Source organism: Dendrobates tinctorius, unplaced genomic scaffold (genome assembly GCF_039654945.1).
Source record: "Dendrobates tinctorius isolate UK_male_01 unplaced genomic scaffold, ASM3965494v1 ptg000115l, whole genome shotgun sequence".
Lineage (NCBI taxonomy): Eukaryota > Metazoa > Chordata > Amphibia > Anura > Dendrobatidae > Dendrobates > Dendrobates tinctorius.
Genome location: NW_027361783.1, coordinates 15,735,806 through 16,024,163, shown reverse-complemented (window position 1 = coordinate 16,024,163; position 288,358 = coordinate 15,735,806). Strand labels below are relative to the sequence as shown.

At 44.8% G+C, this 288,358-nt stretch overlaps 1 protein-coding gene and 1 pseudogene across 2 annotated transcripts; one reads left to right on the top strand and one right to left on the bottom strand.

Moving 5' to 3' along the window:
• Positions 1-154,273: 154,273 nt before the first annotated feature.
• Positions 154,274-255,235, bottom strand: TMX3 (thioredoxin related transmembrane protein 3). Of its 2 annotated transcripts, none has more exons than XM_073590017.1 (16): positions 255,076-255,235; positions 237,785-237,836; positions 230,090-230,129; positions 227,098-227,221; positions 217,923-217,968; positions 216,367-216,447; positions 214,094-214,193; positions 212,668-212,745; positions 204,652-204,718; positions 192,683-192,781; positions 192,156-192,213; positions 173,320-173,373; positions 167,986-168,042; positions 167,225-167,354; positions 164,118-164,186; positions 154,274-159,756 (listed from the first exon to the last, which is right to left on the bottom strand). In XM_073590017.1, the coding sequence occupies exons 1-16, from the start codon at positions 255,110-255,112 to the stop codon at positions 159,493-159,495; spliced, it is 1,356 nt and encodes a 451-aa protein (XP_073446118.1). In that variant the 5' UTR covers positions 255,113-255,235; the 3' UTR covers positions 154,274-159,492. The 2 variants fall into 2 exon arrangements, with proteins under 2 accessions (XP_073446118.1, XP_073446119.1); XM_073590018.1 differs by lacking the exon at positions 255,076-255,235 and adding an exon at positions 254,773-254,865.
• A 12,400-nt stretch (positions 255,236-267,635) lies between these two features.
• Positions 267,636-276,177, top strand: LOC141101179 (serine/arginine-rich splicing factor 9 pseudogene; annotated as a pseudogene).
• The last annotated feature ends 12,181 nt before the right edge of the window (positions 276,178-288,358 follow it).

The following is a 288,358-nucleotide window of genomic DNA, read 5'->3' as shown; positions in this document are numbered from 1 at the left end:
AAAAGTACATTAAAATGATCTGAATGAAAGCAGTTTCTCATTCCACATTCAATGATAAAATAATGGCAAATTAAATTATTTCTGTAATCACAGAAATGCAGAGATGCTGTGACATAGCCCAAGTGATCATGTATTGTAAATCTTCTCATTTGTATTGACATGCCAAGGTAATTATGGCTTAATGATCCAAATATGCAAAACAATTTCAGAGCTTGGAATCTCGCACGGCGTGATAGCTAGACAGTAGGATTTATAAAAATGGAAATTCCCAGTACTAAAAGGCAGTAAGCCACTAAATTATGCACTTAAGCAATACAAGCATTTCTGAGTATTTGCTAAGTAAAATTTCCAAATAAAAAATACACCATTAATGCCTAAATTGGTTAAAAATTCTATGCTGAGCTGATGAATGGTTAGCTAGTACTTCAATCACAAAAATATGGGACTGATACCTTTATCCGCTAACCAGAAAAATAATATTGGCTACAGCAGCTTTCACAGCACAGAAGCCCCTTAGATCTTCAAATCCCTTGCATAGCCGTAGAGGTAGATGATATTCTGACTGCCTGCAGTCACTACTAGAGAGACGTTAGGGACTTCTTAGATATTGTTCATATATTGAACGCAATAATAACATAGTAGTCAATAAGCCCCAAAACTTATTGGCATCTGCAATGAAGACTGAAGAATCCATACTAGAAAAATTTCTACTGGTGAGCACAGATCCTCTACAGAAACGCTCAGAATCCTTAAGGACCTGTATTATGAACCCACAGAGTCCCGGTGTGTTTACATTTGGTGTCATGACATAGATGTGTCACATTCTTTTTTTATATAAACCATATGGATTATTAAAGAAAAAAAATGATCATGGTCATGGAGATGACCCTTAAAGAAAATGTGCCATCAAAACATTTCTTTTCAACAATTAAAAAAATGCACAGTATAATGTTTAAAATAAAAAATGTGCCATATTTTGTGGATCATAAGACATACCTAAACATAAAACGCACCCCAAATTTTGGGGTGGAAAATAAAATATATTTTTTATAAAATGGTGGTGCATCTTATAGTATGATTTTTCTGTAGCTTACTATTGGTGGTGGCTGCAGTGGAGCAGAGTCCCAGGAGGCAGGGTTGCTGCTGCAGGAAGCTGGTATCCATGGCGTCAGCAGAAGTGTGGTGATGTTGCGAGCCCGGGGCTGGGAGGAGGGGGTGATAGGTGGTTCTAGGCTGCAACAGGCCCCAGGCTTCAAGAACATGTCGGCAAAGTCCACTTCCTATTGTTTTGAGTGCAGAGGACTTCACAAAACTGGTAGCCGGAAAATGGCAAGCACGAGAAATCTTGGAGACGGAAATGTGAGGTTCGGATTATGAACGATGTTACTCTTATATCAGATTGCAGAATGGAGAGCACAGGTAGGGTTATAGACAGAGATGAGGGAGGAGATGTATGGTGGTTAGTGTTGAGCGATACCGTTCGATACCCAAAAATATCGTATTGGATGGTATCGCCCGATACGAAAAAAATATCGGGTATCGCCGATTCCGATACCGGAAGTCCCATTCAAGTCAATGGGACTTCCGGTATCGGAATTTAAAAAAGCCCTTTATTTCCTTGTTGGCTAATTCTACATAATTGAAAACAAATAAGAATCATGTAGAATGTATTGTGGGAGGTGGAGGAGACATTAAAAGCATAGTGGTTTATTCAAATCACATGGCATAGCATTAATTCCAATTTTTTTTTTCAGTACGTTCGGAGTTAAAAAGATATTGACTATGTTAACCTTTTTATATTTTGTCAGATATGTATGTTTCACAACTTCCATGCTCTTCACGTTCTTTTGTATTTCTCCCACACTTTCTCCTTCATGATCCTGTAGGGAAGGTGACCTGACGGACGGACGGACTAGTCAGAGTGAAGAAAGATAGGTTTGCACAGTGTAGGTAGGAGTCAGTGATTACAGTGGGGAAACAACTAGGAAAGTGTAGTGGACGTGCAGTACCTTGGGATGACCATTAGATGGCAGGGTGGAGTGTGAGCAAAGGACTTTACAGCAGCTTAGGGCTTTAGAAACCGTTGGTCATGGGGGGCGTGGTGACAGTTAGTGACAGTTTCAAGGAACCGGGGAAGTTATAAATACTGAGGGAGGGTTCCAGAAAGTTCCAGTCCCCAGGGGGAGCTCAAGTGACAGGAGGACTACGACAGTCTGTGCACTCTGAGGAGAATCCAGACCAGGGGGACTGAGGAGAGAGGACGTCAGGGGGTGGTCCTGACAGGAAAGGACCGCAGTTGAGACGAGGTACTGGGTGTAAGACACCGTATGTGACACGACGACTGAGCAGTAGAAGCGCTGTTGGTTAATGGGCCTAAGGCGGCCACAGTGACGGAACTGTCAGGAGCGTCGACAGTAAAGGAGGGGACGGTGTGTGCAGACACGTCTCCAGTGTACGGTGTGAGAAGCGGCTCTGGAAACGGAGGGCCGCGAGGTGTGCCGTCAGTCGGACGGCAAGTGAAGAAATAAACTTGGACCTGTTGCACCCAGAATCTGCCTCCATCGTGTCTCTGTTGTCATCTCTGCGTGGTATAAAAGTAGGACCACCCCCCCCAGCTCGGCACCCCACCACCGACACTACATTTGGCGTAGTCGGCAGGATAGACGCCGCTAATACATCATCTTCTGCGGCAGGCCTGCCTCAAAGACTGGAAAAGGACTTGGACTACTCTGTTTGGATTACAATTACCTGTGGATTACAAATGACCTACCTGTGGAATACAAATGGGAAGCGCTGTGGCGGATCTGTGTGGCCAGCAGAGGATCCGGGGCGGTACCAGGTACTGTGCAGTATGGCGGTGTTGCTTCAGCGCAGAGGAGAGGTCCGGGTGTTTGCAGTCATGTTGAATGGACTGGGACCCCCTCCAACGTATCCCAAAAGGAAGCAGTATGTGCCTGGAGATCGACGCTTCCATATATTGGACCCTGACAGGAGGGTGGAGAGGCCTGCCGACACCTCACCTCACAGAGGGAGTGGCACAGAAGAAAAACTTGGCTGCGGCTGTCTGATGCCATTCGAGTGCTGCCCAACGGACGGTATGAGACTCTGCAGGTGTCGGGGCATCGGCCGCCTAGAGTGGCAGTGGCGGCAGGGGATGGAGCTGTGCCAGAAGTCGCCCTCAGAGCCACGGGAGAGCAGCGGGATGCTGAGCTGGGGAGCGGAGCCTGAGCGGAGTCAGCGAGAACGGCCGCCACCAATACCAGCAGAGGACTTCTCAGCGGAGCCCCCGAGTTTGGGGGAAAGACCCGCGGGACAGTGGAGCGAGGGACGGAGGCTGCGGGTGAAGCCGCATATTGATGTGATGGAGGCCGCAGCGCCGGGGAAGGTGAGAGTACCCCCGGCACCACCAGTGCCTCCGCCAGCGGCCCTCATCATTCCGCCGCAGCACGCTGCCCCCTGCGCACTGGAAGGCCTGGGTACATCGGGCCCAGTGGTGTATGCAGAGTTGTGTGAGGCCCCTGCTCAAGTCCCTGAGGTACCCCGCCTGGAGCCGCCAGTGCGGAAGTCATCCAAAGAAGACGCTGCTGCGTTACCCCTGCTGATAGCAGCTGCGTCGTTGGAACCGGCCGTTACTCCGGCTCCATTGGAAGTAGTGGATGCGGCCTGTCCTGAGGCCGCGGTTATGCCGCTGCTGAAGTCGACTGCGGCCGACTTAGTGGGCCTTGTGATTCCAGCCTCCAAGGACCCGGTTGTCCCCATTTGCCACCTGGCCCCAGCGGCTGTTGAGCCGCAAAAATCATCAGCCGCCTCTGATCCACGTCCTTCCTCGGTTAAGTCCCGCCCACCGGACTCCAGGGCTCATGCTGGACCCTCTGTTTGGGTTGCAGGAGTTATAGAGAAGAAGAGGGCCAGGGGGCAGGAAGTCTGGAACCTGCTCCATGAGAAGGGAGAGGCTGGCATGGCGGCAGCACGACCCCCGCGACAGCTCGTTTATACTAACTTGCAGAAAGGGACACTTCTTGCATTCTGGGAGTTCCACGGTTGTGGGGTCCCTTACTACTGACCACCGAAAGGAGGATTGAACTGTCAGGAGTTCGTTGCACTGTTGTGCAGGTCAAAAGGACAGTTCGCGGTCAGCTTTTAAAAAAAAAAAAGAAATGTTTATCTGTGATTTTTATGTCTGTTTTTCTATGTTCCTCTTACAGGATAGTTTGTGTTTACTTGTTAGACTGACAGAGCGGGGATACTTAGAAGAGAGGGAGTGTCCATGTCCAAGGAAGGGGGGAGAAAGAAGACATGCAATGTTATGTTGTTATATGTTGGTTTTAAAATGAGCAAAAGAAAACGGAAAAAAAAAAAAATTATAAAAAATGGGGTACTTGTGCTATTATAAAGTTGTATGATGTATAATATGCAAAGTAAAATGCAACAGGTCTGGGTAAGGGAAGGTCTGCGGGACCAAAGGAAAGTGTGAGATCCGGTAGGGATCTAAGAGTTGAGGAGGTCTGGGAGACCGGGACGCCGACCATGACATGTAATTGAAAGAAGGAAAATGAGTGGGAAGACGTGAGAAAGACAGCCGTCCTAGGTCAGATCCCCAACACCACGGACACCCCTGAAGAAGGAAAGGCGGGCGCCGGCAATGATCTGGTAGGTGTCACGGGGGCTTAGTTCAACTAAGGCTGAAATACCCGGGGCCCCTGTGGTGTCCCTTTACTAGGGGAAACCCTGTCTGACCCTCAACCCAGGGTTTTTGCTGAAGGTGCAAATGCCTGAGCCTCCGACCTTTCCTTATCTCCTGCTCAGCCCTGCACTTAACCCTCCACCCTCCACCCAGTGAGAAGTCACCACCAAAGCTCCCACACAAATAATGACAGACAGGGAGAACTTAAACTGCACTGCGCCGCACACACACAGGAATAAACAGTAATGTGAACAGGGCACAACTAAACACAAATATGGGAAGGAGAAAGGATAACGACGGATCATACGACACCAGATATGAATCTCTCTCTCTTGAACACCTCCACTCCAGACCGGAACCACTTGGTATGAAACACAAGCTATAATCGGCGACGCCCATAGGCCAGCATGACTATTTAAAGACCGTGGGCGTGACTAACCATCCAACCTGGTCTCCAGCAGGATTAACCCCCGAGAGCCTGAAGATCAGGCCGGCGCCACTGAGGCTATAGTGGCTGGAGGTGGAACTACCTCTGCCTGCCGGATGCTGTGGTGTGAACAGCGTCCGACATGACAGTACCCCGTCTTCTACGAGGGACCCCAGGGCCCTCAAGACTCATAGGACCCGGCTTGTCCGGATGACGACGGTGAAAAGAACTGACCAGCCGATCCGCATGTATGTCTGAGGCTGGAACCCAAGACCTCTCCTCTGGACCATACCCCCGCCAGTGCACCAAATACTGAAGAGTACGGCGTACTAATCGAGAGTCCACTACCTTGGCGACCTCGAACTCTAACTCGCCATCCACCATGACTGGAGGTGGCATCGGCGTTGTGTCCACAGAGCCTACCACCTTTTTCAATAAAGCCCTGTGAAACACGTTGTGTATCTTGTACACTGCGGGAAGTTCCAACCGATAAGCCACTGGGTTAATGATGGCAGAAATCCTAAAAGGCCCAATAAACCTTGGACCCAGTTTTAAAGAAGGGATTTTGAGTTTTATGTTCTTCGTAGCTAACCACACCCATTCACCCACACACAGGTCCGGACCTGGCACGCGTCTACTGTCAGCCACCCGTTTGTACCTGGCACTCATGCTCAACAAACGCTGTTTCACCCGCCTCCAGACTGATGACAATTGGGCTCCTAGCTGATCCTCCTCCGGGACACCCCCGGAGTCACCCTGACGTAAGGTACAAAACTGAGGATGTTGACCGTACACACAAAAGAATGGAGACTCTCCTGATGACTCTTGGCGGTGATTATTTAATGCGAATTCGGCCAGAGGAAGGAAAGTAGACCACTCCTCCTGGTTGTCGGACACAAAGCATCGTAAATACTGTTCAAGATTTTGGTTCATGCGCTCAGTTTGTCCATTAGACTGTGGATGAAACGCCGATGAATGTGACAACTTGATCCCCAACCTTGAGCAAAAAGCTTTCCAAAACCTCGCCACAAATTGCGTACCCCTATCAGATACTATGTCAGACGGTACTCCGTGGAGTCTGACCACCTCTTTCACAAATACCTGAGCCAACGTCTTAGCATTGGGCAAAGAAGACAACGCCACAAAATGCGCCATCTTTGAAAAACGGTCAACCACCACCAGGATGACCGTGTTCCCTGCCGAGGCTGGCAAGTCAGTGATAAAATCCATGGAGATTTCTGTCCATGGCCTATTGGGTACCCCCAGAGGCTGTAGCGTGCCAGCAGGACGGGTTCGGGGTGACTTAGCCCTAGCGCACGTGATGCAAGCTGCCATGTACGAGACCACGTCCTGCCGGATTTTGGGCCACCAGAAACGACGCGATACCAGCTCTAAGGTGCCCTTCACCCCTGGGTGACCAGCCAGTACCGAATCGTGGTGTTCCTTCAACACCTTAGGCCGAAGATGCAGGGGTACAAATGATTTGTTGGCGGGAAGTCCTGGTGGTACCTCCTCTTGGGCCTCGGCAATCTCCGCCTCTACCTCAGTCGTGAGAGCCGAGACCACTACCCCTTTCTGGAGGATGGGTACCGGCTCTTCCCGAGGTTCTCCCCCCGGAAAACACCTAGACAAAGCATCCTCCTTGGTGTTTTTAGCCCCGGGACGGTACGTCACAAGAAAATTGAAACGAGTAAAAAACAATGCCCAGCGAGCCTGCCTAGGAGACAGACGCTTGGCCGACTCCAGGTAGAGCAGATTCTTATGGTCGGTGATAACTGTGACCTGGTGAGCCGCCCCCTCCAAGAAGTGTCGCCATTCCTCAAAAGCCAGCTTGATGGCCAACAACTCCCTGTTGCCGATATCATAATTCCGTTCGGCCGGCGACAACTTCTTGGAGAAGTAGGCGCATGGATGCATCTCGCTCAAGGACGAGCCTTGAGACAGTACTGCCCCCACTCCCACCTCCGACGCATCAACCTCTACCACAAAAGGTTTAGACACGTCTGGTTGCACCAGAATGGGGGCTGAAGCAAAACTATTCTTCAGACGCTCAAATGCACGTATAGCCACCTCAGGCCAGTTCGCCAGATCGGCACCCTTTTTTGTCATGTCCGTGAGCGGTTTGGCGACAGTCGAAAAGTGTTTTATAAATTTCCTATAATAATTCGCAAACCCCAGGAACCGCTGGAGTGCTTTCAGACTCTCCGGCCTCTCCCATTGCAACACCGCTTGCACCTTAGCGGTGTCCATTTTAAAACCAGCTGCGGACACAATATATCCCAAAAAGGGCAACTCCTGGACAAAAAATAAACATTTTTCCAGCTTAGCATAGAGCTGGTTCTCCCGGAGCAACTGTAACACCTGCCTAACATGCTGCAAATGAGTGTCCCAATCGCTAGAATAAATGAGGATATCATCCAGGTATACAATCACAAATCTCCCCAGGACATGAGCAAAGACATCATTAATAAAATGTTGGAAAACGGCAGGCGCGGTGGTCAACCCAAACGGCATAACCAGACTCTCAAAATGACCCTCAGGAGTGTTAAACGCCGTCTTCCACTCATCCCCCTGACGGACCCTTATGAGGTTATACGCCCCCCTGAGGTCCAGCTTGGAAAACCATTTTGCCCCCGCTACCTGGTTGAACAAATCCGGGATCAACGGCATTGGGTAGGGATCACGGATAGTAATCTGGTTTAACTCTCGGAAATCCAGACACGGGCGTAACCCCCCATCTTTCTTCTTAATGAAGAAAAACCCCGCGGCTACAGGCGAGGACGAAGGCCGGATGTGACCTTTGCTCAGACTCTCCGCGATGTAGTCTTTCAGAGCTTGTCTCTCAGGGCCAGAAATATTAAACATCCTGGCCTTAGGTAATTTGGCCCCGGGTTTTAGCCTAATAGCACAGTCATAGGCTCTATGTGGAGGCAGTTCTGAGCAACCCTTCTCAGAGAAAACATCCGCGAAATCCTGCAAAGCCTCCGGCAGGCTGGGCGTCACGGCGGACACACATGTGGCCAAGCAATTGTCTTGGCAGAAACCACTCCATTGTACTATGTCCTGAGTTTTCCAATCAATTACCGGGTTGTGCCTGGACAGCCATGGAAAACCCAGGACCATTTGAGCTGGGAGATTACGGAGGACCCTACATGTAACCGACTCAGAATGTAGGACCCCAATGTGGAGTTTCACCTCTGCCACAAACTCAGTAATCTCCCCTTGAGGGAGGGGAACAGCATTAATGGTCACCACCTGTATGGGGTGAGGAAGTTTTTCAATCTTAAACCCGGCGGTGTGTGCAAACTCCTCATCTATGAGATTGGTGGCGGAACCGCTATCCACAAACACTGATATAGGTAGCTCTCTGCCGGCGACAATAACCTTGGCAGGGAGCATACATTGAGATACCATCATGGAGGATATGCATACGCTCAGTTGGGTCTCCTCCATACCCTCTGAGCTTAACAGTTTTCCGCCGGTGTGACCCTCTTAGGTAGTACCGGGCAAACGTTAACATAATGACCACCTTTACCACAGTAGAAACATGCTCCGGACTTCCGGACTCCCGGAGCGCGAGGCTGAACCTGTGCCACGCCAGCAATCTGCATAGGTTCAGGGGACTCATCTACTTCAACCACACCTGCACCTCTGTTTTCCCCCAGAGGTAGCGTCTCCTGTGCCCCCTGACGAAAACGGCGATCAATACGTATCACCAAACTCATGGCAGACTCCAATGATGCCGGAGTCTCATACATCAGGAGGGCTTGTTTCACCCTCCCTGATACCCCATGAATAAACTGGCTCCGCAGTGCTGGGTCATTCCACTGTGTGTCTACAGCCCAGCGGCGAAATTCCGAACAATAGTCTTCTGCCAAGCGCTCCCCCTGGCGGAGGGCGCGGATTTTAGATTCCGCTAGAGCCAGTCGGTCAGGGTCATCGTAAATGAGCCCGAGGGCAGAAAAAACATTATCGACCGAATGAAATGTAGCAGAGTCAGGTGGTAAGGAAAATGCCCATGCTTGGGGGTCACCACTCAGTAATGACAACACCAGCCCTACTCGCTGGGCCTCATTACCTGAGGATATTGGCCGCATGCGGAAGTATAATTTGCAGGCCTCCTGAAATACGACAAATTTGCTGCGATCGCCTGAAAATCGTTCTGGCAGCGGAAACTTCGGCTCTGCACCGATACCTGCAGATGCCGTTTGCACCTTTGCTACTACCAGGCCCTGCTGCTGAACTGCCCCATTCAACTCGGAGACCTGTATGGACAGCGCCGCCAACTGGCGGGTTATGGAATCCATGGGATCCATGGACTCCTGAAAAAATGTGGGCCGATTATAATGTCACGGGGGCTTAGTTCAACTAAGGCTGAAATACCCGGGGCCCCTGTGGTGTCCCTTTACTAGGGGAAACCCTGTCTGACCCTCAACCCAGGGTTTTTGCTGAAGGTGCAAATGCCTGAGCCTCCGACCTTTCCTTATCTCCTGCTCAGCCCTGCACTTAACCCTCCACCCTCCACCCAGTGAGAAGTCACCACCAAAGCTCCCACACAAATAATGACAGACAGGGAGAACTTAAACTGCACTGCGCCGCACACACACAGGAATAAACAGTAATGTGAACAGGGCACAACTAAACACAAATATGGGAAGGAGAAAGGATAACGACGGATCATACGACACCAGATATGAATCTCTCTCTTGAACACCTCCACTCCAGACCGGAACCACTTGGTATGAAACACAAGCTATAATCGGCGACGCCCATAGGCCAGCATGACTATTTAAAGACCGTGGGCGTGACTAACCATCCAACCTGGTCTCCAGCAGGATTAACCCCCGAGAGCCTGAAGATCAGGCCGGCGCCACTGAGGCTATAGTGGCTGGAGGTGGAACTACCTCTGCCTGCCGGATGCTGTGGTGTGAACAGCGTCCGACATGACAGTAGGTGAGTGGCCTCGATCATGGCGTACCGGATGGTGAAAGGTAACAGTAGGGGAGAGTAGGGGAAAGATACACGCCGTAGAGAGAATACGGGTGTACCTTGCCCAATTTGAAAGACGTTGTCATGTGGCGTGCGCGCTGGTGAGTAGCAGTAGGCTGCTCAGAGCATAGTGCTCCCAGTATGGTTCGGCCCCCGCAGATAGTGGGTTTGGCTCAACTTCTGGTCCGACAACAGAATGTAGGTGTAGATTCAGAACGACGAAGGCAGGGATGACGATTGTCGAGGACGACAATGGACAAAGGAAGGGGGAGTGTAGGGAAGGTGACCTGACGGACGGACGGACTAGTCAGAGTGAAGAAAGATAGGTTTGCACAGTGTAGGTAGGAGTCAGTGATTACAGTGGGGAAACAACTAGGAAAGTGTAGTGGACGTGCAGTACCTTGGGATGACCATTAGATGGCAGGGTGGAGTGTGAGCAAAGGACTTTACAGCAGCTTAGGGCTTTAGAAACCGTTTGTCATGGGGGGCGTGGTGACAGTTAGTGACAGTTTCAAGGAACCGGGGAAGTTATAAATACTGAGGGAGGGTTCCAGAAAGTTCCAGTCCCCAGGGGGAGCTCAAGTGACAGGAGGACTACGACAGTCTGTGCACTCTGAGGAGAATCCAGACCAGGGGGACTGAGGAGAGAGGACGTCAGGGGGGTGGTCCTGACAGGAAAGGACCGCAGTTGAGACGAGGTACTGGGTGTAAGACACCGTATGTGACACGACGACTGAGCAGTAGAAGCGCTGTTGGTTAATGGGCCTAAGGCGGCCACAGTGACGGAACTGTCAGGAGCGTCGACAGTAAAGGAGGGGACGGTGTGTGCAGACACGTCTCCAGTGTACGGTGTGAGAAGCGGCTCTGGAAACGGAGGGCCGCGAGGTGTGCCGTCAGTCGGACGGCAAGTGAAGAAATAAACTTGGACCTGTTGCACCCAGAATCTGCCTCCATCGTGTCTCTGTTGTCATCTCTGCGCGGTATAAAAGTAGGACCACCCCCCCAGCTCGGCACCCCACCACCGACACTACAATCCGCAGCAGTAGCATTTTTTTCATCAACTTTTTCTTCACCTTATTCATCTTCTTCTTCTTCATCTTCTTCCCATTAATTGTTTTTTCCATTCTTCATATTTTTCTTATTCAGCTATTATCAATTTTAATATGCTATTTCTTCATCTTCTTCCTATTCTTCTTTGTCTTCATTTTCTTATGGTGACAGGCATTCCTGTAGTACTTATCTATAAAAGTTATAAGATTACACCTTATGTTCTGCCTGTCACTAAAGATTTACAACAGGATTTGTCCGCGTTCAGTTTGGCCTGCAGCAGCAGGCATTTTCCAGGGGCACCACGAGGAGGAACGGACTCACCCCCATTTACTGCTTAGTCTTCTTCTGCTTATAATTTTGATTTCTTCTATGCTGATTTTTAGTCTTATGCTTAATGTTCTTCTGCTTTCTGTTCTTCTGCTTTTGCTTCTTCTGCTTCTTGTTCTTCTGTCTTTTGTTCTGTATCTTGGTGGTTGTCTTCATGTTCTTTGTCCTCTTGGTCTTATTATTTAGGGCCATATTTCTGGTCTTCTTTGGTGTGGTCTTCAGGGTCTTCGTCATCAGGGTCATCGTCATGGAGATCAATAAGGATTACCAAAGACAATTTCAAAAAGCTTGATCTTGGAAATGTAGCAGAAGGTACAAGAAGGCTGAGAAACTGGCGAGAACCAGCAGACAGTGCTGGCACCCGGATGGGTAGCAGAAGGAACAAGAGCCAATGGCACTACCGAGGACCAACTGACGGTGCTGGACCACGGTTACTAAGCAGAAGGTACCTGTGCTAAAAAGCACTACCAAGGACCAGCTGACGGTGCTGGACCTCGGATACCGAGATGGAGGCACCTAGGCCAAAGGCTGTGGCGAGAACCAGCAGACAGTGCTGGCACCCGGATGGGTAGCAGAAGGAACAAGAGCCAATGGCACTACCGAGGACCAACTGACGGTGCTGGACCACGGTTACTAAGCAGAAGGTACCTGTGCTAAAAAGCACTACCAAGGACCAGCTGACGGTGCTGGACTTCGGATACCGAGATGGAGGCACCTAGGCCAAAGGCTCTGGTGAGAACCAGCAGACAGTGCTGGAACCCGGGTGGGTAGCAGAAGGTACCCATTCAAAGCAAAGTAGCCAGGCCGCAAGCCGGCCGCAGTTACCGAAACCCACAGTCCTACAGGGGGTCCATGTCCCATTGGCACTACGGATCCAGCCTTCAGTGCCAGTTCCCGCAGCCCACATAGGAGTCACCTAAACTGCAGGCACCGTAGAGTCGGCTAACCCGGCCGCAAGACGACAGGACAACGGATTGGTGGCATAGTGACCTTGACACTATAGGAAACAGCAGGCGTGCTGGAACCAGGCTGGGCAACAGGGAGTACCCGTGCCAAAGACACTGCCGAGAACCAGCTGACGGTGCTGGAACCCAGATGGGTAGCAAAAGCTACAAGAGCCAATGGCACTACCGAGGAACAGCTGACGGTGCTGGACCACGGTTACTAGGCAGGAGGTACCTGTGCTAGAAAGCACTACCAAGGACCAGCTGACGGTGCTGGACCTCGGATACCGAGATGGAGGCACCTAGGCCAAAGGCTCTGGCGAGAACCAGCAGACAGTGCTGGAACCCGGGTGGGTAGCAGAAGGTACCCATTCAAAGCAAAGTAGCCAGGCCGCAAGCCGGCCGCAGTTACCGAAACCCACAGTCCTACAGGGGGTCCATGTCCTGTCCCATTGGCACTACGGATCCAGCCTTCAGTGCCAGTTCCCGCAGCCCACATAGGAGTCACCTTAACTGCAGGCACCGTAGAGTCGGCTAACCCGGCCGCAAGACGACAGGACAACGGATTGGTGGCATAGTGACCTTGACACTACCCGGAAACAGCAGGCGTGCTGGAACCAGGCTGGGCAACAGGGAGTCCCCGTGCCAAAGACACTGCCGAGCACCAACTGGCGTTGTTGGAGCCCAGGGACAATCATGGTGTAGGCCGAGGCCTACTTGGTGGTAGTTTTAGATTGTTTGTAGGCTACAACAGACAGTCAACGTGCTCCATCTCCACTCTGTTTCCAGGATTTCACGTGACCACCAACACCGCCAGTTTATGCGTATAGCAGCCGTCTGCCCAATCCACACGTGTTCCTGTGTTACTGGGATTCTGTAATGTCAGCAGATCCCCTGATGTGTGTCTGCCACTGTCTCCTGCTCTGTCCACATTCCCACCGCTTGCAGTGGGAAGGTGGACAGCGCAGGAGACAGTGGCGGACACATATTGGGGGATCTGCTGACGTTACAGAACCCCAGTAACACAGGAACACGTGTGGAATGCGTGGACGGCAACTGTGAGCAGGAACTGGCGGTGTTGGAGGTCAGGGGAAATACTAGAGACAGAGTGGAGACAGAGGCCAAATCAGAGAATGTTTAAATCTGAAGTAGTTACAATTTGGAGGCAGCAGCAGTTTGCCCTCCACACAGCAGGGGATCAGCTGACGTTACCGAACCCCACTTTCACATGAACAAGTGTGTTTTTCTGTGTGGACAGCACTTCCGAGCACCAACTGGCGGTGTCAGAGCCCAGGGAAAACCAGGTAGTAGGCCGAGGCCTACTTGGAGCCAGGTGTAAATCTGAGGTTGTTTGACTGTGGAGGGAGCAGGACACTTTGCCATACACACAGCAGGGGATCAGCTGATGTTACCGAACCCCACTTACACATGAGCGAGTGTTTTGTCTGTGCGGACAGCACTTCTGAGCACCAACTGGCGGTGTCGGAGCCCAGGGAAAATCAGGTAGTAGGCCGAGGCCTACTTGGTGGCAGTTTGCGATTGTTTCTAGACTACTACTAACTGTCAACGTACTCCAATTAGGCCTCTGTCTTCACTCTGTTTCGAGTATTTCCTCTGGCTTCCAACCACGCCAGTTGCTGCTCTGAAATGCCGTCTGCACAACCCACACTTGTTCCTGTGTTACTGGGGTTCTGTAACAGCAGCTTCTCCCTAGAGGTGAGTCAGGCAATGTCTCCTGCTCTGTCCACATTTCCACTACAAGTAGTGGGAATGTAGACAAAGCAGGAGACATTGCCGTGCTCAACTCTGGAGATGAGCAGATGTTACAGGACCCAGGTACCACAGGAACAAGTGTGGATTATGCAGACGGCACTTGAGAGCAGAAACAGGCGGTGTTGTAGGCCGGAGGAAATACTCAAAACAGAGTGGAGACAGAGGGCAAATCAGAGAACATATTAAATAAGAGGTAGTCAGAAGTTGTAGGCAGCAGGAGAGTTTGCCGTACACACAGCAGGGGATCAGCTGACGTTACCGAACCCCACTTACACATGAGCGAGTGTTTTGTCTGTGCGGACAGCACTTCTGAGCACCAACTGGCGGTGTCGGAGCCCAGGAAAATCAGGTAGTAGGCCGAGGCCTACTTGGAGCCAGGTGTAAATCTGAGGTTGTTTGACTGTGGAGGGAGCAGGACACTTTGCCATACACACAGCAGGGGATCAGCTGACGTTACCGAACCCCACTTACACATGAGAGAGTGTTTTGTCTGTGTGGACAGCACTTCTGAGCAACAACGGGCGTTGCTGTAGCCCAGGAAATAAAGTTCAGGTCATAGAAACATGAACACAACAGGAGACCTGGATCCTGTTGCCAGCCAATTATTTATTCTGGAAGAGGACTGGCAAATTCAGGTGAGATCCAGGCCTTGTTCATTTTCCCAAAAGTAAGCCAGTCAACATTATCGGTGGATAGTCGCGTGCGACGGTCTGTTACCACACCACCTGCAGCACTAAAGACATGTTCCGATAATACACTGGCAGCAGGGCAAGCCAGCACCTCCAATGCATACTGGCTAAGCTCTGGCCATGTATCCAGCTTAGAGACCCAATACTTGAACGGGGAAGAGCCGTCTGGGAGAACACTAACAGGGCACGACAAGTAGTCTGTCACCATCTGACGTAAACGTTGCCTCCTGCTGACTGAAGTCGTCTGTGATGGTGTAGCCGTTTGTGGCGGTCCCACAAAACTTTTCCACATTTGGGCCATACTGGCCTTGCCTTGTCCTGCGGCACTGCCTCTGCTACCTCTTTGTGCAGAGGTTCCTCCACTGCCTCTACCCACATGGCTGCTTTGAAAAGCACTACCAGCAACACTTGTGGGGAGAATGGAGAACATGATGGCCTGCACAAGTGTTTCTTGGTACTCCCACATTTTTCGCTCCCGGTTCAACTGTGGTATGAGGCTTTGTAAGTTGTCCTGGTAGCGAGGATCTAGGAGGGTGTACACCCAATAATCAGCCGTGTGGAGAATGTTGGCGATGCGGCGGTCATTTAACAAGCACTGCAGCATGAAATCAACCATGTGCTGCAGACTGCCAACTGGACCGGAAACGCTGTCCCCAGCTTGAGGCAGCATCTCTGCCTGCTCAGCATCACCCCACCCTCGCTGTACACACTGACTACTAGAGCCTTGTGTACCTCCCTCCTCTGGAGAGATGTGTTCCTCCTCCTCCATTGACTCCTCGTCATCCTCCTCACTAAGTGTCCCCTGCCTGGGCCTTTGTGTGGAAGCACGTTGCGCAGACTTGCCAGAAGCAGATGGCATTTCTGACTGCTCATCCTCGACCTCTTCAAAAACCTCCTCACTTAGTGCTTGTAAGGTTTTTTGAAGCAGACAGATGAGGGGGACAGTCATGCTGATTAGTGCATCATCTGCACTGGCCATCCGCGTGGAGTCATCGAAGGCACGCAAAACTTGGCATATGTCCCTCATAGTGGCCCACTCAGTGGTGGTGAAGTGTGTCCGGCGCACAGTGCGACTTGTTTGCGCCTGATGCAGCTGGTACTCCATTACTGCTGCCTGCTGCTCACACAACCGCTCCAACATATGTAACGTTGAATTCCACCTGGTGGGTAGGTCACATATGATGCGATGTTCTGGCAGGCGGAATCGGCGTTGCAGAGATGCAATGCGCGATCTTGCCATGCTGGAACGCCGCAAGTGAGCACACTCTAGGCGAACCTTGTGCAGCAGTGCATCAAGATCTGGATAGTCCCTCAGAAAGCTCTGCACGACCAAATTGAGCACGTGTGCCAGACATGGTATGTGAGTGAGGTTGCCTAGGCCCAGAGCTGCCACTAGATTTCGGCCATTGTCACTCACTACCAAACCTGGCTGGAGATTCGCTGGCACAAACCACACATCGCTCTCCTGCTTGATGGCATTCCAAAGCTCCTGTGCTGTGTGGCTCCAATTCCCCAAAGAAATTAATTTAAGGACGGCCTTTTGACGTTTGGCCACACCTGTGCTCATATCTGGCCTAACAGGCTCACACAGTGCTGATTCCGAGGAACTAGAGTAGGAGGAGGACTCAATATGTACAGACTGCATTCCTGCAATCCTTGGAGTTGGCAGAATACGTACAGAGCCACTCTCCAGATCTGTACCCGGCTCCACAACATTGATCCAATGGGCAGTGAGGGAAAGGTATCGTCCCTGTCCATGGCTACTGGTCCACGCATCGGTGGTCAGGTGGACCTTGCTACTGACGGCATTTAGTAGTGCATTTTTAATTTTTCCCTCCACATGCTTTTGCAGGGCAGGGACAGCTTGCCTGCTGAAATAAAAGCGGCTGGGCATATTGTATTGTGGAACTGCCAATGACATAAAGTTCCGGAAGGTGTCAGTCTCCACCAGCCTGAATGACAGCATCTCAAGGGCCAGTAGTTTGGCAATGCCGGCATTCAGAGCCAGTGCTCGGGGATGGTTTGCCAAGTATGGCCACTTTTTCTCCCATGCCTGTGCTACCGATTGCTGGTGAGTGGCCTGGGAGTGTGCTGATGACTGCGAACGTGGTTCAGTGGGTGGAATTTCACTGGGTCTCTGGACAACAGTGGCAGTGGTTCTTCCATGGCGTTCCAGTGAGGAAGCCGAACCAGCTGTGTGTGAGCTGGAGGAAGAGGCCCCAACACGAGCTGAAGAGGTGGTAGGTGCTGCTGAAGGTTGGCCTACATCTTCAGTGTGTCTGTGTAACTCCACCTCGTGCTTGGTACGCACATGTTTCCACATATTTGTGGTATTGAGGTTGGTCACATTTTTCCCTCGTTTCACTTTCTGATGACACAGCTTGCATTTGACAAAGCAAATGTCATCTGCAACTGTGTCAAAAAAAGACCACGCACTGCAAGTCCTGGGAGCGCCCGTTTTGTGTTTTGGAAGAGGATTGCTCCTCACGGGTGCCAAAGTGGAGACTACAGGCAACCAAGTCTGCCCCACCCCCTCCCTCCTCTTTTGGCCGTTCGGGGAATCTCTTCCTCAGAGCTGCTCCCACCACCTTCCTGTGGCTGACGCCATGATGGGTCAAGGACCTCATCATCTCCACTCCCCTCTTCAAGCACCGGCTGGTCCTGGGTTGTCTCGCCAGCACCGTACGCACCAGAAATTGGCAACTGAGTCTCATCATCATCAGATGAGCACTGAGGTGTGCTGACAATAGGCACTGGCCCACCCGCCTCTTCAGATTCAGAGGGACAAAGCAGTTGCGCATCACTGCATACTCCCTCTTCTTCACGCTCTAGAATGCTGCTTGGCTGGCCACCTCTTTCCAAGCCAACAGATTCTGAGAACAGAAGTAAAGATTGAGATGGCTCCTGTCCAGGGCTCTCAGACTGCCTGGGCAATTTGGCAGGTGGTGAAGAGACAGATGGTTGCTCTTCAGTGCTCTGGCCTTGGGAGGATGCGGAAGTCATTGAAGTGGATGCGTTAGCTGCCATCCATCCGACAACGGCTTCAATTTGTTCGTCACGCAGCAGTGGGGTACGGCGAGGTCCTACAAAGCTGCGCATGAAGGACTGTTGCCTGGTAAAAGTGGGGGATGCCGGGTCACTGGTGGCCGCAGCAGACACCGAATCCCCACGTCCTCTCCCTGCTGAATCCCCCCATCCTCTCCCTGCTGAAACTCCACGGCCACGACCACGTGCCTTACTCCCTCCCCTCCTGATAAAGATAGGCAGAAAAGTAAAAAAGGGGTGGCTTAGTGTTCTTATTCCTGAACACCTGCTAACCAGTATAAGAAACACTAATTTGGCTAAGAGTGTGTGTACTACACTTTAATATGATCTAATGTGGCCTAGACAACTGTAAAGTGGAGTGTTTGGTGAACTTTATTTCCTTTTTTTTTTGGGGGGGGGAAAGGAAAGGATGTGACCAAAGTTTGAAAGCTATAGTATCACAAACTTTTTGGAGCAATTACAATGCAGGAAGCTAACCTACAATGCAATTGATGAGGCTCCAAAAAATAGGGTGATACTAGCCTGGCTGGCCCTGAAGGGCACAAGCCAGCAAAAAGGCTCCTCTACCTAATCCTATATAGTGTTTGCAACCAACCAATGACAATGGATGCGGTTGGAAGCACACTAATATAGGAGCAAAAATCTGGCTAAATTAGCTGCAAAAAAAGGACTATGTATGAGGCAGTGACGCACGCTGAGCGGACTACAGCTAGCGGTGGCTGTAGAACACACTGCAACGTGAGCTGCACTCACACACAGAGAGACCTATCAGACAGCCAAAAACAGTGCAGAGAAATGGGCTATAGCACTGAAAGGCTGCTGAAAGGCTCCGCTGTCCACCCCTTTAGTGTTTGCAACCAACGTATATGGATACGTATGGAAGCACACTATACAGGAGAAAAAAAAAGCAGCAATAAAAGAAAAATGTGTATGAGGCAGAGACACACGCTGGCCGGCCTACAAGCAGACGTGCCTGCAGGACACACTACACAGCGTGGGTCTGCACTCACACAGCCCTTGCAGACAGCTGTGAAAACAGCGCTGCTAGGGAAAAGCAAGCTACAGTGGTGGTTTATGTAGCCTGGGTTAAGCACTATATGTTTTGTGGAATCGCTATTTCTAACTGTCCCTCACAGTCTTCAACAGCAGCCTGTCCCTAACTGAATTCACAGCAGAGTGACCAGAAATGGCGGCTGCAGCGCTTTTTATAGTGCATCATGACATCATTTCAGCAGCCAATCACAGCCATGCCAGTAGTTAACATGCCTACATGCCTAACAGGATGTGCCCACACTTCTGAGGATCCCCATTGGCTGAATCAAATCGAGCGGGCTCCTAGCATTATGGGAACTTCCGATTCCGGTATTCGATATGAAAAAAGTATCGGAACTAAGTATCGGAATTCCGATACAGCTAATATCGGCCGATACCCGATACTTGCAGTATCGGAATGCTCAACACTAATGGTGGTACAGAACTGTGGAGAGCTTTGTGGGTGAGAGCGATAATTTTATATTGTTTTCTCTAGCAGATGGGTTTCTAGTGCAATGACTGGCACAAGGTGGAGGCCTCAGTGTAGCTGCTAGGCAGAAATGCAATCCTGGCTCTGGCATTCAGGACAAATTGGAGAAGAAAGTTTAGTAAAAGCTTGGTAAGAGGGAGACTAATCAGGAGAGAGAGTTGCAGTGGTCCAGAAGGCAATGAATAAAAGCGACAGTAAGAGTTTTTGCAATTTCAAAGTTGAAAAAAGGTTGGATTCTGGATATGTTGTTTGGATGCAGGTGATATGAGCAAAGGAGTAATCGGATAAAAAGAATAAAGGAAAGTTGTATGTCAAACGTAACCCTAAGATAGCAAGCGTTCTGCTTGGGAGTTATGGTTGAACCACCTATGGAAACTGCTATATTGGGAATCGATGGGTTATAGGAGGAAGGAAACATGAGAAGTTCAGTTTTGAAGAGATTCAGAAAGAGGAAGGACATGATGTTAGTACAGCAGACAGACAATCCCTGGTATTTTATATTAAGGTAGGGATGATGTCAGGAGATATGTACAGTTGTGAACGAAAGTGTTTGGCACCCTTGAAATTGTTTCAGAAAATGAAGTATTTCTCTCAGAAAACTACTGCAAATCCACATATGTTGTTATACATGTTTATTTCCTTTATGTGTATTGGAACAACACAAAAGACGGAGAAAAAATGCAAGTTGGACATTATTTCATACAAAAACCCCAAATTGGGCAGGACAAAATTGTTGGCATCCACAATTTAATATTTGGTTGCACACCCTTTGGAATAAATAACTGCAATCAATCGCTTCCTATAACCATCAACAAGATTCTTATAATGCTCAACTGGAAAAATGCTCAGATTTTCCATCGACTCCCATTATGCTCGTTATTCGATATGAGCATTAGGAAATGTCGGGTCGAGTAAAGGTCATCCGAGCACCTTAGTGCTCAGTCATCCCTAATCAATATCCATTTTTTAAAGCATTTGCTGAAATTTCACTGAATCCATTCTTCCTTCTATCCATGAAATGTTCCCCATGCCATTGTTGCAACACAACTCCAAAGCATGATTCATCTACCTCCATGCTTAATGGTTAGTGGGATGTTCTTTTCCTGAAATTCTGTGCCCTTTTTTCTCTACATATACCTTTACTCATTGTGGTCATAGAGTTCTATTTTAGCCTCATTGGTCCACAGTGATATTTAAATTCTCAGATAACTTTGACCAAGGTTTTAGACCCTAATTAGCCCGTTGATCATTAGGAAAGGTCAAGTGATGCAAATTTCAAAGCTATATAGAAACCTAGTCTCCTCTAACCTTGTGTCAGAAAATCCACAACCGAGGGTTCTTCTAAGCATTTTCTCAAAATTAAAATAGTGGATGCCCACAAAGCTGGAGAAGGCTATAAGAAGATAGCAAATCATTTTCATATTGCCCGTTCCTCAGTTTGAAATGTAATTAAAAAATGCCAGTTATCAGGAACAGTGGAGTTCAAGACTAGGTCTGGAAGACCAAGCAAAATCTCAGTGAGAGCTGCTCGTAGAAAGGCTCAGCAGACTCTGAAATTGTGGTACATTGTTCTACTTTTCAGAGAAACCTGCACAAACATGACTTTCATGGAAGAGGCATCAGAAGAAAACCTCTCCTGCATCCTCACTGTAAAATTCAGCAGCAGAATTATACTTTCAAATGCCTTGACTAATAAACTGACTCAATTTGGATTTGTTATCTATCATCCTTTCTTCCATGTCAGCACAGATTATGCCATTTTTTCCATTTATTCAGTCAGTGTTCCGAACACAGCAGCATCATAATTACAATGCTGTGTACTGAACACTGTGGCGACTGCCGCGATGAGTGGTGGTCGGCAGCTTGACATTGCACTACTAATCTCAGGTTTCCACACTGTTCTCACTGCTGAAAGAAGTGTCAAAGGTACACAGTGCTCTCACCACTCAGAGCAGAGATGCGACAGTGACTTCTCGAACGATGATAACAGTGCAGTAGCCTGTCAGCAGTACAATGTCAATATAAAGCTGCAATCTGAATTGTTTAGAATGGTACATCTAAAAAACTGCTATTGAACGTTGGTTAAGTGCTATATTATGTGGGTCGCCCCCGTCCCAGGGCAGCGGGGTACTCGGTACCGGGCCGGTGTCAGTGGGATGTGTCACAGCAGCGGTGACCCGGTCTGTGGCCCTGGGCCCCCAAACAATGGCGGGATTGTGGTGTAATGGAATTGGAATAGTTCGTGACGCCACCTCTGGTGTTCAGCAAGGGAGATGTTAAGCTGACACTGCAGACAGATCCGCTGGGACAGATGGTGTGATGCAGAAAGGGTGGTATAGCCCTCCACAGGCAGGGCTGTTGTCCCAGGGCAATGTAGATGTGGGGACACTTTGATGGTGTAGTGTCCGGCGCAGGGGATGTGGCAGTGCTGGCGGACGCAAGAAGGAATGGAGGACACCAGGGCTTGCAGTTTCAACGCTTTACTCACAGTTCTTGGTAACCACTGGTGCCCGCTTCCATGCCATGTCCTCCGGGGCAGAGACTCAATCAACGTCCCGGGCAAGTCAGGCTTCTCCTCTCCAACACTCCGCCAACATGTACCTTTCTGAACGACTCCTCCAATGCGCCTTTTAGGGCGAAGCACTCCAGTACTTAGTTACCCTGGAATGCCTCTCTCTAGGTGTTCCTAGTCTCTACTTGTATGATAGACAGCTGTAGCCTCTATCGGGAACTCCCTTCTCAGAAGTCCTGGCTCTCTATCCAGTTGCTGTTGTGTCCCAAGTCTTTGATGGGAGTAGTGCATTTACAGCCAATTACTCCACCGGTGTCTGCTGCAGAGCCATAAGTGTCCATACAACCTCGAGGACCAGGCCCCGGCCTTGCGCTGAGAACTTATAGGCAGGGTTCCTCTTCCAACCCACAATTCCTCTCTGTTATCCTACTCCTTCGTTCCGCGCTGTTCCTTCTCTCTCTCAAGGAAGCTTAGGTTGCAGTTCTACGTCTTTCTCTTTCTGTTCCTTCCCAGTGCCAGCTGACTCAGATCACAGAGACAGCTGCAGCACTCCTTCTTCTATTCTGTTCCACGGGAGATCTTCCACTAAGACCAGTCCTCAGCCTCTCCTGACTGACTGTCTTCCTCCGCCTAACTCCCGTCAGGCTGACCTGCTGTCAGCCTGCTCTCTCCCTGGCCTCTGCCAGACTGAACTCAGACTGCCCCCCAATTCTACACTTTCCCCCTCTTTTATACTAACTCCACCCACCTCCCAGAACATCTCGTGTTATGAAGCAGGGTTCCACGAAGGGTGCTCTGCTACCCCCAGCCTGAAGCTGCTATGTGGACCTACTGAACTATCCTGTGTGTGGAATGCAGGTGTTGGAGTGTGGAAAGGAGTTCCATACTTACCTAGGAGGTGGGGCACTACACCTTAGGAGAAGGTGCAGTACCTCTGTGGCGACTGAGCCTCAGGGGTGCCACATTATGTACATGTAAAATTTTGAAAAATTGGAAATGCAAAATTTGCTATAGGAAAATTTACAGTAAAATTAAGGTACTTAGCACATAGATTAGCCAATGTATATAAGCCCAACTGCAATGTCAATGAGTACCTTAGTTGGGTCCCTGTCCTGATAGGACACCTTTGCTGGACTTAAAAGCCTACAATATATGAGGCAGGAAGGAACCAACTAGTTAGAACCACCTGAATCTGCTCGAATTTTGCATGGGAGTGCACATGTCACATGAGTTTGCTACAAACAGAAAAGACTAAACAGCACATCCCTAGTAGTGTGAATAGGTGCCAACTGACATCACAATTCTAAGAAAATATAAAGCTACACTCTGAATTGTTTAGAATGGTACATCTAGAAAATTGGAACTGCGTTACTGCCATAGAACATTGGTTAAGTGCTATATTATGTACATATGAAATTTAAAAATTGGAAATGAAAAATTTTCTATTGAAAAATGCAGTTGCAATTTTCTAGAGGTGTCATTCTAAACAATTAGTGGAGCTTAATATTTTATTAGAATTGTGATGTTAGCTGGCACCGATGCACCCTAGTAGAGATGTGCTGGTTAGTCTTTTTCTGTTTGTAGCAGTACAAAGTCAGGTTGCTGACCACCACATCCTGACACCTCCACTCACCACTCACTCTGAACACTGAGAGTGATGGCAGGGGGATATCAATGCCTGTTTCCCCCCACAGCTGAGAACTGGACAGCAAAGGAGGAAAATTAGAGCAGCTACAGTGAAGAAGATGTGGTTGCACACTGACTGCAGACTCCTATGCCCAGGGGTTACCGTATTTGTGGTATGTAAGTGTCATGCTCACACATTTACACACCAGTAAATGAAAATGGCAGCCTTCAGTGGCTGCAGAAAGAAATAATACAGTTTATACTGTTAAAACATGACATTTTATTTTGTATTAAAAATAATTGATTATACTTGTATAATCAAAAATTATTAATTACTAGTGATGAGCTGTTACGCCGCACTCATCTGGTGCCGGAACTCCTCGCCCAACTTCACCACTTCCGATGCCGCAGTCACTCCGGGGATCCCGTCGGGTGCGGACGCGCACCTCTCACACTTGATTCCATGGTTGCACTGTGTTGCTAAGTGCGCATGCGCTCTCCTCTCTGCTTTAACTGCAGCCACGCCTTCTCTATTGTCCTGGAGGACCTAACTCGGAAGTCTCAGTGCTCTTGCCCTATATCAGGCTGCCTCTTCCTATGGGAGGCGCCTGATTATTGTTGTGCTTCCCTGCTAGACCTGCTTGGTCCCTGCTCGGTCACTCCCTGTACTCAGGTTCCTTGCCTTGTGCTCTGCCATGCTTCCCAGCACACGATCAGCCTCTGCTCTGTCATGCTCCACAGCACATGCTCTGCCAGTGCACTGTGTTTTGTCGTACTCCATAGCACACGCTCTGCCTCTGCTCTGTGCTCTGTGATGCTCCTTAGCACACGCTCTGCTCTGTGCTCTGTTGTGCCCCATAGCACCCGCTCAGCTCCTGCCTTATGTCCTGTCGTGCTTCTTAGCACACCTTCTGCCTTGCCTTGCACTGTGATGTGCTTCCCCGCTCGTGCTCTGTCTAACCTTGTATTCAGGTGTGCTTCCCAGCATGCACTCTGCCTATCCTTGTACCCAGGCGTGCTCCCTTGCTTGCACCCTGCTTTGCCTGCCCCAGGGCGTGCTTGTCAGTGCGTGCCATGCGTGCTCTCATGTATTCGCTTTGCACTATCCAGTGCATTCCCGTGTACTCGCCTTGTACTGTCCTGAACCTTCTGTTCTCCTGTGCACATGCCCTGTACTATCCTATACCCTGCGTGCCCCTGTGTCCATGCTTTGCACATTCCTGCATTCTGTGCATTCCCTGTTGCACCTTGCTAGACACACTCACTGGTGTGTTCTGTGAGCCTGCCACCTGGTCCAAGCAGTCGTGGTACCTTGTCCCCTGGGGCCTGCCCCTGACACTCCCTGTATAGGGGGTGGTCCTCACTAGGTCAGCTCGCCTTGGGTAGACTGGTGTCATGACCCAGAGGGTCCACTCCAGATGTCGTCACATGAGAGAGTATACTCATTACTCGAGATTTCTCAAACATGCTCTGGTGATCTCCTAGTATTTGGATGTGCTCAGAGATTTAATTTCTGTTGCTGTAGCTGCATGATTTGTGGCTGCTAGCCAGCCTGAATACATGTGTGGATTGCCTGTTTGTTAGGAATTCCCCACATGTATTCAGGCTGGCTAGCAGCCGCAAATCATGCTACTACAGCGACAGAAACTAAATCTCCGAGCATATCCAAATACACGGAGCTCACCCGAGCATGCTCAGGAAATGTCGAGTAACGAATATACTCGCTCATCACTATTAACTACGCCTTTGTCTGACTACACCTTTGTCTCTTTCCTCTTCTTATGACGTACACTCCTGGCTTTTGATCTCGGACTCCTTGACTACCTCGATTCACGGCTTGTCTGTGAGAAGTGACTCAGCGTCACACACATTTAATTATTTGGCTGTAAAATATTTATTAAAAAATATTTTAGTCTTGTTGCTCTATTTAATGGTAAAATTTGAGATTTGTAATCACTTCTGTAAAATGTAAAGTTTTGTTGTTTACTTCCTTGTGATGCTGAAACAGCAAAACACTTCTTGCATTTCAGTCGATTTCTAGAAGTAGTGTCATTATTTGGGCATCATGTTCCTCTGTGTTTTCAAAGCTTGTTCCATAACAGCAGACAATTTTTCCCTCTTTACTAAATCTTCATTTGTGTAAATGCATTTTGGCTCAAATTCCCACTCATTTCCTTTCATCCTGTTATAGCATCCATTAACACAGATGTTAGGTAGTCATCATTTAAACCTGAAATAAACTTTTTCTAAAATGTAGAATTTGGCTATAAAACAAGCTCTTAGTGCCTTATTACAGAAGGATGTATCATTTTGTGAGCAATTATGTTGTACAAGCTTTGAAAATGTTAACAGTATTTTGGCATATTATTAGTCAACATTTTCAGTCTGGGGCTTGTGCCATGATTTTTGTATCTTATTATTATCCGACTTCTGCCTGCACATGAATAAACATAAAAATATGAAAAATACAGTTGTGGCCAAAAGTTTTGACACCCCTGCAATTTTCTCAGATAATACTCAGTTTCTTCCTGAAAATGATTGCAAACACAAATTCTTTGTTATTATTATCTTCATTTAATTTGTCTTAAATGAAAAAACACAAAAAGAATTGTCCTAATGCCAAATTGGATATAATTCCACACCAATCATAAAAAAGAGGGTGGGCAAAAGTATTGGCACTGTTTGAAAAATCAAGTGATGCTTCTCTAATTTGTGTAATTAACAGCACCTGTAACTTACCTGTGGCACCTAACAGGTGTTGGCAATAACTAAATCACACTTGCAGCCAGTTGACATGGATTAAAGTTGACTCAACCTCTGTCCAGTGTCCTTGTGTGTACCACATTGAGCATGGAGAAAAGAAAGAAGACCAAACAACTGTCTGAGGACTTGAGAAACCAAATTGTGAGGAAGCGTGAGCAATCTCAAGGCTACAAGTCCATCTCCAAAGACCTGAATGTTCCTGTGTCTACCGTGCACAGTGTCATCAAGAAGTTTAAAGCCCATGGCACTGTGGCTAACCTCCCTAGATGTGGACGGAAAAGAAAAAAAAAATTGACAAGAGATTTCAACGCAAGATTGTGCAGATGTTGGATAAAGAACCTCGACTAATATCCAAACAAGTTCAAGCTGCCCTGCAGTCTGAGGGTACAACAGTGTCAACCCGTACTATCCGTCGGCGTCTGAATGAAAAGGGACTGTAAGGTAGGAGACCCAGGAAGACCCCACTTCTTACCCCGAGACATAAAAAAGCCAGGCTGGAGTTTGCCAAAATTTACCTGAAAAAGCTTAAAATGTTTTGGAAGAATGTTCTGTAGTCAGATGAGACAAAAGTAGAGCTTTTTGGGCAAAGGCATCAACATAGAGTTTACAGGAGAAAAAAAGAGGCATTCAAAGAAAAAAACACTGTCCCTACAGTCAAACATGGCAGAGGTTCCCTGATGTTTTGGGGTTGCTTTGCTGCCTCTGGCACTGGACTGCTTGACCGTGTGCATGGCATTATGAAGTCTGAAGACTACCAACAAATTTTGCAGCATAATGTAGGGCCCAGTGTGAGAAAGCTGGGTCTCCCTCAGAGGTCATGGGTCTTCCAGCAGGACAATGACCCAAAACACACTTCAAAATGCACTAGAAAATGGTTTGAGAGAAAGCACTGGAGACTTCTAAGGTGGCCAGCAATGAGTCCAGACCTGAATCCCATAGAACCCTGTGGAGAGATCTAAAAATGGCAGTTTGGAGAAGGCACCCTTCTAATATTAGGGACCTGGAGCAGTTTGCCAAAGAAGAATGGTCTAAAATTCCAGCAGAGCATTGTAAGAAACTCATTCATGGTTACCGGAAGCGGTTGGTCGCAGTTATTTTGGCTAAAGGTTGTGCAACCAAGTATTAGGCTGAGGGTGCCAATACTTTTATCTGGCCCATTTTTGGAGTTTTGTGTGAAATGATCAATGTTTTGCTTTTTGCTTCATTCTCTTTTGTGTTTTTTAATTTAAGACAAATTAAATGAAGATAATAATGCCAAAGAATTTGTGTTTGCAATCATTTTCAGGAAGAAACTGAGTATTATCTGACAAAATTGCAGGGGTGTCAATACTTTTGGTCAAAACTGTAAAAGACAGGTCAATGTAACATTATAATATGAAAACATGATTGCTTTTTTAATTCTGGAAAAATAATGCTTGATTACATTGAGTAATACATAATTTCAGAGGGAGCTTTATATATTGTTGAATTAAAGCAGGAGAATAAAAAATGCATTGATATAAACAATAAAGAGAAGTAGTAGTGTGTGTCATAAGAGACAAATGCATGTCCAATTAATAGCAAACACAATTTCAGAAGAGCGGACATAATTATGCAAAACATAACTTATTATTGTGGGTCAGGAATGGTGAGTCCAGGTTTGACAGTTGTCTTTTAAACCACTATATTATCAATAATTTGGAAAGCATTGGCTGTATCCAGGGTTATATGAATTGTAACAACCCATGGACGAGGTTGGCAGTATGTTAAACCTGAACATCAAAAAAGGGAAATTAGACATTTGAATTACCCTACTGCAGTATATAGCTCAAATAATGGTCTTCTATGAAGCTGAACCTATGGCAGGGCATCGCAACAGTATCAAAATGGGAGCATTGGGGGCTTTCAGCAGGTACCCCTGCAATAGAGTCTCAGATTGGCCAAAGGGAGCTCAGAACTGCAAGCTCCCAAAGGCCACTCTCTTTAAATTCTGCTTTTACTAATTGACAGTGGTATTTAGCCCCTTTACGACTTTGGACGCCTCCCTTTGATGTGAGCTCTAGCGATTGGCCCGCAACTTTTCCAGCACATGTCAGCTGATTTCATCAGTTGACATGTGCTCCTAACAGACACAATAGAGGAATCGCTAACCTCCTGTGGCTGTTAACATGTTAAATGACTCTGTCAAGTTAACATTTTCCAGAAGCGCATCATAAATCCCGCCCAACGGCGCCCGTGTCACTTGACTGTGGGTCGCAAATGGGTTGGCATGGCAACCCGGGATCTGCATGAGACCGTTGTGGTTGTCATTGCCGAACTGCTTTGAGTGCTGCCTTGCGGTCAGTGCTGATAGCAAATGAGCATTTTTGCAACACATATTTAGTATTTCCACATTCAGAATCACCCAATTTATCAATATATATCTGATCTGTAAACGGCAAAATGAGAAAAATAATCGAAACCCCACAATTATGTTTTTTTGTTCCCACAACATTGCATAAACATACAATCAAAAGATTGTATCTACAACAAAATGGTATCAATAAAAACATCAGCTGGGGTACAAGAAATAAACCCTCATGCAGCCCCAGATGACGAAAAATGGAGGCGCTAAGTATCTCAGAAAATGGCAAGATTTTTGACAAACCTTGGATTTTTTGTCACCACATAAATAAAAAACAGCCTATACATATTTGGTATTGTGGTGTAGTAACCACTGAGTCTGCTAGGGGGTGCTGTGTGGATGTCCCAGGAGAAAGGATGAATGGCAGAATATGGAATGGCCGTTATGTATCCCAAAGTGGGTGGCTTTGGGATGGAGACTTATGTAGCATTGATATTGCTGAGGTGTTGTTTCAATGTGTAAGGGAGAAGTCTCCAGGTAACTAGAGAGATGGGCAGGCCTGGTTACCTACAAACCCACCCAGGGGGTGTGTTTAAAGCACTGTTGGAAAGAGTGTGTAAATGCTTGAAGGACCTGTGATGAGGTCAGAGTCATGTGACCCAGTGGGCGTGGCTATGAACCATATAATCTGGCCAGGATAGGTCACAGGTGGTGAATGCAGGGACCTGGTTGGTCCAGTGTGGAAGGTCCAGCTGAGATGGAGTTTCCTGGCTAACAGCCTGTGGAGGGGCTGTGGCGAATGGCTGCACATGTCTGAGAGTTCCCAGGGGAGGGAATGAACATCTGCAGTAAGCTGAAGCAGCCATGAGGAGACCCGGACGTGGGTGAGATAAATGAGGCTAAGAGAGCCTGTATGCTGGACATTGTACAACCTGTGTGAACACAGGGTTTACAGAGTGAAGCTATAATGGACGCTCTGCTGTTTATATGCTGTTGCATATTGCTTTGGTTTATGATGATGAATAAACCTCATGGACTATACTGCTTTATGAAAACCCGTGCTGGATTTGGTTTTGTGGCGGCTAAGCGAGAATCCCCTAACTGAATGACAGCGCTACCTCACAGTATCTGCAAACTCGTAATGACCTAGAGAATCATAAAGGCAGGTCAGTTTTAGCATTTAATTAACTTAGTAAAAAGTAAAACCAAAAAACAATTTTTGCACTTCTTTTACATTTCACTGTACTTCGAATTTTTTCCCTGTTTTCCAGTACACTATATGGTAAAACCAATTTTGTTTTTCAAAAGTACAACTCATCCCGCAAAAAAAAGCACTCACATGGCCTTATTGTAGGAAAAATAAAAAAGTTATGTCTATGGGAAGAAGGGGAGCAAAAAATGAAAAAGCAAAAATGGAAAGCCCCATGGTGGTAAAGGGGTTAAAGGTTAGCAGCAGCAACTGAAGCTTAGCTCTGATTGCTGCTGTTACATGCAGATGCCGGCTGTGTATTATAGTGGATATCTGCTAGTTATAACACCGGCTTAGCTCTTATGCCCACTCCATACACACACACTCAACATGCAGTGTACATGTACAGATATTTTAGGGAAAGGGATAAGTAAAAAATAAATGATCTGTTGACATAACTTCCAAACAAGTGGAAACATTGGAAAAATTTTCAACTCTATGTGAAATTTGAAATTCCACCATGGAGGTAAGGAATATAGTGGAACGACTGACTTGATTTTCATCAGCATTGAAATCTATACATAGATATCTATCTTTATTTTGTCTCAATCAGAGCAAAGATGAAAAACTTATAGTGTGAAAAAAAATTGAATTCTCACGGCACGACATTAGAATCAACTTGGATGGTCAGTAGTGGAGTTTCTTAGCAAGCTGATTAACCATGAAACAAAAATGTCACTAAATCTTTTATTGTGATTCAGCATATGGACAAAAGTATCCGGACACATACAGTAAAAATTACACTTGAGCTTCGAAGTAATGATATCTCATTCTATATTCAGAGCGACTAAAGCACTAAGTCTACAGCAAGATGTGTCTGGTCTCACTCACTACACTTATATTGAGTAAGGCCAGGCCCATCTAGTCAACACATGACTGCATGTATGCAAATCACATACTCCCGGTCAAGCGCCTGCGGCTTGGGATGCATGCGCTGCAAGGATTCACATGTCTGCAATCACACAGAGTCATTGCAGACTTGTACCCTAAGGTCGGACAACCCCTTAAACATGGATTGGGTTCCTGCCTGATTCATTATTGCATTTGCACTTTTTTTATCTAGTATTGTGGGGTCTTTTGCTACCACTTAATTCTTTATTCTATTTGCACCTTTTTAAAATCTATTTTATATGTACTCACTCATTTTTTTTGTTTGTGTCCTGATTTGTGGATAGAGTTTAGCAATTCCAGATGTTTTTGCCTGACTCATCAATTGCGACCTTTTATAAAGTCACAAAATGTGATGCAAATCAACTCCAGAGTCTCTCTTCCCCCGTACATTTTGTGAGTGTGCAGGTATTTCGGTGCAATTTTTGCTCCATTTTTCAAAATCTGTGACTTTTGGCTCCAAAAAGTCATAAAAACGCTTCGAAACAGAAAAAAAGACAATTTTTGACTTTGCGCCAAATTGTATGTTCCATTTAGAAGAATTAGTGCCAAAAATTGCAACTAGCACCACAAGAGAAAAAAAGAAAGTCACTTAAAAAAAAACACAAACGTGAGAGAGAATGAAACACAAGAATTTCAGTGTCCAGATGGTGGTGGATCGCAAAGGAGGACATTATGGTCCACGTGTGTCCCCTGGGCAGCAGATTATGCACCAGTGGTATATGTAATACAGTATTTTAGATGGGGTGTCCTTAATTTTTCATGCTAAGTGTGGTTCGCTAGGAAAAAAAAACACCTAAACAAAATATTATTAGAGCTATAATTGTGTACTGTTCAGGTAAAGGTTTAATGGTAAAATATATAAGGACGTGTTAATCCGCAAAGAAAGTTCTCCAGGGTACATGATACTGCATTTATGTATGAGTCCACTTTATATTTGAGAAGAAAGGAAATAAAAGCATAATTTTTGAAGTATCTAGCTTAAGTGCATTAAAATGAATATAATCAGCATCACCAGAGTGATGCAGAACCCGTCGGTGGAATGCAAATAGCAGCTCGTCACTTGATCACCATGTAGTGCTCTATCAAGCTGTTATTCCATTATAATCTATCTTCATGCTGATAGTATATTGAGTACATCTCACTGCGATGGTAATGTCTGTCATTAAGCCAGAACAAATAGATCCATGTTTTCACCGCACATTGACAAATAAATTAATACTTGGCTTCTTGTAATATGTTTACTTCAGATTTCAAACCAGATCGCTTTTAGCAATTAGAGTTGCCAAGGGAACAACATAAACAGGTCATTTCAGAAATTCCTTACCCTCTATTTAAATCAATAATGTAATTTAATTGTGAAATAGATTTGGAATTTTTATATTGAAGAGTATTTTGCTTGTGATGTGATTATGGAATAGTTTCCTTTATTTTCTGTTTACCACTTTTAACAATCCCTTCCTTTATTAAAACAGTGATCTCCGTTTTCCCCAACATAATAGATAGCAAATAAAAACATGGAGATGGAGTGAATATTGTTTAATGCAGGGCAGATCATTTTCTTTTTATAGGAGTTGTCCACCTTATTTTGTATACTATTAATGAGCACATGGGGGTATAAAAAAGCAAAAAAGAACACACTTCCTTGACCTCCGCCATTCTGCCACACAACTACTTGTGCCCCCTGCTAACCTTCTGGTTTCCTATTCTGGTTGAGAACATCATAGTACAGTAGTTAGTGATCAACTGCAATGTTCGCATCCTATCGGAGCCAGAATAGAGATTGTGAGGCCGATTCAACTACTTATGCCCCCTGCTAACTTTCTGGTTTCCTATTCTGGTTGAGAACATCATAGTACAGTAGTTAGTGATCAACTGCAATGTTCGCATCCTATCGGAGCCAGAATAGAGATTGTGAGGCCGATTCAACTACTTATGCCCCCTGCTAACTTTCTGGTTTCCTATTCTGGTTGAGAACATCATAGTACAGTAGTTAGTGATCAACTGCAATGTTCGCATCCTATCGGAGCCAGAATAGAGATTGTGAGGCCGATTCAACTACTTATGCCCCCTGCTAACTTTCTGGTTTCCTATTCTGGTTGAGAACATCATAGTACAGTAGTTAGTGATCAACTGCAATGTTCACAACCTATCGGAGCCAGAATAGAGATTGTGAGGCCGATTCATCAAGACTAGTGAACACACAATTGTGCTGCGCCAGTCGTGCTATAATAGAAGGTGCCAAATTCATTAGAAGGCTGGCGTGCACTTCCATGTGCTGCACCATAAATTAAGCATTTTGGGAACACAAAGCGCCAGCATTTTAGATGAATATGAAAAGCTGTCCCATCCCGAGTCTTCCTCAGTTGCACCAATTTTGTCAAAGCTGAGTCAAATTGTTGAGAAAAAAATGCTAAAAGATGCAACATTTTTGCGCCCTTTGAGCAAAAATGTTGTGACCTTTCAAAGCTTTTATGTCACTTTTTTGGCATAAAAGCTATGATGAATTGGTCCCTATGTCTTCTGGCTTGCATGGAATGTGATGTCTGCAGTTATTCAGCAACCTCTTAAGACCTCTGCTGGCAGAGTAAGCCAAGTGACTGAAGGTGGGACACAGGCAGCAGTGTAGCAGGACAGCTTGGGTCAGTAGGTGAGTCTATGTTCTTTCTTATTTTCTTTTAATATCCCAATGGACCCAATTGTACTATAACAAAATGTAGTAAACAATACTTTTTAAGTGAATGTATTATTTATAGAGATGATGAAATCGATTCTTTGCAAATTAGATTTGAATTTCATTGAGTTTGCACGGATCACAAAAAAATGGCCAGCTTCAATTTACACATTGCCAAACATTGCAACAGCTATGACTCACATCCCAGACTCACATGATGTCAGGGATGGTCACTAGGACTTTCCCATAATGCCATGCAGCACTCACATCACATGGTCTAATGCAGCCAATTAGGAAGGACTATCACAGAGGAGGCAGGGTAAGCAGTGACCAATGCAAGGTTTTATGATAGGAGGACAATGATAATGCATCCTGTACATAACTAAAGACAGTGATAGAAAGGCCTAGAAAGACCTAAAACAGAGTGTGGTGTACTACTACAGCCCTGGGGAAAATAGAAAATGTAAGTGGTCATTCCAGTTTTTGAATAATGATACATAGATTCAATTGATAGTGAGGTGCAGGTTATGTCACGTGAATATTGCACCCAATCAGCAATCACTTTCAAAACCTTCGGTTGAAACTGACTCACGGAAGACGTGACTGCTACTACTGCTCTCTTTCTTCCTCTATATGTCAGTTACATCCATAGGAACTGAGAGGGAATAGGTCACTGATTGGCTGCAGGGCTCCCGTGGCACATTAATGTCACATGAGCCCCGGAAGAGCTGGAATAGCACTGGCAGCGCAGGTAAGCATAACCTGTTGTAAACTATTGCTTTAATTGATCCATGATATACTGCAGAACAGCACCTTATTAACAGCATTTTTTTTCTTTCTTGGTGCATTACAAACAAGGAGGGCAGTTTAATTCCCCTCAGTCTTAATGATCCTATTAAAGAAAAATACAGTGACCAAAACTAATATGGCTGAAAAAGTGCCCTTCAGGCTTGTGAGATGGTCAAGTCATAAGCAACATCTTTCACATCTATTTTGCATTTCTTTTTTAAAGGGTTTTATTCTTTCAAGGATAACAGAAAATTCCAATACCTAACATTTCAGGAATTTTAATGCAACTGTTCAGCTCATAAAGTGTGCATGTTTTAATTTTTTTTTACATATTTTGAACACTTACCGTATTTTAATTTTCCAGTATTACATTATTTTACCAGTCCAGTTTATCAACCATACACCCCACGACAATAATGCATGCAATAATGCATTCTGTTGCCTCATGTTTTTTTCAGGCATGTATCGAACTAGCAATGTAGATTTCTTTTTTTTACATATTTTTGTCATGTGATGGGCAATTTTAAAAAAGAAAAATTAAAAAAAATATTAAAAAGAAATTTAACCTTATGCATAGATGTTTTACTAGTACTGTAATTTGTAATGTGTGTACTCTAGCAACCAACATAGAATTCTTGGTTATGGCTTTTTATCACGGAGAAAAGGAGAATAGTGTTCAAATTTTTAAAAAAAATGTGGGCAGCATGAATCGCAGCTGGCTGCATGATTGCAGACAAGTATTTTATTCTCTGAAATGCTGCCTTTGTGCCCTTCCTGTCCTTCCTTTGACTTATTACATGCAGAATGTCTCAAGGTATTACTATTATGAGAAATTTACACCCTATATGACTACTGGGGCATATTTCCCACTAAGGGTCTATGCTAGTGTTGCCGAGCAGTGAAATTCTCGAGTGCTTGGTCCTCTAATCGAGCACGCCGGATGCTCAGATCTGCTTGACTTGAATAGCAAGCATAATGGAAGTGAATGACAAACTCAAGCATTTTTCCGGAGGATGAGCGAGATCTTTGTTGTGAACTCCCTTGCTCGGATTTCTGAGCCGAAGCTCCCTCTGGTGGTTACTGAGAGTAGTGGAGCTGGCCAGGTGGATGGAGATTATTCACCTGATGATGATAATTGGGAATCTGGGATTGCTGGCTGGGAGCCTATAATGGAGCTGGCTGCTCTTGAAGGTTGCTGGTGATTTTTTCCTCTGTGTGCATTTGGAGCTCTTTTGTCCCCTGCCTGATCTGCATGTTCAGCTAAGTGATCCTTTTGCTAATCCTTTGCATCTATCCTGGTTGTGTCTTTTTTTGCTTTCTGTTTTGTTGCTAGGGTTCAGCGTGCTCCCTGCTGGGGGCAGCGCTGGGCCCTACTTCATATGTTGCAGCTTGTTCAGTCCCCTGTTATGTTAGTATCTTTTTGCTTGCTGCCAGTTTATACCAGAGTGCTGATCTAGCGGGGTGAGATCGTGTGATCTCAGGTTTTTTTGTATATCAGAAGTGTTGGACTTTCAGGGTTTTGTACATGATTGCAGACAGTATCTTTTTCTGTCCTGTCCTGTCTAGACAGCTTGGGCCTCACAGTTTGCTCAGTCTGTTCTCTGCCTGTGTTTATGTCTCATCTTGTCTCACTGACAATATATGTTTGGGGGCTGTCTATTCCTTTGGGGATCTGCTCAGGGGCAGTTTAGATTTCATCTTTCTGTCTTTAGGCTTAGTTAGTCCTCTGGCTGTGACAAAGCGTCTAGGGCATTGTAGGAACGCTCCACGGCTACTGCTAGTTGTGCGGATAGGATCAGGGGTCTGCAATCTGCTTAGTTACCAACCTCTCTGGTCTTCTTGTGGCTTAGCCTGTTCCTGCCACCCTCCTCGGTGACCCATTCATAACAGATCTTACTGTGATTGGAGCACTTGAGCACCATGCGATACTCGTCACTGTTTCCAACTTGATCAAGCACCTCGGTGCTCAATCGAGTATCGAGCAGTGCCGAGCATGCTTGCCCATCGCTAGTCTATGCCTTTCCTAATCAGTGAGTTTTTTGGCAATTTTCTCTCTTTGAATACTAGTTTCATCAATTCAGGAACAATTATATATTCTTCTATTTATACTGTATTTTACCATCTTCCTATGTACTAGTTTTATATTTTGTGCAATTTGTTCTGTAGATGAATGCTTATTTATTTAATTTATGATATTTTGTCATATTCTCTATGGCTGCTATTACCAATTGGCAACACTATGGGGATTCTTTCTTGCCTTCTTCTGTAGGGAATATGTGATCCCTATACAGATCTACATCAACACTACTCCCTATTCATGTTTTTATTTGTACCCTTCCCTACCCAGAGTTGTTACCTGGACTTATCTCCGTACAACACTCTTGTCTTGTTGATGAAGTGCAAGTTCACAATTAACTGATGCTTCCTATACAAGTAGGATGGATACAAGTGCTTCTCTACAGTTATCCTGAACTGCTCGCTAAACATTGCTAGATTAGCTCCTTACACGAACATATGCATCTTCCTTGTAAAGTTAATATTACAATAACATCATTCCAGGAGCGCGGCTTGAAGAGACCATGACTTCTCTGTATTACAGCAAATAGTTGAAACAGTTGGAGCAGAATGGGAACTTTTAGAGGTGTTTGGTACTCATCGTTGAGGTCATTTAGGGTACATGAAGGTACTGTATGTGGAGCACTTTTAATTCAAGTGGCCCATTTTTGGGGCAGTTTCTGTATTTCAAGAGGCAAAGTACTGGCAAATTTTATCTATGAGCTTACAGCTTGAAGTTACTCCTTTGCCACCAAAAATACATTAATCACAGCACCTTGAGAAGAACATGCCATGCTACTCTTAAACAATACAAAACCTTGTAGCATGAGGAAAACTAAAGAAAATGAAAAGAAAGATGAATATTCAGGGTCAAAGGTTCTAATACTTCACTTTACTGTCTTAGTCATAAAGGATTTCCATGTTTTTTCATAATATTTACCATCTATTGCAGCTTTTTGATATCTATTATTTTTTCAAGGCTTTCCAGTAAGAGGGGTAAAGGTTGATCCTCAAGCACTCAAGTTGATATTTTGTTAAATAGTACATATAAAGATAACATCAAAGCAACTCAATTTGTAATGCACATGAAAAAAATGTCATTCTAAATGGTTGTCCTTGCTGCTGGTAAGCATTCAGCACACTTTGCAAAAGAAGCTGCATTTAAATTATTTAGTATTGAACATAAAATAAGACGTGTGCTATATATAGTATGGACATTTCATATAAAAGTATTCAAATATTTTCTTTCCACTGATTTTTCTGCACTAGGGTAACTATAACATTGCTGTATGTTCATTTGCCAATCCCTGCTAAGACAACTGAGAGATTGACACTTTACAGCAAGATTGGGTGCAAATTATAGTGAATTTAATAGGACTGGAGTGATAGCATTTTGTCACACCCTACTCACTGTATTCCACTTACAAAGCTCCATTGTCACGACACAGCTGCCGGGTGACCTGGGACCAGGGGCTCCTACCCTGTCCCTAACACTAGAGGGCACCTTAGCTTGCCTTATTCCCCGGGACACCTCCGAAGGTGAAGATGCCAGGGCCTCCACTCTTGCCTCATCTCCTGAGTTAGCATTTGTCTGTTCTCTTCCCCCAGTGAAGAGGGGCACTACTGTGCACCGTAGTGCACAAACCGAACAAACAAAACAACACAAGGCTTAACAGAAAACTCCAGGCATACAAAATATTCACTCACATATAACAGAGGAATGCACCAGGGTGTGAAGGTAGGGGAATAAGCCAAAATATAGAAGGATAAGGAATTACCACACATACAAACCAAGCAACAGTCACTAATACAGTTGTGGCCAAAAGTATTAACACCCCTGCAATTCTGTCAGATAATACTCAGTTTCTTCCTGAAAATGATTGCAAACACAAATTCTTTGGTATTATTATCTTCATTTAATTTGTCTTAAATGAAAAAACACAAAAAGAATTGTCCTAAAGCCAAATTGGATATAATTCCACACCAAACATAAAAAAGAGGGTGGACAAAAGTATTGGCACTGTTCGAGAAATCATGTGATGCTTCTCTAATTTGTGTAATTAACAGCACCTGTAACTTACCTGTGGCACCTAACAGGTGTTGGCAATAACTAAATCACACTTGCAGCCAGTTGACATGGATTAAAGTTGACTCAACCTCTGTCCTATGTCCTTGTGTGTACCACATTGAGCATGGAGATAAGAAAGAAGACCAAAGAACTGTCTGAGAACTTGAGAAACCAAATTGTGAGGAAGCATGAGCAATCTCAAGGCTACAAGTCCATCTCCAAAGACCAAAATGTTCCTGTGTCTACCGTGCGCAGTGTCATCAAGAAGTTTAAAGCCCATGGCACTGTGGCTAACCTCCCTAGATGTGGACAGAAAAGAAAAATTGACAAGAGATTTCAACGCAAGATTGAGCGGATGTTGGATAAAGAACCTCAACTAACATCCAAACAAGTTCAAGCTGCCCTGCAGTCCGAGGGTACAACAGTGTCAACCCGTACTATCCGTCGGCGTCTGAATGAAAAGGGACTGTATGGTAGGAGACCCAGGAAGACCCCACTTATTACCGTGAGACATAAAAAAGCCAGGCTGGAGTTTGCCAAAACTTACCTGAAAAAGCCTAAAACGTTTTGGAAGAATGTTCTCTGGTCAGATGAGACAAAAGTAGAGCTTTTTTGGGCAAAGGCATCAACATAGAGTTTACAGGAGAAAAAAGAGGCATTCAAAGAAAAGAACACGGTCCCTAAAGTCTAACATGGCGGAGGTTCCCTGATGTTTTGGGGTTGCTCTGCTGCCTTTGGCACTGGACTGCTTGACCGTGTGCATGGCATTATGAAGTCTGAAGACTACCAACAAATTTTGCAGCATAATGTAGGGCCCAGTGTGAGAAAGCTGGGTCTCCCTCAGAGGTCATGGGTCTTCCAGCAGGACACTGACCCAAAACACACTTCAAAAAGCACTAGAAAATGGTTTGAGAGAATGCACTGGAGACTTCTAAGCTGGCCAGCAATGAGTCCAGACCTGAATCCCATAGAACACCTGTGGAGAGATCTAAAAATGGCAGTTTGGAGAAGGCACCCTTCAAATATCAGGGACCTGGAGCAGTTTGCCAAAGAAGAGTGGTCTAAAATTCCAGCAGAGCATTGTAAGAAACTCATTGATCGTTACTGGAAGCGGTTGGTCGCAGTTATTTTGGCTAATGGTTGTGCAACCAAGTATTAGGCTGAGGGTGCCAATACTTTTGTCTGGCCCATTTTTGGAGTTTTGAGTGAAATGATCAATGTTTTGCTTTTTGCTTCATTCTCTTTTGTGTTTTTTCATTTAAGACAAATTAAATGAAGATAATAATACCAAAGAATTTGTGTTTGCAATCATTTTCAGGAAGAAACTGAGTATTATCTGACAGAATTGCAGGGGTGTCAATACTTTTGGCCACAACTGTAACTCCTCCAACTCTCCTTCTCATAAGAACTCCTCTCCCTTCATTAGCCATGCAGCAATAAAGCTAGCTCTGACAATGATTTGTATCAGAGCCCAGATTATAAAGGGAAAAGGAGTGGCTAATCAAGCTCAGCTGTGAAGAAAAAAAGAACAACTTCAATCAGAATAGATGTCATGTATAAGATACTTGGAAGTAAATATTTGTGATACTGCCTGTGTCTCATCAGTACTCTGGTTCTTGTATGGTTCACAGTCTGATAATGACTGTTAACAGCAACTCCTAGAATCTCCTTACCATTGATTAAGAATATACTGGGAGCTGTAGGTTCATGCAATACTATTGTATATGGGTCTGACCTGACATTGCAATTGTTCACTGTACTTAGCTTGGTGCTGTATGGATGTACTGTTGATGTTTCTGGGCCTGCATTCATGTAGCGATAGTAGTTCTGGTGCAACATTCATGTACTGATGGTGATTCTGGCTCTGCATTCATGTAATGACAGTGGTTATGGCACTGCATTTATGTACTTACGGTGGTTCTGGCACTGCATTCATGTACTTTCAGTGGTTCTGGCATTTGATTTCTGAACTAATGGTGGTTCTGGTGCTGTACTCATGTGCTGACCGTGGTTCTAATCTTGTACACCTGTGGCAATCCATAACATGTTTCATGGCTATGTTAAAACTTGAACATCCTCAAAACGTAGAGATTTGAGATTATGAGGAGGATTTGGTGAGTTTCTGCTCCAAAAATTCAGTTTAAGTCAGCGTGTGTTTACACATTTTTTATCAGAAACTTTCCAAATCCTTCTCAAATACTCAAAACTTGGTTCTGGTGATGTATTAATGTACTAACTGTGGTTATGGTGATGTATTCATGTAATTACACCTTTACATTTTTTGCGGTCATTGAGATTGGTTCAGTATGGCAATGTGGCCATTACAATTGCATTACAAGTAACACTGTTCTACATATTTTCCAAAGTTTTTAGGTTTGTTTATGAAATGAGCAATTGCTTAATGATTTTGACATCCTGAATTCAAATCTGACAATGAAAATTTTAGTTGGCTCTTGTTTCTAATATATTAGAGTGTTTCTTTTACTGCCACATATAATTAATAGATAAAAGTTTCAGTACTTTGAATATTTTGTTATGCCTGATATTTATTTAGAGGAAACTCATCAACAATTCAAATAACTAAAACACATCTAAACACTATTGCGAATTATAAATAATTACAGAAATTGCAGTACAAAATTTGGTCTTCATTCAGTGACAAGTCTTTTTTGCTTGTCTCTTGTACTTCTGCATCAGATCCAGATTATCTCTTACAATTGTACAAAAGTAATCTGCAAACGTTGATGGATTCCATTTTCCTTGATATCTTTTCTCCACAGCAGAAATATCTTGGTGGAGTCTCTCAACATGCTTGTCGCTCACTGCTCTGCAACTGAATGGCAAAGAGTCTAGATGAAAATGGAAGAAATTAATCTTTGAGGACATGTTACAGCCAAGATTCTTATGATTTGAGGAAATTTTCCACCAACTCTTTATAGTTATCTGCTCTTGAGTTTCCCCAAAAATTAGCTACCATTAATGCAAATGCTACCCATGCAGCCTTTTCCTTGTCCTGCAACAAACGGAGAAACTCCTCATTTTTAAGAAGCTTATGAATCTGAGGTCCAGTAAAGACTCCTTACTTTATCTTTGTTTCACTTAAGCTTGGACATTTATCAATGAGATGCTTTTGCATTTTTGTCCATTTCCTTTAAAAATTTCTTCATTAGGCCCAACTTGATGTGCAATGGTGGTAACAAAATCTTATGTGGGTCAACAAGTGCTGGATACTGAAAATTTTTACTCCCTGGCTGAAATGAATGTCCGAGAGGCCAGTCTCTTTTATTGTACTGATATTCTGTTGCACAACTATCCCATTCACACAGAAAGCAGCAGTACTTTCTGAATCCACCCTGGAGACCAAGTGAGAGGGCAACCACAGAGGGGACACAAATGTTGGTCACAGTCCAGGCACCTCATCAGCTGTTTCATGTTGTCATATGTTTCATATAGACTGTATAACCTACTGGAATTGAATGTAGTTCATTGCCATAATGCAATAACACAGTTTTAAGGCTTGTTTTGGATGAAACGATGAAGAGGCTCCATTTCTCTGGATTAAGACTTACCTTCAGAGCCTCCATTAAACTGATGACGTTGTTGCATGCCACAAGATCACCCTCCATGAGCAACATCTTTATCAGGGTTGCAGAACAAAGAAATCCAAACATTGTCCGCTAGGAGATTCCACTGCTTTATCCCAAATGCTAAGAGATCAGCCTTAAGCCCCCATCACACATAGCGATCTCGCTAGCGAGATCGCTGCTGAGTCACAAGTTTTGAGATCGCTGTGTGTGACACCTATCAGTGACCGGCCCCCCTGCCGGTATCGGAAAGCCCTGGACATTTTTTTGATCGCTGGTCTCCCGCTGGCCAGCACTCATCGCTGCATGTGACAGGCGGGAGACCAGCGATCAGTACCCTGGTAACTAAGGTAAACGCAGGCTTTCTAAGCAGCGTGCTGTGCTTAGAAACCCTCTGTGTACCTTAGTTACCAGCGCGCTGATGCAGGGAGCTGGTAACCAAGGTACACATGGGGTTTCTAAGTGACGCATGCTGCTTAGAAACCCGATGTGTACCTTAGTTACCAGCTCCCTGCATCAGCACGCTGGTAACTAATGTACATAGTGACGCACCCGCTCGGCGTCGCTGGTGCTGATCGCTGGTGAAGCTGCCTGTTTGGCAGCTCACCAGCGATCATGTAGCGACACACCAGCAATCCTGACAAGTTGATATCGTTGTCGGGATTGCTGGTGAATCGCTATGTGTGACGGGTCCCTTACACTTGGGAAGATCCAAATCTCTAACAATATTATTCAGTTTTCTTTGCATTATAAGGTGTGATTTAGCTGTGGTTGCTGGATTGAAAGTCTAGATCAGGGGTCCTCAAACTTTTTAAACAGGGGGCCAGATCACGGTCCCACAGACCATTGTTGGGTGGGAATATAGTTTAAAAAAAATTAGGACCAAATTCATATGCACACTGTACATATCTTATTTAGAAATAATAAAACAAAATAGGAACAAATACAATATTAAAATTGAAGAAGTAAAGTTAAATAATCAAACTTACCAATTTTTTGGGGTTCTTTGAATATTCTACACTTCAAGTCAATTTTTTCTCTTTCTTGATATCATTGTTTCCTAGGGATTCAAAATTGCTATTAGTAAAATACCAACATATATACAGCACTACAAAAACAATATACAAGCAATAAAATTGCCCACACAGAGACATACAGATTGCACTGTCCATCAATGCACCCTGATCATTGCCCATCAATGCAGCCTGATCAGTGCTCATCAATGCGGCCTGATTAGTGCTCATCAATGTGGCCTGATCAGCGCCAATCAATGCGGCCTGATCAACGCCCATCAATGCGGCCTGATCAACGCCCATTAATGCGGCCTGATCAGCGTCCATCAATGCAGCCTGATCAGTGCTGATCTATGCAGCCTGACCAGTGCCCATTAATGCAGCCTGATCAGTGCTCATCAATGCAGTCTGATCAGTGCCCATCAATGCAGCCTGATCAGTGCCCATCAATGCAGTCTGATCAGTGCTCATTTATGCAGCCTGATCAGTGCTCATGAATGCAGCCTGATCAGTGCCCATCAACGCAGCCTGATCAGTGCCCATCAATCCAGCCTCATCAGTGCCCATATTAGTGGAATTCCACTTTTACCTCAGGCTCAGACTAGGGTGGTGCAAGAATCCCCAATAGGCAGCATTGGTCCCCAATAGGCAGGTAAATGTCCCCAATAGGCAGCACAGGTCCCCAATAGGCAGCACAGGTCCCCAATAGGTAAGAAAATGTGCTCAATATGTAGCACAGGTCCCCAAAAGGCAGCACAGTTCCCCAATAGGCAGCACAGGTCCCCAATAGGCAGAACAGGTCCCCAATAGGCAGCACCGGTCCCCAATAGGCAGCACAGGTCCCCAATAAGTAGCACCGGTCCCCAATAGGCAGGTACAGGTCCCCAATAGGCAGCACAGGTCCCCAATAGGCAGCACAGGTCCCCAATAGGCAGGAAAAAGTCCCCAATAGGCAGGAAAATGTCCCCAACAGGTAGCACAGGTCCCCAAAAGGTAGAAGAGGTCCTCAATAGGCAGGTAAATGTCCCCAGTAGGTAGCACAGGTCCCAAATAGGCAGGAAAATGTCCCCAGTACGTAACACAGGCCCCCAAAAGGTAGCACAGGTCCCCAATAGGCAGGACAATGTCCCCAATAGGCAGGAAAATGTCCCCAATAGGCAGGAAAATGTCCCCAAAAGGTAGCACAGGTCCCCAATAGGCAGGTAAATGTCCCCAATAGGCAGCATAGGTCCCCAATAGGCAGGTAAATGTCCCCAAAAGGTAGCACAGGTCCCAGTAGGCAGGTAAATGTCCCCAATAGGTAGCACAGGTCCCCAATAGGTAGCACAGGTCCCTAATAGGCAGCACAGGTCCCCAATAGGCAAGAAAATGTGCTCAATATGTAGCACAGGTCCCCAAAAGGCAGCACAGTTCCCCACTAGGCAGCACAGGTCCCCAATAGGCAGAACAGGTCCCCAATAGGCAGCACAGGTCCCCAATAAGCAGCACCGGTCCCCAATAGGCAGGTGGTTTTAGGAAGTTTCGCCCCCAGCAGTTCGCCCCCAGCATTTCGCCCCCAGGTACACTTCGCCCCCGAATATTTCGCCCCCAGCATTTCGCCCCCAGGTTGTTTCGCCCCCGCACATTTCGCCCCCGCACATTTCGCCCCCAGCAGTTCGCCCCCGGATGTTTCGCCCCCGGATGTTTCGCCCCCGGATGTTTCGCCCCCAGCAGTTCGCCCCCGGATGTTTCGCCCCCAGCAGTTCGCCCCCGGATGTTTCGCCCCCGGATGTTTCGCCCCCGGATGTTTCGCCCCCAGCAGTTCGCCCCCAGATGTTTCGCCCCCAGCAGTTCGCCCCCGGATGTTTCGCCACCAGCAGTTCGCCCCCGGATGTTTCGCCCCCGGATGTTTCACCCCCAGCAGTTCGCCCCCCGATGTTTCGCCCCAGCAGTTCGCCCCAGGATGTTTCGCCCCCAGCAGTTCGCCTCCAGCAGTTCACCCCCGGATGTTTCGCCCCCAGCAGTTCGCCCCCAGCAGTTCGTAACCCGGATGTTTCGCCCCCAGCAATTCGCCCCCGGATGTTTCGCCCCCAGCAGTTCGCCCCCGGATGTTTCGCCCCCGGATGTTTCGCCCCCAGCAGTTCGCCCCCGGATGTTTCGCCCCCAGCAGTTCGCCCCCAGCAGTTCGCCCCCGGATTTTTAGCCCCCAGCAGTTCGCCCCCAGCAGTTCGCCCCCAGATGTTTCACCCCCAGCAGTTCGCCCCCGGATGATTCACCCCCAGCAGTTCGCCCCCGGATGTTTCGCCCCCAGCAGTTCGCCCCTGGATGTTTCGCCCCCAGCAGTTCACCCCCGGATGTTTCGCCCCCGGATGATTCACCCCCAGCAGTTCGCTCCCGGATGTTTTGCCCCCAGCAGTTCGCCCCCGGATGTTTCGCCCCCGGATGTTTCGCCCCCAGCAGTTCGCCCCCGGATGTTTCGCCCCCAGCAGTTCGCCCCCAGCAGTTCGCCCCCGGATGTTTCGCCCCCAGCAGTTCGCCCCCGGATGTTTCACCCCCAGCAGTTCGCCCCCGGATGTTTCACCCCCGGATGTTTCGCCCCCAGCAGTTCGCCCCCGGATGTTTCATCCCCAGCAGTTCGCCCCCAGATGTTTTGCCCCCAGAAGTTCGCCCCCGGATGTTTTGTCCCCAGCAGTTCGCCCACAGCAGTTCGCCCCCGGATGTTTCGCCCCCTGCTTTTTGCCCCCAGTTGTTTCGGCCCCAAATTAGGCAGGGAATTTTGGCCTTGTGTTTTAGCCCTAAGACCGCTTTCACAGTAGCCACTTTCCCAAGTGCTAAGCACTGGAAAATCGCTAAGAAGATTGCCAATTTTGAATATACTACATGGTGGCCCGATTCTAATGTATCGGGTATTCTAGAAGGCACAGCCACGTGGTATGTTGCACAGGTTATGTAGTATATTGGACAGTCCACGTAGTACATTGTACAGGCCACATAGTATATAGGACAGCCGACGTAGTATTTTGGACAGCGCACGTAGTAAATTGCACAGTCCACATAGTAAATTGCACAGCGCACATAGTAAATTACACAGCGCACATAGTATATTGGCCAGCCAACGTAGTATATTGCACTGGTCACGTAGTATATTGCACTGTCCATGTAGTCTAGGAATGTGGGCACTATATTCGTGTTTAAAAAAAAATAATAAAGATATACTCACCTCAGCCACGGGCCCTGAAGTCCTCGCGCCTCTCTGCAGTGCTGGCGGTGGCTTCCGGTCTGAGCGTAGGACCTGCGATGATGTCGCGGTCACATGACCGTGACATCATCGCAGGTCCTGGACGGTGTGCATTGGAGAGAGGCGCGGAGGACAGCGCGACGTTGGAGGGGGTGAGAATAACTTTTTTTTTTTATCATTATTATTTTTAGCATTACATCTTTTCACTATTGATGCTGCATAGGCACCATCAATAGCGAAAAGTTGGTCACACAGGGTTAATAGCAGCGTTAACGGAGTGCGGTACACCGCGATCCGTTAACGCTGGCATTAACCCTGTGTGAGCGGTCAGCGGTGAGTGCAGGGCAGTGAAGCAGCGGCCATTTTTATGGCAGACTGTGACCGTCGCTGATTGGTCGTGGGCGTTTTGCCAAGACCAATCAGCGACTTGGATTTACATGACAGACAGACGCCGCAACCAATGAATATACGAATAAAACGTTACAGACAGAAAGACGAAAGTGACCCTTAGACAATTATATAGTAGATAAGTCAATGGCTAGAAAAGTGAGGTGTTGTTTCGGCCAGCTCTTTTTATTTTATTACAGGAGCTATTTTTGAGCACTTAGCGTTCATCAATAGCCTGTATCTTATGGGTCATTACCGAGAGCGCTCACAAAAGCGCTCTGAAAAATGCCAGTAAAGCACGTGCTTTGGAGTTCTAAAACAGTGGCAGCATAAGGGTGCTTTCACACTTCCGCTACATATGCACTACAGGCCGCCCGTTCGCTTCTGTAATGCCGCATTCCGCTAACCTGCAGCGGAACGAAAAGAAGAAAATGCTCTTCTATTTGTTCTGACACTGATAGCGGAATGCGGCATTACGAAAGCGAACGGGTGTCTGCAGATCGCGGAACCCAGCCGTTCACTTCTATGGGCAATGCAAGCGGAATGCCAGCATTCAGCCAGCATTGCCCTGGGGTCAGCTGGATGTCAGATCCAGAGCGGATCGACCTCTGGTGGCCACAAACACAAGTGTGAAACCACTCTAAAATTACAGTGTGCAAGAGGCCTAAAATCTAAACAATTTTGAACTTTTACCTGACCCAGCACTGACCTGCTTTGTTGCAAGTTTTGTTGCAGATGTAACAAGTAGCATGGTCACATGTCCTGCAAGTTACATTAGACTAGCTTTTATTCCATCTGTATAACTCTGTATATCAGAATATAGCAGTGTCTGAAATCTCCACAATGAGAGAAGTGTACTGCCACAAAAAATCAGTCAGCTTCCACAGTAATTCACTTTCTACAACTATGAATTCAGTTCTCTCCAAACGTGGAAGGAACAAGTTGGCCCATGAGAATCAATTTTACTTATTTTCCAAACGAACCGCTGATGATGTCCATTCCATCTGGGTATGTGAAAAACGGTCGACTTGCAAGGGACGTGTTTGGACCAATGAAGAATCTGGCGAAGTTGTGAAAGTAGTCAATCTTCACAATCACGCAGCACAAGCTGCAAGACCTGAAGCAATCCGACTTGTTAATGAGGCTGTGACCAGGGCAAGGACAACACAGGAGACACCACAACAGATTCTCACAGACGTCGTTTCAGGAGCCCATTCTAATGTTACAGCACTTCTCCCAAGGAAAGCATCACTGAAGAGGACAATACGATTAGCAAGGCAACTTGGCAATATCCCAAGGTTACCTCAAACCCTTGATCAACTTGTTATCCCCCTCGAGTTCCAGGAGATCAGTATTGATGGTGTCCAGCAGCAGTTCCTTCTGCATGACTCTGGTATGCTACTTAACCATTTAACATTGTATTAAAACAATTCCATTATGCATAATTATTGCAAAGTTTATTTTGCACAAATGTGAAAAATGCTACACTATAAGGTGCTGATATAAAATACTATGTGATTTTTGCCTTCAAGGGAAACTTTGAGGGTAATATAATGTAGTGAGGCCTACTGATTCCAACTAGTGTTGGCCGATCACTGGAAAGATAGGATCAGATCGGGCTGATCATACCGAAAGATTGGAATTAATTCAGATCCAATCTCCAGAGCTAGATGTAGATATATATATATATATATATATATATATATATATATATATGCACACTGTACGCCCGAACAGTGTGTGTGTATATATATGCATATATGTGGGTGGGTGATGGTGGTCTGGCACTTTTGGAACTTTGAAATGCAATAAAGGATTTGTATAGGACTTCAGGAGCGCGGAGGTCTTTCTTCATGGATGCATGTTAAGTACGGGCGGAAGCCAACCCCTGCTCTAGCAGCACACTGAGTCCTCAGCAACAATCTCAGTTGAGCCACTCTTCTTCCAGCTTTCTTGCATATATATAATGGCCCCAAGCTGCGCTGTTAAAAAATAAACAAACCCAGTTATTCAACTCTCTCTCCGGTGTCCAGCGCTGTCTCCGGCGGTGCAGGGAATTCCGAAATCCCAATGCTATGCATTCTGGGTTGTGCATCACCACCTCTGCACATGTGCCGGGCTGTTCTGTGACGTGATGTGGTGCTTTCCCAGGACCGTCTAGTGAGCGGTCCTGGGATCACTCTCCACTGTAGTTATAGTACGGCAGGCACAGAGGCGGCGATGCACCGCCTGGATTTCGGGATTCCCTGCACTGCTGGGCTAGGAGCCGGAGCCAGTACTGGACACTGGAGAAAGAGGTGAGTAACTGGGTTTGTTTATTTTTTAACAGCGCAGCCTGGAGCCATTTACTAAAGCTAAATATGCACACACGCTGTACACCTGTATAGTGTGTGTGTGTGTGTGTATATATATATATATATGCGCACACTGTTCGGGAGTGTATGCCCGGACAGTGTTTTCAGATTACGGAGGATTCCGATTTCTAATTCAGATCATCATCATGATCTGGCTACAAATCGGATCGTAATTTAAAATAATGATCAGCCTGAAAATCGTAATAAATTACGATCTTCAGTGATCGGACCGGCCAACACTAATTCCAAATATGCAGCATTGTACTGGCCATACCTGTCCTGGGTGCTGCCCCGGAGTTCAGCCTCGCTTGTCTGCGGCATGCACGGACTGAACTGCCATCGCCGGCTGATTCCTCAGCTCTCGTAGTTCAGTCCTGCAGATCCGTGGACAGGTCGGGCTGAACTCCGGAGCTCAGGTGAGATACGCCATGATTTGCAGATGCGTTTTGCCTGCTGCTTCCAAGCACTTTTTAAGCACTTTGCAAGCGCTTTGGCAAAACGCTTCTGCAAATAGGGGACGTGGCCAAGCTCTGCTATGGGCGTGGCCATGCCCTGCTATGGCCTAAACCGAGCGTATTTGGCGTGGTTTGCAGGCATTTTTCGGGAGGTTTCCCTCTTGCCCATTCCCATTCCTTCCGGGATCCGCCGGAAAATAGCTTTGAAGCTATTTTCCGGTGGGGCGTTTTCCGGCCCCGGCCGGAATCCGCCCGTAACCCGCACCATAGACATGAAAGGGCGGGTTTCAGGCAGGAAACACAGCACGGAATACGCCTGTAAATCCAGCTTGTCTGGATAAAGCCTGAGGCCTCGTGCCCACTGACGGAAGGGGATTGTGGAGCGGCATCTCCGCAGCGGCTGTAATTGCGGTAGCAATTGGAGAACCCACAGGAATCTATTTGTGCCTGCAATTGTGGCCACTATTGTGGTACCCTAATTCTGTATCAAAATCTTCACTTAACTCTATGGATTTAGGTGCAGGTTTTAGTGCAGGATTTCAGCCCCTTGTCTGAATGGCTGGAATTTTGTTTGTATAATGGCAGCATACATTGACATGCTGCACTGCATGTTTTTTTTTGTAAACAAAATTTTTTCATCAGCATGTGGATGGGATTTACACATTAATGCTGCATATGACCCCAGCCTAATGGACCATTCAGTTATGCCTTAGGCCAAAAGCACACTGGTGATTTTACTGGCGTTTTTTGCGTCCTGCACAATCCTCTCAATGAGACAGCATTGAGAACGTCCGCGCAGCCCACCCGACGACTAGCGCGCCCATCCGCCTGAATGGAATGCCCCATTCAGGCGGGCGGACCGCCCAGTCGTTCATTCAGACGTCCAGCCGCACGCCGTGTCTGGATGCGGCTGTCAACTAGACGGCCCGTTCAGTATAGTGGCGATCGGCCGTGCTGAACGGCCGTCTAGTTGAAGGGTCTAAAGGTACCCTAAAAATGTGACCTATTTCAAGTTTGGAAGTAATTTTAATTTTAAACAAAAATACATAATTTTCCACTGGGACAATATGTGTTGTAAAAAACTATTGGTTGGCCCCTTCACACTAGATTTTGCTTCAGTTTTTTATTATGAAATCAGAAAATCTGGAGCAAAATGTGAGTATTTAATGTGAGATATGAACAAAGGCTTCTGATTAGGATTTTTTTTGTGAATTTATCCCAAAACTCTGTCTGCTGCTTGTTACACTTTTTCTGTTATTTCCTCTACTAATACTTTCATTTTAAATTAGGAAATGGACACAGCCATATGTTGATATTTGGAACAAGAGACAATCTCCATCTACTGGCACAAAGTAAAGAGTGGTTTGCTGATGGCATGTTTTACACTACACCAGCCTTGTTTAAGCAACTTTACACAATCCATGTAGTCCACAGCGGCCTTGTTGTTCCTGTAGTGTACACCTTGCTGACAGACAAGAGCCGTTCTACATACCAGAGGTTGCTGCAAGAGCTGAAGAACTTGCAGCCTGGACTGCAGCCACACAACCTGATGTTGGATTTTGAACTAGCTGCAATACAGGCATTTGAAAGTGAATTCCCCAACCTTGTGAAGACTGGTTGCTTTTTCCACCTATCACAGTCGGTTTGGCGTAAAGTTCAAAATGAAGGACTCAAGATGCAATACCAAGGTGACCATGAATTTGCCCGTTGGATACGCATGATACCTGCCCTGGCCTTTCTACCACCACAGAATGTTGTGCAATCATTTGAAGAATTGGTGGAAGATCCTGACTTTCCACAAGAAGCAATACCTATTGCCAACTATTTTGAAGACAGCTATATCGGTCGAATGAATCGCAGAGGACGTCAAGCACCTTTGTTTCCAGTTCAATTCTGGAATGTGTATGAACGAACATTGAATGATCAACAGCGAACAAATAATGATGTCGTAGGATGGTACCGTAGCTTTCGAGAAACATGTGGTACTCTTTTCCAAAATATATACCGGTTCATTAACTGTCTGAAACATCAGCAAGAGCTCCATAGTTTTGAAATTATTCAGATAATAGCAGGAAATCCCATCGCTGCAAGAAACAAAAAGTATGCTGCAATTTCAGCAAGGGTTAAACGTATCGTGCAAGATTTCTACAATAGAAGCTTGATGGATTATCTGAGAGGCATTGCCTACAGCTTTGATTTTTAGTTCATGGTCACATATTGTATGTTTTGAGAGCAGTGTTTTTAGCTGTAAAATAATTCAAGCATTATAACCTGTAATTTGTATTTTCTCTTTTTCTCTAATCCTTCCCCTCTATACCTTTTTATGTTTCTTGTTAAAACAGTTTTGATATATACAGTTAAAGCATAACTCTGCAAAAAACATGTTATGTTATAGTACCTGTGCCCATGATATTCATTTCCAAAGGAGACCTTCCAGCAGCTTCACTTCTGTGTGAAAAGTCTCATCCAAGTTAAAGCTCCATGTGCTGCAGGATTTCAGTGGTTGCTAAGGAGGTTGTTTCTCCTTAGTAGCAGTACTTGTGGATGGATTCTAGAGGGCGTGGCTGCACAGGAGCATGCAGCTAACAATATATTCCCTATGATGTATAAAGGGCTGCTGGTTTACAGCCCTCTGCAAAGCCCCCCCTATGTGTTCCGTCCTGTAATGGCTTTACACAGGCAGGGGGGAGCCCTCCTCTTGTCCAGGACAGAGCACATGAGCGGAGGGTGAAGGGGAGCTTTGCAGAGGGCTGTGAACAAGCAGCCCTGAATGTATCATAGGGAGCCAGGAACCGTTCTGCTCCCAAGGGGGCACAACCTCCTTAGTAACCAATGAAATCCTACTATTTTCCTGTCTGTTTGTAAAATTACTCATCTAGAAAACAAAGTTTGAGAATAAAAAAAACTAATTTGATCAGAATTGTATAACTTAGACTCATATGGTGTATTATTAGTGATAAGCAAACCTGCCAATGTTCAGTTCAGGCAGGTTTTTCCCGGATGCGAAAGATCCAGGAGCAAATTGCTAGAGGCAAAACATTCAGGGATGAACTGCTGGGGGCGAACTGACAGGGGGCGAAACATCCGGGGGTGAAACATCCGGGGGCGAACTGCTGGGGGCGAAACATCCGGGGGCGAACTGCTGGGGGCGAAACATCCGGGTACGAACTGCTGGGGGCGAACTGCTGGGGGCGAAACATCCGAGGTGAACTGCTGGAGGCGAACTGCTGGGGGCGAAACATCCGGGGGCGAACTGCTGGGGGCGAAACATCCGGGGGCGAACTGCTGGGGGCAAAACATCCGGGGGCGAACTGCTGGGGGCGAAACATCCGGGGGCGAACTGCTGGAGGCGAAACATCCAGGGGTGAACTGCTGGAGGCGAACTGCTGGGGGTGAAACATCCGGGGGCGAATTGCTGGGGGTGAAACATCCGGGGGCGAACTGTTGGGGGCGAAACATCCGGGGGCGAACTGCTGGGGGCGAACTGCTGGGGGCGAAACATCCGGGGGCGAACTGCTGGGGGCGAAACATCCGGGGGCGAAACATCTGGGGGCGAACTGCTGGGGGCGAAACATCCGGGGCGAACTGCTGGGGTGAAACATCCGAGTACGAACTGCTTGGGTGAACTGCTGGGGGCGAAACATCCGGGGGTGAACTGCTGGAGGCGAACTGCTGGGGGCGAAACATCCGGGGGCGAACTGCTGGGGGTGAAACATTCGGGGGCGAACTGCTGGGGGTGAAACATCCGGGGGCGAACTGCTGGGGGCGAACTGCTGGGGGCGAAACATCCGGGGGCGAACTGCGGGGGGCGAAACATCCGGGGGCGAACTGCTGGGGGCGAAACATCCGGGGGCGAACTGCTGGGGGCGAAACATCCGGGTACAAACTGCTTGGGCGAACTGCTGGGGGCGAAACATCCGGGGGTGAACTGCTGGAGGCGAACAGCTGGGGGCAAAACATCCGGGGGCGAACTGCTGGGGGTGAAACATCCGGGGGCGAACTGCTGGGGGTGAAACATCCGGGGGCGAACTGCGGGGGGCGAACTGCTGGGGGCGAAACATCCGGGGGCGAACTGCTGGGGGCGAACTGCTGGGGGCGAAACATCCGGGGGCGAACTGCTGGGGGCGAAACATCCGGGGGCAAAACATCCGGGGGCGAACTGCTGGGGGCGAAACATCCGGGGGCGAACTGCTGGGGGCGAAACATCCGGGGGCGAACTGCTGGGGGTGAATCATCCGGGGGCGAACTGCTGGGGGTGAAACATCCGGGGGCGAACTGCTGGGGGCGAACTGCTGGGGGCGAAACATCCAGGGGCGAACTGCTGGGGGCGAACTGCTGGGGGCGAAACATCCGGGGGCGAACTGCTGGGGGCGAAACATCTGGGTACGAACTGCTTGGGCGAACTGCTGGGGGCGAAACATACGGGGGTGAACTTCTGGAGGCGAACTGCTGGGGGCGAAACATCCGGGGGCGAACTGCTGGGGGTGAAACATCCGGGGGCGAACTGCTGGGGGTGAAACATCTGGGGGCGAACTGCTGGGGGCGAACTGCTGGGGGCGAAACATCCGGGGGCGAACTGCTGGGGGCGAATCATCCGGGGGCGAACTGCTGGGGGCGAAACATCCGGGGGCGAACTGCTGGGGGCGAAACATCCGGGGGCGAACTGCTGGGGGCGAAACATCCGGGGGCGAACTGCTGGGGGCGAAACATCCGGGGGTGAACTGCTGAGGGTGAATCATCCGGGGGCGAAACATCCGGGGGCGAACTGCTGGGGGCGAAACATCCGGGGGCAAAACATCCGGGGGCGAACTGCTGGGGGCGAAACATCCGGGGGCGAACTGCTGGGGGCGAAACATCCGGGGGTGAACTGCTGGGGGTGAATCATCCGGGGGCGAACTGCTGGGGGTGAAACATCCGGGGGCGAACTGCTGGGGGCGAACTGCTGGGGGCGAAACATCCAGGGGCGAACTGCTGGGGGCGAACTGCTGGGGGCGAAACATCCGGGGGCGAACTCATGGGGGCGAAACATCCGGAGGCGAAACATCCGGGGGCGAACTGCTGGGGGCGAAACATCCGGGGGCGAACTGCTGGGGGCGAAACATCTGGGTACGAACTGCTTGGGCGAACTGCTGGGGGCGAAACATACGGGGGTGAACTTCTGGAGGCGAACTGCTGGGGGCGAAACATCCGGGGGCGAACTGCTGGGGGTGAAACATCCGGGGGCGAACTGCTGGGGGTGAAACATCTGGGGGCAAACTGCTGGGGGCGAACTGCTGGGGGCGAAACATCCGGGGGCGAACTGCTGGGGGCGAACTGCTGGGGGCGAATCATCCGGGGGCGAACTGCTGGGGGCGAACTGCTGGGGGCGAATCATCCGGGGGCGAACTGCTGGGGGCAAAACATCCGGTGGCGAACTGCTGGGGGCGAACTGCTGGGGGCGAAACATCCGGGGGCGAACTGCTGGGGGCGAAACATCCGGGGGCAAAACATCCGGGGGCGAACTGCTGGGGGCGAAACATCCGGGGGCGAACTGCTGGGGGCGAAACATCCGGGGGCGAACTGCGGGGGGCGAACTGCTGGGGGCGAAACATCCGGGGGCGAACTGCTGGGGGCGAACTGCTGGGGGCGAAACATCCGGGGGCGAACTGCTGGGGGCGAAACATCCGGGGGCGAACTGCTGGGGGCGAACTGCTGGGGGCGAAACATCCGGGGGCGAACTGCTGGGGGCGAAACATCCGGGGGCAAAACATCCGGGGGCGAACTGCTGGGGGTGAAACATCCGGGGGCGAACTGCTGGGGGTGAAACATCCGGGGGCGAACTGCGGGGGGCGAACTGCTGGGGGCGAAACATCCGGGGGCGAACTGCTGGGGGCGAACTGCTGGGGGCGAAACATCCGGGGGCGAACTGCTGGGGGCGAAACATCCGGGGGCAAAACATCCGGGGGCGAACTGCTGGGGGCGAAACATCCGGGGGCGAACTGCTGGGGGCGAAACATCCGGGGGCGAACTGCTGGGGGTGAATCATCCGGGGGCGAACTGCTGGGGGTGAAACATCCGGGGGCGAACTGCTGGGGGCGAACTGCTGGGGGCGAAACATCCAGGGGCGAACTGCTGGGGGCGAACTGCTGGGGGCGAAACATCCGGGGGCGAACTCATGGGGGCGAAACATCCGGAGGCGAAACATCCGGGGGCGAACTGCTGGGGGCGAAACATCCGGGGGCGAACTGCTGGGGGCGAAACATCTGGGTACGAACTGCTTGGGCGAACTGCTGGGGGCGAAACATACGGGGGTGAACTTCTGGAGGCGAACTGCTGGGGGCGAAACATCCGGGGGCGAACTGCTGGGGGTGAAACATCCGGGGGCGAACTGCTGGGGGTGAAACATCTGGGGGCGAACTGCTGGGGGCGAACTGCTGGGGGCGAAACATCCGGGGGCGAACTGCTGGGGGCGAACTGCTGGGGGCGAATCATCCGGGGGTGAACTGCTGGGGGCGAAACATCCGGGGGCGAACTGCTGGGGGCGAAACATCCGGGGGCGAACTGCTGGGGGCGAAACATCCGGGGGCGAACTGCTGGGGGCGAAACATCCGGGGGTGAACTGCTGAGGGTGAATCATCCGGGGGCGAAACATCCGGGGGCGAACTGCTGGGGGTGAAACATCCGGGGGCGAACTGCTGGGGGCAAAACATCCGGGGGCGAACTGCTGGGGGCGAAACATCCGGGGGTGAACTGTCGGGGGCGAAACATCCGGGGGCGAAACATCCGGGGGCGAAACATCCGGGGGCGAACTGCTGGGGGCGAAACATCCGGGGGCGAAACATCCGGGGGCGAAACATCCGGGGGCGAACTGCTGGGGACGAAACATCCGGGGGCGAAACATCCTGGGGCGAAACATCCGTGGGCGAACTGCTGGGGGCGAAATGTGCGGGGGCGAACTGCTGGGGGCGAAATGTGCGGGGGCGAAATGTGCGGGGGCGAAACAACCTGGGGGTGAAATGCTGGGGGTGAAATGTTCGGGGGCGAAGTGTACCTGGGGGCGAACTGCTGGGGGCGAACTGCTGGGGGCAAAATGCTGGGGGCGAACTGCTGGGGGCGAAACTTCCAACTCCCTAGGCAGGTACAGGTCCCCAATAGTTTACACAGGTCCCCAATAGGCAGCACAGGTCCCCAATAGGCAGGAAAAAGTCCCCAATAGGCAGCACAGGTCCCCAAAAGGTAGAAGAGTTCCTTAATAGTCAGGTAAATGTCCCCAGTAGGTAGCACAGGTCGCAAATAGGCAGGAAAATGTCCCCAATACGTAGCACAGGTCCCCAAAAGGTAGCACAGGTGCCCAGTAGGCAGGTAAATGTCCCCATTTTGCAGCACAGGTCCCCATTAGGCAGCACAGGTCCCCAATAGTACCCGGCATTAAAAAGAAAAAAAAAAAACAGTGCTCACCTATGTCCCCCGCTGCTCTGAAGAGGTGCCCGCTCATCTCCGTCTTCTTCCGGCACAGGCACAGGCGGCGTGACGTCATCAGGCCGCGCAGGCGACGTGATGACAATCATGTCGTCTGTGTGCACTGTGCTGCATACGGAGGGCTGCGCAACGCCTTTCCTCGGCGCCCCGTCCTGTCCGCAATTACAGGGCCCGCCGGCCCTGTAATCAGTGCAGTTTAATGTCGGCCTGGCCAGGGGCTGGATAAAAGTCCTTTGCAGGCCGCATGTGGCCCGCGGGCCGTAGTTTGAGGAGCCCTGGTCTAGATCATGAGAGGAAGATGTTTCATAACACCAATCGCCCCCTTCTTCTTCTTCACTTGACTCAACTAAAAAAGTTTCTGGTGCTTTTGGAATTGGCAGTTCTTCTGTATGTAATTGTGGGCATATTGCAGAAGAAATGTTTGAATACTAGATAGTCTAGTTCTTCTTACTTGAAACTCGTTTCCAAATGGGGACACCATGCAGAAATAGCAATTTGTAGCGTTATTGTTTGGTTCTCTCCAGATCATTGGGACTGCAAAAATCATAGACTGCCTCTTCCCATGCAACCACTGAGTAAGATATGATGCACATCTATAGCAGCATATGTGAGGAGAACAACTCTTGTCCTGATCTATTCTACAGCCAAAATTCAGGTTGTAGGCTTTCCTTATTGTGATTGTCAAGTTTCGCCTTTGTCACGCATAGGTAACAAAAACTTGCTAGTGCAAGAATGAGGCATATCTGAAAAAAAAACAAATAGAAACATGTCAGTGTGTTAAGAAAATAAGCTAAGAATCCTAAAACTGTATACCTTACACAGAGATCATTTATAAAAGTAGATGATTAAACTGTGATTAGGATTACATAATTGGAGCTGATTCTGCGTTTTTTGATTGGTCACCCTAAGATGATAGAATACTGAAGGCTCAATAGACTAAATAGATGATGTACAGTTGTGGCCAAAAGTATTAACACCCCTGCAATTCTGTCAGATAATACTCAGTTTCTTCCTGAAAATGATTGCAAACACAAATTCTTTGGTATTATTATCTTCATTTAATTTGTCTTAAATGAAAAAACACAAAAAGAATTGTCCTAAAGCCAAATTGGATATAATTCCACACCAAACATAAAAAAGAGGGTGGACAAAAGTATTGGCACTGTTCGAGAAATCATGTGATGCTTCTCTAATTTGTGTAATTAACAGCACCTGTAACTTATCTGTGGCACCTAACAGGTGTTGGCAATAACTAAATCACACTTGCAGCCAGTTGACATGGATTAAAGTTGACTCAACCTCTGTCCTGTGTCCTTGTGTGTACCACATTGAGCATGGAGATAAGAAAGAAGACCAAAGAACTGTCTGAGAACTTGAGAAACCAAATTGTGAGGAAGCATGAGCAATCTCAAGGCTACAAGTCCATCTCCAAAGACCAAAATGTTCCTGTGTCTACCGTGCGCAGTGTCATCAAGAAGTTTAAAGCCCATGGCACTGTGGCTAACCTCCCTAGATGTGGATAGAAAAGAAAAATTGACAAGAGATTTCAACGCAAGATTGTGCGGATGTTGGATAAAGAACCTTGACTAACATCCAAACAAGTTCAAGCTGCCCTGCAGTCCGAGGGTACAACAGTGTCAACCCGTACTATCCGTCGGCGTCTGAATGAAAAGGGACTGTATGGTAGGAGACCCAGGAAGACCCCACTTATTACCGTGAGACATAAAAAAGCCAGGCTGGAGTTTGCCAAAACTTACCTGAAAAAGCCTAAAACGTTTTGGAAGAATGTTCTCTGGTCAGATGAGACAAAAGTAGAGCTTTTTTGGGCAAAGGCATCAACATAGAGTTTACAGGAGAAAAAAGAGGCATTCAAAGAAAAGAACACGGTCCCTAAAGTCTAACATGGCGGAGGTTCCCTGATGTTTTGGGGTTGCTTTGCTGCCTTTGGCACTGGACTGCTTGACCGTGTGCATGGCATTATGAAGTCTGAAGACTACCAACAAATTTTGCAGCATAATGTAGGGCCCAGTGTGAGAAAGCTGGGTCTCCCTCAGAGGTCATGGGTCTTCCAGCAGGACACTGACCCAAAACACACTTCAAAAAGCACTAGAAAATGGTTTGAGAGAATGCACTGGAGACTTCTAAGCTGGCCAGCAATGAGTCCAGACCTGAGTCCCATAGAACACCTGTGGAGAGATCTAAAAATGGCAGTTTGGAGAAGGCACCCTTCAAATATCAGGGACCTGGAGCAGTTTGCCAAAGAAGAGTGGTCTAAAATTCCAGCAGAGCATTGTAAGAAACTCATTGATCGTTACTGGAAGCGGTTGGTCGCAGTTATTTTGGCTAATGGTTGTGCAACCAAGTATTAGGCTGAGGGTGCCAATACTTTTGTCTGGCCCATTTTTGGAGTTTTGAGTGAAATGATCAATGTTTTGCTTTTTGCTTCATTCTCTTTTGTGTTTTTTCATTTAACACAAATTAAATGAAGATAATAATACCAAAGAATTTGTGTTTGCAATCATTTTCAGGAAGAAACTGAGTATTATCTGACAGAATTGCAGGGGTGTCAATACTTTTGGCCACAACTGTAATAGACTAGCTACTAACAATGCAATAATGGTGGTTAGATAATAAAGACAATTTTTCTATAAGCCTGCATGAAAGGTGTCATAATGAATTACAACCTTCTCTGGATCTTGAAAATTTGAGCCAATCAGCACCATATTCATTTTCAGCACCACAAAATTAGTTGAGGTCAACTTTTTAGTCTCTAGAATTGAACATAGAATGTGTTCTAACATCAGAACTAGTACATCTAGAAATTGGATGTCCAAAAAAATGAACCAATATGGTGGTTAGGTTGGCCTAAGTTATGAAAAGAATAATGTGCAAGAAAAAAACAAGAAAAGAAGGAAAACAGCATTTAGAAATTATTATATTATAAACAGTCATTCAGACCAGCTTCATTCATAGATTATGTAGCTCCCTAATGTATTATCCTGTATACCACCACAAAGGTGAGAAATAATGCACCATCCTGATAACTTGTCACTGAAGGCTACCTCACTTAAGAAGATTTTGCTAACAAGATTGAACAAGTTTTTGACCAATGTTAGGTTAGGGGCCAAGTTACACTTTTTATGTCCTGATATCCCAGAGCTTTATTTGGTCAAGGTAAACGTAAATTTTGTCACACCTTTACTGCCATTTCCATTAGAAAGACATATCAAATAAATGACAGGTTTTAACTATGTTTTCAATCAGCAAAAAGACTCGCAGACACCTTCAGGATATATTCTCGCACTATGCAACACGGGGACCCTTTAGCGCCACTATGGAGAAAGACAGGTTTCAAAACGTAAAGTCTCCTTTACTGGGTCTAGAACATATGTACAAGGAGTAGCAGGAACAATGCAGAACTTTCTCTTCTGCCCAGTATGGCAGAAGTTCACAATTGATGGTTGCGGACGGTGGCACATTGCTTGTTTAAAACATTGCATAGAAATAACAGGCTAAGATGAGTACCTCCAAATTCCAAGCATGGGGCCATACAGTTCAATGTGATATGCTGTGACCCTGCACTCAACTGCACTCTGTGAATCACATAAGGGAGTTGAGGTGCCCCAGTTTCGCTGATCCCATATTTATTCACAAAGAGCTCTAGATCTGGCTAACACTAAAACTTGCTCAAATATCCACTTTCAGAAGGTGCCCCCACTTGCCTGCTAAGAGGAAAACTGCCACCACAGTTGCCTTCTTAATGTGCTACTTTGTAGGTGTGCTTCTTCACATACACCCGATATATGAACAGAACTTACTGAGGGTGTCCTTTATTCTCTCTCTCTCTCCAGACTAACTATAAAAACATGAACTTAATACTAGTGCTCATCTATTTCTCCCCAACTATGGGATGGCCATAAATGAAGCTTTGTCGCTCCTGACTAACAAGGAAATTGCAGCCTACATGATAAAACATACACAATAAAATACTGTTCACACAAGATATAACGACAGGGATTTAAGAGGGGGTGTTGGCCATCTTTTCCATCTTTACATGATTATCCATAATCATATAGTTCTCTCTGATCTATATTAGTTATTTGAATTGGGGCTTCTAGTATGTACCCACTGAACCCTGATCAGTGAGGTGGTGATATATTCCAGAAGAGCAGCTCATTCCTGACTAATAAGACAGCATGGAGCTCTGATTGTCTCTGAATTTTTAAAAATGGCAAACATCAGGAAGGCATTGAGATAACTACAGGAGTGCTTCACCACTTGCTATTACCTTGCCACCTTATCCAACTAATAGCCCCAGTGTTCCTATGCCAACTGAGCTACTATTGCATTAAGGTCAGTAATATAGATGAGTGATGTGATCTGCAGAGGATAGAATTCAGAGTAAATTATCTGAAAAACTGAGTTCTAATTTGTCAATCGCAAAAATAAAAACTTGCCAGCAGAATATCGCACTGTTGTAGTATCAGAGAGCAGGTTAATGTTTTTTTGCACGGCTGCACTGGATTCCTCATAAAGTCCTGGGCTATAACCTCTTCAGTAGTGGATTATCACACCTTGTACAGTGCTGGTCAGTACTTGGGCCATTAGAGATCACCGGTTCCCTATGGAGTACAGTTTGTATGTCACGGTCATTTTATATCTCCATTGTCACTGGATAAGTCTTTCACTCATGTAGAATTTGAGCTCTTATGGTCAGCAGTATCCTCTCTTTCTAATCGGCATATGTGTATTTTCCGAGCAACTACAGGCATTCTAGTATTAAGATTCATGCAAATTTATTTGCTGCAAATTAAATCGCTATGGAAAATTTGGCATGCTAGCGAGTTCAAATTTCAGCATTATTTTTGGCACTCATCAGCCCCTTAACAACATGATAGAGAGGTGCCGATGGGTTGCCAGGACAGTTAATGCCTTCTGAAAGCCCTTGTGACTACCATTTTGGTGCTGCTGTGATCCTCAGCCACAGGATTGGATTCATAGGTGGCCATTAGTAATGAGTGGACGTGCTCAGATAATGTGTTATCCGAGCACGCTCGGGTGTTATCCAAGTATCTGGGAGTGCTCGTATATTATGTTCGAGTCCCTGTGGCTGCATGATTTGCAGCTGTTTGACAGCCTCAACACATGTGGGGATTGTGTAACAAACAGGCAACCCCCACATGTGTTGAGGCCAGGGCCCAACTGACTATCGGGCACTTCTGGCAAATGCCAGAAGGGCTGGTGCCTGTAGTGGGCCGCTCGATGCGTTCCTACTTCCAGCGCACTGCACGCAAATGCAGGGTCCCCCTCCTGCAATGACGGGATGAGACGCTGCACGGCACTTCTGACCCCCCCCCGCAGGCAGATCCGTTCTCAGGCTGCAATTGGCTGCTCTGTGCCCACAGAACCTGTGATGAGGTCACAGGAGGGGAGGAGTCAAGGGTCACATGATCATGAGCCTCAGTGTGTATGCAGGACTCTGCCATGCTGGTTGTCATGGTTCACTGCTGGATGCGGGTAAGTTTCTGTGTGGGGTCAGGAGGGATTTACAGGGTGGATGTAGCAGAGCCACGTGTGTACGAGGTGAATGTGAGCGGAGCCGCATGTGTACGAGGTGTACGGAGCGGAGCCGCGTGTGTACGAGGTGTACGGAGCGGAGCCGCGCGTGTACGAGGTGTATGGAGTGCAGCCGCACGTGTACGAGGTGTACAGAGTGGAGCCGCGCATGTACGAGGTGTACGGAGCAGAGCTGCATGTGTACGGAGTGGAGCCGTGCTTGTATGAGGTATACGGAGCGGAGCCGCACGTGTACGAGGTGTACGGAGCGGAGCCGCGCGTGTGCGAGGTGTACGGAGCGGAGCCACGTGTGTATGAGGTGTATGGAGTGGAGCCCCGTGTGTATGGGGTATGCGGAGTAGAGCCGTGTGTGTACGGAGTGGCAACATATGTGTATGGGATGTACGGAGCGGAGCCAAGTGTGTAAGAGGCATATGTGGCGCCCCTGAGGGTTCAGTCGCCACAGAGGTACTGCACCTCCTCCTGAGGTGTGGTGCCCCACCATTCAGGTAAGGTGGAGACTCCTGACCACGCTCCAACACCTGCATCCCACACAACACAGTAGTGTAGCAAAGCACCCTTTGGTGGCTCCCTGCTTGGAACACGAAGCGTGCTGGGAGGCGGGTGGAGTTTAGTTAGCATCAAAAGAGCAGAAAGAGTTTAGGATTTGGTCAGTCAGTCGGAGAGTCTGGCAGGGGAAGTCTGTGAGAGAAGATCCCCTGAGTGGGATGGATGAAGGAAGTGCTGCAGCCGACCTCAATGACCTGAGTCCGCTCGCACAAGAAAGGAAGATTGATAGAAAGCCTGACTCTCTCCACAAGAAAGAAGGATTAGTACGGAACCTGTGGCGAGGAGGACTAATGATTAGGGTTAGAAGAGAACCCTTCTCAAGTTCACAGCGCAAGGCAGGAGTCCGGTCCCCGAGGTTGTATGGATACTAATGGTCCTGCAGCAGACACCGGAGGAATAGAAGTTGTCACCACTTTATTCCCATACAAGTCTTGGGGGCACAACAGCAACGTGAGTGAGCCGGGACTTAGTAGCCAGGAGTCCCCAAAGCAGGCTACAGCTGTCTGACGTACAAGTAGAGTTCATATGAACATCTGACAGGAGGAACTCCAGTGTAACTCAGTACTGTGAGTACTTCACTATAGGTGCAAAAGGGAGACATTCAGAAAAGGCACATGTGTTGGCGGAGTGTTGGAAGGGAGTGCTTCATCATGCCTGGAGGTTGGCTGAGCCCCTGACCCGGAGGACACTGCACCGAGGCAGGCACCTGTACCTGCAACAGACTGTGAGTAAAGCTTTGGAACTACATGCCCTGGTGTCCTCCACTTTTTCCTGCGTCAGCACACCCAGTACGGCTACGTCCTTGTGCCTAGCCCTGCACCGTTCACATCTCTCCCCTATCTCTTCATCTACACTGCCCTGGGATTACAGCCCTGCCTGTGGAGGGCTACACCATCATTGCTGCACCACACCATCTGTCCAAGAGGATCTGTCTGCAGCGTCAGCTTAACATCTTCATTGCCGAATACCACAGGTGGCGTCACGAATAGTGTTGAGCTTTCCGATACCGCAAGTATCGGGTATCGGCCGATATTAGCTGTATCGGAATTCCGATGCTGACTTCCGATACTTTTTTCATATCGGATACCAGAATCGGAAGTTCCCATAATGCTATCAGCCCGCTCGCTTTGATTCAGCCAATGGGAATCCTCAGAAGTGTGGGCACATCCTGTTAGGCATGTAGGCATGTTAACTATTGGCATGGCTGTGATTGGCTGCTGAAATGATGTCATGATGCACTATAAAAAGCCACTGCCGCCGCCATTTCTGGTCACTCTGCTGTGAATTCAGTTAGGGACAGGCTGCTGTTGAAGACTGTGAGGGACAGTTAGAAATGGCGATTCTCAAAACAATATTGTGCTTTATCCAGGCTACATAAACCACCACTGTAGCTTTCTTTTCCCTAGCAGCAGTGTTCACAGCTGTCTGCAAGGGCTGTGTGAGTGCAGCTCACGCTGTGGAGTGGGTCCTGCAGCCACGTCTGGTTGTAGGCCGCCCAGCGTGCCTCACTGCTGCCTCATACATATTTTTCTTTTGAGCTGCTTATTTTTAAAAAATTCTATCTAGTGTGCTTCCATCCGTATCCATATACGTTGGTTGCAAACACTAGTAGTAGACAGTGGAGCCTTTCTGCAGCCTTTCAGTGCTAGTGCCCACTTAGCTGGACTGTTCACGGCTGTCTGAGAGGTCTCTGACTGTGTGTGAGTGCAGCTCATGCTGAGTGGTGTGTCCTGCAGCTACGTCTGGTTGTAGGCCGCTCAGCGTGTCACTGCCTCACACATTTTTCTTTTATTTCAGCTCATTTTTTCTCCTATTAGTGTGCATCCATCCGTATCCATATACGGTGGTTGCAAACACTCTAGGAGTACACAGCTGAGCCTTTCTGCAGCTTGTCAGTGCTAGTGCCCACTTAGCTGCACTGTTCACGGCTGTCTGAGAGGTCTCTGTGTGTGAGTGCAGTTCACGCTGAGTAGTGTGTCCTGCAGCTACGTCTGGTTGTAGGCTGCTCAGTGTGCGTCACTGCCTCACACATATTTTTCTTTAATTGCAGCTCATTTTTTCTTCTCCTATTAGTGTGCATCCATCCATATCCATCTACATTGGTTGGTTGCAAACACTATATAGGAGTAGATAGAGGAGTCTTTTTTCTGGCTTGTGCCCTTCAGCTGCAGCCAGATTAGTATTACCCAATTTTTTTGGAGCCTCATCTTTTGCATTGTAGGTTACCTGCCTGCATTGTAATAGCTCCAGAAAGTTGGTGATACTCTCACTTTCAAATCTTTGGTCACATCATTTTAGTTTTTTTCCCCCCCAAAAAAAACAACAAAGTTCACCAAACACTACATTGGAAAGTTGTGTAGGCCACATTAGCTCCCATTAAAGTGTAGTCAACACACACTTCATAAAATTAGTGTTTCTTATACCTGTAACCAGCTGTTCAGGAATAAGCACACTAAGGCCCCCCTTTGTGCTTTTCTGCCTATCTTTCTCAGTCTAGCAAGATGAAGAAGGCAGGGAGTAAGGCGCGTGAGCGTGGAGTTTCAGCAGGGAGAGGACGTGGGGATTCTGCAGGGAGAGGATGTGGGGATTCTGCAGGGAGAGGACATGGGGATTCTGTGCCTGCTGTTGGCACCAGTGAGTCAGCATCCCCCAGTTTTAGCAGGCAACAGTCCTTTATGCGCAGCTTTGTAGGACCTCACCATACCCCACTGCTGCGGGAGGAACAAATTGAAGCCGTTGTGGGATGGATGGCAGCTAACGCATCAACTTCAATTACTTCCACATCCTCTCAGGGCCAGAGCACCGAAGAGCAACCATCTGTCTCTTCACCAACTGCCAAAGTGCCCAGGCAGTCAGAGAGCACTGGACAGGAGCCATCACAGTCTTTACTTCTGTTCTCGGAATCTGTTGGTTTGGAAAGAGGGGGCCAGCCAAGCAGCATTCCAGAATGTGAAGAAGAGGAAGTATGCAGTGATGCGCAACTTCTTTATCCCTCTGAATCTGAAGAGGCGGGTGGGCCAGTGCCTATGGTCAGCACACCTCAGTATGCATCAGATGATGACGAGACACAGTTCCCACTTTCTGTTGCATACGGTGCCGGCGAGACCACCCAGGAGAAGCAGGTGTTTGAATAGGGGAGTGTAGATGATGAGGTCCTTGACCAACATGGCGTGAGGAACAGGAAGGTGGTGGGAGCAGCTCTGAGGAAGAGATTCCCCGAACGGCCAAAACCGGAGGGAGAGGGAGGGGGCAGACTTGGTTGTCTGTAGCCTCCACTTCGGCAGCCATTAGGAGCATTCCACTTTCAAAAGGCAAAACGGGCGCTCCCAAGACTTGCAGGGCGTGGTCCTTTTTTTACACAGTTGCAGATGACATTTGCTTTGTCAAATGCAAGCTGTGTCATCAGAGAGTCAAAAGAGGGAAAAATGTCAGCAACCTCAATACCACTAATATGTGGAAACATGTGCGGACCAAGCAGGAGGTGGAGTTACACAGACACACTGAAGACGTAGGCCAACGTACAGCACCACCTACCACCTCTTCAGCTCGTGTTGGGGCCTCTTCCTCCAGCTCACACACAGCTGGTTCGGCTTCCTCACAGGATCGCCAAGGAAGAACCTCTGGCACTGTTGTCCGGAGACCCTGTGACATTCCACCCACAGCACCACGTTCCAAGTCATCCTCACACTCCCAGGGCACTCGACAGCCATCGGTAGCACAGGCATGGGAGAAAAGGTGGCCATACTCGGCAAACCATCCCCGAGCACAGGCTCTGAATGCTGGCATTGCCAAACTACTGGCACTTGAAATGCTGTCATTCAGGCTGGTGGAGACTGACACCTTCCGGGACTTCATGGCATTGGCAGTCCCACAATACACCGTGCCCAGCTGCTTTTATTTCAGCAGGCGAGCCGTCCCTGCCCTGCAGAAACATGTGGAGGCAAATATAAAACATGCGCTACTAAACGCCGTCAGTAGCAAGGTCCACCTGACCACCGATGCGTGGACCAGTAACCATGGACAGGGACGATACCTTTCCCTCACTGCCCATTGGGTCAATGTTGTGGAGCCAGGTACAGATCTGGAGAGTGGAGCTCTACGTGTTCTGCCAACTCCACGGATTGCAGGAATCCAGTCTGTACACATTGACTCCTCCTCCTACTCAAGTTCCTCTGAAACAGTGCAGCAGGAGCCTGTTACGACCGATATGAGCACAGCCGTGGCCAAACGTCAACAGGCCGTACTGAAATTAATTTCTTTGCAGAATCGAAGCCACACAGCGCAGGAGCTCGGGAATGCCTTCAAGCAGGAGAGCGACGTGTGGTTTCTGCCAGCGAATCTCCAGCCGGGATTGGTAGTGTGTGACAATGGCCGAAATCTGGTGGCAGCTCTTGGCCTTGGCAACCTCACTCACATCCCATGTCTGGCACTTGTGCACAACTTGGTCGTGCAGAGCTTTCTGAGGGACAATCCGGATCTTGATGCACTGCTGCACAAGGTCCGCATAGCGTGCGCTCACTTGCGGCGTTCCAGCGCGGCAAGGTCGCGTCTTGCTGCTCTGCAACGCCGATTACGCCTTCCGGAACATCGCATCATATGTGACCTACCCACCAGGTGGAATTCTACGTTACATATTTTGGAGCGGTTGTGTGAGCAGCAGGCAGCAGTCATGGAGTACCAGCTGCATCAGGCGCAAACAAGTCGCACTGTGCGCCGGTCACACTTCAGCACCACTGAGTGGGCCTCTATGAAGGACATCTGCCTCGTTTTGCGTGCCTTCGATGATTCCACGCGGATGGCGAGTGCAGATGATGCACTAGTCAGCATGACTGTCCCCCTTGTCTGCCTGCTTCAAAAAACACTGCAAGCACTAAGGGATGAGGTTTTGGAAGAGGTGGAGGATGAGGAGTCCCAAATGCCATCTGCTTCTGGACAGTCTGCGCTACGTGCTTCCTCACAAAGGCCTAGGCAGGGGACACTTTGTGGAGGATGAGGAGGAGTCGATGGAGGAGGAAGACATCTTTCTAGAGGAGGGAGGTACACAAAGCTCTAGTCAGTATGTACAGCTGAGCAGGCAGAGATCACGCCTCAAGCAGGGGACAGCGGTTCTTTGGCAGTTGGGAGTCTGCAGCACATGGTTGACTTCATGCTGCAGTGCCTGAGAAACGACCGCTGCATCGCCCACATTCTCTATATGGCTGATTATTGGGTGTACAACTTCCTAGATCCTCGCTACTGGGACAACTTGCAAACCCTCATACCAACGTTGAACCGGGAGCGTAAACTGCAGGAGTACCAAGACACACTGGTGCAGTCCATCATGTTTTCCATTCCACCCGACAGCAGTGGTGCTAGTGCTTTACAAAGCACCTCTGTGCGTCGAGCCAGTGGAGGAAGCTTGGCACAAAGAGGGAGCAGAGGCAGCGCCTCAGCACAAGGCAAGACCACTATGGCCCAAATGTGGCAAAGTTTTGTGTGTCCGCCACAATTGTCTACACCATCACTGACGGCTCCAGTCAGCAGGAGGCAACGTTTCCGTCAGATGGTGACAGACTACATGTCTTGCCCTGTGACTGTACTCCCAGATGGCTCTTCCCCCTTCAAGTTTTGGGTCTCTAAGCTGGATACATGGCCAGAGCTTAGCCAGTATGCATTGGAGGTGCTGGCTTGCCCTGCTGCCAGTGTATTATCGGAACGCGTCTTTAGTGCCGCAGGTGGTGTACTAACAGACCGTCGCACGCGACTTTCTTCCGATAACGTTGACCGGCTTACTTTTCTGAAAATGAACAAGGCATGGATCTCCCCAGAATTTGCCAGTCCTCTTCCCGACTAAATAATTGGTTGGCAGCTGTATCAAGGTCTCCTGTTGTGTTCATGTTTCTACCACCTGAACTATAATCCCTGGGCTTCAACACAGCCAGTTGTCACTCAGATGTGTCGTCTGCACAGTGAAAAACACTAGCTCCTGTGTTATTGGGGTTCAGTAATGCCAGCTGCTCCCCTGCTGTGTGGACTTCAAAGTCTCCTGCTCCATCCACATTCAAACTACTACTGATTTTTAACCGTGCTCCACTTAGGCCTCTGGCTCCACTGTCTCTAGTATTTCCCCTGGCCTCCAACCCCGCCAGTTGCTGCTCTGAAGTGGCGTCTGCACAATCCACACTTGTTCCTGAGTTACTGGGGTTCAGTCACGTCAGTTGATCCCCTGATGTGTGTCCGGCAAGGTCTCCTGGTCTGTCCACATTCCCATTACTAGTAGTGTGAACGAGGACAGAGCAGGAGACCTTGCCGGACACACATCAGGGGATCAACTGACGGGACTGAGCCCAAGTAACACAGGAACAAGTGTGGATTGTGCTGACTCCACTTCAGAGCTGTCACTGGCGGGGTTGAAGGCCAGGGGGAATACTAGAGACAGTGGAGCCTGAGGCCTAAGTGGAGCACGGTTACAATCAGTAGTAGTCTACAACCTCTATAAAACGTGCTGCAAGTTGGCCTCAGCCTGCTCCATGCTTCATCCTGGGCTCCAAAAACGCCAGTTGGTGTTCAGAAGTGCCGTCTTCACAGAGCAAAACACACTAGCTCCTGTATTAGTGGGGTTCAGTAATGCCAGCTGTTCCCCTGCTGTGTAGACGGCAGTCTCCTGCTCCATCCACATGCCAACAACATCAGACCTCAGCCTGCTCCATGCCTCAACCTGGGCTCCAACAACGCTAGTTGGTGTTCAGAAGTGCTGTCTTCACAGAGAAAAAGAAACTAGCTCCTGTGTTAGTGGGGTTCAGTAATGCCAGCTGTTCCCCTGCTGTGTAGACGGCAATGTCTCCTGCTGCCTCCACATGCCAAAACAATCAGGCCTCAGCCTGCTCCATGCTTCATCCTGGGCTCCAACAACGCCAGTTGGTGTTCAGAAGTGCCGTCTTTGCAGAGACAAACACACACTAGCTCCTGTGTTAGTGGGGTACAGTAATGCCAGCTGTTCCCCTGCTGTGTAGACAGCAAAGTCTCCTGCTCCATCCACATGCCAACAACATCAGACCTCAGCCTGCTCCATGCCTCAACCTGGGCTCCAACAACGCCAGTTGGTGTTCAGAAGTGCCGTCTTCACAGAGCAAAACACACTAGCTCCTGTGTTAGTGGGGTTCAGTAATGCCAGCTGTTCCCCTGCTGTGTAGACGGCAATGTCTCCTGCTGCCTCCACATGCAAACTACTACTGATTTTTAACCGTGCTCCACTTAGGCCTCCGGCTCCACTGTCTCTAGTTTTTCCCCTGGCCTCCAACCCCGCCAGTTGCTGCTCTGTAGTGGCGTCAGCACAATCCACACTTTTTTCTGAGTTACTGGGGCTCAGTCACGTCAGTTGATCCCCTGATGTGTGTCTGGCAAGGTCTCCTGCTCTGTCCACATTCCCATTACTAGTAGTGTGAATGAGGACAGAGCAGGAGACCTTACCAGACACACATCAGGGGATCAACTGATGTGACTGAGCCACAGTTACACAGGAACAAGTGTGGATTGTGCAGACGCCACTTCAGAGCAGCAACTGGCGGGGTTGGAGGCCAGGGGAAATACTAGAGACAGTGGAGCCAGAGGCCATAGTGGAGCACGGTTACAATCAGTAGTAGTCTACAACCTCTATTAAACCAGCTGCAAGTTGGCCTCCGCCTGCTGCATGCTTCATCCTGGGCTACAACACAGCCAGTTGTAGCCTGGAAGTGCCATCCGCACAGATTGAAACACTCGCTCCGGTGTCTGTGGGGTTCAGTAACGCCAGCTGTTTCCCTGCTGTGTGGATGGCAAAGTCTCCTGCTGCCTCCAAACTCACACTACATCGTATTTTCTCCTCGCTCCAAGTAGGCCTCAGCCTGCTCGGAGCATTGATCCTGGGCTACAACACAGCTAGTTGTAGCCTGGAAGTGCCATCTGCACAGATTGAAACACTCACTCCGGTGTCTGTGGGGGTTCAGTAATGCCAGCTGTTCCCCTGCTGTGTGGATTGCAAAGTCTCCTGCTGCCTCCAAACTCACACTACTACTGATTTTTAACCGTGCTCCACTTAGGCCACTGACTCCACTGTCTCTAGTTTTTCCCCTGGCCTCCAACCCCGCCAGTTGCTGCTCTGAAGTGGCGTCTGCACAATCCACACTTGTTCCTGAGTTACTGTGGCTCAGTCACGTCAGTTGATTCTCTGATGTGTGTCCAGCAAGGTCTCCCGCTCTGTCCCCATTCCCATTACTAGTAGTGGGAATGTGGACAGAGCAGAAGACCTTGCCGGACACACATCAGTGGATCAACTGACGTAAATGAGCCCCAGTCACACAGGAACAAGTGTGGATTGTGCACACGCCACTTCAGAGCAGCGACTGGCGGGGTTGGAGGCCAGGGGAAATACTAGAGACAGTAGAGCCAGAGGCCTAAGTGGAGCCCGGTTAAAATCAGTAGTTGTGTACAACCAATATAAAACTCGCTCCAAGTAGGCCTCAGCCTGCTGCATGATTGACCCCTGGGCTCCAACATCACCAGTTGCAGCTCAGAAGTGTCTTTGGCATGGGCACTCCCTCCTGCCCAGCCTGGTTCCAGCACGCCTGCTGTTTCTGGGTAGTGTCAACGTCACTTTGCCACCGATACGTTGTCCTGTCGTGTTGCGGTCAGGTTAGCCGAGTCTATGGTGCCTGCAGTTTTGGTGCTTCCTATGTGGGCTGCGGGTTCTGGTAATAAAGGTTGGTTCCGTAGTGCCAATAGGACAAGCACCCCCTGTAGGACTGTGGGTTTCGGTAACTGCGGCCGGCTCACTGCCTTGCAACTTTGTTTTTTTCCTGGGTACCTTGTGCTACCCATCCGGGTTCCAGCACCGTCAGCTGGCTCTCGGCAGAGCCTTTGGCCTAGGTGCCTCCTTCTCGGTATCCGAGTTCCAGCAACGTCTGCTGGTCCTTGGTAGTGCTTTGTAGCACAGGGTACCTCCTGCTTAGTAACCGTGTTCCAGCACTGTCAGCTGGTCCACGGTTGTGCCATTGGCTGTTGTTCCTTCTGCTGCCACTCTGGGTTCCAGCACCGTCAGCTGGTTCTCGGTAGTTCCATTGACTCTTATAGCTAATGCTACCCATCCGGGTTCCAGCACCGTCAGCTGGTTCTCAGAAGTGTCTTTGGCACGGGCACTCCCTCCTGCCCAGCCTGGTTCCAGCACGCCTTCTGTTTCCGGGTAGTGTCAATGTCACTTTGCCACCAATACGTTGTCCTGTCGTGTTGCGGTCGGGTTAGCAGAGTCTATGGTGCCTGCAGTTTTGGTGCTTCCTATGTGGGCTGCGGGTTCTGGAAATAAAGGCTGGTTCCGTAGTGCCAATAGGACAAGCACCCCCTGTGGGACTGTGGGTTTCTGTAACTGCGGCCGGCTCACGGCCTTGCAACTTTGTTTTTTTCCTGGGTACCTTGTGCTACCCATCCGGGTTCCAGCACCGTCAGCTGGCTCTTGGCAGAGCCTTTGGCCTAGGTGCCTCCTTCTCGGTATCCGAGTTCCAGCAACGTCTGCTTGTCCTTGGTAGTGCTTTTTAGCACAGGGTACCTCCTGCTTAGAAACCGTGTTCTAGCACCGTCAGCTGGTCCACGGTTGTCCCATTGGCTCTTGTTCCTTCTGCTGCCCCTCCGGGTTCCAGCACCGTTAGCTGGTCCTCGCTAGTGTCATTTGCTCTTGCAGCTTCTGCTACCCACCCGGGTTCCAGCACCGTCAGCTGGCTCTCGGCAGAGCCTTTGGCCTAGGTGCCTCCTTCTCAGTATCCGAGTTCCAGCAACATCTGCTGGTCCTTGGTAGTGCTTTGTAGCACAGGTACCTCCTGCTTAGTAACCATGTTCCAGCACCATCAGCTGGTCCACGGTTGTGCCATTGGCTGTTGTTCCTTCTGCTGCCACTCTGGGTTCCAGCACCGTCAGCTGGTTCTCGGTAGTTCCATTGACTCTTGTAGCTAATGCTACCCATCCGGGTGCCAGCACTGTCAGCTGGTTCTCGGAAGTGTCTTTGGCACGGGCAATCCCTCCTGCCCAGCCTGGTTCCAGCACGCCTCCTGTTTCCGGGTAGTGTCAACGCCACTTTGCCACCAATACATTGTCCTGTCGTGTTGCGGTCGGGTTAGCTGAGTCTATGGTGCCTGCAGTTTTGGTGCTTCCTATGTGGGCTGCGGGTTCTGGTAATAAAGGCTGGTTCCGTAGTGCCAATAGGACAAGCACCCCCTGTAGGACTATGGGTTTCGGTAACTGCGGCCGGCTCACGGCTTTGCAACTTTGTTTTTTTCCTGGGTACCTTCTGCTACCCATCCGGGTTCCAGCACCGTCAGCTGGTTCTCGGCAGTGCCTTTGGCCTAGGTCCCTCCTTCTTGGTATCCGAGTTCCAGCAACGTCTGCTGGTCCTTGGTAGTGCTTTGGAGCACAGGTACCTCCTGCTTAGTAACCGTGTTCCAGCAACGTCAGCTGGTCCACGGTTGTGCCATTGGCTCTTGTTCATTCTGCTGCCCCTCCGGGTTCCAGTACCGTCAGCTGGTTCTCGGCAGTTCCTCAGCCTTCTTGTACCTTCTGCTACTTTTCCAAGTTTAAGCTTTTGGAAATGGTTTTTGATTCTCACTCTGGATCTCCCTGACAATGACCCTGAAGACGATGACCCTGAAGACCACACAGAAGAATACCTAAAAGATGACCCTGAAGAAGATGACCAAGAGGACAAAAAACAGGAAGACAACCACCAAGATGCAGAACAACAAGAGACAGAAGACCAAGAAGCATAAAAACCAAAAGCAGAAGAACATTAAGCATAAGACTAAAAATCAGAGCAAATGATATTATCTAATTTATAAGCAGAAGAAGACTAAGCATTGTATGGGGGTGAGTCCGTTCCTCCTCGTGGTGCCCCTGGAAAAGGCCTGCTGCTGCAGGCCAAACTGAACGCGGACAAATCCTGTTGTAAATCTGTTGTCACAGGCTGAACGGAAGGTGTAATTTTCAAACTTTTATAGATTACAACTACAGGAATGCCTGACACAAATAAGAATATGATGAAGAAGAAGAATAGGAAGAAGATGAAGAAGTAGAATATGAAGAAGAATAATAGTTGAATAAGAAGAATATGAAGAATGTAAAAAAAAAAATAAAAAAAAAAGAAGAAGGTGAAGAAGAAGAAGATGAATAAGGTGAAGAAGAAGTTGATGAAAAAGATGCTGCTGTTGCTGAGGATGATGAAGGATAAAGTGTGGGAGAAGTGAAAAAGAAGGTGAAGAGCATGGAAGTAGTGAAACATACATATCTGACAAAATATAAAAGAGGTTAACATAGTAAATATCTTTGTAACTCCAAACATCTTTAAAAAAAAAAAAAATTAATTCCTGCTATTCCATTTGATTGGGTTAAACCTCTATGGCTTTAATGTGTCCTACACCTCCCACAATACATTCTACATTATTATTAGTTGTGTTTCTTCATGTAGAATTAACCTACAGGGAAAGAAAGGGTTTTTTTTAATTCCGATATTTCAGTTCCATTGACTTGAATGGGACTTCTGGGATCGGAATCGACGATACCAGATACTTTTTTTTAGATCGGCCGATCCATTCCGATACGATATTTTTCAGTATCGGGTGGTATCGCTCAACATTAGTTGCGAAACATTAATAAACTTTATTCCATCACTCAACATTCCCCCCTTTTACAATGAACGCCCACTGCCACGGACCAGGTCACTGCCACTGTGACAATCCCCATTGAAGTCCACCGGGCCTGGCTCCGAGTACCTCGCCGACCTGGCGAGACCCTGGGGGCGCTCCACATACAAAGTGGGCTTTTCCCACAGACACAGGAGTACACGGCGGAGCCATTTTAAAACTCGCACATGACGTTCCACCGGAAGTGATGTGCTGGAAGCTGACCGGAAATTAGATATTTTCATGAGGAGATTGTGATGGAACTTGGAATGCTTCAGATCCATCACCATGACCTCTGACAGCGCAGACAGCAGTATCGCCTTGGAATCGGGGATGCCAGCCATGATATGTCCTGCATCGGGAGACTCAGGTGGGCATTACAATGGGAGCCGGGCTGCTATAGGTTCTTTATAGAATCTTTCTTTATTTCTTTCTCTCTGTTTCTTTCTTTCTCTGTTCTTTCTTTCTCATTCTCTGTTCTGTCTTTCCTTCATTTTCTTTCTCTCTCTCTCTCTGTTCTTTCTTTCCCCTCTTTCTTTCTTTTTCTTTCCTCTCTTTCTTTATCTCTGTTCTTTCTTTCCTTCTTTCTCTCTCTCTGTTCTTTCTTTGTCTCTCTGTTCTTTCTTTCTTTCCCCTCTTTCTTTTTCTCTGTTCTTTCTTCTTTCTCTCTCTGTTCTTTATTTCTCTCTCGCTCTCCTTTCTTTTTTTCTTTCTTTCTCTCTCTCTGTTTTCTTTTTTTTCTCTCTCTGTTTTCTCTCTTCCTTAGTACCAGTCAGTGTGCCCACAGTACCAGCAAATGTGTCCACAATGCCAGCACTGTGCCCTCAGTACCCAGTCAGTGTGATCAGCAGTGCTAAATGGGTACGGTTGGGCTTGGTCATGGGTGTGACTAGTTGCAAAATGGGTGTGGCCGGGACATGGCCTAAAATTTGCAGCGGCGCGCGTCGCAGTCTTTGTCCCTCTTTCCCATCTTCAAAAGTTGGGAGGATTGATAGGGGCGGTCTGGTTGCCCAATGGATAGCAGTTCCAAAAAGAACTAAAGCAAAAAGAACAAAGTTATTACATTTTTAGATATTTAATCCAAAAAGTAGGCAGAGTTTGAAAAAATATACAAAGACATTACAAAATGGACAAAAGAATGTAGTACATACAATTTCATAAAATAAAAAGGATAAATAGAGGAAATATGCTAAATCTGATGTCTTTTATGAAGGTGATCGCTTCATCTGAGGGGGGGTAATGGTACAGAACCACAGCGCACCATGTCTCCCAGGACTGACACTGATCAAAGTTTGGTATTTGCTTTTATTACCACATTCCTGCGGGCATGCATGAATTGGCCAAATTATGTGTTAAGTTTCTCCATTTTTTCTTCTTTCTTCTTATCTAGACCAGTAATGCTATTCATATTTCATATATTTCATATTTATATGCTTTACCACTACAGAGTACAACTTTATTTATTTATGTATAGAGATGGCTACGCTTAGTAAGCAATTGTGCACACCAGTTTTCTGATTTGGAAGTGCCAGACAGTCTTTTGTTTACACATACTTGCAGTTACTTATAACAGGGCTGGTCAGGGATGTGGCTGCTTCTTTTAGAATTATGGGATCCCCAATATTCACAATATCTTTGCCACTGGAGGTCCCAGGCGGGAGATATTAATGTCAGGTTTCCTATCGCGATTTTACCTGAAATCTGAAGATGTTGTATTGGTCTAGCCTGATGAAGAGACCTGAGTAGTCTCGAAAGCTTGCAATTTTGCAAGGTGGCCAGCAATGAGTCCAGACCTGAATACCATAGAACACCTGTGGAGAGATCTAAAAATGGCAGTTTGGAGAAGGCACCCTTCAAATATCAGGGAGCAGTTTGCCAAAGAAGAGTGGTCTAAAATTCCAGCAGAGCATTGTAAGAAACTCACTGATGGTCACTGGAAGCGGTTGGTCACAGTTATTTTGGCTAATGGTTGTGCAACCAAGTATTAGGCTGAGGGTGCGAATACTTTTGTCTGGTCCATTTTTGGAGTTTTGTGTGAAATGATCAATGTTTTGCTTTTTCCTTCATTCTCTTTTGTGTTTTTTCATTTAACACAAATTAAATGAAGATAATAATACCAAAGAATTTGTGTTTGCAATCATTTTCAGGAAGAAACTGAGTATTATCTGACAGAATTGCAGGGGTGTCAATACTTTTGGCCACAACTGTAGCCGTTACTGGCTATACTCCATGAAGAAAAAGGGTCGCACTCATCGGGATAATTATATTGCTGCTTTATTGACACATATGTTACATGTCAAGTCGGGATCGTGACAAAAAGAGTGCGAACACTCTTTTTGTCACGATCCCGACTTGACATGTAACATATGTGTCAATAAAGCAGCAATATAATTATCCCAATGAGTGCGAACCTTTTTCTTCATGGAGTTCAAGAGTTGATTGCTAGGAGGTCAAGCACCCGGCAGTTTTGGTGTATTCCTCCTGCCAGCCTCAAATCGCCAGTGAAGGTATTGTAACAGCGGTGCCGTCCGCTTTCTCTTACATTGAGCATATTGTTACTGGCTATACACTGTCATACTCAGACAGCAGTATTTAAATGGTGGGTTGCCAGTGAGTTGTCTATTCCAGTGCTGACTATACCCATGCAACAAAGTCATGGCATGCATGTGGGTATCGATGGCAAAAAAGCCTACTTAAAGCCTCAGTAGTAGTCATCTTTGTATTTTCATGAAGCACAGCCTGTAGTTCAGCTTCATAGGAAATCATAAGTTTTATTTGAAGGTTGAAGTCCCATCAGGGGACTAAAAATAAATGAAAAGTAATTGAAAAAAAGATTTTACAAATGTAAAAATAAATAAATGCTTCTCCTTGCCAAATCAAAACTAAATGAAAATAACAATAATGCTACTAATAATAATAATATTAGTAATACAATTGTATGTATTTGATATTATCATAACAGAATGATCTGTGAGAAGATAACATTAATTAACCCATGCAAGAAACACTGTAAAGAAAGGAAAATAGATTGCAAACATTGTATTTTGGTACCAATTAATACACAGCACCATCAATGGAAAAATAAAAAAGTTAAGGATCTCACAAACTTGCAACACAAAATCTGCGGCCGGGTGAAGGCTTACTTTTTGCATGCCAAGCTTATGATTTTAATGATACCATTTTGGTGTAGTTACGATCTTTTGATCGCCCATTATTGCACTTTAATGCAATGTTGCTGCGACCAAAAAAAAACTTAATTCTGACTTTCTTTTCGCTACGCCGTTTACTGATCAGATTAATTCTTTTTATAGCTTGATAGATCGGGTGATTCTAAATTCAGCGATACCAAACATGTGAATGTTTGATTTTTTTATTGTTTTATTTTGAATGGGGCGAAAGGTGGGTGATTTGAACTTATTTTTTTAATATTTTTAAAAACTTTTTCTTACTTTTTGCATGCTTCAATAGTCTCCATGGGAGATTAGAAGGTGCAGTTGTCCGATAGGCTCTGCTACATATAGGCGATGATCAGATCACCTGTATGTAGCAGAATTGGTCACTTGCTATGAGCTCTGACCACCGGGCGGCGCTCATACCAATCTGACTATGACAACCATAGAGATCTGCTGGAGACCTTTAGTTGTCATTCAAACCCATCGGTGACCCGCGATTATGTGATTATGTCACAGATGGGCGGGATTTCCGGAGTGCCTCCTTAAGTGTGAATTAAATACCGCTGTCAGAGATTGACAGCGGCAGTTAACAAGTTAACAGCCGCAGGTGGATTGCAATTCCACCCGTGGCTTTTAGAAGCACATGTCAGCTGTTCAAAAAAGCTGACAAGTGCCAGGAAAGATGTGGGCTCAGTACCAGAGCCCACATCAAAGGAGGAGACACGACATGAGCAGTACATCTATGGCACATATCGTGAAAGGGTTTAATATCATTGGTTTACAGTTTCTTATTGTAATAACCAGGGCTCTCTCTGGATTGCTCTTACCACATGATTACGGATGTACAATTGCGAAAAAACAGACTTCTATAAACTCTGTTAGTGGCAGCCCTCTGTTAGTCTTTTAGCTCCCATAATAGCATATAGTGTTTGTGGACATTTTAACATATCAGGAAATAGCCTTTATTCATTTAGTCAGCTCTTATGAGGCAAGTTTCCATAGCAACCCTTTATAGTAATTTACATTCATTTACATGGACTTGGCTTGCAGTAAGGACTATTTCATTGCATATTATGAAGGAAGAATTGGAAAGCTGGTTCTTTGAAAAGGAAATTGTGAGCATTTAAACAAGCAATAGAAATGTTCTATTAACACCATTAGGATACAATTCTGAGATTGGAAATTCACTCCATGGTTGTTTTATTATCAGTTTTCTCTTTTCAATCCTGTGATTCTTCCAAAGAAACAACAACAAAGCTTTTTTAGATGTATCTATTGTTTCACTTGTATGGCTCTTCCTCCTTATTATCATATGGGAATTCTGAATTCAATTGTGTATTGGAATGGAATAGAAACAAACCATCGCTTTTGAGCCAACCTCACTCCATGTATTTTTTTAGATACATTCTGCATATTGTAGGTGTCTAGGAAGTAAATTTTCCCTTGTAGCAGGTGCCAAGTTAGTGTAAGTAGACTTTATATGTGCAAATGGAGTTTTTGGTTACATATCCATCGCGTGACCCCTTCCCAACATATGGCATACCATTATGTTATATGACAGGTCCCATTCATTAAAGCAAGATAAAGAACTGACCTTGCAACTTTTCCAGCAGATAATGACTGTGTTACACAATAATTCTCTTCTACTCCATTTGCTGCTGTTAACCACCTACATGCTGCTGCAAATGTGGGGTGTGCCGATTGGTTGCTGGCGGTCTGCCATGGCAGTTATACTGGTGTACATGCAAAGCTGTGATTTTCACAATATACTGCAACACTATTGCAGATTCAAGTCCCTTTACAGGAGTGGAAAATAAAGTAAAAAAAAAAGTTTTTAAAAATAAAAAAAATATAAAAATTCTTATTAGCCCATCTTCTCAATTAAAATTTAAGAAATTTAAAAAAAGTAAATACATACATCAAACATATTTGATGTAACTGAAACAATAAAAATCCTGTCTATTAAAATATAAAATTAATTAACCCAATTAGTCAATGATGTAATGAGAAAAAAATTCCAGAATTGTTGGGGGGGTTTTATGGTCACGCAACACTGCAAAAAAATGCAGTAAGAAGAGATCAAAACATCGTATCTACCCCAAAATGGTATTACTAAAAATGTAAGGACAAGCCCCAAAACAGCTGTGTCAACGGAAAAATGAAAACCTTACGAGTAATAAAATGGTGACGCAATCCAAAACATTTTTTTCACCAAATAAAAAACTATACAAGTTTGATATAGTTGAATTTTTATTGACCTGTATAATCATGTCAACAAATCATTTTTACCATACAATGAACACTATAACAGCAAAACCCAAAAAGTTACTTGCAGAATTGCATTAATTTCCCAATTTTCACCGCACTTAGAATTTTTTTCCCCATCTTACAGCACATTGAATGGCAAAATGAATGATGCAATATAAGTCTACAACTTGCACCACAAAAAAAAACACTCATATGGCTATGTTAATGGATAAATTAAAAAATGATGGCTTTTTGCAGACTGGGATGAAAAAAACGAAAAAGCAAAACTGGAAAATCGCCAGGCCGGGAAAGGGTTAAAGAGTTGATATCAACTTTTAGAAACGCTGCTTCCAAAAAGTGGAACTAGAGCCCTAGCTCTCTTACCGTGTAAAGGGGTTACTGCTGTCACAGGTTTACCATGACAGAGAGGTGCCAGATGACCGCAGCGTCTGATTTCTTCTACTCTGCTCTGTTTAGAAGCACTTCACCTTCTTATTAAACGGTATAAATTTATTTTATTAGTGCAGGGGCTAATCTGCTCCTACAGCATTAAACTCTCAGCTGAGCGCTCATTGTGAGAGCTAGCTTATGCTAAATCGTTGGAGGTTGGTGGTAATTGGAGAAAGACGTTTGCTGGGTTTATCTGTGATTGTTGCTAGGTTTTGAGTGACTGATAATTCCCTTTCTTCTCCTACTTTGGTTTAACTGCATCCTCCACGCTCCGGTGCATTCTTCCATTCTTCTGCTGCATGTGTGAGTATTTTTTGTTACCCATGTTCATATTACCTTGTTAGTAAAGCTGGTGTATTACGGTACACTACTACTGCCCTCGTCCCTGGGTGGGGGAAAGGTACAGACTGAGGGCAGATTCAGGAGCTAAGGCAAGGTACGTTGCTACAGCCTCTTCACCATCAGAAGTAATCTGGGTAGCAGGGTGCCCCCTAGCGTTAGGGACAGGGAAGGAGCCCCTAGTCCCAGGACACCCGAGTGGTGACAATTGCATACTTACATTCCCAGGGAGCATTGCATAGCTTATAAGTCTCCCTATGCCAATTTGGCCCTCTCCACAAGGATAAAAATTACTCCTTAAGGCCTTGTCAAAGGCCTGGTACCCATCTAACCATTGTTTCTACTATGCAACCATAAGAGGAAAGAAAAATATCTGCAAATGGAGTTTCTGGTTTGGCTGTATACCCTAAGCCATGTGTCAAGGCTTTTTCAAGGGAACCAGTCATGTCATTTTGCCCTACTAAACTGCCCCCAATGCTTTCTAAGTCATTTAATGAGGATATGCAACATGTTAGTAAAGCTATGTATTAGAGTATATAAATGAAAAAAAAACTTTTGATCTTTACTTACTTTCTAAGTAAATTCCTGATCTCCAATTTTTATGGGTGGTGATGGTTATCACTTTAGTCATGCACCTCCAGCCAGTAGTCACGGTACTCCAGCCAGTAGTTATGCCCACCACTGTGGGTAATACCGTCACACATAGAGTATGAGACATAACTACAAACATTTACATGTGACTGCCTACATGAAGACACACAATAGGCATTGATCCCGCCTCATGGTGTTTATTAGTTGAAAGGACTCTAGAAAAACAATTGTGTATATGGGTATATATAATTAATGAATCAAAATCCAAAATATAGGATGGACCTGGTAAATCATAGGACCTAGTGTATACCTGTACAATAGAAAAATATGGAAATACTATTAAATTATATTTTAATTTATATCCCTGTCTCTGAGCTGTCGCTAGGGACAAACATATCTCGTTGGACACATTCTGGCTTCATATCTATGAACCTGTGTTCGAGCCCATCCTTTAGTTTTTTTCTTTCATAGGTGGATTCACATTTTTTATATATTTGTTTGATTTCTGTGTGATTTACCATTATGTCTCGTCATTCACCACCACTAAATCACCAGGGTTAACGTGTTCTGTGCTGCTACAGACTATGATGCCCATAGTATATTTTTAAAAAATGTACCCCCCATGGGGAAATGTTTGTCAGCCCAGGCACTGCGTGTATATAACAGGAGTGACAGACTGCCCAAAAAAGGGAATTTAGGCCTAAAATGCCTCAGTTTTTGGAACATGGATGTATGAGGCATGTCAGAGATAGACCCCACTGTAAAATGTGGCCTGTTTTTTAAAATAATGCAACATAATGCTGTATATAACTTGAGTACCAGACAGGAAATCACTGGAGTACCGGCCTAAAATCCACAAATTTTAATCACACGGACGTATGAGGCGCGTCACAGATTTACCACACTGTAAAATATGTTTTTTTGTTTTTTGGAGGATGCAAAAGACTGCTGGATATAACGCGAGTGACAGACTGCCTACAAAAGGAAATTTAGGCCTAAAATGCCTCAATTTTTGGCACACGAATGTATGAGGCGTGTCACAGATAGACCCTACTGTAAGATGTGAGCTGTTTTTTAAAATAATGCAACATAGTGCTGTATATAAGTACATTTTCACCCAGGAAAAATAAAGAAGAGCGCCTGTTAAATATTAATATTCAGTTGTTAATTTATATTTCTTATTACAGTCAGTTCTGTACTGAACATTGCCTTCTGCTGACACTACATATGTAAGTTTAGCTCATGGTAAATGTCAACTCCATATATAGAGACCACGTGCTCTGAAGAGACGTATATAATTCATGGCTTACTCTAGGGGTCGCGCCCTCCTTCATCACCATGAGACACACTCGAAGAGTCATCTCTGCTCAGACATTACATTGAATGTACAGCTGGTATGTAACTTAATCACCATGTGTGACTTCAAGAGAAGCTACGTACTACAAGACAGACGCTTTTTCCATTCAGAGTTCAGAGTTCCAGGAAAGAAGGATACAAGCTTAGCTATGAACAAATGGACAATCTCTTTATAATCATTTAACCTATTTTTATGTTTTTCTGTAATAATCTTTTCTTTGATGGAAGAATCCAAATAAACCACTACATTTTTTTATAAGAACATTGTCATATTTTAGAGTATCACATCTGGTAACAAGTCCTGAATAATATACAAGAATATGTATATTTAACAGCGCCGTAAACTGGCCAAACTTTGAGCACACACAGATATGAGCTCCACGGAGATACCGCTACAACAAATGTGTGCCCTGGTTTTTTTTTGGCCTAAATACTCGTGTATTTAACCAAAACTGACAGGCAAAAATAGAGAAAAAAGCCGTAAACTGGCCAAAATTTTAGCACGCACAGATATGAGCTTGCACGGAGACACAAGAGCAAAAAAATGTGTGGCCTGTATATTTTTTTGCCTAAATAATGCTGCATTTAACCAAAATTGACAGCCAGGCAGAAAAAGAGAAAAAAGCCGTAAACTGGCCAAACTTTTAGCGCGCACGGATATGAGCTGGCATGGAGATACCACAGCAAAATATGTGTGGCCTTTTTTTTGCCCTAAATACTGGTGTATTTAACCAAAACTGACAGCCAGGCAAAAAAGAGAAAAGAGCCATAAACTGGCCAAACTTTTAGCACGCACAGATATGAGCTGGAACAGAGATACCACACCAAAAAATGTGCGGACTGTATTCCAATTACACCTGGGGCTAGCTATATATGGCTAATATATCCCACAGGTAGCATCAGCAGCACCAGAACACAGGAAGGGAATGGACCCTCTTGATATATGCAGTGCTCTATATGCATGCATACAGTGCCTGCAGGCCTTGCACTGATGTGTATACAGCGACATACATTACCCTGCCTGCCTAACACTGGAACCTATATGCTCCGGAATTAGTTCTTAGAAGGACTGTTGGTTTAGCTGGATGTGAGTATTTAGGATGGTAGACCCCACACTACCTAATAAACCCCAATTCTGACCCTAGCAAGGTAGCCGCTCTCCCTACACTCTCTCAATCCAGAGCTGAATGCGCCGAGCAGGGCAGCATCCGGTATCTTATACCCCTGATGATGCTGTGCGGTCAGCCAATCACTGCATGACCACAACAAAGATGGCTGTGGCATTTCATAGCCTGGCAGACATTCCCTGCAGCATGTTTGGGTCTCTAAAGTCTGCCAAAAATGCTGGGTTGAGACCCGAGTTCCAGCCGAGTAATCCCAGAAATGCTCGGTGCTCGCCGAGTACACCGAGTACAGTGATACTCGGGCAAGTACCAAGTAGTGGCGAGCACGTTCGCTCATCATAAGCCTTAAGGACTCTATGAGTGACAGCTCAGTCACCATAGAGGATCAGGGGTGTGCTAAGCTGTCAGTATTGTGAATGACAGCTCTGCTGTTCAATCTGGCAGGGCCTGTGGCATTTTCTTCAGGTGTCTCCCATTAAGAAAGATTACCTGGCAATTTAGCCAGCCTACAAGGATTAAAACATTGCTAGTTGTAGTTTAGCTCAAGTGTTATGTGTTTGCTTTGTGCTCCGAGTGCTTATTTTCTGATCTTTGTTGCCAGAACCTTGGATTACACTTTCAACCATCAGTTTGCTTAGCCCCTTAGGGCCCTTCACACATAGCGATCTCGGTAGCGATATCGCTGCTGAGTCACAAGTTTTGTGACGCAACAGCGATCTCACCAGCGAGATCGCTGTGTGTGACACCTGGCAGCGACTGGCCCCCCTGCCGGTATCGCTGATCGTTGATGGAAAACCCTGGACATTTTTTTGGTTGCTGGTCTCCTGCTGGCCAGCACGCATCGCTGCGTGTGACAGGCGGGAGACCAGCGATCAGCGCGCTGGTAACTAAGGTAAATGTAGGGTTTCTAAGCACCGGGCGGTGCTTAGAAACCTGATGTGTACTTTAGTTACCAGCGCACTGATGCAGGGAGCTGGTAACCAAGGTACACATTGGGTTTCTAAGTGACGCAAGCCCCTTAGAAACCCGATGTGTACCTTAGTTACCAGCTCCCTGCATCAGCGCGCTGGTAACTAAAGTACACAGCGATGCCGCGTTCTCGGCGTCGCTGGTGCTGATCGCTGGTGAAGCTGTCTGTTTGACAGCTCCCCAGCGATCATGTAGCGACTCACCAGCGATTCTGACATGTTGATATCGTTGTCGGGATTGCTGGTGAGTCGCTATGTGTGACGGGGCCCTTAGTCTTGATCCACTATCTTCTTGGAATTCTGATCCCAGTCCGTAATCTGACCTCACCTTTTGTCTTACCCCTCTGTTTATGACATATCCTTCTGGCTTATGACATCGGACCCCTTGACTTCCCCAACTCATGGCTTGTGAAGACTGACTCAGCATCACATTTATGTTATACTCAATGTTATAATACCAATGTAACACTTCTATCTATCACAACTAGAACAAATTATTACTTTTGCTCTTTCTCCCATATGTATTGAAGCTGATTCATCAAGATTGGCATAGTGCACACTCACCTTATGCCATGCTTGTTGGAATACAAGCTACCAAATTCATTTAGAGGTGCACAAAACACTAGCACTGTTGAGGAATTGAACTGGTGAACGTGGCTACACCCCAACTCCTCCCGAGCTCTGCCTATTTGGCAAAGCTGATTCAAATTGGTGTGAAATCACCAAAAAGTGCAATATTTTTGAGCAATTGTGTGTTTTCAAAGCTTTATGACATTTTTCTGATGTAAATATTTAAATGAATCGTCCCCTATGTGTCTTCATGCTGCTTCAACTGTGTTTCTTAAAATGTTCAAATCTGTTCTGCACATGCTGAGTAATTAAGTGTCTCCTGTGAAGACCAGAGGAAGAAGTTCAATGTCATTTTTTAAACATGAGCCATTAATCACCGGCGAAATGTTGGTCTGGTACAATAAGAGTACCTTCAGCTCCAGAAGTACTGGGTCTCATGCCTTCCTGACTTCCTGACTGTGAATGATTAAGGCCTTGATCACTACCTCCAGGAACTGAAGGTACGTACCTGTCTGGCCTTCAGATTATGATAGCACAAATTGTTGTACATTGCCATCTGTACAATGTGCACATCCAGCTTCTTGTACCACTCCCTGGCTTTTCTCATTGCACTGTTCAGCTGGAGAACTTGATCAGAGGGATCAACTTCCCCAATATTCTTATTAACCCCAATGCACAGTATGGTTTGTGAACCTGTGTAGAGGTACCTCGTACAATGGTGGGGGTGCTGCCATCTCCATGTATGGTGGTCAATAAAAGGACATCCATCTTGTCCTTGTAGTTGACCACCAATATGTTCCTACATTGAGCTCTGCTCTCACCCTTTTTGAGCAGCTGCCCAATTAGCATCTAATGGAGGCCTTTCTGATTTTTGCAGACAGTACCGCAAGCTGCAGTAGCTCATGCAAAGAGGGACTTGAAGAATGGGATGCTGGTATCAAAGTTATCTAAAGTGATAGCCTTAATCCAGCAAATCCCACACAATTTTACCACACCCTCCCAGTATAGAAGGGCATTCAGGGGGTTGAATCTGGGTGTCCTTCCCTTCATAAACCCCAAACCTGTGGGGGTACCCTAAGGTACTCTTGCAAAGCTTTTAGAGCTGGCCCTCTTACTGGGCAGGTATTGTTGGAATTTGAGCCTCACCTTGAAATGAATTATGGACTCATCCACACAGATGGTCCTTTTGAGAACGTACACCTCAGCAAACTTTTTGTTGAAGTGCTCAATGACCGGCCGAACTTTGAAAAGACGTTCAAAGTTGGGGTCATTTCAGGGAGGACACCATGCATTATTGTTGTAATGCAAAAATTTGTGGATGGCCTCACAATGTTTATGGGTCATAGCCATGTGAAACAGTGGAGTGCTGTATAAAACATCAACACTCCAATATTGCTGAAGTTCTGTGTTCTTTACTAATCCCATTGTGAACAACAAGGCCCAAAATCATCTTCACTTTTTCTGCGTGTTAGAAAAGTTAGTGGTGGTGTTTCGGGCCAAAAATTGCTGGGCATAAGTTTGTCTCTGCCACCTTGAAGTTTACAAAGTCCTCAGAGAAAAAGACTTTGAAAAAGTCTATTTCTGTGAGGCCAGTGGTGTCAAATTGGATTCCTGATTGCGCCACAAAATCAAGAATCTGTGGCTCATAATCTTCAGGGTGTGAGGTCTACATGGGGTCAGTAACGGTGTGCACTGGTTCACTTTCTGTCCTGGGGCACCTATATGGTGGTTCGCTATCATTTGAGGAAGAGGTGGATGAAAAAGAAAGGTGACATCCTCTCCCTTACAATCAGTGTCGGAGGCAAGGAAAACGCATGTCTCCTCTGCTGAACGCCGCATTTGGGAAGAGCGGGACAACATTTTTTCACATATGCAGTCTGAACTGGGAACTGGCACTGCTCACTTCTACATGGCACAGACTCCCACAATATCTGAGGCTAGGTCGCAACCCAGACTCCAGTAAACTGAGCTGGTGGAGGTTATCCCCAAGTCTCCCTGAGGAAAAAGAGTGCAAACACTGGGTGAAATGAGAAATACAGGTGGCAGAGGAGATGTTGTCAGGAGACAGAAGTGGACCAAACCCCAGCTGCACCAGTTGCACTTGAAAAGAGGAACAGTTTGCGGTTATTGAGGGCTTGTGTATCTGTGACTTCATGCGATTGGCCATGGACAGCTGAAGATTTGGCTTGCGGCTTTGCCCCAATGCCTCTATGGACTTTGTCCTATATGGACTGTTTCCTTGACAGGGGACTATTCTAGAGGGAGGGGGGATGGATGACCTGATGTCCCAACCTGGTTGAAGAATTTTTGTGGACTGCACCCATGAACTGTTGAGGGCTGTTATGTTGACCCACGGGCCTCTGGTCTCAAAATAAATTGAACTCTTTGTTTCCAGTGTCCAACCTTTTGGGACCTGGGTCAGTGCTGACTAGAGGGGTGAGGTACACTACAGAACCACCAGAAGAAGAGAATGTTATTGATGTTATATCTGTGGTATTGTGCATTGTGTTAGGGTCTTCCAGATGTGTGGATGGTTGAGGAGGACCATCATTAAAGAGGAGAGGAATGTAAAGGTGGTGGACTGTGCTATCATATTCCTACCTTTGAAGACACCAATCGCGTTATCTGTATTGCAATGTGAATAGTGTTTTACGTCTTTTATATATATATATATATATATATATATCTTATGTGATTTATAATGTTTTGTGGTATAAGATAGGTAGTTGTGTAGGGAAGTACATAGTTGACTATATTGTAAGATAGCGGGATTAGTGCTTCCTCTTAGTTAGTTAGATAGGGTCTGTAGTGCAATGTGAGCAGACTAGTATCAGAGGATGACTGAGTGAGAGGAGGTACTACAGGGGATGATTTGCGGCATTTGGAGAGCAGAGTTAATAATTTAAGAAAGAATAGAGGTACAGAGCGATACACAAAGTGCATGTATACTAATGCCAGAAGCCTCGCCAACAAAATGGAGGAATTGGAGTTAATGTTGTTGGAACATAATTATGACATGGTGGAGATATCTGAGACATGGCTGGACGAGAGCCATTACTGGGCGGTTAATTTACAGGGCTATAGTCTGTTCAGAAATGACCGAACAAATAAGCGAGGGGGAGGCGTGTGTTTATATGTAAAATCATCCTTAAAACCCATCCTTCGTGATAATATATATGAATCTAATGAAAATGTAGAGTCCCTGTGGGTAGAGATAAGGGGAGGGGGGAAAAATAATAAATTACAGATAGGGGTTTGTTATAAGTCTCCAAAAATAATGGAAGCAACAGAGAATATCCTCATAAAGCAAATAGATGAAGCTGCGACTCAAGAAGTCATTATTATGGGGGACTTCAACTACCCTGAAATACATTGGGGAACCGAAACCTGCAGTTCCAGCAAAGGCAATAGGTTTTTGTCTACTATGAGAGACAATTACCTTTCACAAATGGTTCAGGACCCAACAAGAGGGGGGGGGCACTGCTAGACCTAATATTAACCAACAGGCCAGACCGCGTATCAAATGTAAGGGTTGAGGGTCACTTGGGTAATAGTGATCACAAATTAATACGTTTTCATGTATCCTTTAATAAGATGTGTAGTAGAGGGGTTACAAGTAGAGTTGAGCGATACCGTCCGATACTTCAAAGTATCGGATCGGAATGGATCGGCCGATCTTTAAAAAAAGTATCGGTATCGCCGATTCCGATACCGGAAGTCCCATTCAAGTCTATGGGACTTCCGGTATCGGAATAAGAAAAACCCTGTTTTTGCCTTGTACAGCCTCTCTGGGGTCTGTACGGGCCTTTCGGGGGGCTGTGCCGGCCTGCCAGGGGGTCTGTGCAGGCTCCGGTGGTCTGTGCCGGCCTGCCGGGGGGCTGTGCCGGCCTGCCGGTGGTCTGTGCAGGCTCCGGTGGGCTGTGCCGGCCTGCCGGGGGGCTGTGCCGGCCTGCCGGTAGTCTGTGCAGGCTTCGGGGGTCTGTGCAGGCATCGTCCGATGGGACTACAAGTCCCATCGGGCGATGCCTGCTACCATGACAGTGATTGACACATTAGCCAATGATGGGACAGTAGTAGTCCCATCATCCGGCTAATGTGTTAAATGTTAAAAAAAAAAAAAAAATACTACATACATACTACATGCATGCTACATACATTCTACATGCTACATACATACTACATGCTACATACATACTACATGCATGCTACATACATACTACATGCTACATACATACTACATATATACTACATACATACTACATACATACATGCTACATACATACTACATATATACTACATACATACTACATACATGCTACATACATACTGCATGCTACATACATACTACATACATACTACATGCATGCTACATGCATGCTACATACATACTACATACATACTACATGCATGCTACATACATACTACATGCATGCTACATGCATGCTACATACAACATGCTACATACATACCACATACATACTACATACATACTACATGCTACATACATGCTACATATATACTACATGCATGCTACATACATACTACATGCTACATACATGCCACATACATACTACATACATGCTACATACATACTACATGCATGCTACATACATACTACATATATACTACATGTATGCTACATACATACTACATATATACTACATGCATGCTACATACATACTGCATGCTACATGCATGCTACATACATACTACATACATACTACATGCTACATACATACCACATATATACTACATACATACAATACATTCATACAATACATACATAGACATACAGTACATATAACATAGAGTAACATACTTACCAATACTTGTCACATTGTTCCCCGAAGCCATTGTCTTTTCCGGAATAAATATTAACATAACAAACCACAAAAATACTCACCCACGATCCGAAGCAGTCCACGAGTGTGTCCCACGAAGATCTTGGGTAGAGAACTGCAGCATCAGCTGATGCTGCCGTTCTCTACGGGCTGCAGGAATCCAATGACGGAAGGTAGGTATCCTTCCGCACTGTATTCCTCCGCCACTTAAAAAAAAAAAAAGTCCCTAGTCTCACTTTATGCCATTGCTGTGTGGGAATTTCCCACGCAGCAATGGCATAAAGTGAGACTAGGGACTTTTTTTTTTTTTAAGTGGCGGAGGAATACAGTGCGGAAGGATACCTACCTTCCGTCATTGGATTCCTGCAGCCCGTAGAGAACGGCAGCATCATCTGATGCTGCAGTTCTCTACCCAAGATCGTCGTGGGACACACTCGTGGACTGCTTCGGATCGTGGGTGAGTATTTTTGTGGTTTGTTATGTTAATATTTATTCCGGAAAAGACAATGGCTTCGGGGAACAATGTGACAAGTATTGGTAAGTATGTTACTCTATGTTATATGTACTGTATGTCTATGTATGTATTGTATGAATGTATTGTATGTATGTAGTATATATGTGGTATGTATGTAGCATGTAGTATGTATGTAGTATGTATGTAGCATGCATGTAGCATGCAGTATGTATGTAGCATGCATGTAGTATATATGTAGTATGTATGTAGCATGTAGCATGTATGTAGTATGTATGTGGTATGTATGTAGCATGTAGTATGTATGTAGCATGCATGTAGTATATATGTAGTATGTATGTAGCATGTAGTATGTATGTAGTATGTATGTAGCATGTAGTATGTATGTAGCATGCATGTAGCATGCATGTAGTATGTATGTAGCATGCATGTAGTATGTATGTAGTATGTATGTAGTATGTATGTAGCATGCATGTAGTATGTATGTAGTATGTATGTAGTATATGTAGTATGTATGTAGCATGTAGCATGTATGTAGTATGTATGTGGTATGTATGTAGCATGTAGTATGTATGTATGTAGCATGCATGTAGTATACATGTAGTATGTATGTAGTATGTATGTGGTATGTATGTAGCATGTAGTATGTATGTAGCATGCATGTAGCATGCATGTAGTATGTATGTAGCATGCATGTAGTATGTATGTAGCATGCATGTAGCATGCATGTAGTATGTATGTAGTATGTATGTAGTATGTATGTAGTATGTATGTAGCATGCAGTATGTATGTAGCATGTATGTAGCATGTATGTAGTATATATGTAGTATGTATGTAGCATGTAGTATGTATGTAGTATGTATGTAGCATGCATGTAGTATATATGTAGTATGTATGTAGCATGTAGTATGTATGTAGTATGTATGTAGTATGTATGTGGTATGTATGTAGCATGTAGTATGTATGTAGCATGCATGTAGCATGCATGTAGTATGTATGTAGCATGCATGTAGTATGTATGTATGTAGTATGTATGTAGCATGCATGTAGCATGCATGTAGTATGTATGTAGTATGTATGTAGCATGCAGTATGTATGTAGCATGTATGTAGCATGTATGTAGTATGTATGTAGTATATATGTAGTATGTATGTAGCATGTAGTATGTATGTAGTATGTATGTAGCATGCATGTAGTATATATGTAGTATGTATGTAGCATGTAGTATGTATGTAGTATGTATGTGGTATGTATGTAGCATGTAGTATGTATGTAGCATGCATGTAGTATGTATGTAGCATGCATGTAGTATGTATGTATGTAGTATGTATGTAGCATGCATGTAGTATGTATGTAGTATGTATGTAGTATGTATGTAGCATGCAGTATGTATGTAGCATGTATGTAGCATGTATGTAGTATGTATGTAGTATATATGTAGTATGTATGTAGCATGTAGTATGTATGTAGCATGTAGTATGTATGTAGCATGCATGTAGTATATATGTAGTATGTATGTAGCATGCATGTAGTATATATGTAGTATGTATGTAGCATGTAGTATGTATGTAGCATGTAGTATGTATGTAGCATGCATGTAGTATGTATGTAGCATGCATGTAGTATGTATGTAGTATTTTTTTTTTTTTTAACATTTAACACATTAGCCGGATGATGGGACTACTACTGTCCCATCATTGGCTAATGTGTCAATCACTGTCATGGTAGCAGGCATCGCCAGATGGGACTTGTAGTCCCATCGGACGATGCTTGCACAGACCCCCGGACATCAGCACAGCCCCCCGGCAGGCCGGTACAGACCCCCACAGGGTGCACAGACCACCGACAGGCCGGCACAGCCCCCCGGCAGGCCGGTACAGACCCCCACAGGGTGCACAGACCACCGGCAGGCCGGCACAGCCCCCCGGCAGGCCGGTACAGACCCCCACAGGGTGCACAGACCACCGGCAGGCCGGCACAGCCCCCCGGCAGGCCCGTACAGACCCCGGGCAGTCCACACAGCCCCCCGGCAGGCCGGCAGAGACCCCCGGAAGGCCCGAAATGACGGCGCATCATGATGCGCACACACCGCGCATCATGATGACGTCAGGCTGTCAATCAACTTTGAACTTCCGATTCCGATGCCGAATTCCGATATTGAAAAAATATCGGAAGTCGGTATCGGAATTCCGATACAGCAAGTATCGGCCGATACCCGATACTTGCGGTATCGGAATGCTCAACACTAGTTACAAGGACACTAAACTTCTGGAAGGCAAATTTCCAACGGATGAGAGATGATCTTGGTGCAATTAACTGGGACGATATCCTGAGACATAAAAATACACAAAGAAAATGGGAGACGTTTATTAGCATCCTGAATAGGACCTGTGCACAATATATACCGTATGGGAATAAACATGCTAGAAATAGGAGGAAACCACTATGGCTAAATAGAGCTGTAAGGGGCGCAATAAGAGATAAAAATAAAGCATTTAGAGAATTAAAGCAAGTAGGTAGTGATGAGGCATTAACTAAATACAGAAGATTAAATAAATTCTGTAAAAAGCAAATCAAAACAGCAAAGATTGAGACAGAGAGACTCATTGCCAGAGAAAGTAAAAATAATCCCAAAATATTCTTTAACTACATAAATAGTAAGAAACTAAAAAATGATAGTGTTGGCCCCCTTAAAAATAGTCAGGGTGAAATGGTGGATGAGGATGAGGAAAAAGCCAATATGCTAAATGACTTTTTTTCATCAGTATTTACACAAGAAAATCCCATGACGGATAGCATGATCAGGGATAAAAATTCTCCGTTAAATGTCACCTGCTTAACCCAGCAGGAAGTACGGCGGCGTCTAAAAATCACTAAAATTGACAAATCCCTGGGCCCGGATGGGATACACCCCCGAGTACTGCAGGAATTAAGCACAGTCATAGATAGACCATTATTTTTAATCTTTAAAGATTCCATAATAACAGGGTCTGTACCACAGGACTGGCGTATAGCAAATGTGGTGCCAATATTCAAAAAGGGGACAAAAACTGAACTTGGAAATTATAGGCCAGTAAGTTTAACCTCAACTGTGGGTAAAATACTGGAGGGTTTTCTAAGAGATACTATACTGGAGTATCTGGAGAAGAATAATCTTATGACCCAAAATCAACATGGGTTTACAAGGGACCGTTCCTGTCAGACTAATCTGATAAGCTTTTATGAAGAGGTAAGTTCCGGACTGGACCAAGGGAATGCAGTGGACGTGGTGTACATGGACTTTTCAAAAGCTTTTGATATGGTGCCACACAAAAGGTTGATACATAAAATGAGAACAATGGGGATAGGGAAAAATATGTGTAGGTGGGTTAAGAGCTGGCTCAGGGATAGGAAACAAAGGGTGGTTATTAATGGAGCACACTCGGACTGGGTCACGGTAAGCAGTGGGGTACCACAGGGGTCAGTTTTGGGCCCGCTTCTTTTTAACATATTTATTAATGACCTTGTAGGGGGCATAGAGAGTAGAATTTCAATATTTGCAGATGACACTAAACTCTGCAGGGTAATCAGTACAGAGGAGGACAATTTTATATTACAAGAGGATTTATGTAAACTAGAAGCTTGGGCTGATAAATGGCAAATGAGCTTTAATGGGGATAAATATAAGGTCATGCACTTGGGTAGAACGAGCAAGATGTATAATTATGTGTTTAATTGTAAAACACTGGGCAAAACTGTCACTGAAAAAGACCTGGGTGTATGGCTGGACGACAAACTCACATTTAGCGGCCAGTGTCAGGCAGCTGCTGCAAAGGCAAATAAAATAATGGGATGCATTAAAAGAGGCATAGATGCCAATGAGGAGAACATAATTTTACCTCTATATAAGTCACTAGTGCGACCACACTTAGAATACTGTGTACAGTTTTGGTCTCCGGTGTATAAGAAAGACATAGCTGAACTGGAGCGTGTGCAGAGAAGAGCGACCAAGGTTATTAGGGAACTAGGGGGTCTGCAATACCAAGACAGATTATTACACTTGGGGTTACTTAGTTTGGAGAATCGAAGGCTTAGGGGTGATCTTATTACAATGTATAAATATATGCGGGGACAATACCAAGACCTTTCTAATGATCTTTTTACTCTTAGGCCTGTGACGGGGACAAGGGGGCATCCTCTACGTCTGGAGGAAAGAAGGTTTAAGCATACTCACAGACGCGGATTCTTTACTGTAAGAGTAGTGAGACTATGGAACTCTCTGCCATATGATGTTGTAATGAGTGATTCCCTACTAAAATTTAAGAAGGGACTGGATGCCTTTCTTGAAAAGTATAATATTACAGGATATATACACTAGTTTCCTTAATATTGCGTTGATCCAGGGAGCTAGTCTGATTGCCGTATGTGGAGTCGGAAAGGAATTTTTTTCCCCAATGTGAAGCTTACTGTTTGCCACATGGGTTTTTTTTGCCTTACTCTGGATCAACATGGATAGGATATGGGTTGAACTAGATGGACTTAAAGTCTCCCTTCAACCTTAATAACTATGTAGAGGGGTCATGAATGGACAACCATTAAGTCAGCAGGGGTTCATGAAGAGGCAGCTCAGGCTGCAGATGGTAACTGAGCTAATTCAATTTTCATACCTTTGTAAAGTAATTAATACTCTGGACCAGATGGAGAACACACAGAATGATACAGAGCAAGAAGAGAACACTCCTAAAATCAGTAAAAATATGAACATAGATAGAATGATACCCCACAGACCATATCATGATCACAAAGTACAGTAGGGAAAAATAGTGTGCCTTGAAAGCCCTGGAAGTATACTACAGAGGAAGGATGACGTGTGGAATAATGCTTCATACTTTAAAGGAAAAGTCCATAAAACTTTGTACCCACTATCTTTTGTATATAACCCTTATCAAGTTACCATTCAGTAAAGAGTTTATTTTGGAATGTGAGTCTCTCTCTTTGGGTTGTGAAACATCTGGTCATGGCCAGCCCACAACACCTGCTAAATGTGGCCTGAAAAAGCGTAAGACCTTCGCAGCACAAGTCAACACACCCAGCCGGGACCCACACTTTCATGTACCAAGCCTGAACACTGAAGACGAGTTCCTTGCCAGTGGCTACCGCCCCGCACCACATTACATGTGAAAAACATTTATAATTTGCAAACACAGGATCTAGATTATATAGATTATATAGTGATACAGTCAGGTATATAGTATACAAATTAAAATATAGAAAATGAAACTCCCAACGATTAAAATATATAAGCGATTAAGCTACTATAAACCGACTGCCTGATCAAAATCCCAAAGGATATACACCATTATACAAAGGAAATCACTAGGCTGAACATTATAGTCATATTTACAATGTTGACACAATATATAGAAAAACATATCAAGGCAAAAAAACATAAAACTAAAGTTAGTGGTCTAACATTCACAGACTCATGTGACATTTATTAACAGAAATATTACAATAAACTACAAAAGACAATGTTTTCTCTATTATAGGTGACAATGAAGAAGCTGTGTTTTCTTATCTGATAGGATTGTTTGAAATTCATTTTCTTATCACTGCAAAGTAAATTATGGCTCTGAAAATGTGCTTGATTCTGGAAGAATCAAAATGACTGAATTAAAAGCAGACATTTCAAGGGACGTATCAGATAAAAAAAACAATTGTATTACAAAAATATTGCGAGCTAAAACTGAACTTTTTCCTAATGTAAGCGCATATAGTTAAAAGGACACTTCTATCCCTTCTCTCTGAATCACATTATTCTTATGGCACTCTGCCGGGGCAGAAACAAACAGATGAGGGTCACTATGCAAGAACAGTATATGAGCCCTTCCTAGTTTGCATCTAAAAGAATCAGTTTGGTGCTATGGACGTAAAAGAGGACCCCCTTATCTCTTGGGCACCTTTGGGGTTGTGCCATTGTTATGTTCGCTCTGGCACTCCAATAGCCTATGAAGACTTCAATAAGAACTCCTAATTTTCCATCACTCAAAATTCTTTTTTTAACAACATCTCCGTGTATCATCATCACTACTGTGATCCTATTTTTAGTATATTTGGGCACTTTGTACACTGTATCCCACTCTTAGTTACTATGCCTAATTCTGCACTCCAACATCTTTTTTCATGCTGCTACTACCACTCATTACAATAGCATAAAAACTAGAGCTCAAGTTCTTTTTAGAAATTTCACTTCTTCTGCCACTTTCCCAGTCAACCTACTCCCCACCATCTTATGAACACCATATGGAAGCATTAATCCTCTCTCACTGCTTAATATCTTTTCTATTGACTTACTATCTCATTGTATGTCACATTATGCCTGAATAAAAGTCCTCAGCAACAATAGCATCAACCTGTAATTATGGCTGGCTGACTGCCAGCACAAGAGCTGGTATTAGAAAGGACGAGAAGGTGCTCAACTCAGAATACTGGCTGCAACTAGAAGAGCTGGCATAAGAGCATACATCTTTTTCAGTGTGCTTAGAAATGATTATGCTTGCCAATTTCTGTGGCCTTATTCTCATATCTTTCACTAGATACAAAAGCGGACATACCTGTGGTGCAAATGTGTAGCTGGGCAGGGGCCCAAGAGGTAGGCGGACTCATTTTCACCTCCAAAACTGGGGAATTGTGCAGTATGATAAGCTATTAGACAGGAAAGCGCCCATATACAATTTTTGCATGGGGCCCTTTTCTGGCTGTGTTTGCCAGTGACTAGATATAAACTGTAGACTTGTCCCCCATGTGTGTATAGTTATAGCCGGCTGTAGCTCAGCCAAAGAGCACATCGCTACTCCTGCTGACACTTTTATTTCCAAGCCCAAAACCCTAAATGAGTTAAAATGTTTAAAACTTTGCATCAATCAGTAGTAGAAGCAAATTTAAGAATCCTAATATACTGTAGGATCTAAGGGGTTACATTTCTCCTTGTGGAGAGTGACATGTCAGGTCTGGCATGCCAGTATGAGAAGACTTAAATGCCTTGCATGCTCCTCTGGGAAATTAAATATACAAATTCTGATTTGTCTTGTATCCTAAGTCATATTGAAAGGCTTAGTAAAGGGTCGATATTGACATGTAGGATTGCTCCCTCCAATAGATGGCACTAGAGTTCAAGTCCTGCCAGATCAGTGAGAGATCAGATTACAGCTGCCTATTGAGCAAGCAGGATGGAGGGAGAGGGAGGAGCAGAATGAGAGAGAGAAGCAAGAAGGACACATAGTGCTGTTGGTTTCCAGTAAGTGTTCTATATCTTGCTGTGTAAAGCCCTCCATGATGCTGCTTCTTCATGTGCTGTGTATGGAAGACATTGTAACAATTAGGGTATAAACAGAAGATCCAGAGTTTCTGCGGGTTTGACACTGCTTACTTATGCAGCGTCAAACCCGCAGCGTGCAGATGTTACAGCATAGTGGATAGGATTTCAAGAAATTCCATGTCCACTATGTGCCCACAGACACCTGCGGAGATGGAAATGCAACGCGTCTTTCCTAACCGCAACACGTCAATATCTTTTGTGGAGACGCAAGTCTCCGCAAGAACAAATTCACCCATAGAATGTATTGGACACGGTGAATCCGCACGGATCAGAGAACACATGCGGATTCACATACATTCAGTAGACAGCAGTACTGCGTTCAAAGCGCTGCTAGTTCCAGATCGTGGTCACCCGACCTTCATCTCCATCCACTCACCATGGATCAGCTAAGAAGATGAGATTTCTATCTATATACTATGGATATCTTCCCTGCATAAATTGAACCATTTTGCAGATTTTTAAGTTCCCAGCATGTCAATTCTTTCTGTAGATTTTCACTGGGCATTTACCTCTTCAATACATAAGATAAAATCCACAACAAAATCCATTACAAAATCTGCATACATAAAAAGGCTGCAAATACACTGTGATAAGATGAATCAAATAAATGAGTGCAGATAGCATTAAGCGACATACACCACATTGTAATCAAGTTTGCTGGAAATCCTCTGCAAAATCTGCATATGATACATTAATCGCACTTCTGAGTGCTTATTGACTCACTTACGGTCCCAGTCCAGCATTTTATTATTTCAGCATTTCTTAGCTAGCATTAACGTATGTTTAGTGTGTTCCTAAAAATTCTTAGTCACTGTATTATGCCGTTTCCCGCACTGCTTCAGTTCCTCTCCTGCGTAATGTGACTACAGCTTTTTCTTGCTGGCTAACGTTTCTCCTTTAGGGCTCACTCACACTAGTGTATAACTCAGACAAGTTGTATCCTATATTTTATCAGTTAGCAATCAGACCAATGTTAATCTAAGGTGTAGTGCAGATCTGCATATTTATCCACAGATCAAATCTGACTATGTAAAAATATGGCACCACGCTCTGAAAATCGGATAACATGCGTCCATTCAAGTCTATAAGTGCATATAAAATATCGGACTGCACTAATTTCCGTGGACTCACACAATGGAGAAGATGGAGAAATTAAGTTCTTCATCTTCTCTTCACTTGTGATACAATTCTCTCATGCAAGAGAATCGTATCACAGTAGGACGACACTTGGCATAAACTCAAATCAGCGCTTGGTCAATGTGTCATAGAATCATAGAATCGTAGAGTTGGTAGGGACCTCCTGGGCCATCTGGTCCAACCCCCTGTGTCATTAGCATAATGGGACCAACTCTCTCGCATGAAAGAATCATCACTCGTGTGACTTTGGCCTAAATGTAAGTCTATAAAAGCTCCATTCTGAGTCTCTTAGTCATTCATTTAGAAATTGACTTCCGGTCCACATAAAACCACTGTAATGAGATGTCTACTCAGATCTGCAATCACATGATCCAAGAGAGGACCAGCGGGGTGCTGTAAACAACAGAATAAACAACAGAGCAATATTTTACTTTATACACTGAACATACTTTACTGATGGCTAATAGATGGTGGAATAAATAATGCAGGAGTGGTACTTTAAAGGGGTTGTTCGGTCTTAGGCTACAAGTCTGCAGTACTCTGTGTGACCGCAGACCTGGAATCCTAACATCACACACACACTGTAAAGATTCTTGAGTGCTGGCTTTAGCGAGCACGTGACCGCAAATATGTGATTTGCATACATATGTCAAGTGCAGACTAGGCGGGTGCAGCCTCGCTCAGTGCAAATGCACTGAGTGAGGCTGGACAGATCTAGTCATAATGTGGCCACATGTATACAAATCTCATGCTTGCAGTCACATCACCACCTGCTCCCGGTGAAGCCTCACAGTGCGCCATGCACACAATGTGAGGATTCACAGGTCTGAAGTCATTATATACACTTTTTGTCACTTGCTCCAATGACTGTTGGTTCACCTTGAGAAAGAACTTCAACTCAATTTTTTCGATATTGTCCAGGTACCTGTCATTTTCCAACTTATTTTCCAGTTGTTGGACAAAATATTGTGCCCAAAACTATAGAAAAGAGTCTATACATGGAAGAGATGTATCAAAAATCAATGAAACTTCTGCAACATGCTGAATCTGTAAGGTAAAGAAATGGAAATGCAATTCATACAATACACTTTATGGATGTGTGTGGAAATCTGTTCCTCACCATATGAGCATGTTAGAGATCTCTATATTGAGTTAATATTGAGTTTGGTCAACCTTCTATCTTCTGGAAAGTATTTTCACAGTGTCTGTGTGGGTTTCTGTGAGACCTTGCACCCATTCAAACAAAGGAACATGAAGATTGCTCAGGAAGATGTGGATTGCATTTGTGGAACTAATTCATCCTAAGGGTATTCAGTGCAATAATGGTTGGGGCTCTTTGCAGACTGCTAATAATGTTTCCACAAGGTTCAATGGTGGCATGCAATTTGTGCTGACAATTGGCATTGCCCTGTATTCTAAAGCTGGGTTATTATTATTTATTTATATAGCACCATTAATTCCATGGTGGTGTACATGAGACGGGGTCATATCAAAATACAAATATCACTTACAGTAAACAAACTAGCAATAACAGACTGGTACAGAGGGAAGTGGACCCTGCACTTGCAGGCTTAAGGCCCCATCTCACATAGCGAGATCGCTGAAGCGTCACCGATTTTGTGACGCAACAGCGATCTCGCCAGCGATCTCGCTATATGTGACACATAGCGGCGACCGGCCCCCCCGCTGGATATCGCTGATTGTGCTCGAATGTCCTGGGCCATTTTTTCATCATCGGTGTCCCGCTGGCCAGCGCGCATCGCTGTATTTAACGCCGACAAGCGACCTCGTTGGTGACGCAGAACTCAGGGACGCAGGCGTGAGTCGTCAGAAAAGCTGCTGTGTGACAAGGTACCAACGACCGCCGAGGTTGTTATACGGATCGCCTTTGGATTGCTGCGTCATTGAAGAGATCTGCCTGTTTGGCAGCTTGCTAGTGACCATGTAGTGACGCACCAGCAATCCATACCAGGTTGTATCGTTGTCGGGATCGCTGGTGCGTCGCTATGTGAAACGGGACCCTTACATTTTACAAGATTGTGGGGAAGGAGACAGAAGGTCGGGGGTTGCAGTAGCTCCGATGGTCTTGAGGTGACTGCGTGGTCATTACAGGTTGTAAGCTTATTTGAAGAGATGGGTTTTCAGGTTTGTCTGAGAGATCCAAATGTCATAGGTAACCAGACGTGTTGGGGCACAGAATTACAGAGGATGGGGGATATTCGGGTGAAATCTTGGAGGTGATTGGGTGAGGAGCAAAGAAGCGTGGAGGAGAGAAGGAGGTGTTGGGAGGACCGGAGATTATGTGAGGGAAGATATTGAGAGATTAGTTTGGAAATATATGGAAGAGAAAGCTTATGAATGGCTTTGTAGGTCAGTGTTAGTAGTTTAAACTGGATACGCTGGGAAATTGGGAGCCAGTGAAGAGATTTGCAAAGAGGGGAAGCAGGTAGCAAGAAGAGAGATTAAATAGTCGGGCAGCAGAGGTAAGGATTGACTGGAGGGGTGTGAGAGTGTTAGAAGGTAGGCCACAGAGGAGGACATTGCGGTAGTTGAGGCGGGAGATGATTAGGACATGCACAAGCATTTTGGTAGAGTGAGGGTTGAAGAAAGGTTAGATTCTAGAATTATATTTTGAGCTGGAGAGGACAGAAGGTGGCGAGAGCTTGGATGTGCAGCCTGAAGGACAGGGTAGAACCAAGGGTTACTCCGAGGCAGCGAATTTCTGGGACAGGCGAAAGTGTGATTTCATTTATTGTGATAGATAGATCAGGTAGGGAAGGTATGCAAGATGGAGGAAAGATAATTAGTTCAGATTTGTCCATATTGAGCATGAGGAAGGGAGAGGAGAAGAAGGAGGATATGGCTGATAAGACTCTCTGGGATTCTGGACAGCAGAAAGGTGACATCTGGGCCAGAGAGGTAGATCTGAGTGTCGTCAGCATATAGATTGTACTGGAAGCCATAGGACTTTATGAGTTGTCCTAGGCCAAGCGTATAGATTGAGAAGAAAAGGGGTCCTAGGACAAAGACTTGAGGGACACCAACAGAGAGGGCGAGATGAGGAAGTAGTGTGGAGTAGGAAACGCTAAATGTGCGGTTGGTAAGGTGCCACGGTCCCACCACTGACACCGGTATGTCACGGACGGAGGGATGTGATGCACTGCCAACACACGGCTATCACAGGCAAAGGGGGCTTATCCTAGTTATCCCACCGCTGGCACCTTGTGATAAAAACAGCAAGCTAGTCTTGCCCTAACAATTTATCACAGGGGGGGTTATTTTGGATGTCCCACCACTGCTAACGATCTACGAACTGCGGGGATTTATGTATATCCCACTTTTCAGTTCCACTTTGGAACTCGCAGCTCTCCAGCGCCCCCCTTACCCTCAGGTCAGTCAGGGAACTACACCTGAGATAATTGGTCGCCGGCAGCTGCTTCAATGAAGTCTGGTCACCCGGCACGCTGCAGTGAGGGAATTATAAAATACTCTGGCCGCAGCCACCCAATTAGCTTATAAAATCCCTTTCTGTCACAGCCAGCAGTACCCGGGGTCCAGACCACACTTTGCCACCACCAGCTACAATTCATTTAATCAATGAGTTAATTAAGAGGGTCCATAGCAAACCCCCAAATTAGTAGCGTAATTATATTGAAGGCACGTAGATTTGTTGTTTTAGAGCATGGAGACAGAGCTAATAAATTTTATAATTTATTCCCAAAAAGGCGGGCAGTGATTACATTGATAAAAGATGTTACAAAGTTGAGACATTAGATATGTACAATGCAAATATAAAATAAGCAGGATTAACATAGAGATTAAAGGGAGCTTTTCACATAGCGATATCGCTAAAGCGTCACCGATTTTGTGACGCAGCAGCGATATCGGTAGCGATATCGCTACATGTGACACTCACCTCTGACCCGGCCCCCCCGCTGGATATCGCTGATCGCGCGAGATCGGCCTGGTCCATTTCTCGTCGTCGGCTTCCTGCTGGCACTGACAAGCTACTCCATGGACGCAGGCGGAAGACGGTCATCATCGCTGCCGTCTGACAGGTACGTAACGACCGAGCATCGCTGCATTGCTGGTGAGATCTGTCTGTTTGGCAGCTCACTCGCGACCATTTAGTGATGCACCAGCGATCCTTACCGGGTCATATCGTGGTAGGGATCGCTGGTGCATCGCTAAATGTAACGGGGCCTTTACACTTACATTTGCTTAGATGGTCTTTAGGCTAACCATGTGGGGAGGCGAGGCCAGACGTCTCGCTGCATTTGGGATCCTGTCAGCACAGAATCTCCAGTTCAAATGACCAATTTTAGGGAGTGGATACCTTATCCGTTTGGGTCCTACCCCTTCTCTTGGAGCTAGAATCTGACTACTAAACTTATGACTATATCTCGCAGAGGGTACATCGTATAAACACGCACATGGTATCATTTTCTTTAGTCTATCAGAGGGTATAAATCAAGAGCAAACATGCAGTAATTATGTCACACCGTTTAGGATAAATCCAATTCTCAGTTTCTGTGGGTGCTAGAACCTTGAAAATTATGGGCCAGATCTCTGGTTTCGTGCCCTACGCAGATATGTAATTTTTATATCTCTGTTGCATATTGTTTTCGCGATCCAGCCTCTTTAATATTACCCATACTTCTATCCAGTCACATGGTGCTTAAAACAAAAGAAATCCTTTCCTGGCTAAGGGGGAAGGGGGAAGAATCCTCACTGGGATCTCAGATTTCACAGAGCTGTGGGTGAGGAAGGGGGGTTGCAGCTATGTGACAGGCAAAGTCTCATCTGTAGTTTAGAGAATGGAAGATTCTGGAATGTTCCAGAGAAGTCATATCTTACTTATCAGTACATAAGGTATAAGGCGATCCATGATAGGGCACGGTCTTTGACGCCAAAGGAAGAGAGGATCTGTAGTAGGAATAAAATCTCAAGTTTTATTTCCAATGTCGATAAAAATCACTAGTACAAAAAGGGCAGCTATGTACAGATAGGTATACTCACTAGGGGGAATTACCTTGGACTGATTTGCAGAGCACCTGGACGCATTTCGAACACAAGGTTCTTAATCTCAGCCTGAGATTCAAGTAGGAGGCAGTGGTCAACTGTGTCGAAAGCAGAGGATAGGTCAAGAAGGAGGAGTATAGAGAATTGTCTGTTAGCTTTGTCTGTAAGTAAGTCATTAGTAAGTTTGGTCAAGGCTGTCTCAGTGGAATGGTGGGGACGGAAGCCAGATTGTAGGTTGTCGAAGATGGATGTGCTGCTCAAGGAGTTTGGAAGCAAATGGGAGCAATGATATGGAGCGATAGCTGGACATAGCGCTTGGGTCAAGGGATGGCTTTTTGAGGATAGGTGTGATTGTGGCATGTTTGAAAGCAGAGAAGAAGATACCAGAAGTTAGTGATAAGATGAAGAGATGGGTTAGGATGGGATAAGTATAGGGCTGAGGTTGGGGAGGAGGTGAGATGGGGGTTCACATAGCATTTTCTCCTACGATCAATTGCTCTGTCGTGGAAAAATGAGGTTCGGGCGTATGCCTGTACTGCATTATTTTCTTTTGTATATGTCTATTTGAGGTGGGCAAGAAGACATCATAATTAATAATCAAAAATACAAATTGTCTAATTGGCAATACTCAAATTGAGGAACTGGTCTGTTTTAAAGGATTGTGTGAGGCATTTGCTCTTTGTCACTGACCTCCAACTAAAAGAACTTAAAAATGTTTTGTCTGGGTTCAATTTCAGGCACTTGGTGCTCCTCCATTATTGCATTTCAGCTAAGCAGGAATTGAAACTTGGGGATGGGTCAATGACTCCTGGCATGGAGGTCAGATATAATTGTGTATCACCGGCATAGCCAGTATGCCAGGTCATAGTTCAAAATTATCCTGCCTAATGGTTGCTTTTAAATTGCAATCAGCATTGAAGATTGAACTGAGCCCTGAGGTACTTCATATTTTGAGGAGACTAGTATGGATGATGAGGAGCCAAGAGATACTCTCTGTGGCTTTCAACTATTGGAGAACTGTTACATCTGTGCCTGTACCTCAGCGAGACTCTCGGCGGTGACCCCGTTCTCATGCTCTGGTGGCCATACCTCAGCAAGACCTCTGGCAAGGCTCCAATTCTCATGCTGTGAGGGCCGTACCACAGTGAGACCCCCAGCGCGGCCCTCGCTCTCAGTCCGTTGCCTGCTGTCCTGCTCCTTCCCCTGCTTCCTGGCGCATGGCAAGCCCATCCCATGGTATGATATTAATGCTAAATAAAAAAGGGGAGAAGCCAGCGCTGCTTCTGGTCAGAACGCAATACATAAAGTGCATATGCACATATTAATTTCTAACTGAAATTCAAAATGAGACATTTACAAAAAATTGATCAATATTTTTAGCCACCCCGTCATGCCAAGGCATTCTCATATGGGGCAGTCCTACCTGTACCTGAAGCGTTTCTGAATCACTCTCATGGAGCCAGAAAAGACAAGTGCAGATAAAGGTTGACCAGGTCCGGACATAGACATTTCAAGTTTAACCTCTACACTGCCTGACCAGCACCACAGATGAAGGGTGATACAGGCCCAGACACAGGTGCACAATCAAACAGAGCTTGAGGCAGAGCAGGGCTGCTGTGTGTGTGCACAGCAGCCTACTTTAGATCAATCACAATGAACACAGAAAGAATGGTGAACATAACCTAGCGCACACAGCAACAGTGGTGGTCAGCCACAAACCAATATCAAATAAAAAGGGGAGAAGCCAGCACTGCTTATGGTCAGAACACAATACATAAAGTGCACATACACATATTAATTTCTAACTGTATTTCAAATTGAGACATTTAGCAAAAAATTGATCAATATTTTGAGCCACCCCGCCACGCCAAGGCATTCTTATGTGGGGCAGTCCTACTCTACGTTTTTTATATTTGCTGTGCCATTACAGCCTCCTAAATGTATTAAAAGCCACACCATATTAAATGCAAACTGTTCCTGAAGCGTTTCTGAATCACTCCCATGGAGCCAGAAAAGGCAAGTGCAGATAAAGGTTGACCAGGTCCGGACATAGACATTTCAAGTTTAACCTCTACTCTGTCTGACCAGCACCACAGATGAAGGGTGATACAGGCCCAGACACAGGTGCACAATCAAACCGGCATACCCAAAATTCGCCGGTTAGCATCAGTGCCAGCTTCGATCCGCATACCTGGTACCCGCCGGTCACCTCCACCATATCTGCATATTCTGTTTACCCATCTGTCCCGCTAGGACAGCTGCCACGTGTCCGGGGTCTAGCTGGAGGTAGCACCTGTGTCCTCCTGGTATTCCATTCTGATCCTGTTCGAGGGGTCTTACTATGGATACCTGGGGCTCACTAGTCACACTTCAGAGCCCCCTGGACCATGGTCCCGAGGTTCCACTCAAAAAATAAATGAATGTGAACTTCACCACCTATGCCTCCGCTTCCATTCGTTACAAGAACTATGCAATCAATTTTGAAAAATTCCTTACGTCTGTGTAAGGCCTTTGGATACTCTTGTGGTAAAGTCCATACCTCCTTGTGAGCATTAATGGTGAGAAACCGGCAAACATTGGACTTTGCACACCCGTCTAAATAGTACAAAACGACTATTAAGGACCCACTATCTAGGCATAATAAATGTAACAATCATACATAATTCTGCTGGAAACCTTGCAATGAGACTTGGACTTAACCTGTCAGATCTTCAAACTGCAGTCCTTAGTGTGGTCATCATTTGGCTTCAAGATACTGGATATGGAGAGTTGCTAAACACAACTGTGGGGCAAAATGACAAATCTAGAAAATGTGATGGAGTCTGACACAAATTTCAGCCCAGAGAATAACAGTATGGTGACAAGTCCAAAAAACAAGACAGAACATCATCCAACATAGGAAAACTGGGTTAAACACAGACAGCCTACAATATTACTCCAACTCCCTGATGAAGCGGTAGCGAAACGTGCGTTGGAGTGCTGTGTGCAGGGGGCAAGAAGAAACCTTGGTCAGTATACTATTTGTGATAAGACTATTTATTTACCTGCACATATATTCATTACTGCTGGTGGCTGGCAATTGTTGGTGGCGAATAAGACCTTTTACACTATATTTCATGCATGGAATTCATGGTCTTATATAGGGAGGTAATGAGACCTCCAGCACTGAGCACTTTATATTCAAAGGTGATTGTATATTATATATATATTTTAAGTACTTCAACAAATATCTATGCACTTGATTTATGAGGGTTAATTATTATATGCATTGATCACATTGTATGTGCACTGAGCAATATACATTAACAGGTGATTGTGTATTTAATATATTTTGAGTACCTCAATAAATATTTATGCACTTTATCTATGAGGATTAATTATTACATGTACTGATTACATTATATATATCTTTTCACCAATTAATTGTTATTTAGTTAAAAATATTATGTATGTTTTTTATGTCAGTCATTTTGGTTTTCTTCCTTGCCCCCTGCATACAATTTGTCTAATTGTTTTTAATTGATTTTTTTAATTGACTTTTATGAGATATAAATAAAATTCTTGTGATAACAGATTGTCTTTGGTATCAATAATTTTATTTAAGAATGTTTTTATGAATATCTTATTATTCAATAAAAATAGTCAGTACTTTAAATATCTCTGGTTTTGCTTTACAATATTACTGCCGGCTGGAGGCAGGGTCCTGCAATGTGAGCTGACATTAAGAGTTTTTTTTGCATGCTAGTAAAAACTGACTTTTTATCAATGCATTGAATCAATTTGTATCTCTTTTTGACCTGTGTGTCTCATTCAATAATCAGTGTGATATCCATTTTCCTCGTTTGCATAATAAAAAAAGTCAATATTCTCATACCCAATAAAGAGTAAAAAATGGACAGCATTTTGCTGACACATCAGTGGCAAGTGTGCTGTCCTTTTTTTTTTTCAAAGACACATTGATTTGAATGATTGTTCGATGAATCTGATAAAAAAAAATGTTGGATAAAAAATGTCGTTTATTTTTTGTTTGTAGACGCGTACATGAAAGCCGACTTAATTTTTCTGTTTTTTTTATTCCAAACATGCAATAAAAAAAGGACCATATTGGGAAGTAATTGGTTCCGCAGTCACCTTTTATCGGGGTTGTCTTCTGTTAGACTTTTGGCCATTTCTATGAGCCCTTGCGCACTCTATTTTGTTTGTACAAACAGAGAAAAAGTATCACTGGAAAATGTTCTCCTCCTCTGGGTTGTGCATCAATACCTACAATTGGCTGTAAAGTCTAGATGCAAATTTCTGACCAAAACTTGTGAAAGCAGTCTTAGAGTAATGTGTTTACATTTTTTGTTTCCTATTGTGTTAGGGTACCGTTACACTTAGCGATGCGCCAGCGATCCCGACAACGATATGGATCGCTGGTACATCGCTAAGTGGTTGCTAGTGAGCTGCCACACAGGAAGATCTCACCAGCGACATCACAAGGGTCGGGGGTCGCTACTTACCTGTCAGACGAGGCGATCCTGATGTCCTCCCGCCCGTGTCCACGCGTCGCTCGTCGGCGCCACAGGAAGCCCAGCAGGAAGCGCCCGACGAGAAATGATCCAGGACGTTCTCGCGTGATCAGCGATAACCAGCGGGGAGCCGGTCGCAGGTAAGTATCAGACATAGCGATATCGCTAGCAATATCGCTGCTGCATCACAAAACCTGTGACGTTTCAGCGATATTGCTAGCGATCTCGCTGTGTGTAATGGGGGCTTTACTCCTTCCATTGCATTTGGCTTGTAAACTCCTATGGGCCACCTACGGACCTTGCTTCTTTAATGTCATGGGTTTATTAATTTGTTTTTGGTTACTTGTCACTCTAGTTGTTTGATAAAAAAACATTATTTTAACAATTATTTCCTAAATATGAAAGGGCAAAATATGATGATCAGGAACTGATGAAAAATCAAATAAATAAAAATGCATCTTTTAGATCTGGGGTGCATTATTTTTTTTTAGTACAGATTGTCTACTTTTTATTGACTCTTGATCTCCAGTGTGTAAACGATTGGTTTGGATGCTTCAGTTTTACTGTTATAGCTTCTTATATTTACCGCTTTGTTTTTGAGACAGGTAATTACTCCGACTCTTTCCTATGCCTCTGGCAGCTCAGTCTGACAGAAAAAGAATTAGATTATTTTCACATAGAGTTACATGTTTGTTTGTTTTTTCAAATGTAACACGGAAACAGCATAAAACATGCTTTTTTAACCTTTTGATGTGTTCGTTTTTATCTTTCATTGATTTGTTTTTTTTCCATAGAAAACAGTAAAAGAAATTGAAAGATATGATGCTTTTTTTTCCAAACTGAAAAAAGCATCGTGTGTTATATTCAAAGAGTAGTAAAAAAAAAGTAGAAATGGCCATTTATTGTAAATTGTGTTACCTGCCTGCGATTTGGTCCTGATTTTTGATGTGTGTTCACTCTGTATGAGCAAAAAAGGAAAGAAAGCATATAAATACAGTACATACAGAATAAAAAAATCAGTCATTTCTATGAAAATCTTATTTATTTATTTTTTTGGTTAAATACAAACATTTTTTCATAACTCGATGCAACCTACTCCGAGTGTAAAGGTCGGCCAGGGCAGTAGTCGAGGCTGAGGTTGTCGGGCATTGTACACCCTGGCCTCCCTCTACAGGAAAACGGTACCTTTTCTCTTGCATGTTACAATTGGTATTCACAGCGTCTTCTTGGCTGCGCTGACTTGAAGCTGGTCCTGGATCGAAAAGAATAGAGACACAGTCCAGGGCAACTCTTAACTGAACATATTTATTTACTTCAGGACACAGCACATCCACTTAGTGTCCAGTATGTCCATCACATAAAGACGGCACATTACTTCATCTTTCACAGTTCCTTGCGTCACTAAGTGTTTCCACGGGACGGCGTGTCTCAGACATAGTAACATAGTTTTGAGGGCTGAAGAAGACCTTATGTCCATCTAGTTCAGCCTATTTCTAGTGCAGCTGTTCTGAATTGTTGATCCTGGGGAAGGCAAAAAACCCACAGAGTAGAAGCCAATTTTCTCCATAGGGAAAAAAATTCCTTCCCCTAAGCTGGGTCAACCATCTACCTATAATATTCTGTTATTCATAACCTTCTATACTGTTACTCACAAGAAAAGCATCCATTCCTTTCTTAAATTCATTCAGTGAGTTGGCCATCACCACTTCCTCAGGAAGAGAATTCCAGAGCTTCACTGCTCTTATCGTGAAGAACCCTCTTCTATGCTGGTGCAGAAATTGTCTTTCCTCCAAACGAAGAGAATGCCCCCTTGTTCTTGTCACAGTCCTTGGTACAAACAGTTCATTGGAGAGATCTATGTATTGCCCTCTGATATACTTGTACATATATATTAGGTCTCCCCTAAGTCTTCTCTTTTCTAGAGTAAATATACCTAATTTTGATAACCTTTCTTGGTATTGTAGTGAACCAACTCCATTTATCATTTTAGTAGCCTGCCTTTGAACCCTTTCAAGTTCAGTAATGTCTTTCTTGAGCACCGGCGTCCAAAATTGCACACAATACTCCAAGTGTGGTCTGACGAGTGATTTGTACAGAGGGAGAATTATGTTTTCATCTCGTGTCCCCAGACCTCTTCTAATGCATCCCATGACCCTATTTGCTTTGGTGGCAGCTGCCTGACACTGGGCACTCCAATTTAGCTTCTTATTGACTAAGATGCCTAAGTCTTTTTCCATGTCTGATTTCCCCAGCAGTTTCCCATTTAGCAAGTAATTATAGCATCTATTTCTCCTTCCCATGTGCATAACCTTACACTTATCTGTGTTAAATCTCATTTGCCATTTTTCAGCCCAATTCTCCAATTTACTCAAATCTGTCTGTAGTTGCAAACTGTCCTCCTTTGTGTTAACTACCTTACATAGTTTTGTATCATCTGCAAATACTGATATTTTACTGTGTAAGCCATCCACTAGATCATTAATAAATATATTAAATAGTAGGGGGCCCAATACAGAACCCTGTGGTACCCCACTAGTAACCCTGGCCCAATCTGGGTATGCACCATTAATAACCACTCTTTGTTTTCTATCACTAAGCCAGCTACCTACCCATCTACACACATTTTTCCCTAGCCCAAGCTTTCTCATCTTACTTACCAGTCTTTTATGTGGGACAGTGTCAAATGCTTTAGAGAAGTCGAGATAAATGACATCCAATGATTCTCCTTGGTCCATTTGAGAGCTTACATCCTCATAGAAGCTGATCAGGTGTCCTCCCAGTGGAATGTCACCATGGTAGAGCATTCTCCCTTCTGCTTCGCCTCAGACAACAGAGATCCAGCCCACGAGGCTATCCACCACATACTGGAGTGACCTGCCCATACACTTTTACGGTGACCTTCCATCTGCCTCTGCTTCCTCCTCTTCTTCTCCACTCTACTGCTGGTTATGCTGTAACTTGTTCATCTATGTGTTTCCCCTGGATGGCTGGGCTTCAGCTTTAATGTTACGGGGTAGTTAGGCAGCTCGGGCATATATCCCACCTAAGCACAAAGGGGTCAGGGCCCCCTGACTGGGCTCTTTCAGCTCCCCAGCCCGACTGACTAAATAGAGGAAGTTTTCCTAACTTACTCCCCAGCTAACCCCTCCTATGTGGTTAACTATTTACAGGGTGAATAAACTATTAACCCCTTAATGTCTATGGACGTGCACAGTCCGTCATGGCAGGAGGTAACGTTCAGCACCATGACGGACTCTGCACGTCCTGCCTTTGAACTGTCACTGCATGTAAACACGCAGTTTCAGTTCAGTGCCGACAGCTGTCTATGACAGCTGAGAGGCACAGGAAGGGGGGCAGGGACCCTTGCACTTGGTCCCTGCACCACAGCGCTGTGATTGGTTGGTCAATCTGACAGACCAAACACAGCATTGATCAGCAGAAGCTGAAATTTGAGCTTCTCCTTGCCTGATAAGTGTAGGAGCCCAGCGCTGCAGTGGCTGAGCATCCTGCACTGACAGCTAGAAGTGGAGCCTCCACCGCCCCTGGCTGTTAACCCCCTCACTGCTGCGATCATGCGTGATCACAGCGTTCAGAGAGGGAGGCAGAGGGTACGGGGCTCCCTCTGCCTCAGGTCGGCGTCCCTGTGATGTAATCATGGGGCCCAACCTGTGCCATGATGACCCGGAGGTGTCATGACAACCTCCGGGTCATTTACCTACGGAGAGCTGGTGAGATCATGCTCACAGCATGGTGTCAGCAGCTCTCAGCATTGGTATAATGCATTACAATCCTGGAGCATTGCAATGTATTATACCTAAAGTGAAAGCGAAAGTGAAAGTCCCATATAGGGACAAGGTAAAAAAAAACAACATTTTTTAAAAAAAAATATGTAAAAAAATTATTAAAAAATAATATATAAATTCCCTAAAAAATCCCCTAAAAACTACACATTTTTATGTAAAAAAAATAAAATAAACAAAAAAATACACGTTTGGTATCGCCACGTCCGTAAAAATCCCATCCATAAAAGTGTCACCCTAGTTAACCCGTTCAGTGAATGCCGTAAAAAAAAAAACACAAAAAAGTAGCAAATTATACTTTTTCCAAGCAGTATCATCATACCGCTTGGAAAAAGTACAATAACACGCGATCAAAAAGACGAATATAAATAAACATGGTACCGCTGAAAACGTCATCTTGTCCCGCAAAAAACGAGCCACCAAACAGCATCATCAGCAAAAAAATTAAAAAGTGATAGCTCGCAGAATAAAGTGATGCAAAAATATTTTTTCTATAAAAGTTTTTATTATGTAAAAAACACCAAAACATAAAAAAAAGATATAAATGAGATATCGCTGTGATCGTAGTCACTCGAAGAATAAAGCTGCCATACTAATTTTACCACATGCGGAACGGAGGGGGAAAAAAAAAAAAAAGCATTCCTAAATTGCTGGTTTTTGTTCATTCAAAAAATGAACAGAAAAATAAGAATAGATAGCGATCAAAAAACGTTATGTGCCCGAAAATGGTACCAATAAAAACGTCAGCTCTTCCCGCAAAAATCAAGCCTGCACATGACTGTCGGGAAATATGGAAAAATTATAGCTCATTGAAGATCATTTTTGTGGAAAAAATATGATTTTTTAATTTTACGGCTCTACGTTATAACCTTCTGTGACGCCCTTGGGGGTTCAAAGTGCTCAACACACATTTAGATAAGTTCCTTGGGGGGTCTAATTTCCAAAATGGGGTCACTTGTTGGGGGTTTCCACTGTTTAGGTACATCAGGGGCTCTCCAAACGCGACATGGCGTCTGCTCTCGATTCCAGCCAATTTGACATTCAAAATCTCAAATGATGCTCCTTCCCTTCTGAGCACTGCCGTGCGCCTAAATATTGGTCTTTCTCCACACATGGGGTATTGGTGTACTCAGGAGAAATTGCACAACAAATATTGTGGTTCATTTTCTCCTGAAACCCTTGACAAAATAAAATAATTGTGTCCAAATAAAAATTTTTGGGAAAAAAAGTTAAATGTTCATTTTTTCCTTCCACATTGCTTCAATTCTTTTGAAGTACCTAAACAGTTAATAAACTTCTTGAATTTGGTTTTGAACACCTTGAGGGGTGCAGTTTTTAAAATGGTGTAACTTTTGGGTATTTTCTGTTATATTGACCTCCCAAACTCACTTCAAATGTGAGGTGGTCCCTAAAAAAAATGGTTTTGTAAATTTGTTGGAAAAATGAGAAATCGCTGGTCAACTTCTAACCATTATAACTTCCTAAGAAAAAAAAAATTTGGTTCCAAAATTGTGCTGATGTAAAGTAGACATGTGGGAAATGTTATTTATTAACTATTTTTTGTGACATCTCTCTCTGATTTATGGGCATAAAAATTAAAAGTTTGAAAATTGCAAAATTTGAAAACATTTTGCCATATTTCCATTTTTTTCATAAATAAACGCAAGTCATATCGAAGAAATTTTACCACTGACATGAAGTACAATATATCACGAAAAAACAATCTCAGAATCAGCGGGATACGTTGAAGCGTTCCAGAGTTATAACCATATAAATTGACAGTGGTCCGATTTCAAAATTAAGGCGTGGTCTTTAACCTACAAAATGGCTTGGTCGTTAAGGGGTTAAACTCTATGTCTCCATTTAGTGTCTAAACTATACACTGCGCTTTCCCTACTAAATACAGTGTGCCGCACAAACACAACATTACACTACACATTATATACATATATCAAAGCAGCACTGAGATGTATATTAGTCAAATATAACATAAGACAAGATACAGTAACCAGGACATACTTGAAAGGGGTTAGGGAAACACATCATACTTTGTAACCCCTTACACCAGCGAAGAAGAAACCTCTGAATATAGAAAGGAGCTGACTCCGGCATAATGACATAAAACATTGTGACTGTTAACAGATACAATTCTCTACAAAAATAAGGGAATGAGAAAACTGCACATGCAAAGGCTGCAATAAGAATACAAGAAGGAGTCCTAATCTTAGAAGGTTTCTTGGGGAAGAGCTTTAATGTGTGATTAGGACAGGATCCAAACTTATATTGGTTCTAGATGTGGATTTTCTGATCTCACAGGATAGAATCGATTTAGTCCTTGGCTCTCAATATATGGTTCAGTGAAGAGTGCCTAATACTACACAAAGCAGCAATAACTATATCATCATTCATGCGGACGCATCAATACTGGTTAATCCAAAACTTGAAAAATATGCCAAACCCCCCCCTGAAAATAATGAACTGCTACATACTGTACAAATGCCTTTGTTATAATAATAATAATAATTTTTATTTCTATAGCGCCAACCTATTCCGCAGCACTTTACATTATAGAGGGGACTTCTACAGACAATAGACATTACAGAATAATACATAACTCAACAGATACTAAAAGGTTTCACATATATGTGGAATGAATCAATAAATATCAGACAACTATAATTTTTTATTCCTTTTTTAATGAAAAGTACAGAACAACAGTCAATGTAATTGCCTGACCAAAGCTTACTAAAAAAAACCAAAAAAAATCCTAATAAGAATTAAAGCTGTTATGGTTGTAAAAACACAGAAATAATGTAATAAAGCTTGAAGTCTGCCTATTCTTGCCCCATCTTTTACAGAATTCGAAGACTTTACGTAATACCTCTTCTGCGTTTTAAGTGAAAAGGAATCCTAAAATTACCCCATAATAAAATGGACGGAACTCTGGAAAAAAATGAATTTGCAGAGCAGAATGCTGTTAAGAACTTTCACCTACACAGCATCATCTTTGAAGCATGATGTTTCAGTAATTAAATGTTTTAAAGTGCTTTGAGGCAGCTTTATTATGTGAAATGATTACGGGAACGCCTGCCTGTTCATTTCTCATAATACGCTCTCCAGCGCTAATTGCTACTCTAACATATTTACCTCTTTAAAAGAAGAGAAAAAACAGAATGCCACATGCGGGAAGTACTTAAGTTCAGCTGGCCATTATTCACATAATGCATTAAAATTCCTTGTCAGACAGAATTTGCACCAAAGCTTTGCACAGATGACAAAACGTCTCTGGTTGCCAGTATATTATGAGGTATCAGCAAAGAAACATGCTGCTCCGCTGGGAAGCTTCGATGTGTGCTGGCTCTCCCATGGCGCTTGTTATAGTCTAACGTAACTGTCAACATTTTAGTATAATTGTTCAGATATTTTGCAGCTGGGAATGTGCATATGTTCTACTGAGAATGTTGCATGGACCTATGGGATCTCTAGATGTCCATTATGTTATCGCCAGAGGCACAGCTATCATGGTGGATTGTGAGAAATTCTGTAACATTACAGCTGAAAATGGTGACAGTAAAACAAGACAATAAGAAAGCGCCATGTGGCTTATTCAATCCACATTTGGTCACAATTTAATTTGATTTTAAAATTATATTCAACCACACGATTAAATAATCAATATGGATGAGTGAAAGTGCTCAGTGATACTCGGTTATCACGCGAGTGTCACGGTGCTCAGATGTACTCATTGTGGGGATTGCCTGTGAGTCAATGTAATGTCGTAGCCATCTTGGTTGTGGCATTACTGTGATTGACTAGCCATGTGACATCATAATGGCTTATAAATGGACAGGCACTGCCCGGCTCGGCACACTGACGCCATTGCACAGCTCTGTGACACTTCGTATTGAAGGAAGAGAGTGCTAGTCAAGGCCTGTGCTCACAGTATAACGAATCAGAGGCCTGTAGTGTTGATACTGGTGCTGTGATGTGGAATAAAGCAAATTAAATCAACACATGTGAGTGCCGGGATTTCCTCTTTTCTTGGATGATTCATTCCTTCCACGTGCACCACGATAACGACTGGAGTGCCGACTGCTTTTCATTATCACATGATACTGGTGCTGAAGCTGAGCCATCATACTAACAGCCCTTCTTAGTGTTAATCGTTTGCAGCACATATAATCTGCATTTAGCCTAGGAAGGGAGAGAGAGTCGCAGGAGCAGGAAGAGTGACAGAATTCAGTCTGTAGACAGGGATTAGGCCTGTGCAGCCCCTTGGCAAATATATAGCTGAAGCTTTTTTTGTGGGTGCTGGAAAAATGTAATATATTTCAATCCATCAAGTATTATGTTCTCTGAGGTCCTTTTTCGTGCTATACTGTATAACACACCCAAAAATCGGTTACACATTTTCCTAGGCTACATTTCTCAGTTTTGTAGTATGGAGTAAATTTTTGTAATCTCAGTGAACAAAGTTACATATTTACATAGTTTTTAAGTTTGGAAGGAGACTTTAAATCCATCTCGTTCAACCCATATCCTAACATGTTGATCCAGTGCAAGGCAAAAAAGACCCATGCGGCAAACACTAAGGCTAGGTTCACATCGTGTTAGTGCCATCTGTTTAATGGATCTGTTAAAGGGATGCGCTAATGCTGATGCTCAAAATCTTTTTTTGTACGATCGCGTTAACGCATGCACTAACGCATAGTAGCATTGCGTTGTCATGCGTTAGAAATAGAGGTCTATGCCCAGCGAACGTCTGTATGCTGTGCCTTAGACCTAACGTACCCGAAAACGCGGTAGTCCGCGTTCGAGGATGTGTCCCAAAGTAATGCACCATCGCTAACACATGCCGATTTTGACATGCGTTAGGATGCGTTATGGTAATAGACATTAATGGGCGCATTAACGGATCCGTTACATTGTGTTAGTGCCGCTTAGTAACGGATCCGTTAAATGGATGGCACCTAATGCGATGTGAACCCAGCTTAAGCTCCACATTGGGGGAAAAAATTCCTTCCCGACTCCACATACGGCAGTCAGACTAGTTCCCTGGATCAACGCCCTATCAAGAAATCTAGTATATATACCCTGTAACATTATACGCTACTCAAAAAAAAAAAAGGGAACACTTAAACAACAGAATATAACTCCAAGTAAATCAAACTTCTGTGAAATCAAACTGTCCACTTAGGAAGCAACACTGACTGACAATCAATTTCATATGCTGTTGGGCAAATGGAATAGACAACAGATGGAAATTATTGGCAATTATCAAGACACCCTCAATAAAGGAGTGGTTCTGCAGGTGGGGACCACAGACCACATCTCAGTACCAATGCTTTCTTGCTGATGTTTTGGTCACTTTTGAATGTTGGTTGTGCTTTCACACTCGTGGTAGCATGAGACGGACTCTGCAACTCACACAAGTGGCTCAGGTAGTGCATCTCATCCAGGATGACACATCAATGCGAGCTGTGACAAGAAGGTTTGCTGGTGACAAGAAGGTTTGCTGTGTCTGTCAGCATAGTGTCCAGGGGCTGGAGGCGCTACCAGAAGACAGGCCAGTACACCAGGAGATGTGGAGGGGGCCGTAGGAGGGCAATAACCCAGCAAAAGGACCGCTACCTCAGCCTTTGTGCAAGGAGGAACACTGCCAGAGCCCTGCAAAATGACCTCCAGCAGGCCACAAATGTTCATGTGTCTGCACAAACGGTTAGAAACCGACTTCATGAGAATAATCTGAGTGCCAACGTCCACATATGGGGGTTGTGCTCACAGCCTCTTCCTCTGTGCTAGGTGCTTCTTAATTCCCTGTCCAAAATACTGGTGCAGATAAATCCTGCCCTGCACCTATCCTTGCACATTCTGACTTACCATCATTAGGGACTTTTCAAATCCTTGCCCCAGCCCAGCATTCAGCTATCCCTACCCCAGGCCTTGGAATGAAAAAGAAAGTTCCCAGTCACCCACCCACAGACCCAAATGCTAAACAGGCACATAGCCAGGCTGCTTGCCGTGGAAATGTTGCCATTTAGGCTAGTAGACTCAGAAGATTTCTACCAACTCATGGTGGCAGCCGTCTGTCGGCCCCCAGCCGCTACATGTTTCTTTCAATGTGGCATTCCCCGCCTTGTACCAGCACATATCCAGGAACATCACCAGTGCCGCTACCAACACACTTACTGGCATTGTACACTTAATGATTGACACGTGAATAAGCGCTTGTGTCCAGAAATGTTACATTTCCCTGATGGCACACAGGGTGAACATTGTGAAGGCTGGAGCCGAATCACACCCTGGCATGGTGCATGTGCATATTTTTTTGCTATGTGATTAATATATGATACTAGGCATTATTTTCATTGGCTAGTGTGCAATAGGCATATTTTTGCATCTATGTGGCACTGTGAATCCTTGTATTCATTGTTTTAGTGGTTTTAAGTTCTTTTATTTAGCATGTGCACTATCTTTTGTTACCAATAAAGTCGCTATTTACGCTCATTCCAGATGTGTGCGCTATTATTGTACCTCTTTTTCTCTTTACTATCTAAACTTTAGTTGCTGCTTACAATTAAACATGAAGCTTTACATGAGAACCAGGTGGAGTAAAGGCCCCGTCACACATAACGACTCACCAGCGATCCTGACAATGATATCATCATGTCATGATCGATGGTAAGTCACTATGTGATCGCTGGTGAGCTGTCAAACAGACAGCTTCACCAGCGATCAGCACAGCAACGCCACGGTGTTCGTTAGTTACCAGCGCGCTGATGCAGGGAGCTGGTAACTAACGTACACATCGGGTATCCAAGGGACGTGCGTCCCTTAGATACCTGATGTGTACGTTAGTTACCAGCTCCCTGCATCAGCGCGCTGGTAACTAACGTACACATTGGGTTTCTAAGGGACACACGTCCCTTGGATACCCGATGTGTACGTTAGTTACCAGCTGATCGCTGGTCTCCCGCCTGTCACACGCAGTGATGCGTGCTGGCCAGCGGGAGACCAGCGACCAAAGAAAAGTCCAGGGCTTTCCTACAGCGATCAGCGATACTGGCAGGGTGGCCGGTCGCTGATCGCTGTCACACACAGTGATCTCGCTGGTGGGATCACTGTTGAGTCACAAAACTTGTGACTCAGCAGCAATCTCGCTAGCGAGATCGCTATGTGTGACGGGGCCTTAAGACATAGCACAGTGTGATCGCCACCAGCCCAGCCTCATCACATCTGCTCAGAGCATATTGGGTAACAATGAGGGGGCGGAAAAGGAGAGAGAGGAGCTGGTAGCTAGTGCAACAGAGGCTAGTAGCCGCAAAACCTTCGTCCTGTCTCTCCTATGTGGATGGGCTGAGGATGGGAATGAGGAGGATGAGAGGGAGGAAAAGTAGGAGTTGGAGAGCTGTCATCATGGTGGAGACAGGGAAGTGTTGGCTGTCTGGAGCTTGGCATTACATTGATCTTGGCAAAAAAGAGTACTGGTTGTTCACCTCGATAGACTCATGCTACAAGGAGAATTTTGCATCTCTTCTTGCATCTCTTCTTCCTGGTCTTCTAAAACGGTGCTATACCAGAAGGCTATTGTGGAAAATATGTTGAAAAAAATCCAGACAACATCTGAATTTTTTGGTTGTACCGGAGACATGTCCAATATTGATCTGAATGTCAGCTAAAAATCAGCAATGCAAATTTATGGACCTGGGAAACAAAATAGATCAGCAGTGGAATGCCATGCGAGTGCTGTCCATTTTTCACAGACTAATAAGAGAAGGTGACAAAACTTTTTTTTTCTCACCCAAGAAAAACTCTGATAAAACGAGGTCTTTTTTTCTTGTACGTCAGAAAAACAGACATCTGAATGAGACACAAGCCAAATATATTAGGCAGTAATTCATAAAGAGGTACATATTATTAGGGGTTTTATCTGCTTTGATATCAAATTAGGAGACTGAGACCTGTGAAACAGATTTCTGACACTGACTGAAGAAACTATCCAAAACAATCAGATGAAATAATATAGCATGAAACAAATGGGCTTATTAGATCCCAGCAAAAATTCTTCCACTTATTGTACAGTAGCCCACAATAGTGTTGAGCATTCCGATACCGCAAGTATCGGGTATCGGCCGATATCAGCGGTATCGGAATTCCGATACTTAATTCCGATACTTTTTTCATATCGGATTCCGGGATCGGAATCGGAATAGGAAGTTCCCATCATGCTATGAGCCTGCTTGCTTTGATTAAGCCAATGGGAATCCTCCGAAGTGTGGGCACATCCTGTTAGGCATGTAGGCATGTTAACTATTGGCATGGCTGTGATTGGCTGCCGAAATGATGTCATGATGCACTATAAAAGCCACCGCAGCCGCCATTTCTGGTCACTCTGCTGTGAATTCAGTTAGGGACAGGCTGCTGTAGAAGACTGTGAGGGACAGTTAGAAATAGCGATTCTAAAAACAATATTGTGCTTTATCCAGGCTACATAAACCACCACTGTAGCTTGCTTTTCCCTAGCAGCGCTGTTTTCACAGCTGTCTGCAAGGGCTGTGTGAGTGCAGCTCACGCTGTGGAGTGGGTCCTGCAGCCACGTCAGGCTGTAGGCCACCCAGTGTGATCACTGCTGCCTCATACATCTTTTATTTTTTGAGCTGCATTTTTTAAATAATTTCAATCTAGTGTGCTTCCATCCGTATCCATATACGTTGGTTGCAAACACTAGTAGTAGACAGCGGAGCCTTTCTGCAGCCTTTCAGTGCTAGTGTCCACTTTGCTGCACTGTTCACGGCTGTCTGAGAGGTCTCTGACTGTGTGTGAGTGCAGCTCACGCTGAGTAGTGTGTCCTGCAGCTACGTCTGGCTGTAGGACGCTCAGCGTGCGTCACTGCCTCACACATATTTTTATTTGAGTGCAGCTCATTTTTTCTTCTATTAGTGTGCATCCATCCGTCTCCATCTACGGTGGTTGCAAACACTATATAGGAGTACACAGCGGAGCCTTTCTGCAGCCTGTCAGTGCCAGTGCCCACTTAGCTGCACTGTTGATGGCTGTCTGAGAGGTCTCTGACTGTGTGTGAGTGCAGCTCACGCTGAGTAGAGTGTCCTGCAGCTACGTCTGGTTGTAGGACGCTCAACGTGCGTCACTGCCTCACACATATTTGTCTCTGAGTGCAGCTCATTTTTTCTTCTCCTATTAGTGTGCATCCATCCGTATCCATCAACATTGGTTGGTTGCAAACACTATATAGGAGTAGATAGAGGAGCCTTTTTTTCTGGCTTGTGCCCTGCCGGCGCAGCCAGATTAGTATTACCCAATTTTTTTGGAGCCTCATCTTTTGCATTGTAGGTTACCTGCCTGCATTGTAATAGCTCCAAAAAGTTGGTGATACTATCAGTTTCAATTCTTTGTTCTCATACTTTGAGTTTGTTTCAAACAAAGAAACCACATAAAAAGTTCACCAAACACTACATTTTGAACTTGTGTAGGCCACATCAGCTCCTATTAAAGTCTAGTCCACACACACACACTTCATAAAATTAGTGTTTCTTGTACCTGTAACCAGCTGTTCAGGAATAAGCACACTAAGGCCCCCCTTTGTCCTTTTTTGCCTATCTTAAGCAGTCTTGCAAGATGAAGAAGGCAGGGAGTAAGGCGCGGGGGCGTGGGCGTGGGCGTGGAGTTTCAGCAGGGAGAGGACGTGGGGATTCTACAGGTAGAGGACGTGGGGATTCTGGGCCTGCTGCGGGCACCAGTGGATCAGCATCCCCCAGTTTTAGCAGGCAACAGTCCTTTATGCGCAGCTTTGTAGGACCTCAACGTACCCCACTGCTGCGGGAGGAACAAATTGAAGCCGTTGTCGGATGGATGGCAGCTAACGCATCGACTTCAATTACTTCCGCATCCTCTCAGGGTCAGAGCACCGAAGAGCAACCATCTGTCTCTTCACCACCTGCCAAAGTGCCCAGGCAGTCAGAGAGACATGGACAGGAGCCATCACAATCTCTACTTCTGTTCTCGGAATCTGTTGGCTTGGAAAGAGGGGGCCAGCCAAGCAGCATTCCTGAATGTGAAGAAGAGGGAGTATGCAGTGATGCGCAACTTCTTTGTCCCTCTGAATCTGAAGAGGCGAGTGGGCCAGTGCCTATGGTCAGCACACCTCAGTACGCATCAGATGATGACGAGACTCAGTTGCCACTTTCTGGTGCGTACGGTGCTGGCGAGACAACCCCGGAGAAGCAGCTGTTTGAAGAGGGGAGGGAAGATGATGAGGTCCTTGACCCATCATGGCGTGAGCAACAGGAAGGTGGTGGGAGCAGCTCGGAGGAAGAGATTCCCCTACCGGCCAAAACAGGAGGCAGAGGGAGGGGGAAGACTTGGTTGCCTGTACCCTCCACTTCGGCACCCGTTAGGAGCATTCCTCCTTCCAAAGGCAAACCGGGCGCTCACAAGAGTTGCAGTGCGTGGTCCTTTTTTGACACAGTTGCAGATGACATTTGCTTTGTCAAATGCAAGCTGTGTCATCAGAGAGTCAAAAGAGGGAGAAATGTCAGCAACCTCAATACCACAAATATGTGGAAACATGTGCGCACCAAGCACGAGTTGGAGTTGCAGAGACACCCTCAAGACGTAGGCCAACGTACAGCACCACCTACCACCTCTTCAGTTCGTGTTGGGCCCTCTTCCTCCAGCTCACACACTGCTGGTTCGGCTTCCTCACAGGATCGCCAAGGAAGAACCTCTGCCACTGTTGTCCGGAGACCCTGTCAGATTCCACCCATAACAGCACGTTCCCATCCATCACAGCCATCGGTAGCACAGGCATGGGATAAAAGGCGCCCTTACTCGGCAAACCATCCCAGAGCACAGTCTCTGAATGCTGGCATTGCCAAACTTCTGGCAGTTGAAATGCTGTCATTCAGGCTGGTGGACACTGACACCTTCCGGGACTTAATGGCATTGGCAGTCCCCCAATACAACGTGCCCAGCCGCTTTTATTTCAGCAGGCGAGCCGTCCCTGCCCTGCAGAAACATGTTGAGGGCAAAATAAAACATGCGCTACTAAACGCCGTTAGTAGCAAGGTCCACCTGACCACCGATGCGTGGACCAGTAACCATGGACAGGGACGATACCTTTCCCTCACTGCCCACTGGGTCAATGTTGTGGAGCCGGGTACGGATCTGGAGAGTGGCGCTGTACGTGTTCTTCCAACGCCACGGATTGCAGGACTCCAGTCTGTACACATAGACTCCTCCTCCTACTCAAGTTCCTCAGAAACAGCAGAGCAGGAGCCTGTTACGACCGATATGAGCACAGCCGTGGCCAAACGTCAACAGGCTGTACTCAAATTAATTTCTTTGGGGAATCGAAGCCACACAGCGCAGGAGCTCTGGAATGCTATCAAGCTGGAGAGCGATGTGTGGTTTGGGCCAGCGAATCTCCAGCCGGGCTTGGTAGTGTGTGACAATGGCCGAAATCTGGTGGCAGCTCTTGGCCTAGGCAACCTCACACACATCCCATGTCTGGCACATGTTCTTAACTTGGTCGTGCAGAGCTTTCTGAGGGACTATCCGGATCTTGATGCACTGTTGCACAAGGTCCGCATAGAGTGCGCTCACTTGCGACGTTCCAGCACGGCAAGATCGCGCCTCGCTGCTCTGCAGCGACGATTTGGCCTTCCAGAACATCGCATCATATGTGACCTACCCACCCGGTGGAATTCAACGTTACATATGTTGGAGCGGTTGTGTGAGCAGCAGGCAGCAGTCATGGAGTACCAGCTGCATCAGGCGCAAACAAGTCGCACTGTGCGCCGTTCACACTTCAGCACCATTGAGTGGGCCTCTATGAAGGACATCTGCCTCGTTTTGCGTGCCTTCGATGAATCCACGCGGATGGCGAGTGCAGATGATGCACTAGTCAGCATGACTGTCCCCCTTATCTGCCTGCTTCAACAAACACTGCTAGCACTAAGGGATGAGGTTTCAGAAGAGGTGGAGGATGAGGAGTCCCAAATGCCATCTGCTTCTGGACAGTCTGCGCTACGTGTTTCCTCACAAAGGCCTAGGCAGGGGACACTTTGTGAGGAGGATGAGGAGGAGTCGATGGAGGAGGAAGACATCTCTCCAGAGGAGGGAGGTACACAAACCTCTACTCAGTATGTACAGCGAGGGTGGGGTGATGCAGAGCAGGTCGAGGTCACGCCTCAAACAGGGGACAGCGGTTCTTTGGCAGTTGGGAGTCTGCAGCACATGGTTGATTTCATGCTGCAGTGCCTGAGAAACGACCGCCGCATCGCCCACATTCTCGTCTCGGCTGATTATTGGGTGTACACCCTCCTAGATCCTCGCTACCGGGACAGCGTACAAAGGCTCATACCAACGTTGAACCGGGAGCGTAAAATGCGGGAGTACGAAGAGTCACTGGTGCAGTCCATAATGTTTTCCATTCCACCCGACAGCATTGTTGCAAGTGCTTTACAAAGCAGCTCTGTGCGTCGAGGCAGTGGAGGAAACTCTGCACAAAGAGGGAGCAGAGGCAGTGCCGCAGCACAAGGCAAGACCACTATGGCCCAAATGTGGCAAAGTTTTGTGTGTCCACCACAATTGTCTACACCATCAGCGACGCCTCGAGTCAGCAGGAGGCAACGCTTCCGTCAGATGGTGTCAGACTACATGTCTTGCCCTGTCGCTGTACTCCCAGATGGCTCTTCCCCCTTCAAGTTTTGGGTCTCTAAGCTGGATACATGGCCAGAGCTTAGCCAGTATGCATTGGAGGTGCTGGCTTGCCCTGCTGCCAGTGTATTATCGGAACGTGTCTTTAGTGCCGCAGGTGGTGTACTAACAGACCGTCGCACGCGACTATCTTCCGATAATGTTGACCGGCTGACTTTTCTGAAAATGAACAAGGCCTGGATCTCCAAAGACTTTGCCATTCCTCTTACAGACTAAATTAGTGGTTGGCAACTGTATCCAGGTCTGCTGGTGTGTTCATTTTTCTACCACCTGAACTATAATCCCTGTGCTTCAACACAGCCAGTTGTCGCTCAGATGTGTCGTCTGCACAGAGAAACACACTAGCTCCTGTGTTACTGGGGTTCAGTAATGCCAGCTGATCCCCTGCTGTGTGGACGGCAGAGTCACCAGCTCCATCAACATTCAAACCACTACTGATTTTTAACCGTGCCCAACTTAGGTCTCTGGCTCCACTGTCTCTACTATTTCCCCTGACCTCCAACCCCGCCATCTACATCTCTGAAGTGGCGTCAGCACAATCTACACTTGTTCCTGTGTTCCTGTGGCTCAGTCCCATCAGTTTATCCCCTGATGTGTGTCCGGCAAGGTCTCCTGCTCTGTCCACATTCCCATAACCAGTAGTGGGAATGAGGACAGAGCTGGCGAACTTGCCGGACAAACATCAGGGGATCAACTGATGGGACTGAGCACCAGTAACACAGGAACAAGTGTAGATTGTGCTGACGCCACTTCAGAGATGTAGCTGGCGGGGTTGGAGGCCAGGGTAAATAGTAGAGACAGTGGAGCCAGAGGCCTAAGTGGAGCATGGTTAGAATCAGTAGTAGTCCACAACCTCCATAAAAACCGCTGCCCATTGGCCTCTGCATGCGGCATGCGTAATCCTGGGCACCAACAGCGTCAGTTGGTGTTCAGAAGTGTCGTCTCCACAGAGCCAAACACATTCGTTCAAGTGTTAGTGGGGTTCAGCACTGCCAGCTGTTCCCCTGCTGTGGAGATGGCAAGTCTCCTGCTGCATTCACCTGCCAAAATCCAGTAGGCCCCAGCCTGCTCCTCGCCTAATCCTGGGCTCCAACAGCGTCAGTTGGTGTTCAGAAGTGTCGTCTCCACAGAGCCAAACACATTCGTTCAAGTGTTAGTGGGGTTCAGCACTGCCAGCTGTTCCCCTGCTGTGGAGATGGCAAGTCTCCTGCTGCCTTCACCTGCCAAAATCCAGTAGGCCCCAGCCTGCTCCTCGCCTAATCCTGGGCTCCAACAGCGTCAGTTGGTGTTCAGAAGTGTCGTCTCCACAGAGCCAAACACGTTCGTTCAAGTGTTAGTGGGGTTCAGCACTGCCAGCTGTTCCCCTGCTGTGGAGATGGCAAGTCTCCTGCTGCATTCACCTGCCAAAATCCAGTAGGCCCCAGCCTGCTCCTCGCCTAATCCTGGGCTCCAACAGCGTCAGTTGGTGTTCAGAAGTGTCGTCTCCACAGAACCAAACACGTTCGTTCAAGTGTTAGTGGGGTTCAGCACTGCCAGCTGTTCCCCTGCTGTGGAGATGGCAAGTCTCCTGCTGCCTTCACCTGCCAAAATCCAGTAGGCCCCAGCCTGCTCCTCGCCTAATCCTGGGCTCCAACAGCGTCAGTTGGTGTTCAGAAGTGTCGTCTCCACAGAGCCAAACACGTTCGTTCAAGTGTTAGTGGGGTTCAGCACTGCCAGCTGTTCCCCTGCTGTGGAGATGGCAAGTCTCCTGCTGCATTCACCTGCCAAAATCCAGTAGGCCCCAGCCTGCTCCTCGCCTAATCCTGGGCTCCAACAGCGTCAGTTGGTGTTCAGAAGTGTCGTCTCCACAGAACCAAACACATTCGTTCAAGTGTTAGTGGGGTTCAGCACTGCCAGCTGTTCCCCTGCTGTGGAGATGGCAAGTCTCCTGCTGCCTTCACCTGCCAAAATCCAGTAGGCCCCAGCCTGCTCCTCGCCTAATCCTGGGCTCCAACAGCGTCAGTTGGTGTTCAGAAGTGTCGTCTCCACAGAGCCAAACACGTTCGTTCAAGTGTTAGTGGGGTTCAGCACTGCCAGCTGTTCCCCTGCTGTGGAGATGGCAAGTCTCCTGCTGCATTCACCTGCCAAAATCCAGTAGGCCCCAGCCTGCTCCTCGCCTAATCCTGGGCTCCAACAGCGTCAGTTGGTGTTCAGAAGTGTCGTCTCCACAGAACCAAACACATTCGTTCAAGTGTTAGTGGGGTTCAGCACTGCCAGCTGTTCCCCTGCTGTGGAGATGGCAAGTCTCCTGCTGCCTTCACCTGCCAAAATCCAGTAGGCCCCAGCCTGCTCCTCGCCTAATCCTGGGCTCCAACAGCGTCAGTTGGTGTTCAGAAGTGTCGTCTCCACAGAACCAAACACATTCGTTCAAGTGTTAGTGGGGTTCAGCACTGCCAGCTGTTCCCCTGCTGTGGAGATGGCAAGTCTCCTGCTGCATTCACCTGCCAAAATCCAGTAGGCCCCAGCCTGCTCCTCGCCTAATCCTGGGCTCCAACAGCGTCAGTTGGTGTTCAGAAGTGTCGTCTCCACAGAACCAAACACGTTCGTTCAAGTGTTAGTGGGGTTCAGCACTGCCAGCTGTTCCCCTGCTGTGGAGATGGCAAGTCTCCTGCTGCCTTCACCTGCCAAAATCCAGTAGGCCCCAGCCTGCTCCTCGCCTAATCCTGGGCTCCAACAGCGTCAGTTGGTGTTCAGAAGTGTCGTCTCCACAGAACCAAACACATTCGTTCAAGTGTTAGTGGGGTTCAGCACTGCCAGCTGTTCCCCTGCTGTGGAGATGGCAAGTCTCCTGCTGCATTCACCTGCCAAAATCCAGTAGGCCCCAGCCTGCTCCTCGCCTAATCCTGGGCTCCAACAGCGTCAGTTGGTGTTCAGAAGTGTCGTCTCCACAGAACCAAACACGTTCGTTCAAGTGTTAGTGGGGTTCAGCACTGCCAGCTGTTCCCCTGCTGTGGAGATGGCAAGTCTCCTGCTGCCTTCACCTGCCAAAATCCAGTAGGCCCCAGCCTGCTCCTCGCCTAATCCTGGGCTCCAACAGCGTCAGTTGGTGTTCAGAAGTGTCGTCTCCACAGAACCAAACACGTTCGTTCAAGTGTTAGTGGGGTTCAGCACTGCCAGCTGTTCCCCTGCTGTGGAGATGGCAAGTCTCCTGCTGCCTTCACCTGCCAAAATCCAGTAGGCCCCAGCCTGCTCCTCGCCTAATCCTGGGCTCCAACAGCGTCAGTTGGTGTTCAGAAGTGTCGTCTCCACAGAACCAAACACGTTCGTTCAAGTGTTAGTGGGGTTCAGCACTGCCAGCTGTTCCCCTGCTGTGGAGATGGCAGTCTCTCCTGCTGTCTCCGCATTACAAAGACAGTAGGCCTCTGCCTACACCCTCCTATTTCCTGGGCTTCAACACAGCCAGTTGTAGTTCGGAAGTGCCGTCCACACGGAAAGAGACACTTGCTCCCGTGTCTCAGTGGGGTTCAGTAACGTCAGCTGATCCCCTGCTGTGTGGATGGCAGTCTCTCCTGCTGTAAACTCATTCAAAATACAGTAGGCCTCTGCCTACACCCTCCTATTTCCTGGGCTTCAACACAGCCAGTTGTAGTTCGGAAGTGCCGTCCACACGGAAAGAGATACTTGCTCCCGTGTCTCAGTGGGGTTCAGTAACGTCAGCTGATCCCCTGCTGTGTGGATGGCAGTCTCTCCTGCTGTAAACTCATTCAAAATACAGTAGGCCTCTGCCTACACCCTCCTATTTCCTGGGCTTCAACACAGCCAGTTGTAGTTCGGAAGTGCCGTCCACACGGAAAGAGACACTTGCTCCCGTGTCTCAGTGGGGTTCAGTAACGTCAGCTGATCCCCTGCTGTGTGGATGGCAGTCTCTCCTGCTGTCACCTCATTCAAAATTCAGTAGGCCTCTGCCTACACCCTCCTATTTCCTGGGCTTCAACACAGCCAGTTGTAGTTCGGAAGTGCCGTCCACACGGAAAGAGATACTTGCTCCCGTGTCTCAGTGGGGTTCAGTAACGTCAGCTGATCCCCTGCTGTGTGGATGGCAGTCTCTCCTGCTGTAAACTCATTCAAAATACAGTAGGCCTCTGCCTACACCCTCCTATTTCCTGGGCTTCAACACAGCCAGTTGTAGTTCGGAAGTGCCGTCCACACGGAAAGAGATACTTGCTCCCGTGTCTCAGTGGGGTTCAGTAACGTCAGCTGATCCCCTGCTGTGTGGATGGCAGTCTCTCCTGCTGTAAACTCATTCAAAATACAGTAGGCCTCTGCCTACACCCTCCTATTTCCTGGGCTTCAACACAGCCAGTTGTAGTTCGGAAGTGCCGTCCACACGGAAAGAGATACTTGCTCCCGTGTCTCAGTGGGGTTCAGTAACGTCAGCTGATCCCCTGCTGTGTGGATGGCAGTCTCTCCTGCTGTAAACTCATTCAAAATACAGTAGGCCTCTGCCTACACCCTCCTATTTCCTGGGCTTCAACACAGCCAGTTGTAGTTCGGAAGTGCCGTCCACACGGAAAGAGACACTTGCTCCCGTGTCTCAGTGGGGTTCAGTAACGTCAGCTGATCCCCTGCTGTGTGGATGGCAGTCTCTCCTGCTGTAAACTCATTCAAAATACAGTAGGCCTCTGCCTACACCCTCCTATTTCCTGGGCTTCAACACAGCCAGTTGTAGTTCGGAAGTGCCGTCCACACGGAAAGAGACACTTGCTCCCGTGTCTCAGTGGGGTTCAGTAACGTCAGCTGATCCCCTGCTGTGTGGATGGCAGTCTCTCCTGCTGTCACCTCATTCAAAATTCAGTAGGACTCTGCCTACACCCTCCTATTTCCTGGGCTTCAACACAGCCAGTTGTAGTTCGGAAGTGCCGTCCACACGGAAAGAGATACTTGCTCCCGTGTCTCAGTGGGGTTCAGTAACGTCAGCTGATCCCCTGCTGTGTGGATGGCAGTCTCTCCTGCTGTAAACTCATTCAAAATACAGTAGGCCTCTGCCTACACCCTCCTATTTCCTGGGCTTCAACACAGCCAGTTGTAGTTCGGAAGTGCCGTCCACACGGAAAGAGATACTTGCTCCCGTGTCTCAGTGGGGTTCAGTAACGTCAGCTGATCCCCTGCTGTGTGGATGGCAGTCTCTCCTGCTGTAAACTCATTCAAAATACAGTAGGCCTCTGCCTACACCCTCCTATTTCCTGGGCTTCAACACAGCCAGTTGTAGTTCGGAAGTGCCGTCCACACGGAAAGAGATACTTGCTCCCGTGTCTCAGTGGGGTTCAGTAACGTCAGCTGATCCCCTGCTGTGTGGATGGCAGTCTCTCCTGCTGTAAACTCATTCAAAATACAGTAGGCCTCTGCCTACACCCTCCTATTTCCTGGGCTTCAACACAGCCAGTTGTAGTTCGGAAGTGCCGTCCACACGGAAAGAGACACTTGCTCCCGTGTCTCAGTGGGGTTCAGTAACGTCAGCTGATCCCCTGCTGTGTGGATGGCAGTCTCTCCTGCTGTCACCTCATTCAAAATTCAGTAGGCCTCTGCCTACACCCTCCTATTTCCTGGGCTTCAACACAGCCAGTTGTAGTTCGGAAGTGCCGTCCACACGGAAAGAGATACTTGCTCCCGTGTCTCAGTGGGGTTCAGTAACGTCAGCTGATCCCCTGCTGTGTGGATGGCAGTCTCTCCTGCTGTCACCTCATTCAAAATTCAGTAGGCCTCTGCCTACACCCTCCTATTTCCTGGGCTTCAACACAGCCAGTTGTAGTTCGGAAGTGCCGTCCACACGGAAAGAGATACTTGCTCCCGTGTCTCAGTGGGGTTCAGTAACGTCAGCTGATCCCCTGCTGTGTGGATGGCAGTCTCTCCTGCTGTAAACTCATTCAAAATACAGTAGGCCTCTGCCTACACCCTCCTATTTCCTGGGCTTCAACACAGCCAGTTGTAGTTCGGAAGTGCCGTCCACACGGAAAGAGATACTTGCTCCCGTGTCTCAGTGGGGTTCAGTAATGTCAGCTGATCCCCTGCTGTGTGGATGGCAAAGTCTCCTGCTGCCTACACAGTCGTACCACTACTGATTTTTAACCGTGCTCCAATTAGGCCTGTGGCTCCACTGTCTCTCGTATTTCCCCTGTCCTCCAACCCTGCCAGTTACAGCTCCGAAGTGGCGTCTGCACAATCCACACTTGTTCCTGTGTTACAGGTGTTCAGTCCGATCAGTTAATCCCCTGATGTGTGTCCGGCAATGTCGCCTGCTCTGTCCACATTCCCATTATCGGATGGGACAGGGGAAATACGAAAATCAGTGAATCCACAGGCCTAAGTGGAGCTTGGTTCAAATTAGTAGTCTACAACCGATCTTAAAATTTCTTCAATGCAGCCTAAGCCTGCTCCGTGCTTGTCCCTGGGCTTCAACACAGCCAGTTGTTGCTCGGAAGTGCCGTCTTCACAGAGTAAAACACTAGCTCCTGTGTTTGTGGGGTTCAGTAACGTCAGCTGTTCCCCTGCTGTTTTGATGGCAATCTGTCCTGCTGCCTCCCAATTGACAGCACATCAGGCCTCAGCCTGCTAAGTGCTTGTCCTGGGCTCCAACATCGCCAGTTGCTGCTCATAACTGACTTTGGCACGGGTACTCCCTCCTGCCCAGCTTGGTTCCAGCCCTGCCTGCTGTTTCCGGGAAGTGTCAATGTCAGTTTGCCACCCCAAGTTGCCATGTCGTGTTGCGGTTGGGTTAGCCGAGGCTAGGGTGCCAGCAGTTTAGGTGCTTCCTATGTGGACTGCGGGTTCTGGTAAGAAAGGTTTGTTCCATAGTGCCAGTAGGACAAGCACCCCCTGTAGGACTGTGTGATTCGGTAACTGCGGCCAGCTTGCGGCATGCCAACTTTGCTTTTCAGGGGTAACTTCTGATACCCCTCCGGGTTCCAGCACCGTCAGCTGGTTCTCATCAGAGCCTTTGGCCTAGGTGCCTCCATCTCGGTATCCGAGTTCCAGCAACGTCTGCTGGTCCTTGGTAGTGCTTTGTAGCACAGGTACCTCCTGCTTAGTAACCGGGTTCCAGCACCGTCAGCTGGTCCTCGGTTGTGCCATTGGCTCTTATTCCTTCTGCTGCCCCTCCGGGTGCCAGCACTGTCAGCTGGTCCTCGCTATTTCCATTTGCTCTTGCAGCTTATGCTACCCCTCCGGGTTCCAGCACCGTCAGCTGGTTCTCGTCAGAGCCTTTGGCCTAGGTGCCTCCATCTCGGTATCCGAGTTCCGGCAACGTCTGCTGGTCCTTGGTAGTGCTTTGTAGCACAGGTACCTCCTGCTTAGTAACCGGGTTCCAGCACCGTCAGCTGGTCCTCGGTTGTGCCATTGGCTCTTATTCCTTCTGCTGCCCCTCCGGGTGCCAGCACTGTCAGCTGGTCCTCGCTATTTCCATTTGCTCTTGCAGCTTATGCTACCCCTCCGGGTTCCAGCACCGTCAGCTGGTTCTCGTCAGAGCGTTTGGCCTAGGTGCCTCCATCTCGGTATCCGAGTTCCGGCAACGTCTGCTGGTCCTTGGTAGTGCTTTGTAGCACAGGTACCTCCTGCTTAGTAACCGGGTTCCAGCACCGTCAGCTGGTCCTCGGTAGTGCCATTGGCTCTTGTTCCTTCTGCTGCCCCTCCGGGTGCCAGTACCGTCAGCTGGTTCAAGAGGACAAAGAACAGGAAGACAACCACCAAGATGCAGAACAACAAGAGAGAGAAGACAAAGAAGCATAAAAAAAACAAAGCAGAAGAACATTAAGCATAAGACTAATACTCTGAGCAAATGATATTATCTTATTTATAAGCAGAAGAAGACTAAGCAGTGTATGGGGGTGAGTCCGTTCCTCCTCGTGGTGCCCCTGGAAAAGGCCTGCTTCTGCAGGCCAAACTGAACGCGGACAAATCCTGTTGTAAATCTTTTGTGACAGGCAGAACGGAAGGTGTAAACTTCTAACTTTTCTAGATAACAACTACAGGAATGCCTGACACAAACAAGAATATGATGAAGAAGAATAGGAAGAAGATGAAGAAGCTGAATATGTAGAATAATAATTGTTGAATAAGAAGAATATGAAGAATGTAAGAAAAGGAAGAAGAAGAAGAAGAAGAAGAAGAAGAAGAAGAAGAAGAAGAAGAAGAAGAATGTAAAAAAAGGAAGTAGAAGAAGAAGAAGAAGAATGTAAAAAAAGGAATAAGAAGAAGAATGTAAAAAAAGGAAGTAGAAGAAGAAGAATGTAAAAAAAGGAAGTAGAAGAAGAAGAAGAAGAATGTAAAAAAAGGAAGTAGAAGAAGAAGACATACATGTCTGGCAAAATATAAATGAGGCTAACATAGTCAATATCTTTGTAACTCCTAACATCTTTAAAAAAAAAAGTTTAATTCCTGCTATTCCATTTGATTGGGCTAAACCTCTATGGCTTTAATGTCTCCTCCACCTCCCACAATACATTCTACATTATTCTTAGTTGTTTTTCTTCATGTAGAATTAACCTACAAGGAAAGAAAGGGTTTTTTTTAATTCCGATATTTTGGCCCCATTGACTTGCATTGGTTCCCGGTATCGGAATCGGCGATACCGATACTTTTTTTTAAGATCGGCCGATCCATTCCGATCCGATATTTTCAAGTATCGGCTGGTATCGCTCAACTCTAGCCCACAAGCAACAGGATAGGACGAATATAAACTTTAACATATTTCTTTATATAATGCTAACCAAACTGTTCTCATTCTTTCCAATACTGAATAGCAATTTACTGCATATTGGGCAACCAATTACAAACATCAAGGGAAATTAAGAAATAATTTCTGCATGTCTTGGGCTATCATGAAGCTGTCCCTTAGTGTTCATTTTAGGCCCTGTTTTCATCATGTGATCTCTCCTGGGATGATGAGGGCTTCTTTGAGGAACACCAAGGACTCATAGCTCTATAGCAAAAGTATAGCTTAGTTGCACGTAAACTATAATTGCAAGGACTGACTTTCCTTCCCTTCCCAGCATGTGCTGTGCTACTCCTGCCATTGTTCAATGTCTTGTCTCTATTTTGTCTGTACAGTATGTAATTTGACATACAGGAAAGCAAATGCAGAGACAATGCTCCTGACTTCCGGAGCTGATCTTGGCATCGCTGCTGTTAAATTTAGATGTCAACAGGCAGTGGAAAGCAAGTTAGACACAAGGATGAAAATCAGTGGCCAATGCTTTGGAGAGAATTACCCAAAATTATGCATTTGGCCATCATGAGTAAAGTAATTTTGTTCATTTCTGCATTGGCCTTTAGATCAGTTCATTGAAAGTGTAGTAAAAATATTCTATTTTTTTAAATTAACTTTTTCAATTTATGTTTATTTTAGACCTCCTTCACTTGTCCGTATAAAACACGAACGTGAAAAACCAGTATCGGTGTCATCAGTTTTTTCCATCCGTGTGTCCATGTTTACCATCAAGAGTGTGTATTTTTTCCGGTAAGGATGAAGAATTAAATAAATTACAAAGCTTCTCCTATACTTTGCAATTTTAGACATGTTAAGCACATTGAGGCCATCTGTGTGATGTACTGCATGTGTTTTTCCCAGACTCATAGACTTGTATTGGCACATGTGATCCATGCTACCAAAAAAAGACATGACTCTGTGTGTTTTGTATGGACATAGGATTCATGGAAAAACATGGACATGTGCATAGCACCGTACTTTATAATAGGTACTTGTGGTATCCATGAAAAGGATACCAAATGCACTGGAAGCACAGATGTGGGAATGAGGCATTAGACCATTATTTCTAATTCACTGCAATGTCACTCTCATAGGACAGTCATTAAGGACTTTAAGAGCCCTCAGACATCATAAATGTAGCCCAATTTCCTTGCAGATATCTAAACTCTCCCGTTTAATAAATCTAGATGTGGGGAACAGAGAGCACAATAGGGTGATACCCTATGGAGGAAGAGTGGGTAAGTGTTGGTTACATTCTCCTGGTGGAGTTGCGACAGGTACAACTCCTATGTAGACATGAATATAAACAGATGCTGCTGCCCCGTGGCTTGTGGATAAATCCTCCAGAAAATATTTATCCTCTTGAATGAAACATATAAGGTGGGCAGCGCTGCTGGAGTAAATCAATTCTTCAACAACGATGATAAGTGTTTTTTTATTCACAACATGTTTCAATTAGTGATGAGCGAGCGTGTTCACCGCTGCTCGATACTTGATCAAGTATTGGGGTGTTGGAGCACACTCAGTGCCCATTAGAGTATGTCTGGAGCGCGAGATAGCTAGAGGTCATAGTTCCTTGGACAACCAAAGAGGAGAGGATGAGGGGAACACACAACAGGTCCAACAGTGGCAGGTGAAGACCATCAAGGTCTGGGACAGTTTAGTTAGACAATCCCAGCGCACAGGCCCTGATGTGCGGGGTACTCTGATAAGGAGGGAAAAGTTTTGGAAAATGGGGAAGGAGTAGCTAGTCAACCCTACCAGCGTCCTCTGTGATTCCTCTGTGCTGTACATTTATTGGCTTTCCAAGCTGGACACATTGTGTAGGAAGATATAAAGGAGATGAGATAGTTTAGCATTAAAGGCATATAGGCAGGGTTTATTGCCTTACAGTTCTTGCTGTTGAAACCTAAAACCAGAAGTCTTTTACAGTGCAACATCTATTCTACTCCCTACTAATACAGTTGTTAGCTGCATTTAGTATAGTGTTAGTTGCTGTTGGAAGATATAGAGGTGCTCAGAGAGGCCCAAGAGAAGCATCAACAGGAGATTCTCAGGAGAGAGGATCAGCATCGCTACCTGGCAGAGGAGCGAGATAAAGTTCTGCAAGAACTCAGTGGAGTAGTAAAAGGTCTTCTACGGGAGAAGAAGTGGATGGGCGAAGACGTACAACGGCCGTGCCCGACTGATAGCAAGGCAGAACTGCCAAAGCCCATCTTGGAAAAGGGTCCTGAAGACTATAAATCTCAGGAAGATGGTGAGCCAAGAGCTGCACAAGACAGTCACCCGGTCTTGGCAGATACCTTGAGGGAAGTGTCCGTGGGGAACCCAGAGCCATCTGTCCAGGATGAGAGCAAGTCCATGACCTTCAAGTGCGTGATGGAGGTACCTGAAGACGTGCGAGAAGCGTGTGCCAGCGAAGGTGTGCATGAGACCTTTAAAAAGGCAGTAAAGGCCTATAGTGTGAGCTGGGCACCAGAAACAGACCAGTTGGTGATACTGGCAGAAATGGAAGACACAGAGAGAAGGGTGGCTGTCCTGAAGGAGATGCACCTACAATGTCTCCGCACGAAACAGATGCTCGTGGAGCGTAATAGGAAAGCCGCTCGACGTCTGGAGCTTGCAAGGGAAACTCAAAGTCGGCTGGGCTTTGTAGAAGACATAATTCCGGTACCCAGAAATCTGGTGGGGAAAGTCGTTGGCAGACTTGGAAAGGTGATGCAGGAGATGGTGAATCGATCCAGTGTGAAGAGAGTGAGGATCCCACCTGCTGGTGAAATCCAAGTCGTTGTTGAAGATGACATGGTTCCTGTCATTGTGGTTGTTTCGGTGGAAAGCATTGGGAAGCTTCGCATGCTCCTGGAATATCGGGTAGCGTACCTGAAGGAGATTGAGCAGCTAAGACAGGATCGACTGCAGATGAATAAGCAGATCGAGAACGTCAGGTGGCGTCCACCTCCAACCCAAGGTGTAAGGACCCGAAGGGATTCTCCAAGGAATGAAAGGACAGGTAGTCGAAGGCAAGAACGTTGAGAGTCCGCAAGTGGCCATTCTAATCTTAGTGACATACGTACGAGACCCGGTGGTGGACACAGCGACAGAGGGTCAGACTCAGACCAGCCAGTTAGCCCAACTGGATGTGGGACTCATGACCGTACGAACTGGGAGAGCCGGCCAGTGAGAGAAAGGTCAGGTGACAGAGCGCACTGCAGACAGGTGGAGACTAAGAAGTGTCTGGTCACACTGACGGACGTTGACGGGAAGGCCAAAGCCCAAGGCCGAGATACTGACCGCTGGCGGCGGGGGAGGCCTAAGGTAAATATGATGCAGTATGACTGCTGAAACAGATGGAGACGGTCCTCTCGATTGGTAGGGCAAGGTGACATGGGTGCCCGGTCTCAAGATCCCTGGGTGATGTCATGTGTTCAACCCCACAAGTTTGAACAGAGGGGGGAGGTATGTGGTGTAGTGACCACTATGTCAGCTAGGGGGCGCTGTGTGGGTGTCCCAGGACGGGTGTACAGGCACATTCAGTGCGGTAACAGGAGCAGGGTCCTAAATGACCATTATGTGCCTCAAAGTGGGTGGCCTTGGGATGCAGGCTCCAGGGTGTATTGATCAGCAGAGGTACTGCTGATATTTCTGTTACACTGTGTCAGGGAAGCCTGTGTGTGTCTGTGTACAATAGAACCTTTAGTGAGGTCATAGCCATGTGATCACCTGTGGGTGTGGTTACAGGGCTATGTAATTGAGGTGTTTAGCACATGTGAGAGAGTGTGAGAGTGTCTGTCAGAGTGTGGACAGACTTCCCTGTGTCCAGGTGGGACACTACAGAAAGTTGTATATGGGGAGGACTACACCTCCCAGCATGTGCTGAGACTCTCGGTCCGAGTCTCCAACCACGGACATTTGTGTTCTTTTGCCTAAGCTAGAGGCTATTTTGGTAATGTGCTGCCTTGTGGGTTTATGATGCAAATAAACCTCATGAACTTTGGGAAGAACCTGTCGCATATTTGTCTCCCGCTGCACCTAAGCGAATCGAATCCTTACAATACATATATACTACATGCAGCATACATACTACATATATACTACATGCATGCAACATACATACTACATATATACCACATGCATGCAACATGCATACTACATATATACCACATGCATGCAACATGCATATATACAACATATATACTACATGCAACATACATACATATATACAACATATATACTACATGCAACATACATACAACATGCATGTAGCATACATATATACTACATGCAACATACATACTACATATATACTACATGCATGCAACATACATATATACAACATATATACTACATGCATGCAACATGCATACTACATATATACTACATGCATGCAACATACATATATACTACATATATACTACATGCAACATGCATATATACTACATATATACTACATGCATGCAACATACATACTACATATATACTACATGCATGCAACATACATACATACTACACATATACCACATGCATGCAACATGCATACTACATATATACCACATATATACTACATGCATGCAACATACATATATACTACATATATACTACATGCATGCAACATGCATACTACATATATACAACATATATACTACATGCATACTACATATATACAACATATATACTACATGCATACTACATATATACCACATGCATGCAAAATACATACATACTACATATATACCACATGCATGCTACATGCATACTACATATATACCACATGCATGCAACATGCATACTACATATATACAACATGCATGCAACATACATATATACTACATGCAACATACATACATATATACTACATGCAACATACATACTACATATATACTACATGCATTCAACATACATACATACTACATATATACAACATGCATACTACATGCATGCAACATACATACAACATATATACTACATGCATGCAACATGCATATATACAACATATATACTACATGCAACATACATACTACATATATACTACATGCATGTAACATACATATATACTACAACATGCATACTACATATATACTACATGCATGCAACATGCATACTACATATATACCACATATATACTACATGCATGCAACATACATATATACTACATATATACTACATGCATGCAACACGCATACTACATATATACAACATATATACTACATGCATACTACATATACCACATGCATGCAAAATACATACATACTACATATATACCACATGCATGCAACATGCATACTACATATATACCACATATATACTACATGCATGCAACATGCATATATACAACATATATACTACATGCAACATACATACTACATATATACTACATGCATGTAACATACATATATACTATACAGTATATACTACATGCATGCAACATATATACTACATATATACTACATGCATGCAACATGCATACTACATATATACCACATATATACTACATGCATGCAACATACATATATACTACATATATACTACATGCATGCAACATGCATACTACATATATACAACATATATACTACAAGCATACTACATATACCACATGCATGCAAAATACATACATACTACATATATACCACATGCATGTAACATGCATACTACATATATACCACATATATACTACATGCATGCAACAAATATATATACTATATATATACTACATGCATGCAACATGCATAAGACATATATACAACATATATACCACATGCATGCAACATGCATACTACATATATACCACATATATACTACATGCATGCAACATACATATATACTACATGCAACATACATACTACATATATACTACATGCATGCAACATACATACTACATATATACAACATGCATGCAACATGCATACTACATATATACAACATGCATGCAACATGCATACTACATATATACTACATGCATGCAACATGCATATATACAACATATATACTACATATATACTACATGCATGTAACATACATATATACTACATGCATGCAATATACATATATACTACATGCATGCAACATACATACTACATATATACTACATGCATGCAACATACATACTACATATATACTACATATATACCACATGCATGCAACATACATATATACAACATGTATACTACATGCATGCAACATGCATACTACATATATACCACATATATACTACATGCATGAAACATACATATATATTACATATATACTACATGCAACATGCATACTACATATATACTACATGCATGCAACATACATACTACATATATACCACATGCATGCAACATGCATACTACATATATACTACATGCATGCAACATACATATACTACATGCATGCAACATGCATACTACATATATGCAACATGCATACTACATATATGCAACATATATACTACATATATGCAACATATATACTACATGCATACTACATATATACCACATGCATGCAACATGCATGCAACATGCATACATACTACATATATACCACATGCATGCAACATGCATACTACATATATACTACATATATACTACATGCATGCAACATACATATATACTACATACAATACATTCATACAATACATACATATAGACATACGTTACATATAACAGAGTACATACTCACCATCGCTTGTCACTTTGATCCCCGAAGCCATTGTCATCAATGGAATAAATATTAAAATAACAAGCCACCAATATACTTACCCCTGATCCGCAGAAGTCCACGAGTGTCCCACGACAATCTTGCGTGGAGAACAGCAGCATCAGCTGATGCTACCGCTCTCTACGGGCTCCAGGAAACCAGTGTCAGGAGGTAGGTATCCTTCCGCCCTGTATTCCTCCGCCACTGTAAAAAAAAAAAAAAAGTCCCTAGTCTCATTTTATGGCATTGCTGTGTGAGAACTTTCCCACGCAGCTTTTGCCATAAAGTGAGACTAGGGACTTTTTTTTTACAGTGGCGGAGGAATACAGGGCGGAAGGACACCTACCTCCCGACACTGGTTTCCTGGAGCCCGTAGAGAACGGTAGCATCAGCTGATGCTGCTGTTCTCCACGCAAGATCGTCGTGGGACACTCGTGGACTTCTGCGGATCAGGGGTAAGTATATTGGTGCTTTGTTATTTTAATATTTATTCCACATATGACAATGGCTTCGGGGATCAAAGTGACAAGTGATGGTGAGTATGTACTCTATGTTATATGTACTATATGTATGTATTGTATGAATGTATTGTATGTAGTATATATGTATGTTGCATGCATGTAGTATATATGTGGTATATATGTAGTATGCATGTTGCATGCATGTGGTATATATGTAGTATGTTGCATGCATGCAGTATATATATGTAGTATGCATGTTGCATGTAGTATATATGTAGTATGTATGTTGCATGTAGTATATATGTTGTATATATGTATGTTGTATGCATGTGGTATATATGTAGTACATATGTGGTAAATATGTAGTTTCCATGTAGCATGCATGTGGTATATATGTAGTATGTATGTTGCATGCATGCAGTATATATGTAGTATGCATGTTGAATTTAGTATATATGTATGTTGCATGCATGTAGTATATGTAGTATGCATGTTGCATGCATGTAGTATATATGTTGTATGTTGCATGCATGTAGTATATATGTAGTATGCATGTTGCATGCATGTGGTATATATGTAGTATGTATGCATGTTGCATGCATGTAGTATATATGTAGTATGCATGTTGCATGTAGTATATATGTTGCATGCATGTAGTATATATGTAGTATGCATGTTGCATGCATGTAGTATATATGTAGTATGCATGTTGCATGCATGTAGTATATATGTTGTATGTATGTTGCATGCATGTAGTATGTATGTTGCATGCATGTAGTATATATGTAGTATGCATGTTGCATGTAGCATATATGTATGTTGCATGCATGTAGTATATATGTAGTATACATGTTGCATGTAGTATATATGTATGTTGCATGCATGTGGTATATATGTAGTATGCATGTAGTATATATGTGGTATATATGTAGTTTGCATGTTGCATGCATGTAGTATATATGTTGTATGTATGTTGCATGCATGTAGTATATATGTAGTATGTATGTTGCATGTAGTATATATGTTGTATATATGTATGTTGCATGCATGTGGTATATATGTAGTATGCATGTAATATATGTGGTATATATGTAGTTTGCATGTTGCATGCATGTGGTATATATGTAGTATGTATGTTGCATGCATGTGGTATATATGTATGCATGTTGCATGCATGTGGTATATATGTAGTATGTATGTATGTATGTTGCATGCATGTAATATATATGTAGTATGTATGTTGCATGTAGTATATATGTATGTTGCATGCATGTAGTATATATGTGGTATATATGTAGTGTGCATGTTGTATATATGTAGTATGTATGTTGCATGCATGTAGTATATATGTAGTATGCATGTTGCATGTAGTAGATGTGTATGTTGCATGCATGTAAGTTTATATATATATATAGTATGCATGTTGCATGCATGTAGTATATATGTTGTATGCATGTAGTATATATGTGGTATATATGTAGTATGCATGTTGCATGCATGTAGTATATATGTAGTATGTATGTTGCATGCATGTAGTATATATGTAGTATGTATGTTGCATGTAGTATATATGTAGTATATATGTATGTTGCATGCATGTAGTATATATGTAGTATGTATGTTGCATGCATGTAGTATATATGTGGTATATATGTAGTATGTATGTTGCATGCATGTAGTATATATGTTGTATATATGTAGTATGTTGCATGCATGTAGTATATATGTGGTATATATGTAGTATATATGTGTTATATATATAGTATGCATGTTGCATGCATGTGGTATATATGTAGTATGTATGTTGCATGCATGTAGTATATATATGTAGTATGCATGTTGCATGTAGTATATATGTATGTTGCATGCATGTAGTATATATGTAGTATGCATGTTGCATGCATGTAGTATATATGTTGTAAGTATGTTGCATGCATGTAGTATATATGTAGTATGTATGTATGTTGCATGCATGTAGTATGTATGTAGCATGTATGTAGCATGTATCTAGTATGTTTTTTTTTTTTTACATTCAACACATAGGCCGGATGATGGGACTACTACTGTCCCATCATTGGCTAATGTGTCAATCACCGTCATGGTAGCAGGCATCGCCCGATGGGACTTGTAGTCCATTCGGACGATGCCTGCACAGACCCCCGCAGCCTGCACAGACCCCCGGACAGTTGGCACAGACCACCGGCAGGCCGGCACAGCCCCCCGGCAGGCCGGTACAGACCCCCGCAGCCTGCATAGACCCCCAGACAGTCGGTACAGACCCCCGGCAGGCCGGTACAGACCCCCGGGCAGTCGGCAGACCCCCGGCAGGCCGGTACAGACCCCCGGGCAGTCGGCACAGACCCCCCGGAAGGCCCAAACTGACGGCGCATCATGATGCGCACAGACCGCGCATCATGATGACGTCATTTCGGCAGCCAATCAGAGCCACAGCTGTGGCTCTTTGCATTATGGGAACTTCCGATTCCGATATTGAAAAAATATCGGTACTCTGTATCGGAATTCCGATACAGCGAATATCGGCCGATACCCGATATTTGCAGTATCAGAATGCTCAACACTACAGATAATGCACAGTGTCCCCCACGAGATGACTCCAACTTTGATAGTCTGTCCAAAGTCCGGTCAGTTATCGAACACTTCAACAAAAAGTTTGCTGAAGTGTACATGCCCCAAAGGGATATCTGCGTGGATGAGTCTTTAATTGATTTCAAGGGGAGGATCAAATTCTGTCAGTACCTACCTAGTAAGAGGGCCAGGTACAGAATTAAACTCTATAGGCAGTGTGAGAGTACCTCAGGGTACACAAACAGGTTTAGAGTTTATGAAGGGAAGGACACCCGGGTTGAACCACCTGAATGCCCTCCTGTCCTGGGAGTCAGTGGGAAAATTGTATGGGATTTGGTGCACCCACCCTCTATTTGAATAGCTTTTATACCAGCATCCCACTCTTCAAAACCCTCTTTGTGCAGCCTGCGGTACTGTCCGCAAAAATCAGAGATCTCCCAAAAACGCTAATTGGGCAGATGCTCAGAAGGGGTGACAGCAAAGCCCAATGTAGTGACCACCTGCTGGTAGACAAGAACAAGAGGGATGTCTTTTTCTTGACCACCATATATGGTGATGGCAGCACCCTCGGCACTGTACGAGGTACCTCTGCACAGGTCAGCAAACCAGACTGTGTACTGGGTTGCAACAAAAACATGGGAGGCGTTGATCTCTCTGATCAATTCCTCCAGCCGTACAGTGTTTTGAGAAAGTCCAAGGTGTGGTACAAGAAGCTGGCCATGCACATCGTACAGATGGCAATGCTCAATGCATTCCTGCTGTCATGATGTGCATGCCACACCGATACGTCGTACCTTCAGTTCCAGGAGGTAATGATGAAGCCCCTGATATTTGGTACTCAGGACGGAGCGAGCCCCAGTACTTCCGGAACTGAAGGTGCTCTTATCGTACCAGGTCAACATTTCCTGGGGAAGGTCCCTCAAAGTGGAAAAAAAGGTAAGTCGCAAAAAAGGTGCCAAGTGTGTTACAACAGGGGAATACGCAAAGACATTTATCAATGCGTCACCTGCCCCAATAAATCTGGTCTGTGTATGAAAGAATGCTTCAGACTGTACCAAACCTCCATGCACTACTAAATTCATTTCTGACTTCCACAACTGACATATGACAACGTGATGAACACGACACAACTGATGCATGACAACCTGACAAACACTACACAACTCACGTATGCCACTACATTATAAAATTCACATAACAGGAGACAATAGATTAGTTTCAAAAAGAGGGCACTTTTTGTTTAGGCATATCTAGATAAGTTCTTTGGGGGGGACTAGTTTCCAAAATGGGGTCACTTGTGGGGGCTTTCTACTGTTTAGGCACATCAGGGGCAAACGCAACATGACACCCACAGACCATTCCATTAAAGTTTACATTCCAAAACATCTCTACTTCCCTTCTGAGCCCTGACGTGTGCCCAAACAGTAGTTTTCTCCCACTTATGGGTTACCAGCTTACTCAGGACAAATTGGACAACAGCTTTTGGGGTCCAATTTCTCCTATTACCCTTGGAAAAATAAAAAATTGAGGGCTAAAAGATCATTTTTGCAGAAAAAAATGATTTTTTATTTTCACAGCTCTACATTATAAACTTTAATGAAACACTTGGGGGTTCAAAGCTCTCACCAAACATCTAGATAAGTTCCTTGGAGGGGTCTAGTTTCTAAAATGGGGTCACTTATGGAGGTTTCCATTGTTTAGGCACATCAGGGGCTCTCCAAAAGGGACATGGCGTCTAATCTCAATTCCAGCCAATTTTCCATTGAAAAAGTCTTATTTTCCTAGCTCTGCCTTGGGCCTAAACAGTGTTTTTCCCCTATATATTGGGTATCAGCATGTTCAGTAGAAATTGCATTATAAATTTTGGGGTTCATTTTTTCCTGTTACCCTTGTAAAAATAAAAAAAACAGTCTAAATTTACGTTTTAGTGAAAAAAGTTAAATGTTCATTTTTTCCTTTCACATTCCATTAATTCCTGTGAAGCACCAGAAGGGTTAATAAACTTCTTGAATGAGGTTTTGATCTGCTTGAGGAGTGCAGTTTTTAGAATGGTGTCACTTTTGGGTGTTTTCTGCCATATAGACCCCTCAAAGTGACTTCAAATGTGAGGTGGTCCCTAAAAAAAACGGTTTTGTAAATTTTGCTGTAAAAATTAGAAATCGCCGGTCAACTATTAACCCTTATAACTTCCTAACTAAAGAAAATTTTGATTCAAAAATTGCACTGATATAAAGTAGACATGAGAAATATTACTTATGGATTATTTTGTGTGACATATTACTGTGATTTAAGGGAATAATTCAAAGTTTGAAAATGGCAAAATTTTCCAAATTTGTGCCAAATTTCAGTTTTTCACACAAATAAAAGCAAGTTATATCTAAAAAAAAAAAAAAAAAAAAAAATACCACTAACGTGAAGTACAATATGTCACGAAAAAACAATCTCAGAATTGCCAAGATGTGTTGAAGCGTTTCAGAGTTAGTACCTCATAAAGGGACAGTGGTCAGAATTGTAAAAACTGGCCCAGTCATTAAAATGCAAACCACCTTCGGGGGTAAAGGGGTTAAGTACCAAATTGGCTCTGTCACTAAGGGGTTAATACACCAGTTGAAGAGTTTAATGAAAAGCATTCCGCCGACTACCTCATTAAGCAGCCGAGTGAGATGATCTACCGTAATACATTGAAATGGTTTTTGCACACTTTCATAAAAGAAATATAACTGAAAGAAATGCAGGTTGAAAAAAAATAAAAGCCTGCCCTAAATACAGCGAGGCTTGAAAAATAAGCCTACGATCTCTGAAGTGTGTTGCATGACATTCAAAACTCTCACCGCTGAGCATCTGACTACTGTACACTATGTCACTTTCTCAGAAAGCGTTTTGGTGAGTTGCAGATGCTGAGCTCCAACTGTTAGAATTTTGATTGTTACGTGGTAAATCTCAGGGAAGAAACTTAAGCTTTAAAGCTTTTAAAACCCTGATCGAAAACAGGAAACATCTGGCCACTTTGGTAAAATCCTGCAATGAAAAAAAATAACTGAACGGTACATATGACTATTATAGAAGAAGTTTCCCCATAAACAAACTAATACGGCAAAGAGAAGAGCATTACACAGAACTACACTTAATCATACCGACTATTAGATTGCTGAGACAAGGAGACAATGTACGAGTATTGTCTTCATTCACACAGTAGTTGTTATGGGCTCACTTGCTGAGGAAGATTCTCTAAGCATCCGGATGTCAATTCACGTGGCCATCAGCTTTCCCTGTGTCGAGATAGCAGGGAACCGATGGGTTGTTATAACAGCTGGGAGCCGGCTGAATATCCTTGTGCTTGTCATGTGATCGCTTTTGTGCCGTCCAGCTTTCGGTTGAGGTGCCATAGAAGACAGTGATTTTTCCAGGCGATTGCAGGTTAAAGTTCTTTAAGGGGACGAAAAATTAGAAAAAAAAAAAATCCAATCTAAATAACAAAGTAACCTGATCTGTAAAAATTTTAAGAAAAGAAATGAAATTATAGAATTGCACGTTTTTGGCTGCTGTAACTCCACAAAAAATGCATCAAAATAATGTCTCTACTCCAAAATAGTATCAATAAAAACATCAGGTCACCCCATAAAAGAAAACCCTCTCCCAGGTATATTGACTGAAAATAGAAAGGATACATGTTTTGCAAAATGGCAACTCAAGATAATTTTTTTTTACTATTTCAAAAGTAAATAATATTAACGAGTGATTGCGCACCCTTCGGGTGCGCGTTGGGATTATGAACCATGCAATGGGGTATAACCACGCAACAGACTGACCTCGCAAAGGGATGTAACCACGCACCAGACTGGCGTATTTGCAGACTAACAGCAAACAAATACCTGGTGTACCTCTCTTGCCACTCCTACCTTGTGTATGAAAAAGCTTTGTCTTTAATATTGTTTGGGTAGAGCTATTCGATAGCGCTATCCATGAAGAAAGTGCACGGGTAGAGCTATCCCATAGCTGTATTCCTAAAGTAAATGAACAGGTAGAGCTATCCAATAGTGCTATCTTTCAATGCTCCTGAGCGTAAGCTATTTCACATAGTTGAGCGCACTTGGGATCTGCCCCCAAGGCCCTGCCCATGCCCAATGTTTGGTCCATAGACCGTGGCTAGGAGTTAGTCCCGCTTTTGTGTACAAAATTTTTGGGCTTTTACAATTGTTAAAAATCTTAATAAAATACTTCTTTGTACACACAGTTGACAGTTAACCATATGGCAACTTTAGGAATAAGTTTACCTTACTTTTGGGTCTGAAGTACTGGTGTCCCAGCTTTTAGCCCTTGGTGTAATGCAGCATTATTGATGAGATCCATAACGCCAGCATAACTGTCGACACGCAATGTCTTTTGATTGTTTTATATATTCGATCCTGTCGGATTCAATTTTGACGTCACTGTCTACGATAAATTGTTGCGTCAACTTCCCAGCATTTAAAAGGGGATTGAATGTGTCACGAATGGCAAGCCTGTATGCATAGTACTGCAACAGGGTGATTTGTTCTTGTCGATCTTGATCCACTGGTATGGATGATAGATGAATGTCACCAATTCCTTGATGTTGCACACTTAGGGCAATTGGAGTTGTCAAATTTATTGTCCATCCACTGTCCCCATATGGGAATATAAGTGGATATGTCATTGCATCACACTTTCTGTGAAGAAAGTTGATTTGAACTGCCCGGTTTTCACTTTTCAGGTGAACTCTGATGTCCCTATTAAACGGAAGTTCACCCAATGCATTTTGATAAATTAATTATAGCTACTTCATTGCACCTTGGTGCATTGTAGTGCCTCTGGTCATCATTGTAGTCATTTATAATTGACATTGTTATTTCGAGTGGATCACGATTTTCTAATTCAGCAATCCTCTCTTCCTCTCTTTCAAATTCCCTCATCATTGCGAAGGCTTGTGAGTTAATTGCTTTCATTTTCTCTCCAAGAGATGACAGCAGTGCTGGGAGGCACTTTTTATTTGCTTGACTTCTTGTACTTAATGCTTCTTCACAGTCCAAGATATAAATCTGAGCATACTTGGGAGTACTATCCACAGCAGGATGCAATGGGGCAGTTCTGTGATAAGTTTGTCCATGAATTCGAAAACAGTATGGACCATGCCCAGGAGGTGGCGCTCCTTGTGCTCTCATTGATGCCAAAGCAAGAGAGCTATTGTATTGCCTTATATTAGCCATAAAGTTCTTGGAGTGCTGATGCCTCCTTTCATCAACTTGACTAATCATCCATATGAATGGGATGTAATTAGATGCGCCCTCTCTTGCAGTAGGAAGGGAATGTTTTGTCCTGTGCCATTTCATCTTTGAAATTTTTAGATTGGCAGAACTGACATTGAAATGTCAGTTTACCAGCCTAGTGCTCTTCAATACATGTCTCATCAATTTGATTAAGCCCTCTAGCGGCAAATGTAGCTTGCCGTCGACGAGTGGCTCTTGCATTTTTGCACAGGTCTTCTATCTTGTTCTCGTCTTTGTGAAATTTGTATATCACTTTGTGCTTTGCGTGTTGCTCGTTGTTGTGCAGCATTAGATGTTCTACGTGATTCAGCTACTTCATTTGTTTCTCTTGCTGTGGCCGCTCTTTTTTGGGCTGCATCAGCAGTTCTTCGACAAATTCGTTCGTCTTCTGTTTCATTAAGATGCAGGTTTACGCACCCGTCTGCGATTCGCTTCTCTACGTGCAGCAGCGCTATCAATTTGATCCATCTTTGCAATGTTGCCTCACAGGCTAAATTTCAAAAAAGGCTTATGCCTTAACTCGTCATCATGGAGAGCTCCTCTCCTTATTAGATATGCCACGTAACTCCTATCCAGGGCCTTACAGTACTTAGATATCCATGGTTACGCCCACACATATAGTCAGTTAGCTGCTAGTGGTAGTAACTATAGATACCTAAGTTACTGTTGAGCTGTGGCTGACTCATTGTGCACAGACGGTTGGGCTGTGGATGACTCATTGTGCAGACAGATGGTTGGGCTGTGGATGACTCATTTTGCACAGACAGACAGCCGGTTGGGTTGTGGATGACTCATTGTGCACAGACACGTCCAAATTAGGTATATGGATAACAATAAATAATAATATGATTGGTTTCATCGTAATCGTACTGACAAGGACAGTCATATTTCCAAGTAATTTTTTATTGCAGAATGAACACTGAAAACTCAAAAACCAAATGGTGGAATTTTTTTTTGTTTTTCTTCACAATTTCACTGCACTTGGATTGTTCTACCCATTTTCTAGTAAACGCATAATAAAATAGACAGTGTCATTTAAAACCGCGTCAAGCAAAAAAATAAAAAATAAAAACAAAACCAAATCCCCATATGGATTTGTAAGCGGGAGAATAGAGTTATGGCTTTTGGAAGAAAGGGATGGAAAAATAAAAGCGCAAAAATGAAAAATTGTTCCATCCTTAAGGCTGTGCGCCCACGTTGCACTTTAAGTGTCTCCGCGGCGCTTTTAGACGCGCGTTTCTGCTGCGGAAACGCTTAAGAAAATCATGCCATGTAATCATAATTGAATCCGCACATGTTGTGCTAATGGTGCTTTTTTTCCGCTGCGTAAACGCTTAGTGGAAAAAACGCAGTATGTTCACTAATTTTGCGGAAAGGCATGCATACATACAATTGTATTGCAAAAACACATAGGAAAATGCATGCTAAAACGCTTAACAAAAGCATCAAAAACGCTTATAAAAGCGGTTCATAAAACGCATGTGTTTTTCCGGGAAGAGGGTGTCCGTTTCTGCTCAGGAATATTCTGCATCAAAAAAGCAACTTGGGCACATAGCCTAAGGGGATAAACAATGATCTTTTGGTAAATATTTACTGAGCAGCGGTTTAAAAATCTGTTACTACAGGCAGAACACGATAAACAATGCGCACAAAACGATTTCTATCAGGTCATTAACCCCTTGCGATTTTTTGTTTTTGCAATTTCAAAACCATAACTTTTTTTTTTATTTTTCCTTCAATATAGCCATGAGGGCTTGTTTTTTGTTGGATGAGTTGTACTGTTGAATGACACAATTGATTTTACCATATAGTGTACTGGAAAACGGAAAAAAAATTCCAAATGTTGTGAAATAGCAAAAAAAAGTGCAATTCCACAATTGTCTTTTTTATTTACAATGTTCGCCATATGGTAAAATTGACCTGGCAATACTATTCCCCAGGTCAGAACAAGTACGCAGATACCAATCTAGTTTTTTTTTTTCCTTTTTTAACAGTGAAAAAAAGATCTGAAATTTGTAAAAAAAAAATAAAATTTTTTTTTGCTCATGTTAGCCATTTTCTGAGACGCGTACAGTTTTCACTTTTCAGGATCTGGTGATTATTTTTTGAATCCTGAGATGACGTGTTTATTGATACCATTTTGGGGTACATACGATATTTTGATCGCCTTTTATTACATTATAATGCAATATTGAGAACAAAAAAAATCGGAATTCTGCCTTGCTTTTTTTTCTTCATTACACGGTTTACCGATTGGATTGTTTTTATATTTTGATAGATTGGAGATTCCTGAATGCACCGATACCAAATGTGCATTTTTTATTGTTTTATTTTCAAGGGGGCAAAAATGGGGAGGGAGGTGAACTGAACTTGTAGTCTTTTATGTTTTTCAGATTTTTAAAACTTTTTTCACTTTATTGACTTCCATAGTCCCCTTAAGAGACTTGAAGCTGCAATCGTCTGATTACCTGTGCTACACATAGCAGTGATTCATGACTGCAATGTATAGCAAAAATTATGATCTCCTATGAACGTCAACCATGTTCCAGCATTCATAGGAGGTTCACAATGATGGGCACGAGGATCTTCTGCAGACCCCCAACTGTCAGGACAACTCATCAGTATCCTTTGATCACATAACGGGGGCACCAATGGGTGGAATTTGTGACAAGCTTACGACAAAAGTGTGTTAAATGCTGTTGTCCGTGATTGACAGTGGTATTTAACTGGTCAACAGCCGTGGGTGGACCATTGCTCCTCCCGTTGCTGTTAAGAGTTATTTGATGACTGTGGGGAAAGACTGGAGCTCAGCGTCCGATCCAGCATCAAAAGCAGGGACACGACCTTTGAGGTAAATATACGTCAAAGGTCATGTTAAATGTGCATAGGCTGCCATTGTTCTCATAGCAATGTGCAACTGAGAACGACTATTTTTAAGGAGGCCTAACACTTCAGCTGATCCCATACTATCTACCCATGTGACCACTACAGCTAATGAGTGGAATTGTGCTGTACATTCAAGCAAAACCAGTGATTGACTGCAGCAGCAGATCAGTTGCATTAAAGAGTCAGCTATAGAATGGCGCGGGATTAAACTGTTAAGGTTTTTTCCTACTTTAAAGCATTCCATGTCTCTACATAAAAATTATATCCTGAACAAGCCTTTCAGCAAAGAATGTTAAAAATGTTTTGAATCCGTTAATTTTCATACTGTAAAATGTTAGATTTACCAAAAATATGCAATACAATATGTGATGGTGACATCAAAATAGGTCTTTGGAACAGAAATATATACCATATATATGAAAAATTATCAACTAATTAAAAAAATGTTTGTGTGTTCCTGTCCTGGAAGAAAATAGTACAAACTTGACATAAAACAGCTGCTCAAACTCGAACACAAACATAACAAAAAAACAAAACAATGTAAATTCAGTTACTATGGCAATCGCCATGGTATTCGTGAAGCTTACTCTGACTTTTCCCATGTGACGCTGTGGTCATCAGTGATAGCAGTTGTTGGGAACATATTAGGCTTGCTGTTTTTACAGTGCAAAATAAACAAATTGATTTAAAGGAAATCCATCAGACACTAACCTGTTCATTAATTCAGGTTCTTGTGTAATTTTTTTTTTATTTTTGCACTTTTTTTTATTTACATATCATAAACTAGGTCAAAAATTTTAAAAAATAGACCTCTTGTAATTTTCATATTGGTCACTTGGTTTTATTTTAGTCTCTTCCTTTTGTTTCAGGAAATAACACAGATACATAGCCACCACGGTCAGACCCTAACCCTAATTTTTGTATTCTCTAATGAGAGTGTTCACAGGTCATTGTAAAGGTAGAAAGAAAAGGGTCAGGTATGACATCGTTTATTATGATTCGTGGATCCTGTGTTTTCAGTTGTGTATAAAGCGTCACCTGTCATTGTAATCCAGCCTCTACAGGTAAGAAAAGCCTCAGTGGCCAGTGTGAAAATTGTAAATTACTTTTTTATTTTAAATAAAGATCGCAATGTGAAAAATAAAATAAAAAATCCTTTGCCAAAATTATTTTGAAAGATGTAGGTAACACAAAAACCTATTTTAAACAATAAGTTGTTTTCTAATGATTGCTTTCCATTAGGGCGTACACGGCCATATAAACGAGATAGTAATGCAGTGGACAGACTGGCTGGCAGCTCTCTTGACCACAGATTGACAGCTTTATGTATTTCTATGTAGATTTCATGCTTGGGTTGGGATAGTGGCCGCCCAATCTGTGCACTGCATTCTGATCTTGGTCCCATTTACCGTATTTTGCAGATTAGAAGGCGCACCGATTTATGGGAGGAGGCACCCTAAATTTTGGAGATTAAAATAGGAAAAAAAAATGTTTCAATAAAATGGTGGTGCATGTTATAATCTGTTTTCACCATAGCTTACCTGGGGTGTGCCGATGATGGAGCGGCGGAGTCTCAGGTGGCAGGGTCGCTGCTGCAGGAAGCTGGCGGAGACAGGAGATGCTGCGAGCCTCAGGTTGGTAGAACAGTGTGTTCAGCGGTGGCAGGAGTGGGGCCATGCTGGGGGTCCCAGGCACCGCCGACATTTAGTGAAAGCCTAGAGCCCTGAACCTTCCATACTCTTCAATGGGATGGACTCTGGGAAAGTGGCCGCAGGAGGTGGCGCATGCGCAATTGAGATCTCGGGATACGAGATCTTGGTGCTGAGATCTCAATCTGCACTTGCGTTGCCTTCGGCGGCCATTTCCCCCAGAGTTCACTGCATTGAAGAGTATAGAAGGTGCATGACTCCAGGCTTTCACAAAATGTCAGCAGTGCAGGGGCTCCGGGCTTTCACAAAATATTGGCGGAGCCTCCGCACCGCTTAACACCCTATCCTACCAGCCTGAGGCAAGCAGCATCGTTCCACTCCTTCCTCCGCCAGAAGCTTTTTGCAGCAGTGACCCAGGGACCCTAGTCCACCACAACTGGTAAGCTACACCGCAGCTACAATTCGGATTATAAGATGCACCCCCAAAAAATAATCTGAAAAATACAGTATAAGGCCATCGGACCGTGCCCTTATGACATAACATCAGGTTAAACATAACATCAACTTTCCTCTCATTTAGTTTCCCATCATTAATTCTATCAGAAATAAAAACACAGACGGTCAATAGGTTTGTTTGTATTTCTAATTATTTATTACAGATACTTTGATTTCTTTCTCACACACTCACTTTAATTACAGAAAAATAACCTAATAGTGGCTAGAAAAAAAATAGCGAAAACCTCCAGTAAGCCTACAGAATAACTGTCCTTTGAAACGAAAGAAAATGTATACATCCATACTGTGAAAACCAAGAGATTGTGGATCAAAGCCCTCTGAATATGGGTTCCGTCAGATGTCCGTGATCATCTGTCATCGGATTGGCCACTTGTCTACTGACCCAGAGCACCCGACAGCCTCATAGAAATATATGAAGCTGTCACACTCAGTGTCGGAAGATGCACGGACACTTGGGACGTCTGGAGGAGCCTCATCTGTGCGGAAATTCTGCCCCTTCAGTTTATCTGTCAAATATGAACACTGATCAGAAAATAGAGAGAACTCCACTTCCTGCTTGTATAAGTATAAAGCTGAAGTAACTTTTTAAATAATGTAAATAATAATTCTATGAAAGTTAGATTTAAAATACTGTAAACAATGAGGAAACAAAGGAGTAAGGAGATCACTGATCAATCCATAGATGTAAAGCACAACGTAATACTACTATATACAGAAAACATTCAGCAGGTCTAAAATACATGTATTATACCGCATTACAAAGTGGTGCATTTTAAAATCTCCATGATAAAAATTATTCCACAATAAGTGAAAATAGAGAAAGCAAAACCAGGGTTCATACGTTAGCGGTGTCCAACTTCCAATATGAGTAATGGTTTATAACAATTGCACATGATGAGAAAGTTTGCTAGAATGCAAAACAACTTATTTACATACATTGGGGAGCGTTTATTAAGAGGGGTTGTCCTACCTCTTTATAGGTTGAAGCTGACACGTCACTCCTTTTTTTTCTTTAATGGTGCCCGGATGAAGGGTTACCACTCCCTTGTATAAATATTAAAATGGATAATCCGGCACTTAATTTTAGTTGCTGATCAAAATTATTTTATTTCAATTCCATAATCCAAAGAAAATGTAACGTTTCGGTCTTTATTGACCTTCATCAGACGGATTATGTTAATAGAAGAGTGTTCATAAGGTAAGTATAAGAAAATCCCAATATGTCATAAGCAAAGTCCCGATAAATTACATCAATATAATGATGAGAAGACTGTTATATAACAAGTCACACGTTATTACATACAATACAATATCATATACCTATGATCAGACAAAGATTCTACTAATCAAAAAAAACTAGGAAATTGAGCATGGAAAGGAGGGGGTTAATATCTATAAAGCTTGCCTTGTTTTGCCTGAAGAAAAAGGAAATTCGCTTACCGGATTATGTTAATAGAAGACTGTTCATAAGGTAAGTATAAGAAAATCTGTAAGCAAAAAACCACCCATATAAATACCGACCAACGGTATAACAATAGTTTCAAATGGAATGTACAGAAGAAGATGGAATATACAAAAGAAAATCTTACCCCAATATGCCATAAGCAAAGTCCCGATAATAGCGCTAAAGGAAAGTGGTTCACCGCCAGTGGAAAATGCGCCCTAAGGGAGCGGGTGCGCCCTAATATAGTGTCATATCCGGAACATGTGACATAATCCGTCTGATGAAGGTCAATAAAGACCGAAACGTTACATTTTCTTTGGATTATGGAATAGAAATAAAATAATTTGATCAGCAACTACAATTGAGTGCCGGATTATCCGTTTTTTAATAGTCCTACCTCTTTATATTAGTTTCGCTTATAAAATAATGACAAATTCTCACTAGCCGCCCTGATGATGTCATCGCCCGGTCTTCTGGGACATTTTTACACCACGTGAGCCCTGCACCCTTTCAGTGGCTGCTATTCTGCTGTGTTATCAATTCTGTGGAATAAACTTCAGACAAGAATGAGTGGGCCTAATAGCAGTTGACGATTGACTACAGGATTCACGTGCAATAATAATATAATATTAAAGGGGATCTGTCACCCTATTTTTTGCCTATCAGCTGCCGGCACTGACATCAGGGGCTTATCTACAGCATTCGGTAATTCTGTAGATAAGTCCCTGATGTAACCTGAAAGATAAGAAAAAAGAGTTAGATTATAATCACCCTGGCGTTCGGTGCGGTCCGATGGGTGTCGCTGTCCCCTCCGGCGCCTCCCATCTTCTAAAGGTGATGTCCTCTTCTTTGCTGCCTGTCGTTGCTTCTGTGCAGGCGCACTGCTCTGCCCTGTTGATGGCAGCGCAGAGTCCTGCAGTAGGCAGGTGCCGGGAGCAGTATTCTGCTCTGACCTCAACAGGGCAGAGCAGTGCGCCTGCGCAGGAGCCACGACAGGCAGCAAAGAAGACGTCACCGTTCGAAGAAGGGAGGCGCCGAACCGCAACACCCATCTGTCCAAGACCGGACCGCACCCCGTTGAGTATAATCTAACTCCTTTTTCTTATCTTTCAGGTTATATCAGGGGCTTATCTACAGCATTACAGAATGCTGTAGATAAGCCCCTGATGTCGGTGCCGGCAGCTGATAGGCAAAAAAATAGGGTGACAGATTCCCTTTAAAAGGGACGTTAACTTCATTAGAAAGAGGTTGTCCAGGTAGTGGACAACGCGTTAAAGAGCTTTGTGTCAGAAAGAAGTTTTTGTCAATTGTTCACATGGCAAACAAACGGGGTGGTTTTAAGTAAAAGAAATATGGCCAATTGCACTCTGACAAGTTTATCATTGATCTTTAGCATAGACTATATTCGAAGAATTGACATCCAAAAATGTGGGCGATGGGATCTTTATAAATTCAGACATGTTGGTGGAAATGAAGGGGTGGTCTCTTGCCGAGTGATCTGTCTCTCGACTCTCTGCACTTTCCTTTCTTGTTTACTCGTTTGAGGTTGGTTTCACGTATCCAACATTTATGGTCCGAGTAAGAAACGTGAGGGACAAACCTGCCACGGACCTCCTGACCTCAAATGCCTCAGAGATATTTAAGGACTCGCTCACACCACCGTATTAAATGGTATTAGTGCGATTCGACAAAACATCGGCTCGCACACAGACCAATGTTATTCTATGAGGCCGTGCACAAAATCCAAGAAAAAAAATTGGCAGCATGTCAGCGTTTGATTCGATGATCGGATAGCACTCAGCCATGAAAGTCAATAAGTGTGTGGAAATCATTGGATTACACGAGGATGACACTGACACAATGTAGACATTTTTTTCCTCTTCTCATCTGAGAGAATCCGATCTCACTATGATCACACTGATCAGAGTTATAATCAGAGTATCATTTGCATTATTGGCCGGATAAGAGAATCTTCGGCTGTGTGACCCCGGTCTTAGACTGCTGTGTTTGGGTCAGGAGACTATCAGCCGGTGTAAATATTTTCGTCCGTAAATGGAGCGTGAATGTCACATGTATGAAACTGGTCTTCGTCTAGATAGTTTTTTGGGAAGATTGCAGCAATTTCTACACTTTCATGAAAATCAGCCACAGAGGGACTAAAAGCTCCTAAAACATGAGGAATATGCCAATTCTCTGTAAAACATACTGTATACCACATGTATGCACATAAACAATAGGACAAATGCACATATTTTGGATAGTTTACTGAGTTATTCATTTCCAAAGACTTAACTTGAGCCCCTCAAAAAAACAAACAAAAAAATAAACTGTCTTATGTGCCATACACCAGATTTACTATGCACTTAAGACACTTTTTCCGACTTGCTTGACAATGGGACATGGTTTTGTGGTAAAGTAGCCTGAAATTCACCAGTATGCCAATTACTGGCACAAGGATTATGTAAAATTAGACTAGATAGCCTTTAAGAGGTTTTCCCACATATAAAAATTTTTTTTAATAAATAGATGTTGAAATAATAATAAGTTCCACAATTGGATGTGTTACAATAAAATGTTCCTGTGCTGAGAAATATCTTATAAATGTGCCCCTGCTGTGTACTGTGTAATGGCTGTGTCTGATCATACCACAGCTCTTGGTCGTTGGGGGAAGAAAAAAAAAAATCATACAGAATATTACAGCATGGGATCACAGATGATTCTTTATTTAAAGTAAAATATTATTTAAAAACGGGCAGAGAAATATTTTACATCACAAAAAGGATCCGTTGTGATCCCATGATGTGCCATCTGTATACTTTTTTTGGTTACCCCCCTGCCCAGGAGCTGTGGTATGATCAGACCATGTTCCTGCACGGTCAGACACGGCCATTACACAGTACACAGCATTTATGAGATTTTCTCAGCACAGGAACATTTTTTTAAAACACATCCAATTGTGGAAATTATTATTATTATTATTATTATTATTATTATAAGATATACGGTATTAAGGTCAACTTTTGTTCGTGGGAAAACCCCTTTAAGATGCATAAAATGTATAAGCATTTGATGTATTTTAACACTCCCAGTCTACATTTCCATGGTCTAAAAGGGAGATAGTTTTAGTAAATCTGCCCCAGTGGCTCAGATTGATTTGCAATGAAACAGAATTTAAAATTAATGAAATTGAAAACAAAGTCACAGTATAATAACCCAAACTAACAGGGATCATCAGCAAAAATAGACACCTGATCAAACTAGGGCAACATGTACTCTGTATTTTTCTCTACGCCGAGGGTAGATAGGTGATGCTATAAGGCAGATAGCTACAACTAAATCAAACATATATACATTAAAATAACTGTGTTTAACATCCTTTTGTGTCATCAATTCAGCTGCAACAAAAATACATCTCAACTCTGCAATATTTATTACTGCTTTAATTGGCTTCAATCTAAGTACACAAGGCCTCACACTTTCACCGTTGTAAGAAAAACAAAACAAAAAAGTATACTGCTTAATCTCAGTAGCCTATAAAAAAGGTAAAAAAAAATATCAAACAAAAAAACAATTATTAGCAATACTCCTAAGATGAAGGAAGAAACACTTGAGAATTTGAGCTGAATTTAAAAATAAACCATTTGGAGGACAGAGGTATAACAAAAGCTCCATAGGTGTCCCTTCTATTTTCTAAAGCCTTTTTATCAAATTCTATAACGCATGAGAAATAGTCTTGATGCCCTAAAAATGAAGTTGCATGCCAAGAACCAGTGAAGCAGTTCTTTTTTTTATTTTCTAGACTTTCTTTTTTTAATAAAGCGGTGTCAGTGGTTGAATTTAATAAATAAGTTTCTTTTGGAATCCTAGTTAATCCAATTTTCATAAAAGTTAATCTTTCTTCTTTTCCATAATATCCTTTTCTTCTTGGTCTTCATCCGTCACCTCTGAAGAGTTCTCTCTAGTTCTGTCCTCGTCTTGTTCCTCGTCGCTGCCCTCGTCCGACACGTTTGGATCAATTACGTCCTTTCTGGTCATTTCCTCGGGGCCGTCATCTGAGTCGGCCGTGCAGATTCCATAACACATTATGCTGATGACACCCAGTGGCAGGCCGAAGAGGAAGCAGCCGAGCAGAGGAGAACTCTTAAATACAGACTGGAAACACAGAGAAGGATTACGGATGCTTTACACCTGATAGAGGTCACAATGGCGTCACAAACCATTTTACACTAGTTATAAAATGTAAAGATCTATAACATCTTTTGAATTTTATGTCAGTCTATATTATATCAGTGGTTGATAGAAGACAAATCAAATAAGTCGAGATAGGCAATTCCATTTACTTTGCCTGATCCGGCGTCCTGTCCGGTCCTTCATGGCAGCTGGTCTTTAACCTCCTGCACCTATCACACCCAACGAATAGTGATGAGCGCATGTGCTAGAAACTCAAGTTTGGACCAAGTATTGCGGGTGCTCAAGTGTCATGTTTGAGTCTCCGCAAACTGTCAGCTATTAGCCACAAAACATGCAGCTGAGGGGACTTCAACATTTCACTCGAGCACCAGCGATACTTGGTGCATACTCAAGCAAGGAAGGCAAACTTGAGGAACAAGCACTTGAGCTCATCACTACTGGCGATGTCATGATGTTATATGAAGCTTGGCTACTTGGCCTCACGCAAAGTCATGAAGTGTGTTGCACCTAACACCGTGAGGCCTAGTGTGCATCAGAGGCTCCAAAGTTTCAGGAACAAGGATGCCAGGCACAGGAGTGAAGACCAGCTGCCATTACTAAACTGCAATATACATAAATACATGGATATGCCCACCTATCTTTTTTTTTTTTTTTTACTGGATTGTATAAAAAAGGCTTTACATCATACATCTCGTGACAGGTTTAGAGAGAAGTTCAAGAACACACACAAATGCCTTTACTTAACGTTTTTTAAAGAGCTATACAGTAACTTACAGGGATTTTCTGCGAATAGTTCATTTTTTGGGTCCAATGGCTTGAGCTCGCTGGAAATAACCTAAGCAGTTACTCACCTACCTCCGATGACAGGCTTTAGTCATGACGTCACGAAAACAGTGACTGTGACCACTGCAGCTAGTCACTGGGCTCAGAGGCTCATGCCGTCACCAAAGAAATTGATAGAGGGAGCACGGAATCTCAATGATTAGCACTGTTGCTTTGCAGTGCTGGGGTCGTGGGTTCAAATCCCACTGAATACAGCAACTGCAAGGTGTTTGTATGTTTTCCCTGTGTATGTAGAGTTTCCTCCCACACTCCAAAGACATGCCAATAGGGAATTTAGATTTTGTTTTATCTCCAAGAGCTTAAGCCATATGGACATAAAATAAAAAATATTCACTGAGGAATCCTTTAAAGGGACTGTCAGCACAAAATCAGTGTTCAAACTAAGTACCGTCGCTTGGTGCACCCTTGGCGTAAGCCAATCATTTAACTCCACCTTCTTGAATTCCTTCAATCTCCAACTCCCTTCCCTAATCTTTGATTGACAGCTTTGACTTCATAGAGCCAGAGAAGAGCAGACATACACTACCTGAAAGAAGTTATGTCGCTTATCCATGTTATGTAAATAAAAGCTTATAACCCAACGTTAAAGGGAATCTGTCACCCCATTTTTGGCTTATCAGCTGCGGCCACAGCCATCAGGGGCTTATCTACAGCATTCTGTAATGTTGTAGATAAGCCCCTGATGAAACCTGAAAGATAAGAAAAACACCTTAGATTATACTCACCGGGGGGAGGAGTCGGGTATGGTGGGTGTCGCAATCCAGTCCGGCGTCTCCCATCTTCATACGATGATGTCCTCCTCCTTGCTTCTCCCGATCCGATGGTTGTCACCGTCCCGTCCGCCGCCTCCCATCTTCACACGATGATGTCCTCCTCCTTGCTTCTCCGTTAGCTCCTGCGCACACGTACTTTATCTGCCTGTTGAGGGCAGAGTAAAGTACTGCAGTGCGCAGGCGACGGGAAAAGTCAGAGAGGTCCAGCGCCTGCGCAATGCAGTACTCTGCCCTCAACAGGGCAGATAAGTACGCATGCGCAGGAGCCGAGGGAGAAGCAAGGAGGAAGACATCATCGTATGAAGATGGGAGGCGTCGGACGGGACGGTGACAACCATCGGACCGGACCAAACGCCGGGGTGAGTATAATCTAACTCTTTTTTCTTATCTTTCAGGTTTCATCGGGGGCTTATCTACATCATTACAGAATGCTGTAGATAAGCCCCTGATGGCTGTGGCTGCAGCTGATAGGCCAAAAATGGGGAGACAGGCTCCCTTTAAATTCATCCATTTGTTGTATAAATTATTCTTTTGAAAGCTGAAACACTCCGAAATGTGGTTTAGGTTAAGAAAATAAATTGCCATCAATGCAGAAATATTGATCATTTAATGGACACAGAATGGTCAGATTTTGGCAAGACAAAAGTTTTGTCGGCCACAGAAAGTAATGTGATATTCAAACTAACTATTCAAAATAATTAACTTAAAATACAAATATATGTTGCATGACATTAGTGAATTAAGTTGTGGTGCTATTAGAGTCATATTTAATATTTTGTGTGACTTCCATGAGCTTGAAGGACTGCATCCATGCGGTTCAACAATGATTCATACAATTTATTAATGAAGTCATCAGGAATAGCAAAGAATGCAGTCTTACATGCCTCCCAGAGTTTGTTTAGATTCTTTGGTTTTGTCTTCCAAGCTTCCTTTTTCATCCTACCCCAAACATGCTCAATAACGTTCATGTCTGGTGACTGGGCTGGCCAGTCCGTGAGCACCTTGATCTTTTTTGCCTGGAGGAACTTTGTTGTAGAGATGGATGTATGAGATGGAGCACCATCCTACTGCAGAAATTTGACCCCTTTTATGATTTGGAATATAAGAGGTAGCTAGTACTTCTTGATATTTTAGGCTATTGATATGGCCTTCCACCTTGCAAATGTTTCGCAAACCCCCATACTGAATGTAACCCCAGACCATGATCTTTCCACCACCAAATTTAATTGTTTTCTGGATGTATTTTGGATCCATACGGGCTCCAGTAGGTCTCCTGCAGTATTTGCGGCGGCTGTGGTGTAATTCTACTGAAGATTCATCCAAGAAATCCACCTTCTGCCACTTTTCCAGCGTCCATCTGTTTAGCAGGCTCTGGAACTTTGAAAATGCCACACGTTTTTTTATTTTCCTTTTGTTTAGTGCTGGCTTCTGGGCACTGATTCAACCATGGAGGCAATTTCGAGACAGAATCCTACAAACTGTCCTAGCTGACACAGGGACTTGAGGTGACCAGACCTGTTGGAGCTCTTCTGCAGTGGAAGAGGGGCTTGCTTTGGATTTTCTAACCAACAAACGTTCCTCCTGAGCAGCTGTCTTGCTGGGTCTAACGGACCTGGGCTAGTCAAACACATCTCCAGTCTCTTCGTATCTTTTTTTTAATTCTTTGTACTTGACGATGAGACACATTAAAGGTGCCAGCCACCTCTGCAGTGGATCTGGTCTTCAGCCTCTTGATAATCCAGGCTTTGGTTGCAGGGTGGATTTTTGGCATGTTGTCAGAGCTCAAGTTGCAACTCAAGTGAAGTTCTAGGGTGCGGGGACTCTTTTTATACACACTCACTAATTAACCGATCATTTCCTGAGCACAGGTGAGGATGTAAACTAGGATTGGGTGCATTATATGACCAGGCGACAAAACTTTTGTCTTGCCAAAATCTGACCATTCTGTGTCCATTAAGTGATTAATATTTCTTCATTGATGGCAATTTATTTTCTTAACCTAAACCACATTTCAGAGGTTTTCAGCTTTCAAAAGAATAATTTATACAACCAATGGGTGAATGTAACGTCAGGTTATAAGCTTTTACTTACATAACATGGATAAGCGACATAGCTTCTGTCAGGGAGTGTAGACGGAAAACAAACAGGTGGGAAGGTGTATATAAGTTGTTTCGCCCCACCATCATGCACCGTGAGCCTGGATTTGGTTTGAGCAGTCATTCTGTGCTTATATCAATACAAAAAATGGTGGGGGGAACAAGAGGCGCAATAGTGCCCTATCACTAGTGACACTTGAAGTATGAGCGGTATAATACAGTTCCACTCACCTATTCCAGTTGTGTAACCCACAACTGGCTTGAGAGCATATCACAGAATCAGTTGCTGCAGGACCTCCACCAACCACTCGCACGTGGAAAAACCTTCAGAAAGTTGTGGGAAGCAGGGTGTGTTGCAGTCCGCGCTGCCGAGATTTGTTAATCTCGGCAGCGCGGACTGCAACACACCCTGCTTCCCACAACATTCTGTGCTTATAGTCCTTTTACCCACGGTGTTTTTTCCAGATTTGTTTTGCATTCTATGTACTTCTAAATAACCTAAGTAAATGTTTCTCCAGTAGACAAACCTATTAGCAGTGGAAGAACAATTTTATTACCAATGTAAAACTTCTACTATCAGCTGTATAAACCCCAGTACAGTTTTACTTACTACTACGGTAGACTTGGCATCATAAGCAACTCTTTTGATACGTTGCAGAATTCCATCACCACCTTGAGCCTGAAATTAAAAAAAATAAAAAAAAAAATTAGTATCAATCTGTATCCTTTCTTTCTTAACAGTACTTTAATAGCCATAGATCATTACATTTTGCTACCATTTTTGTCTTAATGGAATGAATAGCAGATGAAGTTTAAACCCTTCCCTGATGCCTTAGGCTGGTTTCACACTTTTTTTGCGCTGCGTTTAGGCGCATACATGCGCATGCGTTTTTCCCCCCTATATTTAACATGGATGCGCATTGTCATACGTTTGTACGTGCATGCGTTTTTTTGTAGTCTGCGCCCAGGCGCACGAAATGCAACCTGTTGCATTTTTGGTGCGTCCGACCTGTCTCAAATAAACGCATGCGCACGCAATGCGCACGGAATTCATCCAAAAACACATTAAAGTCTATGGGAGCGCTGACGTGCGCATAGTCATGCGCACGTCAGCGTTTAAAAACGCATGCTTTTTTTGTAAAAAACAATGCGCAAAAAACAAGAACACGCATTAAAAACGCATGATGCGTTTTTTATGCGCGTTTGCACTGCACACGCAGCGCAAAAAAACGCAAGTGTGAAAGTAGCCTTAGATCCTTGGACATTGCCCAGCACAAAAGTTAACAAAAATGTAAAGCACTCTTTAATCCCTTCGAGATGGGGCCATTTTTCATTTCTGTGTTTTATCCCCCCGTCCCACCCACACTTTTTTCCAAGAGCCATACTTTATTTTTTTGTCAACATAGGTATATGAGGGCTTGTGTCACCATTTTTCTGAGAAGCTTTTTACTTTTCTATCGATGGAGCTCTGTGAGGGCTTGTTTTTGCGAAACGAACTGTAGCTTTACAGATTCCATTTTGGGATACATAGAACATGACGATTGCTTTTCTTTGAATTTTTTTTTCAGCTAGGCGCGAGGTTCTAAAGCGATCTCATATTCGCTTTGTGGCTAAAAAAATCGCAAACTCTGGGAGACATTGTTTCGCCCAGTTTTTTTCCTGAACCGGGTGCATCCACACAACCCACATGGCTTTTGCATAAAGGTTTCTAGAAATGTGGACATTTAACCTGCAAAGCCTGTGAACATGCAGACTACAATAAAAAAAATATTTTCTTCAGTTACTAACAAAAGTTTTTCGATTGGCAGTTATATTATTTGCAATAAATACTACTGGTGTGATTTATTTGGTCGAGTGTGCTCAGTGCGACTTACAATACGTGTGTTGCGCCACCGGTCCATTCAAAAAGCGTATTAGAAGACATATATCCGACACTAATAGTCCGACTGCGTTAAATATTTCTGCGGTTTCCAAACAGTTTAAGTATATACATAATGGAGATACTAGATGTCTTAAATTCAAAGGTATAGAGAGGGTGTTCAAACCTATGAGAGGAGGGGATCACAAAAGAAAAATCCTCAATAGGGAATCTTATTGGATCTAAATACTAGGGTCCCATTGGGTATGAATTCTAGACAAGATCTGATATTGCAATATTAATATATGTTTTTTCAGTGTCTTGTTTTTAATTATTTTTCCTGGTTGTTATACGTTTTTTTTTTATATAATTTTTTTTATTCTTGTCTATTTTCCTTCTTTACCAGGAAGGGTTAATTTCTTGATGTGTGGTTTGAAATTGACCTTCCACCTGATGCACTCTATGGTAGAGTATATAACTTAGATGACTTTGTATATATGTATACCATGATTAAGGCTTAATTGCTAAAACGCGTTTGTCATATTTCTGCCTCTTGTGTTTCCCACATTGTTTTTTCATGTTTTTAAGAAGCAAGTAAAAAACGGTTTAATACATCAGTGGATTGTTTCATCGCTGGAGCACATCGCTTCTTTTTTTCTGCTGATTGCTGACGCCCTGGACTGGGGCGGCTCCGTGCAGAGGACTTCCACTATTACAGACCAGCATGCTGTGGTGAGCTGACTTTCCTTTTCCCCTACCCTATCTTTTGAGTTATTTTTAATGGGGCAAAAGGTGGGTTATTTGAACTTGTAGGTTTTTTTTTATATATTTTGAAATTTTTTAAAACTTTTTACTGCATTTAATAGTCCCCTTAGGGGACTCAAAGCTACAATCATCTGCCTGCTTGAGCTATATATAGAAGTGCATCACCCTTGCTATGCATAGTGAAAATCACGATCTCCTATGATCACCAGCTACATGCTGGCTTTCACAAGAGAATCATCTTGAGAAGCACGACAGCAGTCCAGCTGTCATGGCAAACCATCAGTGCCATGTGACCATGTCAGAAGCGTGCTGGTGAGTGCATGTAAAGATGTGCTGCCCTCCCGGAGCATGTTAAATGTCACATTCCCAGGCTTACAGTGGCATTTAAGAGATTAACAGCCGTGGGCTCAGCTCAGCTCCACACCCTGCTGTTAGAGGAACATGATGACTGAATTAAATCAGCCATCATCTGCAGGGAAAGATGTGGGGTTGAGGTTTTGATTTAATAATAGGTATGCATATTTTTTTCTATTACATCTTATGATGGTTATGAGGATACCAAATATGTGGGAATAATGATACCAAATCTGGTTATAAAAAGTACTCACACAACTTATAGGCTTTGTATCTTTGCTTGCCCTTGCTGTTAACAATATGTATTTTACCTTTTTTGGAACATATATTTTTTCCCCCAATTATAATACTCCAGCATATTTTTTATACTTGATATTGTGCCTTTGTGTACAACTATGCAGTGGCACATCCTAATGTATACTCCTGGTCCCAGGCCTTCTCCATTATGGGGGACCCTCCCTTTTACAGTGCCGTAAACAGGATTCATCAGTACTCTATTACAGCCATTGTGATCAGCTTGAGAAATGAACCTTTCCCCCCAACCATTCATTACATATTCACTTTTGTTTTTTTTTTTTAATAGAAAAGGCATAATAAAATTTGGTCAATTACAATTTTAAACTCATCAGTACAAGAAACGTCATGGCATCCCCCTACATTTTTAGAAGCATTAATTTTCATGTATATTTAATCAGAAATGATCTTTTAGAAATGTGAGAGGGATACGTATAGTAGCTCACCTCTGCCGTTCCATCTAGAATGCTGTTAATGAACTGAATCAGGTCTTCGGCATTTTCAACTTTCATGTTAGGAAGAAAATACTGTTGATTTGAAGTGTTGAGTACAACAATGGTGGGCACCTGGACCTCGCTGCAAAAAGAGACGAGCAAATACAACAAGCCATTGTCACCCTGCAAGTGATCGCATTCTAGTCCTATAACGACCTACCAGCCACATGGATGCCAATTCCAGCTTTAATCAAGCTACAAAATGTCATATTGGATCTAAAGCTAATGGAGAGGCTATATCATCAGTATATACATGTGGACAATCCTGTATTTTGTTATTTTTAATAGCTAATACAGACCACAACTTAACACTTTACATTTCTAAAAAGGTATGACTGTTGTCATTGAAGACTTAGCAATATATTTTTGACCTCTTCACGACATCCTGCTCAAATATCGAGAAGGTAGAGGTTACCCCAGAAATGTCACACAGGTTCCTCCTTGCAGTGTCTCAGCATGTAGGAGATTCTCCTGTGGACCTACAACAATGTCCGTCTAAGGTAGCAGTATGCATCGAAAGTGAACTACTTTTTGGTAGAGGTCCTAGCATTTTATTGGATAAAAATATTTGCTATTTGAAGAATACGTTTGTCGGGTGTTTCAATTTATATGGGATTTCAGAGAGTGCGAGACCACCGACACGTTGATTTTTTACCACCATCTACCATAGTTATAAGAGAAACTGAAAATAGAGAAACATTGAAGGAACTTACTCCATAAGCAGACTGTTAATGTAATCGTTGCCATCCATATGTCCAAACTGAAAGTCCCTATAAAGAAAATGTACAAAAAAATAATAAATAAAACACAACTTGGCAAATTATCAATGAACTTTTTACTAATTTGGCATTCAGTATTATTTATTTTATTTTTTTTAATAATTTTTGTCATATCAGTCACCACCTTTTAATTTTCACGTTAACGTAACGTATCCATTTTTATTTTTTTACAAATGTGTACGAATATGCTCTGTATAAGGCCTCTTTCACACTTCCGTTTTTGACAATCAGTCAAGATCCGCCGATTTGGAAAAAAAACGGATCCGCCATTTTTCTTTGCGGATCCGTTTTTTTCCCCATTGACTTTCATTATTGGCGGATCTTGACGGATTGCCGTCCGTTGCATCCGTTTTTGTGCGGATCCGTCAAAATGTTGCTGTCCGTCAACCTCCTCAAAGACTTCCAAACGGAGCTAATTCTCTCTCGGCTGCGATTCCTTTAACATTCTTCATTTGGCGGATCCGTCCAAAAAACGGACGGGTGGCATCCGTTGTCATCAGTACTAAAACGGATCCGCCATCCGTCCTTTTGGCGGATTTTAACTGACACAAAAAACTGAAGTGTGAAAGAGGCCTAAGATGAATAGTTTTTGTGCATGTGTCTATATGAAGGTGTGTGCGCATCTGTAGGTGACAAGCAGTTGGGGATGGGACGGAGGAGAAGAAAGCTAGTCACAAAACATTTTAGCACTTCGTTTTCACAGTGTTCATTCTATGGTATTAATGACATGTTAACTGCGAGTCCTTAAGATTATGGTGACACATCTTATAATATTTTTTTTTTTAGACCTAATAAAAAAAAAAGTAATTATTTTAATTCCCCTATTTACACTACGCACCATAATAACAAGAGCGTTGTCTTATGTAGTTTTTGTACTTTTTTTTTTAATACAATGTCAGTCATGAACCAGCTACTGTGGCAGAACGAGAGTTGTGTATGATGCAGATTCAACGCTTGGGCCGGTGCCATCATGTGTGGCACTTGGTGCATACTCTTAGCAATAGCGCCATAAAAATTGGCATGCGCTAGCGATGTGCCGTCATTCTGTGACGGACCCTCGGACGCGGTCTGCAGCATACGAGGGTCCGTCACTGCTAGCGCAGATGAAGCATCTGCGCTAGCGGTATAGCACAACACGATCGCGTTATGCTATAGCATTAACGCAGTCCGTCAACACTATGCGTTGAACGGACTGCAGTAACGCAGTATGATCCTGGCCTTAGCACAATTTATTACCTTTGTTTTTGATAGTTATACATGTTATATAATTAATGATCACTTATTGTGCATCTCAGTAATGAATAAATAAGGTAAAAATACATATAGGCCTTAAGTCCTCCAGGTACATTAGACAAATATCTGCCGGCAATATTAACGGGCTCGGCTGATAATATAATGTGTATGGGGGCTCTAGCCATATGGTTGGAGCAGAGTTAAGGATCAAAGTGTCACAATTTTTCTTGCAAATGAAAAATAGGAAAAAAGTTTCATCTTCTCTTTTCTGACAGACATGACAGTCAGATACCATCCGAGTGTAGTGCGATATTTTCCACAGGCCTATATGCTTGCATTGCTGATATTGATCTGACCCCCGGATTAAAAATCGGACATGTCTCCGCTATCTTTCACCTACTGCAAAAAATGAGGCACATGTGAAAGGCTGCACAGACCATTACAGGTACAAGTGCTATCAGTAAAAACATACCGCGTACCTCCCTTTGTGCTGATTCACAGTACTCGCTTGTCCAGAGCGCTGCGTGAACGGAATCCCTGACCCTGCGCACTGACTCTGCAGGAGCCCACTGAGTGTCAGGGCAGGGTGCGCCCTCATCACTCTCTCGTCTGTTGCAGCAGCTCACTAGACTTCCATGTATCAGGGCAGCAAGTTGCAGCCGAGGACAGAGGCTGATGTGAGCATGCCTGTGCTGACACTGTGCGCACTCGCTGAGCTTCCTCATTTGCATAGAAACAAAATTATTTTTCTGAACAACTGGAGCAAGTAAAATCCTACACTACAGAGATGATTATGATAGGGGTCAATCCCCTACATTACTGTATTAGAATTCTAATTCAGGTTTTGGGGTGTGACAGACTCCCTGAGGGAAATTAAATATGGAAATTGTTTCTTCAAAGAGGACGAGAACTGAAACTCTAGCGCCCCCTATTGGGAGTAGCAATCCTACAATATATGAAACTATATTAATGGCCATGCCAAACAAGCCCCCACAAGAAGATGATATGACCAGCACTGATAATAACAACATCTAACTGCTCAGACGCCTAAGTGCGTAACAAAATAGCAAATCTAAGACATATCATGGGCAAAAATATGTGGCACAGGTGAATTAAAGACTACCAGCCACTTGAAATAGCATGTGCACTGTTAACTTGTAGGAAAACGAGGTTTGCACATAGAAAGCAGTACTACAAATGCGGGAAGGGACTGCTTAAAAGGATGAAAAGAAGGAACAATACCTACATATAACAGGTTGAGAAGCCAATGGTATATATCAAAATGAAAACATGGTGACCCGGGTCAAAAGCAGGTCCACACACATGAAAGGGCAAAGTGCCCAACGCGAGTCGCCACTAGTGTGGGGCTTCCTCAGAGGCCCGTTTATCATGTCTGGTGATCCCACTTTATATAGCATGTCTTTTTTCTATTCTATGACTTAGGATAGAACTCGTGTGACAAGGCTCATTAAAAGGTCAATATTAATGTTCAGGATTGCTACTTCCAATAGGGGGCACTAGAGTTCTAGATCTCAACCGCTCTGAAGAGACAATTTACAAATTCAATTTCCCAGAGAAGCATTGCATGCCTTATTAGCCTCCTTACTCTGGCATGTCACTCTCCATAAGGAGAAACGTTACAGCTTAGACTCCCTAATATTACTACAATACATCTGTATTGCATGGTATTAACACACTCCGCATAATGATGTCAGGTATTTTGGCTAAGATCAAGTGTAGTATCTTTTGAAAAGGTGGCCTGCTCCTACCACCCTAGTACATTGATACACTAATACACACAGGGTTGGTGGACTTGGTAGTACGCCAGGTGGCTCATTTAGTCATCTGGTGGAAACCATGGTCCCCCAGGATCGAAGTCATTGGGCTGGGTAAGAGTGAGGGCTTATGGTGCAATGTGCCCCAGGAGTTGGTCGCCCTGGTGGGAGTCTGAGCTTGCTTGGAGTGAGATCCCAGGTAAGTCTTGGACTCCATAGCACGCTGCACTTGGCCTTTCATACTTTCTTGAGCAACCCCCCCCCCTATTCCTGGCTTTCGGGTCAGGGTGGGGAATTTTTATAAACCCGGTGGAAGGTCCGCTCAGCTTTGGGCTGAGAAACCAACATGAAACAGGGCTCCCAGCTCCACTAGAGTGAGAGTCTGGTTGGATACTGGGAGCATGAAAACAACTCTTCCCCGGCCTCGGCTAGGGAGAGCATCGAAGATCCCTGAACCTCGCTGTAGCCTTCTGGCTCTGAGGGACAGGGATGGTTTATTGGGGACTCTCTCCTCCGGGAAGGGTCCACATGAATCCTCGCTTTGTGTGCTGTTTTGGTGTGACTTCGGTCACATTTTTCAGAGCCTTAGATGTTGCTTCAATCCAAAAATTAGGCCCTGCCCCTGGCTGGATCTAATAGGACTACTATGATTGTAGTAATTTGTAGCATTGTTAGACCTTTGGATGCCACCACAATATATCAGCTACCAGAAGGAGCCCTCTCTCTCTGTGTTTAATCTGGTCAATAGCCTGGAGCATTGACGGAATTCTCTCTGATTGCCACAGGTTTAGGAAGAACCTGATCATAAGTATCAGCCAGACTCTTGGCAATGATCCCATGAGTACAGTGACAGAAACAACAAGATCAGTATGGCAAATGTCTGTCACAAAGTGGTGTTAATAAGAATACAGTGCAGACATACTGACTTATTTAATCTTAACATGAAGTAAGAGAAAAATACTAAGCCTTGGGCGCTTCTGCTCAGGGAATACAACGTGGATTGTCCAATGAAGCCACCGGTCTAGCTCTGAAACACATTGCCATGGACTTTTTACCTCCTACTTTATGCCTGTTTGTTGCTTTAGTATATTTTGGAGTACCTTTCAGCAATAAAATATTAAATTCGACTACATCACGCTGGATGCACTTAGTATTCCATCTGGACTTCCCCAACCAGAAGCACCCAATTTTTTCGTGGATACCCAGACACCAAAAACGCTTCTGTTTGGCATGCTGCAGCTGGTACCACGTTCACTTTGCCCTATACCATTACCATACACTGACTCCCTTGTTGTGCCTGCTTGTCTCTTTTTCGGTGTGTTGGTACTAGGTTGGGGGTATAAACCCATCCTGAAGTTATTGCTCCAAGAGGCGACATGTTTCTCTCTTGTTCTCTCCCTAGCCCCTTTTTAGCTAACCTTTCAATATGTAATAATGGCACCAATGGTTTGTTTTGTATTTCACCTCCAGAATGGTATCACTAATCCATGTTCCCTGCCCCAAGTATTATGCTTACCAGCCACTGTATTCTGCTCTTCCTGGTGCCGCTCTGGTCGTGATCCGCTGTCTCGTGATCGCAGCTTCTAATTGAACAGAACTCAGAGGTAACTTAACCTCTCAATGCAAGTCTATGAGAGCCTCGTTTTTTCTATTGGAGACTTACATTGAGAAGTGATTTTCAGTCCACCCTGCAAAGACTGAGTGATCCAGCAGTTCACAACTAGTAGAAGACAACTAGAGCGGTGCGGAGAACAGCAGAAGACTGTGGCTGGTAAGAATTTTACTACGGGCAGGTAACATACACTCATACAACTATGGTAGTGAAATTAGAAAAAAAATGCCAATTTGGTGCATAAAGTGTAGTTTTGTTTGTTAACAATCAGAATTGGATAATTAAAATGATTACTGAATACCACAGGTGACACAAAGCATTTTCCCTCTTTGCGAGCATTAATAAAAAAGTGTGTGATGTGGCCGTGACGAATGACGGACTCAAGTTCCGGCCTGACTCTGGGTCTACTGACTTGACATAACGACATCAAAAATCTCTATGAAACCGTCCAAACAGTTAGATCCAAGCTCAGCTGGGACAAGTGGCCATAATATGGAGGAAGGCCTTATTACAACATTCTGAATAGGGCTAATGCTTTAGTATCGAATAGCCAGTGAATCAAGAGCACTTTTAATACGGACAGAGAGAAGGAACCCGAAATGGAAGACCACAACAATAACTCAGCACACAAAGAAAATCATCACATACCGGTGAAAATTGTCTCTGTAGTCTCTTGCCACTTCCTGAACAATAGACTTCAATCTATAAAAGAAAGGAATATGAAACAGGAACACGGCATAATTAAACAAAAAATCCCCTAAAACATATATTATATACAGTTGTGGCCAAAAGTATTGACACCCCTGCAATTCTGTCAGATAATACTCAGTTTCTTCCTGAAAATGATTGCAAACACAAATTCTTTGGTATTATTATCTTCATTTAATTTGTCTTATGGAAAAACACAAAAAGAATTGTCCTAAAGCCAAACTGGATATAATTCCACACCAAACATAAAAAAGAGGGTGGACAAAAGTATTGGCACTGTTCGAAAAATCATGTGATGCTTCTCTAATTTGTGTAATTAACAGCACCTGTAACTTACCTGTGGCACCTAACAGCTGTTGGCAATAACTAAATCACACTTGCAGCCAGTTGACATGGATTAAAGTTGACTCAACCTCTGTCCTGTGTCCTTGTGTGTACCACATTGAGCATGGAGAAAAGAAAGAAGACCAAAGAACTGTCTGAGGACTTGAGAAAAGAAATTGTGAGGAAGCATGAGCAATCATTCTCAAGGCTACAAGTCCATCTACAAAGACCTGAATGTTCCTGTGTCTAACGTGCGCAGTGTCATCAAGAAGTTTAAAGCCCATGGCACTGTGGCTAACCTCCCTAGATGTGGACGGAAAAGAAAAATTGACAAATTTAACGCAAGATTGTGCGGAGTTGGATAAAGAACCTCGACTAACATCCAAACAAGTTCAAGCTGCCCTGCAGTCGAGGGTACAACAGTGTCAACCCGTACTATCCGTCGGCATCTGAATGAAAAGGGACTGCATGGTAGGAGACCCAGGAAGACCCCATTTCTTACCCAGAGACATAAAAAAGCCAGGCTGGAGTTTGCCAAAACTTACCTGAAAAAGCCTAAAAGGTTTTGGAAGAATGTTCTCTGGTCAGATGAGACAAAAGTAAAGCTTTTTGGGCAAAGGCATCAACATAGAGTTTACAGGAGAAAAAAGAGGCATTCAAAGAAAAGAACACGGTCCCTACAGTCAAACATGGCGGAGGTTCCCTGATGTTTTGGGGTTGCTTTGCTTCCTCTGGCACTGGCCTGCTTGACCGTGTGCATGGCATTATGAAGTCTGAAGACTACCAACAAATTTTGCAGCATAATGTAGGGCCCAGTGTGAGAAAGCTGGGTCTCCCTCAGAGGTCATGGGTCTTCCAGTAGGACAATGACCCAAAACACACTTCAAAAAGCACTAGAAAATGGTTTGAGAGAAAGCACTGGAGACTTCTAAGGTGGCCAGCAATGAGTCCAGACCTGAACACCTGTGGAGAGATCTAAAAATGGTAGTTTGGAGAAGGCACCCTTCAAATATCAGGGACCTGGAGCAGTTTGCCAAAGAAGAATGGTCTAAAATGACAGCAGAGCATTGTAAGAAACTCATTGATGGTTACCGGAAGCAGTTGGTCGTAGTTATTTTGGCTAAAGGTTGTGCAACCAAGTATTAGGCTGAGGGTGCCAATACTTTTGTCTGGCCCATTTTTGGAGTTTTGTGTGAAATGATCAATGTTTTGCTTTTTGCTTCATTCTCTTTTGTGTTTTTTCATTTAAGACAAATTAAATGAAGATAATAATACCAAAGAATTTGTGTTTGCAATCATTTTCAGGAAGAAACTGAGTATTATCTGACAGAATTGCAGGGGTGTCAATACTTTTGGCCACAACTGTAATAAAAACACCCTAAACAAAAACATTTCACATGTACAAAATAGAACTCAAATATACTGTATATTAGATGATTTGTAAATGAGAAGAAACAAATTGGTGGATTATTCCGCGCAGCTGGAGAAATGATAAGGATCTGGTCTGATGAGAAAACCTGTTTCTCATAATTTCTCCAGCAGAGCAGAATAATCCACCAATATTTCCTTCTTATTTGCAACTGGTCTGGCGACCCGTGGATTAGCAGCAGCTGATTACTCACAAAATGGTGTGTTATACAACTAGATCAGGTTAGCATATCCAATATTCTGTTTTTAATAAATCTTTCATTGTCTGATAAGACCCTATTTGCGCTTGTTTGGTCCCCAGCCGTGCCACAATTAGATGGATTTGTGGCCCTGCCTGGCTGCGGAGGTTGGCACACTACTCACCGTTTTCTGACCCTAAGATACACTAGTTTTCCCTCTCCATAATACAGGAAACATGGTATCAACAGTCACACGTGTGCAAAACACTGCAAAAGGTATAGTGTCAGTTCTAAACAATCTCAGAGATATAACTTAGCAATATTCAGGTGCATGTATAACACATCACCAGGCTAATCCCCACAATAAGTTACACTACTTCCTTCAAAAGTTTATACAGATAAGTCCAGTAAGTGTCTATTGTACTTCTCTGTCCACACACCGGCCACAACCTGTTTCTCCTCTGGAGGTTGATTCCTCATGAGGCCCATGGACTAAAGGATAATCACTCACATAACAAATGGCAATGGATGCCCATCTCTTGCGTACACTCTTATGCTTACTTCCCATATATAGGGGCACATACGGATGACATCATGCATTCTTAACAGCCAGGGGATTAGCCGAAAAGAAGATCCCTCTCCATGAGCTTCTATCAAATGTAATGGTGGGGCGCCCATGCAACTAAACTCAACACTAAAGGTCGCGATGACGTATATATACATCAGGTGTCCATGTGCCCTGCTGAGTGATCTAGACATTGAGGTCTCACCTTTCTCGCCGAGCACCAGGCGCATGCACAGAGGGTCGAAGTACTGACCCATACGACGATACTCTCGGCTTGAACGCCGCATACCACTGTGCATGTGTTAACGGTCTGATCCATTATTACCTACACAAATGCCTTCAATTGATTTCTGCCTTTGCTTATCGTTAGAAATGTCATAGCAAATATTAAAATAAGCACAAATCTTACTCCAATTATATATCTTATAAGTCAGAATGTTTCCATGTAAAATTGTACATATCAGCCCCAACCATACGCTCAATTACATATCTGAAAAATTCCTTGTAAAAAATCCCTTATTAGACAAGGACTGTGTGTATATACAGTGTCTACAAGTAGTATTCAACCCCCTGCAGATTTAGCAGGTTTACACATTCGGAATTAACTTGGCATTGTGACATTTGGACTGTAGATCAGCCTGGAAGTGTGAAATGCACTGCAGCAAAAACATGGATTTTTGTGAGTACTCACCGTAAAATCCTTTTCTCCGAGACGCTCATTGGGGGACACAGAGACTGTGGGTGTGTGCTTCTGCCGTCTGGAGGCTGACACTAAGTATACAAAAAAAGAGTTAGCTCCTCCTCCGCCACATACACCCTCGCCCCCAGACCGGGCGTAACTCAGTTTAGTGCATAAGCAGTAGGAGAACGCGCCTTAAATTCAGGCAAGAAATTATACGTCTGGAAAAGGGACCACCCTGATCCTTACATAAGGATTTGTATAACTCAAAAATAAGCAAAAGCCAACTGGCTAGTAGGGTGGGTGCTGTGTCCCCCAATGAGCGTCTCGGAGAAAAGGATTTTACGGTGAGTACTCACAAAAATCCATGTTTCTCCTTCGTCTCATTGGGGGACACAGAGACTGTGGGACGTTCTAAAGCAGTCCCTGGGCGGGATCTTAGCTCACCCAATCCATGCTATTTTGCGCCCCTGATTAGAGGTGCGCAACTGCTGCCTGGAGAATCTTTCTTCCCAGGCATGCATCCGAGGATGCCTGGGTATGTACGTTATAATGTTTGACAAACGTATGCAAGCTGGACCAGGTAGCTGCTTTGCACACCTGTTCCGCTGAAGCTTGGTGTCGCAGTGCCCATGAGGCACCCACTGCTCGAGCCGAGTGTGCCTTGATCCCTGCCGGAACCGGCGTGCCACTAATTTCATAAGATTCTTGGATCGTCAGGCGAACCCATCTGGCCAAAGTCGCTTTGGACGCAGCGAGCCCCTTCCGCTGCCCTTCTGGGATCACGAATAGAGAGTCTGTCCGGCGGAAAGGAGCTGTCCTTGTCACATACCTCCTAAGAGCTCTTACCAGATCCAAGGTGTGCAATGCCTTTTCTACCCTGTGCACCGGTGCCGGGCAAAAAGAGGGTAAGACAATGTCTTCGTTGATATGGAATGCAGAGACAACCTTCGGCAAGAAGGGAGGAGCTGGCCTTAAAACTACCTTATCCTTATAAAAGGTCAGGAACGGCGGTTTACAAGATAAAGCCGCCAATTCCGAAACTCGCCTAATAGACGTAATAGCTACCAGAAAAACGACCTTCCTGGACAGGTAAGGTAAGGAAACCTCTTGTAACGGTTCGAAAGGAGCCTCCTGAAGGGCCCTGAGCACCAAGTTCAGGTCCCATGATTCCGTCGGCGCCTTATAGGGGGGTACTAAATGTGCGACCCCCTGCATAAACGTCCTAACCTGCCAGACCGAAGCGACCTTTCGTTGGAAAAGCACCGACAGAGCCGAGATCTGCGTTCTGAGCGAACTCGGAGCCAATCCTGCGTCCAGCCCTGCCTGCAGAAAAGCCAGTACGTTGGGGATCGAAAAAACCAGAGGAGCCACTCCGCGATCCCTACACCAATGGAAAAAAACTTCCCAAGTCCGATGATATACTCTCGCCGAGGAAGGCTTTCGGGCACTCACCATCGTGGCTACCACATCGCGCATGAATCCTGCCTGTGTTAACAGCCAAGATTCAATGGCCACGCCGTCAAACACAGGGCCCCTAAGTTCAGATGGTAGATCGGCCCCTGGGACAGCAAGTCCGGCCGATCTGGGAGACGCCAGGGTACGTCCACCACTAGCTGAACCAGATCTGCATACCAGGCCCGCCGAGGCCAGTCTGGGGCCAGCAGAATTGCTGGAACCTTCTCTCTCCTTAACTTCCTGATGACTCTTGGAAGCAGAGGTAGCGGGGGGAACAAGTACGGGAGACGAAACTGGCTCCACGGAAGCACCAGAGCGTCTGCTGCGATTGCCTGCGGGTCGAGGGATCGAGCGACGAACCTTTGTACTTTGGCGTTCTCTCTGGATGCCATAAGGTCCACGTCCGGTGTTCCCCACCGTTGGCAGATCTGTTGAAAAACCTCGGGGTGCAGGGACCATTCCCCTGCCGCGACCCTCTGTCGGCTGAGAAAATCTGCCGCCCAGTTTTCGACTCCTGGAATGTGCACCGCTGAAATTACCACGCGGTTCTTCTCTGCCCAACGCAGTACCAGCCCGACCTCGCGCATGGCTGCCTGGCTGCGCGTGCCCCCTTGATGGTTGACATATGCTACTGCTGTAGCATTGTCCGACTGAATGCGCACCGGCCGGTGTCTCAGAAAACACTGGAAATGTTGCAGGGCCAATCGTATTGCCCGTATCTCCAGAATGTTGATCGGGAGAATTATCTCCTGAATGGACCACCGCCCCTGGGCTGTGTGACTCTGGAAAACTGCTCCCCAACCATGCAGGCTTGCATCGGTCGTCACCACCAACCACTGCTCCGGGGGAAAAGGTTTCCCCTGGACCAGGGACGAGTCGCGAGTCCACCACCGGAGTGAATGTCGGACCAGCGGAGACAACTTGCACCGATGACTGAGAGAAAGCAGCCTCCGGTCCCATGCTGACAAGAGCGCATGCTGAAGCGGACGGAGATGGAGCTGGGCAAACGGGATTGCCTCCATCGCCGCCACCATTCTGCCCAACACACTCATGCCGTACCGGATGGGTCTGGTGCCCGGCTGCAGAAGGTTCCGTACTCCTTGCTTGATTTTTTGCGCCTTGTCCTGAGGGAGGATCACCAGCCCCCGGGAGGTATCGAAAATCATGCCTAGGAACACGATTCTTTGGGCTGGAACCAAGGACGACTTGCTCCGATTGATCAACCAGCCTAGACGGGCCAGGGTATCCAGCGTGATACTGACATTCTCCTGGCACGCCTGAAACGACGGCCCCTTTACCAACAGGTCGTCCAGGTAAGGTAGTACCGTTATGCCCCGAGCATGCAGGATGGCCATAACCACCGCCATTATCTTCGTAAAGACTCTGGGAGCAGTGGCCAGACCGAAGGGCAGAGCAACAAATTGAAAATGTCGCCCTCCGATCGCAAAACGCAGGAACCTCTGGTGTGGAGGAAAAATCGGAATGTGCAGATATGCATCTTGCACATCGATCGAGGCCAGGAACTCCCCTGGATCCATGGCTGCAATGACCGAACGGAGGGATTCCATCCGGAACCGCCTGACTCTGATGAATTTGTTCAGGATTTTTAGATCTAGTACTGGCCTTACTGTCCCGTCTCTTTTGGGGACCGAAAACAGGTTGGAGTAAAAACCTTGTGCCTCTTCGCTTTTCGGCACTGGGACAATGACCCCGTTGCGCCGTAGCGTCATTATGGCCTGTAACAAACCCTCTGCCTGCGATCCTGTTCCGGAAAACCGGGAATGAAAGAATCGCCGTGGCGGGAGTCCGACAAACTCTATCTTGTACCCGGACGATATCAGTTCTGCCACCCAAGCGTCGCGTGCCACTGCGACCCAAACGTGGCTGAACCTTAGTAGGCGTCCGCCCACCCTGTCGTCCGTAGGTACGAAGCGCCTCGAGTCATTTTGCTGGAGGCTTTTGGGATCTGGCCCCCCTCGTTCTGGGCAAACGGCCTCGGCCTCTGCCCAGCGGATTGGCTCTGTAAGAGGTTTGCCTTTCCCTAATCTGACCATCATTTGCGGAGGTGGATGCTCTGGCCGAAGTCCCCCTCCAGGGGTTACGAAAGGGCCGAAAACGCCTCTGTGTCTGCCTGAATGCTGGCCAAGTCCTCTGCTGCGGGAGGAAACTACTCCTCCCCCCCGTGGCTTCTGAGATAAGCTTATCAAGCTTCTCACCGAACAACCGATTGCACTAAAAAGGCAATGAGGTCAAGGATTTTTTGGAGATAGAATCCGCTTTCCATAATCTCATCCATAATGCTCGCCTAACGGCGATCGCATTTGCTGCTGCCACAGCAGAACACTCGGCCGCGTCCAGAGAGGCGCTGACGAGAAAATCACTTGCCCCTGATATCTGATTTGTAACCTCCAAGACCTCCGCAGGCAGATCTCTGTCTTGGAGGGCATTATGCAGAGCGTCTGCCCATGAAACCATGGCCTTAGCCACCCAAGTAGCCGCAAAGGAGGGGGCCAGGGCCGACCCCGCTGCCTCATACACTGAGCGGGCAAGCCCCTCTATAAGGCGATCAGTTGGGTCCTTGATAGAAGAACCGCTGGGTATCGACAATAGCGATCTTGACGCCAAACGTGATACCGGTGGGTCCACTACTGGCGACTCCACCCATCCTTTATGGAGTTCAGGAGGAAACGGATACTTTGCTTGCAGCGCCTTTTGCATTGCAAAACGCTTATCCGGGTGTTCCCTATGTTTCTGGACTAGCTCCTCGAACTCCGGATGTGTGGCAAACCTTCTATGCGGTCACCTGGTCTTCTTGAAGGAGACCTTGTGACCTGAGGCCGTGGACACATCGTCCTCGATCTCTAAAGTCTGGTTGACTGCCTCAATGAGGCTGTCCACCAAGTCTTGGTATCCCAGGCTTTCTGGATTCCAGGCCTCCTCTCCCTCCTCCTCGCCCTCATCCTGCTCGCTTCCCGAGCTCGGCGACGGGGAACGAGATGCCCTAATACCCGCCGCCGAAACCCCAGAGGGTCCGGCCGACGGGGAACGAGCTCTTTTGCTATGAGCTTGTCTGGTGCTGGAGCGGCCTCTAACGGTCGGAGGGTCCTGAGACGTGGACGAGCTGTCTTCCGCTGGCAGACCACCATCCTTGTCCCTGCCCGGGCCTCGAAGAGACTCAATTGCCCTTGTAAGGGACATCATAGAGTGTGATAAAGACACCACCCATTCTGGGGGGTCCTGACTTCTGGGCTCTGCAACAATGGGGGGCTCCTGGGCTCGCTCCGACTCGCAGGCTTCACAAAATTTATCCGGCTGCGCCTTAGGCAGCCTGACCCCACAGGAAACGCAAACAGCATATAGGAAAGAATGAGCTTTCCCTTTGCCAGACATATTGCAGGGTAGAGTAGGAGGAGGAGGATAACCCCTTCCTTGACCACTAGTGCGGCACTCGAAACGGGGTTGCACTCACCCACCGGTAATGTCCACCTTGCGTCTCTTCCACGGGGCGTGCGGCGTTACTCGCCGGGGCACTTGCGGCGCACTCCGGGAGATAGGCGGCGGCTTCCGGCCACACTTTGCGAGGAAATGAGGAGGGGGAGGGGGGCGGAGCTCCCCGATAACTGTGCGCGCCCGCCGCTCTCCGCCCCCGGAAGTTAGTGGGCGGGACTTCCGGCTACCCCCGGAAGTCGGCGGGCGCGCGGAACTCCGGACCTCCCCATACAGCGGGGACCGCGGCCGCCGCTGGCCGCACTACACGTGCGGCGTTCGAGGGAGGAGGGCGGGAGCTCCCCGGTAACTGAGCACGCCCGCCGCTCTCCGCCCCCGGAAGTTAGTGGGCGGGGCTTCCGGCTACCCCCGGAAGTCGGCCGGCGGGCGGCTCGGGCCTCACCATACAGCGCGGCCGCCGACGGGGCTCTGGCCACACTCCACGCCCATCAACAAGAGAGGTGAGCCGGGCCTCCCCCCTGTGGCTTCTGCGCCGTGGGCTTGTGGTGCTCTCAACCCCATCCCTGGGCCGGGAGGGGGAGGCTACTGCACCAGTCTTCGACGCTTCGCTCCCTTGGCTCACCTGCGCCTCCAGGACCACCCCTGGTGTCCTACCTAGGGGTGGTCGGGGCATTAATGCATTCCCACGTTGCAGGAGAGTAACAACGTGGAGGATCACTCACACGTGCTCGCCCACTGGGGTTCATGGGGAACCGAATCCTCTTATCAGGATGCGTTGCCACCTCTTTAGAAAAATAACAAAGAAAAATGGTTGTCTGGGGAAAAGTCCCAGATGTGTCCCTCGGTGCGGGAGAGAAAACACGTGGAGGGCTACTCACACGTGGTCGCCCGTTGATGATTTGGGGAGATCGGACCCTCTCTATAGGATCCGTCGCCCCTATCTTATCTTCATAGAAAGAGACCAAAAAAAAAAAAAAATCTAGTCTGGAGCTCCAGACTGCGTGTGCCTCCATCAGACACTAAGCAAAAAACTGAGTTACGCCCGGTCTGGGGGCGAGGGTGTATGCGGCGGAGGAGGAGCTAACTCTTTTTTTGTATACTTAGTGTCAGCCTCCAGACGGCAGAAGCACACACCCACAGTCTCTGTGTCCCCCAATGAGACGAAGGAGAAAAGAATGTTATTTCTTTGTTTAATTTTTTTTTAAATTGTGAAAAGTTTATTCAGAGGGTCATTTATTATTCAACCCCTCAAACCACCAGAATTCTGTTTGGTTCCCCTAAAGTATTAAGAAGTATTTCAGGCACAAAGAACAATGAGCTTCACATGTTTGGATTAATTATCTCTTTTTCCAGCCTTTTCTGACTATTTAAGACCCTCCCCAAACTTGTGAACAGCACTCATACATGGTCAACATGGGAAAGACAAAGGAGCATTCCAAGGCCATCAGAGACAAGATCGTGGAGGGTCACAAGGCTGGCAAGGGGTACAAAACCCTTTCCAAGGAGTTGGGCCTACCTGTCTCCACTGTTGGGAGCATCCGGAAGTGGAAGGCTTATGGAACTACTGTTAGCCTTCCACGGCCTGGACCGCCTTTGAAAGTTTCCTCCCGTGCCGAGGCCAGGCTTGTCCGAAGAGTCAAGGCTAACCCAAGGACAACAAGGAAGGAGCTCCGGGAAGATCTCATGGCAGTGGGGACATTGGTTTCAGTCAATACCATAAGTAACGTACTCCACCGCAATGGTCTCCGTTCCAGACGAGCCCGTAAGGTACCTTTACTTTCAAAGCGTCATGTCAAGGCTCGTCTACAGTTTGCTCATGATCACTTGGAGGACTCTGAGACAGACTGGTTCAAGGTTCTCTGGTCTGATGAGACCAAGATCGAGATCTTTGGTGCCAACCACACACGTGACGTTTGGAGACTGGATGGCACTGCATACGACCCCAAGAATACCATCCCTACAGTCAAGCATGGTGGTGGCAGCATCATGCTGTGGGGCTGTTTCTCAGCCAAGGGGCCTGGCCATCTGGTCCGCATCCATGGGAAGATGGATAGCACGGCCTACCTGGAGATTTTGGCCAAGAACCTCCGCTCCTCCATCAAGGATCTTAAGATGGGTCGTCATTTCATCTTCCAACAAGACAACTAACCAAAACACACAGCCAAGAAAACCAAGGCCTGGTTCAAGAGGCAAAAAATCAAGGTGTTGGAGTGGCCTAGTCAGTCTCCTGACCTTAACCCAATTGAAAACTTGTGGAAGGAGCTCAAGATTAAAGTCCACATGAGACACCCAAAGAACCTAGATAACTTGGAGAAGATCTGCATGGAGGAGTGGGCCAAGATAACTCCAGAGACCTGTGCCGGCCTGATCAGGTCTTATAAAAGACGATTATTAGCTGTAATTGCAAACAAGGGTTATTCCACAAAATATTAAACCTAGGGGTTGAATAATAATTGACCCACACTTTTATGTTTAAAATTTATTAAAATTTAACTGAGCAACATAACTTTTTGGTTTGTAAGATTTATGCATCTGTTAATAAATCCTGCTCTTGTGTGAAGTTTGAAGGCTCTAACTTACTTGCATCTTATTAAACCTGCTAAATCTGCAGGGGTTGAATACTACTTGTAGGCACTGTACATCCATATATTAATAATTTGATTAAGACACCTGTGACCTAGAATCACAATTGATGTTGTTGTAGCCGTTTTTGCTGTGACTCAAAATCAGATCGCCGGATCACCAGTGAGGCCAAATTAAGAGATTAGGCCCTCAAATAAGGAGCGCTTGGAGAAAAGAATGTACACTTGTTGTGAGCAAAACAATTCTGTTTATTCACACAGAATGTAGAATAGAGAGGAAAAACAATAACCCTTCTACATCAATAGTGTCTAGTAATAAAAACCATGGCCCACTTAAACGGGGCTCCAACAACAAGATTTACCAAAATCCAGTCCCTTCATACAAACAAAATTAAAAGTCTGTTATCAGAAGAAACAGCCGTACGTCAATCGTTCATTTACACCCTTAGGGCATTGTGAATCTAACTGGAAAATCCACGGGCACTCCTTCTGGAGAATACGTTTATTCATTTATTAAAACTATTAACGAGTTGATACCGAATGGATCGACCTTTCCTAAATGTGAAGTTTGGGTTCAACGGGATGATATCTTAGATCTGGATCGCCACGTAGCATACCCCAATGTCTTTTTAAAAGGTAATAGACCCGATGCCGGTGTCTGTGTGAGTGCTGTTTGTTCTAGAAGTTTCTAGCAGATTCACTTGAGGTGTGCTGCCTGGAGGACTACAAATTCTAGTGAGTCTAGGCGAGGCTGAAGAGCAGAGCAGAGGAGGCATTAAAGTGCAGAGGAAGCAAAGAAGTGCATAGTTAAAGGGAACCTTTCACCTCGTTTAGCCGCTATAATCTGCGGCCACTGCCTTTCAGGGCTTATCTACAGCATTCTATAACGCTGTAGATAAGTCACCGATCTAACCTGAAAGAGAAGAAAAACAAGTTTTATTATACTCACCCGGGGGCGTTCCGGGTCCGGCGCCTCCCATTTTCATGCGATGTCATCATCTTGCATGCTTCATGTCGTGGATCCTGCGCAGGCATACTGATCTGCCGTGTTGAGGGCAGAGCCAAGTACTACAGTGCGCAGGCGCCGGGAGAGGTCAGAGGTCCGGCGCCTGCGCACTGCAGTACTTTTCTCTGCCCTCAACAGTGCAGGTCAGTATGCCTGCCCAGGAGACACGAATCAAGCAGAATGCTGCAGATAAGCCCTGAAAGGCGGTGGCTGATCTTATAGCAGCCAAAACAGGTGACAAGTTCAATTTAAGGAAATACTAAGAGAATCCTGTAGAAAACTTATACTCTTTGGTAACAAAATTTCAAGGAATAAAAAGAAACCATTATAGATAAATAAGACAGTACAAAGTTTATTAAGACAAAAACAAAGGGCATTGAAAATCCTGAAGGCTGAGAAAACAGAAATAGCATTTCAGAAGTATAAAGATCAGTACAAAGGCAGGTAATGAGATTATTACAAGGGATGGAAAGCCTTTCAGAGGTTGGAAAGGTTGGGCTTGTTTAGCTTACAAAAAATTTGCCTCAGAGATACTTATTATCTTATTTACTTGTATAAATATATATGTGTGGACAGTACAGAGGACATGGACATGACTTATTCCTTCCAAAAACCGTACTAAGGACCAAGGGGGCACTCATCATTACAGGTGGAAGAACGGCGATTCCGGCAGCTAAATAGGGAAGGGTTCTTTAAAGTTAGAGCCGCCAGACTGTGGAATGCCCTACCACAACGGGTAGTACTGTCAGACACTATGATAGCTTTTAAAAAATGGGTGGATGATTTCCTCGCTTTCTTTGAGGTCAATAGATTGAGTACGGAATTCATTAACTCTAGAGCAATTTCCTCCTAATCTAGAGATATTGCCCCTTCGGCATTTCTCTTTTTAAGGGGATGAGATGATGACTCTTTTTAACAGGTTATTGGTGGCTTTTGGTTTTCTATATGTATGTGTTATTTAGGTTTCTCGGTTGATTTCTCTTGAAGATCTCATCCAGGGAGGACAGCCCTATACAATCTATCTCCGAGGTAAAACTCAAGCCACACCATGACATTACCCATTCCCTATTTAAACAAGAATGTCTATCCATGTACACTCCGGCATGTCAAAAAACTTGTTCTTGACTACTATATGGTTCGAAATAAAAATATGAGATTTAGGGGAAAAAACTAAGGATGGTTAAACAGGTTATGCCTGTACTGTATGACAACTGTGTTACAAGAGAATGCCCTCCCTTTCAAAAATACCAAACTGAAAATGACAAAATACATTGACAAGCTTCTCCATATAGTGTCTTTCTGCAATGGAATAAGAAATTGTTTAAGGCCAGAATAGAAACCATCAGTAAAATGAAGAAATGCATATTTTTCTCTAGAAGTAAAACCTTTAAATGGTTTAAAATTTAAAGATAAGGGTCATGTGGCTCAACACTTATCTCATGCCATGTTCCAAATGGGAGAAGGCTTGGCTTAACTATGTGGCATGGTTTTTACCAATGAGAAAACTAGAATTTCCAAAGCGTATATATTAGTAAATTGGCTGTATTCATGTTTGCCACATATTTGTAAAAACAATGTATAAAGTGGCCAATCCCAATAAAGGGTGGTTCCTGTGATCTTAAACCATCTAGTCGACTTCCTGATTGCCTAGGGGGCGGATGATCCTGCTTGACTGACACACCGGAGCCACTGACCTCAGCTGTTCACTGATGCCCCTATAAGAGGTGGCCTTGCCGCTACACCATCAGAATCAGAAGCCCAGTGGCAATGAAGTTGGTTTGGGTCAGGAGCTAATTGGGCTCCAGCAATACCAGACAGCTTCAAAGCAGTGCTTACAAGAGCCAAGCAATGGTCATGTTGGGCCACCACTAGTGGCTAGTCCTCTAAGCACAGAGCTGTAAACATTTACAGTATTGGGGGAATGAAGCAACATTTTAATATACAGAAGATTACAAAAGTGTTTGCATTTACAAGAGCTATCCAACAACAGCCATCCATGCAGATGGGAATAAACCTTCAAATAGATTACGGCGGTAAGACAACTGCGTGATCGTTTGGTTCATTACACTTTGGAGCTTCAATAACTACCCCTTTCAAACATATTTTTGTTTTTTTTTCTATCCCGACACTCTAGGGCCAAAACTATTTTTATTTTTGAGTTGTCAGCCATGTAAAGGAAGCTTTACGCAGTGCCAATTGTATTTTTTGCAATATTTAATACAATTCATGGTATACAATGTAAAAAAAAAATATACGGTATATTTGAGAATAGTATTTAAAAAAAAAAAAAAAAATGTGTACACAATACGGACATTATTATTTGGGTTTTGTTTTTAGGACTTAAAAATGACACGTTAAGGGGAGTGAGCCAGCCCAAATTGAGAGTGTAGACCTAAGCAAAGGGGATATGGTCCAATATTGAAACTTTAGTGTTCCAATCTCTGCCTCGGATTTGTAGTAAATGAAGAATAATCAAACATGATCATTAAGGAGCTCAGTGCAGCATTGGTGTGGCCAAGAGGCGCTGTGCATCACTCCATCCTACTAGTTTTACAAAGTCTACAGAGAAAGCTCAGGCCATCGCTGTCGGTCACCAGAACAATGCACTAGTATATTTGAGATAAAACATCAGTTTCAACAACACCACAGTTGAGGTTGTTAGCCTTATAGGGGATATTATCACCCCTATGTGTTGGATTACTTTCCACTGCTTGTTTGGGCTGACACATTCTCTTCCATCATTTTTCTTCAGACGAGTACAAAAACAGCTAAATCAATTTTTTTGCCTAAAAAAAATCTAAGTTTTGCTTGTGTCACTTTATTCTGAGACCCAGAACTCATAATGTGTCTGTCAGTCGAGAAGTGTGTGTGTGTGTGTGTGTGTGTGTGTGTGTGTGTGTGTTAAGTCACTTTCCTGTTTTGTGCTCTCTCTTCTGGTGTTAGATGCCATTCTTTGGTGCCTAATTCTTCAAAAAAAAAAAAAAGGCACTGCCTTGAACTGTTTTGTGACTCTCTAGCGCCATTAGTTGCACGATGCAAAAAATGTCATCAAAATACCGGCACACTCAAAAATACAAGGGAGGAGGAGGGACTGAGGTGGAGTTGCACCAAATTTTAGACTTTTTTAAAAAGCAGCAATTGACGAATCCAACAAAAAAATCTGCAATAGATAAACTCTTCCCACACAGTGGAAAAAGCAAACAAAAAAAGGAAAAACACACAAAGAGTGCCAAAAATAGACTTTAACCCCTTTACCCCCAAGGGTGGTTTGCACATTAATGACCGGGCCAATTTTTACAATTCTGACCACTGTACTTTTATGAGGTAATAATTCTGAAACGCGTCAATGGATCCCACTGATTCTGACACTGTTTTCTCATGACATATTGTACTTCATGTTAGTGGTAAATTTTCATTCAAATAACTTGCGTTTATTTGAGAAAAAAAAATCAGAAATTTGGCGAAAATTTTGAAAATTTCGCAATTTTCCAACTTTGAATTTTTATGCCATTAAATCACAGAGATACGGCACATAAAAAACTTAATAAGTAACATTTCACATATGTTTACTTTACATCAGCACAATTTTGGAACCAACATTTTTTTTTGTTAGGAAGTTATAAGGGTTAAAAGTTGACCAGCGATTTCTCATTTTTGCAACACCATTTTATTTTTACGGACCACATCACATTTGAAGTCACTTTGAGGGGTCTATATGATAGAAAACACCCAAAAGTGACACCATTCTAAAAACTGCACCCCTCAAGGTGCTCAAAACCACATTCAAGAAGTTTATTAACCCTTCAGGTGCTTCACAGGAATTTTTTGAATGTTTAAAAAAAAAAAAAAAAATGAACATTTAACTTTTTTTTTTTTTTTTTTTTTTTTTTTACAAAAAATTTACTTCAGGTCCAATTTTTTTTATTTTACCAAGGGCAACAGGAGAAATTGGACTGCAAAAGTTATTGTGCAATTTGTCCTGAGTACACTGATGCCTGATATGTCAAAACAGTGGAAACTCCCCACAAGTGACCCCATTTTGGAAACTAGAACCCCCAAGGAACTTATCTAGATGTGTGGTGAGCACTTTGAACCCCCCAGTGCTCCACAGAAGTTTATAACGCCCGGGCGTGAAAATAAAAAAAATCATTTTTTTTCCACAAAAATAATATTTTTGCCCCCAATTTTTTATTTTCCTAAGAGTAACAGGAAAAATTGGACGCCAAAAGCTGTTTTGCAATTTGTCCTGACTGAGTAGGCTGATACCCCATATGTGGGGGTAAAACACTGTTTGGGCGCATGGCAGAGCTTGTAAACCCCCCAATTCTAACTCCAACCCTAACCCCAACACACCCCTAACCCTAATGGGAAAATGGAAATAAGTACATTTTTTAAATTGTATTATTTTTCCCTAACTAAGGGGGTGATAACGGGGGGTTTGATTTACTATTTATGGCGGTTTTTATGGTTGGCAGCTGTCGCACGCTAAAAGACGCGTTTTATTGTAAAAATAGTTTTTGCATCACCACATTTTGAGAGCTATAATTTTTCCATATTTTGACCCACCGAGTCATGTGAGGTCTTAATTTTTGCGGGACGAGGTAACGTTTTTATTGGTACCATTCTCGGGCACGTGACATTTTTTGATCACTTTTTATTCCGATTTTTGGGACGCAGAATGAACAAAAACCAGCAATTCAAGAATTTCTTTTGGAGGGTGCGTTTACACCGTTCCACGTGCGGTAAAATTGATAAAGCGGTTTTATTCTTCGGGTCAGTATGTTTTGGCTTTTTTATGCACTGAAAACAATTTTATATAAAAAATAATTATTTTTGCATCGCTTTATTCTGCGAGCTGATGACGCTTTGTGGCGGCTCGTTTTTTGCGGGACAAGATGACGTTTTCAGCGGTACCATGGATATTTATATCCGTCTTTTTGATCGCGCGTTATTGCACTTTTTGTTTGGCGGTATGATAATAAAGCATTATTTTTTGCTTTGTTTTTTATTTTTATATTTTAAGGGGTTCGCTAAAGGGGTTAACTAATGGGACAGTTTTATAGGGCGGGTCGTTCCGGACGCGGTGATACTAAATGTGTGTACTTTTATGGTTTTGTTTTTTATTATTTCCAAAAACTGAATTTATTAGGAAATATATATTTTTTTTAATTTAGCGATTTTTTATAAATTATTTTTACATTTTTTTTTTTAAACTTTATTATACTGTCCCAGGGGGGACATCACTGTCATGTGACAGATCGCTGATCTGTCACATCACAGATCGCTGTGACAGATCAGTGATCTGACACAGGCACTGCTGGAGGCTTCCTCACGCTGGCGCTTTGCCAGGCATGAGGAAGCCGGCTCCCTGAAGGCCCCCGCTGCCATATTGGCTCTGGGGAACTGCAGGGAAGGAGGCCCCCGGAGCAGCGCTGCACATCGCGCTGCTCCGGGGGGCTCAGGGAAGCATAGAGGGAGCCGCCTCCCTGCCGATGCTTCCCTAAACCCCCGGTACACTGCAATCGTATTTGATCGCAGTGTGCCAGGGGTTAACGTGTTGGGGGCGGTCAGTGACCGCCCCTGACACATAGTGCCGGGTGTCAGCTGTGATAATCAGCTGACATCCGGCCGCGATCAGCGGCGCTCACCCCTTGAGCGCCGCTGATCGCGCTAGACGTACTATCCCGTCCATGGGCATAGGGGCTGGGGTCCCATGGACGGGATAGTATGTCTCATGTCAGAAAGGGGTTAAAAAGGTGGAAATAGAATTATGAATTGGGTGCAAACAAAAAAGGTGCAAAATGCACAAAACTAGACAAAACAGCAAATGCAATGATGAACCAGGCCTTTGTGCCATCGAAAAACTTAGTTTTTTTTCTACTTTTTTTGTTGTTAGGTCTTACTACGGAATTTAAACTGGAAATTATTTCACCAAGTACAATACACTGCAATACTTATGTACTGCATAAGGCCCCTTTACATTTAGCGATGCACCAGCGATTCCGACCACGATACGACCCAGTCAGGATCGCTGGTGCATCGCTAAATGGTCGCTAGTGAGCTGTCACACAGGCAGATCTCACCAGCGACGTAGCGACGCAGCAGCGGTCGTTACTTACCTTTCAGACACAGCGATCCTGACGTCCTCCCGCCCGCGTCCACGCGTCGCTTGTCGGCACCAGCAGGAAGCTCCCGACGAGAAATGGAGCTGCGCAATCAGCGACAGACAGCGGGGGAGCCGGTCGGCGGTATCACACATAGCGATATCGCTAGCAATATCGCTGCTGCTTCACAAAATCGGTGACGATTTAGCGATATTGCTAGTGATATCGCTATGTGTAAAGCCCCCTATAGCCTTGTCAGAACTAGTATGTCAGTCCTGAGTTCCTTCATTAGACCTCAGCTGACATTACAACTGCCTTATTCTAAGGGGGGTGTGGGCGCATGACCACAAGTATGTGATTAGCATACATGAGGTCATGTCCAGACTAGATGTGTGCAGCCTCAATCAATACAACTGAAGTGAGTGACTGCAGACTTGTGCTCCAAGCCTGAACAAACCCTTTAATAACAAAGGCTTATGACGGTTTATATATTCCAGCTACTTCGATCAAATGATGTAGTAGGTTACAATTACAGGAACTGGATTAATATCTGATTCCAAGATGGGCAGGTGAGTGTCAGCTGTATAATACAGCTAGCACCTGCAGCTAATGGAGCAAAATAAACTTATAAGCCCACTCTAAACAACTCCATTAGATTTAAGTTGTGCATATACAGTAGAGGTCAGGATGGGACGTGCAAACCCACCGACCCTTCAATGCATATAAAGGTCATAAATGTATGCCACGCGGTTTGGATATTGAAGTGTTACGAGCAGCTGAGTGTATTAAATTATGCAAACAATAATAAAAGAAAAGTGACATAACAGCTAGCCTACTTCTTTTTCATTTACAGCCAGTAACATTTTTTTTTTAATTAGCTGCTTCTAAAACAAAACTGTCTTTTTCACCAAAACAAAAAACAAAAACAGATCATTCCCACCCCATCTAAAAAAAAATATAAGGGAAAGGCAGTCAGATAGCAAGCAATAACTGTATGTTCTTACCGGGTATGTTCTACTGAATTGTTTTTGTCATCAATAACTGCAACAGCCACAAGTTTTCCTAAAAGGGAAAAAACAAGAAACAAAACATCATTGCGTGAAAAAAAAATAAAAAAATTATAATATATACACACAGTATCTATCTATCTAAAATATGATGCCTTGCACACAGTCAGGGCACCCAGTACAAGCAGCAAAACAAGCCCAATGCATATTTAATCCTCCACCATATTTGACTGTAGGTACTATGTTCTTTTCTTTGTAGGCCTTATTTCGTTTTCAGTAACAGTAGAAGGATTTGCTTTACCAAACACATTATATATAAACACACACATTCACTGACAATTCTATGATTCTATGTTCTAACAGGTAGTTAACCTTATGATAAGCAGGGAGCGTTTTGTTTTACCTTTTAAAAGCTTTTATAACACATCCCAAACACAAAAGGCAGATACAAAAAGGCACATGAACAAGTTATGACATACTAATTGTTCATCAAACCTAAAGTATGAGACCGTTGGATTTATTACCTGTGTCGCCCAGCTCATACAATGTAAATCCATCGACATGAAGGTACCCCTCAAATCTCTCCTTATTTACCCAGCTTGATAAATCGCCGTCTTCATACTCTAAATGGCAATGAAAAAATGCATGGCAAGGTTAACATAAATTCCTCACGTTGTAATGATTGTATTACAATCAAATGGTTTTATTTTTGAACTTGAAGGGTTTTTGTCTTAACTGACAAATTGTTTTATAAAAGTATACACTATAGTAGAGTATACATAGCTTTTCAACACTTCTATTGCCAAGACATTTAGATCCCTAATATAAAATGCACAGAAAATGCATATGAAGATCAAATACCATATTAATAAACTAATTAATATTAATGTGCTTATGCCAAAGTTCATCAAAAGTGGACTGTTGGGTTATCTACAATCAAATTTTTTTCAAATTCAAATACCAAAATAAAGCAATTAACTATGAGGTCAAAAGAAAATTGCAAAACTTTATTCAGACAATCAAGATAAAATCAGAGTATGATTATATACATATTAAAAGAGAAAAAAAACAGACGAGGCATGTCTTTTTCTTGTCTGGGATATTGCAGGAATGTATTGCTGACAAGGTGTTACTTTTATAGCTTATAGTCCAGCTTTACTCACCAATCTGTGCTTTTTCTCTTTTAACATGTACGGTATATAATTCTTTGATTTTATCTTGATTGTCTGAATATGCGGCGGAAATAAAATTGCTAAACTTTTGTCAATTGCTTTATTTTGGCGTTTATTTCATTTATGGTCTTATAGGAAAAATTATGTAGGTGTATTTATTTTTTTTCAAATTCAGAACTAAAATGTTGGCAGGGCAGGAGATTTACTGTTGAGAATTACAGTGCATTGCGAAAGTATTCGGCCCCCTGGAACTTTTCAACCTCTTCCCTCATATCATGCTTCAAACATAAAGATACCAAATGTAAATTTTTGGTGAAGAATCAACAAGTGGGACACAATTGTGAAGTTGAACCAAATTTATTGGTTATTTTAAATTTTTATGGAACTTCAAAAACTGAAAAGTGGGGCGTGCAATATTATTCGGCCCCTTTACTTTCAGTGCAGAAAACTCACTCCAGAAGTTCATTGTGGATCTCTGAATGATCCAATGTTGGCCTAAATGACTAATGATGATAAATATAATCCATCTGTGTGTAATCAAGTCTCCGTATAAATGCACCTGCTCTGTGATAGTCTCAGAGTTCTGCTTGACACACAGAGAGCATCATGAAGACCAAGGAACACAATAGGCAGGTCCATGAAACTGTTGTGGAGAAATTTAAAGCCAGATTTGGATACAAAATGATTTCCAAAACTTACTTTCGCAATGCACTGTATATCATTGGCGACTGTCGCTCATTGGAGTATTTTTTTTTATATATCACACAATTTTGCAAGGCATAATGACTTCAACATGCTCGTTGCTCCCATTCGCTTCCAAACTCCTGGAGCAGCACGTCCACGCTGAACTTTCCTCCTACCTATCATCTAACTTGCTCTTTGACAATCTACAATCTGGTTTCCGCCCCCATCACTCCACTGAGACAGACCTGACCAAAATTACTTACAGCCAAATCAAATGGACAATACTCTATACTCCTGCCTCTAGATCTGTCCTCTGCATTTGACACAGTTGACCACTGCCTCCTACTACAGATCCTCTCCACCTTCGGCATCAATGACCTCGCCCTATCCTGGATCTCCTCATACCTTTCCAACCGCACATTCAGCGTCTCCCACTCCCACACCACCTCCTCATCCCACAATCTCTCTGTTGGAGTCCCCCAAGGCTGTTTTAGAACCCCTACTCTTCTAAATCTATACACTTGCTCTAGGACAACTCAAAGTCCCATGGATTCCAGCACCACCTTTATGCTGATGACACTAAGATCTACCATGACGCTTTCCCCAGTACCGGAAGTCCGCTGCCTCGGAGTAATTTTTGACTCTGCCCTGTTCTTCAAACCGCACATCCAAGCTCTTTCTACATTCCTGTCGCCTCCAGCTGAAAAATATTTCCAGAATCTGTCCTTTCCTCAACCCTCAATCTACTAAAATGCTTGTGCATGCCCTCATCATCTCCCGCCTCGACTACTGCATCATCCTTTTCTGTGGTATCCCAGCTAAAACCCTCGCACCTCACCAGTCCATCCTTAACTCTGCTGCCAGACTAATTCATCTCTCTCCTCGCTACTCCTCCGCTTCTCCCCTCTGCAAATCTCTTCACTGGCTTCCATTCCCTCAGCGTATCCAGTTCAAATTATTAATACTGACCTACAAGGCCATCTATAACCTGTCTCCCCCACATGTCTCTGAACTAATCTCCCGATACCTTCCCTCACGTAATCTCCGGTCCTCCCAAGACCTCCTTCTCTCCTCCACACTTATTCGCTCCTCACCCAACCGCCTCCAAGACTTCTCCCGAATAGCCCCTATCCTCTGGAATTCTTTGCCCCAACAAGTCCGACTATTAACCACATTTGGATCCTTCAGACGGAACCCGAAAACCCACTTCTTCAAGAGAGCCTACAGCCTGCAATGACCCCGCTACCTCCTCCTCTCTCACTACTACCAGAGATATCACCTCAACCAACACTGGAACTGCTGCAACCAACCAACCTGCTGTCTCCTTCCCCACCATCCTGTAGCATGTAAGCCCAAAAGGGCAGGGTCCTCTCTCCCCTCTGTATCAGTCTGTCATTGTTAGTTTGTTTACTGTAAGTGATATCTGTAATTTGTATGTAACCCCTTCTCATGTACAGAACCATGGAATCAATGGTGCTATATAAATAAACAATAATAATAATAACACGAAGTATTCACATGGACTAAACATCGAACAGCTATAAGAATACTAAAAGGAAACCATTAGTTTCCTTGAGCCAAGCAAAGTGGTCCTGTTACACAGCCCTATTCCTGCATTTGAACAAAGCCATTCATGTCCCCAACAAATGTTTACTTTTGTGTTAAAACAACTGAAAGTTGTATATATATATATATATATATATCCAATATATAAAGCTCAAGAGTGTGTATGTATGTATGTGTGTGTGTATATCTGGGATTGGCATCCGCACCGTCGCAGCTACAGCCACAAAATTTGGCAGTCACACGTCTGGACCCCGAGGGTGTCCTAAGCTATGTTGTGAGGCGAAATTTTAACCCCGCACATTTCAATTCACCAAACAATTTTGCCCCTATCTACATAATGGGGAAAAAGTGTGTGTATATCAAGCCTCTCCCTCATTATGTCATAATGGTAGCCATGGCGACGCTGATGTTGCAAGCCCCGCCGCTCATTATGATGTCATAATGGTTGGCTATGGGATGATGTGTGATGGGTATATGGGCACGGGACTATGGGATGGCGGATATGTATGATGAGTATATGGGCACGGGACTATGGGATGGAGGATATGTATGATGGGTATATGGGCACGGGACTATGGGATGGAGGATGTGTGATGGGTATATGGGCACTCTACTATGGGATGGAGGATATGTATGATGGGTATACGGGCACGAGCCTATGGGATGGAGGATATGTATGATGGGTATATGGGCACGAGCCTATGGGATGGTGGATATGTATGATGGGTATATGGGCACGGGACTATGGGATGGAGGATATGTATTATGGGTATATGGGCACAGGACTATGGGATGGAGGATATGTATTATGGGTATATGGGCACGGGACTATGGGATGGAGGATTATAATTTGTTATAACTAACCACAGTTAGTTACTATGCCTGGGCAGCGCCGGGCTCTTCAGCTAGTCTATACTGTATATATATACACACACATATACATATATACACAAAACTCTACAGCTTGGTATATGCCAAGTAGGCAGGACCAGTCCTGGTGGGTGTTTCACACAGAGTAGTCCACTTCTAATGCTATCATAACGACTCTCTTGGGGTGATTGACGTTATACCGACTTGACGTGTCATCTTGGCCACATGTGCTCTCCCCGACCTCATCACTGTGCTTGCGCTAAGGAATGAATAGTGAGGCATCTCCTGAGATCACATGGCCAGTGGAGATGATGTCAATCACCCCAAAGGGGCATGATTGCAACATCAGGACTAGTCTTGGTGAAGTGACAGCCTCCAGGACTAGCCCTACTTATTATGAATACACCGCGCAGTACGTTACACGTTAGCAGCTGTTTTAGCAAAGAAGCAAACATCTGTTTAAGACATAATAAACTTCATTAAAATACAGATATAGGGCTATGTGGCGTTTTGGAGAGGTTAAGGGATCTAACCCTTAACCTCTCCATAAGTTCTCTTTAGCAAATAACTTCATTTGTTGTTGGAGTTAACACTTTAAAAAATTAGTACAATAAAAGTGAATAATATATATATAAAAAGTACAGTAATTCAAAAACATCTTAAAAGAATAAAATAAACCTAGCGCAAGTCAATTTAGAACTGAGTTCAGTGCGTAAACCGCATACACCATGTACAGGATACTTTACTAGAAGTGACATTTATCGTTTTTTTTTCCCCCCTTTCTTCTTTTTAAATCTTTATCCAGATCCAACTGTACAAGATTACTGGGGAAAAGCAACTTACACTGGATGGTATACTTCCCACTGTATGAGGAAGCACAGCCTCCTGGCCTCCGTTGGGTGAAATACTGTTTTTTTTTCCACATGAGATGTGAGCAGAGAATAGAAACTAGGATAATATCTAGTGTACACTGATCAAAGCATGGGAAATTGTGTAAGGTCAGGGGTTTTACAAATAAGCCAATAATTATTTGTTCGCATGTACAGAATTCTTGTTTGTACCCATCATTGCATCTCAACTATTTGTCGATTGGGTGAAGAGGAAATCTTGAGTGGTTTTCGAGGATTCCCTGGCTGATGTGTACACAAGGTAGCCTTAACTACAATGTGATCAGACACATGAATCACTGTAGCTTTCAGAAGGTGAGGCTTCTTAGAATCATGTACGGTAAGTTTCACTTTCTGATATGACCCACCTACAAAAAGGACTTGAAAAAATTAGTCATGAGATAGGTTTTGCCAGGAGCCAAGGACCAGCAGTGAGATGTGTTCCAGGACCCTGCAATCTGCACTTGGGATCTCTATGATCATGCTGGCTGTTATTATGTAAGTACACAAGGATTCTTTTAAGACTGTGGAGATTATGTGTAAGTGGTTTTCCATTAGACTTGGAGACTTTTTAAAACAATGAAACAAAAATATATTGTTACGTAGCAAATTATAAATTACAATACAGGGTATCATCTGCTGTCAGTTGGGATAATGTCTTGAATTTATCTAAACCAAAGATACCCTTCAAAATGATCTGCCCACATATACCAATGAGTTCTTAATTAAAAGGACCATGACCCCCCAAAAAAAATTAGCAAACACTTTATAAAAACCAAAGCAAACAAATTAAAGAGGGGCCCAATCTTAGTTGTAGATATCAGCTAAGGCGGTGGTTATAAAGGAATGGCCAGGGGTATGTGCTGCAGCCGGAAAAAGTGCAAGAAAAGAAAAAAAGAACCCTCGGGATGAAGTAGAGTAAGTAAGGGCAGAGGTCGGAACAGCAAAAAGTGAGAAGTTAGCTCTGATACAGGGAGCAGTAATTTGCAGTTTCTACTATCTACACAATTATTACAGCACCGACCTACTTTCAACAGTTTCTTTGTGGTGAGAGATGGGGTACAAGGCAGACTGACATATCCAAGGGGGTGTGTAATATTTCAGAAAGATGTGTTCAAGGCAGTGACTGACACCTTAACTTTGTTCTTAAAAGCTGATTGAGAGCCAAGTGCAAATCTGTTTGTAATTTAACAAGGTTCAACTCTGCTATACTGTGTTAGTTATAATCCAGCACAGCTTTGCAGCAGAACTGACAGAACTATAAGGACAACTGCTACATCAAATTTGTTTGTAATGAAACAAGGTTCAACTCTGCAGTACTATGTTAGTTATAATCCAGTAGAGGTGACAGGACTATGAGAGGACAATAAAGAAGTGGCTGAATGATGGAGAGATCTAGGTGAAGGCAAAGCCCACGAGAGTTTAGTCACATTTGCAGCACAATTTCCTTGGACACCAACTAAATTGTGCATTCTAAAGAAGAGAATTCTAAAGTGACTACATGTAAATAATATGCAAATTGCCTATTCAGAAAGAAAGAGGACTTTTACTCTACAGCGCCACCTATTGGTAGTAGCGATCCTACAAGTCACAATCAACCCTTTAACGAGTCTTGTAATATGACTTAGGATAAAAGCCAAATCAGAATCTCAATTTGCAGACACGGTGTTTCGAGCTATTGGCTCTCGTCAGTGCAAAGTATGAGATCTGATTTGGCTAGGTGAGAGGCTCTGGACTGAGGTCTAAGGTTTCTCCTTGCGGAGAGTGACAAAGTAAATAAGAATAAGTAAATAAGAATTACTTCCTATAAGGAGGATGATATGGTCTTTCCGCCATGAGTTACTTTAGAACCCTACCTCATGCAGTGTTTTGAGATGACAAGCTATGTGGTGTATGCTTGTTAGAATTAATGTTCAAATATGAAAAACTAGTGCCAGCGCTCCAATAAGAAATAGTAAATGTAATAAGTTGGTGACAATACACACATCAAATAAGCAGTGGGTGGCTAAGGTGTATCGGTGGACTTTAATATAAATAACTGCCAATAACCAACACTGACCACAATGTAAACAATCTGCGCTCCTGTGAAATAGAATTCAATATCCACCAATCATGTCACAGGTATTACCATAAGAGTGCTAATAATGCATTGCAAACCTAGCGGGGCAAAATCAATGCAATAAAATAGCAATGATGCTCATAACACGTGTAAATATGCACTGATAACTAACCCATCATTGATTATGTGATCTGTAGTGGCAGAGGAAAATAATGATGGTGGTGGTGAAGTTACCTGGCTGTGATTCTGGAGTAATAGTTATCCGAAGATCTAAATGCATCACAAAAGTTGAATCAGATACAGCCAAGTGTGGAAAGCAACCCGTCGGTGGCGTCCTACTTTTAAAAAAGTTTTGCCGATTCAGTGATTGACTGAGGTAGCATGAGTTTTGCACAAAACAGGAAGCACTGACCAAGGAGTTCTCTAAGCTGAGCCCTATCGGACTGCACTATTGGGATGAGTTTTAAACCTTCGGATTACTATGCCCCCTAAATCCATCATCTCCAGATTACGTCATCACCATAACAGATCATTATTCTCCTCCGTCACTACGGATCACATTCTCCATGTTAGTTTAGTTATCACCGCATATTTATGGGTGTGACATACATTGCTATTTGATATCAAATAACTCTGCCCTCACCTACTGTATTATCACCCATCCCTTGTAGATTGTGAGCCCTCGAAGGCAGGGTCCTTTCTCCTCCTGTACCAGTCGATTAAGATAATATTGTACTTGTTTTTTATTATGTACTGTATACCCCTCCTCACATGTAAAGTGCCATTCTTCTCTCTACAATTCTCTTGGTGCAGGGTTGCACCCAGAGGTGTTATATACCATATACCTCGTGGTGCCCACCTTCTTTCATATATACCATGGAATAAATGGCGCTAATAATATTACTGTAATGTATAATTACTGGATATTAGATTATACTCAACTTGTGGTCAGTGTTCGTTATGTTTTATTGGTGGTTGGAAATCTTTTTATTCACTAGTGTCCTTTTATTATTAGAGTGGCGTTCTACTGGTGGTGCCTTGAAGTTCTGCATCTTCAAGTTATAACCAACTTGGATAAGAAATTCCTCAAACTCCAGCTCTACTGCAGCAATACTGACATAATAGATACTTTGAAGACTCATCAATTTACACTTCCAAAGAACATGCATCAGGCGGAAACAAGCGTACGGAATCATCTCACACTTGAATTCATCATCTTGGTGGAAGAAGTTTTACCATTTGATTCACCAGAGGTTAAAGAAATGATCAATGAATTGCTTTTACAATTAAAAAAGGAAAAGGAACTTTTGTCCTATTTCCGTACAATAAAAACTGAATCATTTTATATCTACCTGTATAAAAAACGGTGTTCAATCTGCACATTTTTAGGCTATACATTACTAAACAGTTGAGCAGTATGGGGATTCATTCGAAAAAGAAACAGATCTCAACTGGACTGAAATAATGACCTTAGAACGTTTACAAAAAGTGTGACGTATAAAAAATATGTAACATCGCACATAAAGAGTATTTTTGTGTCAAGTCACTTTCACATGCAAGTAGTTATAGTGATATGTTCAATTAAATGACTTCAAAATGTATTTTTGAAAAAAAAATATAGATATAAAAAAATGTTAAAAATGCGTAGACAAAATGCCTTATTTACGCTTTTTGAGCCCTATCAAACTTCCCTCTAATTTTGGACTCACGGACACAGTTCTGGATGTTATTTATTGGCAACAATTAACAGAATTAATAATGAAGAAGGGACTTAAAACCGAAGCCAGATGTAGTGGAAAAAGTAATTCAGCATACATGGCTTACTAAGACTTCCTAATCTCCGAACATAAACTTGTATAAAAAACAGCTACATCATATTACATAATTGCATCTCTATATATAAAAATCAATGTGTGTGTGTGTGTGTGTGTGTATATACTGTATATCACCAACCAATCACGAATCATCTATCGTTTCACCAGAGCTGTTCAACAGAAGCTGAGCTGTGATTGGTTGCTATGAGCAACAGTTTTCCCACTTGACAACACCTCAGCAGACACTGACATGGTGGGAGAAATCTAGCATCTTCGGGAACATAAGCTCCCAGCCATTGTCTGCCCCCCGAAAGGAGCACAGAGCACATGACAGAAATGAATCCCCCCTCCTGTGCCCATATACCATCACACATCCTCCATCCTATAGGCACATCTTCGCTCTTAAAGGGATCATTTGTATGGAAGTCAGAGCAAATCTATCCAGCGCTTTGGTTTTGACCCCAGGTCTCTCTTAAAGGGATCCCCGGTATGGAAGTTAAGACCGTTCCACTCAGCTCTGTGGTTCTGACCCCAGGGTCTCTTAAAGGGATCATTGGAATGGAATTTAGGGCAAATCCACTCTGCGCTTAGGTACTGACCCCAGGCCCTTCTTAAAGGGATCTCCGTTATGGAAGTCAGGGCAAATCCATCCAGCACTTTAATTCTGACCCCAGGTCTCTCTTAAAGGGATTCCCTGTATGGAAGTCATGGCAATTGCCTTCAAATGCTTTGGTACTGACCCCAGGCTCCCTTAAAGGGATCTCCTGCATGGAAGTTACGGCAAATCCCTAGGCGCTCTGATTCTGACCCCACGGTTCTATTAAAGGGATCATTGGTATGCAAGTCAGGGCAAATCCACTCAGCGCTCTGGTTCTGACCCAAGTCCCCTCTTAAAGGGATCCTCGGTACGGAAGTGAGGGAAAGAGTGTGAGGGAAAAAGTGTGGAAAGCAGTAAGCAAAGCAAAAGGTGGCTACTTTGAAGAACCTAGAATATAAGACATATTTTCAGTTGTTTCACACTTTTTTGTTCATTATATAATTCCACATGTGTTAATTCATAGTTTTGATGCCTTCAGAGTGAATCTACAATTTTCATAGTCATGAAAATAAAAGAAAACTCTTTGAATGAGGTGTCCAAACTTTTGGTCTGTACTGTATATGTATATATAATACCACACACACACACACACACACACACACACACACACACACACACACACACACACACACACACACACACACGAGATCTCATCCCAAGAGCTCATTGCCGAGATCTCAATCTGAGCATGCGCGACCCCCGGCGGCCATTTTCCCGGAGGCTACCGCATCGCAGCAATGGATATGCGGGGCCTCCGAGCTTTCACAAGGTGCCAGCGGAGCCCCCCGCACCAGAGCACAACTACTGCACAAATACACTACAGGGTGCAGCCAGCCCATAAAGCAAGATGTCAGCAACACAGGTGCAAAATACCAGATAAACAGCCACTCTCCATTTACCCATTCCTGGTGGGGGTGACTGCCCGGTATACAATTGCACAATAAAGGCCCGCATAGGGCGTTGTTCACACAAAGGTACTGCACAGTGTCTGGTTCACAGCCTATTAATCACGCCCCTACTAACCGATTAGGCGGGCTGGCCAGCACTCTCTCAATGCGTACCTATGTGAACACCCCTCATGAGAGACCAGACGTGTCCGGGCACATTGGAATGAGCCGAGCGTAGGGCCACGAGAGCCAAACGGACATCTGACGGAAGGAACGTAGTGGCTATGGACCAGGAGATCATTAAGATTTCTCGATCTCCTGGCCGTCATGGACGGAGAGATACCGAGAGAGGTGCCCAGAGATGGCTCAGCACTCAATACTGACAAATGTCTCTGAAGCACCTGCCTCATGTCTTCCCAACACTGGTTGAATGTGGAAATAAATCTAATGGGACCAGACACCGTGGTTGCGGATCGGGTCCCATCAGATCTGAGCAGGCTGACTCGTGGAGTGGCCCTAGCTCGAACATGGCTTTTGGTATTAAATGCATTTTTGGGCATTGACATCCTCCCAGTGACGCACCTGGATTATCCTGCTATGGTCTCATTATTTTTATATATGTAATTATTGTAAGTCCTGATCATTCACCTAATAAAAATGATATTTTTTTAGACTTTTTTGCCTACTAGGTCTTGTTTCTCCTTATACATATAACCCCCCAGAAAGGAGCAGAGAGCACATGACAGAAATGAATCACCACATCCCGTGACCATATACCCATCACACATTCTCCATCCCATAGTCCATTGCCCATATACCCATCAAACATCCTCCATCCCATAGGCACATCTTCTCTCTTAAAGGGATTTCCGGTATGGAAGTTAGGGCAAATCCCTCAGAGCTCTGATTCTGACACCAGGCCTCTCTTAAAGGGATCATTGGTATGGAAGTTAGGGCAAATCCCTCAGCGCGCCGACACTGACCCCAGGTCTCTCTTAAAGGGATCCCCGGTATGGAATTAGGACTGTTCCACTCAGCTCTGTGGTTCTGACCCCAGGGTTTCTTAAAGGGATCATTGGTATGGAAGTTAGGACAATTCCACTTAGTGTTCTGGTTCTGACCCCAGGCTCTCTTGAAGGGATCCTCAGCATGGAAGTCAGGGCAATTGCCTTCAAATGCTCTGGTACTGACCCCAGGCTCTCTTAAAGGGATTCCCGGTATGGAAGTGAGGGCAAATCCACTCTGCACTTTGGTACTGACCCCAGGCCTCTCTTAAAGGGATCTCTGGTATGGAAGTTAGGGTAAATCCCTCAGCGCTCTGATTCTCACCCCAGGCTTCTATTAAAGGGATCATTGGTATGGAAGTCAGGGAAAATCCACTCAGCGCTCTGGTTCTGACGCCAGGCCTCTCTTAAAAGGATCCCTGGTATGGAAGTTAGGACCACTCCACTCAGCGCTCTGGTTCTGACCCCAGGCTGATGGGATGATGTGGGATATTAGGGGTAGTAGTCTGGTGGCTTTGGCTAATGGGATGATGTGGATTATTAGGGGTAGTAGTCCGGTGGCTCTGGCTGATGGGATGATGTGGGATATTAGGGAAGTAGTTCAGTGGCTCTGACGGAATGATGTGGGATATTATGGGTAGTAGTCTGGTGGCTGTGACAGGATGATGTGGGATATTAGGTGTAGTAGTCCGGTGGCTCTGGCTGACGGGATGACGTGGGATATTAGGGGAAGTAGTCCGGTAGCTCTGGCTGAAGGGATGATGTGGGATATTATAGTGAATGCGGCTATGCGGAGTGGGCGGGGCTATACACTCAGCTTTATATATATATATATATATATATATATATATTCATTATAATTTGTTATAAGTAGCCGTAGTTAGTTACTATGCCCGAGCAGAGCCGTGCTCTTCAGCAAGTGACACATAAAATAAAAAAAAAAACAACTTACCATCATATACGTAATAAGTGGAGTCCTTAAACACCAGGATGGCAGGGACCTCATTCAGTGTGACATACTACAAGAAAAAGAAAAAAAGGGGGGATAAAATAATGACATGTAACGTAACCCAGCCATATGGCTTCATTAGCCTGTATACCTCCAGCATTAGAATACCTTCAATTGTAATGTACTGCGACCTTGTGAAAGTCACATCCTAAAGGAAACATCCACGTGGGACGTATCTGCTGCAGAATTTACAACACGTTTTTTGCAATGGCAAAATTCAAACTAAATTGTGAAGATACTGCTGCATTGCAAACCGGGAAATCGGAGCGGAATATCAGCCACGTTGGTCGATGTAGCTTAGAATTTATAACAATACTTCAGCATTTAAAGTGTTAAAAGGGTTTTCCAGGAAGTAAAATGCTTCCTTAATCCTTTCCTATGCCCGAAATGAGCTGTAAATATCTGCTCAGTGAAGGGAATTAATGAGAGAGAGAGAGATGCAGAAGACATTATTTCCCCCCAATTTCAGCTATTACACTATGAGTGTTCAGGCCTATTTTGGGGATCCAAATATGGGTTAAAAATAAGTTTATGCCACTGTCATTCTGGATTTTCAATTATGCAGTTTCATAAAAAAAAAAAAATTATATATATATATATATATATATATATATATATATATATATATATATATATATATATATATATACCCATTAAGTTCAACTGAGAGATGGCAGAAGATATTCAATGATAGGTGCAACCATAATGCATGAACCTGGGGCTGAGCAATTATGGCAAAAAAATTAAATCTCCTTAAAAAAAAAAATAATAAAAAAATAATAATCTACTCCTTTGGCGCTTCTGTGGCAAGGCTTCCTGACGGGCTCAATACCCTGGCCTGCAGCAACACATAGTCAAAGCGAGACGGCTGCAGCTGTCATGTGTTGATATAATACCAAAAAATAAAGGTAGACATGATAGTGTTGATAAAATCCATCAAAAGATCAATCCACAGGTCATTCAACAGTCAAGAATAAAAAATGAGAAGTAGCAGGACGTCAGCATCATCCATTTTATTCAGAGACAGATACAAAACGAGAATATCTCGGCTTACACAGAAGTCCTTATCAAGGGTGGAACATATTTTTTGTACCTCCCCCTAATAATGTGGATTATTGGTATGGTGATGTGCTACTTCTTTTTATTATTCAAAGTTAACCCAACCCAATATTGCTGCAAGCCAGAATGCTGAGCCCGGCAGGACACCGAGGGAAGCGTTTACACGGACCTGTGAGGGAACTTTCCACAGCGCATCTAATGACATGTGTCATTCATTCAACACAATTACTTATTAAAGAAGAACTAGCAGAAAATATTATGTCTTCCATCTGTGTAAATGTGCATGTAATTGAGTGCAAGTCCAAAATACTCTCACCTTGCTCAGTTTCCAGCACCTCTTCAGTCCTTTTCTCACTCTCGTGACGGAGATTCCGACTCACTGGGTCATGGTGACGTTTATGGGCGAGTCGAAATTTGTTTCGTAGGTTTACATTGTTAAATTTCACACGTCAACCCCCGTGTCAATCGGTGAATTAGAATTGCAAGCATGTGAGAAGACCGGGGCGGTGCTGGAAACAGGGGAAGGCGGCGATCAGTTAGAATATTACTACCCTTAACCTCTTCATGACCCAGCCTATTTTGTCCCTAATGCCATTTTTGCAATTCTGACCAGTGTCCCTTTATGAGGTAATAAGTCAGGAACGCTTCAATGGATCCTAGCGATTCTGAGACTGTTTTTTCCTGACATTTTGGGCTTCATGGTAGTGGTAAATTTAGGTCAATATTTTTTGCGTTTATTTGTGAAAAAAAAAATCGGAAATATGGTAAAAAATTGTGAAAATTTCACAATTTTCAAATTTCAGTAAAACCAGAATGTGACACAAAATAGTTAATAAATAACATTTCCCACACGTCTACTTTACATCAGCACAATTTTGGAAACAAATTTTTTTTTTTGTTAGGACGTTATAAGGGTTAAAAGTTGACCAACGGTTTCTCATTTTTACAACAAAATTTACAAAACCATTTTTTTTAGGGACCACCTCACATTTGAAGTCAGTTTGAGGGGTCTATATGGCTGAAAATACCCAAAAGTGACACCATTCTAAAAACGGCACCCCTCAAGCTGATCAAAACCACATACAAGAAGTTTAATAACCCTTCAGGTGTTTCACAACAGCAGAAACAACATGGAAGGAAAAAATGAACATTTTACTTTTTAGTCACAAAAATAATCTTTTAGCAACAATTTTTTTATTTACCCAAGGGTAAAAGGAGAAAGTGGACCCCAAAAAGTTGTCCTATTTGTCCTGAGTACACTGAAACCACATATGTGAGGGGAACCACTGTTTAGGTGCACAGCAGGACTCGGAAGGGAAGGAGACACCATATCGTGTTTGGAGAGCCCCTGTGTGCCCAAACTTTGGAGCCCCCCCCCCTCACAAAAGACCCCATTTTGGAAACTAGACCCCTAAGGAACTTATCTAGATGCATAGTGAGCACTTTGAACCCCCAGGCAACAGGATAAAATGGATTCTAAAATTTGTTGGGGAATTTCTCCTGAGTACACCGATACCTAATATGTAGTCATAAACCACTGTTTGGGCACACGGCAGGGCTTGGAAGGGAAGGAGCGCCATTTGACTTTTTGAATGGAAAATTAGCTCCAATCGTTAACGGACACCATGTCGCATATGGAGAGCCCCTGTGTGCCTAAACAGTGAAAAACCCCCACAAGTGACCCCATTTTGGAAACTAGACCCCCCCAAGGAACTTATCCAGAAGTTTGGTGAGCACTCTGAACCCCCCAAGTGCTTAACAGAAGTTTATAACGCAGAGCCGTGAAAATAAAAAATAATTTTCCTCAAAAAATGATTTATTAGCACGCAATTTTTTTATTTTCTCAAGGGTAACAAGAGAAATTAGACCCCCAAAGTTGTTGTGCATTTTTTCCCCTGAGTACGCTGATGCCCCATATGTTGGGGTAAACCACTGTTTGGGCACACGTCGGGGCTTGGAAGGGAAGGAGCACCGTTTGACTTTTTGAACGCAAAATTGGCTGGAATCAATGGTGGCGCCATGTTGAATTTGGAGACCCCCCTGATGTGCCTAAATAGTGGAAACCCCTCAATTCTAACTCAACCCTAACCCCAACACACCCCTAACCCTAATCCCAACCCTAACCACAAGCCTAACCCTGATCCCAACCCCAACACACCCCTAACCCTAATCTTAACCCTAATTTCAACCCAAACCCCAATTCCAATCGTAACCCTAATTCCAACCCCAACTCTAATTCTAACCCTAAATCCAACCCTAACCCTAAGTTCCAACCCTAACTCTAACCCTAATGGAAAAATAAAAATAAATATATTTTTTTTATTTTATTATATTTCCCTACCTATGGGGGTGATAAACGGGCGTTATTTACTTTTTTTTTATTTTGATCACTGTGATAGGGTTTATCACAGTGATCAAATTGTACCTGAAATGAATGAATGAATCTGCGGGCCAGAAGATTCGGCGGGTGCAATGCGCATGCGCCCGCCATTTTGGAAGATTGCGGCGCCCATGGATGATGCAGCAGGGGTACCCGGGGGGGGAATCAGAAGGCGGGGGAGCGGAGGGCAGGGTACAGGGAGCAAATACTGACGGCGGCGGCAGATCAGTCGATGGGGGGGGGTCAGATCGCGGTCTCCAGCCATGGCCGATGAAATTACAGCATCTGTTATAGATGGATTGCAATATTTCACCAAATTTCATTGGTGAAATATTATATTTGCTCTGATTGGCTGTTGAAAGTGAAACAGCCAATCAGTGCAATCGTAGCCACGGGTGGGCAAAGCCACCCCCCCTGGGGTGAAGTACAAAGCCCCCTGTACCTGCGGGTCGGGTGACCCCGGTCACCCTACCTGTGGGAACGCGATCTCCCCATGACACAGCATATGCGTCACAGGTTGGAATGGCACAGACTTTCATGACGCATACGCTGTGTCACAGGTCGGGAAGGGGTTAAACTACATATACATTTACACAGATTTAGGACATAAAAAGTGTTATGGGACTGCTTAACTTGTAAACTGGTTAGACTGGGTTGGGATGAAAGCCAGATGGTCACTAATTATATTTATTACAATTTTTGGAGGGCATGGAATGAAAATGGAAAGACCACAGGGATCGGTTTGATAGGGCCAACCCTTGCCCCCTCTTCTGGAGCAATAAAGGGAATATCACAGAAACGAGTTAACCCACTTACACAAAAAGGTGAGGAGACAGAAAATACTCTTACTCAAGGAGGTGGCATAAAAAGATGAGGCATTTAGGGAATGGAGCATACTAGCATTAAAGGGGATCTGTCACCCCATTTTTGGACAATCAGCTGCAGCCACCGCCATCAGGGGCTTATCTACAGCATTCTGTAATGCTGTAGATAAGCCCCCGATGTAACCTAAGAGATAAGAAAAAAAGAGTTAGATTATAATCACCCCGGCGTTCGGTCAGGTCCGATGGGTGTCGCCGTCCCGTCCAGCGCCTCCCATCTTCATACGATGACGTCCTCCTCCTTGCTTCTCCCTCGGCTCCTTCGCAGGCGTACTTTCTCTGCCCTATTGAAGGCAGAGCAGAGTACAGCAGCGCGCAGGCGTCGGAGCTCTCTGACCTTTCCCGTCGCCTGCGCACTGCAGTAATTTACTCTGCCCTCAACAGGGCAGGTAAAGTACGCGTGCGCAGGAGCCGAGGGAAAATCAAGGAGGAGGACGTCATCGTATGAAGATGGGAGGCGCTGGACCGGACCACAACACCCACCCCCCCGATGAGCATAATTTAATGTGTTCTTCTTATTTTTCAGGTTTCATCGGGGGCTTATCTACAGCATTACAGAATGCTGTAGATAAGCCCCTGATGGCCAAAAATTAGGTGACAGAGTCCCTTTAAATGAGGGAGGAGGCGAAAGGGGAGATGTTACCTTTGCAGGCTCCACTAAGAGAACATAAGTAGGTGGGCGCTTAACAGTTGGGCTACGTATTCATAAGGAACACTTCAGTAATTGCAAGCTGGCGGTTTCCTGGATTTGTGTGGCAGTCCTGTACCAGTCGTTCTCCACAGGAGGGATCTCTCTAAGGCAGAGCTCCTCTGACCAATCAAGGAATTCTGCAGCCCTACTCCCACCAATGTTAACACAGCTCTGCTGTGGCGGTGTGGCAAAATTTTATTTTAGATTCTCAGAAAAATCAGAATCGTGCAGCATTCTGACAGTGATCTAATCAAATTCATTTGATTATTCGCCTAGCCCTACAGGAGCTAATCAGCTCTAAGGAGAGAGAGAGAGAGACAGAGAGAGAGAGATCAGCTCTAAGGAGAGAGAGAGAGACTTTTTTTCTCTGCCAGAACGGCTTTTAGGCTACTTTCACACATCAGTTTTTTGCCGTCAGGCAGGATCCGGCTTTTTTTTTTAGAAAAAACGGATCCGGCATAAATTTTGGAGAACTGTAGAAACGGATCCGTTTTTTTGCTGGATCCGTCTCTGTTCCTGGGGGCTGGCCAATTGGATCTGAGCATGCGCAGACTTAAAAAAACCGGATCCGGTGGCTGGATCCGTCTTTTTCTGGATCCGGCGCCCATAGACTTTCATTGTAGCAAAAAGCTGGAAGCGCCGGATCCGGCGCTTCCGGCTTTTTCGCCGGAGACAAAAAACGTTACAGTAGCCGTTTTTTCCCAGACGCCGGAATGAGACAAGTTGCCGGATCCGGCAAAAAACGGATGAAACGCAATGCCATCCGGCACGATCCGGCGCTAATGCAAGTCAATGGGGAAAAACCGGATCCGGCATTGCATTTTGCCGGATCCGGTTTTACAAAAAAAAGCCGGATCGTGCCTGAAGGCAAAAAACTGATGTGTGAAAGAGGCCTAAGGGTTAAAAAACATGACTGGAAACTTTTCCGGGCATGCTCAGTTTAAAAAAGCGGGTCTGCTGCAGAAAAAAAACGTTACTATGTCCGTCTACTCCACACGCTGAAATACCAACGAATCCATCAAATAACGGATGCAACCGACGACCATCCGTCGCAATCCGCCGCTAATGCAAGTCAATGAGAAAAAAATGGATTCCGCCAAAAAAACCAAACAGATCCATTTTTTTCAAAAAAGGGCGGATTTCGACTGATGTCAAAAGACTGAAGTGTGAAAGAGGCCTAAAAGAGCACGTTTTCTCTCCTGATCCCAACTGTCAATCGACTGGATCAACATTCGGACGAATAATATTACACATTTAGATAAATAATTACGGTAGATCTTTTAAATACTTTTAATATTTTTTTAATGAAAATAGATATTTTCTGATGTGACCAATTCTGAGGGCAAAATCCCACTGATGAATCCCATTTCCCGGCAGATTATAGTATGTCATATGTTGTCAGGTCCGGAGCTTGCTTCATTTCCGGCAGATGATCACTGTATTACGCAGCCATCATCTGCCTCTAACAGCAGCGAGAAGAGTAGAGCTCTACGTGTTGTTTTTAGCAACTTTAATCCCACCATCAATCTGAGAGTGTGTTTAGATAAAAACTGGAATGACAAGAAGCGCAAGAGGGTCTTACCCGGATTACAAAGGAAGGAGTAAAATGGGATTTGCTCACCTGGGGAGGGGCTGTGAAAGCTACAACCCCCTTTATTAGCTTTAAAGCAAAATACGGCTGCTGCAGATCCACCAGACAGATAGTAAAGCAAGCTTGGAGATGTGAAAGTGTATATAATACCACTTTCCACATATTGGAATATGTTAGCGCTATATAAAAATAAAGACTTTTATTATCTGTGAAGTAATAGAGATGTCTGGCACTGGTATGGTATTGCAGTATAATGTATACGCAAACAGATGATTGCAGGTTCTAATCCCCTAGGGGAACTTAAAAACATGCTAAAAAAATAAAGGCTTTTCAAAAATATAAAATTATATTTTTATTACTTATTAAAAATAATTAAAAAAAAAAACATTTAGCATCGCTGCATCCTTAAAAAAGTCAGATCTACCAAAACATAAAATTAACGAACCAGACTGTTAAACAACAGTCACCAGAACTACAGCTTTTCGGCTGTCGCAACTCTGCAAAAATTCCAATAAGAATCACTAAGGCTATGTGCACACGGTGCGGATTCACCTGCGGATTTTTCCGTGCGGATTTTGCACAATCCGCAGGTCAAAAGACCTGCAGTTTACCTGCGGATTGCTCTGCGGTTTTGCCCTGCGGTTTATCATCTCCACAATGCAGGAGCTGGCAAACCGCAGCGGAATCCGCAGAAAAGAATGACATGTCAATTCTTTCTGTGGATTTGAAACCGCAAGCAAAACCGCGCGGAAAAATCCGCACCGTCTGCGCAGCGGTTTCAATTTCCCATAGGCTAGAATGGTACTGTAATTCACCTGCAGTTCTGCTGCGGATCCGCAGCAGAATCCGCACCGTGTGCACATAGACTAAGTGATAGAAGCATTTGGTATCGCCGTAATTGTATGGACCTGGAGAATCATATTGATAAGTCACTTTTACCATACGCCATAAAAAGAAAACCCAAAAATCAATTGAAGAAATAGCATTTTTTCCACTTTCACTGCACTTGGAATTTTTTTTTTTTTTTTACCGTTTTCCAATACGTTTAATGGCACAATGAATGGCGTCATTCAAAACTACAACTCGCCCACAAAAAGCAAGCCCTCAAATGGCTATGTGGATGGATAACTAAAACAAAAACTATGGCTCTTGGGAGAATGAGAGAAAAAAACTGCAAATCTATATAGTCGAGAAGGGGTTAATGGTTATGGTAATGAATACCTGTCTAATCTGGAGATTGAACTTTTTCTTCAGGCGGAGCGACTTTTACATGGAACAGCTTTAGGCCATTTTTTCACTGTGTGGACCATTTCTATACTTCTATATTCCTTCACTAAGCACTATAGTAAATGGTTACCTCGGGTAAGACCTCTTCTGAAGCAGAAAAGAAGTAGGTATATACAATAAGTTCAGACGCAACTTCAATGAATTTTTCCTGTGAAAAGAAATATTTTCAAAAAATAAGCAAGAAAAAAAACAGAAGAAAAAAAACCTAAACTAAATTTATAATACAAAAATGTAAGAAAAAATTGTTTCATCCAAAATTAGAACTTTTTCACTCTAGTGTAATGCTCATGGTTATAAAGGAGCAACTCCATTAGAATGGGTGAGGCAGGGTAGCCGAGTACATGAGAATTATACAAATATAGAATTGTACGGTATCAGTCTAGTGTAAGTATTAAAGGGAAGCTGTCAGTAAAACACCCCCCAACGGCAGATAAAGGGCAGATAGGTCTTTGAAATCCATGGATGCCTTTATATCTTATATTGCCATTTATATGCAAATGAGACGTTAAGTGCTCTAGGTGTGAAAGAGCACTTAAACCTTTTCCTCCCAAGGTTGCTTCCCCTTCCAGCAGCAGCCTCTTCAGCTTGAATGATAGCTCACTATCTGCATGACGTCAAGGACCAGGCAAGGAAATCAGCTAAAGAGGTTGGTGCTGGGTGGGCAAAAAACCTCAGGAGACAGTGGCTTGTTAATGGATCTGGGCGTGATGGCACACTTAACTTCCATTTTCATATGAATGAAAGCATTCATTTCTTAGGAATGCAGCAACAGATAGAAGATACAAAAGGTGTCCATGGATTTACATTTCAAAAACCTATATGCGGTTTAGGGGGAAGGGGGTGACTGTTGATTTTATTTACAGATTCTCTTTAAAGCGAACCCGACATCTGAACCACAGGCAGCATGTATCAGACCCTGGCTACATGATCTCAGCCACTTAAGTTTGACTCTGAAACTATGCAACATTTCAGAAGAAAACAGTAGTAGAGTAGTGATGAGCGAGTATGCTCGGTGCTCAGGTGATCTCTGAGTATTTGGCTGTGTGCAGAGATTTAGTGTTTGTCACCGCAGCTGCATGATTTGTGGCTGCTAGACAGCCTGAATACATGTGGGAATTCCTAACAAACAGGCAATCCCCACATGTATTCAGGCTGTCTAGCAGCCGCCAATCATGCAGCTGGGGCTACAAACACTACATCTCCGAGCACCTCCAAATACTCAGATATCACCAGAGCAACAAACATACTCGCTCATCACTATAGTAGAGGCAATAAAACAGACTTTAAAACCCGCCCGGGACAGAGCCAAACGGGAGACTAGGTCAACAAGCAGATCTTCGGCGGCATCTCCCCTCCCGTTGCCCTGTCTGTGAGTGTATAGAGACAGATTCTCCTGACAACACATCTGTATATACAGCAGATTTTTTAGCCCATACCATAAGACACTTAAAAAGATTGGCAGTTCTCTAACAAAACTAAAAAATACAATGACTCACCTTCAGGGTTGATTCAACACCGACATACACAAACAGCACACGATGACGTTTTTGCACGTGATCAAACATCTGCTGGCTTGGGAGCGGTCGGATTAATGGCCTGAAATAGAGATATATATATATGATGTAAAATAAGTTACAAAAAAAACTCAAAACCGCACTCAGATTTACCATTAGAACACCAAACTACAGCACAATGACTATGAACAGGTAAATAAGGGGAATAAATTAGTAAGAAAGTATAAACTCAGGTTTTCAATACAGGCCAACTTAGACAAAAAGCACTTGAGGGTCTGATCCTTGGGGGGATGAGTTGTAGATTTTGAATGCCACCATTCAAATTACCATATACTGTAGTGAAAATCAATAAGAAACTCCACGTGCTGTGAAATGGTGAATAGAAAAATGCAAATACGCAATTATTTGGGGCTTAAATTTGACAGCGTTCACTGGAAAAATTACCTGGAAAAAAACTTGCCCATTTACTTTTTATTATGAATTCGTGAACATTTTTGAAATTGGCAAAAACAGGTTTGTTTCTCACTTCCTGACACCCGTAACTTTTTAATTTGTCCGTCGATGGAGCTCTACGAGCGCTTGTTTTTTGTGTGGCCAGTGGAATTTTTATTGATGTCATTTTGATCACTTTTTTTTGCAAACTGCTGTTTCGCCAAAAATTAAAACAATCAAGCAACTTGATCTTTTTATCCAAAATTGAGCATCCACTGTATGGGATAAATACTCTCATCTTTTATTATTTTGGAAGATTCTGCAAAAAATATGTATTCCTTTGCTTTTTTTCCCCCATTTTTAAGCAGGTCCTTTATCTTGAACTTGTGATCTCTTGATCACCTATGCAATACACTGCAACTCAACCCGATCTTTTATGAAGCCTCGCTATATATGGGCCATATCACCTGAATCACACCTTATGATCATATCACACAGGGTTAGAGGTGACAGCTGCCACTTTGCAGACTTTTAAATGCCGATATCATGCTTGACAAGTGATTAAACTGATGCGATCGGAGCTGTCAGATCTCTTGATGCTTCAAGTTATTTTCTTTGTACATTGGCTAGCACCACACATTTAATAAATTAGTGCCTACTCATTAATTAATTGCCCCACTGCGATAGATTTGGCCCATTTCGACATCTTGAAGATGCAGCCAGTTTTCAGCATAGCTCTATGAGGGCTTGCATTTTTTTGGTGTGACGAGTCATCAATGTCTGGTCGGCTGGGGTTTGACACCCGACACCCCCGCCGATCAGCTGAAATTCAGTGTCGGCGGCGGCCACCGGCTGGAAGTACTTCCTTGCAAAGCTGGCTGGCTATTTGTAGTGGCCGGGGGTTGTTACTGCATATCTGCCTCCTATTAATATGAATAGGAGGCGGATGTGTAGTACCATGTGGCGGCCACTACAAATAGATGGCCAGCTTCGCAAGCAAGCACTTCCGGCTGGTGGCCGCCAAAATCAGCTGATCGGCAGGGGTGCTGGGTAGTGATGGGCGAGTAGCATTGCTGCTAACAAACAGGCATTCTACACATGTAATCAGTCTGTCCGGCAGTCGCAAATCATGCAGCTGAAAAGACGAAAACTAAATCTCGGAGATCACCTGAGCATGCTCAGGGAAATGCGAGAAATGAGTATACTCGCTCATCACTAGTGCTGGATGTTGTAGCCCGGTCGATCAGACATTGATGACCTATCCTAAGGATACGCCATCAATGTAAAAGTAGTGGACAGCCTCTTTAAGGCCATCTTGTCTAAAGCCCCCTTTACATTTAGCGATGCACCAGCGATCCCGACCACGATATGACCCGGTCAGGATCACTGGTGCATCGCTAAATGATCGCTAGTGAGCTGCCACACAGGCAGATCTCACAGCGATGCAGCAGCGGTCGCTACTTAACTTTCAGACGCAGCGACGATGACGTCCTCCCGCCCGCGTCGGCGCCAGCAGGAAGCAGCCGATGAGAAATGGACGTGGACGATCTCGTGCGATCAGCGATAGCCAGTAGCCAGCGGGGGAGCCGGTCGGAGGTAAGTATCACATGTAGCGATATCGCTGCTGCGTCACAAAATCGGTGACGCTTTAGCGATATCGGTATGTGTAAAACCCCCTTTAGTTTATATCAGTTACATACACAATAGAAGATTAGGAAATCTCTCCAAGTATGTAAAAGGAAGAAAGTAATTATAAATGTAACTATTTGCAGCTAAAAATTGCATTTCATGTTGGTCATCTAAAAATTCAGCTCAATACTTACCCAGCAACTCGATTTGCAAATTCAACAATATCCTCCTTAGTTCTAGGACCCCGATAGTTGTAGGCCATATCAGCCTTCAACCTGTGCATTGAAAATAAGCATAAAGGGTAATAATTCAGAAAATGTCAGAATGGATAGAAAACCACATTACTGAACACAATATAAATGAAGTCTCTGTAAACTTATAATCACAAGTGTCTTTTCGATATTCATGAAGTCTAGCCCAAAGTAGGTTTGTGGAAGGATTTTAGTCCTAGTCAGCCTATGGGTCTAGAATCTAATCAGCTTAACCGCTATGGTGTATTAAAATGTGATGCTAAACAACCCATGTTAAAGAAAAGAAAAATAATGAAGAAAAAACAGAAATACAGTCAGGAATGATTGAAAATGTGCTGTATTTAAAGAATGTCTACCCATAATTCTTTTGAACATTCTAACGCTTTAAGAAATAATTATTTCAAAAATACTTTTCCACGTGGCCATCTCGGAACTTATTTTTTTCCTCAAGTCGGAATGCCCCCTTTCATATAAAATGCTTTATTATATGCCAAGAAGTACAACCACTAAATAAGGGGTCCAGAACATTTGGCTTCTCTTCACCCGCACAACTGCAGTGAGGAGGAGCTTGTACCACAGGTCTAACATGCACCCAACGCTCCATCAATGGCTGACGGTAACATTTGGGAACAGTGCTCGGATGGCAGCTAACTCAATAGACTTACAATGGAGAGGACTCCATCATCTGGTAAGTAGAGTAACAGGACATGAAAAAATAAAGAGTGGATAAGGCCAGATTCACACATCCAGGTTTCACCGTCCAAAGCCAAGACTGGTAGCAGGTCTCGTTTCACTGTATGTACGTAAGGGTGCATCTCACAATATTAAAATATCCTCAAAAAGTGAACTTATTTCAGTTCTTCAATACAAAAAACTCTAGTTAAATAGAGTCATTACAAACAGAGTGATTGATTTCAAGTGGTTATTTCTGTTAATGTTGATGATTATGGCTTACAGCCAATAAAAACCCAAAAGTCATGAGGTGCCACAGCCTGGTTTCCTCCATGCCACGCCGAATTGATGCGGTAATTGATGCAAAAGGAGCCCCGACCAAGTATTGAGTGCATTTACTGAACATACATTTCAGTAGGCCAACATTTCGGATTTTAAAATAATTTTTTCAAGCAAGTGTTATAAAGTATTCTAATTTACTGAGATAATGACGTTTGGGTTTTCATTGGATGTAAGCCATAATCATCAACATTAACAGAAATAAACACTTGAAATAGATCACTCTGTGTGTAATGACTCTATATAATAGATGAGTTTCACTTTTTGTATTGAACAGAAATAAATTAACTAACGCACAGCGAATGGCCGCGCTCGCTGTGCACAGACCTCCATTGCTAACGCAACGAGGGTACCTTGCGCTAGCGTGATTGACGAAAATAGTCAATTTTGCCTATCAGTGTTAGTGCATCCATTTAACGGATGCGTTAAACGAATGCCACTAACGCAATGGGAACCTAGCCTTAGAAATAAGTCAAAGCAATACTCACAGTTTTATAGTTGGGAATCCCCGGACCCCAAATTCGGAAGCAATGCCTGCAATATGGAAAAATTGAGTAAAATCATCACATATGATAGACGTATGGAGATGTGGAGTAGTGGTACAAGATTCTACAGCTTTAAGGAGGATATCTGTCTTCTCTACACTATATTGATGCGTAGTACTTACTGTCATGATCCAGACCGGGTTTTGAGTCCCGTCTTTCTCTGTCCCGGTCTGATCATGTCAGGGGTTAACTTTTCTCAGCCTCAGTCTGATTTTAGGTTTGCTATTTAACTCCACTGCATTCTGCAGGCGGTGTCAGTTATAGTTCTGCCTACGGCATGTGTATCTGACTCTGGTATATCTTGATTTGTCCTGCTGGGATCCGACTTGCCCCGTGTCTATTTATTCCTTCTGTCCATCCTGACTCAGTGTCTCCCTGTAAGATTGTTGACTCCCTGTTTTTTTTTTTAACTTGGCTTGTATTCGGATCTGCTTCTGTCTTTTTTTTTGGCTTATCCGCCCCTGACCAGTTCTGACCTCTTCGGCTTGTTTGTGACCTTGAGATTGCTTATTCCTTCAGTACTGTGCTATTGTCTATTTTCTGACCCGGCTAGTCTGACTATTCTGCTGCCATCTGGTGGGCGTCGAGAGAACGCAGGACCTCGTGAAAATGACCAATTCTCCAAACAACCATGAAGAGATTTGCTATATCACCAATGAGCAGCCATTCCCTGAGTAGATGACCAGATGTGAACAGGTTACACTGTCACCATGTTTATTATGAGAGGCTTTAAAAGGGGTTGTTACATCCACCGCACTCCAAGGACCCATGCATTACATAAATGGCCACTTCCACACTCCCTGCATTCCCCTCAATAACCACCATACTAATTCAGCTCATGTATCTGGAAATACTGGATTTACTGAAGATGACCCTGAAGTCCACGAGCATGTTGTCTTGTCAAGGACGATTACAGCCTTCTTTAGGAAACGCTATAAAATGCCGTATTTGAGCTTGGTGGCCATGCCGATGCGGCCAATATTTGTCTTTTGCTGAAGGCCATTAGATTTTTTTTTTCTTATTTCTAGCAGTTTCATTTAGACAACAGATGGACAGATCAGTTATCAAAGATCAATGATCTAACATGGTGGGACTTCACAGCAGCTGGACGGTGAGAGATTTGCTTGGCAACACATTATAGCAATACTAATCTCTTTTATACTCGTGTTAGCATAGACTAATCTGCAAGAAGAATATTTATCCTCAGGGAACATCTGTCACTCTTAGACTATGACATTTATCCTGTACTATACAAGGCTTCAAAAACCGGAAGAGATTGAAACAAGATTTAGCGTATTACAAAACAGTAGTATTTGAGCCATACAGTACTCCTATGTGCCAAGTAAAGAAATAATTATAGAAAAAACCCACGCATATTTATTAAGGTTTATTCATTATCAGCAAGATATCAAAAAGCGTAGAGATCTCCAAGATCCTATCCCAATATGTAGTAGGTGTTATTGTAATATTAGCAAATAACTCCAAATAGAAAAGTAGTATAATTCTACTCAAACTGTCGCTTACCCCATGTTCAGGGCATTGCCGTAGCTGAGGGGTCCATGGCTACGACCACTCTTATAGTGACAGTTATTAGTGGTCGTAACCACGGATACCCAAGCTACTGCAATGCCCTGAACATGGGGTAAGTGGCAGAGTGAATCAGGAGAACCATACTACATTTCCAATTGGAGGTATTTGCTAATATTACACCTACTATACTACTATATATTGGTGATGGGAATACCCCTTTAAAGAATAACCGCCGTTATAATTTTTATTTCATAAATCAATAGTATACACGAAAATAAGCAACTTTCAGATAAATCGGCTTCTTTCTCCACCAGGACTGTAACCAATGTTATGCAACCACAATGAGTCCCAGTGTTGACAGCGCAGGAGCGACACCGGTCCGGGAGGTAAGTACGCTATATGTTCTTTAAGGTTATTTGGGGCACTGAAGCAATTACAAAGGCGATGCCCAGTAGTAGACAACCACTTTAGGCTATGTGCACACGTTACGGATTCCGCTGCGGGTTTTTCCGCGTGGAAACGCAGGTAAAACCGCACGTAAAGTGACCTGCGGTTTTCCTGCGGTGTTCCTGCGGTTTTGCCCTGCGGTTTCACACCTCTACTATGGTAAAGGTATGAAACCGCTGCGGAAGCCGCACAAACAATTGACATGCTGCGGTTTGTAAACCGCAGCAAAACCGCGCGGAAAAATCCACACCGTCAGCACAGCGTTTTTGAATCCCCATAGGGTTTCATTGTACTGTACATGGTCAGCGGAACTGCTGCGTTGCCGCAGGGCCACAACCGCTGCGGAAACGCAGCAGAATCCACATCGTGTGCACATAGCCTTAAGATTATGCAGATTTTTTTTTATTTTATCAAAATACTAAAACATTTTTTAAACTAAATGGTATAAATCTGATAACGCACATTGAATATGATTAACCTGCCATTCTTACTGCACAATGAATATTGCAAGGTAAAACTGATTGGGAATGGCTGTTTTTTCCTTTATTTCCCTTATTTTTCTGTAAATTAAATAGGGGCAATAAGACAAAGCCCCACAACGTCCACAGCTTCCCAGGTCTGTGCTGACAGAAGAATAAAAAGGTTTGGCTCTTGAAAATTGAAGATGGGGAAAAAGCAACCCAAATACTTAGAGAAATGATGGACATCTTAAATGGGTTGTTGGGTCTACGGCAAAATGAAAGGCCTGTAGTCTCTCTGTGTGACTGCAGACTTGTGAATCCTCCCAGTGCACACACTGTACGCGGCAAGGATTTGCCGTGAACGACGATCAGGTATGCAATATGAATACTCCCGGACAGAACTGGTCTAGTGGTGGCACCTGGCTCCAAGAGTAATCAGTCACTAGCAGCAGATACGATACAACGGCTTCTGTATCTCACGGTCGGTTAAGCTACATACAGGTATAAGAAAAGGTGAGCTCAGTGTTGGAGAAGTCAAGTCACTATCAGCAATGCACCCTAGAAAGAGTTCACATAGCAAAAGTCTGACTGTCACTTCCAAACAGAAAGCTGGAGAGCACAGGTGTAAACTAAGAGTACGGCCATCTCTATACATAAAAACAAAACAAGGTAGCACTCTGTAGCGCTATAGCATGGAAACATGAAATATGAATTGCATTACTGCTCTAGATAATAAAAAAAACGGAGATACTTTGCACATCATTTGGCCAATTTATGAGTGCCCAGCAGCCAACAACAAGGCGATCTCCGGTTGCTGGGAACCTGCCTACCGTGAATCCTCTGTGGCGGTTTTAATTGCGGCAGGGACCTACTTACCCAGAAATGCAGGCTTCATCCTATTCATATTAGATAGGAAAAAATAAGTGCCGAGTGCAGGAGACTTCAGGAATCGCTTTCACTTTGCTGGCACCAGGTATTGCGGCAAATGTTCTCAGGAAAAAAAGCCTCAAAACCGCAACCTGTGTACAGACCCCAAAGAACAGGAATAGCGGCATTTTGGCTGCAGGGCACTTTGAGCAGCGTTCAAAACGCTCAATTGTACAGTACAAGCACAATGGATGGGATTAGGGCGCGGGATTACGAGCCACAGAAACAAAATTTCCACAACAGAAATGTATCGGATGCAGTAAGTCCGCACAGTTTAGTGACCACATGCAGATTTACCTGCGTGATTAGAATGCAGCAACAATATGCTGCGTCCATATCGCTGACACTTCCTGACCGTGGGCACACAGCACATTTACTTTATTCATTTTTTAGGCTTACAAAAGAAAGAAGACCACAAAAAGAAAAAGTGCAGATGGGAGCAAATTTGTGACACACGTGGGAACACCAAAGCAATTTCCACATTCGCTCCCTCCAAGGCGCAGAGCAAATAACTAGCAGCCATAACAGTAGTGACTTACTACTGTACTAACTTCAACTTACAAAGCTGCAATCATACCATTCTCCTGGTGCTCAATCTTACTTACCGGTCTACTTACAAAGTCAATTTTGAAAGTTTAGCCCCCCCCCCCATATACATTAAAGAGAATCTGTCAGCAGCTTTCTACTATGTAATCTGAGGACAACATCCTGCAAGGGTTAAAACACAGATTTCAGTGAGGTCTCTTATTGAGCTCCATGGTTTTGCTTGCTTGCATTGATTGTTTTAGCACCAGTAGATTATCATTGCTGGAAACAGCAGTGCATGCATGCTAGTTTGACATGCCCCCTCCTGTAATAGAAGGGCCTGGTGTGGGCGGGGTTAGCTTACTCAGCTCCGCTGTATTGCGAAATCTAAGAACTCTGTATTACATCTTCTTCACCCAGTAAACTAAGGGCTACATTGTTGGATTCAGGATCTCTTTGCCTACATCAGGCTGCTCTCAGATGACATAGGAAAAATCTGGTGACAGATTCCCTTTAAATGGCTGGCAACTACCTCAGCCAGCTCTCCCATGCACAGGAATGCGCGTTTGGCTGAACACTCCTGTGTTCTCCATGATAATGGCTTATGTCAGCCAGGAGACCATACGATCCGCAATCTGATATCGAACATGTCAGAATGCCAGATCATTTTTCCCCTGACAATAACTGTCCGTGGATCCCATGCACATTACACTGACAGTTGAACCCATTGATATCGGAAGCTTCGGGTGACAGTGTGTATCGGGGGCTATAGATCAATACACAAAGTAAAGGATTTTAAAGCATTATTACAGTGGATGATTATAGAGGTAGGTCATCTTTGGAAGCAATTTTGTTGGTTATCTGTTTTTTTTTTGTTTTACCACCCACCAATACCAGAAAATAAAAAAAGATGACTATTGCAGTAAATGTGTATCACAAACCACCTTTTAGCAAATGGGGGCAAGTATAAAGTATATGAAAAATAGGAAAAGAATAAGGTAGTGCAGCACGGGTTAATGGCAATTCACACTGTGCTTGTGTATTCTGCCTTCCTCACTTTACCCTTTGTAGATTTAATTCCTGCAATAAGAGCAGATGGTGACATTTCTAGAAAACAAACAGCTTCTAAAGAGATGTGGACAGAGACGAAATCACTTCTTCCAAAGCATCAACCTGTTGGAGGTAACAGCATCGTATCTGGCTGTTTTAAAGGGGTTGTCCAGTCCAAATCAATAGGTCTGCAGTCACTTTGTGTGACTGCAGACTTATGAATCCCCCCAGAACATGCACTGGAATTCGCTGATTTCTGACCGGAGGCTATGTATGAGTTATACATACTCCCGGCCAGTGGGCACGGCCTCGCTCCATACACTTGCTTTCAGCGATATCTCGCCCCGTCTAGTGACGTGGCGTACCAGTGGGTGTGGCCTGATGTATGGGGTGAGGCTGCACCCTCTAAGTGTATGGAGAGCAAGGCTGTGCCCCCTTGCTGGGGGTATGTATAGCTCATACATAACCTCTGATCCCGGGTCTGAAACACACATCACCTTCCACGTGGATAGTACAAGTATCCAATGATCATAGCTTATGATTGGAACATTTCGTTTTACAAGCAAAAGCAACTATGGTTAGAGGGAGTGGAGATGCAGAAAGGGTGAAAGCAAAAAAAAAAAAAAAAGGAACAAGCAAAGTAGTGAGCAAAATGTATGATAAAGTCTGGCTTATCTGCACCTAAAAACCAATCAAGGAATAGCTTCCATTCCAATTTCTATTGATGAAAACTAAAAGCTGTACCATGATTGGTTGGGCTAGTTTTGATTCAGGTTGTTTTTCAGAAATCTGACCCACTGTGTTCTCTTCTACACCCGCAATACTGGCAAAAGTAAAATCACTGAATTCAGGGTTTGGGCTCAGATAAGCTTGGGCATTAAAGGGGATCTGTCACCCCATTTTTGGCATATCAGCTGCCGCCACAGCCATCAGGGGATTATCTACAGCATTCTGTAATGCTGTAGATAGGCCCCCGATGTAACCTGAAAGATAAGAAAAAAGAGTTAGAGTATACTCACCCCTGCGTTCGGTCCGGTCCGATGGGTGTCGCCGTCCGATCCGGCGCCTTCCATCTTCATACGATGATGTACTCCTCCTTGCTGCTCCCTCGGCTCCTGCGCAGGCGTACTTTATCTGCCCTTTTGAGGGCAGAGCAGAGTACTGCAGTACGCAGGCACAGGACCTCTCTGACCTTTCCCGGCGCCTGCGCACTGCAGTACTTTGCCCTCAACAGGGCCGATAAAGTACGCCTGCGCAGGAGCCGAGGGAGCAGCAGCAAGGAGGAGGACATCATCGTATGAAGATGGAAGGTGCCGGACCGGACGGCGACACCCACCGCAACTGACCCCCCAGGGTGAGTATAATCTAACGTGTTTTTCTTATCTTTCAGGTTTCATCAGGGGCTTATCTACAGCATTACAGAATGCTGAAGATAAGCCCTGATGGCGGTGGACGCAGTTGATTGGCTGAAAATTAGGTGAGTTTCCCTTTAAAGGGGTAGTCTATTACAAGGACAACTCCTTCAAGTAAAATCTACAAACTTTCTGCTTGTTGCAAACCAATGAAACAAGAACAATATGAATAGCTCAACAACTAATATAACAAGTTGCTTCTCCAAACACAGCACACAAATTACACTTTTACTGACTTCTGCCGTCTCAGAATTATTCTGCCCCTTCATGAAAAGGGTCTGCAGTATTTAGCAGAGCACCTCTGGCTGTTATAACCTGTTGCGATGTGATGTGGAGCCACAGGACATCTTTGAGTTGGAACAGAAAAAAAAAAAAAAACAGCAATTCTCTCCTTTTTCAGCTAATTTAAGGAATTCATCAGGCAGTAAACATATTTTAACCATATTCTTTTGTCCATTAAGATTACGGCGCTGCCAAATTTATAGCTTTAGTGGCGATGAGCGCACGTGCTGGGATAAGGTGTTATCGGAGCATGGTCGTGCGTTAATGCAGTATCTTCGGCGTGCTCGAATACCATGTTCGTGTCCCTGCAGCTGCATGTCTCACAGCTGTTCGACAGCCACAGTACATGCAGGGATTGGATTGCCTAACAAACAGGAAATCCCTGCATGTACTGTGGCTGTTGAACAGCTGTGAGACATGCAGCTGCAGGGACACGAACATGGTATTCGAGCACGCCGAAGATACTGCATTAACGCACGACCATGCTCCGATAACACCTTATCCCAGCACGCTCGCTCATCACGAACAGTTAAAATTTTGCTTGCACTGAGTTATGATTTTCCATAAAAACTGCAATTTCGGCATTTCTTTTTATATTTAGCACAGACTATAGCTCCATTCTAGGAGAACCCTAGAGTTGTCCCTCAAAAACAGAGAACAGGGGTTGAGAAGGGTTCGGAGTTTAAAAGTCAGGACACTTTACATGAAGGGAACGCACCTTGTCAATTGCACAAGGAAAAATTAACTTGTTTTCCTTGATCTTGCAAGTAACATGTCCATCAATCAAGGCTTGTGAACATTATTTTGCTTCTCACCTATCAAGCGCTGTCAAAGGCCATGAGAGCTCAACTCTGAGAGTCTCCCTATAGGAGAGAACAGGCTGGTACCAGTAACTGCCACTAGAGGGAGTTTACTGAACAGAGGACAGGTCACCACACTTTACATGTTACACTGATCACATGACATCATGATGAAATGTATCACAGTGGCTCAGTGGTTAGCACTGCAGCCTTGCAATGCTGCGGTCCTAGGTTCAAATCCCACCAGAGACAATATCGGCAAGGATTTTGTATGTTCCCCCATTTTGGGTGGGTTTTCTCCACTTTCTCCGTCAAAGACAGACTGATAGGAAATCCAGATTGTGAGCCCCTATAGGGACAGTGATGAGGAGATTTGTAAAGCGCTGTAAATAAATAAGAAATAATACGCTGCTGAAAATCTGAAGACAATTTTTTTTATTTTATCATTTCTCATCTCCGTTGCGGAGATATTAGCCTGGAAAGTTTACATGCCATTTTCCACTGTAAACAAGAAGGCAATACAGATTCTTCTCTGGGGGCGGTCACTTTTTTTCCCTTGCATGACAATGACCAATCATGAGCAGGAGGCATCATACAGGGGAAAAAAAAAAAAAAACAACTAACGCATGCCCCCCTGCGAATGTCAGAACCAGCTTTCTCTGTGCGATATTACAACTACTGAAAAGCCACCAAATTGGCAAATGATCAAAAAAGAAAATCACAACTTTACCATCACACCACATGGCCCCCAAAGATATTTGAAAAGCTTTCTTATAGCTTCTTTATTCGATTTGGTGGTCTGACCAGAGGAAGCACTGTCACAAACAGAGCTTTACCACTTTTTTAACTATTGCTCTTTTTATTGCTTCTTTGGACACAAAGAACTTCCTCTCACTTCTTGTATCGGGAAATAAAAAGAGTATAAGGGGGCTGGCATTCATTAATATCCATCTTATAGAGAAGGCCAGCTAGAATAATGCAAATGTGCCAAGAGCCAGAGAAGAAGAGCCGGTGTGGGCTTGTGGTAGTGACCCACCCGAGTTACACCTCATTTCCTTCCTTATATGCACAGGGAGAGGTGTAGTAGCAAAGTGACGGGAGGGAAACTGCCTTGTAATGAGGAACAGAAATATGCATGTATGAGAAAAGGGAACATGGAGATCAGATTACTGCTTTAAAGGGAATCTGTCAGCAGGTTTTTGCTATTGAGTCTAAGAGCAGGATAATGTAGGGGCAGAGAGCCTGTTTCCAGAGATGTATTACTTACTGGACTGCTTGGTGCAGTTTGAAAAGAATCCCTGTTTTCTCTACTCTAGAAATAGCAGTGCTATAAATGCTGAGCTGTGAATAACCCCACCCACAGCACTGATTGTACACAGGAAGCTGCCAATCAGTGGTGGGGGCGGAGTTACACAGATTAGCCGGACTGCCATGCACAGGACGCCTAGTCCTAGAGTGAAAATCTCCTGCTGAGAAAACACGGATTGTGTCGAATGTACAGCACAGAGCCTAATAAGTGACACATCCCTGGAATCGGTGTATATGCTGCTTTCAGATTACATAGCAAAAACCTGCTGACAAATTCCATTTAACATGAGAACCACGGACCATCAGATGCACTGTTCTGCTGAAATGTAACTGCCATTTAGAAGAGTAACACCATATTCACAATGTAGACACTTACTTGAATGAACTGTCGCGTCCATCTTTCCAACCCTCACCGGAGAACCGCTAGACCTCATCTCGATACCGACCTCATTCCAAACAGGTTCTAGTTTCTTGCAGTGGCCACACCAAGGCGCATAAAACTGGGCAAAAAAAAAAACAAAGACGACAAATGCTAGCACGGCTGCTCTCATGCATCTGGTATTTTCATGGCCCACAAACTTGAAATAGCCAAAAGACTAGTAATTATAGTGCATGGTATTACATTGCTTGCTCAATAGACTATTGTCCCAACTGCCTGCAACCCCTAGCATAAAGGACTGGCTAAGGACACAAACACCTTATGACTATTTTTTGTACACATGGTTTTAAAGGGGTTGTCCACTACAACTCATTCTCAAGCCCGATGTTGCTAAAAACAGAAATGTGGAAAGGCAGTGGCTTTCTTTTTCTATAAGTTTGACTTCTTGCTTTTTCTTCCAGATATAGTGCCTCCCTTACAGGGGTTTTCTCACAAAGTACATTTCAATTAATAGATCCTGGAATTATAATGAGTTCCAAAATTGGATGTGTTAAAAAAATGTTCCTGTGCTAACGTAATCTTAGAAATGTGTCCCAACTGTGTACTGTGTAATGGCTGTCCGACATCGCAGAGATGCTCCAAACCGTGGTGCACACATCACAGCTCTAAGCCAGGGGAGGGAGGGGGTAAGCCTAAATCCCGTATAAGTGACAAACAGCAGGTCTTCCCAGCTGCTTTCTGAGGCAACACATTTCCCTGCCTGCTTTATCACAGGAATAAGTTTCTGCCGGATCACCAGTCCCGGGAGCTCATCATAAATAAGCTAGAGCTCTTACCTCAATGACTTTAATGACGATGAGCTCTGGCGGCTGGATATATGGCAGAAACACCCTTTCTCCTGTGTTAACTCAGGCAGGGAAACATGTTACCTAAGGCAGCAGAAACCATGATTCCCTGCTCTTTAGTCTGTATACTCACTTATCAAACTTGATTTATGCTTTTGAGGAGGGGAGGTGGTGGGGTGGGGAGTCGGTGGTTTGCACAGACAATGAACGGGAGGAGCACCTCTACATGGTCAGACAGTAGATCGCAGGAGCACATTTATAAGATCTAAGGAACATTTTTTTAACACTTTCATTTGTAGATCTTATTATTCCAAGATCGACTGATTAAAATGTACGGTGTTCATGGGACAACCCCTCAAAGTCAAAACAGGCCTTTTGTGGTGGGTTTGGGAAGGAAAGCATTTCACCATTGAAATACGTCTCAGTTTCAGGGCAAATTCAGCTTCAAACCTCTACTACTGACTGAAGGCAGACCTGATCTGAGGCCAAGCAGCTCCTGTCACCTCCCAGCACTCACGTGACCACTGGGACCAGATGAGGAAGCGTGTTTACCATTTCCTAAGTAGTGTTTTCAATGTGTAGAGAGCGATCCAGAAGGCAGAGATGGTAGTAAACCATCTCTGCCATATCTGTAAGATATCTGGCCATCTCTCCGCTCCATCAGCTGCAAGACTTCTATACAGCTGTTGATTGCAATGACGTTCTAAAAGTCAAAGACAGAGCAGCCTGAAGTATTGAGAGGTTGGGCGGTCTGTTGTAAAAGAAAGACAACAGGAAACTACTTTTACTCAAGTGTGCCAATCTAAAGCTTTACATTCAAGATGCCTTCTTTTCGGCACAAATGAGAAAGAAATTGGAAAACAAGAAGCTTCTCTTAAGTTGAGTTAGAGTAACCGTCATTTTAATTTTTTTCTTCATCAATCAATAGTACACATGAAAATAATAACCTTTGTAACATATATTAAAGAAATCTGCTTCTTGCTTCTACTCCTAGACTGATCTTTCATTCTCAATTCAGTGACTACAGATTTTCCCATTAATGAGAGAGGAGATGGCAGTTGGTGCTCAGAAAGTTCTACGGAGACAGGAGGCAGAGGAACTAGAAGCAGACACGGACATTCTGCTGCAAGTTCTCTCCAAATGAGCTTCAGTTCTCCATAGAACCATATAGGCACCATCTGTTATATCCTCTCTCATTAACTGGAAAATCTGTGTTCACTTAAGACAGAAATTATCAGTGAATTTAGAAAATAGAAAGTGAAAGATTAGTCCAGGAGGAGAGTGAAGAAGATTTAGCCCTTAAAAGGAATCTGTCACCCCATTTTTCGAGTATCAGCTGCCGGCACCGCCATCAGGGGCTTATCTACAGCATTCTGTAATGCTGTTGATAAGCCCTTGATGTAACCAGAAAGATAAGAAAAAAAGAGTTACGGTAGATTATACTCACCCAGGGGCAGTCCAGGTCTGGTTTTGGTCCGATGGGTGTCGCGGTCCGGCGCCTCCCATCTTCTAACGGTGATGTCCTCTTTGCTTCCCGTCGTGGCTCCTGCGCAGGCGCACTGTTCTGCCCTGTTGACAGCAGAGTAGAGTACTGTAGTGCGCAGGCGTAGGGAGAGGTACGGCGCCCGCGCACTGCAGTATTCTGCTCTGCCCTCAACAGGGCAGAGCAGTGCGCCGGAGCCACGACGGGAAGCAAAGAAGAGGATGTCACCGTTAGAAGATGTGAGGCGCCGGACCGCAACACCCATCGGACCAAGACCGGACTGTCCCCCCAGAGAGTATTATATAACTTTTTTTCTTATCTTTCAGGTTACATCGGGGGCTTATCTACAGCATTACAGAAAGCTGTAGATAAGCCCCTGATAGCAGTGCCGGCAGCTCATACTCGAAAAATGGGGTGACAGATTCCCTTTAATTAAAATCAAAGTATCGGTATATCTTAGAAAATAAGACCATCATAATCTGCATATTGTCCACGTGGCGCCGCTTTTGGTTTTTCATGTTTTTACAAAAAAGCAAAAAAAAAATTCATAAAGTTTCTAAATCTGAAGCAAATTATAATAAAAAGTGGCACTTTGCGGGGAGTACATTGACAGGCATGCACCTTACTAAGAAAATACAAGATTGGCAATAATAAGACTTACATCAACGAGCCACACGTCCTCTTCTCGGGTTTCTTTGAAACTACAAAAAGAAACAAGAATAACCAAAGTGAGACGTTCACAATTATAGTTCTATCATGTATGATTTGCAACATATATCTATACCATGTTCTTCTATTTAGTTCTATAAATATACCCACAAAAAAAAAATAAAACACTTTTCCAGTCTTACTGTCTGTCATATCCATCACAAGCAATGATTCTTATCCACCATGCTTGTCCTTTTCAGAAGGTGGAACAGCACGCCGGCAGGCACATCAGACGACGCACCGTTTCCGGCCAAGGGACCCTCTCAGCCAATCACAGGTGCCAGGGGTCAGGTGACTGAACGAGCAGCATCTGTTCCATTTGTGTATCGGACCACCAGAGTAGCCTATCCTGGGTCCACAGCGGGGACAGGGAGCAGTCAAATTCCAATAAGGCTGAAGGAAAGACTTGGTCACCTGGGCATCTCGAATAGTTGCACGGCCAGCGGTCGTGCAACCAAAAGCCACATTGCAAAATCGTATGCGAGCCACAACTGCTACGTGTACAGACCCACCTCACACGTTTCGTCTTAGGATAGCAAAACATTAGTAATCTCTAAAAAGAGTGAGCAGCACGTCCACATAATTATAATAAAACTGCTTCTGCTTTATTGAAAATCTATTAGAAGGGTATAAAGAGTACACTAACTATTGGCCACAGACTGACACATTTCACCCTCAACCCTAGTCTGTATGCCAGAAACGCGTCAGTCTGTGGCCAACAGGGAATATACTTTCCACATCCTTTTAACGGATTTTCAATAAAAAAAGCAATGTTTTATTCAAAATTACCTGCGGTTCACGCTTTTTGGATCGTGCAAAGTGTTGATGGTCTACAACAGTACTAGGACCCGCGACCATAAGGGATTATTCACATGGTCTTTAGTCAGTGATGCGCTAAGCCTTCTTATGACTGCTGTTTAATCTGCCTGCATTATTTTCCTTTTACGCAAAAAAAAATAATCCGTGGTATATTCTTCAGGACATCAGGAAAAACTGTACGAGATATTTTTCTGTATCTCTAATGACTAGAACACCGTTACGGATACGATTATGGCACATGGTCTTCAGAAACTCATCAGTACAATTGCAGCATGACGTCCCCAAGAGGTTCTCACAAGTGTTCCCTCAACTCCTCCTGCTAGAACCAATCACCCTAGGATTATGACACAAAGTTTCATCATCGATAAAGAATAACTTGCATCATGGGCACAAATGGAAACCCGACACTCATCTGCAGTTTATTTTTCACATTTGACATTCATTAGTCGAGTACACATGGTAGCACACTGTCCGCTCCACCGAGCCCATTATCTGATGACTACTCAATGAACCGTGCATTAATATATCCCACCATGAAAGGATTTCCAGGAATCAGACTGCTGCATTCAGCAACTTACTTAGGTGAAAAAGATATACAGACAGCGCGATTATGTAATGTTTCGCACGCACAAGTCAATTATACATATAAAAGGGACGCTCTCAGTAAACAAATTATTTGTCATAGGAGTAATGGTGAAATGGGACATGCCATTCTCATAATGAGGATTTAAACATAACTTGGAAAGCTAACAAGAGCTAGCACTCTAAACACTCCACAAGACCCCCTGTTGAGACATGACCTCCACTGCTGTGAACAGGTAATTGAAGTGAGTTATCCGATGGAGAGCAGACACAAACTCTATACCAAAGGTTAGGGAGGTGACACTTTTAGCACTTGTGGCGATATGGCTTCCTATGTTCAAAAGAACTAAAGCAGATGCTCCGGCACCGAAGTCCAGAAACGAATGTTGGGTTTTTTTGTGTGTGATAGTCAAAGGTCACATACGGTAGTTATGAAAGAAATATATTCAGCATTGTGATGAAGTCGTGAACGTAACGCATTTACTTACATCACCGTGCGGTCTGCACATCAGGCCTGAATTAACATCGGCCAGATGAACATACTTGGATATGCCATGTCACTATCTATAGAAAACTAAAATCATAACGGGGAAGATAGAACTTGACACTCCAATATTCAATGCTGAAATAATATAAACTGCTCAAAAAAATAAAGGGAACACTTAAACATAGGATCCTATGTTTAAGTGTTCCCTTTATTTTTTTGAGCAGTACATTTATTGCACATAAAGCAAAAACAGGAGGGATCCACATAAAAGTTTTCACGTTTCGGCCTAAATGGCCTTCCTCAGAACTAGAATACAACAGATAAATATAATTAACACACATGTAAAATTCATTATACATCAGTCCATAATACAAAAACAGAAAGAAGAGGCATCTCATATGGAATATAAAGAAAAATTAAATAAAAGATTATACAGAAAAGGACCTGAGAAATAAGTACCTGAGAAAGGACCTGAGGAAATCCGTTCCGTAAGATCGTTCATATGTCTCTAAAAATATCTGCCCTCATGTTTTCTTATATGTCCAGAGGTAGTTTTTTATTTAGTAGTTACACTGTGATGCAGTTTAGATTTGTTTCTATTAATATAGGTTTCAGGCGTTTTCTTTTGCCATCCATGTCATATTAAAGAATGTGAATAAGAATCTACCTTATATTACCAGTGTCATCTGTTTCCCACCAATATGGCACCCAGTGGCGACACCTTTTTTCACGTGCACCACTTCCTGACACGTGTGCATGTTGTATCACATGACCGGACAATAACCGGAAGAACGTCATTACCTAATCCAGCATGAGTCTATTTAAATAGGTTGTGAAGCACTGCATTCAGCACCTTCCCCAGATTATTCAGTGCCTCTCGGCAGCGCGGTCTGTCTCATTTCCATTTTGGGCTTCACCGGTGAGTGTTCATTTTTTGCTGACTCTTTCTGCTGATTTACTATTAGGTTTTAGTCATCTCTCCATCTATTGACTCTGTGCCAGGTCCCTATTTTATTGAATTCTATCGGGACCAGATGATTTATAGTATTAATTATTATTACTTATTCTGTTCTTTCATTTTCTTCCAGCTTTTACAGCATTTTTTATTCGCGTTTAATCCACGATCTGGCAAAGTTTTTTTTTTTGTTTTATTTAATTGCCGTCATCCTTAGTCATTTTCCAATCTTTATTATACTTACCTTTGTGCCACTCACTTGATTAGATCATCTAGAGTCACAATCATGGTCTATTCTTTTGTCACCACATCATAATGCATTGAGTACTTATCATTTATCAGGTCCTTTTATTTAAAATCTTATTATTTAGGTTTTCTTTATAATCCATGAGATCCCTTTTCTTTCTGTTTTTGTATTATGGACCGATGTATAATGACTTATACAGGCCACCGCCATGCCTGCGTCAGCACCATATAAGCAGCCGCCATGCCTGCCTCGACCCCCATACAGGCCGCCACCATGCCCGCATCTGCCCCCATACAGGCCGCCACCATGCCTGCATTGGCCCCCATACAGGCCTCCACCATGCCCGCATCTGCCCCCATACAGGCCGCCACCATGCCTGCATTGGCCCCCATACAGGCCTCCACCATGCCTGCATCGGCGCCCATACAGGCCACCATCATGCCTGCATCGGCCCCCATACAGGCCACCACCATGCCTGCATCGGCACCCTACAGGCTGCAACCATGCCTGCATTTGCACCATAGAGGCCGAAATACAGTGCCTACAAGTAGTATTCAACCCCCTGCAGATTTAGCAGGTTTGATAAGATGCAAATAAGTTAGAGCCTTCAAACTTCACACAAGAGCAGGATTTATTAACAGATGCATAAATCTTACAAACCAAAAAGTTATGTTGCTCAGTTAAATTTTAATAAATTTTAAACATACAAGTGTGGGTCAATTATTATTCAACCCCTAGGTTTAATATTTTGTGGAATAACCCTTGTTTGCAATTACAGCTAATAATCGTCTTTTATAAGACCTGATCAGGCCGGCACAGGTCTCTGGAGTTATCTTGGCCAACTCCTCCATGCAGATCTTCTCCAAGTTATCTAGGTTCTTTGGGTGTCTCATGTGGACTTTAATCTTGAGCTCCTTCCACAAGTTTTCAATTGGGTTAAGGTTAGGAGACTGACTAGGCCACTCCAACACCTTGATTTTTTGGCTCTTGAACCAGGCCTTGGTTTTCTTGGCTGTGTGCTTTGGGTCGTTGTCTTGTTGGAAGATGAAATGACGACCCATCTTAAGATCTTTGATGGAGGAGCGGAGGTTATTGGCCAAAATCTCCAGGTAGGCCGTGCTATCCATCTTCCCATAGATGCGGACCAGATGGCCAGGCCCCTTGGCTGAGAAACAGCCCCACAGCATGATGCTGCCACCACCATGCTTGACTGTAGGGATGGTATTCTTGGGGTCGTATGCAGTGCCATCCATTCTCCAAACGTCACGTGTGTGGTTGGCACCAAAGATCTCGATCTTGGTCTCATCAGACCAGAGAACCTTGAACCAGTCTGTCTCAGAGTCCTCCAAGTGATCATGAGCAAACTGTAGACGAGCCTTGACATGACGCTTTGAAAGTAAAGGTACCTTACGGGCTCGTCTGGAACGGAGACCATTGCGGTGGAGTACATTACTTATGGTATTGACTGAAACCAATGTCCCCACTGCCATGAGATCTTCCCGGACCCCCTTCCTTGTTGTCCTTGGGTTAGCCTTGACTCTTCGGACAAGCCTGGCCTCGGCACGGGAGGAAACCTTCAAAGGCTGTCCAGGCCGTGGAAGGCTAACAGTAGTTCCATAAGCCTTCCACTTCCGGATGATGCTCCCAACAGTGGAGACAGGTAGGCCCAACTCCTTGGAAAGGGTTTTGTACCCCTTGCCAGCCTTGTGACCCTCCACGATCTTGTCTCTGATGGCCTTGGAATGCTCCTTTGTCTTTCCCATGTTGACCATGTATGAGTGCTGTTCACAAGTTTGGGGAGGGTCTTAAATAGTCAGAAAAGGCTGGAAAAAGAGATAATTAATCCAAACATGTGAAGCTCATTGTTCTTTGTGCCTGAAATACTTCTTAATACTTTAGGGGAACCAAACAGAATTCTGGTGGTTTGAGGGGTTGAATAATAAATGACCCTCTGAATAAACTTTTCACAATTTAAAAAAAAATTAAACAAAGAAATAACATTCTTTTTTGCTGCATTGCATTTCACACTTCCAGGCTGATCTACAGTCCAAATGTCACAATGCCAAGTTAATTCCGAATGTGTAAACCTGCTAAATCTGCAGGGGGTTGAATACTACTTGTAGGCACTGTAACTGCAGTGTTAACATTTTTCTGCAGGGCATCACTTTCAGAAAATCTCATTCATTTCGATGCTACTACAATAAGCTGTAGATTTTCCGACAGGACAGTAGCGTTTCCCTCACGCTCGTGACTTTCTGCTGGTCTTTGTTAATCTAGCTGCTCACACTGCTTTGATCACACGTGGATAAGATAGTTGGTACCTTCTGTTAAAGTAAGAAAAACCCACAATGGTCCCTGAAATAACTTGATTGAACATCAACTAATGAAAATCAGACATTGATTGGGAATTGTCGTTTAAAAAAAAATAATCAAAGCAAAAACTGATGAAAATAGCCTGGACAGAAATGATGGCTCCCGTAACATAATATTTTGTTGCACAACCTTTTGAGGCAATCACTACAAACAGCATTTGGTAACTCATTGAGACTACTGCACCTCTCCAAAGGTATTCTGGCCCACTCCTCAAACTGCTCCATGTGTCTCAGGTGTGAAAGTATGAACATAACAGATTTATTTGGCAATCCACAAAATAATGTTTCGGTCATTTTAGATCTTCATCAGAACCAACTGCCGTGTGGGAACCATCAGAGAATAGCGCTGACAATGGCGATCTGAACTGCTGTAGAAAGACGCCTAATTTGTGGCTTGCCACATAAATCTGTTACATGTTCCTACTATCCTGAGTGCCATATTTATTGCTACTATTGGATTACGGGAGGGAACCCTACTTAGGCGCCAGAGTCGCTCAACCAGGAGTGCCGTATACCCCTTTTCTATAGATTGTCTCTGGTGTGAAGACGCCCTCTCTCCAGACTGCATGATACAGATCCTTCCCCAGATGTTCAACAGGATTTATATCAGGAAGGCAGAAGATTTAGAAGGCTACTTCAGAAGAGTCCATTACTTTGCTCTCAGCAATTTTTGGATGTTCTTAGCTGTGTTTTAGGTCATTATTCTGTTGGAGGAGCCATGACCTGTAACTCAGATTAAAAGGGGTTGTCCACTACTAGGACAACCACTTTTTAAACTAAATGTTATGCCTCTAAAAATAATAAAGCCTATACTCACCTACCGTGCCAATGAAGAGGTATTTGTTGGCACTCACTTTCCCGGGGCTGTGATGCGGTGGATTTACAAGTAACGCCGGCGCCCAATAAGAACAGGCGTCACTGTCCCCATCTTCAGACAAATTGAACATGAAGAGGAAGTCCGGGCTGCGGTGACTGGTCCTCTTTAAATAATTTGGATACTTGTTTTGTTATTAATAAAGACCTGGAGATGCCCTGTTGGATCCAAACTTTTGTATCTGCTTTTGCCTACGGCTGCACCGCTATGCCTCCATAATGGGCAGATTTGCCTCGGTTTAGTTACATTGCAGCACGTTGTTGAAAGGGTTGTACATCTGTAGTACAAGGACATCGCTGTCCTCATGTTCCCATTCCATTACCCAAAGAATGAGAGGAGCAGACCTGGCAAGGACATGTATTACCACCATTTGTGCTAGTGGCTAATTGCTGAGAGTTTTGTCAATCAGAAACCAGGCCAATAGCAGACTGTCTGGGTCCTAAAAGAAGGGAAGATTTGCTCAATGGTAAGTCCTACTATCGTAATAAAAATCAGCAGAAGAGTTTAATGTGCATTGGCATGGATCCCAGCCACATGGTTCTTTACAGGTGCCGTTCTATCTAGGGGTGTCGACAGGTCGTCATGCCATGGCAGGAAGCATCACGCTGATCTTCTTCCATGATCAGCGAAAAGAGAGGACCTTACAGCGAAAACGTAATCCATACATCTAGGGGCCGATGTACTTCAGTGATGCACATACAAACATTTCTTGTGTGTAGATAACTCGTTTCACAATTTTTGGAAGTCCTCTGGAGAATTAAAGCTATGACAGGACTGACTGCTCACCACCCCGCTTGATGATGACAGGGGTTGTGATGGATGATGAGTTCCCATTAGCTCTTCACATGACGATGGAAGTGAATGTGGACAACAGTATGATCTGTACACCCGGTAAAAACAAGAAGAGGAAGAAACAAGAGCCGAACCAGACCAGATTGTGTCAGTAAATGCATGTCGCGATGTCAAAAACCAGCCGAAGCTGCAAGGTATTAGTTATAAGAGAGTCAGCCATCACAGAGCGAACCTATTACATCTGTGACAAAGCCACAACCTACAAATGGCTGACTGGAGTAATAAGTGATCAGACAAGAGCACAAGTCCGCAACTGTAGGCCTGCTGCCCAGTGAGGGGTAGACGTTATATATACTAAGAATGACCATATACCCCCAGTAGCAACAATGCCCAGCTCATCTGTCACATGGCACCATGAGGTTACAGTCAGTCACCTTCCATCACATACTGGGCCACTATACGTCGACAATTACACATTGTATACATCCAGAATAAAAGATAACATGAGTTGCGCACTTACGTCTCATCCAAGTCCTCTACAAATGCTGAGGAGTGGGCCAATACGAAGATGGCTGCAAAAAAACACAGAAATAAAAATGGCAGGATATATTTAACCTCCAGCCATACATGTATATTATCTGCTCCCTCCCATATGGGATCATGTACTGCCCATTCAAATATACACACTATCTGCACAGTCCTATACGGGATCATATACTGTCCAGTCACATACACGCTATCAGCCCACCCTATATGGGATCATATACTGTCCAGTCACATATAAGCTATCAGCCCCCTCCTACATGGGATCATATACTGTCCAGTCACATATACGCTATCAGCACCTCCTCTATGGGATCATATAGTGTCCAGTCACATATAAGTTATCTGCCCCTCCTCTATAGGATCATACACTGTCAGTCACATATACGCTATGAGCCCCTCCTCTATGGGATCATATACTGTCCAGTCACATATACGCTATCAGCACCTCCTCTATGGGATCATATACTATCCAGTCACATACACGCTATCAGCACCTCCTCTATGGGATCATATACTATCCAGTCACATACACAAATATCAGCCCCTCCTCTATGGGATCATATAGTGTCCAGTTACATATACACCATCAACCCCCTCCTATATGGGATCATATACTGTCCAGTCACATATACGTTATCAGCCCCCTCCTATATGGGATCACATACTGCCCAGTCACATATACGCTATCAGCCCCTCCTATATGGGATTATATACTGTCCAGTCACTTATACGCTATCAGCCCCCTCCTATATGGGATCATATACTGTCCAGTCACATACACGCTAACTGCCCCTCCTATATGGGATCATATAGTGTCCAGTCACATACACGCTATCAGCCCCCTCCTATATGGATTATACACTGTCCAGTCACTTATACGCTATCAGCCCCCCCTATATGGGACCATATACTGTCCAGTCACATACACGCTATCAGCCCATCCTATATGGGATCATAAACGTCCAGTCACATATACACTATCAGCCCCTCCTATATAGGATCATATACTGTCCAATCACATACATGCTAACAGCCCCCTCCGATATGGGATCACATACTGTCCAGTCACATATACGCTATCAGCCCCCTCCTATATGGGATCATATACTGTCCAGTCACATATACGCTATCAGCCCCTCCCCTGTGGGATCATATACTATCCAGTCACATATACGCTATCAGCCCCTCCTCTATGGGATCATATACTGTCCAGTCACATACACGCTATCTGCCCCTCCTATATGGGATCATATACTGTCCAGTCATACACACTATCAGCCCATCCTATATGGGATCATATACTGCCCAGTCACATATACGCTATCAGCCCCCTCCTATATGGGATTATATACTGCCCAGTCACATACGCTGTCAGCCCCTCCTATATATGATCATATACTGCCCAGTCACATATATGCTATCGGCCCCCTCCTATATGGAATCATGTACTGCCCATTCATATATACACACTATCTGCACAGTCCTATATAGGATCATATACTGCCCATTCATATATACATACACACTATCTGCACAGTCCTATATGGGATCATGTACTGCCCATTCATATATACAAACTATCTGCACAGTCCTATATGGGATCATGTACTGCCCATTCATATATACACACTATCTGCACGGTCCTATATGGGATCATGTACTGCCCATTCATATATACACACACACTACCTGCACAGTCCTGTATGGGATCATGTACTGCCCATTCATATATACACACACTATCTGCACAGTCCTATATGGGATCATGTACTGCCCATTCATATATACACACACTACCTGCACAGTCCTGTATGGGATCATGTACTGCCCATTCATACATACACACTATCTGCACAGTCCTATATAGGATCATATACTGCCCATTCATATATACACACTATCTGCCCCATGCTACATGGGATCACATATACACTATTTGTCCCATCCTATATGGGAACATATACTATCCATTCACATATATATTCTGCCTCTCCTATATGGGATCACGTACTGCCCAGTTACATAAACACTATCACCCCCCTCCTATATGGGAACACTAGCTGAAGAGCCCGGCATTGCCCGGGCATAGTAACTAACTGTGGTTAGTTATAGCAAATTATAATTATCCTCCATCCCATAGGCCCGTACCCATATACCCATCATACATATCCTCCATCCCATAGGCGAGTGCCCATATACCCATCACACATCCTCCATCCCATAGTCCAGTGCTCATATACCCATCACACATCCTCCATCCCATAGTCCCATGCCCATATACCCATCATACATATTCGCTATCCCATAGTCGAGTGCCCATATACCCATCACACATCCTTCATCTCATAGTCCCGTGCCCATATACCCATCATACATATCCTCCATCCCATAGTCCCGTGCCCATATACCCATCATACATATCCTCCATCCTATAGTCCCGTGCCCATATACCCATCACACATCCTCCATCCCATAGTCCCGTGCCCATATACCCGTAATACATATCCTCCATCCCATAGTCCAGTGCCCATATACCCATCACACATCCTCCATCCCATAGTCCCGTGCTCATATACAAGTCATACATATCCTCCATCCCATAGTCCAGTGTCCAGATACCCATCACACATCCTCCATCCCATAGTCAACCATTATGACATCATAATGAGCGGCGGGGCTTGCAACCTATGATGACATCAGCGTCGCCATGGCAACCATTATGACATCATAATGAGGGGCGGGGCTTGATACACACACTTTTTCCCCATTACGTAGATAGGGGCAAAACTGTTTGGTGAATTGGAACGCGCGGGGTTAAAATTTTGCCTCACAACATAGACTATGATGCTCTCGGGGTCCAGACGTGTGACTGTGCCAAATTTTGTGGCTGTAGCTGCGACGGTGCGGATGCCAATCCCGGACATACACACACACACTTGAGCTTTATATATTAGATATACCACCCATTAACATACACCATCAGCCCCCTCCAATATGGGATCATATACCGTCCAATCACATATACGCTATCAGCCCCCTCCTATATGGGATCATATACTGTCCAGTCACATACACGCTATCAGCCTCCTCCTATATTATTATTATTATTTATTTATATAGCACCATTGTTTCCATGGTGCTGTAGATGAGAAGGGGCTACATACAAGTTACAGATATCACTTACAGTAAACAAACTAACAATGACAGACTGATACAGAGGGGAGAGGACCCTGCCCTTTCGGGCTTACATGCTTCAGGATGGTGGGGAAAGAGACAGTAGGTTGGTGGGTTGCAGCGGTTCCGGTGTTGGTTGAGGTGATATCACCAGTAGTGGTGAGAGAGAGAGAAGGAGGTAGCGGGGTCATTGTAGGCTGTAGGCTTTCTTGAAGAGGTGGGTTTTCAGGTTCCGTCTGAAAGATCCAAATGTGGTTGATAGTCGGACTTGTTGGGGCAAAGAATTCCAGAGAATAGGGGCTATTCGGGAGAAGTCTTGGAGGTGGTTGGGTGAGGAGCGAAAAAGTGTGGAGGAGAGAAGGAGATTACGTGAGGGAAGGTATCGGGAGATTAGTTCAGAGACATATGGGGGAGACAGGTTATAGATGGCCTTGTAGGTCAGTATTAGTAATTTGAACTGGATACGCTGAGGGAATGGGAGCCAGTGAAGAGATTTGCAGAGGGGAGAAACGGAGGAGTAGCGAGGAGAGAGATGAATTAGTCGGGCGGCAGAGTTAAGGATGGAATGGAGAGGTGCGAGGGTGTTAGCAGGGAGACCACAGAAAAGGATGTTGCAGTAGTCGAGGCGGGAGATGATGAGGGCATGCACAAGCATTTTAGTAGATTGAGGGTTGAAGAAAGGACGGATTCTGGAAATATTTTTGAGCTGGAGGCGACAGGAGGTAGAAAGAGCTTGGATGTGCGGTTTGAAGGACATGGCAAAGTCAAAGGTTACTCCGAGGCAGCGGACTTCTGGTATTTGGGGAAAGTGTGATGTCATTAATTGTTATAGCTAGGTCGGGTAAGGAAGATCTGTGAGATGGAGGAAAGATGATGAGTTCAGATTTGTCCACATTGAGCTTGAGGAAGCGAGAGGAGAAGGAGGATATGTCTGATAGACACTCTGGGATTCTGGACAGCAGAGAGGTGACGTCTGGGCCAGAGAGGTAGATCTGAGTGTCATCAGCATAAAGGTGGTAGTGGAATCCGTGGGACTTTATGAGTTGCCCCAGACCAAGTGTATAGATTGAGAAGAGTAGTCCTAAAACAGAGCCTTGGGGGACTCCAACAGGGAGAGGGTGGGATGAGGAGGTGGTGTGGGAGTGGGAGATGCTCAATGTGCGGTTGGAAAGGTATGAGGAGATCCAGGATAGGGCAAGGCCTTTGATGCCTAAGGAGGAAAGGATCTGTAGTAGGAGGCAGTGGTCAACTGTGTCGAATGCAGAGGACAGGTCTAGAAGCAGGAGTATAGAGTATTGTCCATTTGATTTGGCTGTAAATAGGTTGTTAGTAATTTTGGTCAGGGCTGTCTCAGTGGAGTGATGGGGGCGGAAACCAGATTGTAGATTGTCAAAGAGCAAGTTAGATGATAGGTGGGAGGAAAGGCCAGCGTGGACGTGCTGTTCAAGGAGTTTGGAAGCGAATGGAAGCAACGATATTGGGCGATAGCTGGACATAGCGGTTGGGTCGAGGGTTGGCTTTTTAAGGATAGGCGTGATTGTGGCATGTTTGAAAGCAGAAGGGAAGGTACCGGACGTTAGTGATAGGTTGAAGAGGTGGGTTAGCAATGGAATAAGTGTGGTGGTGAGGTTGGAGAGGAGGTGGGATGGGATGGGGTCGAGTGCACAGGTTGTGAGGTGCGATTTGGAGAAGAGACGATTAAGCTCCCCTTCAGTGATGTTGGAGAGTGAGGTTATGGGGTTTGGGCATTGGTCTGGTATACAAAGGGGTTGTGATAGTTGAGTGATGAAGACTTGCCATGTTTGGGCAATCTTGTTTTTGAAGTGTGTGGCAAAGTCCTCGGCAGAGATAAGGGAGGTTGGAGGAGGCAGTGGTGGGCGGAGGAGGGAGTTAAAAGTTTTGGGTTGTAAGATAGGGAAGATACGAGGGTTGTGAAGTAGGCCTGTTTAGCAGAGGTGAGGGCAGATTTGAAATCGAGTGTTGCCCGTTTGAATATGGTGGTCATCTTGCGAATTTGTTTTCTTCCAGCGCCGCTCTGCAATCCTGGACACTTGCCGGAGCTTTTTAGTGGTGTTATTGTGCCAGGGTTGTCTGTTGATACGTCGCATTCTGCCATGAACGAGAGGGGCAACCTCATCAATAGCTGATGAGAGAGTGGCATTGAAGAAAGAAGTGGCACCGTCTGTGTCATGGAGTGAGGATATGGATGCCAGTGGTAGAATAGAGTCAGAGAGTGCATGGGTGTCTAGGTGTGCAAGGTTTCTGCGGGGGTGCGCGTGTTGCTGGACATGGGTGCCAGGTGAGGAGGACAGGGATGAGAAAGTGAGTAGATGGTGGTCAGATAGAGGGAGAGGGGAGGTGGTGAAGTTAGAAAGAGAGCAGAGAAGGGTGAAGACCAGGTCTAATGTGTGTCCATCTGAGTGGGTGGCTTAGGAGGACCACTGAGTAAGTCCAAAGGATGAAGTAAGGGACAGGAGATTGGAGGCTGCTGACTGAAGGGTATCAGTGGGGATGTTGAAGTCACCCATGATGATAGTGTGGGATATATGGGATCATATACTGTCCAGTCACATATACGCTATTAGCTACCTCCTACATGGGATCATATACTGTCCAGTCACATATACGCTATCAGCCCCCTCCTATATGGGATCATATGCTGTTCAGTCACATATATGCTATCAGCACCTCCTCTATGGGATCATATACTATTAAGTCACATACACGCTATCAGTCCATCCTATATGGAATCATATACTGTCCAGTCACATACACACTATCAGCCCCCTCCTATATGGGATCATATACTGCCCAGTCACATACAGGCTATCAGCCCATCCTAAATGGATCATATACTGCCCAGTAACATACACGCTATCAGCCCCTCCTCTATGGGATCACATACTGTCCAGTCACATATACGATATCAGCCCCTCCTCTATGGGATCACATACTGTCCAGTCACATATACGCTATCAGCCCATCTTATATGGGATCACATACTGTCCAGTCACATACACACTATCAGCCCCCTCCTATATGGGATCACATACTGCCCAGTCACATACACACTATCAGCCCCCTCCTATATGGATCATATACTGCCCAGTCACATACACACTATCAGCCCATCCTATATGGGATCATATACTGTCCAGTCACATATACACTATCAGATCCTCCTCTATGGATCATATACTGCCCAGTCACATACACACTATCAGCCCCTCATATATGGATCATATACTGCCCAGTCACATACACGCTATCAGCCCATCCTATATGGGATCATATACTGCCCAGTCACATACACACTATCAGCCCATCCTATATGGGATCATATACTGTCCAGTCACATATACACTAGCAGACCCTCCTCTATGGATCATATACTGCCCAGTCACATACACACTATCAGCCCCCTCCTATATGGATCATATACTGCCCAGTCACATACACACTATCAGCCCATCCTATATGGGATCATATACTGTCCAGTCACATATACACTATCAGACCCTCCTCTATGGATCATATACTGCCCAGTCACATACACACTATCAGCCCCCTCCTATATGGATCATATACTGCCCAGTCACATACACGCTATCAGCCCATCCTATATGGGATCATATACTGCCCAGTCACATATACACTATCAGCCCCTCCTCTACGGATCATATACTGCCCAGTCACTTACACACTATCAGCACATTCTATATGGGATCATATACTGCCCAGTCACATACACACTATCAGCCCATCCTCTATGGGATCATATACTGCCCAGTCACATACACGCTATCAGCCCCTCCTATATGGGATCATATACTGCCCAGTCACATACACGCTATCAGCCCCTCCTATATGGGATCATATACTGTCCAGTCACATATACGCTATCAGCCCCTCCTCTAAGGGATCATATATTATCCAGTCACATACATGCTATCAGCCCCCTCCTATATGGATCATATACGGTTCAGTCACATACACACTATCAGCCCCCTCCTATAGGGATCATATACTGCCCAGTCACATACACACTATCAGCCCATTCTATATGGGATCACATCCTGTCCAGTCACATACACGCTATCAGTCCATCCTATATGGAATCATATACTGTCCAGTCACATACACACTATCAGCCCCCTCCTATATGGGATCATATACTGCCCAGTCACATACAGGCTATCAGCCCATCCTAAATGGATCATATACTGCCCAGTAACATACACGCTATCAGCCCCTCCTCTATGGGATCACATACTATCCAGTCACATATACGATATCAGCCCCTCCTCTATGGGATCACATACTGTCCAGTCACATATACGCTATCAGCCCATCTTATATGGGATCACATACTGTCCAGTCACATACACACTATCAGCCCCCTCCTATATGGGATCACATACTGCCCAGTCACATACACACTATCAGCCCCCTCCTATATGGATCATATACTGCCCAGTCACATACACACTATCAGCCCATCCTATATGGGATCATATACTGTCCAGTCACATATACACTATCAGATCCTCCTCTATGGATCATATACTGCCCAGTCACATACACACTATCAGCCCCTCATATATGGATCATATACTGCCCAGTCACATACACGCTATCAGCCCATCCTATATGGGATCATATACTGCCCAGTCACATACACACTATCAGCCCATCCTATATGGGATCATATACTGTCCAGTCACATATACACTATCAGACCCTCCTCTATGGATCATATACTGCCCAGTCACATACACACTATCAGCCCCCTCCTATATGGATCATATACTGCCCAGTCACATACACACTATCAGCCCATCCTATATGGGATCATATACTGTCCAGTCACATATACACTATCAGACCCTCCTCTATGGATCATATACTGCCCAGTCACATACACACTATCAGCCCCCTCCTATATGGATCATATACTGCCCAGTCACATACACGCTATCAGCCCATCCTATATGGGATCATATACTGCCCAGTCACATATACACTATCAGCCCCTCCTCTACGGATCATATACTGCCCAGTCACTTACACACTATCAGCACATTCTATATGGGATCATATACTGCCCAGTCACATACACACTATCAGCCCATCCTCTATGGGATCATATACTGCCCAGTCACATACACGCTATCAGCCCCTCCTATATGGGATCATATACTGCCCAGTCACATACACGCTATCAGCCCCTCCTATATGGGATCATATACTGTCCAGTCACATATACGCTATCAGCCCCTCCTCTAAGGGATCATATATTATCCAGTCACATACATGCTATCAGCCCCCTCCTATATGGATCATATACGGTTCAGTCACATACACACTATCAGCCCCCTCCTATAGGGATCATATACTGCCCAGTCACATACACACTATCAGCCCATTCTATATGGGATCACATCCTGTCCAGTCACATACACACTATCAGCCCATCCTCTATGGGATCATATACTGCCCAGTCACATATATGCTATCAGCCCATCCTCTATGGGATCATATACTATCCAGTCACATACACGCTATCAGCCCATCCTCTATGGGATCATATACTATCCAGTCACATACACGCTATCAGCCCCCTCCTATATGGATCATAAACTGCCCAGTCACATACACACTCTCAGCCCATCCTATATGGGATCATATACTGCCCAGTCACATACACACTATCAGCCCATCCTATATAGGATCACATACTGCCCAGTCACACATACGCAATCAGCCCCCTCCTATATGGGATCACATACTGTCCAGTCACATATTCGCTATCAGCCCATCCTCTATGGGATCATATACTGCCCAGTCACATATATGCTATCAGCCCTCTCCTATATGGGATCATATACTGTCCAGCCACATATACGCTATCAGCCCCTCCTCTAAGGGATCATATACTATCCAGTCACATACACGCTATCAGCCCCCTCCTATATGGATCATATACGGTCCAGTCACATACACACTATCAGCCCCCTCCTATATGGATCATATACTGCCCAGTCACATACACACTATCAGCCCATTCTACATGGGATCACATCCTGTCCAGTCACATACACACTATCAGCCCCCTCCTATATGGATCATATACTGTCTAGTCACATACACGCTATCAGCCCCCTCCTATATGGGATCATATACTGTCCAGTCACATACACGCTATCAGCCCCTCCTCTATGGGATCATATACTGTCCAGTCACATACACACTATCAGCCCCCTCCTATATGGATCATATACTGCCCAGTCACATACACAATCAGCCCATCCTATATGGGATCATATACTGCCCAGTCACATACACACTATCAGCCCATCCTCTATGGGATCATATACTGTCCAGTCACATACACACTATCAGCCCCTCCTATATGGATCATATACTGTCCAGTCACATATACGCTATCAGCCCATCCTATATGGATCATATACTGTCCAGTCACATACACACTATCAGTCCATCCTATATGGATCATATACTGTCCAGTCACATACACGCTATCAGCCCATCCTATATGGATCATATACTGTCCAGTCACATACACACTATCAGCCCATCCTATATGGATCATATACTATCCAGTCACATACACGCTATCAGCCCATCCTATATGGATCATATACTGTCCAGTCACATACACGCTATCAGCCCCTCCTATATGGGATCATATACTGTCCAGACACATACACACTACCAGCCCCTCCTATATGGGATCATATACTGTCCAGTCACATACACACTATCAGCCCATCCTATATGGATCATATACTGTCCAGTCACATACACACTATCAGCCCTCCTATATGGATCATATACTGTCCAGTCACATACACACTATCAGCCCATCCTATATGGATCATATACTGTCCAGTCACATACACACTATCAGTCCATCCTCTATGGGATCATATACTGTCCAGTCACATACACGCTATCAGCCCCTCCTATATGGGATCATATACTGTCCAGACACATACACACTACCAGCCCCTCCTATATGGGATCATATACTGTCCAGACACATACACACTATCAGCCCCTCCTATATGGATCATATACTGTCCAGTCACATACACACTATCAGCCCCTCCTCTATGGGATCACATACTGTCCAGTCACATACACACTATCAGCCCATCCTATATGGATCATATACTGTCCAGTCACATACACACTATCAGCCCCTCCTATATGGATCATATACTGTCCAGTCACATATACGCTATCAGTACATCCTCTATGGGATCATATACTGTCCAGTCACATATACGCTATCAGCCCCTCCTACATGGGATCATATACTGTCCAGTCACATATACGCTATCAGCCCCTCCTCTATGGGATCATATACTGTCCAGTCACATATACGCTATCAGTCCATCCTCTATGGGATCATATACTGTCCAGTCACATACACACTATCAGCCCCTCCTCTATGGGATCATATACTGTCCAGTCACATACACACTATCAGCCCCTCCTATATGGATCATATACTGTCCAGTCACATATACGCTATCAGTCCATCCTCTATGGGTTCATATACTGTCCAGTCACATATACGCTATCAGCCCCTCCTCTATGGGATCATATACTGTCCAGTCACATATACGCTATCAGTCCATCCTCTATGGGATCATATACTGTCCAGTCACATATACACTATCAGCCCATCCTATATGGATCATATACTGTCCAGTCACATACACACTATCAGCCCCTCCTATATGGATCATATACTGTCCAGTCACATATACGCTATCAGCCCCTCCTCTATGGGATCATATACTGTCCAGTCACATACACACTATCAGCCCCTCCTATATGGGATCATATACTGTCCAGTCACATACACACTATCAGTCCATCCTATATGGATCATATACTGTCCAGTCACATATACGCTATCAGCCCCTCCTCTATGGGATCATATAATGTCCAGTCACATACACACTATCAGCCCCTCCTATATGGGATCATATACTGTCCAGTCACATATACGCTATCAGCCCCTCCTCTATGGGATCATATACTGTCCAGTCACATATACGCTATCAGTCCATCCTCTATGGGATCATATACTGTCCAGTCACATACACACTATCAGCCCCTCCTCTATGGGATCATATACTGTCCAGTCACATACACACTATCAGCCCATCCTATATGGATCATATACTGTCCAGTCACATATACGCTATCAGTCCATCCTCTATGGGATCATATACTGTCCAGTCACATATACGATATCAGCCCCTCCTCTATGGGATCATATACTGTCCAGTCACATACACGCTATCAGCCCCTCCTATATGGGATCATATACTGTCCAGTCACATACACACTATCAGCCCCTCCTATATGGATCATATACTGTCCAGTCACATACACACTATCAGCCCCTCCTATATGGATCATATACTGTCCAGTCACATACACACTATCAGCCCCTCCTCTATGGGATCACATACTGTCCAGTCACATACACACTATCAGCCCCTCCTATATGGATCATATACTGTTCAGTCACATACACACTATCAGTCCATCCTATATGGATCATATCCTGTCCAGTCACATACACGCTATCAGCCCATCCTATATGGATCATATACTATCCAGTCACATACACGCTATCAGCCCATCCTATATGGATCATATACTGTCCAGTCACATACACGCTATCAGCCCCTCCTATATGGGATCATATACTGTCCAGACACATACACACTACCAGCCCCTCCTATATGGGATCATATACTGTCCAGTCACATACACACCATCAGCCCATCCTATATGGATCATATACTGTCCAGTCACATACACACTATCAGCCCTCCTATATGGATCATATACTGTCCAGTCACATACACACTATCAGCCCATCCTATATGGATCATATACTGTCCAGTCACATACACACTATCAGTCCATCCTCTATGGGATCATATACTGTCCAGTCACATACACGCTATCAGCCCCTCCTATATGGGATCATATACTGTCCAGACACATACACACTACCAGCCCCTCCTATATGGGATCATATACTGTCCAGACACATACACACTATCAGCCCCTCCTATATGGATCATATACTGTCCAGTCACATACACACTATCAGCCCCTCCTCTATGGGATCACATACTGTCCAGTCACATACACACTATCAGCCCATCCTATATGGATCATATACTGTCCAGTCACATATACGCTATCAGTACATCCTCTATGGGATCATATACTGTCCAGTCACATATACGCTATCAGCCCCTCCTACATGGGATCATATACTGTCCAGTCACATATACGCTATCAGCCCCTCCTCTATGGGATCATATACTGTCCAGTCACATATACGCTATCAGTCCATCCTCTATGGGATCATATACTGTCCAGTCACATACACACTATCAGCCCCTCCTCTATGGGATCATATACTGTCCAGTCACATACACACTATCAGCCCCTCCTATATGGATCATATACTGTCCAGTCACATATACGCTATCAGTCCATCCTCTATGGGTTCACATACTGTCCAGTCACATACACACTATCAGCCCCTCCTATATGGATCATATACTGTTCAGTCACATACACACTATCAGTCCATCCTATATGGATCATATCCTGTCCAGTCACATACACGCTATCAGCCCATCCTATATGGATCATATACTATCCAGTCACATACACGCTATCAGCCCATCCTATATGGATCATATACTGTCCAGTCACATACACGCTATCAGCCCCTCCTATATGGGATCATATACTGTCCAGACACATACACACTACCAGCCCCTCCTATATGGGATCATATACTGTCCAGTCACATACACACTATCAGCCCATCCTATATGGATCATATACTGTCCAGTCACATACACACTATCAGCCCTCCTATATGGATCATATACTGTCCAGTCACATACACACTATCAGCCCATCCTATATGGATCATATACTGTCCAGTCACATACACACTATCAGTCCATCCTCTATGGGATCATATACTGTCCAGTCACATACACGCTATCAGCCCCTCCTATATGGGATCATATACTGTCCAGACACATACACACTACCAGCCCCTCCTATATGGGATCATATACTGTCCAGACACATACACACTATCAGCCCCTCCTATATGGATCATATACTGTTCAGTCACATACACACTATCAGTCCATCCTATATGGATCATATCCTGTCCAGTCACATACACGCTATCAGCCCATCCTATATGGATCATATACTATCCAGTCACATACACGCTATCAGCCCATCCTATATGGATCATATACTGTCCAGTCACATACACGCTATCAGCCCATCCTATATGGATCATATACTGTCCAGTCACATACACGCTATCAGCCCCTCCTATATGGATCATATACTGTCCAGACACATACACACTACCAGCCCCTCCTATATGGGATCATATACTGTCCAGTCACATACACACTATCAGCCCATCCTATATGGATCATATACTGTCCAGTCACATACACACTATCAGTCCATCCTCTATGGGATCATATACTGTCCAGTCACATACACGCTATCAGCCCCTCCTATATGGGATCATATACTGTCCAGACACATACACACTATCAGCCCCTCCTATATGGGATCATATACTGTCCAGTCACATACACACTATCAGCCCCTCCTATATGGGATCATATACTGTCCAGTCACATATACGCTATCAGCCCCTCCTCTATGGGATCATATACTGTCCAGTCACATATACACTATCAGTCCATCCTCTATGGGATCATATACTGTCCAGTCACATACACACTATCAGCCCCTCCTCTATGGGATCATATACTGTCCAGTCACATACACACTATCAGCCCCTCCTATATGGATCATATACTGTCCAGTCACATATACGCTATCAGTCCATCCTCTATGGGATCATATACTGTCCAGTCACATATACGCTATCAGCCCCTCCTCTATGGGATCATATACTGTCCAGTCACATACACGCTATCAGCCTCTCCTATATGGGATCATATACTGTCCAGTCACATACACACTATCAGCCCATCCTATATGGATCATATACTGTCCAGTCACATACACACTATCAGCCCCTCCTATATGGATCATATACTGTCCAGTCACATACACACTATCAGCCCCTCCTCTATGGGATCACATACTGTCCAGTCACATACACACTATCAGCCCATCCTATATGGATCATATACTGTCCAGTCACATACACACTATCAGCCCCTCCTATATGGATCATATACTGTCCAGTCACATATAAGCTATCAGTCCATCCTCTATGGGATCATATACTGTCCAGTCACATATACGCTATCAGCCCCTCCTACATGGGACCATATACTGTCCAGTCACATATACGCTATCAGTCCATCCTCTATGGGATCATATACTGTCCAGTCACATACACACTATCAGCCCCTCCTCTATGGGATCATATACTGTCCAGTCACATATACGCTATCAGTCCATCCTCTATGGGATCATATACTGTCCAGTCACATATACACTATCAGTCCATCCTCTATGGGATCATATACTGTCCAGTCACATACACACTATCAGCCCCTCCTCTATGGGATCATATACTGTCCAGTCACATACACACTATCAGCCCCTCCTATATGGATCATATACTGTCCAGTCACATATACGCTATCAGTCCATCCTCTATGGGATCATATACTGTCCAGTCACATACACACTATCAGCCCATCCTATATGGATCATATACTGTCCAGTCACATACACACTATCAGTCCATCCTCTATGGGATCATATACTGTCCAGTCACATACACACTATCAGTCCATCCTCTATGGGATCATATACTGTCCAGTCACATACACACTATCAGCCCCTCCTATATGGGATCATATACTGTCCAGACACATATACGCTATCAGTCCATCCTATATGGATCATATACTGTCCAGTCACATACACACTATCAGTCCATCCTCTATGGGATCATATACTGTCCAGTCACATACACACTATCAGCCCCTCCTATATGGGATCATATACTGTCCAGTCACATATACGCTATCAGCCCCTCCTCTATGGGATCATATACTGTCCAGTCACATACACGCTATCAGCCCCTCCTCTATGGGATCATATACTGTCCAGTCACATATACGCTATCAGCCCATCCTCTATGGGATCACATACTGTCCAGTCACATACACACTATCAGCCCCTCCTCTATGGGATCATATACTGTCCAGTCACATACACACTATCAGCCCCTCCTATATGGATCATATACTGTCCAGTCACATATACGCTATCAGTCCATCCTCTATGGGATCATATACTGTCCAGTCACAGATACGCTATCAGCCCCTCCTCTATGGGATCATATACTGTCCAGTCACATACACGCTATCAGCCCCCTCCTATATGGGATCATATACTGTCCAGTCACATATACGCTATCAGTCCATCCTCTATGGGATCATATACTGTCCAGTCACATACACACTATCAGCCCCTCCTCTATGGGATCATATACTGTCCAGTCACATACACGCTATCAGCCCCTCCTATATGGGATCATATACTGTCCAGTCACATACACACTATCAGTCCATCCTCTATGGGATCATATACTGTCCAGTCACATACACGCTATCAGCCCCCTCCTATATGGGATCATATACTGTCCAGTCACATACACGTTATCAGCCCCTCCTATATGGGATCATATACTGTCCAGTCACATACACACTATCAGCCCCTCCTATATGGGATCATATACTGTCCAGTCACATACACACTACCAGCCCCTCCTATATGGGATCATATACTGTCCAGTCACATACACGCTATCAGCCCCTCCTATATGGGATCATATACTGTCCAGTCACATACACACTACCAGCCCCTCCTATATGGGATCATATACTGTCCAGTCACATACACGCTATCAGCCCCTCCTCTATGGGATCATATACTGTCCAGTCACATACACGCTATCAGCCCCTCCTATATGGGATCATATACTGTCCAGTCACATACACACTATCAGTCCATCCTCTATGGGATCATATACTGCCCAGTCACATACACACTATCAGCCCCTCCTCTATGGGATCATATACTGTCCAGTCACATACACGCTATCAGCCCCTCCTATATGGGATCATATACTGTCCAGTCACATACACACTATCAGTCCATCCTCTATGGGATCATATACTGTCCAGTCACATACACGCTATCAGCCCCCTCCTATATGGGATCATATACTGTCCAGTCACATACACGTTATCAGCCCCTCCTATATGGGATCATATACTGTCCAGTCACATACACACTATCAGCCCCTCCTATATGGGATCATATACTGTCCAGTCACATACACACTACCAGCCCCTCCTATATGGGATCATATACTGTCCAGTCACATACACGCTATCAGCCCCTCCTATATGGGATCATATACTGTCCAGTCACATACACACTACCAGCCCCTCCTATATGGGATCATATACTGTCCAGTCACATACACGCTATCAGCCCCTCCTCTATGGGATCATATACTGTCCAGTCACATACACGCTATCAGCCCCTCCTATATGGGATCATATACTGTCCAGTCACATACACACTATCAGTCCATCCTCTATGGGATCATATACTGTCCAGTCACATACACACTATCAGCCCATCCTCTATGGGATCATATACTGCCCAGTCACATACCTTATAGCATTATATACACAGGTTTCCCTCACACTTGTGCTCCTTGCTGTACAGTATTGATGCTTCCCACACACAGTGACCTGGATCTCACACATCCCATAACCCTCCCTGCACATCTCACCCGCAGACACTTCCGTCCGTACAGACGGCGGCGGGGAGGGATGGATATGGCAGCTGCACACGGCACACACCCGTTCCCTGCCAGCGCGCTGAACACAGCAGAGCCACGAGCACAGACATAACTCAGATCTGATCTTCCCAGCGCTCTTGGCACGAAGACATAGAAATCGCTTCTGTCATTACCTGTTGCTATGAAGGCGCAGTACCCGGCAGCTGCCATGTTGGGAGGATGTGATACCGGAAGGAAACAGTCCGGCAGCACTATGGCGCCGTGCTCCTCCTCCGTGTGAAAGGCTGTGCGGGGTGGACGCGGTTACACCCGGATCGGGCGTCACCTTGACCTCGGGTTACACAATATTAGTCTGAGGGTCTTATAATCCGGCGTGGTCGTCAGCGGCGGACCATGTAGAAGAGGCTTCCCACCCAGTACATGATGAGGGAGGCTGCTCCCTGTCCATGATGGGAGATGCTGTCCCCTGTCCATGTAGAATAGGCTGCCCTCAGTCCATGAAGAGGAGGCTGCCCCTGTCCATGTAGAATAGGCTGCCCTCAGTCCATGATGTTGGAGGCTGCCCCTGTCCATGTAGAATAGGCTGCCCTCAGTGCATGATGTTGGAGGCTGCCCCTGTCCATGTAGAATAGGCTGCCCTCAGTCCATGATGTTGGAGGCTGCCCCTGTCCATGTAGAATAGGCTGCCCTCAGTGCATGATGTTGGAGGCTGCCCCCTGTCCATGTAGAATAGGCTGCCCTCAGTGCATGATGTTGGAGGCTGCCCTCTGTCCATGTAGTATAGGCTGCCCTCAGTCCATGATGGGGGAGGCTGCCCCCTGTCCATGTAGAATAGGCTGCCCTCAGTCCATGATGTTGGAGGCTGCCCCTGTCCATGTAGAATAGGCTGCCCTCAGTGCATGATGTTGGAGGCTGCCCCCTGTCCATGTAGAATAGGCTGCCCTCAGTCCATGATGGGGGAGGCTGCCCCCTGTCCATGTAGAATAGGCTGCCCTCAGTCCATGATGTTGGAGGCTGCCCCTGTCCATGTAGAATAGGCTGCCCTCAGTGCATGATGTTGGAGGCTGCCCCGACCATGTATAATAGGCTGCCCTCAGTCCATGATGTTGGAGGCTGCCCCCTGTCCATGTAGAATAGGCTGCCCTCAGTCCATGATGTTGGAGGCTGCCATCAGTCCATGAAGAGGAGGCTGCCCCCTGTCCATCTAGAATAGGCTGCCCTCAGTCCATGATGGGGGGGGCTGCCCCCTGTCCATGTAGAAGAGGCTGCCCTCAGACCATGAAGAGGGGGCTGCCCCTGTCCATGTTGAATAGGCTGCCCTCAGTCCATGATGTTGAAGGCTGCCCTCTGTCCATGTAGAATAGGCTGCCCTCTGTCCATGTAGAATAGGCTGCCCTCAGTCCATGAAGAGGAGGCTGCCCTCAGTCCATGATGTTGGAGGCTGCCCTCTGTCCATTTAGAATAGGCTGCCCTCAGTGCATGATGTTGGAGGCTGCCCTCAGTCCATGAAGAGGAGGCTGCCCCCTGTCCATGTAGAATAGGCTGCCCTCAGTCCATGATGTTGGAGGCTGCCATCAGTCCATGAAAAGGAGGCTGCCCCCTTTCCATCTAGAATAGGCTGCCTTCAGTCCATGATGGGGGAGGCTGCCCCCTTTCAATGTAGAAGAGGCTGCCCTCAGTCCATGATGGGGGAGGCTGCCCCCTGTCCATGTAGAAGAGGCTGCCTTCAGTCCATGATGGGGGAGGCTGCCCCCTTTCAATGTAGAAGAGGCTGCCCTCAGTGCATGATGTTGGAGGCTGCCCCGACCATGTATAATAGGCTGCCCTCAGTCCATGATGTTGGAGGCTGCCCCCTGTCCATGTAGAATAGGCTGCCCTCAGTCCATGATGTTGGAGGCTGCCATCAGTCCATGAAGAGGAGGCTGCCCCCTGTCCATCTAGAATAGGCTGCCCTCAGTCCATGATGGGGGAGGCTGCCCCCTGTCCATGTAGAAGAGGCTGCCCTCAGACCATGAAGAGGGGGCTGCCCCTGTCCATGTTGAATAGGCTGCCCTCAGTCCATGATGTTGAAGGCTGCCCTCTGTCCATGTAGAATAGGCTGCCCTCAGTCCATGAAGAGGAGGCTGCCCTCAGTCCATGATGTTGGAGGCTGCCCTCTGTCCATTTAGAATAGGCTGCCCTCAGTGCATGATGTTGGAGGCTGCCCTCAGTCCATGAAGAGGAGGCTGCCCCCTGTCCATGTAGAATAGGCTGCCCTCAGTCCATGATGTTGGAGGCTGCCATCAGTCCATGAAAAGGAGGCTGCCCCCTTTCCATCTAGAATAGGCTGCCCTCAGTCCATAATGGGGGAGGCTGCCCCCTGTCCATGTAGAAGAGGCTGCCTTCAGTCCATGACGGGGAAGGCTGCCCCCTGTCCATGTAGAAGAGGCTGCCCTCAGTGCATGATGTTGGAGGCTGCCCCGACCATGTATAATAGGCTGCCCTCAGTCCATGATGTTGGAGGCTGCCCCCTGTCCATGTAGAATAGGCTGTCATCAGTCCATGATGTTGGAGGCTGCCATCAGTCCATGAAGAGGAGGCTGCCCCCTGTCCATCTAGAATAGGCTGCCCTCAGTCCATGATGGGGGAGGCTGCCCCCTGTCCATGTAGAAGAGGCTGCCCTCAGACCATGAAGAGGGGGCTGCCCCTGTCCATGTTGAATAGGCTGCCCTCAGTCCATGATGTTGAAGGCTGCCCTCTGTCCATGTAGAATAGGCTGCCCTCAGTCCATGAAGAGGAGGCTGCCCTCAGTCCATGATGTTGGAGGCTGCCCTCTGTCCATTTAGAATAGGCTGCCCTCAGTGCATGATGTTGGAGGCTGCCCTCAGTCTATGAAGAGGAGGCTGCCCCCTGTCCATGTAGAATAGGCTGCCCTCAGTCCATGATGTTGGAGGCTGCCATCAGTCCATGAAAAGGAGGCTGCCCCCTTTCCATCTAGAATAGGCTGCCCTCAGTCCATAATGGGGGAGGCTGCCCCCTGTCCATGTAGAAGAGGCTGCCTTCAGTCCATGATGGGGGAGGCTGCCCCCTGTCCATGTAGAAGAGGCTGCCCTCAGTCCATGAATGGGGAGGCTGCCCCCTGTCCATGTAGAATAGGCTGCCCTCAGTCCATGATGGGGGAGGCTGCCCCCTGTCCATGTAGAAGAGGCTGCCCTCAGTCCATGATGGGGGAGGCTGCCCCCTGGCCATGTAGAAGAGGCTGCCCTCAGTCCATGATGGGGGAGGCTGCCCCCTGTCCATGTAGAATAGGCTGCCCTCAGTCCATGATGGGGAGGCTGCCCCCTGTCCATGTAGAAGAGGCTGCCCTCAGTCCATGATGGGGGAGGCTGCCCCCTGTCCATGTAGAAGAGGCTGCCCTCAGTCCATGATGGGGGAGGCTGCCCCCTCTCCATGTAGAAGAGTCTGCCCTCAGTCCATGATGGGGGAGGCTGCCCCTTGTCCATGTAGAATAGGCTGCCCTCAGTCCATGATGGGGGAGGCTGCCCCCTGTCCATGTAGAAGAGGCTGCCCTCAGTCCATGATGGGGGAGGCTGCCCCCTGGCCATGTAGAAGAGGCTGCCCTCAGTCCATGATGGGGGAGGCTGCCCCCTGTCCATGTAGAATAGGCTGCCCTCAGTCCATGATGGGGAGGCTGCCCCCTGTCCATGTAGAAGAGGCTGCCCTCAGTCCATGATGGGGGAGGCTGCCCCCTGTCCATGTAGAAGAGGCTGCCCTCAGTCCATGATGGGGGAGGCTGCCCCCTCTCCATGTCGAAGAGTCTGCCCTCAGTCCATGATGGGGGAGGCTGCCCCTTGTCCATGTAGAATAGGCTGCCCTCAGTCCATGATGGGGGAGGCTGCCCCCTGTCCATGTAGAAGAGGCTGCCCTCTGACCATGTAGAATAGGCTGCCCTCAGTCCATGATGGGGGAGGCTGCCCCCAGTCCATGATGTTCGAGGCTGCCCCCTATATATATAGATCAATGAAAATAAACCAAGGTGGCCTCTGGGACCCTCCTCTGTCTTGTGAGCGGGGCCTCTCCTGTGCAGTGGTGGCCACGTATGCTTTTCTTTTTAGCTGCAAAGCAAATGTAGATAAGCCATAAATGTGTGAGATGGGGTCGTCAGAGTTATTCATGGTTTCACACTAGTTTATGATCAAATCTAATTTAAATACGATTTTTGGTTCGTAAGCCCCTTGCACCACGTTTCCTGGCCCACCTGAATGTGTCAGGGAGAGTGAATGGGGCTGCGGAGGAATACGATCAGCTGGAGTTCTGGTTACAGATGTGCCTGAGAACAGGTCAGGGCTGAGCTGTAGTCCTGCTTGAGAATGAAATTTCCATCTCCAAAAAGCTTGTTGGCAGAGGGAAGCATGAAGTGCTCTAAAATTTCCTGGTAACAGGCTGCGCTGACTTTGGTCTTGATAGAAAACAGTGGACCTACACCAGAAGATGACATGGATCCCGAAACCATCATTGAGTGTAGATACTTCACACTATGCCTTGGAAATCAAGGTCCCAGAGTCTGGAGGAAGATTGGAGAGACAGACAATCCAAGCTGCTTGAGGTCTACTGTGAAGTTTCCACAATCAGTGATGGTTTGGGGAGCCACATCATCTGCTGGTGTAGGTCCACTGTATTTTATCAAGACCAAAGTCAGCGCAGCCATCTACCAGGAAATTGTAGAGCACTTCATGCTTCCCTCTGCCGACAAGCTTTTTAGAGATGGAAATTTCATTCTCCAGCAGGACTTGGCACCTGTCCACTCTGCCAAAAGTACCAATTCCTGGTTTGCAAACAACAGTATCCATTGTGCTTCATTGGCCAGCAAACTCGTCTAACCTTAACCTCATAGAGAATCTATGGTGTATTGTCAAGGGGAAGATGAGAGATACCAGACCCAACAAAGCAGGCGAGCTGAAGGCTGCTATCAAGGCCACCTGGGCTTCCAAAACACTTCACCAGTGCCACAGGCTGATCACTTCCATGCCACGCCGCAATGATGCAGAATTGATGCAAAAGGAGCCCCGACCAAGTACTGAGTGCATTTACTGAACATTTCAGTAGGCCAACATTTCAGATTTTAAAATCATTTTTTCAAGCTGGTGTTATAGAGTATTCTAATTTACTGTGATAATGACTTTTGGGTTTTCGTTGGCTGTAAGCCATAATCATCAATATTAACAGAAATGAACACTAGAAATACATCACTCTGTTTGTAATGACTCTATATAATATATGAGCTTCACTTTTTGTATTGAAGAACTGAAATAAATTAACTTTTTGATTTTCTAATTTTGTGAGATGCACCTGTATATATATATATATGTATATATATATATATATATATATACAGCTCTGGCAAACATTAAGAGACCACTGCCCAGTTTTATCAAAATCAGCTTCTCTACATGCCTGACAGCCATTCCATTCCAGTGTCAGTTGAATTCCAACCAGAGTACACCTCATTCTACTTACAGGGAATCTGTCACCACTTTTTTCACATATCAGGTAAAAATATGATTGGATTCAGTGTCAACTATGCATTATACCAGTACTCTTCATACCCCTTGACTCCCCACCTTTGATCAATAAAAACCTTTTATATTCCTCCCGCAGTGTATGTAAATCTCCTCAGTCTGGTCCGATGGGCAGGGCATTTTGTTCCTCTCTCCCCCCTCCTGGTTTGCTATATGTATTTATTTGGTGTAATTCCTGCGTTCACCTAGATTTAGCACGTGCACATTCAAATGTCCCCCCGCGCGTGCGCAGTATCCTTTGCCCAACTGTGGGCAAAGCATAGAATCATTATTGCGCAAGCGCCAGCATACGCCATTACATTCTATGGCCCAGAAGTATCGCAATACTTAGAGATGCGCGTTATATATATATATATATATATATGTGTGTATTCTATGTGTAGATACTGTATCTATTCTTTTGTATCCTGTCAGTGTGATTTTACTGTACACCGCACATGAATTGACAGCTCTTCAGAGGACACCAGTGCATAAAAATTGGACATCACTCAAATGGTGCAAGTGTTGTGCGATTTTTTTCTTGCACCCATTGACTTGCATTGGCGAGTCTCGTCCGATATACGCAGCGTGCTGCGATTTTTTTGTCAGTCCGATTTCAGCTGAGAAAAAAATCGCAGATGAGATGTCACCTATTGAATAACATTGGTCTGAGTGCAATCTGATTTTTTTTTTATCATATTGCACTCGTCCGTTTTTCTCACAAAAGGGTATGAGCCCTTAGGCTATGTTCCCACGGTCAGTAAAAACTGCTGGCCGGGCGCTCTGTACAATTTAGAATTTAGATTGTAAGCCCCAATGGTGTTAGTGATGATAATGACTGTATAGTGCTGTGGAATTAATGGCGTTAAATAAGTTAGTGATTTATTATTCTAAGTTGCAGATACTATTCTGAGAATTGCTGTTGTGCAATCCACGTCGTCACGCCATATCACCCCTTTTTTTATTTCCACACAATTTTCAATGAATAAGTACGCTCAGATGCTGAAATTAACTGCAGCCCCCAATACTTGGTGTTTGGTAAAATTGCATAAAGTGACTTTAGCCTGATAGTGACATTACTGAACCAGATATGTATGCTGAAATGGAAAACTTGCCAGACTGGTTTCTCATTAGGGAGGATTCATAATGCAGTTTCACTGCTCTCATTTAAATAATACCAACAATAATTATCTTGGATTATCTGTAAGATCGATCAGCTGTAAATTGCAGAAACCCTCCCAAGACCTTTTATTTCTCTCTAAGGCCTCTTTCATACATCCTGATATTTAAATCGTGAAGGTTACCACAGTTCATCATCTGGCTAAGACGAACTGACCATGGGAATAGCTGGCTGTGTGTGTCTCCAGTACGTATGAAAACTGTCCCCACACACTGTATATATATATATACATATATATATATAGTGGTGTAGTGACCACTGTGTCCGCTAGGGGGCGCTGTGTGGGTGTCCCAGGAGAGAGGATGAGTGGCAGGATGCTGAATGATCGTTATGTATCCCATGGTAGGTGGCCTTGGGATGGAAGCTTGGATATGTGTGTTGATCAGCAGAGGTACTGCTGAGCTTTCGTTACACTGTGTCAGGGAGAGCTTTCCAGGTAGCTGGTGAGTGGGCGGGACCAGCTACCTACAAACCCACCTAGGGGCGGTGTGAGAATCATGTAGGAATAGTGGATGAGGGCAGGTATATCTCGCCCAGATTCCTTTCCTATGTGGCCTAGTCTGGTGAGTATCGCACCTGCTTACTAATGGATAATGGGAGGTGGATATAAAAGGATGCAAGGTGGTTGTGTGAGTGTCTCAGCCTGGGAACACAGAGAGCCTGTCTGTGTGAGAGACACACGTGAGTGGAAGCAGTGCCCACTGCAACTGTGGTTTGGCTGGACGGGAGAAGCCCGCCAGTTGGTAGTTAGGTTGTCCATTGTTTAGTTAGTGCCGGACAGGCAAGGATTTGTTTTATGTTTTATTTCCTTTTGCATTGCTTTCACCGTTAATAAACCTGACCCAGGATCAGTTATACACGAATCCCAGCTCTGCGCCTGAGTTTCATGCTGAACGCACGTGACCTTTGACCCCAGCAAAGGCGATCCCGGAGTGTTTTATCACATTGTGGTGGAGAACACGGGCATCACGTTGCAAGCATGAGCATGGAGGACGTGGTGAAAGCACTGGTACAGTCCACCGCCGTCCAGCAAGAAGCTAATCGGGTGATGATGGCCCAGCTGAAGGAGTTGGTGGACATGACAGCTACCGATCGTTCGCTTCTCCAGCAGGTGGCGCAGCGCCTGGCAAGCCTACAGGAGGTTAACCTGGAAGCCGAGTCGAGAGTGATTCACGTGAGTTGGTACTGGCAGAAGATGACGACCGAAGATGACGTCGAGGCATACCTGACCACGTTTGAACGGACGGCGATGCGAGAAAAATGGCCGAAGGCACGATGGGCCGGCCTGATTGCCCCGTTTCTTTCCGGTGAGGCCCAAAAGGCGTATTATGACTTGAAACCTGAAGCTGCGCAGGACTTTGACAAATTGAAATCCGAGATCTTGGCCCGGCTGGGAGTGACGACCGCTGTCCGTGCACAGAGAGTGCATCAATGGACTTATCAGCCGGATAAACCACCGCGGTCACAGATGTTCGACCTGATCCACGTGACGAAGAAGTGGCTACAACCCGAGGTGTTGACAGCGCCAGAGATAATTCAGAGAGTCGTCATGGACAAGTACCTGAGAGCTCTACCGCCAGCCCTGAGGAAGTGGGTAAGCCATGGAAATCCTACGACGGCAGATCAACTGGTGGATCTGGTTGAACGTTACTCCGTGGCGGAAGGACTCCGAGACGACGCTACCCCACCTCGTTCTTCATCATCTCCACGTGGAACCGGTAAGACTGTTCCAGGGAGTAGGGGAGATGGAAAAATCCCTAAGACAGTGGGGGAAGAAAACGGGACTGCCCGCACTGCGAGGCCGAGAGTAACGAACTATGGTCTAAGCAAGGGGCCCGTTAGGTGTTTCCGCTGCCAAGAGATGGGACATATTGCTGCGAACTGTCCGGTCACTACTGAACCCATGCAGTGCGACATCACGGACTCTAAAAACCGCATGTCTATGGTTGCACGGGTGGTGAGTGTGAATGCCGGTCAAAAGGATGTGGAAAAACACTTGTGTGATTTAATTGTTGATGGCAAAAATGTGGTGGCATTGTTAGACTCGGGAAGTGTGGTGACTCTGGTGAAGGCCAGTCTGGTGTCAGCCCCGACTGGACCATCAGACAAATTTTCTGTAACATGTGTGCATGGAGACACCTGTTCGTACCTCACCACCGTCATATGCATTACTACTTCCTATGGGTCTGTGCAACATAAAGTGGGACTCGTCCCGGCGTTATTGCATGATGTTATCCTGGGCTGGGATTTTCCCCACTTCTGGCAATTGTGGGAGAATCAGTTGATACCCCAGGGTAATAGTGTACATGATTCTTCTCCCAGGGCGCGTGTGGGTCCCGAACCCCTGGAAGAGGTCTCCCCGGAAGACTCTGGGGAAGAGTCTGCGGGAAATGACCTGCAGTTCCCGTTTTCAGTCATGGCGGGTGATACGGAGGAGACCGGGGAAGAGGAGGAGGCCGACAGCCGTCCACCTCCCCGTTTGCCGGATTTAGAAGTTCAGAAAGATGACTTCCAAAGCGAGCAAATAAAGGATCCTACCCTTTCTCAGGCTAGGACAAATGTAAAAGTGATAAATGGGGTACCCGTAGAACCTGGCTCTAGGCTGGCATATCCTTACATGGTTCTGGAGAATGATTTACTCTATCAGATAGAGAAAAAGGGGGAAGATACGGTGCAACTATTAGTCGTGCCAAAACCCTACCGGCGGCAGGTGCTGGACCTGGCCCACGGACATGTGATGGGAGGTCACCTGGGAGTCCAGAAAACCACCGAAAGGATATTACACTGTTTTGTTTGGCCAGGCATGCATCACGATATTCGTGTATATTGTGAGTCTTGTCCTGACTGCCAATCCTCTGCACCTAAGCCCCGGTTCTGTAGCCCTTTGGTACCCCTACCTATTATTGAAGTCCCGTTTGAGAGGATTGGGATGGATTTAGTTGGGCCCCTTCCACGGTCTGCACGTGGACACCAACATATCCTGGTCATCTTGGATTATGCCACTCGTTACCCGGAGGCCATCCCTTTGCGTAACACGGCCACCAAGACGATTGCCAAGGAACTGGTGCATGTGTTTAGTCGGGTCGGTATACCAAAACAGATACTCACCGACCAGGGGACCCCCTTTATGTCCAGGGTAATGAAGGAGCTCTGCCGATTGTTACAAATTGAATCGTTACGCACATCCGTGTATCACCCTCAAACAGACGGGTTGGTCGAACGGTTCAATAAAACTCTGAAGCAGATGCTGAGAAAGGTGATAGACAAGGATGGGAAGAACTGGGACTATTTACTTCCATATTTGCTTTTTGCCATCAGGGAAGTACCCCAGTCTTCCACGGGATTCTCGCCTTTCGAGTTATTGTACGCCCGACGTCCTCGCGGACTGTTAGACGTTGCAAAAGAAACCTGGGAGGGTCAGGTCACTCCGTTTAAAACAGTGATAGATCACGTCACACAAATGCAGGACCGTATTGCGGCTGTTATGCCTATCGTCAAAGAACACATGATACAGGCTCAAGGAGCCCAAAAAAGAATCTATGATAGGGGCGCCAAGATCCGTACGTTTGCACCCGGAGATAGGGTGATGATCCTGGTCCCCACGGTGGACAGTAAGTTCCTGGCAAAGTGGCAGGGCCCCTTTGAGATCAAGGAAAGAGTTGGTGAAGTAAACTACAAAGTATACCAGGCAGGTAAACGGAAACCTGAACAGATTTATCATGTAAATCTGATAAAGCCCTGGAAGGATCGGTCTGCCTTGTCAGCGGAGCTGGCCCATCCTGTCTGCTCGCATACCGTACCGGAGGTACGGGTTGCAGAGGCTCTCTCGGAGCGGCAAAAGACGGAAGTCAGGCAGTTTCTACTTCACAACCAAAAGTTTTTCTCAGAAAAACCCGGGCAGACTATGCTAATGAAACATGACATCGTAACGGAACCTGGTGTCACAGTTCACGTAAAGCCCTACCGAATCCCGGAAGCGCGCCGTGAAGCCGTTTCCCGAGAAGTGAAGGCAATGTTAGAGTTAGGAGTCATTGAGGAATCGCACAGTGCGTGGTCCAGCCCGATTGTGCTAATTCCTAAACCGGACGGCACCATCCGGTTCTGCAATGACTTCAGGAAACTGAATGCGGTCTCAAAATTTGATGCCTACCCCATGCCCCGGGTCAACGAGTTAATAGATCGGTTAGGAAAAGCCCGGTATATTACGACCCTAGACCTAACAAAGGGGTATTGGCAGATCCCTCTGGTGGAGGCTGCCAGAGAAAAGACAGCATTTGCTACGCCGGAAGGTTTATTTCAGTATGTGTATATGCCATTTGGACTGCACGGGGCACCGGCAACCTTCCAGAGACTGATGGATCGAGTCTTGAGGCCACATAGGCGGTATGCTTCGGCCTATTTGGATGACATTGTCATTTACAGCTTGGACTGGGAGACTCATCTCCAGAAAGTACAAGCTGTGATTGACGACCTGTGGGAGGCAGGTCTAACCGCGAACCCCAAGAAATGTCACATCGGGCTAGAAGAAGCCCGGTATTTGGGGTATGTAATTGGGAGGGGTGTTGTTAAACCCCAGGTTGATAAGATTCAGGCGGTTCAGGACTGGCCACAACCTGTCAACAAGAAGCAGGTGCAAGCCTTCCTGGGGATCGCCGGTTATTATCGCCGGTTCATACCCAATTTTGCAGCCATCGCTACCCCCCTGACGGATCTTACAAAAGGGAAAGACTCCGTCATGATTAAATGGAGTTTAGCGGCTGAAGAAGCCTTCCATAGCCTAAAACGGGCACTTTGTTCTCAGCCCGTACTGGTGACTCCGGACTTCCGCAGTGAGTTTGTGGTAAAAACGGATGCCTCTGATACCGGTATCGGGGCTGTACTCTCACAAGTGAGGGACGGAGTGGAACACCCAGTCCTCTATCTCAGTAGGAAGCTGAATAAACACGAGCAAAGGTATGCAGTCGTAGAAAAAGAGCGCCTCGCCATTAAGTGGGCTCTAGAGGCCCTCAAATATTACCTGGTGGGCCGAAAGTTCAGGCTGATCACTGACCATGCCCCTCTCAAGTGGATGCACTTGAACAAGGAACGGAATAGCCGGGTGACCCGGTGGTTCCTTGCCCTGCAGGCCTACACTTTTACGGTGGAGCACCGCCCAGGGGTACAGATGGGAAATGCAGATGCCCTGTCCCGAGTGCACTGTTTGGCGGGTGTCATTGCTCGACCGGAGTGGTCTGAGAAGAAGGGGGGGATATGTGAGAATCATGTGGGAATAGTGGATGAGGGCAGGTATATCTCGCCCAGATTCCTTTCCTATGTGGCCTAGTCTGGTCAGTATCGCACCTGCTTACTAATGGATAATGGGAGGTGGATATAAAAGGATGCAAGGTGGTTGTGTGAGTGTCTCAGCCTGGGAACACAGAGAGCCTGTCTGTGTGAGAGACACACGTGAGTGGAAGCAGTGCCCACTGCAACTGTGGTTTGGCTGGACGGGAGAAGCCCGCCAGTTGGTAGTTAGGTTGTCCATTGTTTAGTTAGTGCCGGACAGGCAAGGATTTGTTTTATGTTTTATTTCCTTTTGCATTGCTTTCACCGTTAATAAACCTGACCCAGGGTCAGTTATACACGAATCCCAGCTCTGCGCCTGAGTTTCATGCTGAACGCACGTGACCTTTGACCCCAGCAAAGGCGATCCCGGAGTGTTTTATCACAGCGGGTATCTAGGATGCCATTGTAACGTATATGTGTGTGAATGAGTAAAGGATCTGTGATGAGGTCATAGCCAGGTGATCCGGTGGGCGTGGCTATGGACCATATAAGGTGGCCAGGGTAGGTCACATGAGTGAATGCTTGGACCCGGTTCATCCGTATGAAAGGTCTCGTCTGGGCTGACGTGAGACCAAATGAGGAAGATGTGGCTGCCTTCCTAACAGCATGTGTGGATGCTGTGTTTAATGGCTGCAAGTGCCTGAGAGTTCCCAGGGGAGGGAATGAACGTCTGCAGTATGGAGAAGCAGCCATGAGGTAACCCTCATGGAGTGAGATAACTGTAAGGCTAGAGAGCCTGCGTAGTGGACATTGCCTAACCTGTATGACTACAGGACGGACAGAGTGGAGCTCTGTCATGGACGCTATGCTGTTGAATATGAACTTTATGTTGCTGGTCATGGTTTATGATACCTGAATAAACCGCATGGACTGTTATTCTTTTATGGAAAACCCTTGCCGGATCTGATTATTTGGCTGCAAAGCGAGTGTCCCCAACCTTGATAACAAGCGCTACCTTACAATTGGTGGAGAATGCTAAGGGCAGTGTTGTAGCCTTGTTGCTAGGGGCAACGGAAGAGGACTGCAAAATTCGGTTGCTAAGGGCAACGGTTCCAACAGCACATGTTGCAGTGCTGGCAACGCTGAGCCAGGAGGGCTGATGGTCTTGAAAGTCATGTGACATGCTAACTGGGGTCAGTGGAAGAGACTTATAGGACACCTCTGCGGTAGAGGGGTCCGAGAACCTGCGCGGCCAGCAGGTGACGATCGTGAAAACCGTGTGATGTGCTGACCGGGTTCAGAGAAAGAGACTGTGGATTGCTATAGGGTGCCTCTGTGGATAAGAGGTACCCGAGAACCTGTGTGGCCGACACAGGTAACGGACGGGTGTCTGTGTTGTACTGACCGGGGTCAATGAGAAAGACTTTGTACCTGGAGGATTCAGTGACCAAGGTCCTGGAGGGTCAGTGTTGGGAGGTTCTGGGAGAAGAATCGGATCCCTGGAGCATGTGCTGTGACCTTGGACCTGGTGAGGCATGAGTGTTGGACAGTCTCAGGCGGAGACGGATGTCCTGAAGAGCACCCGCTGAGCCCCTGGACCTGGTGAGGCCGGTGCGTTGGGAAACCCTGGGAGGAGGGTCAGCTCCCTGAATAGCACCCGGTGTGCCCTGTGTGTTGGACGGTCTCAGGAGGAGATGGACATCCTGAATAGCACACAGACAGTAGATATGGCAGATGGCTAGCACTCGACTAGTGTAATGAATAAACGGTGCTAGTGAAAGGGAGCCTCTGGTCCCGTAAATGTAAAGTCAATATAGAATCACTGCACACGTAAATTATGCTAAAGTGAGCTTTTTATTATTTAATTGACGGTGATGAAGCGACAGCAGACGTTTCGGCCTAACAACAGCCTTTATCACATAGTCGCCCTTTTGAAGTAGAGTTTTGGTAGTCACTGGTTGATAGTTTATCACTGCTAGGCAATATTTAAAAAAAATGCGGATTATCCAATATAGCCAATAGTCCAGGTGCTAGAGGAGCAGAGATCCTGTTGGTATGGCAAAAAAACATTGGTGGAGCAGTGGGGGATGCACTATGTGTTGTTTTTTTCTTTTCCCTCTCAAGTCAGCTGGCGGTGGCTCAGTGGGGTCAAGAAGGTGGCAAGCGGCTTGCTGTAACTCGACGGGGTTACGAAGGTGACAAGCGGCTTGCTGTAACTCGGCGGGGTTACGAAGGTGTGTGTGAGCGGCAGCCGGAGGTATCGGAGATCGGTGACATCAGGAGCTGTGGTGGTGCCAGCAAGAACTTGTGTGGTATTGTTAAAGACATAAACTGTTTTGGTGTGAACTGTGGTCTAAGGAGGCCTGTAGAACGGACATGGGGAAATCCCGAAAGGGGCGGTGACCCAAATTGTAGTGGTAACCCAAAAAGGGGTGGAGTCCCAGAGGGGGGCGGTGGCCCAAATTGGGATGGGGGTCCAGAAAGGGGCCGAGTTTTCAAAAGGGGCAGCACTGGGTACCTCAGTGGACATGTCTCGGGAACCGCAGTGTGTGTGTATGACTTTTTCGGAGTGCGGCATGTATTTTCCAGATAACGATGTGCCACAGGTGTGCACCGTGATGCTGCACCGGGAAGGAGTCTCTGGTAGGATGGACTCAAAGAGTCAGGAGACTCTGACAGGAACTTCTCTCGTTTTATCTCTGACCGAGAAAAACGGCAGGGTTCGCTGCAACCATGGGGTTATTGTGAACTATACGGTGGACAGAGTCATGATTGAGATGACAAAAGGGGTTGAGTGCCAAGGTGGTAGTATGCCACCAAACTTATTGCATCCCTTTGAGAGGGGACGGGACTTTGTCATGTTTGATGATGTATGGCAGGGGGATGGAGACGTTTCTACTGTTGGGCTAACAGACGTTGAGACGGTGACGCCTGCTAAAGTAGACAGGTCTGATGTAGAAGTGACCGGAAGAAGGTGTACATCTGACCAAGTTACGGACCTAATGTCTCGTGACATGACGGATGGTGACCTGACTGACGAGACAACTGGGGTAGAAACACGATTAGACGGTAATGGGACGGTTCACTCGGCTGACGGGACTGACCCAGTGGTACCCTGTGATGATATAGTTAAAGAAGTAGTGGTGCAACACGTGCTGGCCAAAAGAGAACAAGATCATGAGATACAGTTGATAAAAGAGACAGTGGGAGAACATCTCGAACGAGAAAGGGTCCTGAGACAAATGGCCGAGCACAGGGTGGAGGGGCTCGAGAAAGAAGTCTTGGAGCTCAGAGGTCACCTGTCAACCTGGCAAAGCATGAACAAGACCCTTAGGGAAGAGATGGAAGAACTCAGAGGAGTAGTAAAAGTTCTGTGGGAGAAGAGCTTGGACGAAGATTTACAGTGGCCGGGCCCGAGTGATAACAAGACGGAACTGTCAGTACCCATCTTGACAAAGGGTCGTGAAGAGATAAAATCTCATGAAGTTTGTGAGCTAAGAACAGAAGAAGACAGTCACCCGGTCGGGTCAACTGTAGTGAGGGAAGTGTCCGTGGTAAAGCCAGAGCCTTCTGTCCAGGAAGAGAGCAAGACCTCGACCTTCAAATCTGTGATCGAGGTACCCAAAGACATGCAAGAAGCCTGTGCTGAGGAAGGTGTGCATGAGGCTTTCAAAGAGGCAGTAAAGGCGTGTAAGGTGCACTGGGCACCTGAGACTCGGTAGTTGGTGATAATATCAGCCAGGGAAGATACAGCAAACCGGGTAGCTGTCCTGAAAGAGTTGCATTTGCAATGTCTCCTCGCCAAACAGTTGGTCAGGCGGAGTAATATGAAAGCTGCTCGACACCTAGAGTTAGCAAGGGAGGCTATGGATCGGCGGGGTTTGCGGAAAGATGTAATTCTGGTACCCAAAGGTCTGGTTGGGAGAATCATTGGAAGACTCGGGAAGGTAATGCAAGACCTTGTAAATATCTCCAGTGTGGTGAGGATCCCTCCTGATGATGAAGACCAGGTATCCAGTGAAGGGGGTAGGACCTCCATTATAGTGGTTGGCTCCAAGGAAAGCCTGTGAAACTTTCAGATGCTTTTGGAGTATCGAGTGGGGTACCTGCAAGAGATTGAGCAGTTGAGGCTGGACCGTCGGCAGATCAATAAACAGGTATGGAACACCAGGTGGCGGCCACCTTCAACCCAAGATGTAAGGACCTGAAGGGTTCCTCCAAGTAGTGACATGGCAGGTGGCCGAAGAATGTCAGCAAGTGGCAGTTCGACGGGTCGTACGAGGCTGAGAGACCTTAGTTCCTGTGAGACACTGAATGGGTCAGACTCAGGCCCAATAGTAGGCTCGACTAAGACCTATGACCGCGCCAACCGGGAGAGCCGGTCGGGGAATGGAACAGATAGAGAAAGGATGGAGACTAAACAGTGTCTGATGACGCAGACAGACTGTGACTGGAAGGCCAAAGACCAAGGCCGATATTCTGACCGCTGGAGGCGGGGGAGACCTAACGTACGGATGAGGCCGTATGACAGCCGGAGACTGTTCTCTCGACCTGTTGGGCAAGGAGTAATGAGTGCCCGGTCTCGAGATCCCGGAGTAATGTTGTGTGTTCAACCCCACAAGTTTGAACAGAGGGGGGAGGTATGTGCTGTAGTGACCACTGTGTCCGTTAGGGGGCGCTGTGTGGGTGTCCCAGGAGAGAGGATGAGTGGCAGGATGCTGAATGATCGTTATGTATCCCAAGGTAGGTGGCCTTGGGATGGAAGCTTGAATATGTGTATTGATCAGCAGAGGTACTGCTGAGTTTTCATTACACTGTGTCAGGGAGAGCTTTCCAGGTAGCTGGTGAGACGGGCGAGACCAGCTACCTACAAACCCACCTAGGGGCGGGTATCTAGGATGCCATAGTAATGTATATGTGTGTGAATGAGTGAAGGACCTGTGATGAGGTCATAGCCATGTGATCCGGTGGGCGTGGCTACGGGCCATATAAGGTGGCGAGGGTAGAACACATGAGTGAATGCTTGGACCCGGTTGGTCCGTATGAAAGGTCTCGTCTGGGCTGACGTGAGACCGAATGAGGAAGATCTGGCTGCCTTCCTAACAGCATGTGTGGACGCTGTGTTTAATGGCTGCAAGTGCCTGAGAGTTCCCAGGGAAGGGAATGAACATCTGCAGTATGGAGAAGCAGCCATGAGGTAACCCTGACGGGGTGAGATAACTGAGGCTAGAGAGCCTGCGTAGTGGACATTGCCTAACCTGTATGACTACAGGATGGACAGAGTGGAGCTCTGTCATGGACGCTATGCTGTTGGATATGAACTTTATGTTGCTGGTCATGGTTTATGATGCCTGAATATACCACATGGACTGTTATTCTTTTACGGAAAACGCTTGCCGGATCTGATTATTTGGCTGCAAAGCGAGTGTCCCCAACCTTGTTAACAAGCGCTACATTACAATATATATACTGTATATGTATGTATGGGCCTATGCAAAAGTCTGGGGACCCTGCTTGGTTAGTACCTAGAAACACCCTATTTTTCTAGTATCTCAGTTTATAAATGCTTTTTGTAGCCAGCCAAGAGTCTTTTAATTCTTGTTTGAGGGATTTTCAGCAATTTTTTTTGCGGAATATTCTTCCAGTTCTGTGAGATTCCTTGGTCCTCTTGTGTGGACCGTTACTTTGAGGTCTAGCCACAGATTTCAATGATCTTCAGATAATGGGACTATAAGGGTCATTGTAATACCTTGCTCCTTTTGAGGTAGTCTATTGTGTGTTTAGGATCATTATCCATTTGTAGAAACCATGCTCTTTTCAACTTCAGCTTTTTTACAGATGGTTTTATGTTTGCATCAAGAATTTGTTGCAATTTCATTGAATTCGTTCTTCCCTCTACCCATGAAATGTTGCCCGTGCCACTGGCTGCAACACAACCCCAAACCACGATTGATCCACCCTCATGTTTTGTGCTTGGCGAGATGTTCTTTTCCTGGAATTATGTGCCCTTTTTCTCCACACATTTTTCCCAAAAAGTTCTATTTTAACCTCATCAGTCCACGGGACTTGTTTCCAAAATGCATCAGGCTTGTTTAAATGTTGTTTTACATACTTCTGTCTCTGAATTTTATTGAGGATGCAGGAGAGGTTTTCTTCTGATGACTCTTCCATGAAGGCCATAATTATGCAGGTGTCTCTGAACAGTTGATCAATGTACCACAACTTCAGAGTCTGCTATATCTTTCTGAATGTCTTTTGCAGTCAAGCAGGGGGTTTTGATTTGCCTCTCTAGCAATCCGACGAGCAGCTCTCAGGGAAATTTTGCTTGTTCTTCCAGACCTTGTCTTGATGTCCACTGTTCTTGATAACTGTCATTTGTTAACTACATTTCAAAATGTGGAAAGAGCAAGTTGAAAACACATTGCTATCTTCTTATATTCTTCTCCTGCCTGTGGGCCTCACACCATTTTCATCTTTAGAGTGATTGGCAGCTGCTTAGAAGAACGCATGGCTGCAGTTTTTTGGCACAAGGTTAGAGGAAGCTCCATTTTATAAAGCTGGGAAATTTGTATCACCTGGCCTTTGTTAATGATGATAGAGAACAAGCCCTAACCCTAACAGGCTAATTAAAGTCTGAAACCTTGGCCAAAGTTATCTGAGCACTCAAATTTTCCTTTTTGTAATATTGACCAGGGGTACTTAAACTTTCACATGCCACTGTATACTCACCTACTGTCGTCTTCTCCAATATATAGCTCCATTCCATTAGTTTTCTGAGTGTTGCTTCTGCCTTTTAGACTCTTTGACTTACTCAAAATCATCTTCGCTATAGAGATGTCCCAGTGTTTAATGAGTCCAACACAGAGGTTGACGAACGTCTGCAAAGCTTTGAGACACTAATGATGATGCACCAGGTACCTATAGCTGATTGGGCCAAATACTTGTGGACTAGCTTGACTGGCCAGGCACAAGGATGCTGTTCAGTCTCTTGGTCCTCAGGACTGTCTGGACTATTGGACTATTAAGGACACCCTGTTGTCCCTTTTTACCATCACTCCTGAAAGATATCGCACCAAGTGCCGGACACTGTCTCTCCAGGGGGTCTCCTATGTAGAATTTGGCAATCAACTATGATGACACTGCAACCGCTGTCTCGATGATCGGGCTGCCCAGTCTGCTGATGCTCTCAGGGATGTGATTGTGCTCAAGCAACTTATGGAGAAAATAGCCACCCAAAATAAGAGAGTGGGTAGCCAACCAGAAGCCCAACACCCCAGAGCAAGCAGCACGATTGGCTGACAAGTTTTCAGCCTACCAACCCCTCTAGAGACCCAATATTCCCATCGATCCCAGAAGATCCATCAACCAAAGATTTGACGGGTCACCAGTCACTCAAGCAGGATTTCCCCGCTTCCCAGCAGAAAACCCACCAGGACAAATGGTTATCAACAGTACCAGTGATTTGTCTCAGCAATGATGCTGTTATACATGTCTGCGCCTTGGACACAATGCCAAAGATTGTTCCCAGGGCTGGGGCCCCATGCCTGGAACCCATCTGCCTGCAAATCCAGTCAGCATCTGCCTAGGCGAGCCATCAGAGTCTGAGTGGCCCCCGGGATACACCAGCAAAGGAGGAAGTGATATACCCTGTTCACACTATATGGCAGGTTGACCACCCTACACCAGCCAACCTTCATAGCCACCTCCAGCCAGTCAAGGTCCGTGATATCAAGGTCTGTTATGATTAGGTAACTGAGGAGGATAGCAGGAGAATAGACTAGGCAACCAGATAACCAGAGAGGTTGGTAACTTAGCGGATTGCAGACCCCCAAACTGACAACACAACTAGAATTAGCCGTGGGACGTACCTACGATGCCCTAGATGCCTCGGCACAGCCAAAGAATTAACTAAGCCTAAAGAGAGAAAAGGGAAAGCTAAACTGCCCCGGAGAAGAACCCCAAAGGCATAAATAGCCCCCGAACATATATTGCCGGTGAGACAAGATGAGGCACAAAACGCAGGCATAAAATAGAGTAAGCAAATGGTGGGGCCCAAACTGTCTAGATAGAACAGGACAGCAACGGATACTGTCTGCAATCACGCAAAAAAACCCTAAGAAAAAAATCCATCACATCTGATATGCAAAAATACTGAGGCCACACGACCTCTCCCCCACTAAATCAGAACTCTGGTGTGAACTGGACACAAAACAAAAGATACTGATATAACGGGATTAGAAATACTGAAAAGACTGACATGAGCTATGGCATATGGAACAGAGTCCAGCAAAGGTCCCAGCAGGGGACAAGGCTGAATGCACATCAGCAAAGCAAAAATCAGAGGAAAGAAAAAAAATGGATAAAATGCAAAAAGATTCAAGCAGACACCTAACTTATCTGACAGATGCAGGACAAAGCAGGAGGCAAGCAGACTTCCAAAATGCTCAGGAAGAAAACCAAATCACCAGCAACAACTGAGGGAAGGTTGCTCACTTAAATCTCTCCAGTCTGTAACACCTGACCCCCAATCATCCTCCTCAGGTGATTGACTTCTGTCAGCCAGACCAGCTCCATTACCAGCAGCAACCACCAGAGGGAGCCCAAACTCAGAAGCCAGGTCAAAAGTGTTCACAACAAAGGTCTAGGAACCTTGGAACACTGGGCCTTCCATCACCCTAACCAACCTAGATATTGTACCGCCAGAATACCATTTACCAGGCCGCCAAGTGGCCCTTTCCGGGGCTGGGGTCAGCACTTGGGGAATGGGTGCATTTTTGTGGGCAATTTACCAGCCAAAGTACAAGAAGGAGCTGGAGGAATTGTTCCATCAGTATGGGAGGATACGTACCTTCGATCTGAAGAATCATGGGGGAGGCAGTGCCACACAATTCGCCTCCATCAGTTTCCGGAATCTGTGGGAAGCTGAGAATGCCATGAGTGGAAGTAATGGATACGAGTTCGGTTCTCGTCATTTACGTGTAGAGTTTCTTAGGTCAAACAGGAAACCATGGGGGAGGTTATGGAGGACTCCACTGGAGGAACGGTTCACTTTCTCGGTGAACTGAATAAAGAGTCCTTGTCTCAGAGCTTTCCCCCCCTTGTGAAGTTTGCAGGATCTAAAAGATCATATGAGAGAAGCTGGAGATGTCTGCTATGCTGATGTGCACATGGATGGCACGGGGATAGTGGAGTTTATTCGCAAGGACGACATGGAATTTGCTTTGAGGAAACTGGATGATACAAAGATTCATTCTCATGAAGGTGAACCCTCTTACATTAATGTCCCCGCTTAAAGACATGTTAATGGATTGTCCCCGATAAGTGGAGAAGGATGATTGGAAGCATATCATGTCTGGCTAATTAAGATGGGGGAGTTATGTGGCAACATCGCATTTTATCTGAATTATCCAGACATATTATTTCAGTAGGCCCAGGGACATGAGCTAGAGTTCATGTGAGAATGACTGTTGATCCTTATTGTCCCTGAATTATTGATCACTGGCTGCATTTGTTGAGTGGCTGCTGATTACCTACAGCTCTGGCAAAAATTAAGAGACCACCACATCAAAACCCTGTCATGGGCAGCCCATTCTCCAGACCCAAACCCCATTGAAAACCTCTGGAATATAATCAAGAGGATGATGGACAGTCATAAGTCATCAAACAAAGAAGAACTGCTTAAATTTTTGTGCCAGATGCAGCGTGAAAGACTGGTGACAAGCAGGCCAAGACACATGAAAGCTGTTTTTACAAATTATGGGTATTCCACAAAATATTGATTTCTGAACTCATCCTAAGTTAAAACATTAGTATTGTTGTTTCTAAATGATTATGAACTTGTTTTCTTAGCATTATTTGAGGTCTGAAAGCACTTTTTTTTTTCATTTTGACCATTTCTCGTTTTCAGGAAAAAAAATACAAAATTTATTGCTTGGAAATTTGGAGGCATGTTGTCAGAAGTTGGTAGACTAAAGGAAAAATTTACATTTTACTCAAAAATATGCCTATAAAGAGAAAATTCAGACAAACTGACATTTGGAAGTGGTCTCTTAATTATTGCCAGAGCTGTATTGTATTGCAGTCCTAGTATTGTTCTACTATCTTTGTGAAACAAAGGAACAATGTTTGATTTTTTGTTAATATGTTGATGATACATTGGTGCTCTTCAATATGAAGGACAATCTATGCATGTTGATTGAATACTACAGCAGTGGGGAATGGCCTCCTACCACCATCCCACAAGCCTATGATGGAATGACAGAATGAGAAGTTGTGATCTATAAAAAGGAGGATCTGCCTGTGTTCAGAGAGTCTACATTACATAAGTCATGGCATCATCATTCCATCTGAAGAAATATAAAGCTGCTTCATTGACCATCACTGAACCCTCAAAGACATTTAGAGAATCCAAGATGGGACAATCAAGGCACCTGGCTTTGTACATCAATGGACGGTGTAAAGCAGCAGTAGCACCGTACGCAGTGAATAGGCAGTGACCCACAAAATTCAAACACAAAAGTCTCTTTAATGTGTTATCTTCACACATAAAAGTCCCATCCACACAAGTGCATATAACTTCAGTGCATATAACTAGTATCCATTTCACCATTTGCAGAATATTTATTATACAGCATCCTTCATTTTACAGACACTAAACACGAACACGCCAGTCTTCTTCTGACTAGTTCCCGTGGGTGTCTATGCGCCGTATCCAAGACTCTATTCACACAGCATTACATGTTGCAAGCACTACACACGCTAGTCCTCCTCTGACTAGTTCCCGTGGGTGTCTTGCACCGCTGCATCACAGTCTCTTTACTCACACAGCCGTACACAGTTCAGGATATCCTCCGGTTCCCAGCCGGGCACCATATCCACCTGTTTTGCAATCATTACACACGCCAGTCTTCTTTCGGGCACAGGACATCCACCTACAGTTCACTTCCAGGCACAGGACTGTCCACATCTGAGACCAGTCACTGTGGACGACTTGCATCTCTGTGTACACTGCGGGTTGCCATGCCTCAATCTGGCCCTGACACACCTGAGATTCACTTAGAGCTCACTCAGATCTACTCAGATCTGACTAACCATTTCCTGCAGGGTTTTTAACACAGCCACTTGGAAAACCTGGGTTAAGAATGGAACAGATTGTAACACTATCATACTGCAGTTTGTTTCATACACAACATTTAGAGCAGGTTTTACCTACCTCTCTCTTGGACACTAATATGTCAAAGACTAACACTTTTATTATCAGTCTGCATTGCAATTACAGCTATGTCCGTGACTGCCATGCACACCTGTGGCCTTCATACACCTCCAGGCCAGTGGACGAGCACACCCACTGACTCCAGTGTCGCCACAGGTTCTGTATGGACAAACGGCAGGGCTTAGAACAGAAGGAGCAATATTTTAATTTTCGAACACAAACGGGCTGAAATAGATTGCGGGCGATGTCTCATTGGCCGGACCCTAAGGCTCCCAAAAAACAGAAACCTCCAACATCTGACCCCATTGTGGAAACTTTGCCCTTCAAGAATTTTATGCAGGAGTATAGTGAGGATTTTGAATCCAAAGGTTCTACACAAAATTCATTAACGGTGTCATTAGAGATGAGTAGAAATGAGTTAACTTGTTCAGAAAACGTTCGCCAATCTCAAATTCGGCATGGACATTGCCCATTAGGATTCATGTTCGGATTCCTGAGCTTTTTTCCTAAAAATCAGCAAAAGTCTGCCAAAATTCGGTAAATGACTAAGTTCACTAAGGACTCTTTCAGACATTCTGGTAGCTGCATGGACCTCAAATCTCCCACATAAGTGCACACTGATGACACATGAATCACATCCCTGTGTCATCTTTGTGACACGTACCGGCACCTGGGAATCAGTGGTACTGTTCATGGTGTTCCCCAGCACCAGGTGTTGAAGTGAAGACCGCTCACATCACTCTCCGTTGCTCGTTCTGCGATCAGCTCTAAGGCTATGTGCACACGTTGCGGATTCTGCTGTGGATTCGCAGCGGATTTGGCCCTGCGGATGCGCAGCAGCTCTGCTGACATGGTACAGTACCATGTTAGCCTATGGATTTTAAAATCCGCTGTGCACATGGTGCGGATTTTTCCACACGGATTTGCTGCAGATTACAATCCGCAGCATGTCAATTGTGCGGAATCCGCAGCGGTTTCACACCTTTATCATTGTAGAGGTGTGAAACTGCAGGGATAAACCACAGGCTAATCCGCAGATAAACCGCAGGTCTTTTGACCTGTGGATTAACCTGTGGATTTTGCCAAATCCGCAGCCCAATCCGCAACATGTGCACATAGCCTCAGACTCAAAAATTTGACAGGATTTAAAAAAACAAATTAATTAAAACAAAATAAAAAATTTTCCTACATTTTATTAATTTTTTGTTAACTGTTTATTAAAAAATGGAGGCTCATCCATATACACTTGAAGGCACCAAGTGGAGTGTCTCATAAAAAAATGAACAAAGTGTGGTTGAAGTACTCCTACACTCATAAAAGCTTTGCACAAAGTGTAAAGCCAGGAAAGAATGATAAGGAGGGACATCCATACACCCTTGAATGGCTACTGAAAGGTAACATCCTTACCTGTGACCTGTTTGCTTGTAATCAGTGTGTGTACATAAAATCTGAGTAAGTTTCTGGGATCCAGACTGTCAGCATATGCAGTGTGGAGTTCCAGCTTGTGGGGACATCACACATCTTTCAGTGAACTGGCACTTGCGTGCGCTGCAGCAGCACTGTCAGAGCAGAAACCGCAGTAGCTGACTTGCAGAAATGGGCAATGGAGAGCATACCTTGACTAGAAGCTCTGGCAAATCTGGTACGTCTTCAGAAACTGCTGAACTACCAAGTTGAGCATGTGTGCCAGGCATGGTATGTGTGTGAGCTTGTCAAGCTTGACAGCTGTCACCAGGTTACAATCTTTATCACACACGACCATGCCTGTTTGGACGTTCAGCGGTAAAAGCCACAGATCTGTCTGGTCTGTTATTCTTTTAAGCAACTCTGCCCGGTATGCTCTTTGTCTTTGAACTTCGGCAGACCCTACTGCGCTTCACTGAGGCAGTGCTGCAGAGATTTCTGCTTTTGGCTGATGTGGACAAGGTGTTCTGAGATAACACATCAAAGATAGAAGAGGAGCTGGAGTGGATGCAGAAACTCATGTAGGAAGTGAATGAAAGCTTGATAGAAGTACAGCCAGCAATCCTCGGCATCGAGAGCTCTTGTGCCATGCCAGGGTGGGACTCAACCCTAGCCTCTACAATGTTCACCCTGTTTACCATCAGGGAAATGTAGCATCACTAGTCACAAGCGCCTGTCCATGTGTCAGTCTCTAAGTGGACAATCCCAGTAAGTGAGGTGGTAGGGTCATGAGTAATGTTCATAAACATGTGGCGGGGATGCCATACAGGAAAAAAGTGTTGGATGGGGACTGAGTACCAAGGGATGCCTGCTGCCATGAGTCGGCGGAAATCCTCCCTGTCAACAAGCCTAAACGGCAACATTTCCACTGCAAGCAGCCTGTAAATGTGCCTATTTAGCATTTACGCCATACCTGGTTAAAAAGTGGCCAGTGGGGACCGAGTATCGAGGGATGGCTGCTGCCATGAGTCAGTGGAAATACTACCTGTCAACAAGCCTAGACAGCAACGTTTCCATGGCAAGCAGCCTTGAATTCTGCCCATTTAGCAATTAGGCCTTGTGGGGGTTCTGGCTGGAAACGTTTTCTTTCGTTCCAAGGCCTGAGGTAGGAACAGATGAATGCTCTGCTGAGACAGCAATTTTGAAGTGCCTGATGATGGTGCATCAGAATGTGCAAGGACAGGTGAAGGTAGGGAGGCATCTGCTCCAGTGTCATGGACAGGAGATTGGGAAACACCTAGCATAGGGAAAGAGGCAGTGGTGTGACCCGCTGGCAGGCTTAGACTGGCCAACAGGAGAACAGGAGTATTATCCAGTGGGGTCCTGTGCAAGAATAAGCCACCAAACTCTCATATCAGCAGCACTTCACATAATATAACTGAATCACTATGTACAGACAAATATTCAGAATTGAGAGTCCTCAGTGGTTGATACCTTTTAATGGCTAACTGAAAAGATGGTAACCAATTGCAAGCTTTCGAGACTACTCAGGTCTCTTTATCAGGCATTGACTAATGCAATATAATGCATCATATCTACTGGCTACCACAGTACAAAGATATACATCTTTCCTGTATGTACAGACAAAGCTAGCATCTTATTCATTTAACAGTCTAACCAGTTCATTGTAATATAAATTTGTGATTGAGGATAATGTTATATTTGCACATAGGTGAAAAATGGGATCCTATAGTTGATTATTAGTGGGACCTTGGCAGACCAGTCTGACACTGCCTGCTGGCACCAATCATGGATGCAGGTGTTCGACCCACCGAGTTGGGTACATCGATGACATGTGCCTGATTATGCTGGTAGTGTTTAGGCTGTTAGTGGTCAGGCCCTTGCTGATCTTGACATGGCACAGGTTGCAAATGGCCATTTTGTTTGGTCTCAGAACTCATTAAAAAAGTCCCTGACTGGGAAACACCTAACTCATTGACAGAGAAATTTACGCATGTCCATACTCTGTGGAGCAAACAGTTGCCCGCCTTCTCCCTATGGTCATCCCACTGCCTCTTCCTGCTTGTTTCGGTGCCTTCAATCCCTTCCCATCAGAGCTGCTGGCCTTGGTCTGCATGCCAGCTTCCCCGGATGGATCAATGACTTTGATATCCACCACCTCATCTTCCACTGCCACATCCTGGTCCTCCTGACTAAGTGACTTAACAATAAGTTGACTTATCAGCAACTATGTCTCATAATTAGTGTTGAGCGATACCATCCGATATTGAGAAATATCGGATCGGATTGGATCGGCCGATACCCAAAAAGTATCGGGTATCGCCGATTCCGATACCGGAAGTCCCATTCAAGTCAATGGGACAGAAATATAGGAATTAAAAAAAACCCTTTCTTTGCTTGCACATCCAGTTCGGGAGGGGGGAAGAGTGTGGGCGGTGCGTGGGCGGACACTGTCCGTGTCTGTGTGTGCGGGCGGGGTCTGTGCGGGCCTGCCGGGGGTCTGTACGGGCCTGCCGGGGGTCTGTACGGGCCTGCCGGGGGTCTGTGCGGGCCTGCTGGGGGTCTATACGGGCCTGCCGGGGGTCTGTGCGGACTGCCGGGGGTCTGTGCCGGCTGCCGGGGGTCTGTGCGGACTGCCGGGGGTCTGTATGGGCCTGCCAGGGGTCTGTGCCGGCTGCCGGTGGTCTGTGCGGGCCTGCCGGGGGTCTGTGCCGGCTGCCGGGGGTCTGTGCGGGCCTGCCGCGGGTCTGTGCTGCCGGGGGTCTGTGCGGACTGCCGGGGGGGTCTGTGCGGGCCTGTCGGGGGTCTGTGCGGGCTGCCGGGGGTCTTTGTGTCTGTGTGCAGGCATCGTCTGATGGGACTACAAGTCCCATCGGGCGATGCCTGCTACAATGCAGTGATTGACACATTAGCCAATGATGGGACAGTAGTAGTCCCATCATCTGGCTAATGTGTTGAATGTAAAAAAAAAATATACTACATACATACTACATATATACAACATTCATACATACATACTACATACATACTTAATATATACTACATTCATACAACATACATACAACATACTACATATATACTACATTCATACAGCATACATACATACTACATACATACTACATATATACTACATTCACACAGCATGCATACATACTACATACAAACTACATATATACTACATTCATACAACATACATACATACTACATACATACTGCATATCTACAACATACATACATACTACATACATACTACATATATACTACATTCATACAACATACATAGATACTACATACATACTACATTCATACAACATACATAAATACATAGTACATACTACATATATACTACATATATACTACATTCATACAACATACATACATACTACATACTACATACATACTTCATATATACTACATTCATACAACATACATACTGTACATACTACATACTACATACATACTTCATATATACTACATTCATACAACATACATACATACTACATACATACTTCATATATACTACATTCATACAACATACATACATGCATACTACATACTACATACATACTACATATATACTACATTCATACAACATACATACATACTACATACATACTTCATATATACTACATTCATACAACATACATACATAGTACACACTACATATATACTACATTCATACAACATACATACATACTACATACTGCATACATACTACATATATACTACATTCATACAACATACATACATACTACATACTACATACATACAACATACATACTACATACATACTTCATATATACTACATTCATACAACATACATACATGCATACTACATAATACATACATACAACATACATACTACATACATACTTCATATATACTACATTCATACATAGTACACACTACATATATACTACATTCATACAACATACATACATACTGCATACATACTTCATATAAACTACATTCATACAACATACATACAACATACTACATATATACTACATTCATACAGCATACATACATACTACATACAAACTACATATATACTACATTTATACAACATACATACATACTACATACATACTGCATATCTACAACATACATACATACTACATACATACTACATACATACTACATTCATACAACATACATAGATACTACATACATACTACATTCATACAACATACATAAATACATAGTACATACTACATATATACTACATATATACTACATTCATACAACATACATACATACTACATACTACATACATACTTCATATATACTACATTCATACAACATACATGCATGCATACTACATAATACATACATACTACATATATACTACATTCATACAACATACATACATACTACATACATACTTCATATATACTACATTCATACAGCATACATACATACTACATACATACTACATATATACTACATTCACACAGCATGCATACATACTACATACAAACTACATATATACTACATTCATACAACATACATACATACTACATACATACTGCATATCTACAACATACATACATACTACATACATACTACATACATACTACATTCATACAACATACATAGATACTACATACATACTACATTCATACAACATACATAAATACATAGTACATACTACATATATACTACATATATACTACATTCATACAACATACATACATACTACATACTACATACATACTTCATATATACTACATTCATACAACATACATGCATGCATACTACATAATACATACATACTACATATATACTACATTCATACAACATACATACATACTACATACATACTTCATATATACTACATTCATACAACATACATACATACATAGTACACACTACATATATACTACATTCATACAACATACATACATACTACATACTGCATACATACTACATATATACTACATTCATACAACATACATACATACTACATACTACATACATACAACATACATACTACATACATACTTCATATATACTACATTCATACAACATACATACATACTACATACATACTTCATATATACTACATTCATACAACATACATACATGCATACTACATAATACATACATACAACATACATGCTACATACATACTCCATATATACTACATTCATACAACATACATACATACTACATACTGAATACATACTTCATATATACTACATTCATACAACATGCATACATGCATACTACATACATACTACATACATACTGCATTCATACAACATACATACTACATTCATACAACATACATACATACATAGTACATACTATATACATACAGGCCCGTGCAGACCCCCTGGCAGTCCGCACAGACCCCCAGCAGCCGACACAGACCCCCGGCAGGCCCATACAGACCCCCGGCAGGCCCGCACAGACCCCCGGCAGTCCGCACAGACCCCCGGCAGGCCCGTACAGACCCCCGGCAGGCCCGCACAGACCCCCGGCAGGCCCGTACAGATCCCCGGCAGGCCCGCACAGACCGCGCATCATGATGCGCACAGACCATAGAATCATAGAATCATAGAATCATAGAATCCATAGACCGCACATCATGATGACATCATTTCAGCAGCCAATCACAGCCACAACAGTGGCTCATTGCATTATGGGAACTTCCGATTCCGGTATCCGATATTGTAAAAATATCGGTACTTGGTATTGGAATTCCGATACAGCGAATATCGGCCGATACCCGATATTTGCAGTATTGGAATGCTCAACACTACTCATAATTATTTTCCCACTTAGACAAAATTTGCTGTTCTCCACCGTCATCTTCTTGTGGCCGTGGCTGTTCTAAATTTGTGCATCACTAAACAGCATCTCCTCCTCCCCCTCTTGGACCATACAGCTGAGAGGACACAACCAATAAATTATGTTGTAAAGAGCTCCTCGGAGTGTCCTAGTTTGGGATCACTAGGCGCCTGGGACAGAACACGGTGGGAAGGAGGTGGATCAGGGTGAGGATTGAGTGATCCACACTGTTGGTTGGGGAGACTGGGCTGTGTGAAAGAGGGGATGGTGCTGCCAAGCATGCTAGAAGCATTATCTGCTATCCAACCGACCACTTGTTCACACTGGTGTGGCTTCAGAAGTGGCTTACTGTGCCTCCCTGCAAAGGGTTACAGGAACCCATGTGTCCTGAGTGAATGGATATGTTTCTTGTGCTCCAGTAACAGGCGTAGTCGCACTTGCCCCATGTTATAGGCGTCTGTGTGCACCATCATCAGCACTTCCCTGTCCCTTACCACATGCCTTACTCCATTTCTAATTGCAACGTGTCTTGAAACCAAGTTTATTTTTAATGAAAAAAAAATTGGTCAGCGCCAGTCCTTTTATAACCTCTGATGAGGTAATGTAACCAGCCAGTCACAGTAATGCCACTACCAAGATGGCTACAGCATTTCAAGTGACTGACAGGCAATCCCTGCATGCTTATTGGCTGTGTAATTGGTGCCAAACATGCAGGGTGGGGATTCGAGCTTCAAATCTGAGCACCAGCCACTACCTGAGTTTGCATTGGGTGCTCGGGTATGCACAAAGTATCGTGGGTGCCTGAGTGACATGCTCGAGTCCCCGCTCCGCATGTTCCTTGGATGTCGGAGGTGTCATTGGCCAAAGGTAAAATAATATATATATAATTTTAAAAAATATATGTCGTATAATTACACACATACTGTATATGGCCACAGATCACCTCCGATAAAAAATAGGACCAATAAAAGGACAGATTGCTGAATACCATAAGTAGGGAGGAAGGAAAACCAACAAAAAATGCAATCAAGAGTCCATATAATACACAAAAATATAATTTATTAATCAAATGAGGATACAAGGACAGGAAGAGTTAAAACACATAGGGCAGATCAGGCCACACATGAGCACTGAATCATATTGCACAGTGCCCAGCTATATTAGCCATACATGTAAGACAACTGCTGTTTCAATATATATACCCACTAGGTCGAGGTATACAAGCCCAGAAAATTTGGCACGAATACAGTTCAACAGAGGAAAAAAGCCCATTTTTTACTTTGCGCCAAATTCATTATTTTTGTGTGCCATTTTGATAAATTTGGTGCCAAAAACGACAACATATACCTCAAGACAAAAAAAGAAATCCACAAGTGATGAATTGGGACCTTCTTGTTTTCACATCTTATTTTTTATAATAAGATACTAGATACTAGAATGGGAGCTATAATCAAATCTAGTGCTACAGTGACCTCGTGTGGAAAGATCTGAGAAGGCATGGTAAAGATTTATGAATGGACTAGCTGAAGAGCCCGGCGTTGACTGGGCATAGTAACCAACTGTGGTTAGTTATAACAAATTATAATGATTATATTGCACATAAAAACATTTCGCATCATATATTCAACACTACAGATTTGCAACACAAATTAACTAAACGATTACCCAAGTATTGATAGTATTTTATTTTCAACTCATTCAAGAGCCTTTTGATAAACAACATGTTTGGTTTATCCTTTCGGTGCAAAGATTAACAGATTTTTGGCAGTTCCAACTCTTGAACAGATCACGTAAAGTTGACCATGACAAAAGCATGGAGATTGCAAATTGATCCCTACTACTTAAATCGATCCCTACTACTTTCAAGGACTGTCCCTGAGCATTGTTAATGGACATTGCAAATAGCATTTGAACTGGAAACTGGAGGCGTTTAAAATAAAAAAAACAAATCAGATGGAATGAGTGGAATTCTTGGAAGGAAAATGTCCTCTCCTTTGGCACATCCTGTTTCTGAGCTGTGTATCTAACACTATCCTGTGTAATAATGTCTGCTGAGCTCTGTACCTAATCCTCTCCTGTGTGATACTTTCTGTTGAGCTGTGTATCTAATCCTATTGTGCATTACTGACTGCTCAGCTGTGTATCTAATCCTATCCTGTGTGATACTGACTGCTGAGCTGTGTATCTAATCCTATCCTGTGTGATACTGACTGCTGAGCCGTGTATCTAATCCTATCCTGTGTGATACTGACTGCTGAGCCGTGTATCTAATCCTATCCTGTGTGATACTGTCTGCTGAGCTGTGTATCTAATACTATTCTGTGTGATACTGTGTGCTGAGCTGTGTATCTAATCCTATCCTGTGTGATACTGTCTGCTGAGCCGTGTATCTAATCCTATCCTGTGTGATACTGTCTGCTGAGCCGTGTATCTAATACTATTCTGTGTGATACTGACTGCTGAGCTGTGTATCTAATCCTATCCTGTGTGATACTGACTGCTGAGCTGTGTATCTAATCCTATCCTCTGTGATACTGACTGCTGAGCCATGTGTCTAATCCTCTCCTGTGTGAACTGACTGCTGAGCTGTGTATCTAATCCTATCCTGTGTGATACTGGGCTCCCCTGCAGTCTGTGTCAGAGGGTGGTCTGTGTTGGCAAGGTAATAAATTGTGTTATTTCCAGCTTTACAGAAGGACGATAACACCATAGAAATGATAAGAATAATAGGCCTCAGTTACCACAACTGTCTACAAAGAAAACTGTTGCTGATAGCAACCAATCACAGCTCATTTTTCATCTTTTAAACAGCTCTGGGACAGCGTGGTGAGTTTTGAGTGGTGACTTTTGTGTTTCGACTTTTATGTGGTGAGGTTGGTGTATGTGTGGTGAAATATGTGCTGAGGGCGGTATATGTGTTGAAGCACGTGGTAGTGTGTGGCGCATTGTGTGTGTGTTCATATCCCCGTGTGTGGTGAGTATCCCATGACAGGGCCCCACCTTAGCAACTGTACGGTATATACTCTTTGCCGCCATCGCTC

What these genes read in the sequence shown, in the direction of transcription:
- TMX3 (XM_073590017.1), bottom strand. Translation starts at nt 255,112, where the DNA reads ATGGCAGCTGCCGGGTACTGCGCCTTCATAGCAACAG. An exon ending in CTGCGCCTTCATAGCAACAG is followed by an intron (nt 237,837 to 255,075) that starts GTAATGACAGAA and finishes GTTTTTTTGCAG; the next exon opens with CCATCTTCGTATTGGCCCAC. An exon ending in GGACGCGACAGTTCATTCAA is followed by an intron (nt 217,969 to 227,097) that starts GTAAGTGTCTAC and finishes TCCATATTGCAG; the next exon opens with GCATTGCTTCCGAATTTGGG.